Source organism: Orcinus orca, chromosome 1 (assembly GCF_937001465.1).
Source record: "Orcinus orca chromosome 1, mOrcOrc1.1, whole genome shotgun sequence".
NCBI classification, from domain to species: Eukaryota; Metazoa; Chordata; class Mammalia; order Artiodactyla; family Delphinidae; genus Orcinus; species Orcinus orca.
Window position 1 is genome coordinate 94,877,567 of NC_064559.1, and position 288,358 is coordinate 95,165,924.

Here is a 288,358-nt window from a genome sequence, read left to right on the forward strand (position 1 = left end):
GATTGAAATAAAAGAGCTAGTGAACTTAGTGTCTGAGGCATACACTGGGTACTCAGTAAATGCCTGCACTGATTATTCCCAGAAGGATTCTTTGCTGTCAGTCTGCAGTGACTAGCTTCATGCTCGGAGACACGTCATTCTAAGCTGAGAAAAGGCTTTGGTGTGATTAACTCGGTTTCCTGATGTAGAAGGACAAAGTATAAGTTTTTAGACAATTTTTTTTTCCCCTTAGTAAGAAAGACTGTAGTTCAAATATTTGGACACAATAAAGGAAACTTTTACTTAACCAGGTTGGGAAAAAGAGTGGAAAAGAGTTCAATTGTTTCATCTAAACAGTAACAGGCCACAAAACCATTTTAGGCTTCCCTTCTCATTACTAATCACTTAACACTTATGATTCACTTTGGGTCTTTTTTTCTCTTTCTACATACAAAACAGAACAAGGCAAGTTTAAAAATTCTTTATTTGAACTTTAGACAAAGAACAAGTATTGCATTATAAAGACTTGCTTAAAAGCATGACATAGTCTGTTGTCATTGTTTCTTTATGTGTTGTAAACCAACATAAATATTAAGGAAGAGAATGGTATATCTTTCCTCTGCATCTTTAACCCATTCTTAACGGAGCATGGATACAACCCTTAGAAAGAAAACCCTGGTGAAATGGCATCTCTAACACTCTCTCCTCAGGTTCTAATGGCTCCAGGGGAGAAGCACTGCTGGTCTTAGCCTAACCATATTGGCAACATGACAGGAAACTAGTATCTCTAAGGCCAGTAGTGCACAGCAGTTTCCATCTAAAATTCTATTTATTTTCCCACCATCTTTTATGAAGATGACTGACCTAGAAATTAGGGCTGAGTGTGAGTTAAAATGGTCCAATATACATTTACTGTGAAAGTCAACCTGCTCATCTCTATCTGGGATGATCCTACTGGGGGATATGCCAAACTTCCTGGTTTGCTTATTAACTAATGGTCACTGACATCGCTGGCGGCAAGCAGCAGGACACTGTGCCGTTTGCTGACCTTGGCAAATGATAAACTATGGTTTATTTAATCCTTGGTTCCCCAACTTAATATCATTTAAAGTCTTTTAATGTGCTAAAAGTCTCTAAGGCAGCAAACTAATATGTTGAATATGGTGTCCACTATTTCACAGCGACTAGCCATGACATGATTCATACGTAGGATCAAGTTTCCTGATCAAGATACCTTTGTCATCCTTCTTTTTATAAATTCTGACAGATAATCTGACAGATATCAACATAGCTATTAATGCACAGATATTAGAATAAACTGCTAAAAGTTCTAGTCTTATCCAAAATAAACTTTGTTTTAAGCTTAGTCTTTAAAAATATAAGTTAACAGGATACATTCTGATTTCTTTTTTTCAGGTAAGAGCAAACTGTTTTTTTTTTTAATGTGCATAGTTCCAGCTGGACTCCAGCAACATTTTTGGGGGTAGTCCAATACTGTTTCCTAGAAAATTACAAATTAACCACAACCCCTAGGGAAACAGGAATTGCTCCATCCCAAATACTGTCAGGGGTAAGAATAAAAATGTCTTACATTTCATTTTCTTTCTTTAAGCTTTATTCTTGTTTTTAAGGTAAAAGTTATAATTAGTATTCCTATTAGCAGCAAAGATCCTAATTTCTGTACATTAAAATGACTCAGGACTGACAGAAGTCACATTTTCGCAAAGAATGAGAGATCCACAGCAGGTAATAAATGTCTATCAATTTGGGCATTAAGCAATCTTATTTGAGAGGTTAATTTGTATGAAAACAGCCAATAGTATGCAAGGTCTCATGTGAAGTTCAGGTCTATGACTCTGCAGCAGGAAGCTGAGTTGGCCCAGCCGTATGCAGTGGAAAATGTCCATGTGGTCAGACTGAAGAGGGGGCATATGGGCTCTTACTCTGGCTCTTCAGTAAAAGTGGTTACTTCTAACAGATAGTTGAAAGTGGAAGCTGCTTTGAAACTTTTCAAAGTGTTTGTTAGAAAGTCTAGTACAATGACAAGTTTTTCTGATATGCTGTCAAGTTTCACAACCTGAGCTTAGTGAAATGGCAAGAATCAGAAAATAGTACAAAAATTGCAAGGAGCTCGAGAGTTCTCCAGTTTTAGTCACTCCAAATGCCATAGCAGCAGCGTCTTATCAGAGTGTCACTGCTGTGACTACTGGGGGTTCATTCCCAGGAGGAAGATTCGAGCCAGGAAAGTTTGATCAGGACAGTGTCTCTTTTAAAATGCTAGAAAAATTAGTTTGAATCCCAAGTTTCTTGTCTGTTTCTAAGTAGTGTTTATTCAGAACACTCAAGAATGACTCATATAACACGGCTGCCTTCAAATACCGCCATGTCTACTTCCTGCTAACAAGAAAAGGCAAAGAAATGCCAGCTTTGTTCTGGAGACTGTAGTCATTAAAAAAAAAAAAATTAGAAGATGCTCTGAGCTTTTATAATTACAGGGGGTTTTTCACTTGTGAAAAGACAACCCCCCACCCAATAACCTAAACTGCAAGAATGGCAAGCAATACATTTGTTTCAAGATGATCCTTTCACAAACCCTAACTTTGGAAAGAGGCATTTTACACTGCCGCCCTAATGGAGCTGTGTCCCTGTTCTGCTGAGTGAGTTAACCCCACGGGGAAGAAGCTCCTGACGTCTGACTCAGTAGACAGCATGAGGGCACATCCACTTCCATTAAGCCTTAAAAACTTGGAACTTGCAACCAAGTGGAAAAACCATTCCCAGCAGTCTCTGCCATCACCTCTCAAGACAGTAGTACTGGTGGCCCAAAGGTCACAGAGTCACCTAATAATAGGCAGACTTGCCTCCTCCATGAGCTTACGTAACATTCTCACAAGCTTGCAAAATGCCACTTAAAAACTCAATAAATTAAAAAATTACACACACACACACACACACACACACACATACACGTCCCCCATAATTCCTGGCTGCAATCCCCAAAAGGCCATCTCGCCAAAAGACCAGTTTATTCATCAGGCAGAGCAACTTTCCATTTCCTAAAGGACCTTGAGCTAATGTACAGACATGACAATAAAAACTACCATTGTGCCCAGAGATTAACAGTAGCCTCGACAGCAGTTTAAAAAGTAGAATACTTGTCAGCTGCCTTTCACTCATTTCCTGAAACTTTACCCTGAGGAGAATCCTGTTCCCTCATCTCAAAAAGATCAATCCAAGAACGGGTAATGACAAGGGGTGGAAGGGTCAGTGAGTGAAAAGCGAAGGAGGCAAGGCTCCCAGACTGCTTTTCGTGGTCACTTCACAGGTACACTTAACCCACACTTTCACCTGAAAGAGAGGCGTTAACGTGACATAATGAAGTCTTCAGTCTGACCCGTTGGTAAAATGGACACAGGAAAACCTGGGAATAGAGGGATAAAGTAAAAGCAAGTGCCCCAAACAAGGAATCTACGTGACGGTTTGTTTTTGTGTGATTCAGCGGAAAGGAGAGGACGGAAGCACCATCTACAATCACTCCACACACACGGTATTCGCATCCACTGTGATGACTACGACAGTTGTAGGAGAAGACTGGCAGCTTGGGAATGACCATGTTGCCACTGCCTACCAGCCATGGTAGCAGCCTCTTGTCTGGCTAATTCACAGGACAGAATGGGAAGGAGCAGGGCCAGGAGAAGACAATCCATGAGAAGACTGCCCTGCGACCTAAAGGTCTTCTAGGCACCTGCCTTCTATTCCTTGGCACCCCTTATAAGGAAGAGTGGTCCCCAGGGAAAATGGTTCTTGTCTGAAAACTGCCTGGGGCAGCCAAATCAGAGAGGAGTGCTGCCCTGACTTAAAATGGTTGCTACGTGGCTAACGGATACTTTTCAAACTCCAGATTCCCAGGGAATAGAGCAGCAGAGTCCCCTTCTTCCCCTCACAAGAGGTAAACTGATTTCCTCTGAACGTGTCTAACTGGCTTGAGCAGAGAGGCATCACTGTCCACAAAGAAGTGCTGGTGAGTCTTCAAAATTATCTAGGAGCCACGCCTAACTTCACAGGCAGAAAACTAACTCACTCAAGGTAGGCCTTGAGGAGTTGATATAATGTCTCTTTCCTCTTCTTGCAAGGAGGAAGAGATTGATACAGTGTGGAATGGAAGGGAAGAAATCTGACAAGAGCAAGACAATTAGGACAGGAAGCAGTGTTTGCAGAATGAATTCTATGGAGAAATTCAAAAGTTTCATAGGAGGAGAGGGTAGAAGACTAACTTTTAGAAGCTGAAGGTAGAAATCACAGAGGAGACAGTCAAAGTACAAGTGAACAAAGTAAGATATTTTTCTGTTTTGTTATTGTTTTCAATAATGGGAGGACAAAAGAGTTAATTCCTTCACTGCCTTTTCACTGGAGAATTGAAAATGATTGCCATACTATGGGATGCACTCCACCAGCAGGAATCTAACTTGCCTGTCTGCAAAGTTTTAAAGGAGTGAATACTTATCAATTCTCAAGAGAAAAAGCTCTTGTTTGTTTAAATGTAAAGTCACCTACATGCTCCTTAGCTGAACTGGGTATCATATCAATAGAAGGTGTGTAGTGTGTGGAGATTCACAATAAAAATGAAGGATCTGTCCTGTGGTCCTTGAGGATCTGAACCAGATTACTAAAGAGAAGACATAAGTACGCGTGCTAACACTCAGTGGCCCATGGTCCTCAGAATAAACGGTAGCTGTGGCTTTAATCTTAAACTGCAATCACATCAAACTTTCAGTGTTTTAAACATATGTATTAATGAAGCTATCTCCTCTTTCAAAGCCCGCCTTCTCTTCCATTTCATTCTCGCAAATTTGCTACCCACCCCCGACCCCAATACAGTTGTTCACATGCAGTCTCAGGTGTGAACCGAAAATCGCAAGATAAACTTTACCACCGGGGGATTTTCCCCTTTACCTGACACTCCAAATTGTTTTGACTCTTTTGGGGATGCTTTTGGCTCTTCTGGCTTTGACATTTGCTTTCCAATAAGCACACATCCACAATTGGTTTGCATTAAGTTGATGAAAGATCTAATGAGTGGAAACATATGGGTGCTGTTAAATAAAAGTCTCTTTACCATAACAATAAGTGAAATGGCAGAGAGGGGAAGTGGATCTTATTTGAAAGCATATGACTATTTAAACACAAAACAAATACAGAGGGAAAAGCAATTCAGAAAGGTACAGAAAAAAATTATCTACACCAGACAACAGTGGAGGATGCAGGGCTACACGTGCCTGTGGAGATATGCTGCTCCCCTTGTGTCTGAGTTCCAGTGCTTTCCAAGTCGATGGGCAGATGGTGAAGAATAGAGCAGCTTCTTTTTTTCTCTTCTATCTCCTGAATTCTATTATGAGGCAGTTCTCTGCTTGCCACCAAGGCAGAAAGAAGCATTTCTCTCATCCACTCACCGGTCTGGCAGGGTCCCATCCTTAGTTTTCCATTGTAGCCCCTGGGTACTATTGTAGTGACTCAGGGATGGTGCTGACAACGTGGGCTGCCTCTGTGGCTGCTGGAGGGGAACCAAAGAAGGTGTTGGTTTGATTCCTCTGCTGATCTCGGAGGTAAGGAGGAACTGACGAGCTTTTGATGTGGAGGATCCTGGTGTCCATCACCTGACAGTCAATCTGCATCATCACTTCGTAATCCTGCCCATTGATCACATTCTCTGCAGACAGAAATAAACACAAGGAATAAATATTCAACAGAATGTGCAATTCTGCTATAAGCTTCAGTCCCAGAAAGACATCAATGCGCTTCAACGGTGTGAACTGTCAGCACGCTTTCAAGGGTACAGAGAGACTTCATCAGTCACTAAGCAGAGCTACAGTGCCAGGATGGCCTGTCCTCGCCTCAATTCTAGTTCCCAAACCACCTTCACTGGCTCAGTAAAGGCTGGAGCCACTGTCAGAGTTAATACCACAGATTATCTGTCCACAGACATTATATGTCTTGTATGCTTTCCATGCAGTGTATCACCATGACTGGAGCAACTGGAACAGCAGGAGATTTCAGTTGGGGGAGGGGAGAGTGTAGAGGGAAGAATACTTAAGTTCTCCCCTTTCCTTTCAACAGTGTGCAGGAATAATTGTCAAAGGGACCACCATATCACGCGAAAGGTAAGGAGACCTTGGCCAGGACTGCCTGGCTCCTGTTCATCAGTAATACTTCTAATTTCATGAAGACATTCCCAACTATGAATTTAAAGATTTGTGCTTAGGAACATAAAATACAGTGAAGACTGACAACAAGTTGTAGACATCTGATAATCATGCTCTTTCCCAGAGACCACTGTCACTTCTGTTCCATATTAAGGCAGTCCTTAATTTCAGTTCTGGATTCCAGGTACAAAGAGAGCCATACATTTCCAATTTGGGATTAAAAGGAATGCTATAAGGACTTCCAGGTAAACTAGAGGCTACTGGCATAAGGGAACGGGAAAAACCACATAGAGCCATGCTTAACACATATGGGGTAACTTACTATCATGAGTTTAATATACACAGACATGTACTACACTCCATTCTTCCTGTGAGGACAAAAGCGCTTTATTTTCGGGAGAAGGCCAAATTATTCCCCGATTTGTAATTCTAGGTGGTCATTTTCCAACTTGTAGTCAATGAAACTTGGGCATAAAACTGATGGCAGAATTATAAATAGATAACATCTTTCAAGACCAGCTGGACATTCATAGCAATGCAGTTAGAAGATGTGTAAACTTGGAAGAATGCTGGGGAGTCAACGTGGCACCTCGGTTCGCATTTTCAGCCATGAATCCAGAGCTGGGTGTGGGACCAGGAAGAATGCTGGCGAGGGCCTAGTCCTGCACTGCCTTTTCATGAGGGTGATATACAGCCAACCAGTGATTTCAAAATTAAACATTTGGCTTCTCTGGGGCAAAGAATTGAAGTAGAATTCTTTCTATTCCATTATCTATTTTTTTTCCTTTTTTTTTTTACTACTACACCAGGCGTGCCAAGTATTATAAATCCAGAGGAAGAAAATCCAAAGTTTGACATTTGATCCTCAGATTCCATTATGTTTGGGAAAATTGAACTATGGAGCTTGTAACTTAACGAGGCAGGAAATGACTTAAGGAGATCATCTAATCTGGGGTGTCTTAAATTAGGGTCTAATGCACAGGCTTCAGGGAGTCCATAAGTTCCCTAAAATTGCATGCAAAGTTTTATTTGTATGTGCATTTTTCTGGAGAGGGGGTACATCAGATTCTTAATGAGGTCTATGACCCCCTAAAAGTTAAAAACTATTAAATCTAATAATCTATCAACTTTAAGTGCCTTGAGCAGATCATATATCCCATTTTAAGGCCAATGGAAGACATCATTATTCCACTTCTATTGGTTGATTGCCTGTTTCAATTTCTAAAATAGTCTCCATTGATGGTGAATTTCCCATTACAAGTCTTATAAATCTCTTCAATTACAGTTGAAGCTAATCTCCTTCTTTCCCAGCCTTACTAGCAATGAAGAGCAGTTGGTTGCTGCTGTGTAATAACTAACCCTACCTATTCTTTAAGACCATTGCTGTGGACACTTAACTCCAATATTACACCTCCTGCCACTTTGTAATGGCTATCAAATCATTTACTTATCTTTAGAGAATTAAATCTGATTGGCTGTAAGTTAGCCAACGTTTCCTATCAAAGTGATTTCTTTTCCAAAAAGTAGGCAATGGAAGAAAGACAACCTGTTAATGTATTTGGAGTCATTACATTCAGAACATGTGACAGGGTTCAGATTTCAAGGTGCCACACTAGTCATTTCCTTTTGCAACCATGGGCCTTCTCTGTTTTAGAAAAACTGAAAGACTGTGTGCATATACACACACACACGGACACACTGAGACACAGATGATCAAATAATGAAAAACACATGTATAAAAGACATGTAATATACATGACTAATTTTTACTACTTTCCTAGATTAACTCAGAATCCAGATGACAGTTTAAGATCAAGACTAGGTTCTGTCATATAGCCCATACCACCTGCAGAAGTTATTAGAGCCCATGCGCCTGCTACGGTTTAAACTGATAACTGGAGTTCTTTAATAGCTTAAATGTTGGGAAGAGATGAAAAACCTGGTGATATGAGCTCAGATGCCTGGGGGAAAACTAAAGCTGCGACCTGATTCCAAAACCTGGGAGTCCCTAGTCATGGCTGAAATGGTACTGTTACCTTAAGCCCAACCAGGAGGCTCATGCTAGGTACGGTTTGGGTGGCTTTAAAACGGATTCTGTTCTTCACTCCTTTCTGAACTTCTAGGCCAAGGAAACAGTCAGCATTACTAGAAGAAGATACTACCAGATAGGATGTGAATGCCTTAAACCGAATTTAGGAAGCCCCTTCTGAATGACAAGCTGGAAAATTTAGGTTTAAAGTGACACGCCATTAGGAATCCCAAGTTACCCAACACCTCTAGAAAATAGTTAAAGGGGCTACAGCAATTTCTTTTCTTCAGTCTACTCTGTGGGAGCTTATAAAAGTCCTTTGGTTTTTCAGTATTGACCCCCTTGGATAGTGAGTGAGGTGGTCTCTATTACTGATGAGGTTCTAATTATTTTAATTAAAGGAGGACAGAATGGGAAACAGCTTATGATAACTTGTGGTTTTCATAGGCCCCTCCCCTGCACTGTCAGGCATCTGTTCACACGATCTGCTTCCAGGAGCATCAGAGAGGCTCCGAAACTCCTCCCACAAGTGGCAGATGAAGCTCCCGTTATCCTTTACTTTCAGACTTTGAGCATAGTTAATAATTGACCACCCTTGGAAAGGACATTTTCAACTGTTGCCTATAATCTGTGCCTCGGTGTGAATAAAATATACCAGAGGAGGTTCTAACTGGAGAGATGAGAACCTGAAGACTCTGGTGGCTCAGGTAGGGAGGAGAGGAACAGCCTCTGAAGGAAAACCCAGGCAGGATGTGAGAGGCTGAGGACGGACGGCACACTTTCATTAAGGGCCAGGCCTCCATTATGAATGGGCAGTTCCCCAGTAATAAGAGAAAACATTACAGCTCATGGGCTTGCCGACAAGAGGGAACAAAGTCAACAACTAGGGAGTTGTTAGAGCTGAGTTATGTGAAAAGACTGCTGAAGGATTTTTGTGTACTTAATGAAAAAGACAGTGACTGGGAAAAACAGAACCAAAAGTTACAGTATGGAGCACAAATGTTAAAGGTTCACTTCCCCTCTTCTATTAGCAAACATTTGGGTGCCGCACAAGCGATATAAATAATCTTATGTTCTGGGACTTCTGAAGTGAACAGAATGAGAAGAAACACTGACCTGAGTCAGGAAAAAGGTATGAAATATGAATACTTCAAATTCAAAATTGATCAGGCAAATAAAAAGGAAAAGAGATGACTGGCTTCAAACGTGAGCGCCAGAAAGTGAGTCTGAATGCCCAGAGGGGTTGGGAAAGCAAGAAAAAAAAGTGCTTGGACACTGGCGGTGGAAAAACTCTAGGCAATGTGGAATTCTGAACAGCCTGTAAACACACAATAACTGAATTAAGAATGGCCTGCCAAGGGGCTGTTAGCTGGGAGATGACTAACACACACACCAGGACCTTAACCATAAACAGAATTTAAATACCCCCAAATTTCACAGAAAGTTTAATTTTAAAAAATGACAAGACTTCACCAGTGCTTTGCAAAGACTATGTATGATAAAACAAGATTTCTGTTCAGAATCAGACACCAATCCTAACAAGAGGCAGTTTGCTCTGTGTAAGCTAGGCTGGTGACAGGCAGTGACAGGCTGTCAGGACCTGTGCCTGAATCCTGTAGGGTGTGGGGTATGTGTGTGTACGTGGGGGAACATGGAAGGTAAATAAAAATCCCCCCTTCCACTGATCACAAGAGATACCTGCACCCAAAACAAACACGTGGAAAAATCAGGAAAGAAATCCAGAAGGGTAAGAAAGAGCAGACAAAGGACACAAAGGAGACAAAGGGAAGGGAAGGCGGGAATACAATGAACAATAAGGGGTGAAACATCACATGTTTTCGGTGGCTTTCAAAAACTTCCAAAGCTGACTTCACCATGTCTAACCAATCTTATCTCCAATGTTTAACCGGAGTCCTGGTTTTGACCATCCCAGAGCACCATGCATTTTATCTCTGCTAGTACTTTATCCTCTGCTTGGAAAAAAAAATAAAAAAGTTCTTTCTGCTCTTCTCTACCCAAATTCTCCATCCAGTCAATTTCTATTAACCCTTTAAGGCCCATTTCAAATCCCACTTCTAAGAAACCTTCCATGAAAACTCTAGCATTGATCTTTTTCTTTATAACCAATATATAAATGTTCCATGTCACTGAATATGTTAAAATGCTTACAGAAAAACGGTTTGGCTCCTTTAAGAAACGTTGGGCATTTCTGAAGGTAGCGGGTGGGGGATCAGTGGTAGAACTAGATAGAACCTCTCCCTCAACAGTGGGGAAGAAGACTGAGTGAGTAAGTACCAGTCGTATTGCAGATGCAAACACAAAATATGCTTCCGACTTGAAAAATCTTTCTGGAGACAAAAGGGAGAACACTTGCAGGAGCAAAGAGCTCCTAGCAACCACCATGTCTGCCCTTTGCCGTTTCCGGGACAGAGGAGAGATTTCAGGCTGAGTGTCCAAAGGCAGGGAGGGATGGCGGGAGGGATATTATTTGTTTAACTGCAAGACAAATCAGGATTTGTTAAATATTTAAAAAATACATGTGTATTGGGCTTCCCTGGTGGCGCAGTGGTTGAGAGTCTGCCTGCCAATGCAGGGGACACGGGTTCGTGCCCCAGTCCGGGAAGATCCCACATGTCGCGGAGCGGTTGGGCCCGTGAGCCATGGCCACTGGGCCTGCGCATCCAGAGCCTGTGCTCCACAACAGGAGAGGCCACAGCAGTGAGAGGCCAGTGTACCGCAAAAAAAAAAAAAAAAAAAAAAAAAAAAAAAAAATACATGTGTATTTATTTTTTTATTGAAGTATAGTTGATTTACTACATTATATAAGTTTCAGTTGTATAACATAATGATTCAGTATTTTTATATATTTGACTCCATTTAAAATTATTATAAAATATTGGCTATATTCCCTGTGCTGTACAATATATGTCTGTAGTTTATTTATTTTATACATAGTAGTTTCTACTTCTTTATTCCCTACCCTTATCTTGCCTCTCCCCCTTCCCACTCCCCACTGGTAACCACTAGTTCTCTGTATCTGTGAATCTGTTTCTGTTTTGCTATATTCAGTCATTTTATTTTTTAGATTCCACATATAAGTGATAACATACAGTATTTGTCTTTCTCTATCTGGCTTATTTCACTAAGCGTAATACTTTCCAGGTCCATCCATGTTGTTGCAAATGGCGGAATTTCCTTCTTTTTTATGGTTGAGTAGTATTCCATTGCAGATATATACCACATCTTCTTTATCCATTCATATGTTGATAGACACTTAAGTTACTTCCATATCTTGGCTATTGTAAATAACGCTGTCATGAACATTGAGGTGCATGTGTCTTTTTGAATTAGTGTTTTCGTTTTTTTCAGATATATACCCAGGAGGGGAACTGCTGGATCATATGGTAGTTTTATTTTTATTTCCTTGAGGAACCTCCATACTGTTTTCCATAGTGGCTGCACCAATTTACATTTCCACCAACAGTGTACAAGGGTTCCCTTTTCTCCACATCCTCTCCAACATTTGTTATTTGTGGTCTTTTTGATGATAGCCATTCTGATGGATGTGAGGTGATACCTCATTGCGTTTTGATTTGCATTTCTCTAATAATGAGTGATGTTGGGCATCTTTTCATATGCCTGTTGGCCATCTGTATGTCTTCTCTGGAAAAATGTCTATTCAGGTCTTCTGCCCATTTTTAAAAAAATTTTATTTATTTATTTTTATTTTTGGCTGTGTTGGGTCTTTGCTTCTGTGCAAGGGCTTTCTCCAGTTGTGGCAGGCGGGGGCCACTCTTCATCGCGGTGCGTGGGCCTCTCACTGTCGCGGCCTCTCCCGTTGTGGAGCACAGGCTCCAGACGCTCAGGCTCAGTAGTTGTGGCTCACGGGCTTAGTTGCTCCGCGGCATGTGGGATCTTCCCAGACCAGGGCTCAAACCCGTGTCCCCTGCATTGGCAGGCAGATTCTTAACCACTGCGCCACCAGGGAAGCCCCCTTCTGCCCATTTTTTAATTGGGTTGTTTTTTCAAAGTTGAGTTGTATAAGCTGTTTATATATATTTTGGATATTAACCCCTTACTGGTCATATCATTGCAAATATTTTCTCCCATTTTCTCAGAAAACAGCTGTCTTCTCATTTTGTCAATGGTTTCCTTTGTTGTACAAAAACTTAAGTTTAATTAGGTCCCATTTATTTACTTTTATTTTTATTTCCTCTGCTTTAGGAGACAGATCCTAAAAAACAGTGCTACAATTTTTGTCAAAGAGTGTTTTGTCTATGTTTTCTTCTAGGAGTTTTATGGTTTCCGATCTTACACTTAGGTCTTTAATCCATTTTGACTTTATTTTTATATATGGTGCTAGAGGATGTTCTACTTTCATTCTTTTATATGTAGCTGTCCAGGTTTCCCAGTACCACTTATTGAAGAGACTGTCTTTTCTCCATTGTATATTCTTGCCTCCTTTGTCATAGATTAATTGACCGTGTGTGGGTTTGTTTCTAGGCTGTCTATTCTATTCCACTGATCTATGTGTCTGTATACAGTACCATACTATTTTGATGACTGTAGCTTTGTAGTGTAGTCTCAAGTCAGGGAGTGTGATACCTCCAGCTTTGTTCTTTCTTCTCAAGATTGCTTTGGCTATTCAAGGTCTTTTGTGGTTCCATATAAAATTTTTAGAATTGTTTGTTCTAGTTCTGTGAAAAATGTCATGCGTATTTTGATAGGGATTGCATTAAATCTGTGGACTGCTTTGGGTAGTACTGTAACTTTAACAAGATTAAGTCTTCCAATCCATGAGCACAAGATATCTTTACATTTATTTGTGTTGTCTTCAATTTCCTTCATCAATGACTTAACAGTTTTCAGAGTACAGATCTTTCAACTCCTTGGTTAAATTTGTTCCTACGTATTTTATTCTTTTTGATGCAATTGACTGTTTTCTTGAATTCTCCTTCTGATAGTTCATTATTAGTAATAGGAAAGCAACATATTTCTGTATATTAATCTTGCATCCTGCAACCTTGAAGAATTCATTTATTAGTTCTAATAGTTTTTTTTTTGTGGACTCTTTAGGGTTTTCTATATAGAGTCATGTCACCTGCAAACAGTGACAGTTTTACTTCTTCCCTTCCAATTTGGATACCTTTTATTTCTTGTCTGATTGCTGTGGCTAGGACTTCCAATACCATGTTAAATAGAAGTGGTGAGAGTGGGCAGCCTTATCTTATTCCTGATGTTATAGGAAAAGATTTTAGCTTTTCATTGTTGAGTATGATATTAACTGTGGGTTTGTCATAAATGGCCTTTATTATGTTTAGATATGTTCGCACTATACCCACTTTGATAAGAGTTTCTATCATGAATGGATGTTGGATTTTGTCAAGTGCTTTTTCTGTGTCTATTGAGATGATCATGTGATTTTTATCCTTCCTTTTGTTAAAGTGATGTATCACATTGATTGATTTGCAGATATTGAGCCATCCTTGCATCCCTAGAATAAATCCCACTTGACTATGATGTAGGATCCTTTTTATATATTGTTGAATTTGGCTTGCTAATATTTTGTTGTGGATTTTTGCATCTATAGTCATCAGAGACGTTGACCTGTAATTTTCTTTTTTTGTAGGGTCTTTGTCTGGTTTTGGTATCAGGGTAATGGTGGCCTCATAGAATGAATTTGGATGTGTTCTCTCTTCAATTTTTCAGAACAGTGTGAGAAGGATAGGTATTAGAATTTGTTAAATATTACATGGGTGTTATATTCCTGAACAATGGGGAGGCAGATGAGAAAGAGCTTATCTAGTTAGAAGATCTATAATAATTTCATTAAAAAAGTGTATGGGCCTAGAACAATGTATACAAAACCCACCAACCCTTAAGGAGCACTTGTAGTGGTCATGATGATTGAAGGGAACTACTAAAATTTAATGGGCAGGGGCCAGGAAGCTGAACAGTCTGTAATGCACAGGGACAGTCCCATGCAAAACTGTCCTGTATCTCATACAATATTCACATAGGCTAAAAAAAAAAAAAACCCTGATTATTACTATGGTAATAAACTCACTGTTTTACATTTAAACATAGAGCGCTTTTACATGGGTTTTATATACACTAAATTTCCAGGAATAAACTACTGAATAATAATTTATTTATTTAATAACACCTCGTGCTTCTGCATGCCAGACACTGTTCATCTAATTCTCAAAACAACCTAATTCAGGTATTATTATTATTATTCCCCATTTTATAGATGAGAAAACTGGAACATAGAAACATCATGTGATTAGCCACTCAGCTGACAAATGGCAGAGCAGGAAGTTCAAACCTAGGCAGAGTGTCTTTAGAATACATTCTTATAACCACTCCACTATGCTGGCAATATTGTTTTTTTTCTGAACATAACCAAGAATTATTCATCATTTCAGAAAATCACATCACCAGTGGCAAACACAATCTTGGTATCTGGGTCACTATCAGGAAACTCTAGTATAAGTTTGCATTTGTAGCTGTTGCATTCGCAGTGATAGTACATATTGGTTCAAGCACCTGACGTGCTCACTGTGTCTTCTAATGCAATATAAGCATAATAATATATAATGCCTGAACACTATATATATTTATTAATTCAACAAATATTTACTGAATTCCTACCATGTGCCAGGCACCGAGGATACAGTAGTGAACAAAACAGAAGAAGTGAGGAGTGAGCCATGCAGCTGTCGAGGGAGGAGTTGAGTGCACATATGTCTGAGATTCCAGGACATTTTAGTGCAGAGGACAGGCAAGCAGTAGGAAATAGGGGTAAGGACTGATTGGTAGGAAAAAACAGGGCTAGAAGACTGACTGGCAGGAGAAAACAGAGCTAGGACTGTAATTTTGGAGTTATCTGCAGACAAGACAGATGGAGTCCTGAAACCAAATGGTACTCTTGGGGGAAGAACAATGGGAACATGTGTGTTAAGAAGGATGGGCATGAACCCACAGAATGGGAGAAAATATCTGCAAACAAAGCGACCGACAAGGGATTAATCTCCAAAATATACAGACAGCAGATGCAGCTCAATATCAAAAAATGAACAACCCAATCAAAAAATGGGTGGAAGATCTAAATAGACATTTCTCCAAAGAAGAAATACAGATGTCCAAAAAGCACATGAAAAGATGCTCAACATCACTAATTATTAGCAAAATGCAAATTAAAACTACTGTGAGGTATCAGCTCTCACTGGTCAGAATGGCCATCATCAAAAAATCTATAAACAGTAAGTGCTGGAAGTGGGGGGAAAGGGAACCCTCCTACACTGTTGGTGGGAATGTAAATTGGTACAGCCACCATGGAGAACTGTATGGAGGTTCCTTAAAAAACTAAAAATAGAACTACCTGATCCTGCAATCCCACTCCTGGGTATATATCCAGAGAAAACCATAGTTTGAAATGATACATGCACCCCAATGTTCATTGCACCACTATTTACAATAGCCAGGATATAGCAGCAACCTAAATGTCCACTGACAGAGGAATGGATAAAGAAGATGTGGCACATATATACAATGGAATATTACTCAGCCATAAAAAGAAACGAAATTGAGTTATTTGTAGTGAGGTGGATGGACCTAGAGACTGTCATACAGAGTGAAGTGAGTCAGAAAGAGAAAAACAAATACCATATGCTAACACATATATATGGAATTTTTTAAAAAAATGGTTCTGATGAACCTAGGGGCAGGACAGGAATAAAGATGCAGATGTAGAGAATGGACTTGAGGACACGGGGGGTGGGGGAGGGGAAGCTGGGACAAAGTGAGAGAGTGGCATGGACATATATACACTACCAAATGTAAAATAGATAGCTAGTGGGAAGCAGCTGCATAGCACAGGGAGATCAGCTCGGTGCTTTGTGACCACCTAGAGGGATGGGATACGGAGGGTGGGAGGGAGGCTCAAGAGGGAGGGGATATGGGAATATATGTATACATATAGCTGATTCACTTTGTTATACGGCAGAAACCAACACAATATTGTAAAGCAATTATACTCCAATAAAGATGTAAAAAATAATAAAATAAAAATGAAGATGTGGTACATATACACAATGGAACATTACTCAGTCATAAAAAAGAATGAAATAATGCCATTTGCAGCAACATGGATGGACCTAAAGATTGTCATACTGAGTGAAGTAAGTCAGACAGAGAAAGACAAATATCATATGATATTGCTTACATGTGAAATCTAAAAAAAGGGTACAAATGGACTTATTTACAAAATAGAAATAAAGTCACAGATGTAGAAAACAAACTTATGTACCAAGAGGGAAAGCGGGGAGGTGGGGGGAATAAATTGGGAGATTGGGACTGACATCTACACACTACTATATATAAAATAGATGACTAATAAGGACCTACTGTATAGCACAGGGAACTCTACTCAATACTCTGTAATGACCTATACGGGAAAAGAATCTGAAAAAGGGTGGGTATATGTATATGTATAACTGATTCACTTTACTGTATGCCTGAAACTCACACAACACTGTAAATCAATTATACTCCAATAAAAGTTAAAAAAAAAAAAGGATGGGCATGAAGGAAAAGGGTAGGTCTGTGGTTTCATCAGATCACTGATTATTATTATTATTATTTTTTTTTTTTTTTTTGCGGTACGCGGGCCTCTCACTGTTGTGGCCTCTCCCGTTGCGGAGCACAGGCTCCTGACGCGCAGGTTCAGCGGCCATGGCTCACGGGCCCAGCCGCTCCGCGGCACGTGGGATCTTCCCGGACCGGGGCACGAACCCGTGTCCCCTGCATCGGCAGGCGGACTCTCAACCACTGCGCCACCAGGGAAGCCCGATCACTGATTACTTTTAACTGAGAAACCAAACTCAGTTTGTAACCTTCATTCATTCATTCAGCAAGTGTTTGCGCACTGACTATATGCTAGGCATGGTTACAGACTCTTATAAGCATTTAGATCCCATTTTCTGTATCCAAATTAAACAGAGGGTGAGTTTTCTAAAGAAAAATGGATACCATATGATGGGTCACAAAACTGTCAACCAACATTTACTGAGTGCCTTAAACTGTAAGGAATTACAGAAGAAAATGAGGTTTCTTCCCTTATGCAGCTTACAGGAGTGTTGCAAAAGCAGCAGAATTACATTTAAAATATTGGTAAAACATCAAACAAGTGCATTTCCTCAGAAAGGCCTTTTCTTACTACCAAAACTCAAGTAGCATCCCCAGATCATGTCAGTTCTTTTCCTTCACAGCACTTATTACAATGTATAATTAAACACTGGCTTGTTTACTAATATATGCCTCCCCACTAGACCATCAACTCCATAAAGTCAGAGTATGTCTGTTTCATTCAACACTGCATACCCAGAGTTAGCAAAGTCCCTTCTCAGCAGACAATGAAAAATACAGAACATGGTTAGTAAGGCTGTCCTTCATACTTGCTAGTCATGTCATCAGGTAATTCTTTGCTTTATGAAAGTTCCACCATTCTTTGACCCAACTTGAGAACGTGCCATCCTAGGATAGTTCAGAAATGGTGGCAGCAACAAAGAATTTCTAACATCCTCAAACAAAAAAATAATCCTATTAAGACCTCTGAAACACAGCCAAAGTCACTGCTCTTCAACCCCAAGTATATATTTTGAATTCGTAACCATCAACAGTGACTCTTTTAGAGATGACCACATGAAATTTATCCCCTGGGAAATTTAGGGGCTTATGCTACAGAGGTCTAAGCTATAAAAGGTCAAGTTCCTACTTTTTCTCAAGTTCAGCTCCTCTAGGGCTTTTGATAGTTTCCTAGAATGATTTCAGGAAATCTGGCTAATTCCATAATTGTTCAAAGACTAATGGTAAGACGCAAGAGGGAAGAGATATGGGAGCATATGTATATGTATAGCTGATTCACTTTGTTGTAAAGCAGAAACTAACACACCATTGTAAAGCAATTATACCCCAATAAACATGTTTAAAAAAAAAAAAGACTAATGGTATTAGTTTTGCTTTACACCCTGGACTTGCCTACTCTTTCCCTGAAAATGCTGCCCACATATGTGAGAGGTTTTTTCATCAGATCATAGAACACAGTTACAGTTCACTGATCTCCATCAGCCCCTGAAAGATCATTAAAATGGACATGACAACATTATTACTCATTTCTTCAAACTGATTCTAAACTACCAAATCGAAATCTGATTATGTAATTTCAATTAGTGCCTCAAAAACTGAAAACAAGTGAACTTCAGGTATGAGTGGCAACAAAGGGACCCATAAGAAGACTGGATTGGGGTTAAAATTCATTCTGAAAGCTGAGTGAACTAGACCTAGGACCTGATTTGCTGCCCTAAGACACAGTTTGGAGTTTTAGCCTAGAGCCTGGGCCCAACTATAGGGATGGCCAATAACTTTATTGCTTCTAATAATTAAATCACTGGCACCAAGTACTGGAAAACTGTTCAATGGTGTCACAATCTGAAATTTGAGAACCATAAGAACAGAACCAATGTTCAGAAGCACTTCCCTATAAAACCAGAACATGTGGAATAACTAGCCCACAGGCAGATTAAGGACCAAACCTCCGCAAGTACTAACATTGGGTTAAACGGCACTCGTTCTTCTGAAAAATAGTGGCTCTGTAATTGCATTTAAAGTTAATATATGGGAATTATACATTCTTCTCAGAGCATTAAAACGTCTTTCTCTGCAATATTTCTGCCATTGTGTTGGGCAGGCTCAGCTTCTAAGAGGAATCACTGAATCAGAATTTTAGAAGATGAAGGAACCTGAGGCCTGATACTGTCATATTACTCTCAGCCTATTAAAAAGTCTAGCATACTTTTTATTCATAAAATGGAAACTTAAAATATTTTGGAAACAATAGTCACACAATACCAACTACATTCAGAAAAACTCACTCACACGCTAGAAACAACTGTCAACAGGTCAAGATGAATGAGACCTGACGTGGTATTGCAATTGCAGACTAAAAACCAATAAAGTGAATCATTTATATATGGCCAGAAGGCAGTTTGCATAACACTGAAGGCAGCCGTTCTGCATTTGTTTTTAATAGGAGGAAGTGTCTCTTCCCTTCCACATTAGCTCAGATATAAAACCTGCTGGAGGGCACAGAAACAGGTTAGGGGCTCTGTAAACTCCTGAGGCTTCTCAGACACACCCATTCCTGAAGCTCCATTCAACTTGGACACCTCCTAGGAGGAGCCACACTAGAATGTCAGCTCCCTGAGAACAAGGCATTTTTATCTGTTTCTTCACTGCTGAATCCCCAGTGTCTGGCACACAGAAGGCACTCAATAAACATTTTTTAATAAATGAATGAATGAGGCCTCGGCTGTGTGGAAGTGGCCCCACAGGACGCTGACTTAAAGAGGGTGTTAGTATTCCCCTCCGCCACACTCAGAGAACTGAGCTAAACAAGAATTAGAGTACGGCAGCTCCCTCAGGAGAGACAGGCTGTCCTATGGATTCAGTTTTTAACTAGAGAATTCCTTCCCCCTCAGAAAAAAAGGCAGGAGTGGAGGTAAAAGGGAAGTGGAGACCAGGCTCACAGGTCAATGTCCACAACATTATTTGCCATTCTGTGTCTCATTTTCTCCACCGAAACGTCTGCAGTTCTGTCTGCAGTAAACCTGGCTGCTTTTCAATCACATAATGTTCAGAAAAACCTGGACATTTGAGAACTTTCATGTGTTTACTCCCCTCAGTTACTTACAACTGATAGTTTTGTAGGCTTACATAAGTGAAACCCAGGGAATAGGTCTTCATAAAGGTGTCTGCATTTATAAATAGTTCTATTGCTCTGTTCAAGCTTTGTAACATGCAGCCCTGCCTGCAGCCGTTTCATTAACAACAGGTAAGGCCAAATATATGTTGAGATTCTGAGATTGTTAATTCAGTCTCATCTTTAGTTGAAATTTAAGCAAGTGTTGAGTCATCTAAGATTTTACTTCTTCAGAACTTAAAAAAATTTAAGTTTATCTTTTAGACACAGAGGTCTTTGATAACAAATAGGATTTAAAAAAAAAGTCTTAGTTAAGAAACTAATGCAGATATCACTCGTAGATATCTGGAAAAGAAATAACCGATGACTGATGCCTTTTTAGACATTCCCATAAATGACTGAAGCTCACTGTGGCATTTTCAGCGTTCACTTTACTCTTGCAGATGAAGTAATCAGAAAATTACTGGAAAAGATTTTTCCTTTTGCTACTATTGGAAACCAATCTGGAAAAGTTGTCTAACAATTGAGGAAACATCCCTGTATTTATTTAGAGGAAACAAACTAGAAGACACATAACTGAACAGCTGATAGAGGTCACTGCCAAGTACAATTAAGGCTCTGCTGTGAACTGATATCCTATCCCCATCCCCACCACCCCAAAAAAAATTAGAAATGGACTGGCTTTTCCTCTTCTCTCAGATTCTCAAAAGAAGCGGCTTAGGGACTATAGAATATTTTTGATTTCTATAACACAAAATAACTTGGAATATACTATTCCATGCATTGAGTAATTTTTCCATTCTGTGAATTCTGATACATTACCACATAAGTCTACAAATACTACCACTTATGACTCCTACAACAAATACCTCTTTTCTAAGAATTTATCATGAGTTTTGAATTATTATAAAGTGGGATACAGACAAACCATCTCTTGCTATAATTGTACTGTTATTCTCTGAGCCATAAAAGCTATTTCTGTTTTTTGGCAAGGAAGCCATTTTCTCTCAGTCCTATTTCTATTTCTTCCAGAAAAAGGAAGCAGTTGTATTTACAAAACTACTGAGTAAATCCCGGTACCATACAGGTCTTTGGCAAGAAGCCAAATGGCATTTTGGAAAATTTAAAAGTGAGTTAACCATAAAATGCTCTGATCAATAAATGTCATGTGACTTTCTGAGGAAAGAGTGAGAACAGGGAGTGAAGGATGATACCCAGGGATGAAGTCCAATGGAGAGAAGTCTCTTGCTCTCATTTTTTTTACAAACTAAACTCACAAAAGCAAAGAGGTTGTTTGTTTTTTTAAGATAAGACCTGCTACATCGAAAATGATACTGAATGAAAAATGGGTATACTTGAGTAAATGTCACATTCCAGTGTTCTACTCAGCTGTGAAGATGACAAACTCTGCTGAAAACCAAAAACTAAGCCTGCTCTATCCCCCAAGGCCTGTGTGGAATGTATGCAACACATGCTCTGAGAATAGCTTCGAGACCAAATTCCCAGAGATTCCTGGTGTCAACTATGATACTCAAACCATGAAGAGATTTTTTATCAAGGATGTCATTTTGATTTTTTGTACTCCAGAGAATTTCTCATGCTCTCTCATGGAACAATTCCTAATAGGTGTCACTGTTAACAGCCAAAGCATAATCTTCTTAAAGGATCTGTAGTTGTTCCCACAGGAGTGTTAACATCAGGGATACAGGGCCCTCCTCACACTCCTGTCTGTTCAAGACTCTGCAGGTTTGCAGTCAAGAATCCTGTGCTGTCTTATGTAAATACTTGGGTAGGAGACACAGAAAATGTGCTCATAAAAGCTACTGGCTGTGGGTTCGGTGGACCCAGAGTGGTATCAGGACAGGGACTGCTTTCAGCTGAAATGTCTGACCGAATTCCTGATTAGCTGTGATCATTCATAGAATTAGCATGTGTTCTGCTCCAAATGATTACATGACACAGTTTCTATCTGTAAGTAGTGTACAATCAAGGTGGCAGACAAAATACATAAAGAAAACACTAATAATTAGTTCAGAAGGAAGATATTAAAAAATTACAGAAAAATATAACAATTTGCCTATATGCAACAGAAATTAACAAATGGTAAACTTATTAGGGTCCTATTTGTAGTTCTGTTGTGACAGATAATTATACTTTCTCCCAGTGAAAAGTCATTTAAGAATAAATACAGTAGTGATGGGTTGGTGTTTTGGAAGCTGCAAGACTTATTTGTGAAATCCAAACACTAGCTGGTCCAGCGACAAGAGTAATGGTTATAATAAATTAAGGAAACTTCAGTTCAAACAAAGAAATTAATAGAGTTGCCTTTAACTAAGTGCAGCTATAAAAGTGCTCAGGGATAAGGAGGAAGAAGAGATTAATTCCTTCTGGAGCAAAGGGAAATTGAGTAGGAGAAAGGTGACTGAGGATGCTGATGTTTTATTTCCAAATAACAGTTTTGATGTGATTACTGATCAAATCCCACATTCAGTAACTAACTTGCCATTCTTACTTTCTCAGATTTGTTCTATCTTGTCATGGTTCATGGCAGGTTAAATCATTGTGCAAGCAGTATAGTAGGAGTGGGAATCGCAAACCTTACTCAAGTTGTGCATTTAATAGTTAATATTTCTGAAGGAGCTTGGAAAGCTGCCTTCAGCTCATACGGCTATGCACACCACCTCCAGATAAATGTACTCTCTATAGAGAGAATTTTACCAAAGAAATGAACAGGGCTGAGATACATTGTAAAACACTGCATTTAACCTTCTTTGCCGAAACTGTTGTACAGAGTTGGACAACCACCAACCTGACTTACCAGTGCATTTCTTTTTTAGGTCTGACAGCCTGGTGCATGTCCTTAACTCAGAATGGCAACAGTGTGGGACCATGTTGTAGACTCACTTCCTTTCCTAACCTGTGTGTCACTGTACTGTTCCTGATTTAGCTCCCCAGCCTTAAGTGGCCTTGCCTTCTGGTTTGTTTGCCCCTTTGATGACTCTGAGGAAGCACTGGTAGAGTCGCCCTGCAGCAGAGGCTGCATGAGAGACCGGCACGCTTGCCAATCCTATAACGTAACACAGTGAGGTGAAAATACTAGGTCTATGTGAAGTTCTATACCTATTCTCATTATTCCTGCTGTGTGGAGACAGTCCAAAGGAAGGACTGGTCTATGTCTGCTATGATATAGTAATTAATGAAACAATTGTTTTAAAAGTACAAATTACATTGAAAGTATTCCTAATGAATTGGGTTTTATGCTATAAAATCATTTATAACCTCTTCTGGATTTTGGCCCAGCTCAGCTTCAAACTGAAAAAGCATGGAATGTGGATCAGAAGACCAGGGTCAGCTTAAACTCATTTTCCGGGGAAAATCACTTTACCTTTCTGATCTTCCACTTTCGAATGTCTTTCTCATTCACTGAATATTTTCAGAGTGCTTACTGTGTGCCAAGCCTGTTCTAGGTGCTGGAGTTGAGAAGTGAACAAAACAGACAAAAGCGTTTCTTCACAGCATTTTCTCACAGCATGTCCACTCTAGTGGGCAGGAGGAGGTCAACGATAAACAAGAGAAGTAAATACATAGTATGTTTGAAAATGATGAACATTAAGGACAAAACTAAAGCACGGAAGGGGCATATGAAAAGCTGGGGGCTAGACGAGAATTTTACAAAGAGTCGTCTGGGAAGGCCTGACCAGGAAGATGATTTTTGGTGAAAAGGTGACTTTTTCGTCAAGACCTGACAGTGCTAAGGCAGCCAGTCATGCAGGTATCTGGGGAAAGGGCATTTCAGACTGAGGAACAGCCAATATAAAGGCCCTGAGTATCTGAGGAACAGCAAGCAGGCCAGTGTGACTGGGGCAGAGAAGGAAGGAGGCATGAAGCCAGAGAGGGACTAGGGGACCAGACTCCTTACGGGTCACACAGATTTGGGCCTTTACTCTAATTAGATAAGACACAACTGGAGAGTCTGAGCAGGACTATCACTGACTGACTTAGGTTTTAATAAGATCATTTTGACTAGTGTCTTATTTATTGCAAAGGATATAACAACCACTCATATTTTCAAAGATCTTAAGAATTAAATGTGATAATCTTTGTGGAGGACTTTCAGGTTATAAAGTGATATATAATAAAACGTGACTTACTGTCACTGTGTGGGGTCAGTGTGGCACAATGGAGAGAGGTCAGACTTTGGAATCACAGACGTGGGTCTGAAGGCCAGCTTTTCTAATTAGTAGCTAGCAAGTTTTTGGAACTTCATCTGTAATAGGGATGGTAATACCTAACCTGTAGGGTGGCTGCGAGAGTTAAACATATTAATTCAAGTACCTAACACAGCATGCAATGCACACCTCTCTAAGGAGCAGAACGGAAAGGCATCAGAGCACAGGGAAGAGGCCTGGGAATCAGTGATCCCAGGGTCTAGCCATGACCTTCCACTGCCTCCTGGTCTTGTGGTGAGGAAGTCAACTGCATTCTCCATAGTGAATTCATTTTCTCCATCTCTCCAATGGATGGAGATTACAGTGACTACCGTTTTCCTGTGGTGGTATCAGGGTTGAGGAATTAATACTTGTGACACCGCTGTATGAAAGGAGATACTGCAGAGTGTACCTATTGTTAATACAAGTGTGACTAAGACTTACATTATGGAGACAGTGAAAGAATCCAGAGGAAGGTGCTGCATTAGAAACAATGTGGGATTTATCTGTTTATCTTAAGAACACTATCCAGAGCCTTTCAAGTTCTATGACTTAGTATTTTAAAAAAAGGAAAAAAGAAAAGAAAAAGGAGACAGGTTTGCAACCGCAGATCTCTATCACACAGTAGAAATGGTTCCACAAGGGAAATTTTGGCAAGTATTAAAACCTTCTTTAAGTCTTCTTTTAGTGCTAAGAAAGCACTAGAAAATTTGGCAAGTTTCCTATCTTTTTCAAGATAAGTTATCCCAACCCGCTTTTGGCAACTTGGTACTTCTCACCAGGATCGGTGACATCTTTCTGGGTTTCTTCAATGAAAATCTTGGGGCCCTTCCTGGGTAAAACAACTGGAACGACCGCATAGTTTATATAGGTCACAGTTAATCTCTATGGGAGCCAGGCTGAAGGCTGAAAAATGTGATGGTTTATGACTTAGAAAATGCAGGCCATAAACTCTCTTGAAAGAACCTCTATTTCTTGGGATTTTTTAAAAAGCAAGACTTTAAAGCAGAGAAGGCCTGCTTACCCAATCTCTTCCACAGACCAACAGTGACTTGCTACTTTTACACTATTAGCTCATCTTATCAAAATACCACCAAACACAGAAAGCTACGCTAGACTGCAGCTGGGCATCACACATCCCAAACAACTGTCAAGCGTAGTCACTACCTATGTTTTTGCGCTAGTAGGCACTATGTAATCTTAACAGAGCTATGAATATGCTCAATTTAACCTTTATTTTTTAAGCAGGGACTAAAGTATCCAATTTAATATATAGCCCAGCAGCTCTCAATTAATAGAGTGTAATAAACAAGGGCTCTTCTCAGATATATAAGGCAAGGCAGATGTTCTCTCAGTGGGAGTTTGTTCATATGATCAATATGATTCAACTACATAAATATTTACTTAGCAGCTGTTATGTGTTGGGCACTGTGCTGTGTACTGGAGAAAGAGAGATGAGTAAGACCTGGCCCCAGATCAAGGCGTTTACCATGAAGTAAGGGAGGCAGCTATGTAAACAGATATCACACAGCATAAATGCTATATGGGTATGCATATGGTGTAAAGAGAACAAAGAGAAGGGGTGCCTTCCCTGGTCTGGGGGGTGAGGAGGGGGCAAAGGATGGCTTTCTGAAGGAGGTGCCACTTGAGTTGAACTCTGAAAGATTCTTCAGCCTGGTTAGAGGTAGGGGAAATTCTAGAGAGGGATAAGCATTAGTCAATACATGAAGTCACGAGGCAACGTTCTGTACAAGGTGTTGTTGAAGTTACACTGTGAGGTGGAAAGTCGGGATGTGAGTCTGGAGAGGTGAGTCTGGGTGGTTCACACAGACCTTGGAATTTACCCCAGTGGCAATGGGGAGCCACTGAAGAGTTTTAAGGAAGTGAGAAACAGGATCGGGTATGTATTTTATTTAAATAAGTCACTAGCGGTAGTGAAGAAGATAGAGCTGGTGAAGGATGGAGACAAGAACAAAGGGATGATTCAATCTTAAATTTTATACATATTGACTTTTTTCCTCTGGAGTGAAGAAGTCCATTAGTTTTGCTTTATATCTGCCAGTGAAGATAAAAGTATGGAACAGAGATTTTTAATGTATGCCTAACATTCCAGAGCATATCCCACTTGATGCACAAGTCACACTCTGTCCTTATTAGGTCTCCTTTGTCTCTAATAAAGATACATGAGCCCAATGTAAGAGGAGTCTCAAAAAGTCCAATATGGCTCTTAGACCCACAGTGAAAAGTCTTCCCGTCTTTTTTTTGTAATAAAGTGGCAAAAACTACTGCAAAATTGTTTCCCCTTAAGCAGAATTTTTATTTTTTTAAACATTCAAAATAGACTACTCAAAACGGATTTGGAAAAATAAGAATTATCGAGGGAATAGTGAAGAATTTGCTACATTTCCTACATTGCTTCCAATTCCTGTATTGTTCCCTATTTAACTAAACTAATTTTGGTTACACTATTAAAGAACACACAGACATATCAAGATACTTCTATGGCTATGGTTGCTCTAGAATTAACACAATTGAACCAAACAATGGCAGTAAATGGCTTTATTAGGGAGGAGCAAAGCAATTTAGAGCACAGGGAAGTAGGAAAGGATATGGAAACAGGATGGGAACTGTACCAAGGCACCTGGCATACACTGTTTCTTTTAATCCTCATGACAGCCCTGGGAGGTACCTATTGAATCCTCAATATTGACACATGGGAAATCTGAGTCTGAGAGATTTATATAAATTGCCTCAAAGCACACAGCTAGTGAAGTAGAAGAATCACATTTGAACTCAGGTCTGATTCCAAAGTCTGAGTATTTTTTCCATGACAGCAAGACTATGAGACCTTTCAAGAAGAGGTAGCATTCAAATTTTATCAACATATACTTAATTTGGGCTCAGAAAGAACTTTTAGTTAATTAAAATGCCCTATATGTTAGAAATGTCTCCATTCCTTGTTTGCATTTTCTCTTCATTCTTCTAATCCCATGTATCTCTAGCTGTGTGAAAGAGTAGAATGAGACACCACCAGTTAGGAAGGAATTACAGTTGTCCTGCTGAGATGATTGATGGTGGACAGATCAGAGTGACGAAGTGGAGATGATGAGAAGCTGTAGGATTTAGTGTTACTTTGAAGGTAAAGTTAATAAAACTTCAGATGGATTGGATGTTGGGTGAGAGAGAAAGAGAAGAACCAAGGTCGTCCTACATTTCTGGCATGAGCAGCTGGGAGAAATAACATGAGAAACGGGGTTTGGGAAGAAAAGTAAAGAGTTCAGTTTTGGACATGCGGGTGTTTGGGGATGTTGGAATGGCAGTTGGGTAAAGAATGTGGAACTCAGGGCACAGGTCAAGGCTAGAGATACCAAACTGGGAGACATCAGCACACAGATAATACTTAAAGCCATGTGTGGTAGAAATTGCTCCCTGTCCACCAAAATCCATTATCGTCTTTTTCCTCTAGTAAAAGAATTGCCAATTTTTAGTTGGAGTCCACGGCTATCTGACTAAAGACTACATTTCCTAGAGGACCTTCAGCAAGTTGTTGTCATGTGACTCAGTTCTGGCCAGTGGGATGAAAACAGAAGAAATGGTTAACTCCTGTGTCCTCAAGGGTGGGGATGTGTCCTTCACTTCCTATTTTCTTCTTCCTGCTGGCTAGAACACAGACATGATGTAGAGGGTGGAGCAGCCATCTGGGACCAGGAAATGGAGGCAGCATGTTGAAAACGGCAGAGCAACAGGAAAGAAAAGAGTCTGGGTCTCCAGCACTAACAAGCTATCATATCAGTGGGATCATCTACCCTCACTTTTATAGGAAAGGAAAATAGACTTTCACCTTAAGCACCTGCATTCTGGGGTCTCTTTGTTACAACAGCTTAACCTACACTGTAATTTAGATACCATGGGATTAAATGAGATCACCTAGGTGAAAGACCAGGGCGAAGCTCTAAGCCCTGAAATATTTCAAAATTTAGGGTTTGGGAGAAGAGAAAGAAAGAGTCAACAGATGAGACCGAGAAGCAGCTGCTAGTGAAATAAGGTGAGAAACAAACATCACATTAATAGTACAGATGCTACTGCTACACTACAAATGGAAACAGGGGTAATTTATGGGACTCTTTCTTATTTGTAACTCAGTGCCTACAATTAAAAAAAAACTTTTTGATAGTCTGACAACTTTCGTCTACAAACTTTTAAAATCTACCTTATATATTTGGTACTAATGAATTAAAAACTTTGGGGTACTTTTTCCATTGGAGAAATCTGACCATTTCCCTGAAATGGGAAATTATGCTCTTGTATTCCCTTAGATTCACAGGGAAGTCTCAAGTACTTTGAGAATCATTAACATTTGGTAGAAAAGGAGATGGGGGAGGAATCTAACTGTTCACACAAAATACTATATAGAAGCAGTTACTTCTTTAGATGTAATTCCAACATATTCATTTATGTGAGTCCAGAAGCCAAATCTACAACTGCCATTAGTCATAACTTCTGTTAGTACATAGAGTCTCATATAATATGTTAAACAAAGAAATGACAGCTGGAAATTTCACAGGGAAGATTTCCGGACAATAAAAGAGACGAGGAAAGTGCACTCTGGGCAGAAGGAATAGTAAATACAAAGGCCCTGATGTGGGAGTACACTTGGCACGTTCTGGGACCAACAAGGAGGACACTGTGCATGGAGAGAAGAAAATGGGTAGAAGAGTAGAAAATGAGATCAGAAATGCAGCATGTGTGTGTGTGTGTGTGTGTGTGTGTGTGTGTGGGTGGGTCAGAATCATGTAGGGTGTGCAGGCAGTTGTCAGGGCTCCAGCTGTTATGCTGAGTGAAATGGAAAGTGACTGTTTTGGACAGAGGAGGATTACTCCAGCTGTAGTATTGGGCAGAGACGAAAGAGGGCAAGGGTAAAAGCAGAAAATAGTAGGACTCTGTTGAAGGATCCAGGTATGACATGATGAGGTCTGGTCCAAAGCAGCAGGGCAAGGAGGTGAGATGTAGAAGAGGTATGATTCAGGATATGTTCTTAAGTCAAGCTGGCAGAATTAGTTGAGGGATTAGATGTGGAGCATTGGAAGACAGAGAAAGGAGCTGAGGATGACTCCAAGGTTTTGGGCTGTGCGAACTGAAGGATGGATAGGCTGTTAACTGAGATGGGAAGACTGTGGTAGGGGAAGGTTGGGGGTAGAAATGAGGAAGCCTGGTTAAGTGTGAGCTGCCTAGGAGTCATCTAAGTGGACATATTAAATAGGAAGTTGGATAAATGAATCTGGAGTTTAGGGGTTAGGTTGAGGTTAGAGGTATATCATTCAAGTGTAGATACTGAATACATATTGAGGAGGTGCATAGCCAAGTCACTCACTGTCATAATCAGGACCCCAAAACAGCTTGATAGGCTAGGGAAAACATGAGCAAACTCTAACAAGATGAAATTATTAAGTCGAAATGTAAAATTCTGTACAAATACATGATGAGGGATACAGAGTGACTAGAGACATGTTTGAAAAAAGATTTGGAGGTCTTAATCAAGTATATAAGTTTGATAAATCAAAGGTGAAATATAACTGCCCCTGCTCCCAACTCATGCCAACTAAGGTTTTGTTGAGAACACAGCCCAAAATTGAGAGTTCTATTCTCTCCCTGTTGATCAGAGCACACTTACAATGTTGTGCTCCATTCTGAGTTGGTTTGAACCCAGGCTGTGAAAGAGTAGATGAAGGAACAGGATTCCTATGAACTGAGGGGGAGAAGATGCAGGGGTACAAAGCAGTCATTTTCAAAGATCTCAAAGCTGACCATGTGGGAAAGGGATTAGACTTCTTCTCTGAGGTCTAAGAATACTGAATTAGAACCAATAATTGAAAGGTACAGATGCTGGAGCCATATAGAAAGTAATTTCTGACATTTATAGCTGTCTGAAAACAGAATGAACTGTCTCTAGATATAATCAATGCCCTTTTATTAGAAATATTTGAGCACTGTCACCATTACTGAGAATCTATTATAAATGCTTTCATATGCTGGATATATTATTAGGCAATTTACACAATATATTAAATCATTCTTTACTACAACCTCATATGAAAAAATTTCAACTCAGAGCAAAGTGAAAAAATCATAGAGTTAAGGAAGAGCTGGGATTCACACCTATGTCCATCTATTTCAAAAGCCCATGCTAAATAAATAAATTAAAAAAATAAAGATGATAGCTCTAGCCATTTCAGATAGTTACTCAGTTTTCCTGGGTCTCTCCCATGTATGCAGGAGGACCCAATACAACCAAAAATAAAATAAAGAAAATAAATAAATTAAAAAGCCCATGCTGATATGCAAGTCTCTGGATATTTTTCAAGTGTGCACAGTATTTTTCAAGAGTGTATGCTAAAACTAACATGGAGTAAAAAAATATCCTGCCTAGTTTATAAGTACCTGTTAATCTAAAGAGCTTTGTGATAACTTCATACCAATTACTGAAACCCATCTGCATCTTCCTTTATAATTGTGTGCAGTACATATCAGATTTCTCTGTAAAGTCAGATTCTCTCTAGTTATAATGGCTAGAGAGGAGTCATCTAAGTGGACATATTAAATGGGAAGATGGATAAAGGAAAGTGCACTCTGGGCAGCACTAGCTATAATGGAAGGTCAATTGGAAGGAGGGTAGAGAGAAGTATTGTTACTTCTGGGAGGAAACTTCCTGGGAGTGGTTATCACAGTGAGTGATGATGCCCCAGGAACAAAGCCGAGAATGTGAAAACTAGTCATGACTCTTGCCCTGCCCCCAGGGAAACACAGGAACGTAGTTTTAATTCTGTCAGTGGTAGAATGTGCTTACTCCCTGGAAAAGAAAGCATTCATAACATGCTAAGTGCCATGGAAACATATTTGTTCCTTCCACAAGCATATGAGAACTACAGGGAAAAAATAAAGCACCGAGCTTAAGAACCAGAGGAAAAACAATTAGAAGGGAGCTTATAAGAAAACACTAAATCATAACTCCTATTAAAAAAATTCACACTCCTGAGAGTTATGGGCCGTTACATAGAGGGTGCTGGCCATATATTTTCCTTAAAAGGCCTTTGGGGAAGTATGTGGTGCATCCGGCAAAAGCTCTGCCAATACCACTGGGAACCAAAGGAGTCTCAGGAGCAACAGAACTTTGAAGGACTCACTCCTTCCTCTAGCTGAGCCCCTCCTTCCTCAGTGGGTTTTATTCCTGATAAAGAATTTCCTGCCGCTTCTTTGGCGCCTCTTATTTTTATCAAACTTTTCTTTATCAGGTTTTGGGCTGTGAAGTGGCTCTGTTAAAGGAGTATGAAGGAAGGCAGCAACAGTCTATTGACATTACAAACCAGAGGGAAGATCTGGTTTTCACAGGCCATTTGTGTAGCTTTACCCAGGCCAAAGGTGGTCTCACTACTGGGTGGCTCACCAGGGTGGGCTCAGATTCCAAGGAGTCCTCATGTGAAACAGACATACTTGCGTGGATGGAGCTTTTGCTTTGTACGGGGGCATTAAAAGGACATGTGTGTGGCTTCAACTACTGTGTCCTGATTAAAATTTTTCTTCATAGAGCAACATGTGTTATCTCCACACTAGCTAGTGAGTAATTAGCCACTAGCACTTACCCACTGGCTCAATCTGTGCTTAGTTTCCAACTGTCACTCTATATATTGTTTCACATAGTTTTCAGGTGACTCATCTACCATTGTATTGTTTTCACACTGGCATCTATGCTACTCCCTAATATAGTGGCCTGTATTAAAAAAGAAACCTTTACTTCCCTACATGATGATAATAATTGACATCATATTCTCACAGGTAATCACACAGATGATTGTGAACCTGCCAGGGAAATCCTAGCACAAAAGCTGGCCTCAATCAAGTTTTCACTAACTTCCTTTTTTAAAAACTGCATTCACTAACTTTCTATTCTTTGACATTTATTTTCATGATAGGATCAACTGAATTAAATATAAGACTGTCAAATTCATCAGTTTAGAGGACTGGAAGATGCTTCAGGTTGACCTACTCACCCACAATATCTCAGTGATCTCCAAAACATCCTCAGCACAGATGGGTAAGAAAAAAAAAATATATATATATATATATAAAGAAAAACCTCACATATAGTCCAGAAAACATGAAACCAAAATTAGCACAACAAAAATTGTCTAAAAGAATACCTAGGCTTTTGGTAGCCTATAGAGACAGGAAGGGGAGCTAGCCAAAATCGCCGCAGTAGCACTGAATACTTGACATGAACTCTGAAAAATCCATGAGACTTCTCCAGTGTAGACACAGGAAGAGTGGTTTGTAATCTCACTGAACATACAAAGATAACTGGATTGCCAGCTCAGGGAAGACTCACCCTGCTTATTCCTTATAATATGTAAACCAAAAGGCTAATAGCAGATGTTTTCCATTTACATTCATAGAGAGATATTTCCCCTGTGCCAAATAGATGTGATCATGGAGTAACCATGGAATGGAGATCCCAGTATCCTTCATCAACATGACACTTGTGTTCATGAGGGAAGCATTCCTCATGAACAAGTCTCCAAGGCAAAGGCAATAGTGGGCAAAATTTGTGCAAAAAGTTGAACAGGATCCTTTAAAAGTGAGGTCAATTAAATGGTCAAGAAAAAATAATGTGGTTTTGGCAGATTACGTGCCATCTTCTGTAGCGTCTTGTGTTCTGCTTACGAGTACATCATCCTAACCTTTCTTTCAGGTCAGATCATTATCAATTCACAGCTGAATGAGTGTGAAAGTTCCTAACTGTAGCCTCTGCTCATCCACGTCTAATCCAGCCTCTGTGTACATGCAAGTCATCTTGTACACTGTCAGGAGATTAATCTTTCTCCAGGATCACTTTTATCATGTCCCTGGCCTTTGATGGTCCTTATGACATTGTGAAGGGTGGTGAACGAATGCCTCTTTATGGTAATGATGCTGGAACAGAGAAGTAAATGAGGAGAAGGAGTGAGCCAAGTGATGATGTGAGGTAAGAGGTTTCCAGGAAGATGGAAAGGCCTGGGGCATGAACAAGCAGTCAGGCTGAAGATGAGCAAGGACTGTGTGATGGAGCAGAATGAACAAGAACAGGGGTGGTGGTGATAGAGGAAATGAAGTTGGAGAGATTGACAGAGATCAGTTGAGCTATGGAGGCCAAAGTTAGGAGCATGGACTCTATTACAGGTGTAACTCACAGTGAGTTATGAGAGTAACTTAATAAGCCCTCCCTGCCTGCTGAACAAATGAGTGCTTAAAGTCCATGCAGAACTACTTATTTTGTTAAATTAGAAGTGAAGTTTATACATGATTTAAGAGAAAGAAAAATCTCCTTTTGCATGTTGAACATGTTTAAATTAAAATCATCTTTACATTGGCCAAAGTTTTCCATTACTGAAACTGAATAATGTCAATCTTTCTAAGTCAAGGGAAAAAATGAAGTTACACATAAAAATTTCTCTTCTACTTGTGTCTCAGAACTTCAATGTCATCTCTTGATAAAGTGGATTAATGGTGGATATGCACATTTAAGATGCTTTAAAACATCATACATATATACACATATTTTAGGATGGAGAGACCGGCTGATAATATGTATTTTCTGAAAATAATCACTTGTTTGCATGACAGAATCGCATACGTCAATGTTCTACCTAAGAACACCATGACTTTGGGGTACTCCACGATTGGACAACAGATTCACTGAGTGTGATAGGTAGCCTCTAAGATCACCTCCAGTGAGCCCCACATCCTGGTATTCACACCCCTGGTACTCCTTCCTATTGAGTGTGGACTGTATTTAATGATTTCCTTCTAATAAGTAGAATATGGTAAAAGTGATGGGGTATCAACTCTGAGATTAGGTTACAAAGAGACTGTGGCTTCCACCTTGAGCATTCTCTTATTTGCTCATTCTGAGAGAAGTCAGATGCTGTGTTATGAGCTGTTCTGTAGAGAGGCTCATGTAGCAAGTAACTGCAGGAGGCCTCTGGCCAATAGACAGTAAGAAATGAAGCTCTCAATCCAACAGCTCACAAGGAAGTGAATCCTACCAACAACCATGAGAGTGAATGTGGACATGGATTCTCCCTAAGCTGAGCCTTAAGAATGAGACTGCAGCCCAGCCCCAGCTTGACGGCAACCTCATGAGAGACGTTAAACTACAGGCACCCAACTAAGCTATCCCTATATTCCAGATCCACAGAAAGTGTGAAATAATAAACGTTTTAAGCCACTAAGTTTGGGGATAATCTGTTACACAACCATACATAACTAACACATTGAGCTACTTACACATTTTAATGGAGATGTAGATCAGTTAAATTTTTTAACAGTGGCTAATCCAAAAGACATTTAGAATGTCTGAAATACATATTTAATTGCTTTGTAATAGCAAGTTTACCTTTATAATATTTTTTAAACTTTGACTAATATTCGAATTAGTTTAAAAGGGCTAATTTGCAGGGAACAGCCAAAAGAATCCAAAGGTTATATTAATGAAAAAATTTGGTCAGAAACTAAGAAATTCCAGTTTCAAAGAGGCAGAAATCTAAGAGCAGAAGTGAATGACTGGGTTCCAACATAACTGAGAAAAATCTAGGGATTGTTATCGGGTGAAAAATGAAGTTGTAAAATAATATTGTTTTTAAAAGCATGACAGTGGAATATAAAGACACAATAACCTGCACTGGCATTCCAGCTTTAAAGCACTGGCATTAGTGCTTATTGATTTTGTGCAGTTCAATTTCTTCATGCCTGTTTCTTCATCCATGTAACAGGAATAATAAGAAAACCTACATTTTAGGGTTGTAAAGCATTCAGCACAATGCTTGGCACACGGTAAACAAACAAAAAAATTTTGGTTCCCATAACAATTACTATTTTCTATTACAGTCTTAAATTAGAATCTAGTTCTACTTTCACAGAGTTTCAGGTTACTCTGCTTGAGACATTTAAAAAATTTAGCAGAAAGTTCAGGAAACTAAAGTTTAACTAGAGTTAAGAATAAGGCTTGTTCAAAAAAGTGAAAAGACAAACCCGTAAAATGAGTGAAAATCCCTGCAAATCATATATCTGATAAGGGACTGAGACTTGTATCTAGAATATATAAAGAATTCTTACAACCCAATAATAAAGAGACAAATAATCAAATTAAAAATGGGCAAATGATCTGATTAGACAGTTCTCTGAAGAAGATATATAAATGGCCAATAAACACATGAAAAGATGATCAACGTTATTAGCCACTGGTAAAATGCAAATCAAAACCGCAATTAACATACCATTTCACACCCACTAGGATGGCTATAATCAAAAGACAGACAACAATAAGTGCTGTCAAGAATGTGCAGAAAATGGAACCCTTGTACACAACTGGTGGGAACATAAAAGGTACGGTTTTTGGTGGAAAACAATTTGGCATTTACTCAGCTGATTCACTTTATTTACTTTAAACGCACAATTTGCTACCAACTCTATCACTGAATCAATTGAATTAAAAAAGAAAAATAGCTGACCAGTGGATACAGAATGTCTACAAAATCCTCCACCTTATTTATAATAAATGTGAAGAAGCCATTTTATAATAAACGTGAAAAATCCTGTATTTCACATTGAGACAAGACTATTTTTGAAAGAACATGATAACGTTCTAATTCACTATCATAAATGCAACTTAATCCACAAATGTTAAATCAGGTATGCTATGGCTTAAAATCTGTTTGAGAAATAGATTATTGGAACTAGGAAACTAAAGAGGCTCTCATAAAAATAGAAGCCAAAAATAATGATGACAACTTCAATGAGTACTTCCCCTGCTGCAATTTGAATGCCTAAGCTGTATTGTGTGGGAAAATAGCATTGTCTTAAAATAAATAAATAAATTAAAACTAAATGGGAGTTGAAGATTTAATTATGTGAGGTCATGGAAATTTACCATCATCAAAAAATAAGCTCATGATTTATTTACCTTCTAAGACACACAATCCATTTAAGCAAAGACATTAGTTGTCACTAGCCTATTATGTAGAAGTTATAGAACTTTAAAGATCACCTACCTCAACCTTCTCATGTTATAGATGAGGGCATTAAAGTGAACATCTGGTTAAGGGCTGAGCAGGATGAGAACTAAGAGTTTTGGCTCTAAGTGTGGGTTGTTTTCCTGGGCATTATGCTGAGGCTAACCCTTTCCAAAGAGATGATAGCTCCTGCATCTGCACAGAGATAATGGACCTCAAGTGGAGCTACATTCTTTAGGACCTCATTAACTTCTGAGAATATCAGTTATCACCTAGAGTTCCATTTAATGAGTTTTATCAAATGGTTTAGGAAAACAGTTTTTTGGGTTTTTTTTAGTTTAATGATATGAAGTAAGGTCAAACTCACTATATTTCTCCTTCGGTTATTGTTTCCTTCTTCACACCTCCTGTGTTTAACCTTCTCTGATTATCCAAAACGTAGCTGATAGAAGTTTTTGCTCATTTAGCATCTAACTATCATCGTAGGTTTAGAGAATCTCCTATCTTATGAGGCAGAGCTTACCTCCCACTATATAAGTTTAAGTTCCTGTGAGATAATAGAAAATATATATTGGTCTCTGCCCCCGGTTCCTGGCACAGAGCTCCTGAAACCCTTGGAATTTCTTAAGTGATAAAAGCACTAGAGCACCTTTTGTTCTAATATTTGGTCTTTGACCTTGGTTCCTGACACAAGACTCCTGAAACCTTTTACGAGGTGACAGGAGTGTCTTTTGTCCTAATGAGGCCACTCTGGATTAGCTCCTGGATGGCTCCTGGATTAGGGATGGTCACCGGAAAGACCAAGCCATGATGAGAAGTTTGGAATTTTCAGCCCTGCCCCCCATTCTCTTGAGAAGGGAAAAGGACTGAAAATGGAGTTGATGATCGATCACCATGCCTATGTTATGCATGAAGCCTCCATAAAAATCCCAATAGTATGGGGTCTGGAAAGCTTCCAGGCTGGTGAACACATCCATGAAATGGGAGGGTGATGTATCCCAATTCCTTGCGGACAGAAGCTCCTGTGCTCGGGACCCTCCTAGACCTCGCCCTACGGATCTCTTCATTTGGCTGTTCATTTGTGTCCTTTATCATATCCTTTAACAAACTGGTAAACATAAGTGTTTCTCTGAGTTCTGTGAGCCATCCTAGCAGGTTAATTGAACCCGAGAAGGGGGTCATGGGAATCTCTAATTTGTAGCCCAGTTGGACAGAAGTTGTGGGTAACCTGGGGGGCCTACTACTTGCAATTGGCATCTGAACTGGGGTGGGAGCAGCCTTGTGGTACCAATCCCTTAACCTGTGGGATGTGACACTATTTCCAAGTAGACAGTGTCAGAATTGAGTTAAATTGTAGGACACCCAGCTGGTGTTGTGGAGAATTAACCTGGTGTTGGGGAAAATCCCATACATTTGGTGACCAGGAGTGTTGTTAGTGTTCTGTGCGAGAACTAAAGGAGAAAGCCACAGGAAAGGAGAATCATAGGTTCTTTTCAATACGGTACCAGATACTTTATTTCTCAGACCTCCTTGTAACTAGGGTGTGGGCATGTGACCTAGACATTGCCTACAAGATGCACCAGCTCCAGACTGCAAAGAAGCTGTGGCTATGAAGACTCTTCTGGAGAGGGTGGTGGCCCTGGAAGCAGTAGTATCTAGTAGCATCAAGAGCCAGCTGTGGCACTGGTTCTGGAAGCAGAGTTAGGAAATCAGTGATCTCAATGGTGCAAGCTATGCTCTATGACCAGCTCTGTGGTGTAATTTGGGGCTTTGTTTTTGTTTAGGGGACCTCCAAGTCTGATTCTCTGGTTCTCCTAGAAATTCTGCTTAAGTTACCCAGAGTTAATTTCTGTTACTGGAAACTAAGAAAAATGATGACTAAACGTAAAAAACAAACAAAAAAACAAAGAAAAGAAAAAAAGAAAGGAAAAAAACACTCTATTGTGAGTTTATCTGGGGCAGGCACTGTATGTAGTTTTTTTGGGTTTTTAAAAATATTTATTTATTTATTTGGCTGTGCCGGGTGTGTGCGATCTTTAGTTGCAGCATGCGGGATTTATTTCCCTGACCAGGGATCGAATCCGGGCCCCCTGCATTGGGAGTGCAGAGTGTTAACCGCTGGACCACCAGGGAAGTCCCTATGTGTAGTTTTTATATTAAACAGTATTTCTCAGCTCATAAGATAATGTCTAGCCTTAATAAATGTGGAATTGAACTGACTATTTACAAAGGTAGTACTTAATTGATTAACTGCATGCTGAATGAGGCTCCCTGGGATAAAAGCGAAAAGAAAGCACCAACAGGATAGTACATTTGCTAAAATGTGTGAGAACAGCTCAATTAACCAAACTCAGAGTAGGGGCCAGGAGATTTTTTTATGTTCATAGCCTAGCTCTTCTAATGGAACTTTCTAACTATCTTAATCTGAGTATAAGCCTGTTTTCCTGGGAAGATACATGGCCACATCTATAGAAATGTAGACAGTAAATTCATTAGTGAGCAGACAGACTGTTTATTTTCACTATTAAATGACATGTTTTATTTTGAATGTAGAACTGATCTGTTGGTCTGGGACAGACTACGTTAGGGAAATGACTAACACTTACTTACTAGAAAATGTAAAACAAGGCTTTTGTATGTTTAAACACCATGGAAAAAACAAGCAAACTTTGAAATCAGTGTTTGCTAAATTTGGATGGAATGAATTTATTTAAAAAGTGCTTTAATTAGGTAAATGTATGATGCCAAGAAAGCTGGAACTTACAGTTTCTCAATTTGTTTCTTCACATTTCAGTATATTGGTGAAAAAGTCTTTCTGGCTTATCATGGAAATTCGGGGGAACTAGTTTGTGAGCATGTCTATCTTATTATGAACATAAATACTTCATCTTTTCGTTGGCCATCATACAAAATTATGTGCTTAATCCTAAATATTTATAGATGACTGGAACATAAACACAGTAGCTGTTACTCTGAAATTATGGTAACATAAACTGGCATTTAGTTCTACTGTTTTCACTTAGTCGAAGTAGGAGCCAGTGCTTGGGCTAAAGGAAATATACTGCAAGGACTATTCAGAAAGTTCAGTTATGGTTCTCTTAATTTCTCAGCCATTTCAGCTGTAAAATAGGGATAAAATTATACCGTGCAGACTGTGTGAGGACCAGATGCAACTATATATGTTAAAGAACCTACAAATATGCTTAATATACATGGTGGGTACTCAAAAAAAGGGAGGAACTAAACCTGAATTTGCAATTTAAACTGTTTAGTAGCACACGCAAATCTATGTCAAAAAGCATTTTGTTTGGGAAAAAAAATTCCAAAATATTTTAATCTGTGATATATGCTGAATAAATCTTATAAATGCTTAATTTTATTTATTTTTACCCTCTCATTATTCTAACAGTTTAGCTCATACTTACATACTATTTTTACTCATGATTTATACCATAATTCTTACTTTATTTATTTAACCCTGGATATTATCATTTTAATATGGGAAAATTTACGTAAACATCTCACTGTCAATTGGGGTGGTCCCTGCTTCAATAAACGGTAAGGTGTGTGACACTGCTAATTATTTTCTCTAGGTTTACTAATGTATTATAATTTAGCTCAAAGTCATACAGTAATCAGTGACAAAGTGAATTGGTCTTTTAAGAAAAGATAAAAATGTTTTCTAAGATATTTATGTCTCATCTCTTCCATGTCAAATACTAAGTCATTTTGCTTCAAATATAAAAATGGTTTATGTTCTCAAAGAATGCCCTCGGTGGTATAAATAAATTACCTTTCACACTTAACTAAAGTGCTGTGTCTGGGAATCTGAAGATCTGGGCTCTGGTTACAGCTCCATTAGTAGCTGGGTTGGATCAGCCATTTGCCTCCTTCAACCTGTTTTCTTACCTGTATCATGTAGCTGTTGTGCTAAACTGTCACTAAGTTTTCTTTCAGTTCTGAGATTCTCTATGGTCTACATATGTCCTGCTTCCCAGAAAGATTATTAGTTCTCTGAAGGCATAAATCACATCTTAGAGTTCTTTTGAAATTTGTACATTACTTAGCATAGTGCTATGCACTGAATATCTGTAAATCTGAACTGCAATTATATGACACTATAAAACAAATATGGAACAAGATTATTATATCTTATAGTGTAAAACTAAGCAATTATTGCAAAGTAACCATTATTTAACATTTACAGTGGGGTCCTATCTTACATTTCAGGCAAGCAAATGCTTCCTTTACCTGCTCTAGGTAGTAGGAAACTGGGAGGAATGACTAAATAGGATAGTTTCTATATGAAATATTTTGTCCTCTTATCTCCGTAAACCATCAAAATACTCCTGAGTTCTAGACTTACTCTTTATACACTGTCATACGCCAGTGTGGTAAGCAGCCTCAGTATGATCCTCAATGATCCCCACTTCCTGGTATTCACACCCTTTCGTAGTTCCCTGCTACAATGAACCAGGGTCAGTCTATGTAACTAGCAGCATGCAGCAGAACTGATGGCATGTCACTTCCATGATTAAGTTTAAAAGACTGACTGCTCTCTCGGGAGCTCTCTCACTTGCTCACTTTCTCACTCTCATGCATAACTTACTTGGAGGGAAGCCCCAGGGAGAGACCCACATAATGAGAAGCTGCAGCCTCCTACCAACAGTGAGTGAGCTCGGAAGCAGATCCTTCAGCCCCAGGCAAGTCTTCATCTCCACCAGCAGCTTGAGTGCAACCTCAGGAGAGACCTGGAGCCAGAACCACCCTGCTCCCAGATTCCTGACCTTCAGAAACTGTGTGAAATAATCAATGTCTGTTTTTTCAGACTGCTAGGTTTGCAGGTTCTACCTACCTACCTACCTACCTACCTACCTATCTATCTATCTATCTGGCATCCTTTTTTTATATGAAGTACTCATCACTTACTTCTTACCTAGATGATTATAACTTCCTAACTGTCGTCCCTGTAAAAGCATCAGCCCCTCTAATTCATCCTTTCCACGGCTGTAAGGGAAATATTTGAAACATGAGTCTATTTGTGCCTCTCCACTGCTCAAAAAATTTTAGTAGCTCCCTATTATTGTTAGGATATTCAAAACTCCATACCATGTCATGCAAGGCCTTCACAAACTGGCTTCTGCCGTCCTCTCTAGCTTCTTCTACACCTCAGTTCCTGTGTTCTTTAATCCTACTTCAATCCCCCAAGTTGGCTAAGTATTTTTCTTTTTCTGATACCACTATTATACTCTTCCCTCTGCCTAGAATATCTCATCCACTTGGCCAATCCTACTTATCCTTCAAGACTCAGCAAGTATCACTCTGTGTGTGTGTGTTTATTTAATTAATTATATATTTTTCTCGGATACTCTATACAAGTGCCTGGCTTGTATATATGCTTTATATATTTAATTCAATTTGACAAAAAAAATGTGAGCACCTACTATGTGTTAGGCACTTATTTTTGTAAGGCATTAGGAATAACAAAAAATATTAAAACAAACAAGGTCCCTAACCTTAAGGGAGACTACAATTTAGCAGGGAAGTTAGACAATGAACAACTGATTACAAATGATATGAATGTTACAAAAATAAGGGAGTTCAGAGTATTCTGGGCAGATAAGGTGGGGGAGGGGCCCCAAACTTATTCTATGGTTTTAGGAGAGCATTTCCTAAATGTCTGCTGAGTAGGAGATTTAAGAAAAAACTCTATCCAAAAGATGTTAAATCAGGATAAAAACACAGTCCTAAACTTTAGTCCAAAAATCAAAATCAGCAAGCAAAATGGAGACATGACTTGGTAGTAATATATGTGAAAAGAGTCATGAACTATATTTGACAGAAAGCACAATGCCTGATGTAACTGGAAAAAAGCACTGTGGTTTCACGAATAGAAATATACTATACAAATCTTACTCAACATACAATGGAGCTGCATTCCAATAAACCCATTGTAAATTGAAAATATAAGTCAAAAATGCATTTAATACACTTAATCTACTAAACATCACAGTTTAGCCTAGTTTACCTTAAATGTGCTTACAACACTTACATTAGCCTACAGTTGGGCAAAATCATCTGACACAAAGCCTATTTTATAATAAAGTGTTGAATATCTCATGTAATTTATTGACTACTGTACTGAAAGTGAAAAACAGAATGGCTGTATGGGTACAGAATGGCTGTAAGTGTGTCAATTGTTTACCCTCATGATCACGTGGTTGGCTGGGAGCTGCTGCTGCCCAGCATCACAAGAGTATTACATCACCAATATCACTAGGCTGGGGGAAAAAATCAAAATTCAAAATCTGAAGTATGATTTCTACTGAACGCATATCACTTTTGTACCATCTTGAAGTCAAAAAATCGTGAAGTCGCACATTTGTAAATGGGGGAGCGTCTGTATAGAATCTGGAGATACTCCATTATGCTCAGCATTCACAGTCTCTTTAAAAGAGGTGGGAAAAGCAGAGCCCATTCAGAGGAGAATGACCAGAATGGAGCACCTTGAACCCAGGTCACAAGAATAGCTTCTGAAAACTGGAAGGCCTTGGTATGTGAAGACTCAGAGGGTACACAGTGTATAAATAGCTACAGGTCTGTCATGTAGAAGAAACAGTTTATATTTAATCCTGTAGATTTATGGGTAGAGTAAGGAAGAGACAGAAAAGAAACAATTCGCAAACTGCCAGGGCTATTTAAAGCAGGTAGTCTTCATCCCAGGAGGTGACTGCTTCTAAACTTCTTGGCCACTGAGCAAAGCGCTGCAAAAGGGAATCCAAACACTGGAAGGGAGTTAGCATGTATGACTTTGTACTAAAGCCTTTTAAACCCTGATATTTTATGGCTTGAATACATGAATATTAATCTGTCTTTCTTTGTGCTAATCTATACTGTAGTGATGCCAAGTAGATCACATTTCCCACAAGGTTCTGTCCTACATAGTAAGCAGAATGAGAACAAAGAGATGGGCTTTAGATATCCTCAAAGAGTCTATCTATATGGCCTTCCTAACAACTCTGCTCCTAGCAACGAACTATTTTATAGTTCATCTGTCTCATTATTTAATCTAAATCTTATGTTTAAGGCATGCATTTGTTTCTATAAAATCTGTAATAAATCTGGAGGAAAATATCTCTATGGATATCTGGTTGAGTTCAAAGGCTACTCTTGCCTGACATACTCAAGATCCCCAAAGCAAAAGTTCTCTCTAATTAACTCTAATATCTGTATCCGTATTTTCAATGTCAACATCTGGATTCAGAAAAATGAAATACAGATTTCTTCAGACTCTCTAACCTTTATTTGCAAAAGCCCCAAAGGAGGAGTATTTCCCAGTGTGAACAAAAATTACAATGTCTTTGACATGTATATCCCTGAGATGATGCTGGCCTATCACCCTGTCCTCAGCTTATGTCTTAAATATCAAAGAATTTACCATGCAAATGCTAAAAGAACAGTGCAACGCTGCATAGAAAGTTATGATACCTAGTGTTTCCAATTGGTATCCCTGCAAAAGAGAACACACAGAGGAGTTGAACCTGTGCTTGTTAAGCAGGTCTTCTGAAAAACAGAAACTTGAGATTATGTGAAATGGCTCAATCTTCTGACACACTTACAAGGTTCTTAATTTTCCAGTAATTTTCCAGATAAATCCATTCTGAGTTCAATATGTGTAAATAAGAAATATTTCAGATTTTGGACAGTCAGTAGGAGGTTCAAACCAATTTTTTTGGCTAAATAGATGCTGATCTGTAGTTTTTATTAGTTGAAAGCGAAACCATCTGTTTGAGTAGAAACAGATTTTTGTCACAAGGGAGAAAGAGTGAAAGTGATCTCACTGAAGCTAACAGGACTCTGAAGGTCAGTTAGGTACAGTGGGCTTGGCAATAAGCTCCTTTGGGTCAAGGAAGTCCTAATATCCTGGAAGATGCAGTGCAAACTGGTCTAATTTAAACCTCTGAAGTCCTGTGAAAGCTCCAATAGATTAAATGGTTGATTAGTAAATTACATACAAAAAAGACAAACTACTCATGGAAAAAAATTACCTGTACAACTGCCAATAAATCATCAAAATAATAATCATTTTTCACAAAGTGATAAGTATTCCAAGTACATAAAGGCAGATATACCATTAATCATGGTTTTCTTCTATTTAAAAAATCTATTTTCAGATTTACTTTGTAGAAGAGGGTTCAGAAGAGGCTATACTAAGTAGGAATAACCTAATGGTTTGGAAGGAGTTAAAAACAGATACCCTGATGACTTCAAGAAGTAAAAGGGAAATAAAGCCAACCAGAGGAAATGAGGGTGGCAAGAAACAGCAATAGGACAGCTATTTCAAGATCATGGAATCAGCTTGTACTTCTCTCTCCTTCAGTTGCCAAGCACTGTAGATTTTTCCTTTACATTTCTTTGGACATTTTCTTTTCTTTCCATTCCAGGCCTTTAATGACCTCACCCCAAGATTGCTGCAATGTCTCCTAGCTCATCTTCTCTGAAGCTTCAATTTACCCTCCCCTTCTTCCTAGCTCAGCTTCCCTCTTATTTTTTTTTTCTATTTACAGACCTCAGCCAGATCAACAGTCTCTTAATAGAGCTTTTATAGTGTTTTCTTAAAATTCGATAGCTTAAAGTCACTTCCTTAACTCATTAATGACCTAAATCATATAACTGTATCCCATGTAATAAACACTTATTCCTCATCTCTCCTCAACATGAATCCTCTCTTTACTGTATCCTCCTAGACACCTTGCTCAATCCCAACACAGCACATGACGGAGTGCTGCAGCAAGCAGCAGATGTTAGTTTGTCCACAATATCCATTATTTCCATACTAAGCGAAGTCCACATACTTTTCAGATCACAATGTGCCTAGTTAAAACATTACATTTCTGAGCCTCCCTTGAAGCTAGGCATAAGAATGTGACACAGTTTATATCCAATGAGACATAAAGTCTGCTAGAAATTTATAGACATAAAATCTGCTAGAAAAAAGGTACCAAATTACGTTAGTCACCAAGATTTTACCGTCTATCATATTCCTCTAATTGTTGATTCTATACCATAGGCATTGAGATTTATAACCACCCAGTACCTAATTGATCTCTCTTTTAAAAAACCAATCAGCATATTGTTTATGGTTTAGAACTGATCTAAGTCATCACTGTTGGTCTAGATCCACTTGGTAACTTAGCATCAGTGGATGCTATGAGCTAAAAAGGGACCTAAGGAATTGAGCCAAATTTTACCCAAATTCTAAAGACAACTGGAGTCATACTCTGTCTACCTTAGGTGACTGTCGTCTCACTAGAAAACTGCCAACTCAATCTGTGGCTCAAAAGGTAAAGTTAGGTCTTTACAAAGGTATTGCTTATCATAGTATAGTAAATGTTATTTAATGCTCATCATTTTCCTTGTCAGTTATTACTGTATAATACAGAATTAACAGATCTCTGTATATATTTTGAGAGAAAAAACTTCTTTTTTTTTCAGGTGAATAGTGTGATTTCTCTCCCTTCCTTAGTAGAAATTCTCAGTATGGGAATTTTACTAGTGGTTTTAATAGTGAGTCAAAAGTGTGAGAACAATTTGATAATGCATTTTAAAAAAACTGAAACATGGTTTCAAGAGACGACTCCATTTACGCAATTAGATACAATTACATAACACTGAAATGGAATGAACTGCAGTGAAAATGCAAAATTGTAAATATATCTAAAAAAATAAATAGCCTGTAGGCCTTTAAGGAGAAATGAATATATAAGAAGAAAAGGCACAACTTTCAGGCACAACTCTCTTGGGCAACCAGCCTGCTTGAGCAGAACAAGTAAAATAGGACAGTTTCCAAATATACTTTCTTTGGGATAGCACTTCTATGAAAGTGATTATCAAAAGCAGTTGTATCAACAGTCTCATTATTAAAACCAATCCATTTATTTGGTTGGTTTGCTTCCTGCCCTTCTGTTATACCCTCTCCAACTAAAAAGATGTTTCATTGTTAGTGATGTCTCCTGGATTTTCTTTACGTGGAAATTATTTTGAGATTAAATATAATTACAGTTTAGCCTTGTAGTCATAACTTCACCTACTCGGACCCTTAATAATGACAGGGTAGAAGTAGAGTTGCAGTTTTATTTTTATTACTCACCTACAACATTAACTTAGCTACATGGCATACAGAGGGAAGGAGAACAGTAAAACCAAATCAACAAAAGCATTGGTCAAACTGTGAAACGTATCTGCTAATAGCTGTATTCATTCCCTGATAAAAGATGTCTACCAAGTAGCTACCATTAAAAAAATTCTTCTTTCTTCTATGTTCTATTTTGTTGAATTACTTATCAAGAGTGAAAGAAAGGTGGGGATACCCCTGGTGGCACAGTGGTTAAGAATCCACCTGCCAGTGCAGGGGACACGGGTTCGAGTCCTGGTTCGGGAAGATCCCACATGCCGCGGAGCAACTAAGCCCGTGCGCCACTACTGAGCCTGTGCTCTAGAGCCCACAAGCCACAACTACTGAGCCCACGTGCCACAACTACAGAAGCCCGCGTGCCTAGAGCCCGTGCCCCGCAACAAGAAAAGCCACCACAATGAGGAGTCCACGCACCTCAATGAAGAGTAGCCCCCGCTCGCCGCAACTAGAGAAAGCCCGTGTGCAGCAACAAAGACCCAACGTAACCATAAATTAATTAATTAATTTTTATAAAGAGAATCAAAAAAAAAAAAGAGTGAAAGAAAGAAAATGAGCAGATTTACTATGAGTGGAAATAATTTAAAAGCAGGAAATGTTGACTTACGGTATACAAGGAGACCTTCCAGAATCCTTTTCAAAAAAATAGCAATAGCTTTTTATTCATCACCAACTGCTCTGCCATCCATCTGCAATCATTTTTTTAAAAGCTTTTTTAAAGTATACCTAGAATTTCATTTTACTTCAATAATCTTCAGTGTGAAGACTTCCTCAAAGAAAGACTTTCTTTCCTACAGCTTCAGTAACCTGTTTTCAACTCTCTTATGAGACAAAGGAAATTAAATAATAAAGATAATTCAAAATGAAGAGTAATAAACTACAAAAATTAAATATGGCATGGAGAACACAGAATGATGTGACTAGTATTTTCTAAATGGCATTAATTTCACACCCATATCCTACTCTCTTTAGCTATTTCTTTATATAGACTTTTTTCCACAGCTCAGAACCACAAAGTAGTATCATTATACATTATAGTTTAAGGCCAGCCATTGACCTGGCAATCTAATTTACTTTGCTAAAATTGGAAAATCAAATTCCTCTTCCCAAATATCCCTATCCAGGATACTGCAAAATCCAGTTGCTCAATAAAATCTGACTTTATGTCCTCTACACCCTCTCCAAAATTCTGCAGGCTCCACTTAAGTCAGAGAGAGGGATCAAACCCACAACTCATTTTTTCTTTCCAAGTTACACGTAACTTTTGAATTCAGAAATGGCAGAAAATATATTTTATTCAACTTCCTCAAGTCCTCATATTACTCAGGATGAAAAACTTTGATACTAGGGATGTCCTCACAATGACTTTGCTCAAATAAACAGATGCTCAAACGTTTTTGAGCCCATGTAACTTATACTCTTCAGATTATAAATGATATAATTATATTACAGCTTGTCAAATTCATCACCTAATAAGTCAAAGGAATCTATCTCTGAATCTTGGACAGTTCTACAGTTCAGTTTTTCACATGTGTTTTCCTTTGTAGAACAATTGTTAAAAGGAGGTTAATCATTTCAATTCACTCTTTACTGTGAATTCCAAATTTTTAAAATAGTGTGGCAGAAAGGTAACCTAGTACATATTTTAATTATTTTATATTTGAAAAAATTAGACTAAACTGTGCTTGCCAACTGTTTTTAATCAAAGAGTTAAAATAGTAAAGTCTTTCAAGTGACCACAAAGTAATGACCAAATAACATTTACCTCGCTTATTCTGTCATTCAACAAACATGTGCCTATCAAATCCAAAACATTATATTACATTGAATTATACTGCTCTCAATAAATGCGCTTAACCTTTATACCACAGGCACAAAGTGGTATAAAAGTCTATCTGAAATTCTGGAGTCCAAATATTTTTAATATTTGCACATTCGTCTTTAATATTGATTTCATTAACAATATAATGATTGATCAAAATATATTTTATACAATGTATTTAGATCCTGGCTCTCCATTATGTAGTAGTTGAATAAATGGTATGACTTACTTCCATAAGCTTTAACATCTTCATCTATAAAATGAAGATAATACTTAGCTGGCAGCTGAGCATTACATAAAGTAACACAGGTGAACATCCTGCAGTGTTTCCTGTGCCAGACACTGCTCTAGGTGCTGAGGTTATGGTCATAAGTGCAAACATAAGAAACAACATTCCTGTCCTCACAGAGGAGGAGCAGCTGGCTAAGCTGACCGAGAAGGAGATACAGGAGGAAAACTAGACAAGCTGTGGTATCATAAAAGCCTACAAAATAAAGTGTTTCAAAAGAGGGAATATCAAAAAGGAACTTGAGGTGACTGACTGTGAAGGGGCACAAAGGAACTTTCTGAAGTAGTGAAAATGTTGATATCATGATTGAAGTGGTGGTTTCACAACTGTTTCCATTTGTCAAAACTCATTAAACTGTACACATAAAATTGGTGATTTTTATTGTGTGTACATTATACCTCAATAAATCTGATTTCTAAAAAAATGTCTATGTCATGCAAAACAATTCTAAAAAGGGCAGAAGAGCTGTTCTAGATGAAAGGAGACTAAAGAGGTGTGACAAGTAGATGCCATGTATGACCTTGGACTGGATTCTGAATCCCTCCCCCCAAAAGCTATAAAGAATATTTGGGGGCAAATGTGGAAATTTGAATATGGATACTATATTAAACTCTATTGTATCAGTGTTAAACTTTGGTGTGGTCATTTTATTGTGCTTACACAGGAGAACATCCTTTTTTTAGGAGATGCATATTCAAGTATTTACGGGTGAAGTGTTAAAATGTCTGCAACTAACTCTCAAATGGTTCAGAAAAAAACACATGTGATTGTAAACAGACAAATAGATAAAAATGGAGCAAATGTGGAAAAATGTCAACAATTCTCGGTAAAGGTTCTCCATATACTCACTGTACTCATCTTTCAACTTTTCTGTAGATTTGAAGTTTTTAAAAATAAAAATTGGAGGACTGAAAACAAGAGGGAATAGTCAACCATGTCAAATACTGTTAAGAGGTCAGGTAAGATGAGAATGAAGACATGACCTTTGGCTTTGGCAAGATATTGGTCATTGGTGGCCCTTTTGCAAGAGCATTTCAGTAGGGGCAAAAGCTAGGTAAGAGTGGGCAGAGGAGAGAATGGGAGATAAGCAAATGGAGGCAACGAGTGCAGGTAACTCTTTCAAGAGCTTTGCTATGAAGGGTAGCAGAGAAACAGAACGTGGAATTAAGAGAGTCTCCCTACACCAAAACGAATACTAAGACATTTTGTACGTTGATGGGGATGATCCAGTAGCGAAGAAACTGATCATTCAGGATAGAAAGACTAAAAATGCGGGAGCAAAGTCTTTGAAACTGTGAGAAGGACTGGAATGCACAATCCAAAAGGAAGGAGTCACCTTAGATAAGGGTGATGATGATGACAATGACAAAGGTGGTAACAGTGACTAACCTAACAGCTAGGCACTATTTAAAGCATTTTTGCTCATTTAATTCGCACACAAATCTAAGAGGAAGGTATTAGTAATATCTCCTTTTACAGGAAGCCAAGTACAGAAAAGTTAATTAACTTGCCCAACTATACTTATCCAATAAGTAGCAAAGTTGGGATTTAGAACTCCATGGAAGATACTTTTCTCCCAGTGCAATAGGAAGGAAGGCAGAGTTTGTGGGTGTAGATGCAGCTGGTAGCAGAAAGATAAAGTAGCTCTTATACAATTACATCTATTTTCTCAATGTAGCATTTGGGTGAGTTCATCAGCTGAGGGGGTGAGGAGAGGGGATGTTGGATATTTGAGAAGAGAAGGTGAGAAATTCTTGTTTCAGATGGAAGGCAAGTGAATTTACTAGCAATGACAAGAGGTTGGGTTTTTTTTAGCATCTTTATCGGAGTATAATTGCTTTACAATGGTGTGTTAGTTTCTGCTTTATAACGAAGTGAATCAGTTATACATATGTTCCCATATCTCCTCCCTCTTGCGTCTCCCTCCCATCCTCCCTATGCCACTCCTCTAGGTGGTCACAAAGCACCGAGCTGATCTCCCTGTGCTATGCAGCTGCGTCCCACTAGCTATCTACTTTACATTTGATAGTGTATATATGTCCGTGCTACTTCTCTCACTTCGTCCCAGCTTACCCTTCCCCCTCCCCGTGTCCTCAAGTCCATTCTCTACGTCTGCGTCTTTATTCCTGACATGCAGTATTGAATGCCCCTTTGGAATTCACGGTCATAAATTTGAAGTGAATCTACTTGTCCTGACTGGATGATATTTCGTAGCAATTTTCAGCTGCTTGAGAGCAGGCATAAAGAGGATAGCTGGGCTTAACTAGGGTGGGATTTTTACAGGCAAGTGGGACCTAAGAAAAGAGGAGCCAGGAGGGTAGTTTGCAAGAGAGTGGTGATAGTGTGGGACATGGTATGTAGGCTGAGTAAGGAGGGGTGTATGGCCATGATGGATGTAATGGACACAGAAAAAGTGGTAGGGTCAGTGGACTGGAGATCTGTGAGGTCAGAGATACCCAGCTGGAGTGTGGGTATTACAGTAGGAGAGTAAGTAAGAGTCAGAGGGAGATGCCTGAAGAGGAGATTACAAATGGAGTGCCATTACGGATGATGATACGGTCTAGAGTATGACCGTGTGGATGGGAGGCTGAGGTAGTGCAGAAATAAAAGATGACTGGATCTAAAGAGGCCAGAGTGCTGGATGAGTCCTCTGTGTGGATGCTGAAGTTTTACAAAGAGCTGACAAAAGCAGTGGTGGAGAGTCATCAGTGAAGGTGGGATAGAAGACAGCAACAAAGAAGGGTAGGAGGAGTGTTATAAACTTGAAAGATGTTAGGAAGACCGAAGAAAAAAGGAGAGGTCATTTGGAAGTTGTAGTGGGGAGCAAAGATACTACCCTCCCCATCTGTAGGCTCAGAGGTATATGAGGTGGGGAGGAAAAATCAAGCTCTAATTTGAGAAGTAGCCCCAGTTAGAGCAAGAAGGTGAAGAGATGGTTCAGAAAAGAGGCTGAGGATGCAGCACAGGACTGAACACATGGTATATATTCAATCAGTATTTCCTGAATTTGAACCTTAAATTTTCTAATAGTATACTATATCCTAAAAAGGAAAACAAAACTTATTTACAAAGAAACCCAAACAAGATTAAAAAGGAAATGATCCTTTAATTATTGTATTTTTCAAATCCATGAAAAGGCTCATTTTCAAAAATTAGTCCCCTGGCCAAGAAAATCAGAATCAAACAGCATCTTATTGTTCTTGGCTTAATACAAACGGATAGTTCAGTGTTACGCAAGAGAATGCCTGGTTTTATTTTATAAGAATCTGAGATCAGAACAACAAAGTTAAGTGAATTCTGCCTTGTTGAAGCTTAGACAATAGCCTTTCTGAGCATAAGCTGACCAGAAGTTAAATCTATTACGGTTCAAGCAGAGAAACCTAGGTACCTATGGAATAAGATTAATAATATTCCCTAAGTATATTCTTTGGAGTATAATATAGTACACTTTGAAATATACTGTTCCACTTGAAGTTGTAATATGATTGCTCCATGAAAGCTTCAGAGGTACGCCTTTATTGAAGGAAGATAAGTTCGTCTCAATGTTATAGTTTGTTTCTTTAAAAAATTTGTTGTCTTTGTAAGACTAAGAAAATGTCATAATTCTTTTATGCTTTAACAAAAAAAAGTTTTATTTTGTGTCTATAACGTTGCCTCCTAAGCATTTCTAATAAGCTGTCTATATACAGCTAACTGAAATTCTATAGTCCTCTATGGTCTTAATATGTACAATGAATATCTAATACCTTTTCTCTAAGACTAAATTTTATTGGAGTTTATGTAGAATCCCAGTGTTTTGTTTTATAACTGTATTTGGTGGCTTAATCATGATCATCAATCAGAATGTGGATTGGTTCAACTGCAGGTTAAAGGGCTTTTCATTTTCGTCTTACTCATTAAACTATAAGGTTCCCATTACTAGACAGAAAATTTACCAGTAGTTCTATTACACCAGATAAATGGACTTGAGAAGGATAGCCAATTCTCCTAGTTTCATTAGAGCCTAATATGACGTGTCAGAGGAAGTAATCAGCCAGCAATATACACTGTGCTCATTTACGACACACAGCTGGTATTGGGAGTGAGCGATTTCTCTTTTCCATGAAGAACCCAGCTGGAAGTAATCTCTTCTTTACTAAATTTCTTTCGTACTTTCTTTATTCCTTATGGGACGTTCTCTTTGGGATACAGTGATTTCTGTGCTCGTCTTACTTTTCCTCCTAGACTCTAAGCAAGTACGCTATGCCTTAACATCTTTGGATACTCTCAAAGTATTAATGGTATTATTTGTATTTTATCTAATACCCAGAACTAGTGGGGGAACAAAATGCAATAGTAATACTATCAATATCAAATTCATCAGTATTACGGATTAAATATAAATAGGCTTCTTAGGTTTGGTCTGGGAATCATATCACCATTTATGTGATATAGGAAACTGCTTTGAGTTCCAACAACCTAACTTACAAATTCACTCTCAGAACACAGCAGGGACTTCTTATACATCATGTATTACCAGAAAGGCCCCAGACAAGTGTATAGATCAGTAAAGATGTTAACTTTTCCAATTTTGTAAATAAAAGAGAATGATTTTTTCTTTTAAAAATATAGTAATTTAAAAAGCAACTTTAAATTAAATCATTTACTTTTTAAAAGAGCACAAGAATTTAAAAATAATATTTTGTGAAAACAGTGGGAAAATGTTTCAGAATTAATGCATGGACATATAACTAACCAACTGAACATTTTGTGTCTTTTAGTTAATCCAGAGAATCTAGGTTAAACAAAGCAACTGCATGTCGTTCATAAACCAAAATTTCAACTTACCATTTATGTTTATTGCTGGTAATACAATTGACATCTTTGGTCTTGTAGTCTTGTTATGGGTGGTAGCTGGTAGCAGCAGGTGATCCTAAGATTAACAAAGAACAAGTTGTTACTCATAATAATTGGCTTAGTCCTATAACAAGTCAAATTCAGAGTTCTTAGGATGTCAACATTTCATCGCAATCATAAAAAAATGACAGTTTTTATTTGAACCTGGCTTTGGGGGTAATTAACTACAAACCATTTTACGATTCATTCATTCATAACGCAATAAACATTATGAATTACTGAATGACTATCATTACCAGGTACTACGTATCAATAGTATTCTTAGAATATTCCTAGGTTCTGATAACATATATGCTGCAGTATACTATAAAGAGTATTGGTCAAGCAGTCAGAACAGAGGGATTTTAATTCTAGCTCTGCCGCTGAATAGCTGTATGATCTTGGTCTGTTTCCAGTCCTGTAAAATGAGGAGGCTACACTAGATAATGTCACAAGACACTGAAGTTATCTAATAGAGTCATTTTCAAACTTCTTTTTTAAAGAAGAGGAATGTTCCCCTCACCCCCAAAAAAGAATTCTGACCCCAAATTACTGATACATAAAAGAGATTCTCACTGAAGCAAGGCCAAGGCCGAGAGCCTTGCCTGCTTAGCCTCCTCTTCTTCCTTTGAAGCAGCCAGTGTTACTTTTCTTTTGGTAAGCAACAGGTATATACTGAAGAAGATACATAGCTCTTGCCCTTAAAAACTATACAGCGTAGTGGAAGGGTTAAAAAAATTACAAGTGCATGTCTAGCATAACTATATAATTCTAAATGTGATATTGCCAACCTTTGATCATCTATAAATGACCCAGGGCATCTGAGGTTTCTAGTTTCCAACCACACAAATACTGCAATAAGAATGAGCCAAGAAGAGTTTGGCATCAAAAACAGGGTAGTATGAGTGTTTTAGAAAAGATAAACACATCTGTAGGTATTCCAACGCTGATTATAAATGACTTAATGACTTTGATATTAACTACTGTTTTCAATAACTCCTCTTTTTCCTAGCAAAAACATGGGAATTGTCACAGCAAAAAGGAAAAAAAGAAAAAAGTATATATATATAAATGTTTCCATTTAAGGGAGCATGATTAAACTGAGATAAAGCTGACACACAGTCTAACCCCTCTTGCTTTCTTTTCTTGTTCATTTCTCGTTCATTCAACAAACTTGCTATATGGAAGGACTCATCAAAAAGTAGGATTTGACATAGCTGAGAGTGATAAAAATTCAATGCAACTTAATTCAAAGTCAATGTGATTATGAAATATAAGTATCGACAAAGCTAAGAAAAAAATCTGTGAAAAACAAATTGAAATTAATGTACGTGAACAGAGCTGTACAGAAAACATCTGCAGTAACTGCTTGTGCTTTGTCTAATTCAAGGCAACATCTCCAAGAGAACATACGTGTTGTTTTAAAAAGAGGGGAAACGATGAGTGAAATTGTTCTTTTAGAATTCCAGCCTTGCAGCATGAGAGGTTTCTTTTTAAGTGCATTGTTAGACACAAAGATCACATGTTTCTGAGAGTAAGATAACATGATAGCCAAGACAAAACAAAACATGCTGATCTTCATGCCATGAAAATTATAAATGGCTAAACTCCTATAATTAAAATACTGCTTCAGGATCCCCAAAACTGAATGAGAAAACAAACCAACAAACTTACAAGCCCCAAATTAAGGCTACTGTAAAAATAAACACACTTAGATTCCATTGGTCATGGGTTAAGGTCAGGCTCAGACTTAAAGCTGAGTTTCCTGCTAAGATCTTACGATTTTCCAAACATAATGCCTCCTACTTTCTTCATTAAATTTCAAACGAAGCAGTTACTTTTGCAGCAGAAAACCAAAAATCACATTATTATTTGTGAAAAAGAAGAATCACATCTTGAATGCATAAAAACTATTACAGTTAACCTGCCTTACCTCTAATTATTAAAGGTTTGCAAAATGGGAGGAAAACCTATAATTTAAAGTGCTTGTTTACCAAGAGGCCTACAGGTTAGAACGGCAGGGAATCAAAGCTGGTATACTACAAACTCTAATTGTGCTTATTTTATATTAAAAAATAATTTGTACACACACATGCCTGGGACAGCATAGTTGTTTCATTTAACATTTACTTTCTCTTCCTCAAGTTAAATGTTTCTTGCCATAACAATGAGTCATCAATCATTTTTTCTCTCCAACTATGTTCATTTCACTTTTTATGGCATTGCACTAATCCTAACAGTGACATCTCCAGAGAAAAGGAGCCAGTCAACAAGTATTTATTGACTTCGTACCATTCATTAAAAAAAATTTACCGAGCATAGTGACCTGCCACGTACTCAGCACTGTGCTACAGACGATAGTTTCTTTTAAAGAACATAAATTCAAGCTTTTATTTTGTTAGGGAAAGAATGCTAATTGTGGCAGGAACAGTCATTTGTGCTCAATATCTGCTTTCCCTTCTATAACATTAGAATAGAAATAGGACCTTCCATTTCTAATGGCATTTAGTTGGGCACAAAGCCACTCAGAAAAAGGACTATATTCCTCTGCAACCAAATGAAGCCATACATTCAAGTTCTGGTCAATGGACTTAAGGAGAAAGGGTGCACGAAACTTTGTCAAGGTGGTGATGGTGGAAGGCAACCTTCCTCCTTCCCTTTTCTCTTCCCTGCTAGCTAGAATGCAGGTGTGACTGCTAGAACTGGAGTAGCCGTCTTGGACCATGAGATGGAAACTGCAATCTGAGATTTATGGACCAATAAGATAAAGGAGCTAGTGATCCTGACGATCAAGGAGCTACCGTAAGATCTCCAGAACTTCACATGAGAGAGAAGCAAAATTCTAATTTGTCCAAGCCAGTATTATTTTGGATTTTCTGTCACTCGTAGCTAAACACAACCCTGATTACTTGTTATATTATAAATTTGTGAAATAATACTAATGGTATTTACTCAAGAGAAATCTCAATAAGGGTTAAAGTAATCAGAGACAGCTTTACTCTTTTTGACAGCATTCCAAAACCCACATTTGTTATCTGATATTATCTGATATTATTATTCTTAATATCACCCTCCCATTACTTATTTATTAAAGAACCTGTATAGGAAATTCAATCCTGGAAAAATACAGGTACAATTAGATGAATCTGAACAAAACTCTTTCTTTCCTATTAAGTCAGTTAATATAATCCAACTGCAACAAAGGTGAAGCTACTTAAAAATAAAAAGGAAAAGTAGAAAAAAAAGATGTTGCCATAGAGATAAATATGATATATTTTGTCACTGTCATTCAAAACTATGTTACTAACTTTACGATATCTTCAAACGGACTCCTAAAAATCCTTTTATAGGACTGAGATACCAAGGGTTATCTTCAGGGAGGAAACTATGTGCACAAATATTATAATCAAAGCTTTGTTATTTTTATTCCCAGAGGAAGTTAGAGAAACACTGGTGGGAAAACACCAAAACATTTCACTATGAGAATGAAGCATCAGTTTTCCAATGTTACACAATATTGTGCGTGAGAAAATACACTATTTTCATACAGGTCTCCCAATCCCCTCTTCCAAGCACTTGTTAGAAAAAGACAAAATATTAGTGCATGATACAGCATCCGAAGTTATCTGTTTCTTCTCTTTTTAAGACAGCTAAAGCATTGGAGACTGACTTATCAAAAGAACAGGACCACATTTTGCTCAGCTGGAGGTTATGATGGTAAAACACAATAAAACTGAGGTCCTACTAAGTTTTGCCAAATGTTGATTCTACATATCTGTGTAGAATAGAAACTGACCTTAACTTAAACTAACTCACTAGGTTAAATGACCCTTCCCACTCCCCTCTGAAACTTACTGACTGATGCCCCTAGCACACTGAACATTCATGACTAGTTTTTGTATTTTGCCAAAACTACTTTTGCTAATTGCATTTGTTACTAATTGTGTAATTTAATAAACTACTATGTAACTGATAAGATACAGCGTGAAAAGAGAGCACTGTGAGTATAGTTTATTGCAAGAAAGACAACATGGAACTTTAGTAGATCTGGACCCAAAAGGAATTGGCCCTACCTCAAAACGTGGCAAATGAATGCACATTTATATAATTAACTGAAACAAAATAAGACACATATACATCTTAAAAAAAAAATGATCCCCTGCTTTAACCAATTTTGTTAATTAACAGATTACCCACTAGTCTCTGCTGTACTAGGTAAAACAGCTTTTCCTATATTAGGAAACTCTGACTCAAGGCTGGAGTTATTTATTTATTTATGCTTTTTTAAAATTTTTATTTATTTTTGGCTGCGTTGGGTCTGCATTGCTGCGTGTGGGCTTTTCTCTAGTTGCGGCAAGCAGGGCCTACTCTTCATTGCAGTGTGCCGGCTTCTCATTGTGGTGGCTTCTCTTGCTGTGAAGCACAGGCTCTAGGCCCGCGGGCTTCAGTAGTTGTGGCACGTGGGCTCAGTAGTTGTGCTCATGGGCTCTAGAGCGCAGGGTCAGTAGTTGTGGCACATGGGCTTAGTTGCTCTGTGTCATGTGGGATCTTCCCGGACCAGGGCTCGAACTCGTGTCTCTGCATTGGCAAGCAGATTCTTAACCACTGCGCCACCAGGGAAGTCCCTGGAGTCCTTTATTTTTGATAGAAAAGAAGGTCCTTAATATCTAATGATGTCCCGTAGGAATGAAGGAAACTCAATCTGCAACAGGTGGTACTTCTGACACTAAGCAGCTTTCACTTAGATCACTTAGATCAACATGTCAAAAAGTTATGCAGGGCTTCCCTGGTGGCGCAGTAGTTGAGAATCTGCCTGCTAATGCAGGGGACACGGGTTCGAGCCCTGGTCTGGGAAGATCCCACATGCCGTGGAGCAACTAGGCCCGTGAGCCACAACTACTGAGCCTGCGCGTCTGGAGCCTGTGCTCTGCAACAAGAGAGGCCGCAATAGTGAGAGGCCCGCGCACTGCAATGAACAGTGGACTCCGCTTGCCACAACTAAAGAAAGCCCTCGCACAGAAACGAAGACCCAACACAGCCAAAAATAAATAAATAAAATTTAGGAAGATATAACACATTATTTAAAAAAAAAAGTTTTGCAAATCAGGTCCACATTAATAACAATAGCCTCTTAATATTTTATATTTCATCCATATACACTGGATTACATAGATGGGGGTGGTTTTCCAACACAGAAAACTGTTAAAACCAGACCAAAAATAAAAAGAGCATCTATCCTCATTTGAAAAATGGCTTTGTATTAAATTTTCTCTGATCTATGTTCCTACCCTAGAGAACTTATGTGTTCTATCACTCTACCTCATTTATCTTACCAAGTATCTTTCAAACTGCCAAACAAATTGAAGAGCACATCAAATCTTAAAAATAAGAAGTTCAGGGCTTCCCTGGTGGCACAGTGGTTGAGAGTCTGCCTGACGATGCAGGGGACATGGGTTCGTGCCCCGGTCCGGGAAGACCCCACATGCCGCGGAGTGGCTGGGCCCATGAGCCATGGCCGCGGAGCCTGTGCCTCCGGAGCCTGTGCTACACAAAGGGAGAGGCCACAACAGTGAGAGTCCCGTGTACCACACACAAAAAATAAAATAAAATAAGAAGGTCAAAGTAGTAATTAAAAGTAGGCCTTTCACAGTTATTTATCAGATTCACAATATTCTGAACTAATGTTAATTTCTAGTAGTTATACTAATTGTTGATCAGAAACCAAATGTGTCCCTTCATTTAAAGCAATTAAAAAGCAAAAGCAATCAGAAAATTTGAAATCATTTAAATACACAGACACACATAGGGACATATACTGAAAATAAGAATTGCAAAAAAAAAATTAGAGGTAGTAAAATTAAGTATAGTGTAATCATTTAAAAGCCTATTAAAATGTCTATGATGTAGGACTTCACATCATAGTAAAAACATAGGCAAAGTACATTACTCATCCCCAAAGTAGAAACAGTTAATAGAAATAGCTATATGAATGCAGTATTTGTGCCACTAATGTATGCAATAAAACTACAGACCAATAAAAGGAAATGTAAAGTTTGCGTCTGCACCATTAGCACACGTCAGCCAGAGGCAGAATAAATCAAAACTATTGGTGCACAACAGATGGCCCAAGAGTGATCCAAGGTTCACATTTTGACAAGAGGAAAATTTTGACACTAAATTCAAATTTGATAATGCAGGCAAGGTCACCAGAGGAAAAATTAGCTTGAAATTCTAGTAAGTACAAACTCAAGTTTAAGAGATGGTTCTCATATCAAACTCTATAGGAAGCCCCCAGAACTGCTCAGCTGATTCTGAACTCCCCTTTTATTCACACAAAAAAGTGTATGACTGAACCATACAAAACTGTCATTTTTGTGAGTCAAATCTCAGTAATTTCAGGGGACCGCGGCTGCGCAGGCCGCATGAGGCCAGGTGCAGATGTATGGCTGCTGCCATAAAAGATGCAGGTGTACAACCTGAAGAGATATCCTATATCAATGCACATGCTACTTCCACACTATTGGGAGATGCTGCTGAAAACAAAGCCATCAAACATCTTTTCAAAGACCATGCACACGCCCTTGCCGTTTCCTCTACCATGGGAGCCACCAGACACCTCCTGGGGGCTGCCGGGGTGTTGAGGCAGCTCTCACCGCCCTGGCTTGTTATTATCGAAAACTGACACCTACTTTAAACCTAGACTGTACAGAACCACAATTTGATCTCAATTATGTTCCACTCAAGACACAGGAATGGAAAACTGAGAAAAGATGTACTGGACTCGCCAATTCCTTTGGTTTCGGTGGTACTAATGCAATACTTTGTATTGCTGGCATGAAGGACAAATCATTTGCAATTAAATACTGATTTTTAAATGTTATAAACTGCATTAAGTTGAGAAATAATGTTTACATAAATGCATATTTTTATATATCAAAAAAAATCTCAGTAATTTAATAAGGTTCAACCTAACAGTTATATATGTCTCTTTTTCAAACCCAGAATTAATTTTGAGTTTCATGGTCAAAACAAGTCCTTGTAAACTTTCCCAAGGATAAGACAGTAGCCTCCAAATCAGTCCTCTCTCTTGATGCGAGTTTCAGGGAACGTGTTTATAAACCTGGGTAGGATTGTTTTCCCTGAAGAAAGCTCTTAGACAAAATGTTGGTTACGTGCTTTGGACAGGTAGAGGGCTAGGAAGTTTTTGACTCTATACTTCCTATCACTTCATTCAATAATTTGAGCTCATCAAATTTCAAAACTTTGTCAGCTATAATACAGGGCTTCTTCAAAGGCCGGACCGTGTGTGATTTAGGAAAAATACATTAGGATTCCTGAAACTTGTTATCAATCATCATTTGTTGAGTGCCGAGAGTGGGGCAATCCGAAAAATGTCTTATTAAGGAAAAAGATCAAACACTAAATGCATAGAGTTTAACCATATGAGAGTTTGTCAGACATAATGTTTATAAGATGTTCCATTTTAAAAACTGACTTTACTCAGGACTACTGGCAGGAAGTGAATTTCCTGAGAATTAAATTGCATCCTACAGATATGCTACCAAAGCAAAGCATGGGGAAGGGACAGAGGGAGGGTCTGAGGCTATAGCAAACTGAGTCAACAAGTTTTCTGAAAAAAGAGATTAATTAGGAAACACTTCAAGGAAAAAGTTAGATATTGATATCAAAGAGAATTACTTTACTTTTTGTTGGAAAAAATGGGGAAAATGTTGAGGCCCCCCAAAAATGATTTTTTAAAGTTCTAGGCAGAGGCTCTAGGAATGGGGTAAAGTTGTACAAGAGTAGTCTCAAATACCCCAGGTGTGTAAGCAGGGGACGGGAACACGGGGAGATATTATTCTAGCTGATTCCTTCATATCAGTGATTCTACAACCTTCTAGAGGTGGAGGAAGAGGGGTCCTACTTAATTTATATTTCTAAAGGTATCTCTCCTTGCCTGATTCTCAGTGTCTGGATATTTCCCCAGTCTTCACTACAGATCTTGATCCTTTCCTTTCCAAAGCAGTTCTGATCTTGGTTTCACACAAAGAAATAGGGAGGACTGTAAAATATCCATAAAGAACATTTTAGGAAAGATTGGACTTGACAAGACAAACTACAAAGTGGAAAAAAAAAAAGTATGTCCCTTAAATTGCTTTTAATGCCCTTAAAATATTAGTCCATAATCTGCAATAATCTGATTTATCTACCTTAGTGGACAAAATTTCTCTTGAGATCTCAGGTTAGCAAAATAGCCAGACTGAACACCTGCTCACACTAGAAGCTGAGCTGTATTGCCAGCTGCAATCCTTGCTAAGGATGGAGGTATGATACTATATAGACCTATTCCATAATTCAGAGTTCTCTTTTCATATCCCATAGGGTATACTTTCTAGAACCTATTACAGTTCTCTTCATTCTCATCATAAACGGAACAGCATGTTCTCAGTTTCCAAGTGAATCTTTGCATTTAAATGCATTTGTGGAAAATGAGTGAAAATTTTTTCATTGGTCAAATATTGTTCTAAGAAAGGATTTCAACTAAATTTCAGGTAGAAATGGTTTAAAAAGACAACTATGGTACAATAGTATAAATTTTAAGTTCTGCAATAGTAAGGTATCCCTCTGAAAGCATTTAATCTTATGCTCAAAGGAAGCCAGGATCACAAGTGAACATGGTGACAGTACTAAGTCCTTTTGAAACAGAAGTTCTTAACAAAGGATACAGAGAATCACCTGCAGGACTTTACAATATAAATACCCAGGCACTCTACTCCCTAAAAAAATAAAAAAATCTGGCATGGTAAGTCTGAGGTGGGCCAAAATATTGCATTTTTAACAAGTATCCCTGGTGACTCTAATGCAAACCATTCCAGGACGCTGATTTACAAGCACTGGCCAGCATGACACAGATAGAGATAATGAGCATGGACTCTGGACCTGTACTGCCTGGGTTTGAATTCTGCCTCTACCACTTAATCTCTAGCTGTAGGATCTAAACCAAGTTCCTTAATCTCTCTGTGCCTTCGTTTTCTCATCAGTAAAATGGGGACAGTAACAATACCTATTGCATGGATTGTTCATAAAGATTAAACAAGTTAATACTTTAAAGCACTTGGAATAGTGACTTGGCACATAGAAAGCACTATTAGAAGTGTTTGGTAATTCTTTTTTAAACAAAGGATTCAAAAGTTTGAGGTCAGAGAAGTCCCTGAGGAAGTGCAACAGGTAACATGAGCATGGGCACTGACACTGCTGTTTGGGTTTATTCCTTTCCACCTCGTAGTGGAGAGCCACCGTTCCACTGCTGAATAAAGGAAACCGAGGGTGACAGGCACTTACAAACTGATCCAAACTCCTGAGCCTAGGAATGAAAGCACTGTTATAATTTGAGCTGCGGCCTTTGTGTGACAGAAGAGAGACTGGGGCAGTGACTCTGTGTGTGTGTGTGTGGGGGGGGAATGGGGACATTTTGCTGTTGTTTAATATTCCCTTTAAAGTAGCTTCAGTAGACTCCATTAAAGAGCTACATTACTTATCAAGTTTTGGAAGTTTGGGATTTGTATTTCTTTTGGATGTGTCACTATGCCAAAATTAGTCTTTTAAAAGTGCAAGCAAAAAAGTCTAGTTTTATTTGAATTACACAGATAAAGGGTCTTTTCCTCTGTGGGGAGACTTCATAATGGTCTTCTGGCAGGGAAGCACCTTTAAAAATCAAGTTAAATCCCAGTACCAAAAAAAAAAAAAAAAAAAAGTCACAGGCCTAGTTACTTGAAGAATTTGGGCAGCCACTATCTGTGCAACACATGCCTTTCTCTTCTTCCCTCCACCGATGTCTCCTACCCCACCCAATCCCTGGCCTGGCCCAGCCACTCAGCTTCTGCTGTGGCCCAAAGCACTTTTCCCCTAGCCTCAACCCAATTTGCTCTTCTGCAGAGTGGTATTTTTCTCTTTCCCCTCCAAAGGGTCACAGCTACACCTAATATCCATCCAGGTCTAGCTGAGACTAATCTCATCCCCAGAAATGTGCTCCTACTCGTAGGTTCAGTAATGTTGCCTCCATTTAGTTTGACCAGGCTGCCATCGTGAATCCCAGTGTAGGTTATAGGGGCCCAGAGATTTGGGAGAGAGGACATTGAAGGGCCTATACTATAAGGTACAAAGCAGGAGAGATCAAAGCCAAGTTTTTAATTCGATACTCTTGATATTTAATATTGGTAAGGCAAGCCATGGATTACATTCCTGAGCTTATTAAATAATTTTCATTTTGGTCATGTGAATTTCAAATTAGTTTCCCTAATCTTTAAGATTTTGTACTTAGTTTTTATAGTACTAGCTGTTGGTTTGGCTATCCAGCATTCCAATAGCTTTTCTATTTGTTGGTATCACCACTGAGTGCATTTTTGTGAAGGAAATATCTCCAACTACAGAAGCCTGAAGCAATGAGACACAGCCTCTCTCCCAGCTCTCCGGCAACTAGAGCATGGACATGTGACCTAAGCTTGGCCAATCACATACTCCTTTTAAGTTCAAAGACTTGGGCATTAGTGAATAAAGACTCAGAGAGATACAGATTATTCATAGCTGTGAAGAGAGTCTGCCACTGGCAGCAGTACTAGCAAGCTGTGGGGTGTTGAGTGGTTGGTGGTCCTAACCCAACTTCTTGAGCTGAGACAATGGCTGTGTTCTTTGCTGTGTGGCCTCCTTTGGTTCCCACCACGTTTCAAGCTGAATTCTCCAGCCTTCCATGGAGTCTGTGAACTAACAAATAGCCTTCCAATAAATTCCTTTTCTGCTTAATGTCTGCAGTTTCTGCTTTAAGTTACAGTAGGTTTCTGTTGTTTACAACCAAGAAACATTACAAGCACAGAACTGTAATTTCATTTCTGACATATTTGATACTGCCAGTTAATGTCTGACCTAAATATTAATTCTAATTAGATTATGGCATTATTTTAGGTAGATAAAATACAATAGAATGAGTCATAAATCAATGGACCTCCTTATTTCCCATTTGATGCCCAAAGTAATGAAAATTGACTCTGTCACTACCATTCTACCGTAACCAGCCTCATAAATATTATATTCTAATTGACAAAGCCACTTGCTTTTATCCAGTCCTCACCCTAGATTTTTCTCTGCAGCATTTGACATGCAACTTTCCCTTGTCAAAATCTCTTAGTTCTCATTCCCCTCCAATGTTTTTGTTGTTGTTGCCTTCTCTTACACCACATCCCACATTAATTACTCGTGTTTCTTACAAATGAATCTTTTTTCCTTTTTTAATTTTTAAAAAAATTTATTTATTTTTGGCTGCATTGGGTCTTCATTGCTGTGTGCGGGCTTTCTTTTCTTTAGTTGCGACGAGCAGGGGCTACTCTTTATTGTGGTGCATGGGCTTCTGATTGCAGTGGCTTCTCTTGTTGCGGAGCACAGGCTCTAGGCGCGCAGGCTTCAGCAGTTGTGGCTCGCGGGCTCTAGAGCACAGGCTCAGTAGCTGTGGCGCACGGGCTTAGCTCCTATGCGGCCTGTGGGATCTTCCCGGACCAGGGCTTGAACCCGTGTCCCCTGCATTGGCAGGCAGATTCTTAACCACTGTGCCACCAGGGAAGCCCCCCAGATGAATCTTTTTTCAATCCATATTGTCACCTGGCATTCTCATCTAGTCCCATGACTTGAAGTATATGTCTGGCTCAAACCTCTCAAAACGTAACTGAAGACCCATATTTACAACTGTTCACTAAACATCTCCACTGGAATATTCGTTAACAGGGTATTTAAACTACAATTTATCTTCCCCCTGTGTTTCCTATTTTAGTTAACTCATCTATTTCTATCTAGTTATCCAAATAGAAACCTAAAATCATCTCGGACTCCTCCATTTTTCTTACTCTCAACACTAAATATGACCCTCATTCCCAAGCGTAAGTCTGCATTAGCTCCTCTCGTATACCTCTACTCACTCCTTGGTAATCTCATTTAGTCACAGGGTTTTAAATATTATTTATATACTGATGACTCCCAAGTTTACATTTCTAGTCCATCTCACTCCCTTGGCCTTGACTCCTATATACAACTGCCTACTCAAAACATCCCCTTGGACATCTCATGGTTAAGATATCCAAAACTAAGCTCCTGGTAGACCTCTCAAATGTACTTCTCCCATAGTGTTTCCCACTGAGTGGTAAGGCCATTCTTCTAGGGTGCTCAGGTCAAAAATATTGTAGTATGCTTCTCATACTCCACATCCAATCCATCAGCAAAACCTACTGATTCTACCTTCTAAGTATATCCAGAATCTAACCATCAGTCCAAGCCATCTTCATCCATTGTCTGTATAATTACAATAGCCTCCTAAATGGTCTGCCCACTTCTGCTCTTCCCTCCTTAAAGTCTATTCTCATCACAGCAACCAGAATGATCCTGTTAAAATGTACATCAAAATGCTCCAATGACTTCCAATCTCACAGTAAAATTAAAATAACCTCAATGGGCTTTAGAGATGTATATGTTATGACCCACCTAATTACTTCTCTGACATCATCTTCTATGGTTCTTTTCTTATTACACTCCAGCTGCAACAGCCTCCTTTCTTGTTCCTCACAAATGCAAATGTTCTTGCCTCAGGGCCTTTGCACTTGCTGTTCCCCCTGGAATATCCTCTCCTAAAGTATGTGCATGGCATGTACCTTCACCCCCTTCAAATCTTCACTCAAATGTCAACTTCTCAGTCAGGCCTTTCTTGGCTACCCTGGTTAAATTGAACAACACGTCCTCACCAAACGCACTCACATCCTTTCCCTTCTCTGCTTTACTTTTCTCCCTAACATTTACTGTCTTTATCCTTTATAAGCAAGCTCTACAACAGCTGGCATTCTTATCTGTTTTGTTCATTGGTGAATCCCCAGGATCTATTACAGTCTTTCACATGATAGATATCCAAAAATGGTTTATAATATAAATAAGTTAGCTACAGGAGAGTTTCAATAATAGCTTTTTAACTAGCTCTCTGCCTCCAGGAGGCAAGGGCCCCTAAGACCCTTTCAGCAGGTCTGTAAGGTCAAACTATTTTCATAATAATAATAAGACATTATTTGCCTTTTTTCACTCTGTTGAAATCTGAACCAATGGTGAAAACGCAAGGTAAAACTGCTTGGCCTCGGCATGAATCTAGGTGGTAGCACCGAACTATAACAGTAATCATGTATTCTTCACAGCCACATACTCATAGTAAAAATGAATCAATGAAAGAGTAAGTAGATGAATATAAAAACTTTAAAAGCCAATTCCAATTAAGAATATCCTTGTCGGGCTTCCCTGGTGGCGCAGTGGTTGAGAGTCCGCCTGCCGATGCAGGGGACACGGGTTCGTGCCCCAGTCCGGGAAGATCCCACATGCCGCGGAGCAGCTGGGCCCGTGAGCCATGGCCGCTGAGCATGCGCGTCCGGAACCTGTGCTCCACAACGGGAGAGGGCCACAACAGTGAGAGGCCCGCGTACCAAAAAAAAAAAAAAAAAAAAAAAAAAAAAGAATATCCTTGTCAAAGCAGTAAAAATTATTAATACTCTCTGTGATGGGGAAAAAAAACTTAAGTGACTAAGTTGCCAGCTGAACTACACACTTTATTATTTTTTTTTAATATTTATTTATTTGGCTGCACCAGGTCTTTGTTGTGGCACACAGGATCTTTTTTTTTTTTTTGGTTGCAGCACGCGGGTTCTTTTAGTTGCGGCACACGGGATCTAGTTCCCTGACCAGGGATCGAACTCTGCCCTGGGAGCACGGAGTCTTAACCACTGGACCACCAGGGAAGTCCCATGAACTACACACTTTAACTTGAAATAGTGACTGACAAACTACTGTTACTCAGGCTTGGGTATTCATCAGACGTTTTCGTGAAAGTAAGAGAAGCAAGCATGTCACTTCAAAGAAAACAGTCGACAATATGTATTGCAAATGATAAAGTTTGAGCTGTCAAGCAAAACTCAGAATTTTGGAAACATAGTATCCACCACCATGAGCATAACTTTCTTGATGTGATTAGTAGTGATATTAATGAATGTGATTTTTAAAATATTGTATAATGAAATATGTTAATATCTGGAAGATATGGATAGTTCAGTGAATATTTTCCAAATGACCGGTGGATGATATTACAAAATCATCCACAGGTAAAAGTTCCATTCAAAATATAAGACAGATCGATGGCTTTTAATGTTACAGAGTATACAAGTTACATTGATATGATGTCAGATTCCATCTTGAACTAATCTTTTAAGAAATGATCACTTGTTGAGCTTTGATGCTGTATCAAAAAAAAAACCCACAATTATCTAAAAAGAGTATTAAAATACTCCTCCCTTTTCCAATTACATAACTGTATTTTCTTCATATATTTCAACCAAAACAACATACTGCAACATATTGAATGCAGAAATACATGAGAATCCTGCTACTTTATTAAATCAGATTAGACATTTGCAGAACTGTAAAACAATGCCACTCTTCTCAGTAAAAAAATTTTTTCCTCTTTAGTATATAATTATTTTTCATTAAAAATGTTATCTATTTTAAAATATAATTGTTTCATTATTGTTATTTTCAAGTGAATCATTAAATAAATATTTTAAACACTTCTTAGTTTTAATTTCTACTAATGGCTAAATGATATTGAATATTTTTGTGTGTTATTAGCCTTTTTGTATATCTTCTTTGGAGAAATGTCTACTCAAATCCCTTGCCCATTTTAAAATTGAGTTGTCTTTTTATTGTTGAGTTGTAAGATTTCTTTATGTATTCTGGATACAAGTCCCTTATAAAACATATTATTTGCAAATAGTTTCTCTTATTCTGTGAGTTCTCTTTTCTCTTTCTTAATAGTGTCCTTTGAAGCATAAAAGTTTTTACTTTTGAAGAAGTCAAATTTATTTTGTAAAATTTTCTTGTGTTTTTGGTCTCATATCTAATGCAGAGTGGCTATATTATCTTACATTCCCATCAGCAGTGTATGAGTGATCCAATTTCTCCATATCCTTTCCAGCATTTGGTTTTGTCACTGTTTTGATTTTTAGTCAACTGTTAAGGTATAATTAAAGTATCAACTCCATTCTCAACCTTCTGGGACCAATCCTACCCACCCACTTCTCTTTGTGTTTCCATTCTCTACCACCTAGGCCTAGGCAAAATTAACTGCCCCTCATTTGTGTTTCCACAATCTCCCCCTACTAAATCGCTTAACATATTATAGTTTGTGTTCATATGTCTGCTTCTACTGGGCTGCATTCCTTCAGGGTAAGATTCATAATGGTGGGCTCCATAGGCTTCCTTAAGTTATGAGACTTTCTACTTAAATATGTAAATATATTTTTCTTGAGAGAGGGAAGAGGTCCATGATCAAAAAAGGATGATGAATCACTGCTTTAAAGAGAAAACATCTCTCAATTCCCAGCATCTCAGACTAAAGGTACTCGATAAATATTTTAACATGAATGATGTTGTTTTAGTGAAAAAAATTCTCTCACTCAAAATTGTTTCATATCTTGTAAACAAATGACTTTCATGCTATAACAACTACTTTATTTACATTGAAACAAAAAGATTCACTTATAGACAAAATGTGCTTAAATGGTCAGATTTCATTTACAGTGAAACAGTGAGAAATCTTTAGTAAAAGCATTTTATAAGAAACTGTATTCTCGCAATTAATGACCATTTCATTTCAGATTATCATTTTCTAACATCCCAGACATGATTTAATAGAAAACTGCTGATTTAATAGATTAAATTGCTCTGGTCAGTTTGTGGTTATTCTATCATCATGGTTAGTATTCACTCATATCCTTAGAAAATCTTTTTAATCTTAATCTCTTTCCAACAATTAAATACACTCTTTTCCCAATACATCTTAAATTCCACCAAAACAAATATTATTCCTGATCTGTATTCTTAATATGATGAGATACACTACTAGGAATAAAAGGAATTTAGGGCTGGTCACTACAAAGATGACTTAGAAGAGATAAGAAGTTTGGAATTTCTGTCCCCACAGCACTAGAGTAAATTGGGCAAATAATAGAAACTCATTAAAACTTAAAAAAAAGTGAATAAGTGAATGGGTGAATCTTTTTTCTTATTGTTACAGGGAGTCAAGTCAATAGAATATGAAGTATACTTATTTTAAGAGACTTATATGTCTAGAGATGCTATAATGTTTCTTTACAAACTTCGTTAGTTTTAAAGATGGCAAAAACAAAACAAAGCAAAACACACATGCATAAAATAGAGAAAGGAGAAAGTTTAGGGCACCAAAATAGACAATATCTTCCTCATCAGAAACAGTAAAATGAGGAATACAGCTGGAGGAGATCACACTTATTGGAAATCACTTACTCTCCTCATCAGAGTTCAGCTGTTAAACAGATGCCTCTAAGAAACAGAAGCCATCATTCTAAGATACTGCCCGACACTTACCTATGGAAACACTCAAAACAATGTAACAAGAACCTAAGCTGGAGTTCACTCTCCAGTGTGAGACCTTCACAAGTGCTGATATGAGTAATTAATGGTGAAGCACTAGAGGAAATAAGATGTGCTGAGCCCTGCCCTGGAATGCCAGGTCACACAAAAGAGTGTTCCTCATTATCAGACTCTGAATAGATGGGAGACCTTAGGCAAGATACTATACAAAGATAATGTTCCTTATTCTAGAAGGGTTTTTTGGGTGGGGTCAGGGGGATTTTTTTCTCTCAGTTTTGAATCTTTACTCCCAATAAGTAAATATTTTATTAGGAAATATGGTTATACATATGCTCTTTAGATCTATCAAATGGTTGTGAGCTCTGACATTCAAAGATTGTAAAAAATCATCTACCAACACAGAACATCTACCAACACAAAAGATGTGTTGAATGACAACCTGAAATGCCTGACTGAAGTATCAGGCAATTATAAAGAGGAGCAATAAACTAAAAAGGAAAATAAAAGCCTAACATTTAGGAAAACAAATAGGTACTATTTTAAAAAAACCACCAAGGAAAGTGTTTAGGAAGTGAATACCAAATAATAAAGGCAGGAAAAGACATTCAGTTGACTAATCTGACCCTTTTCTTTGTTTCAACATACTCACAATTATTAAGCAAACATACCAAACTGCTGCTTTCTAAAATGTTAAAAAGTAATAATAATAATCCAAAGCAATCTAAGTTTTTCCTGAAGTTTTTCTATTTCCCAACTTCTGCTATATATGGGACATTCAAAAAGCATATAGATATAGAATACATATTTAACTAAGAAGGTGATAGCCAATAAACTGAAAATCTGGTCCCAATTTCCAATTGTACAATTGTAAAGTACAATTGTACAGTACTCCCTGAAATCTAATAAACTCAAAAGATTTCCTTTCTTTCCTTTCTTTCCCACCACATTCTTTCAGGTATACTTAACTTAGCAGTGAGGGTTCTTGTGTCTGTATTGCCCTTGATCTTTATTAATCTGTGCTGGGATAACCTTTCCACCTTACATGACTTAGCTCATACATTTTTTTTTTCTTTGAAGGCTTTATTATCATCTCCCTCCTGACCCACAAATCTCATGTCTCAAGTCTCATGTAGGAGATTTTCTTAAAAGTCTGCTATTACATTCAAAAAGTCAACCAAAATATGACAGAAATTTTATTAGCAAAATATGACAGAAATTTTATTAGCAAAATCACAGAGTCATAGGGCAGGACGAGACCTCAGAGTTCATTGCAGCCCATGCCCTCATTCGAAAATATTGAGGCCTAGCTGCAACTTAGACCAAGCTCTGTTGATAACAATTTTATTCCAATCTACCAACAATCACCACATCAAAATAAATGTTTCTTAAATCACCAAGAAAAATGACGGTGAGACCTCCAAAGTAGAAAATACAATTCACTCATGAAAGGCAATTTATCAACTTGCCAAGGGTGCTGGATTCTGCCCACTACCTAGATAGGTTTCTGGGATGTCCCTAAATGAAAGGAAATCAATATCCATCAGCAACTTAACCAACATAATTATCTAACACGTCGTATTTGTCTATAACATAAAATTTCCCCTCTTTCCCTTGTGTACTTCTCATCTTTCTTTGGTGTGTGATCAGGAAGCATATGCCACCTGTAACATAACTCTGAATCATATAATATCAGGATGTTAAATACACTGGGAAAAAAATTTTTCATCAGAGATAATCTTTATAGCCTCTAACTTATATGAATGATGGGTAATTATATGAAAGACAGAACTAGGGATGATCATAAATAAAGATGAGTATAATTATTTCAATATTATCAATAGGATCCTAAAATGCATTTGCATGAACAATTCTAACACAGTCACATATTAAAATGTTAATGTCAAAACAGGTATAGGCAATCTTATGTTAGGCATTATTCTTGTATGTTTTAAGTCATGAGTAGTGGAAACAGTCCTATAAATCTTTGAATCTATTATTTCCACAGCTCCTAGGATATATCTTGTTCACGAAAAGAATTGAGAATTGTTAAACGATTTTCTTTGTTCACAAAGAGGAAATAAATGTGTGGCTATATTGTGGGCAGTCAAAGAATGATCAAAGTACAATTGGATGACAACTTTCAGAATATAAAACTTTTCTAGAAAATAAAATCACTCCAATATAAAATAGTAGGTTAAAATTATAGTATAGTGGTTTTAAACCACCAAACTTCAGGTGAGTATATACCTTAGCTATTTATTTATTTATTTACTTATGATCCAAGAGCAAGTTCAAAATCTAAAAAATAGCTGCTGTCTGCTACACACATTAGTATTGCCAAAACTATGAACAGAAATCCAATTGATGGATTTCTTAAGTTTACTGGGGGTGGGGGTAGGGAGGAATGTTGGGACTGAAGAATATGCTTGGTCATTCAAGAGTAACTGGCTTTAAAAATTACTTCACATAAATACATTCAAATACTTCATATGTATGACAAACAGGAAAATCAGTTCTATGACAGTTAAGAATAATCTTTGTTGGTTAACAGGACAGAATAATGTTTGGGTGATTGACACAGTGGTCTCTCTACTGTAATTTTATACTAAAACATCATAACAATGTTACTAAGGTTATACAGCAAAAGTATTGCCAAATGTAAGTTAGTGAATGCATTAATACTAATGGTGAGCCCAAGAACATGTACAGAGTTTCATATACACTTGAACAAAATAACATATCAGTAAATCCTCAGGATATGTTAATCAATGGGCAGGTACAATTTGATGGTTTAATGAAATAATACTGCTTCTTTAAATTATTGAGAAGAGATCAAGTTTGGGATTAACATATACACACTACTATATATACAACAGATAATCAGCAATGACCTACTGTATGGCAGAGGGAACTCTACTCAATATTCTGTAATAACCTATATGGGAAAAGAATCTGAAAAAGAGTGGATATCTGTATATGTATAACTGAATCACTTTGCTGTACACCTGAAACTAACACAACATTGTATCTCACCTATACTCCAAAATAAAATAAAAATTAAATTAAAAAAAATTAGCCATTAATCTGACAGTGTAGCTAAATATTTCAGAACTAATTTCAGAGTAAATCTAATTAGTTTAGAAATTAATTAAGTTTCAATGAGACTAAATAATTAAAGGAATAACTATATCCTACCATTAGTTCATTAAAAGGAACACCAATCTGCCTCTTGTATAAACATATATTTAGAATAGTACTACTGTGAAATAATACTAAAAGTCTCAAATTTATCTTCTAGGCAGAACTTTTATATTAAACCTTTCTGAATAAGTTTAAATAATTTCTGAGGTAGGAATGGAAGAGCTAAAAGAAATATTTTATATTTATTTAATACTTCTTTCTGACTACAATAATTCTTATAGCCTTTGCTATGGGAATTATCAAAGTTTTCATTTTTCAAATGTCATTTTTAATTTTCAAATTTTCTTATGGGGCTAAAGTTCATTAGTTTTACACAAAAGTTTTATAGAATGAGCATGTCTCAGGTAATACATAAATTTATGTACTTGAAAAGCAAAGAATTAGCACATACTAAAAGATTAAGGAGATATTCTTTTAATAAACTACAATTATTTGCTTCCTTTAATCAAGCTATTCTGACTTCATTTGTTGCCATTACTCTTAATTCTTTCTAAAAGTATAAACAGAAATTAGATTCTTAAGTAACATTTAATACTTCCTACCATATGAACAATGTGGTCTTTAGGACTTCTTATAATACAGTGCAATAAAGTAGAATTTAAATGCAAAAGATTATATTCAACTTATTGGTTTCTTATTGAAAATATTAACCCTCAGCTCATGAAACTCATAAAAATGGCCTTTTCATTACTCCTCTACAGAATAGCAAGCATATTAGTCTGTCAAATTTCTTCAGCTCCAGAAGTACTGGAGTAAGCTATGAAATATATAGATAATGGGTTCAATAATTTTGATAATGGGTTCAATAATTTTGAGCTTGTCTCACAGCATAAAATGCAGAAAAGAAGAAAAAAATGTTCACTGATATTAAAAAAGTAGAGGAATAAGACAGTGATGGTTGAGCTCACTATACTTTTCAAATTGTTTAAAACTTATGAAATAATTTTTAACCAGAATGCTTTGTCTTTATATTTATTAGCAAATAAAACTTAAAATCTAAGAAAATTCTAATACTTAAGAGAATACTTTTTAAAGTATTTAATAAACTATGTAACTTTTAAGTATTTAAGAAATTAACTTTTTAAATACAGAAATCTGGAAGGGTAAAGCATTATGTTCATGACCACAGAGAATCAGTTTTGAAGAACAAAATTCTTCACTCTTTGATACACTAGACTTACTTCTCCATAACTCTTGGTTAGAAAAGTAATAAGAGAATTACTGATGCTGTTAAGGGGGTGAGAGAGTTGTTTTCAAATGGGCTTTCACAGCATGGGAATTCAGTACACAGGTTTGGAATAACTTGCAGCTGTTGCAGGGTGAATAGGCTTAAGGAAATCACTGGGAATATTGAAGGAGAATTACCAGAAGTACTTTAAAACATTTATATTATTGTGATAAGAAAAAATGTTTAATTAGATGCCTAAAATTGGTCTCTGTTTAATTCTGAATCAAATTTTTAGATGTCTCTCATCGTTACATATTCCTGGGTATACATCCACAAACATGCTCAATTGTAACAAAGTGGCTCACTTACTATATGTCTTATGAGAAAACAGTTTCCTTTAGTTTGATCCAGTTTTGGTTTAGTTCAATGTAGTTCAAAATACTTTATAAATTTACTATATGCAAAACACCATGAGGGATAAAGAGTGAAAGACCCTCACTCTTCTCAAGAAACTTAGAGAAAATAGATATTATATATTATACAAAAATAATACAAAGAAACAGTATTACAGGAATTCAGTGGAATTTTCGGGATTTAATTGAGTGCTCAAATGCTGCTCCCTGAGGAAGAGCCTGATTTTGCCTGTAGGTATTTGTAGGTACCAGAGGTACATTATTCTTCCATCCAGGTAAAAACTGTTAGGAAAGTGTCTCAATCATCAAAATAAGATGTTAACCTTGTCATCTATTTGGTTTCTAAAGCATATGGAGTCACCCTGAATCAGCAATACAGAATATCAGTACTCTAAGCTCTCACCATAAGTCTGGATAAGAGATATGATATTTAGAAGGTATGCTTAAGGGGCATGCTAGCCAACCACTCCTTTAGGCATTCCAAGTTCCAAGATCAAGTTGAATTCTGAGAAGGCTTGATTCACTTTTACTGAATTGTACATTATGAAAAGATGACAAATCAATGTCTACGGTTAATGTCCCCATCATATATCACTGTAGGTTTTGGTTCAGCTTCAAGACTCATCCCAATTACTTTAGAAAACTTAGCTCTAGAGCATGCTGTCTAATGCAAATATACTGCAAACCATATATGCAAGCCACATGTAAACTTTCTAGTACACAGTAAAAAGAAATGGGTGAAATTAATTTTAATAATCTATTTTATTGAACCCAATATATCCAAAAATATTATCATGCAACACGTATGTAATCAATGTAAAAGTTACTGAGATATTTTACTTTTTCTTCTTCAAGCTCTAAGTCTTCAAACTCTAGTGTGCAGTTTATACTTACAGCACATCTCCATTAGGACAAGTTACATTTGAAGACTAGTGGCTATTGTAGTGAACATAGTGCAGCTCTAGAAGATAAACTTCTTTTGGGAAATGGCCCTTTAAGCCTTCATCTCCAACAAAAAACTACAGCTCCTATGCTTTCCCCCTTTATTCTGTAGGTTATTAGGGACAGAGCCATGACAACTCCACTTAGCAGTTCTTTGGTGGTGAAGAATGAGGGTTGGGGTACTGGGTCAGTAGGATATTTTAAACCCATATATTCAAAAGTGAAATAAACAAAATCGTGTACTAAACTTCTCCCCATCTATCTCCAAATGCTCTAACAGCACCTCCTTCCAACACAAGTGGCATGGCTGATAGTATAGAATAATGCCTCCTCAGAAGGAGAAGTGGAACTGGAGGTATTGAAACTCCTGAGTTTTGTTTAGTAAGGGTCATTTTTATGACCAAAATAAAGTTACAGTTAACATATAAATTTAGAGATTGTTTTAGATTTCTTTATATAATCTCTAATTAAGTAAAAATATTACAGCCCATTCTGGTTTAGAAACATTTCAACTTCTCTTAAATTTCGCAGAATAAATAATACACCAGTTCATAGGGATATGTTAATTTATGGAATTCTACTGGTTTGCACGTTTTTAGAACTCCCTTTTAACATAATCTCATTAATAAAAAGGAGGTAGTACAATGCAGTGAAAAAAGCACTAGCCTGAAATGGAAGATGATTTGGCTTCAAGACTTTTGTCACACGAGTTGTGTGATGTTATATAATTCTCTGGATCTAAATTTCTTCATCTGCAAAATCAATGGGGCAAAAGTACCTCCCTCAATCTCAAAAATCTTAATTGGAAACTATATATTTATTCAAGAATTTAAAAATGCTATATTATCTGAAGCAAATGGTATTTCCAATGTAACGCTGTAAAACTTTGTAAGAGTGAGACTAAATAACAAAGCAAAAATAAATGGCCAAGTTGTAAAAGGAACTTAATTCTGATTGCAAGTTTAATTTCTGTCCATTAGCTCCTGCTAGCTTTTCACCAATAAGTAAAAATAACACTTGACGTTCTCTATGTGAGAGAGTTCATTAAATTCAGTTTAGTATTGAAATATTTTAAATTTGAGTGACAGGGATCACTAAGCTTCACTGATAAGATTCTGCTAATTGAACTTTAGGAACTTGAAGACTTATCACAATAAAGAAAGCAAAGAAAAAATATATACAAATGTATAATCATCTAATATTAAATGCCTATTATTGCTGATGAAGAGATAAGTCATGAAACTTCTATATTTCTATTCTGCTTCCCATGGATAATTTCAGTTCGAGGTAGGCAGATACTTAATGTGCTAGCAGTACAGTGTTGTAATGCAGAGAACAGGGGTGGTCCAGCACCTGTTTCTGTAACTGACTGAGTCCTTTGTTTTTTCAAGAAGATCAGGAATTTAAAAAAAATGCCTTGATGTCAGTGCACAATAGCATCTTTCAGAAATGTTTAAATGTTGACAGAGGAAGTAGGATTCCCTCCTACTCATACCAAATCATGTAAGCAGGAACAACTCATCTAATCAGTATAAGACAATGTAATTGCTTTCTTGAACATATTTATAAGGTAATAAAAAAATTTTTGAAGGGGGAGAGGAATAACACTAAATAATAAAATGGCTAATGCCATTATGGAACCTCAACTCAAAAGCAGAGTAAAATCCTAATATAAATATCTAGACATTCTCACCGTCATCTAGGCACATGTCCTCCTTGCTACTTGATCTCTATTTTCCACAGTCTACTCAAAACCCCTGCCCTAGATGAATATTATTCTCACAGTTAGGTAACAGAGCCTTAAGAATCCTTGAAAGACAAAATGAAATGGGGTTTATTGCTATCTGAATCTGGAGATATCGGCCAAATGAAATTCTAATTAGTAAAACTGGGTTTATATATAAATGCTTATCTTCTACAGATGTATGTATAATCTTTGTTGCAATAATATAAAGACATGTATGTATTCTTTAAAATAAATGATACCCACAAATACGTTTCAACAATTTTGTTAAACCAGTGGGTTATGGATGATTTCTCCCGGTTTTTCAAATTTCTGAGCATTGAGATAGTCCTTTTGAAATTGAAATAACATTTTAAACTGATCACATAGTTATCTATTAATGGCGGAGGCCATTTGGTAAGAGTTCTGTAGAAATATGAAAACCTCATAAAGACTATAAAAAATGTTGCCTCTAACCAAAGAATTTATAAACAATAATTTAAAAAAACCTCTAAGCTCCAAAGTTTAAGAACTTTAAAATTAAACCTCTTCTATATCATTTATATGGTTTAAGAAAGGTATTTCACTCCGTCTAAAAACCAGAGCTACCAATTTTAGAATTTCCAATCAAATCTGCGTTAGTAGCTTTCATGAATCACAAAAAGAACTTAAAACTAAAATTATTTAATTTAAAATGATTTTTTCAAACCATTTCCTAATAACAAAACATCATTACACACACTCTTTCTCAATTCAGCTGACTTTTGAAAAGGAATTAAAAGGGGCTTTAAGTGCTAACAATTAGCAAACGATTCATATTGGATACCATGTTGACACCAGTTCCTAAAATAGGTTTGTTATTATAAAAGCTTTTGCAACCATTTGCAAGAAGGGGAAATAATAAAGGACTTGATTTTTGCAGAAGTAGGGACTTTATAAAAGCAATCCAGCTCCAATTTTGTTTGACATAGTGTTAGAACAGGGAATAAAATGCAAATACCAGAATTCTTTAACTACAAAGGACATGCATATTTTTTTAGTAAAAGACATGTTTGGGTATTAGAGACAATTTATTTCAATCTGGCATAGGGTTTGACAGCTTAAGAGTATAAGGAACAAGCAAAAGATGATGGTTGTATTACGTATGGAACAGATATTTTAAACCTTAGATGATTAATTAACTATGGTTGAAAAACAAGCAACAATTGGACTTCCCTTACATTGTCCACTACACACTGGCATGCAATTAAATGCCTGTCAAATGATATGAACTGATGTAGGGTTCCTGGCACTTATCTGAATCAGATTTAATACCTTACAAGGGAAATAAAGAGAACTCTTGAGGAAGAAAGTTAAAAGCAAACGAAAGTCTTTCTATTAGGCAATATCTTTTGTTGTTTTATAAGGTCCAATTTGAAAGATTCGCGCTTTTCAGAAGTTCAATGAAAGAATAAACTTGTTTTACCGTGGCATCATCTTTTTAGAAGTTTACTTTGAAAATAAAGCTTCCACTAAACGAGTTACAAATTTTTCTAATCTATATAGGTCAGAATAGACACATAGTCATATTCATTTTAGTAAGGACAGGCCCAATTATAAGGTTATAAGTTATACAGCTATAACTATAAGTAAAAATTTTTAAAAAGGTGATTGAAACAGAATTTTATCTCTAATTCACTTCACTCATGAAGAAACAGTTGTTTTACTCCTTCAGGTCAAACAGATAAGGAAAATGAAAAAGCAAAAGAAAAGCCAAAAATCATTAGGCACTTCCTGGGTAGACTGACACTACCTCAGAAAAAACGTAATGGGCATTACTATCCACCCTAGAAAAACAAAAAAGAACCCACTAGAAATGTGGTGTAGTCAGACTAAGAAATATTTCTTTTTTTAAAAAAAGATGCAAAAGAAAACATCTCTGCTTTCATCTTAAACAATTCTTGCTGTTAAATAGGAAATGCTTTCATAGCAGCTTTTAGAGTCAAGTCTATATAATAAAGGTTTGTGCTGGTTTTCACCCTTGACAACCAAAACGCATTGTTGAAAAGAAACTCCTAAATAGTCTCGTTCAAAAGTGATTTCGCTCATTAAATGGGGAAAGGGGAGAGGGGAGGGATGATTAGGATCAATTAAAAGAGAAGACAAAATAATCATGTTTTGACCCTATCTAAAGCAAGATCTGAAGGTAGTTTCATTTGTAGCAAGAAATATATTCCTACAAAGATACTGCACAAAGGGGAAAAAAAGGTAGAATTATGTAAGTTTCAGTAATAGATTCTGGACTCTGACTTATATAGTTACCTAGTTTCAGAGGGTCGTACATTATGTGGAAAAGAAATTTCAATGGGAAATAACATTCTCATTTCTCACAAAAAATAAATTTAATCCCTCATAATTTCCCTACCAATAACTCATTTGAGAAATAATTTATTGCATGAAAGTACTACTATAAAAGTACATTAAAAGGTTAAGCTCACAACTTACGTATGTATACAGTCTTGAAAATATTATAAGGATTCAGGGCACAGTTAGTTGAATAGGAAAAAGAGATGAAGCTGTCACTTGTACACAGGGATAATCTCATTCCTATCTACAAAAAGGCTCCCGCTCTCACTTTTTCTAAGTGTGTATTATGTAAGTTCCACAGGTGGTGATTTTGAGTGATGAGGATCCTCAAATAATACTAAAACTGAAAAAAAAAATGTTTCAATAAATACACTTCAGCTGGCTGAAGTATCTTCATCATCAAAAAAGATAAAATTCTGAACAAAAACCACTATGGAAGAATGATTCATCATATCACATCACAAGAAATTCTCTGATGCAGAAGGTGACTTGGGGTACAGTAATTTATCTTACCTGCAAATGAAATCTGGAAATGCTGGATTTGAAATATACCAACAGTATAGATCACTATTGAGAAGATGACAACGGTTTCCCCTCAACCAGGCCTCAAAAGCAGTCAGGAGGAAAAAACCCAGTCACATTTTAGAGTATTTAGATTTTTTAAATGACCCATACAATTTGAGAGGAAAACTCTTATGAGAGCCTATAAGAAATATCTTAAGAGACAAAAGGGGAATGGAGATGAAAATTGGTTGAGAAAAAAATGTGATATAAAGCTTAAAGGACTTGGCAGGGACTTAAGAGATAAATGGATACATAGAAGAAATTCTAAATTGTGTGTAAAAGGAAAGTAGAAGACACTGAGATGGTAGAAGGTTGTGCAAGGAAGCTGCTTTCAAAGATTTCTCTTCATTCGAAGGGAGGTATGGATGTCCATTTCTTTAGAACACTTAAGACCTATTGCTCTTTACACGCTCATTTTTCTTACACATCAGAGTTGAAAAATATCAAGGGTACGAGTCTAGTTGAGAAGGGAAACTATACATCTGAAAATTAAAGTTCAGATAAGCATACTTAGGCCATCAAAATACGGTAAAACCAAGTTTTATCTCAATCTACTAAATTGAAAGCATACAATGACCTAAACACATCCCTTTAAACTCCTTTTCTTGCAAAAAAGAAATGATGGTATAAATGGAGAATTTCTGATGTTTGAACAAAGTAACATAGAGTGGAACCTTAGGAAACCTTCATTTAACTTTCTTTTAAACTTTAGGTTTTTTTAATTAACCCTTAAAACTATTCAATGTCACCAATGCCATAAAACAAGAAACCTTGGCCAACATTCATCAACAGAGCTACTTTTAAAAATGGCAGTCCTTTCTCCTTGTCCAACCTTACTACCTTCTACCAGATGGCTTCTTCCCATTCTCTCTTCTGGAAGAAAAATCAAATAAAAATTACACCAAAAGAGGATTCAGTATGAGGATAAGCTATACGAAACTGTCACTAAAGAGTAACGCACATTTCCAGTCGTTTCGTCACCTGTAGAGTCATCAATAACCAGCCTTCTAGCTGGCTGAACAGCTCAGCCAACTCCTGAAGGAAAGTGGGGTGGAGAAAGGTCCTCGGTGTAGGTTGTCAGTGTCGGTGCTCCGAGGGGTCCTGATCTTCTCAACGTTTTTGAGGATTACATCATGCAAGGTGGCATACTGGTTCCGTTTGTGGAGCAGGCTCTGGCACACACTCTGGTGCTCGTTTTCGTCAACCTCGGCTACAGTGCGGCGGTAATCTTCCACCTGGGGCTATTTCACTATCTTGGATACCAACTTGGCCTGGGTGTTGTAATAGGTGGAGAAGCGGCGTAGATAGGAGGCTGCTGTGCTCTCCACGGTCCACAGCCGGTCCGTGGTATCTTCCTGGATAGACACTCCAAAGTTGTTGCTGTCCTCCGCCTTTGGGAGGAGCAGCTGCACCCACATCCGCACGGTGTTGCATTTCTCTCTCAGCAGCTCGATCTCGGGTTTTACGTGCTCAATCAGCTCCACCAGATGCTGGTTGCTTCGCAGAAGCTGCCCCTCGCCGCCTGGCATTGCTAGTACTTTGATGAAGGACTGGATGTGCAGAGGCTGCGGATCCCGGTTGGGCGCATCCCCCGCAGTGTCTGGGGCGATGGGGGTCTCTGGGGCTGGCACCGAACGTATTCTGGATAGGTCTTGCAGGCGGAGCTCCTGAACCCGACTATCCAGCTCTGACAGCTTCTGAGGGAAGAAGGTGGACACCAGATCCTCGGCCTTCTGGGCAATGCAGGCCCGAAATGAATCTACTTTCCCCTGCACGTCCTGCTCTAGCTTCAGCGGGGAAGCCATGACCTCCAGGGGCGTCGAGTGTTGGAGGAGACACGGCCTGAGTTTCTCCCTCCTCCGCAGGCTGGGTTTGCGCTTCCGCTGCCACCACCAACTCCCAACAGACCAAGGCCCTGCCAGGGCGAAAAGACGTCCCGGAGGTCCCTGCGGGCCGGTGCGCGGAGAAAGCGGGAGCCACACGCTGACCACGCCCTCCAGACGGCGCCCTGGCCAAGAGGACGGCAGACAGGCTTCGTGGGACCAGCCTAGGCTTCGAGTGCCTAGCCGCTAGAGCACCGAAGACCACGTGTCGGGGGACCCAGCTGGATCTAGTTATCTGAGCTGCGCCTCCCCTACCTACTGGCCTGGCTGGCGGGAAGCCACTTTAAAGAACATCGTTAAACTTAAGCTGTGAAGACCAGGCAATGACAAGTCGGTGCGCTTTACATAGGAGCTCAAGGAAATCCACAATCCCTGGATCCAGAATACACGATCTCTTTTGAAAGGCATCTCACAAAATGGGCTCTCCAGAGCAAGGCTCACTTCTGGAGAGCCTCAAGTCACACCTTTACAGGTAACCTGGGCCTATCCATGCTTTCCCCTTAGAAAGTCAGAAGTGAGTTCACTTCACTATTGTATTTTAATCAAGTTAGTAGACTTCTGAGATCGTCTATGGCTTACTTCATACAATTTTTAGTTTAAATTACATTATGTTAAGTTATATGACGCTTCTTAAAATTCATCTTTTGGGGAATAATTAACAATTGAATCTGGACTGTAAATTAAAGTAACACAGTCAAACTTCCTGAATTTGATAAGTGTATGGTTGTTACAGAGGTTATGTCCTTGTTTTTAGGAAGTACACACTACAGTATTAAGGGATAAAGTGACATGATATATTTAATCTATTCTCAGATGGTTCAGAAAAAGTGTGTGTGTGTGTGTGTGTGTGTGTGTGTGTGTGTGTGTGTGTGTGTGTGTGTGTGTAGAGAATGAGAATGCTAAATCATGTGGAGAAATGGTAAAAATTGATGAATCTGTATAAAGGGTGTATGAGAATTCAGTATTATTCTTCTAACTTCTCTGTAAGTTCAAACTTATTTCAAAATAAAAAATGAAACAAGGGCTTCCCTGGTGGCGCAGCGGTTGAGAGTCCGCCTGCCGATGCAGGGGATCCGGGTTCGTGCCCAGGTCTGGGAAGATCCCACATGCCGCAGAGCAGCTGGGCCCGTGAGCCATGGCCGCTGAGCCTGCGCATCCGGAGCCTGTGCTCCGCAACGGGAGAGGCCACAACAGTGAGAGGCCCGCGTACCGCAAAAAAAAAGAAAAAAAAAAAAAAAAGAAACAACTACCTTTTCCTTAAAAGTTTCCGGAATCATAGAGACAAATTCTGTAAACTTCTAAACTTTCACCCTATTTATTTATATTCATTTTCCTTTCCCTGAAATATTTTCCTTTTGTTCTCTGCAGTACTACAGAGTAAAATCCAAGCCTTTGACTTTTATTCTAAAATTACTGAAGTTTAGTTAAAAAAAGGATTTTTCTAACGATGCTATAGTATGGTTTCAAATGTAATTGTTACCTCAATCAGACTGTAAACTCCTTCAGGGCAGGGGCCAAGTCTTAATTCCTTTCTTTTGCAGCTGGAGTGGAGCAGGTGCTCAATACATGTCTGATGAAATGATCCTGACTTAGTAAGATTTTAGCTAACTATAACTTCACAAAATCTAGAACTGAAAGGAAAAAAATATCAACAAGACAAACATGTTACAGGTTGGGTTCCCCAGCAAGCAGAGAAGTTGCTTACAGGAGGTTTATTAGGGAGTCCTCTTAAGATAAACACCTGTGGAAAGAAAGAGACAGAACAGGGAGAAGTTGGACTTCGATGCAATCTCAAGGCCTCAACTGACCCCATGGGGAACTGCGAAATGCCCTTCAGAGTTGTCCTGAGGTGGGGTCAAAGCAGTGTCTGAAGAGGGCTCTTTGGTAGCAAGACTTTCAGCAATTGGGAAATAAAAACTTTAGTTCTGAGGAGGGATCTGGGAAGCTCATCATAGCTTCAACTACACATGTAAGATACTAAGATACCTATACTAACAAACTAGCAATTAAGTTGTTCAGCCCCAGTCAGGAGTTGAAAATTCAAAGATGGTTTCTGTGTTCAGATCAATTCAAGCCTCTCAGGAATGACAAAGAAGGCTGTGGTGACAGTAATTATATGTTCAGAGGTGGGGCAGGGGAGATAAAGGTATGTATGTATGTGAGGGAGGTAATGGGGGATTACTGGTAAGTTGGATCTTAAGATATAAGGGAAGTGGCAGGAAATGAGGCAGGAGAAGTAAGCAAGGACCAGCTCATGGAGGCAGGGCCCTGTTTGCCATGCTTTAGGAACCTGGATTTAATAAAAGCCAATGAAGGACATTTAGGCAGGGAAAAAATACACACAGATGTATGATTTCAATGGTGGAGGTGAATTTGAAGAAGAAACTAAAGGAAGAGAGACTGTGCCATAATCCAAATGAGAAAGTATGCCTCATTTTAAGTGGTGGTGATGGGGTTGAAAGAGAAGCATCAAGAATATCTTAGGAAAAAAAAAAGAATATCTTAGAGGTAAAATTAACAGTATGTAGTGATCGTTTTAGATGTGGAGAGATGAGAAAAGGCAGAATTCAATACTACGTAATTTTTGGGGGGGGGGCTTAGGTAAATGATTTCTATTTATACTTATATTAAACCTCTCCTAAGAGGTGAATTAGATATACATTTTTACACACACATATTTACATTCAACTTACGGGAATTTAGATAGGGCTATCAAACAGAAAAGAAAAAGCAAATCTTAAAACATGACCACGATTTCCCATATGTTGATTTTCTTCATAACTTTGGCTATAAAAGATTACGACGGCGCCAGCATGGAAATTCCCTTTTATACTAAAAACATCCTCAGTGGTATATATGGTTTAACAAATGGTTACTCTGTTTTCAAACAGAAAACATTTCTAGTTGCTCTTTTAAAGAAGTAGGAAAGTTTCTTTCTACTTATTATGACAGTGAATAGCCATTTATATGAAATTATTTTCTTTAGTTGTCTAATGATAAATTTAAATCCTTTGGGGGATTAAGCTGCTCTTTTTTCTAGTGGGACCTAAGAGTTTTATTTTTTCGTAATGTTTCCTGTCCTTGTTAATGAGATAGCAGTTGGTAGGAAAGTAACAGCTCCTAATTTCTCTACCCCCATCAACCAGCAGCAATCAGTGGTTGTTTTTAAAAATTATTTAATAAACTTGCATGCCTTGATTTGACCCATGAAATTAACACTGAGTGCTAACAGGTGGAGGAAGGCCAGGGACAGCTGTGTAGAGTACTGTCTTGTTCAGGTCAGTTTCTCCTTTCTCCACAGCCCAGCAGGGTTCATTATGTACTGATGCCAATAACTGACACCCCACTCTTCTTTTAGGAATGCCTACAGATTTATGGATTGGCTTATCCTTTAAATATCCTCCAACTCTGAAACTATGCCCTGTGAAGAAGGGATTCTGTGGTCCTGCGTTTGGGTTCCATTTACAGAACTATTCTAAGCAACTGTTGTTCAACTATTGGAGATACCTGTAAGCTTGAGATATGGATTGAAATTTAATCATTCAAAATAAGCTGTTTTTCCCACTGATTTCTTTCTATCTATAAAAGTTAGGAGAAATATTATCAATGGTGCTAAATCTAGATAATCTTAAGGCTCTGGTGGATGGTAATATTTTTCCCCTTATATTTATAAAATTTTTCATCTCTGGGTTGCAGTGGATCTTATGTTATGTAGACCCCCAAATGAGCAATTTCTAGGGCTGACAAATATATCACGTCCTCTTCCTTCATTCTTCCTCCTAGATTGCTGCACGTAAAGGTACAGAAATAAACGATGTGGAGGTATTCACTGCAGTGCCCTTTTGTCAGAATCAGCCTCCACATCTAACACGAGCATGGCTCTAAATGAAGAGGAGTTGGCAATATAGCATTGTGGTTAAAGTTACGAAGTTAGTCATGTTCAAATCCTAGCTTTGCTACTTACTACCCATGTGACCCTGGCTAAGTTATCTAATCTCTCTGTGCTTTATTTTCTTCATCTATAAAATGAGCATTATAATAATATTTATAAAAGTTGTTCTGAGGATTAAATTAGTTAATACATGTAGAGAGTTTAGCACAGTGCCTCAAACATATTAATTGCTCAATAAATGTTAGCTATTATTGAAGGAGAGTCTATCAACAGTCCAAAATCTCCCTTCACTCTTTGAAATGGAGTAGAACTGTGTATTCTAGACAAACCAAGATACAATTTTCTTGTTCACTATCTTGTTACTTAGCAGTAGTGACGAATTGTACTACACAGTTGAATATAAGTATCTTTTTTTAATGGCTTGAATTTCTGAGATCATCAGTATTTAGAGGCCATATCACAGAGGGCATAGGTGAAGCAAGCACAAAGTTTTACTGGCTACCTTGGCTGAAAAGTGCATTTCTGAATAGAACCCCTTCTGGCAAAAGCCATGTCTTCATCAAGTTCACATTATTTTATCTTACAAATTACATAATTGGGATAGTTTGGAAACAATGATGTCTACTGTCAAGGGTCCTTAAGATCACTGATTTTTAACAAAAAAACCACTGATCTCTAGGTCCTGGATTCCCAACTTTTTAAGATGCTTTGGCCAATGACTCTCTACCCAAGTCACTGATAGCTTCCTTGTTTACAAAATCCCTGGATCAATAATGTACTGGATGAACAATGAATCTTCTAGTTCAGCATTTTTCAAATTGAATTCCATCGGTTCCCTGTAATTATTTGTGTCTTCATTTTGATGATTCATTAACTGATGTAAGCATATTCTGGGTCATATTATAACTGACATGCAATTTGGGCCAGCGATTACATTTTTATGATTATGATAGCACCAAGTACATCTACCTTAATTGATGAGAGAGGAGCCTATTAGGTATGATTATCCTTTATCTCCTTTTCCCAAATAACTGTAAATCAGATAGAACAAAGGTTTTCTTAGTGATTCAAACAGAGAAAACTGGGGCTTCCCTGGTGGCGCAGTGGTTGAGAGTCCGCCTGCCAATGCAGGGGACGTGGGTTTGTGCCCCGGTCCGGGAAGATCCTACATGCCGCAGAGCGGCTAGGCCCATGAGCCATGGCTGCTGAGCCTGCGCGTCCAGAGCCTGTGCTCCGCAACGGGAGAGGCCACAACAGTGAGAGGCCCGCATACCGCAAAAAAAAAAAAAAAAAAAAAAGAGAAAACTGTGGGGAGAATTAAGTTATCACAGAGTACTCAATAATATGGAAATGTTTAATTAAAAATTGAAAAGACTTGCACCATGAGAATCAGTATCACCTTCACTTATCAGTAGTGACATAAAAACATGGTCTATTACATAAATTCAAGTTGTTGATTTGATCTTTGTAATATTATTTATATTTAATTTATATATTTATATAACTTATTTATATTATATAATTATATTATTTTGGTTTTGTAGTTGCAAACTAAAAGTAGATGTTTCAAGTTTTGTGTTTATATGTACTTAATAAACATAAGTCAGTGCTGGCGGAGAATTTCTTCCTTTAAAAGTAAAACCCCTCTTATAATGCCTTGTGCAAACAATTCCAGAGCTATCTTCCTGAAATGCGTTTTTGATCATATTTCTATCTTCTATAGTGTAAGGACCAAATTCCTTAAGCATAGTCCACAAGTTCTTTCATGATCTGGATCCTGCCATCTCTTATTTCCCAGAACCTACTCTACATTCCAACAACAGTACTCTCACACGTCCTATGGTTTACATATTCACCTCTCTCTGTGTAAAATGCCCACTGTATCATCTTCCTCCCGCTCTCTATCCTACCAATTCATCCTGCTGTAATCAACTCAAGAACTGTTTCTGAAAAAACCTTCCCTGATACCACCTTCTCGCTTCCTAGAAGTTAGTGCTCCTGGCACAAGTTAAATAGCATAATAATATCTACCTCATAAAGCTGTTGAAAGGATTAAATGAAACAACTTACATAAAACAGCTAGGACACTAAATTCTTCATAAATGCTAGTAGTTTTATTTGTATCTCAAAGTATTCTGCATAAATCTCTTTTACAGTTCCTATCACAGTGTTGTAATTTTGGATTTACAAGTCACTTTTCTTTACCATAATAAATTCCTTGAGGACAAGCATTTTAGTTTTTTCATTTTTATATGTTCTTTGGTAGCAGTGTGCCAGGTAACAATAAATGTTCAATGAATATTTACTGAATAAATGAATTAATGAAAGAAACAGGATAAAACTGATCAGATAGGACCTGACTAGCAGAAGAGATGGGACTCTCAAGCAACTTATCTTTTTCTTATTTCCCCTGAAAAGCTGCTAGATCTAACAGCGGTCTTCTGGGCTGAACTCTTTAGGGGTTTACAGGAAAAGCAGGAAATATATTTCTTTTTCTCTCCCATCAACAGTATGCAGAGTTTCACATTCTGCTTTTGACTCTGGTAATATTCTAGAATTCTACCAGTCAAACTATTGCTTAGTTGTGAAAAAGAGCCCTCACTTAAATAACTGGTGTTGGTCTGCAGAACACTAGTTATGCATTACTACATGTTTGTGCAAAATGAACACATCGGGGAGTACCAGAGAGGTACACACACAAGGAATAAGGGTGGTGCTGGCTCTGACTCACACTCCCACTGTTTATTTATAGCTTCTTATTAGTATGGGATTTGTTTTATTTGGCAAAAATACAAGATCTCACTGACTGAGGGAGGAAGATGTAAGAAAATGCCTAAGCATAAAAGTTCTACAGCTGAATAATAATCTGTAATTCAGTGCTGTATCAACAGACTCCCCAGGGGCTGGTGCAAGCTGAAACCACTCCAGAATTACAGATTTCATGAGCTGCAGACTTTACTGCTAAAAGTAAAATAGTGATTAACTAAAGATTTTATTCCTCCATAGACACTTCCATTCATAAATGCTAAATTCACTAGTTGGGGCTAAATTAAGTTAGTATACAAAATATGTACAGTGAGTTTCTAATTTCTCTAAATAATTTTCACCAGCAGAAATAGTCAAAAGTAAATTTCAAAAAAGCAAGCCAAAGAATTTATATGCTTCAGCCTGAAAAAATGTACTTTCTCTGTATTCATTTAAAATCACTGACATTCACAGAAAGACAGACAAGATGAAAAGGCAGAGGGCTATGTACCAGATGAAGGAACAAGATAAAACCCCAGAAAAACAATTAAATGAAGTAGAGATAGGAAACCTTCCAGAAAAAAAATTCAGAATAATGACAGTGAAGATGATCCAGGACCTCGGAAAAAGAATGGAGGCAAAGATCGAGAAGATGCAAGAAATCTTTAACAAAGATCTGGAAGAATTAAAGAACAAACAGACATGAAAAATACAATAACCAAATTGAAAATTACACTAGAAGGAATCAATAGCAGAATAACTGAGGCAGAAGAATGGATAAGTGACCTGGAAGACAGAATGGTGGAATTCACTGCCACGGAACAGAATAAAGGAAAAAGAATGAAAAGAAATGAAGACAGCCTAAGAGACCTCTGGGATAACATTACATGCAACAACATCCACATTATATGGGTCCCAGAAGGAGAAGAGAGAGAGAAAGGACCCGAGAAAATATTTGATGAGATTACAGTCGAAAACTTCCCTAACATGGGAAAGGAAATAGCCACCCAAGTCCAGGAAGTGCAGAGTCCCCTACAGGATAAACCCAAGGAGAAACACGCCGAGACACATAGTGATCAAACTGACAAAAATTAAAGACAAAGAAAAATTATTGAAAGCAGCAAGAGAAAAATGACAAATAACATACAAGGGAACTCACATAAGGTTAACAGCTGATTTCTCAGCAGAAACTCTACAAGACAGAAGGGACTGTCACGATATACTTAAAGTGATGAAAGGGAAGAACCTACAACCAAGATTACACTACCCAGAAAGGATCTCATTCAGATTCGATGGAGAAATAAAAAGCTTTACAGACAAGCAAAAGCTAAGAGAATTCAGCACCACCAAACCAGCTCTACAATAAATGCAAAAAGAACTTCTCTAAGTGGAAACACAAGAAAAGGACCTACAAAAACAAACCCAAAACAACTAAGAAAATGGTAATAGGAACATACATATCGATAATTACCTTTAACGTGAATGGATTAAATGCTCCAAAAGACACATGCTTGCTGAATGGATACAAAAACAAGACCCATATACATGCTGTCTACAAGAGACACACTTCAGACCTAGGGACACATACACACTGAAAGTGAGGGGATGGAAAAAGATATTCCATGCAAATGGAAATCAAAAGAAAGCTGGAGTAGCAATACTCGTATCAGATAAAATAGACTTTAAAATAACAAATGTTACAAGAGACAAAGAAAGACACTACATAATGATCAAGGGATCAATCCAAGAAGAAGGTATAACAATTGTAAATACACATGCACCCAACATAGGAGCACCTCAATGCATAAGGAAACTGCTAACAGCTATAAAAGAGGAAATCTACGGTAACACACTAATAGTGAGGGACTTTAACACCTCACTTACACCAATGGACAGATCATCTAAACAGAAAATTAATAAGGAAACAGAAGCTTTAAATGACACAACAGACCAGATAGATTTAATTGGCATTTATAGGACATTCCATCCAAAAACAGCAGATTACACTTTCTTCTCAAGTGCACACGGAACATTCTCCAGGCTAGATCACATCTTGGGTCATAAATCAAGCCTCAGTAAATTTAAGAAAACTGAAATCGTATCAAGCATCTTTTCTGACCACAACACTATGAGATTAGAAATGAATTACAGGGAAAAAAACATAAAAAATACAAACACATGGAGGCTAAACAATACATTACTAAATAACCAAGAGATCACTGAAGAAATCAAAGAGGAAATCAAAAAATACCTAGAAACAAATGACAATGAAAACACGACGATCCAAAACCTATGGGATGCAGCAAAAGCACTTCTAAGATGGAAGTTCATATATACAAGCCTACCTCAAGAAACAAGAAACATCTCAAATAAACAATCTAACCTTACACCTAAAGGAACTAGAGAAAGAAGAACAAACAAAACCCAAAGTTAGCAGAAGGAAAGAAAGCATAAAGATCAGAGCAGGAATAAATGAAACAGAAACAAAGAAAACAACAGCAATATCAATAAAACTAAAAGCTGGTTCTTTGAGAAGATAAACAAAATTGATAAACCATTAGCCAGACTCATCAAGAAAAAGAGGGAGAGAACGCAAATCAATAAAATTAGAAAAGAAAAAGTTACAACGGAAACCGCAGAAATACAAAGCATCCTAAGAGACTACTACAAGCAACTCTATGCCAAAAAAATGGACAGCCTGGAAGAAATGGACAAATTCTTCGAAAGGTATAACCTTCCAAGACTAAACCAGGAAGAAATACAAAATACTAACAGACCAATCACAAGTAATGAAATTGAAACTGTGATTAAAATCTTCCAACAGGAGCTTCCCTGGTGGCGCAGTGGTTGAGAGTCCGTCTGCCGATGCAGGGCACACGGGTTCGTACCCCGGTCTGGGAAGATCCCACATGCCGTGGAGTGGCTGGGCCCGTGAGCCATGGCCGCTGAGCCTGCGCGTCCGGAGCCAGTGCTCCGCAACGGGAGAGGCCACGACAGTTAGAGGCCCGCGTACCGCCAAAAAAAAAAAAAAAAAATCTTCCAACAAACAAAAGTCCAGGACTAGGTGGCTTCACCGGAGAATTCTATCAAACATTTAGAGAAGACCTAACACCCATCCTTCTCAAACTCTTCCAAAAAATTGCAGAGGAAGGAACACTCCTAAACTCATTCTATGAGGCCACCATCACCCTGATACCAAAACCAGACAAAGATTCTACAAAAAAAGAAAACTACAGACCAATATCACTGATGAATATAGATGCAAAAATCCTCAACAAAATACTAGCAAACAGAATCCAACAACACATTAAAAGGATCATATACCAGGATCAAGTGGGATTTATCCCAGGGATGCAAGGATTCTTCAATATATGCAAATCGATCAATGTGATACACCATATTAACAAACTGAAGAATAAAAACCAAATGATCATCTCAATACATGCAGAAAAAGCTTTTGACAAAATTCAACACCCATTTATAATAAAAGCTCTCTAGAAAGTGGGCACAGAGGGAACCTACCTCAACATGATAAAGGCCATATACGACAAACCCACAGCAAACATCATTCTCAATGGTGAAAAACTGAAAGCATTTCCACTAAGATCAGGAACAAGACAAGGATGTCCACTCTCACCACTAGTATTCAACATAGTTTTGGAAGTCCTAGCCATGGCAGTCAGAGAAGAAAAAGAAATAAAAGGAATACAAATTGGAAAGAAGAAGTAAAACTGTCACTGTTTGCAGATGACATGATACTGTACATAGACAATCCTAACGATACCATCAGAAAACTACTTGAGCTAATCAATGAATTTGGTAAAGTAGCAGGGTACAAAATTAATGCACAGAAATCTCTTGCATTCCTATACACTAATGATGAAAAATCTGAAAGAGAAATTAAGGAAATACTCCCATTTACCATTGCAGCAAAAAGAATAAAATACCTAGGAATAAACCTACCTAGGGAGACAAAAGACCTGTATGCAGAAAATTATAAGACACTGATAAAGGAAATTAAAGATGATACAAAAAGATGGAGAGACATACCATTTTCTTGGATTGGAAGAATCAACACTGTGAAAATGACTATACTACCCAAAGCAAGCTACAGATTCAATGCAATCCCTATCAAATTACCAATGGCATTTTTTACAGAAGTGGAACAAAAAATCTTAAAATTTGTATGGAGACACAAAAGACCCCGAATAGCCAAAGCAGTCTTGAGGGAAAAAAACGGAGCTGGAGGAATCAGACTCCCTGACTTCAGACTACACTACAAAGCTACAGTAATCAACACAATATGGTACTGGCACAAAAACAGAAACATAGATCAATGGAACAGGATAGAAAGCCCGGAGATAAACTCACACACCTATGGCCAACTAATCTATGACAAAGGAGGCACGGATATACAATGGAGAAAAGACAGTCTCTTCAATAAGTGGTGCTGGGAACACTGGACAGCTACATGTAAAAGAATGAAATTAGAACACTCCCTAACACCATACACAAAAATAAACTCAAAATGGATTAGAGACCTAAATGTAAGACCGGACACTATAAAACTCTTAGAGGAAAACATAGGAAGAACACTCTTTGACATAAATCACAGCAACATCTTTTTTGATCCACCTCCTAGAGTAATGGAAATAAAACCAAAAACAAACAAATGGGACCTAATGAAACTTAAAAGCTTTGCACAGCAAAGGAAACTACAAACAAGACAAAAAGACAACCCTCAGAATGGGAGAAAATATTTTCAAACGAATCAACAGACCCAGGATTAATCTCCAAAATATATAAACAGCCATGCAGCTCAATATTAAAAAAACAAACAACCAAATGCAAAAATGGGCAGAAGACCTAAATAGGCATTTCTCCAAAGAAGGCTTACAGATGGCCAAGAAGCACATGAATAGCTGCTCAACATCACTAACTACTAGAGAAATGCAAATCAAAACTACAAAGAGGTATCACCTCACACCAGTCAGAATGGCCATCACCAGAAAATCTATAAACAACAAATGCTGGAGAGGGTGTGGAGAAAAGGGTATCCTCTTGCACTGTTGGTGGGAATGTAAATTGATACAGCCACTATGGAGAACAGTATGGAGGTTCCTTAAAAAACTAAAAATAGAATTACCATATGACCCAGCAATCCCACTATTTGGCATATACCAGAGAAAACCATAATGCAAAAAGACACATGCACCCCAATGTTCACTGAAGCTCTATTTACAATAGCCAGGTCATGCAAGCAACCTAAATGCCCACTGACGGACAAATGGATAAAGAAGATGTGGTATATATATACAATGGAACATTACTCAGCCATAAAAAGGAACGAAACTGGGTCATTTGTAGAGACGTGGATGAATCCAGAGACTGTCATACAGAGTGAAGTAAGTCAGAAAAACAAATATCATGTATTAACGCATATACATGGAACCTAGAAAAATGGTACAGATGAACCGGTCTGCAGGGCAGAAATTGAAACACAGATGTAGAGAACAAACGTATGGACACCAAGCGTGGAAAGCGGCAGAGGGGTGGGGGTGGGGGGTGTGATGAATTGGGAGATTGGGACTGACATGTATACACTGATGTGTATAAAATGGATGACTAATAAGAACCTGCTGTATAAAAAAAAATTAAATTTAAAAAAATAAAATAAAATTACTCTCTGTCCTCTCATTTTGATTTTCCTTCTTAGCCCTTATCACAAACTGATATTCTATTACATATTTATTTGTATATTTGTTGTGTCCATCTTTAGAACATAAAAGCAAGGGCTTTTTTGTTTTGTTTATTGGATTCTTTGCAGTGAGGATAGCCTGAAACATAATGGCTACTCAATAAATATTTTGTTGGATGAATGACAGCAAAATTGTTTAAATCTCTTGATTAAATAATAATTCTTTGAGGATAACTGCATTTGGAAAAACTTTCTTTTTAATTATAAAAGTAAAGCAATTATTCAAATAGACACAACTTAGCATGAATAAAGTTTTTTGAATAATAAAATCAATCCTTAAAAGTTTGAAGAAAAAAACCTTTTACATTATGAAGATATCTCATATTTATGTTTTCTCTCAAAGAGCAATAAGAGATGTTACGTGTTTAAAAACAATTTGGATTTTGCTATTTATCACTTACATTCACCTTCTTAAAATATAAGTATTTCAAAATGAAATTGAGATTCACATTTTGATAGATAGAAATTATGCCTCTTTATCTTTCTATTTTCAACTAATGCCAACTACACCAAACTGCAGTGAAATCAAAAAAATACAGATAAAAACAACTGAGTCTGGACTTGTTTTGGTTCTAATAAGTATTTTGCTTAAGGAGATACTGTATTCTCCTGAATCTAAGCTGAACACACAGTTGGTAAAATAATCCTAGGAGGACAATAGTTTTCAAAAAAATCAGCAATCATATATGCACAGAAATTAGGTTGACCACTTCTTTTTGTATGGTATAATACATACTTACATATTTTACTAAAAAAAATAAGATAAACTGTATAGCTAAAAAGCTGACCCCAAAGCCTCAGTCTTAAGTGAAGCTGTTTCATCAGAATAGACTTGAACTATTTTATAATATGAATTCAAATTATTTTATCATTAATTTTTGATCTACTTAATAGCCTATGAACTTCCATTATATATAAAAATGTCAGGTAACAGACTTCATCTAAAAATGAGCAGCAGAATTGGAAGCTTGTACAATAACATTTATTAATAATACTAAAACTATGCTGATGTGACTGTTTTAAAATCTGTGATTTTGTGTATGTTATTAATACTTATAAGAAAACAAGACTAGTTTTATGCTACAAATATATAATGTTTATTACATCTTCTGGATGACCTATCATATATACAATGTATCAGTCAAATGGCTCCTATCTGATATCAATATGGAAAGGTTAGATTAAAGACTATAGTTTCTTTTCAGTTATCAGCCGATGTCACTAAATCCATCAAAATGAATGTGACAGTCAATTTGAATAAACCCTAAAAACAGCTGAAAACCTGGTGTCTTCTGTTACTTAGTTTTCTGTCTGTAATCTAAGTATCTAGTTTCTATAGACATCACATGAAATGAACACTGAAATAGAGTCAATTCAGGAAATTACTCTAAAATCACATTTTTAAAGGCTACTGTAAGAGGTTATAGACTACTGAGGGAGATTCTGGCTATCTTTCTGTTTGGAAGAGCTCTTCCTTTCAAATTTATGATTCCCTTTACCCCAAAAAAGGATAAAGGGCAGGTCTAAATTATATAAATAAAGCCTTCATAAACCTAATCAGATAATGGATAGTACTATAAAAGTCACTTGTAGGGCTTCCCTGGTGGCGCAGTGGTTGACAGTCCGTCTGCCGATGCAGGGGACATGGGTTCGGGCCCCGGTCGGGGAAGATCCCACATGCCGCGGAGCGGCTGGGCCCGTGAGCCACGGCCGCTGAGCCTGTGCGTCCGGAGCCTGTGCTCCACAACGGGAGAGGCCACAACAGTGAGAGGTCCGCGTACCGCAAAAAAAAAGTCACTTGTAAAATCTTGCAGATTTCATACTCTTTCCAAATGTGCTAATTTTCTGTCTGTTGATGGATGATAATGGCGTTAAAATGCATCTTTATGGGGAGTTCGGGCTGGGGTGTGATCATGGATGATTGTGCTATATCTAATGAAAAACAAACTCTTTCCCCTTGTCCTATCCATTTATGGACTCTTCAAACTGTAGCCATAGGCTTCAAAAGGTCAGTTCCCTGATGACAGAGAAACAGACATATACTGAACACCTACTATGTGTTAAGTACTGTTCTAGCACCTGATTTATTATTTTATTATTCTGTTTAAATTTCTTAACCTATGAAGAGATAATTATTAATATTACTGTATTAGAGATAAGACACCGAGGCTCTGAAAAGTATTTCCCTCAAGTCTTTGAGTTTGTAAGCAATAGAACAATGCTGGTTGAAATCCAACTTCATTTGACTCCAGAGCCTATGCTACATGATTGCCTAAAAAAAAAGAAAAAGAAAAAGAAAAAAAGAGGCTGTCTCAGCACCTCCAAAGTTATTTTCTCCACTAAACTAAAAGGTAATGACTCATAGCTGAGTGGAAAACCCTTTTTCTCATTTCTGAATAAGGCTGCACAATGCTACAGGATAAACTATCTATACCCTCTGTCATTTTTCTATTCTTTAAGCCAATGCCTAAACTATGTGTATGTCATGTGTATGTAGGAATGTGTATACACACACACATTCATACATACATAACATATATATTTTTAAAAGTTTAATTCTAGGGTCTAATGCTGTAGCTCTATTTTACTAAAAAAAAGGGGGAAAACACTAGTAGATTAGACAAAAAGTAGCAGATAGTTCTTTTAAAAACTTTATAGTTAGTTCCTCTTTCACTTACTTTTCTGTGTATTTCTTAGCACTGTGATCTGTATAGGCACATGTTATGTGTTTATTTCGTCTGGTCTCTAGAACCTTGGTTTGGCAATATCTTCTGCTACCCATTACTCTTTTGCTATAATTATCTACAGTATATGTTATGTTTCCAAAAGAATATATAAATAACAATTCATTGGTTAAGTATAAAGACGGGAAATTTGAGGTTGAAGGAGTTCAATCACAGGATACTGTTTTAAGAAGTTCCAGCAAAATGTACAACATGAAAGTTTTAAGGATAACACAAGAAAACTGACAGCCTACCCTTTTAAGCTTGGCTTTGCTTTAACTCTGTTAAAAGCTACTGGACACAAGGAAAGAATATTTTTTTCTATTTATTTAGTTTTGTATCTATGAGATGATGGATATTCAATAAACTTATTATGATAATATTTCATGATGTGTGTAAGTCAAATCATTATGCTGTACACCTTATATGGTGCTGTATGTCGATTATATCTCAATAAAACTAGAAGAAAAAAGGCTACTGGATGAAAACACAGCATTGAATATTATACAGTACTGGATATCCATATGCAAAAAATGAACTTTGTTCCATCCCTGCACCATATACAAAAATTAACTTAAAATGGATTATAGACCTACATGTAAAACCTAAAACTACAAAACTTTTAGAAGACAACATGAGAAAATCTTTGTGACCTTAGGTTAAAAACATGATCCATAAAAGAAAAAGATGATAGACTGGACTTCATCAAAATTAAGATTTCTACTCTTTTAAAAACACTTATAAGAAATTGAAAAGAAAGCAACAGACTGGGAGAAAATATACCCAAATCATGTAACTGACAAAGGACCTGTATCTAGAATATTTAGGAACTCTCAAATCAATTATAAGAAAACAATTACAACCCAATTAAAAATGGGCAAAAGATCTGAACAGACACTTCACCAAAGAAGATATATGGATGGCAAATAAGCACATGAAACGATGGTTAAAATTATTTGTCATTAGGGAAATGCAAATTAAAACCTGAGATACCACTACACACCTATTAGAATAGCTAAAATCAAAAAGACTGGCCATATCTAGCATCAGTGAGGATATAGAGGAACTGGAACACTCATATACTGCTGGTGAAAATGGTACAACCACTTTGGAAAATAGTTTGGTGGTTTCTTAGAAAGCTAAACACATACCTACCATATAACCCGGCCGCTCTACTCCTAGGTATTTCCACAAGAGAAATGAGAGCATATGTCTCTACAGAGACTTGTACACCAATATTCATAGTAGCCTTATCTATAAACTCATGCTGGTCAAAGGGTACAAGTTTCCAGTTGTAAGATGAATAAATTCTGGGGATCTAAGATACAGCATGGTAACTACAGTTAACAATTATGTGTATTAGTCAAAAATGCAAGGTGAATGGATAAACAAATTTTTATATCCCTACAACGGAATACTACGCAATAGAGGACTGAACTACTAATAAAGCAACAATGTAGATGATTTTCAAAATAATTATGCTGGAAGAAAAAAACACATAATGTATGATTTCTTCATATAAAATTGTTTTAAATGTAAACTAATTTATAGTATCAGAAAGAAGATAAGTGGTTGTCTATGACAGGGGAGAGAATGGGTGGGAAGAAATTACAAAAGGGCAAGGGGAAATTTAAAACTTTCAGGAATGATGGGCATGCTGATTATCTTGACTATGGTGATGACTTCACAGAGATATACATATGTCAAAACTTATAAAATGGGCAATTAAATATGTGCAGTTTCTTAAATGTCAGTTATACCCCATTAAAGCTTTTTTTCTTTTTTAAACAACAGCAATGACTAATGCACCATGGAAAACAGTATGGAGGTTCCTCAAAAAATTAAAGATAGAACAACCATATGATGGAACAATCCTACTTCTGGGTGTATATCTGAAAAAAATGAAACCAATATCTTGAAGAGATATCTGCACCCCAGTGTTCACTGCAGCATTATTCACAATAGCTAAGACATGGAAACAACCTAAGTGTCTACTGATGAATGAATGGAAGAATAAAATGTGATACACACACACAAGTGGAATATTATACAATAAAAAGGAAATCCTACTATGGAGAACAGTATGGAGGTTCCTTAAAAAACTAAAAATATAGTTACTATGTGATCCAGCAATCCCACTCCTGGGCATATATCCAGAAAAGACAAAAACTCTAATTTGAAAAAGTATCTGCAACCCATGTTCATAGCAGCACTATTTACAATAGCAAGACATGGAAATGTCCATCGACAGTGAATGGATAAAGAAGATGTGGTATATATATGCAATGGAATATTACTCAGCCATAAAAAGAAATAATGCCATTTGCAGCAACATGGATGGACCCAGAGATTATCATACTAAGTGAATTCAGACAGAGAAAGACAATACTGTATAATCGCACTTATATGTGGAATCTAAAAAAGCTGAAACAGAATAGAATGTTACTCATAGAAACAGAGTAGAATGGTGGTTGCCAGGGGCTGAGGGGTGGGGGAAATGGGGAGATGTTGGCCAAAGGGTACAAATTTCCAGTTATAAGGTGAATAAGTTCTAGAGATCTAATATACAGCATGGTAACTGTGGTTAACAATACTGTATTATATACTTGAAAGCTGCTGAGAGAGTAGATCTTAAATGTTCTCACTACAAAAAAAAAAAGACAATTATGTGAGGTGATGGATGTGTTAACTAACCTTATTGTGGTAATCATTTTACGATATACATGTGCATCTAATCATTACGTTATATACCTTAAACTTACACAATGTTATATATCAATTATATCTCAATAAAGTGGGGGGGGTGGAGAACGCTAATCTTCACCTTAAAAAAATGGCATTACGTGATATACAAGATCTCACTATCAACTTTAATTACAAACTATGTTAAAGAATATGTCTTTGCTTCATATAGCAGAAAATTAAATTCAAACCAGTCACAAGGTTTTATTCTTATATTAAGAGAATTAGAGTCTTCCAAGTGGTATGGTTCCCTGATTGCTAATAAGGGTAACTCCTCAGAAGGCCGTAAGGCTGAAATCCAAGTTAAATGCTAAATGTTCAAATATTCCTGATTACAACAGCATAAAATTAGTTAGAAAATGATAAAAAGAACATGCCAAATAAAAACAAAACAGTATTATTAGGTTGCATCTACAAATTCTAGTAATTTTCTAGCTTCCAACAGCTGGAAGTAAAGAAAGGTGTGAGGGGCAAGAAGAGGGAGAAAGAAGAGAAGGATGGCCCTTTTTCTCACATTTCAAAGTGTTAATGAGGTGCCTGATGATGTTAGCAGAAAGGAAACAAGCTACTGCATCAAGATGTAATAATATAGTTGTGACTATCACACCGTCTAGAATATTCTTGTTACCATGAGCTACGATGTAATAGTTTTAGGTAAGGTATCTCAGAGCAGTCAGGTCTCAGCTGTTAAGTCTCCAGGAGGAGTTCCCTCTACAGGACTGTCCTGTAATTATTTGTCTTTCATTCTTCAGATTATAAACTCCTTGAGCGCAAAGGCTGTGTCTTATTAATCAACTGTAACCCCACACCTAGCACCTTCTTGCAGAGATTTCACTTATCTCATACTGCAAATTGGCACCCCACCATGGCCTGGCAATCCAACTGTTTCTCTGGTAGGCACACAATCCGTTAGTTATGACAACAATTTCACACCTGCTCCTCTCTCCTCAAATCCCCTATCCCTCCTCCAACAGACTCACCTGCAGCTGATCACATTGTACTTCAGTGGGAAAACAGAAGCCATCAGAGATGTCTTATCTTCCTGGAACCAAACGTCCTACCTATAAACTGGCCTAGCCTCTACCACAAGAGAAGAAAGGTCTCACCTTCTAGTGCAAAGGGCAGTCTTTCTACTTTTGATATGAATTCCACCCTTCTGCCCCTCCTCAAGGACTTCATCACTTCTCCTATTTAACACTGCTCTCTTCCTATCCACTGGTTCATTCCTTTAAAATTTTAAATTGTTATCTTGGGATTAAAAAAACAATTATCTTTTCTCTGTTCCCTTTGTCAACTAAAAAGAAAAAAAAAATGTCCAACCTGAAAGTTGAGAATTACGTTTTATTTGGCGGACAAAACTGAGGACTTAAGATAGCTCTAAGACACTGCTCCAAAGAGGTAAGGGAGGAGCCAGGATATACAGGAGTTTCTGCTGCAAAGATCAGGTGGTTGGAACTTCAAAAGACTACTGCGAATTAAAGAAAACCAGATATCTCAAGTTAAGAAATTTAGCGCTTTTCTATGTAAGGGAAGATTCAAGAGTCTGGGCTCACTGAAATCACTCCTTTGATATGCACTGCACCCTAGACATCCAGGGCCAGTATCCTGTGCTTTCCCATCCTGAGTTCCCTCAAGGCTCAAGGTTGGGGGGGCCATAGTGACTTGACGGCTGCAACATCTTTTATTTACTGATATGGCGGACAACAAATTTCATTCATACCTTGTATAGGCAGTTCTCAAAATAGTTATGCTGTCCTCATTTCCTTACCACCTAATCCATCCTTAATCTCACTTTCACTTCCATCTCATCACTAAAGGGCTCTTGTGAAGGATACCAATGACTTTCATGTTGACACATCCAGGAGATACTTACCTTGATCTTACCTGACCTTTCAGCAGTATTCAAATCAAGTACTCATTTCATTCCCTCTTGAAACCATCCTCTCTTGGCTTTCTTGGCTTTCCTCCAACTTTGCTGGTTGCTCTGTTTCAGTTTCCTTTGCAGGCTATCCTTCTCTAATGGAATCTCTAATTCAATCCTGGGCCCTCTTCTCCCTCTACACTCTCTTCGTAGATGAAATTCGCACAGATATTTCAAAATTAAATGTTTCCAAAAAGAACTCAATATTCATATATTATCCTGCCCTACACCAAATCGTTCTCATCTCAGTAAATGGTAGCACTATCTACCGAATTACCCAAGCCAAAAATCTGAACATCTCCAATTCCCACTAAATCTATCTGCAAAATGTATTTAGAACCCATTCATCACTCCATTGCCATCATCATATCGCCTGAACTACTGAAAAAGCCTTCTAATTGCTCTCTTTGCTTCTACCATGTCTCCTTCTAATCCTCGGCCCAGACAGCAACTAAAGCCGTCCTACAAACTAAATCATTCATGTCATTCAGTTGCTTAAATCCCTTAATTGGCCCTCAGAATAAAACTGAAACTCTTTACCATAGCTCACAGTCCTTGTGTGATACGGCCCCTTCCAGTCTCTCCAATCTCATTTTCATAACTCAGCCTCACCTCCCAAACCATTGATTAAGTCTTCTGGAGAGGAGTTTCAAGATGGCGGAAGAGTAAGACGCGGAGATCACCTTCCTCCCCACAAATACATCTACGCGTGGAACAACACCTACAGAACACCTACTGAACGCTGGCAGAAGAACTCAGACCTCCCAAAGGGCAAAAAACTCCCCACGTACCTGGGTAGGGCAAAAGAAAAAACAGAGACAAAAGAATAGGGACGGGACCTGCACCAGTGGGAGGGAGCTGTGAAGGAGGAAAGGTTTCCACACACTAGGAGCCCCCCTTTGCGGGCGGAGACTGCGGGTGGCCGAGTGGGGGAGCTTCGGGGCCGTGGAGGAGAGCGCAGACACAGGGGTGCGGAGGTCAAAGCGGAGAAATTCCCGCACAGAGCATCAGGGCCGACCAGCACTCACCAGCCCGAGAGGCTTGTCTGCTCACACGCCGGAACAGGTGGGGGCTGGGAGTTGAGGTTCGGGCTTTGGAGGTCAGACCCCAGGGAGAGGACTGGGATTGGCTGCGTGAACACAGCCTGCTGGGGGGTTAGTGCACCACGGCTAGCCAGGAGGAAGTCCGGAAAAGGTCTGGAGCTGCCAAAGAGGCAAAAGACTTTTTCTTGCCTCTTTGTTTCCTGGTGCGCGAGGAGAGGGGATTAAGAGCGCCGCCTAAACGAGCTCCAGACACAGGTGCGAGCCGAGGCTATCAGCGCGGACCCCAGACATGGGCGTGAAATGCTAAGGCTGCTGCTGCAGCTACCAAGAAGCCTGTGTGCAAGCACAGGTCACTATCCACACCTCCCTTCGCGGGACCCTGTGCAGCCCCCCCACTGCCAGGGTTCCGTGATTCAGGGACAACTTCCCCGGGAGAACAGACAGCGCACCTCAGGCTGTTGCAACGTCACGCCGACCTCTGCAGCTGAAGGCTCGTCCCGCATTCCGTACCCCTCCCTCCCCCCAGCCTGAGTGGGCCAGAGCACCCTAATCACCTGCTCCTTTAACCCCGCCTCTCTGGGCGAGAACAGATGCCCTCAGGCGGCCTACATGCAGAGGCGGGGCCAATCCAAAACTGAACCCCAGGAGCTGTGCAAACAAGAGAAAGGGAAATCTCTCCCAGCAGCCTCAGGAGCAGCAGATTAAATCTCCACAATCAACCTGATGTACCCTGCATCTGTGGAATACCGGAAGAGACAACGAATCATCCCAAATTGAGGCGGTGGACTTCGGGAGCAACGATTTATATTTTTTTCCCCTTTTTCTCTTTTTCCGTGTGGATGACAGGGTCTTGGTGCTCCGACCAGGTGTAAGGCCTGTGCTGGGAGAGCCGAGTTCAGAACACAGGTCCACCAGAGACCTCCCAGCTCCATGTAATATCAAACAGCGAATATCTCCCAGAGATCTACATCTCAACACCAAGACCCAGCTCCACTCAACGACCAGCAAGCTCCAGTGCTGGACACCCTATGCCAAACAACTAGCAAGACAGGAACACAAACCCACCCATTAGCGGAGAGGCTGCCTAAAATCATAATAAGGTCACAGACACCCCAAAACACACCACCAGACACAGACTTGCCCACCAGAAAGACAAGATCCAGCCTCATCCACCAGAACACAGGCACTAGTCCCCTCCACCAGGAAACCTACACAACCCACTGAACCAACCTTAGCCACTGGGGGCAGACACCAAAAACAACGGGAACTACGAACCTGCAGGCTGCGAAAAGGAGACCCCCCAAACACAGTAAGTTAAACAAAATAGGAAGACAGAGAAACACACAGCAGATGAAGGAGCAAGGTAAAAACCCACCAGACCAAACAAATGAAGAGGAAATAGGCAGTCTACCAAAAAAAAAAAAAAAAATCAGAATAATGATAGTAAAGATGATCCAAAATCTTGCTAATAGAATGGAGAAAATATAAGAAACGTTTAACAAGGACCTAGAAGAGCAAACAAACAGTGACGAACAACACAATAAATGAAATTAAAAACTCTCTAGAAGGAATCGATAGCAGAATAAATGAGGCAGAAGAATGGATGAGTGACCTGGAAGAAAAAATAGTGGAAATAACTACTGCAGAGCAGAATAAAGAAAAAAGAATGAAAAGAATTGAGGACAGTCTCAGAGACCTCTGGGACAACATTAAATGCACCAACATTCTAATTATAGGGGTCCCATTAGAAGAATAGAAAAAGGGACTGACAAAATATTTGAAGAGATTATAGGTGAAAACCTCCCTAATATGGGAAAGGAAATAGTTAATCAAGTCCAAGAAGCGCACAGAGTCCCATACAGGATAAATCCAAGGAGAAACACACCAAGACACACATTAATCAAATTATCAAAAATTAAATACAAAGAAAAAATATTAAAAGCAGCAACGGAAAAACAACAAATAACATACAAGGGAATCCCCATAAGGTTAACAGCTGATCTTTCAGCAGAAACTCTGCAAGCCAGAAGGGAGTGGCAGGACATATTTAAAGTGATGAAAGGAAAAAACTTACAACCAAGATTACTCTACCCAGCAAGAATCTCATTCAGATTTGATGGAGAAATTAAAACCTTTACAGACAAGCAAAAGCTAAGACTATTCAGCACCACCAAACCAGCTTTACAACAAATGCTAAAGGAACTTCTCTAGGCAGGAAACACAAGAGAAGGAAAGACCTATAATAACAAACCCAAAACAATTAAGAAAATGGTAATACGAACATACATATTGATAATTACCTTAATGTAAATGAATTAAATGTTCCAACCAAAAGACATTACTGGCTGAATGGATGCAAAAACAAGACCCGTATATATGCTGTCTACAAGAGACCCACTTCAGACCTAGGGACACATACAGACTGAGAGTGAGGGGATGGAAAAAGATATTTCATGCAAAAGGAAATCAAAAGAAAGCTGGAGTAGCAATTTTCATATCAGACAAAACAGACTTTAAAACAAAGACTATTACAAGAGACAAAGAAGGACACTACATAATGATCAAGGGATCGATCCAAGAAGATATAACAATTGTAAATATTTATGCACCCAACATAGGAGAGCACCTCAATACATAAGGCAAATACTAACAGCTATAAAAGGGGAAATCGACAGTAACACAATCATAGTAGCGGACATTAACACCCCACTCTCACCAATGGACAGATCATCCAAAATGAAACTAAATAAGGAAAAACAAGCTTTAAATGATACATTAAACAAGATGGACTTAATTGATGTTTATAGGACATTCCATCCAAAAACAACAGAATAAACGTTCTTCTCAAGTTCTCATGGAACATTCTCCAGGATAGATCATATTCTGGGTCACAAATCAAGCCTTGGTAAATTTAAGAAAATTGAAACCGCATCAATTATCTTTTCCGACCACAATGCTATGAGACTAGATATCAATTACAAGAAAAAGTCTGTAAAAAATACAAACACATGGAGGCTAAGCAATACATTACTTAATAACCAAGAGATCACTGAAGGAATCAAAGGGGAAATCAAAAAATACCTAGAAACACATCACAGTGAAAACACAATGACCCAAAACCTATGGGATACAGCAAAAGCAATTCTAAGATGGAAGTTTATAGCAATACAATCCTACCTGAAGAAACAAGAAACATCTCAAATAAAAAACCTAACCTTACACATAAAGCAATTAGAGAAAGAAGAACAAAAAACCCTCAAAGTCAGCAGAAGGAAAGAAATCATAAAGATCAGATAAGAAATAAATGAAAAAGAAATGAAGCAAGCAACACCAAAGATCAATAAAACTAAAAGCTGGTTCTTTGAGAAGATAAACAAAATTGATAAACCGTTAGCCAGACTCATCAAGAAAAAAAGGGAGAAGACTCAAATCAATAGAATTAGAAATGAAAAAGGAGAAGTAACAACTGACACTGCAGAAATACAAAGGATCATGAGAGATTACTACAAGCAACTCTATGCCAATAAAATGGACAATCTGGAAGAAATGGACAAATTTTTAGAAAACCACACCTTCTGAGACTGAACCAGGAAGAAATAGAAAATATAAACAGACCAATCACAAGCACTTAAGTTGAAACTGGGATTAAAAATCTTCCAACAAACATAAGTCCAGGACCAGATGGCTTCACAGGAGAATTCTACCAAACATTTAGAGAAGAGCTAACACCTATCCTTCTCAAACTCTTCCAAAATATAGCAGAGGGAGGAACACTCCCAAACTCATTCTACGAGGTCACCATCACCCTGATACCAAAACCAGACAAAGATGTCACAAAAAAAGAAAACTACAGGCCAATATCACGGATGAACATAGATGCAAAAATCCTCATCAAAATGCTGGCAAAGAGAATCCAACAGCACATGAAAAGGATCATACACCATGAACAAGTGGGGTTTATCCCAGGAATGCAAGGATTCTTTAATATATGCAAATTAATCAATGTGATACACCATATTAACAAATTGAAGGAGAAAAACCATATGATCATCTCAATACATGCAAAAAAAAGCTTTCGACAAAATTCAATACCCATTTATGATAAAAACCCTCCAGAAAGTAGGCATAGAGGGAACTTACCTCAACATAATAAAGGCCATATATGACAAACCCACAGCCAACATCATCCTCAATGGTGAAAAACTGAAACCATTTCCACTAAGATCGGGAATAAGATAAGGCTGCCCACTCTCACTACTACTATTCAACATAGTTTTGGAAGTTAGCCATAGCAATCAGAGAAGAAAAAGAAATAAAAGTAATCCAAATTGGAAAAGAATAAGTAAAGCTGTCACTGTCTGCAGATGACATGATACTATACATAGAGAATCCTAAAGATGTTACCAGAAAACTACTAGAGCTAATCAATGAATTTGGTAAAGCAGCAGGATACAAAATTAATGCACAGAAATCTCTTGTATTCCTATACACTAATGATGAAAAATCTGAAAGTAAAATTAAGGAAACACTTCCATTTACCAATGCAACAGAAAGAATAAAATACCTAGGAATAAACCTACCTAAGGAGACAAAATACCTGTATGCAGAAAACTATAAGACACTGATGAAAGAAATTAAAGATGATATAAACAGTTGGAGAGACAGACCATGTTCTTGGATTCAAAGAATCAACATTGTGAAAATGACTATACTACCCAAAGCAATCTACAGATTCAATGCAATCCCTATCAAGCTACCACTGGCATTTTTCACAGAACTATAACAAAAAATTTCAAAATTTGTATGGAGACACAAAAGACCCTGAATAGCCAAAGCAATCTTGAGAAAGATAAACAGAAGTGGAGGAATCAGGCTCCCAGACTTCAGACTATACTACAAAGCTACACTAATCAAGACAGTATGGTACTGGCACAAAAACAGAAATATAGATCAATGGAACAGGATAGAAAGCCCAGAGATAAACCCACGCACATATGATCACCTTATTTTTTATAAAGGAGGCAAGAATATACAATGGAGAAAAGACAGTCTCTTCAATAAGTGGTGCTGGGAAAACTTGACAGCTACATGTAAAAGAATGAAATCAGAACACTCCCTAACACCATACACAAAAATAAACTCAAAATGGATTAAACACCTAAATGTAAGGCCAGAAACTATCAAACTCTTAGAGGAAAACACAGGCAGAACACTCTATGACATAAATCACAGCAAGATCCTTTTTGACCCACCTCCTAGGGAAATTGAAATAAAAACAAAAATAAACAAATGGGATCTAATGAAACTTCAAAGCTTTTGCACAGCAAAGGAAACCATAAACAAGACCAAAAGACAACCCTCAGAATAGGAGAAAATATCTGCAAATGAAGCAACTGACAAAGGATTAATCACCACAATTTACAAGCAGCTCATGCAGGTCAATATGAAAAAAACAAACAACCCAATCCAAAAATGGGCAGAAGACCTAAATAGACATTTCTCCAAAGAAGATATACAGATTGCCAACAAACACATGAAAGAATGCTCAACATCATTAATCTTTAGAGAAATGCAAATCAAAACTACAATGAGATATCATCTCACACCAGTCATAATGGCCATCATCAAAAAATCTACAAACAATAAATGCTGGAGAGGGTGTGGAGAAAAGGGAACCCTGTTGCACTGTTGGTGGGAATGTAAATTGATACAGCCACTATGGAGAACAGTATGGAGGTTCCTTAAAAAACTAAAAATAGAATTACCATATGACCCAGCAATCCCACTACTGGGCATATACCCTGAGAAAACCATAATTCAAATAGAGTCATGTACCACAATGTTCACTGCAGCTCTATTTACAAAAGCCAGGTCATGGAAGCAACCTAAGTGTCCATCAACAGATGAATGGATAAAGAAAATGTGGCACATATATACAATGGAATATTACTCATCCATAAAAAGAAATGAAATTGAGTTATTTGTAGTGAGGTGGATGGACCTAGAGTCTGTCAATCAGAGTGTAGTAGGTCAGAAAGAGAAAAACAAATACTGTATGCTAACACATATATATGGAATCTAAAAAAAAAAACAAAACAAAACAGGTCATGAAGAACCTAGGGGCAGGATGGGAATAAAGACGCAGACCTACTAGAGAATGGACTTGAGGACACAGGGAGGGGGAAGGGTAAGCTGGGACAAAGTGAGAGAGTGATATGGACATATATACACTACCAAATGTAAAATAGATAGCTAGTGGGAAGCAGCTGTATAGCACAGGGAGATCACCTCAGTGCTTTGTGACCACCTAGCGGGGTGGAATAGGGAGGGTGGGAGGGAGGGAGATGCAAGAGGGAAGAGATATGGGGATATATGTATACGTATAGCTGATTCACTTTGTTATAAAGCAGAAACTAACACACCATTGTAAAGCAATTATACTCCAATAAAGATGTTAAAAAAATAAGTAAATAAATAAATAACTTTTAAAAAAAGTCTTCCGCCACATTGGTTTTCTTACAATACTTCAAATAACGCTTTATTCTATGAGGCCACCATTACCCTGATACCAAAACAAGACAAAGACAGTATAAAAAAAAGAAAATTATAGGCCAATATCTCTTTGATGAATATAGATGCAAAAATCCTCAACATTAACAAAACAAATCCAAAAATACATTTAAAAGATCAGACACCAAGATCAAGTGGGATTCATTCCAGGGTCACAAGGATGGTTCAACATTCACAAATCAATCAATGTGTTACACCACATTAACAAAAGGAAGAAAATTCACATGATCATCTCAACAGATGCATTTTTTTGAGAAAATTCAGCATCCATTAATGATAAAAACTCTCCACAAAGTAGGTATAGAAGGAATACATCTCAACATAATAAAGGGCATTTATGACAAACCAACAGCCAATATCACACTCAATTGTAAAAAGCTGAAAGCCAGGAATTCCCTGGTGGTTCAGTGGTTAGGACTCTGTTCTTCCACTGCAGGAGGGCAGGAACAAGACAAGGATGTCCACTCTCACCACTTCTACTTAACATAGGGTTGGAAGTCCTTGTCACAGCAATCATACAAGAAAAAGAAATAAAAGGTATCCAAATTGGAAGAGAAGAGGTAAAACTATCACTATTTGCAGGCGACACAATACTTTATTAAGAGAACACTAAAGAATCCACCCCAAAACTTATTAGAATTAATAAATGAGTTCAGCAAGGTTGCAGGACACACAATTAATATACAGAAATCTGTTGTGTTTCTGTACACTAATGATAAAGTATCAGAAAGAGAAAGTAAAAATAAAATCGCATCAAAAGAATAAAATACCTAAGAATAAATTTAAGCAAAGAGGTGAAAGCCCTATACTCTGAAAACTATAAAACACTGATGAGGACTTCTCTGGTGGTCCAGTGGCTAAGACGCCACACTCCCAATGCAGCAGGCCCGGGTTTGATCCCTGGTTAGAGAACTAGATCCCACATGCCTCAACTAAAAGATCCCACATGCCACAACTGAAGATCCTGCACGTGGCAATGAAGATCCCGCATGCCGCAACTAAGACCTGGCACAGCCAAATAAATAAATATTAAAAAACCAAACAAACACTGATGAAGGAATTTGAAGATAATACAAAGAAGTAGAAAGACAGTTCATGTTCTTGCATTAATTTATATTGTTAAAATGGCCATACTACCCAAAGCAATCTACAGATTTAATGCAATTCCTATCAAAATATCCAGGACATTCTTCACAGAACTAGAATAAATAATCCCAAAATTTATATGGAATCACAGAGGACCCCAAATTGCCAGAGCAATCTTGAGAAAAAAAGAACAAAGCTGGAGGTATAACCGTCCCAAACTTCAGGCTGTATTACAAAGCTACAGTAATCAAAACAGCATGATACTGTCACAAAAACAGACTCATAGATCAATGGAACACAATAGAGAGCCCAGAAATAAAACCACACACCTATGGTCAATGAATCTATGGCAAAGGAGGCAAGAATATACTGTGGAGAAAAGAGAATCTCTTCAACAAGTCGTGCTGGGAAAACTGGTCAGCCACATGTGAAGCAATGAGATTAGGACATTGCTTCATATCACACACAAAAATAAACTGAAAATGGTTTAAAGACCTAAATGTAAGACTAGAAACCATAAAACTCCTAGAAGAAAACATAGGTGAAACACTCTTTGACATAAATCATAGCAATATTTTCTTGGATCAGACTCCTAAGGCAAAAGAAATAAAAGCAAAAATAAACAAATGGGACCTAATTAAATTTAAAAGCTTTTGCACATCAAAGGAAACCACTGACAAAATGAAAAGACAGCCTACAGAATGGGAGAAAATACTTGCCAACAATGAGACTGACAAGGGGTTAATATGCAAAATATACAAACAACTCATACAACTCAATATCAGAAAAAAAAAAACCCACAAACAAACAAAACAATCCAATCAAAAAATGGGCAGAAGATCTGAATAGACATTTTTCCAAAATAGACATACAGATGGCCAAGAGGCACATGAAAAGATGCTCAACATCATTAATTATTAGAGAAATGCAAATCAAAACAGCAATGAGATATAACCTCACACCTGTCAGAAAGGCTATCTTAAAAAAAAGTCTACAAATAACAAATTGTTGTAGAGGATGTGAAGACAAGGGAACCCTGTACACTGTTGGGAATGTACATCGGTGCAGCCACTATAGAAAACAGTATGGGGGTTCCTGAAAAAACTAAAAATAGAACTACTATATGATCCAGCAATTCCACTCCTGGGTATATATCTGGAAAAAACAAAAACACTAATTCGAAAAGATATACGCACCCCCAATGTTCACAGCAGCACTATTTACAATAGCCAAGACATGGAAGCAACCCAAGTACCCATCAACAGATGACTGAATAAATAAGATATGAGATAAATAAATAAGATATGAGATAAATAAGATATGAGATAAATGTGTGTGTGACACACACACAAACATACAGACAGTGGAATATTACTCAGCCATAAAAAATGAAATACTACCATCTGTAGCAAAGTGGATGGACTTAGAGAATATTATGCTTAGTGAAATAAGTCAGACAGAGCAAGACAAATACTGTATGATATCACAAATATGTGGAATCTAAAAAATAATACTAGTGAATGTATACACAAAACAGAAACAGATTCACAGATAAAGAAGACAAACTTGTGGCTACCAAAGGGGCAAAGGAAGAGGGGAGGGACAAATTAGGGGTATGGGATTAACATAGATAAACTACTATGTATAAAATAGATAAGCAACAAGGATATACTATATAGCAGAGGGAATTATAGCCATTGTTTCATAATAACCTATAATGGAGTACAATCTGCAAAAATACTGAATCACTATGCTATACATCTGAAACCAACATAATATTGTGAATCAACTATACTTGAATAGAAAACCAAAAGATTTGCTTCCTTAACCCTCAGCCATACTGTCTACAACTCAGATGCTGAAAAAGATAAAACTAATGCACTAGAGAATTCTGTGACTCATGGAAAGGCAGAATCTACCAAGAAACTGGTTGAACTGTTAATAAGAAATGATCATATGCTGAAAGCTATCTTTCTCTTGCATTACAGGTATCAGTAATCTATCTTACTGTCTCTTATGCAACAAAACATTTCAAATAGTATTAGGGTGTCAGTTAAGTTCCAGTGTTATTCTGAGACCAATCATGTAGAATTTAAAGACCACTAAAATATCTTACATGGTAAATGCTGAAGAAGTACATTTACCTGAGAGACTAATAAAGTCTTGGATAGTTGGCCTTGCTCAGTGCCTGCGGGATGAAAAGTCAGTAAAAGAAATCATGGCACTGCTACTTTCTAATCATATAATAACCCATTAAATTAAAGATTAGCTGCAAATATGAAGACTGAATTAATATTTCCACTACAGAATTATGCTTTTGTTTTATAAATCAAAGTACCTACAGACTGGATGTTTTGTTTATATTCATTATGAGCACCAAGTAATCAGGAACAAAGATCTTATATGGGAATGTTTGGCAACAAACACAAGCAGTACTAAAATATTCAGTGTTGAATAATGTTTTTGAATCTCATCACTTATCCTAGAACAACTGTGTTGATATTTACACTGATGGTACAAAATCAATTCTGATACCTTAGCCTGAATCAAGACAGTAGTACCAAACTGTATTAGAGTTCACTGTATTATTCATCACCTCATGTTCAGATACACACACACATGCACACACACACACAAAGTCAGTTTAAGGAAAAAAAATTATTAATTTTATTAAATCTTGACCCTTGAGTAGACTTCTTTTTAATATTCTGTGACAAAATAGGAAATACACTTCTGCTGGATCCCAAAGTTTTTTGTTTTGTTTTGTTTTTTGGCCGTGCTGTGCAGCTTGCAGGATCTCAGGGAAAGAACCTGGGCTGGCAGTGAAAGCCTGGAATCCTAACCACTAGGCCACCAGGGAACTCCCTAGCTACTTTTTAATGTAACACCAGTTTTATTTTAAAGAATGTCAGATAGACAAATTATAGTTATTTTGACTTGGGTATTTGACAGACAAATGAATTAAAGGAAGCTGCCACTTGAAGGAAAACAACTGACAATCTTTTCAACAGTGATAAAATTTGAGTCTTCAGACAAAAACAAGAATTCTGAAAAACCTGCATCTGCTACCATGAACTTAACAGCTTCCTAATATTAAAGACTTTTCAGATAAGACTTGTGGTGGTATTAAACAATGTGATGTTTAAAATATTGTATATAAGCCACGTCAACATTTGGAAGATCTCCATGTCTCACTGAGCCAATTTTTTCCATCTGACCAAAGTGTGATGTTACAAAATCATGCATGGGGAAGAGATCCACTCAAAGTGCAAGATAAACCAACAGATTTTTTTTTAACATCTTTATTGGAGTATAATTGCTTTACAATGGTGTGTTAGTTTCTGCTTTATAACAAAGTGAATCAGCTATACATATGACCAATAGATTTTAATGCATCAGAGTGCTAGAAGTTCTCAGATTTGGCTTCTACACTGCAACTACCCTTTAAGAAAATATCTCTTGTTGAATTTTGGTGTAGCATCAAAGAAGAATACCCACAATTATCTGAAAAGGCTTTATAAATATTCCTTTCTGGGCTTCCCTGGTGGCGCAGTGGTTGAGAGTCCGCCTGCCGATGCAGGGGACACGGGTTAGTGCCCCGGTCCGGGAAGATCCCACATGCCGCGGAGCGGCTGGGCCCGTGAGCCACGGCCGCTGAGCCTGCGCGTCCGGAGCCTGTGCTCCACAACGGGAGAGGCCACAACAGTGAGAGGCCGCGTACCGCCAAAAAAAAAAAAAAAAAAAAAAAATTCCTTCCTTATCCAACTAAATTATCTGTGTGAGGTCAGATTTTCTTCATATATTTCAACTAAAAGGAAATGATTAATGCAGAAGCACATATAAGAATCCAGCTGGCTTCTACTAAGCCAGATATTAAAGAGATTCATAAAAATATAAAACCATGCCACTCTTCTCACTAATATTTCTTTGAAGTGTTTTGGAAAATATAAGGAGTTCTGAAACCAAAAAGTTTGAGAACCACTGTTCTACATCAGTCTAAGGACCTCCACTTTCTTATTACTCAGTTGAGTCTGAAGCCTGATTTTTTAGGCAAAATAGAAGCCTGGAGATCAGAGTCAATTATATAGAAGATGAGTGGAAAAATATCTGATCAGATAAATGTCTGACTGCAAAACTCTGCATTGGATATTTTTTCATTCCAAAGCCAAGGAAAAATTATTTTTTGATTATATATCATTCTCTTTATAATGCTTGTACCTCCACCCGAATAGATATCTGAAAGCTACTAATTCAAAGCACATTTAAGAGGAAGAAAGCAACCAGTCTCTTTAAAGAACTTCAAATTAAACATCTGACATCCCCTCCCAAGGCAGATTCATACTTAACAGAATAAAACTTATTGAATTTCTATTCAATAACAAATGGAATAAGAAGAAAAATAGCTATAAAACTTAAACTGAATAACAGAGGCCTTTTATTCTGTATGATATATTTTAGTTTTAAGATTTATTTCTAGGTATATTATAATCAGACATAGATGACTCTAAATTATTTGAAATATAGGTTATGGGAGATTCATTTGACAAGCTTTTCTTGAACACATTACATATTCAAATTAAACACTGTGCAGGAGATAAAAATGCTAATATCGTCCCATCCTTCTAGGACACCAAAGACACACATTATAGATGGGTCTCTATACATACAGAGTTTATTCAGTCTGCGGCTTATTAATTCCAGTGCTTAAAATGGCACCACAGTCTGTTTAACACCCTAACTGAAAAAAATCTTCTCTATCCATGTACTACCAGGCTCAGTGTTTCAACTCTGAAACACAGAGAAGATCTTACTGGGTATATAGTTCCCTCATGCAACATGGTACCTAAACTTCTTAAAATGCATTTATTTTTTTAATTGAAGAATAGTTGATTTACAATGTTATATTAGTTTCAAGTGTACATTATATTCCATTTAAAGTTATTATAAAATATTGGTTATATTCCTTGTGCTGTACAAAATGCACTTAAATTTACTAATTTTCAAAGACTGATTTCTAGATTTACCATGAGACGTAGATGGCCCTGAAAAAAGTAGTTAAGAAGCTGGTCTGTCACAAATTGTCTATCACATCATGGTAATGGTATAAACTAATTTAGAATATGGCATGTCAAACTGATGGATTTGGTATCCAGTTTGTTCATTCATTCATTCAATATTTACTGAATACCTGCTATGTGCCTGGTACTATGCTGGATACTAGGGATAGCATGATAACTAAGACAGAGACGGTTCTTGCCCTCAGGGTGCTTAAGGCCGGGCCAGGGAAACAGACATTAAGCAAACAGTTGCATAATTATTTAGTTAGACATATACCACACTCCTGGTCTCAGCTAACCGTCCATCCTGCTGGCTTCCAGTGAGATTCCTATACTAGGAATCAAAGAATTCCTCAAAGCCCGTCCATAACAGACTCTAGATTAGCATCAATGCCTTGAAATAAATGCCACACACCTATTAGAGCCTTAGGATCTTTCAAGAAAAACCAACTGTCAGTGTTCAGATTTGCTGATGGGGTCAAAGTTAAACAAATCAGAGTCCAGAATAGGAAATCACTACATATGGGGGAGGGGAGGACACAAGCATTTCAGATCTTACTCCTGAGTCAGATGATAAATCATCAACTTTTCCTAACTATAGTAATTGCTTCCTCCATATTTAAGTTTTGTGACATTATCAAAAAGCTTGCATCAAATTTTGTTTAAACATAAAATGATTTAACAGTCTATTTTGCTAGTTTTCTCACTTTATATGAGGAAAAACTCCAAGACCATCTAGGTATTAATTAAATTAGAAATAGTTCTATCAAATTTTATATTTTAAAAACATTTTACCATTATTAAAAGTCACCTCCTTATTTAAGATTTAGAAGACTTTTGATGTCCCAAGGAATGCTTTAAATATGATTTTATTTGTTAGAAATCTGGTTTTAATTCCACATTCTCTTTTATTTTTTATAGTCCTACTGCAAATAAACAAAAATTTTTCTTCAACTTTCTCCATGTTCTGATTTAAATAGAAAAACATTAATACAGATGAGGAACAAACATTGACATGTTTATTTTCCTTTAAAACATCTGTCAAAAATAAAATACGCACTCCATTCTTACATTTATATGTATATAAATTAACCACAATAGTCTCTCTTTACTTTATACTTTACCTTCATAGCCCTCCTATCCTTAAACACACGCATACACGCACAAACACAAACGCCTTAGTTCTCTTCCCTTTACCTGTCTCCAGGCTATTTCCCCTTCCCTTCAATGCCAAATTTACCAAGCCCACCACTTTATTTCCTTCACAATCTCTCTTAGCCTCTAATCTGGATTCTGTTCTGAGTACTCTACCATAACTGTAATCTCAAGTCACCAACGATTTCCATGTTTATATAGGCCAAATGGGCTTTTCTCATTTCTCATTCTCAGTGAGCTCTGTGACACCCAATACTGCTGACCACCTCCTTTATGAACTCTTCTTCCTTGACCTCCATGTTTTAAAATAAAACTAAGTTGATTTTTTTCCACTTTCATCTGTAGTACTATTCCAGTTCTCCTTCTATATCTCTAATCATTTCCTCTGTGTTTCCCTGGTAGCTCTTATTTCTCCTACACTATTACTCTACGTAGCATGGTTCTTGGGTTTCTTTCCACAGGGCTTTATCTTTGGTCTTGCCCTCTGTGGAAATGAACCTAAAGCAACTCAAACGATGTTTTGAACAGACAGATCAGTGGAATTAAATTCCAAGTTGAATATTCTGAAGGATAAGGCAGCATTTGGACATAAAAGTGCTAGAAAGGCAATATAGGGAAGTGGCCAGAAACACAGACTCTGGAGCCAGACTCTCAGTTAAATTCTGGCTCAGTCACTTCCAAACTATGTCACGTTGGACAAATTAATTAACCTCTCTGTGCCTTAGGCTCCTCATCTGTAAAATGAGGACGATAATCGTACCTACCTCAGGATTAAAGACTGGCATATTATAAGCGCTATAAAGATCATTATTAAATAAATTACAAGACCACCATCTATTAAAAAATCGAACTCATTAATTTATAGGTCTACCTTGTAACTCAACATTTTGGTTTTGTTATGGTTGTTTTTCAAAACCCTTAAAATGTTCTAACTCCAACTGACTGAGAGTCACTCTAGTAACTTTAAAGAGTTTTAACACAATACTATAGATTTCTAAGAGGACAGTGTTCACACACAGAAACACATATACACACATATACCTACACACACACACACACACACACACAGAGTTAGAAGAATACTATAAATTTCTAGAGCGAAAAGGAAAATGCAAATCTGCTCTAACTTTATCATTTTACAGATCAGGAAACTGAAGATAGGAGAGACAAGTGATTTGTCCAAAGTCAAACAGTAAGTGACAGAATTGGGGCTAAAATGCAAGTCACTAAGGCCTGTATCTATGAATTATTTAAAAAACATTTTTCCTCACATATTCATAATGTGAAGAAATATCTTTTCTTAGAATGCAGTTTTGCTTTCAGGAAATGTTTTCTTCCCTCATTATGAAAAATCTGAAATTTTATGAGAAGGAAACTATCAAAACTTTATCAATTATTAAATCCTACCTGAAGAATCAGGGTAACTTTAGATGTCTTTCTTTAGAAGTCATTCTATTCTGTAGCTAAAAGTTTGTCCACATCAAAGTAGACTATATATTTTAAACTTTTTCATGGTTATTCAATATACAAAAGTAATTTTAAACATTCATTGAGAAAAATTTCCTTCTTTGTCTCTGCAAACCCCATCTCTACTAATCTTTTGAACAGCAGGACATAAAAGATAAGGTAAAAAGGCACAAATAAACAGCAGTTTGAGTCCTAACATTTATTTAGGACTTGCTCTGCACAGTCTGCAGTACATTGCAACAGACCTTGTAGAAAGGAAAAACAGAAGGAATAGACTTTATCCCTGCCCAGAGAAAGCATGCCAGCTAAAAAAGGAGCCTAAACAAATGCATATGAAAAACACATTATAAAATAAAGACTACCAAATAGAGCACAAGAATAACGAACAGTTGGAAAATTATCCTGACTCAGATGGACTTGCCCACTATCCTGAGAATTTTGAAGACTTCAAATTATTCATGAGTTATAAATTCTTTGTGCGCATGGCTATTCTACTTACAAGTCTAGTTACAGAGACTGTTGAACAATCATTTTTCAAACATAAAACAAGTTATATTACACTATGCAATTGAAAAATCCAAATAACAGGTTGTTGTTTTTTTTTAACGTTAGCTAGGAATCTGTTACAGAGCCAAGGAACAAATGACTAAATCCCCTAAAACCACACAACAGTAACTCATATTTAACAAGGAGCTTGAGATCAAAAGTTTCTGATCTCAAGAATCCGGCATGCCATATACAGAATGCATAATAAAATGCATTTACACATGCACAAAAACCACTCTTCTCTATGAGAAGTTCTAGAGTACCAATCATTAAAATACTGTCTATTTTGGCTAAAGTACTTCCTTTTTAAGACACAGCAAAGATTTTTTTTCCTCAAATGTTTTAAAAAGAAACCAGAAACTCTCAAAGCCTATTTATTCTATTCTCTTGGTTTGAAATCTGAAGCTATACTATAACCTTTCAGACCATTAAGTTATTCTTTACTATTATCAAAGTGTAACCTAATAAAGCACTTAATCTACAATCAGGTAATTAACAAACAAAAAATTTTAATTGTTATGCAATAACTCCAGCAAAAGTGTCCAGCAGATATGGCAACAAAACATGGTTGGTTTTGGAGGAATACAGTAATTTTGCTATTTAAATATTCAGCAATCTAAAATGCAGCACCAGGGCTTCCCTGGTGGCGCAGTGGTTGAAAGTCCGCCTGCTGATGCAGGGGACACGGGTTTGTGCTCTGGTCTGGGAAGATCTCACATGCTGCGGAGCGGCTGGGCCCGTGAGCCATGGCCGCTGAGCCTGCGCGTCTGGAACCTGTGCTCCGCAACGGGAGAGGCCACAACACTGAGAGGCCCGCGTACCGCAGAAAAGATAAAAATAAAAAAATAAAAAAAATAAAATGCAGCACCAGAATGTAAAGGAAAAAAAATCATTGTATTAAATTTGAACACTTCAATTATTGCCCTAGTTCTACTGCTTACCATTTTTGTGTCCTTAGAGAAGCTACTTAACCTCTCTGTGCCTCAATTTTTCCATCTGTAAAACAGGACTAGGAATACTTACTTTATTATATGTAAGGAACTAACAAGATGATATATGTGAAAGGGGTTTGTAAACTATAATGGCCGTATACTTTAAAGGTGTCCGTATTTGTATATAAATGAAAGAGAAAATGGATATATAATGTTACTGATGTAATCATTAAGTAAATTCAGGTTAAGTGGATCCTCAGACAACTCTGTTCTATTTTTTACAATATGCCTAAGACCTGGATAAGAGTAAATCTCAAAGTAGGCTAACAATTATTTAGAAAAAGTCCTCTAAAAGAAGTTTTTGAAAAAGTCTCTTCTAAGATAAGACTTCTTTTTAATGCGAGTATCTTTCCAAACTCATTTAGTCACATTTTTTTTTCCAGCCAGACAAAGAATCTGGCTAAAAGGCCATGAAAGCAGAGATAAGAAAATGGCCAAACTCCAAGATCCATGTGCACACTCAAGTTGTGAAGTTCCAAAACAACAGAAGCTGTATCCTTTTGAAGTAGACTTTATAAACTAATTTCCTTTGATTTCTAAGGAAATTCCTCTTGCCTCTGAAGATTTTATATAAAGTTATATATACTAAACAAAACTTTCTAAGAAATAAATAATATACATTAAGAAAATATGCCATTCTTCCAAGCATGTATTAGGTATTAATCTAGGCATTAATTTATAAAATATCATTGCCATTCTGTGAAACTCTCTATTATGGCCTTCCATGGGAATAAACCTTTGGCAAACCTTTTGAACCAATAACATCACCAGTCAACCTTTCTGCATTAATTAGCATCTTTCCTATTCTTTGTCCAAAGTTTCAAGTTTCTGGCTCATGCTGCTTGAATCTGTAGAGATACTAGACACCATCCCTTCTACACAAAAGAAAGCAGTGAGGTCTAACAACAATCCACTCCCAAATGACTCTGCCAAATATTAAAAAAACAAGGATGCAAGTACCTCAAAGTTCTCCCTATTGACTATTAAACATTTCACAGTCAAACATTTCACCAAGGTGATGTTTTTTAGCTCTAAAGCTTAGATACAGAAACAAGCACAAAGCTGATGCATCTCTGGCTAGTACAACCATAAATAAAGAAAAGACAGGTCATCTCTAACTGAACTTTCTGCTGCACTTCACTGTTTATGTTACTTCTTAGATCAGTAAAACAGATTTAGATTTCTCCAAGCAAAACATGTAAATATACCCTTTAAATGATTATGGAAAACAATGAACTTCCATCACTGTGACATCTCTTAGTGAACCATACCTAAAATTGTTCTGTTTAATAAGCACTGAGTGGCTAGCATTGTGCTGAGTGCCAGGAGTGGTAATAAAAAAGCACGTGACACTTCCTGCCTTTCAGAGGCTTATGAACAGATGAGAAGACAAGCCTTTTAGATCAAACAACTAGGGACCAATACAAGAAAGAACTTTTTTTTTAAAGCAGGTGTTGTGTAGCATAATAAACAGTTTATGAAGCTCTAAGGGCCCACCACAATCATTTTCTCGGAAGAGTGGCCCAGGCTGTTCCTTTTGCATAGTTGCTGGCTTACAAAGCAAAAGAATACATTTAATGAAATCAACACTATTTCCCTGGTCACAAAAGAATGGACCACGGATCATGAGCCAGGGTTATCACAGCAATTCTACCCAACTATATACATAATCAGATCCTCTTTCTGCTTAGGGAGTCTGAATGAGCAATGTGTGAAAAAGACTAAAATGGAATTACTGGAGCTGCTGTTGAATCAGGAGTGACAACAAGCCACTATTTCAATTTTCCATGAGGACAAGTGTATGTTCCAAGCTATGAAGCATAAGAGTTGCTTTATTAAATAATGGTATCCTAAACAGTCAACAGCTACATCTACTTTTTTAGATATTAAAATATTCTTTTAAACACATGTCCAATTATACAATAAGACCACATGGTTTGCTTATTGGCTCTGTTAAGTCTGGTTTATACTAAGCAAAACCTTGAGGCATGAGAATCCCTATATTTCTTAATTTCTAATGTAATCGCACAGTATCAATTACAATAATTTCTGTCAATGAAATTAAGAGCCTAAATGAAAGAAAAAGTCTACATCTTTCTACACAAGAAATGATGCCACTTGCCTTTTTGATGAAACTGTTAGGATATTTTATATGGAAAAATGAAAAAAAAACTAAGCATGAGATTATGTCTTTCATTTTCATTTTAGCAAGAACAAAAAGAACAATCCAGGATTTAAGAATCAAATTCCTGTCCAATGACACTATTTATAGTCATGATGATAAAATTAACTTCCTTATCCCAACTGTTAAAACAAAATAAAGAAAGAAAAAGTGAAAAAGGATGCTGTCTCTTTCTAACTACTGTTATCTAGTTAAGTTCATGCTTATCCTCACTTTACCTTGATATAAAACACTAAGATATGATAAATCAGTAATTAGGAAATGAAAAACTCAAACAGAATGTGAAAGAGAGTCCTAACAGTTTTCTTAAACATGAGAATGTTTTTTCTACAACATCAAAGGATTGGAGGGAGGGTGATAAATAATTTTCTAGTAGCACTTTTCACAGCAAACTAATGAGAAGTAGCTTTTACAAATGCAAGAACGTAATGCATTTATTTTAAAAAAGAACACCATTCAGGCTTCCCTGGTGGCGCAGTGATTGGGAGTCCGCCTGCCGATGCAGGGGACGCGGGTTCATGCCCCGGTCCGGGAGAATCCCACATGCCGCGGAGCAGCTGGGCCCGTGAGCCATGCCCGCTGGGCCTGCACGTCTGGAGCCTGTGCTCCGCAGCGGGAAAGGCCACAGCAGCGAGAGGTCTGCGTACCGCAAAAAAACAAAACAAAACAAAACAAAACAAAAAAAAGGACACCATTTATCTTCCTTTGTAAAAATACAGTCCCTTTAAGGCTAGGATAATTTTCTTCATAACAAATACTTGTTCTCTTCCCTAGAAAAATGTTACTAGTCGTAAGGTCAATCTGTGTCTTGACAATTGCTACTTTTAATATATACTGTTCTGTTTTCATCAAATAATAGAGAAATTATCCCAAACCTAAGAAAATGTATTCAGCTATTTCAGTGTTAAAAATATTCTTTTGTGGTAACTTCCATAACATATACTTCAACACATTCATTTTAACATGTATCAAGTCTCTTCTTCGTAGTGCTGGATCCCATCTTAAAAAGTTTACTCCTGGGCTTCTCTGGTGGTGCAGTGGTTGAGAGTCTGCCTGCCGATGCAGGGGATGTGGGTTCGTGCCCCGGTCCAGGAGGATCCCACATGCCACAGAGCGGCTGGGCCTGTGAGCCATGGCCGCTGAGCCTGAGTGTCCGGAGCCTGTGCTCCACAACGGGAGAGGCCACAACAGTGAGAGGCCCACGTACCGCAAAAAAAAAAAAAATTTTACTCCCACCCCCCAACCCCTGCCAACTTTAAACATGATTGTGTCAACCCAAAGCTAATACTAAGCTCTGGTCAGCCAATACAGTTGGAGCCTTGCTGAAACCCTGTTCTCAGCTGCCCCCTTGCTGCTGAAAATGAACTTGGAGGCTGGCACAGTATAGAAATATACCAGCTATGTCTGAGAGAATAGGCTGAACACAGGAAATTTTTGAGAAAAGGCAGAAATCATGAGATACCATCACTATAGTATTCCAAATCTCCTAACATAGTTGATTAATAACTAAAAACACATGAAATGTTTGGTTTCCCTAATCTTCAAGTGTCAAAGTTCTCTGGTCCAAAATTCTGAGCTGCTAGATATTTATACCTTAGGAAAAGCATTGAGTTAACTGAGAATTTCAGTGACAGTGAGTGGTGACAATAATCAGAGAATGAATCGTTTATTGTTAGCATATGCTTATTTCTATCATACACTCTCTACATCCTTTAAAAAAAAGACAAAGAAAAAGAAAAGCCTAGGATACAAACTACCAAGGAATTCTAATTCATTCATGTGTTACTGGTTTAACATACAGCACTGTAACCGAGATATTCATATGGCAACTCTATGCAGAATGTATTTTCATTTTAGAGGAAAAGCAGATGGAATGAAAGTAAGCTTTGCATTTTTTCCCCATTTAGTCTCACATTTGTAACATTCAAAAGTGCTCGTATAAACATTTACTTTTGTATAAGCTAACTGATTATCTTACACATTCTTCACTAGCAAGAGTAAATGCTTGATGAAGTACAGAGAAAAGAGGGATAGAAAGTCTCAGGAATAGAGCCTAAAAAGACATTTTTATGTTTATACTTCTCCACTGGTTATAGACAAACAAATAATATGTTGGTTATAAACAAAGAATAAAAATCAATAAGCAGCTTATATTTTCTAAATATTGCCTGGCATCAACTCCATGTTTCCACTTCATAACGCTGAACAGCTCAAAATCAAGCTTGTATTATAGCACTTAGGCTGTTCCACTCATACAATTTATTTTATATTGCTTCCTATCTCTCATATCTTTTTATCTTCCACAGCATTCAGCTCAGTGCCTCATATATAGCAGGTATTCAAAACTATTTCTTTTATTCTTTCAAAGTGAACTTACCCTTCGAAACGACACAACATAAAACGTGTCTCCCCTTCTGTGGATGGCTTCAAAAAAGTCTTGATAACTTCTGGGTGAAGCATAATACACCTGTAGCTCACTCCCTGAGTTCCTGCTGAAGTAAGAAAATGGCAAAGTGGCAAAGTGTTCTTTAACGAATAAATTTCTATCCTCTCAAAAACGCTTCCCATTCTGAATTGTAAGAATCTCTCTCAACCAAAATATTAGTAGTATTTTGGCAGCAATTTTTATAGTAACATTTTGAAAAGCTCAAGGTCAGGATATTTGTAAGATCCAATTCACTAAAGCCAAAACTCTCATTTCTGTATCAAGGCTCTAAAATGTACCAGTCAAGTGCATTGCAAAGCATGTAAAAAAAAATAGAAGTACCAGAAAATAGATTTCTGCATCGGTTTGCATGATTTTAAAATTTTGGTAACATAAATTAAGTCTGAGGAAAAGTTATCTTTCACCGTTCTGTCAAATGTGTGAAGGTGCACTTGTCTATGAGGCTGTGTGAAAGGTGAAAAGCACTTAGGATTTGGAAACAAATACACCTGGCTCTGAATTCCTGCTCCACCTCTCAACTGGATATTGTTGGGGAAATCAATCTCTGAGGAACCTCAGTTTCCTCATCAATAAAATGAGGGTAACCACATAAACCTTTCAGGACTGTTACTGGGGTCAGAGATGTTAGTACCAAGCATGGGTCCTCTTCCATGGGAGTCACTCAACAACTGCTAGCCATAGATATTAAAAGTACCAAGTCAGTGCCTTGGTAAAATTATAACTAAAATTATAATACCTCAGAGCACATCTAACCCCAAAAGATATACTCAAATGATATTAATATAGTTCTTAATAATATTTTCAGGGTCTTTTATTGTTTAGTACAATAAGCCAACACCCAAAAGTTAGAGTTAAAAAAAAAAGACTTCATTTTTCTTCAAAAAGAAAAATCATATTCTTTTATGTCTTCAATCAAACTTTTATTACCTTAAGAGGAGGGCAAGACTGACCTAAAAGGAAATTATAACTGAGTCATAAGAACTTCCTTTGAAATAATTTCACGTGCTCAAGAGGCCATCTCTGACTGTAATACTTTGAATATACAGTCAATTCTTATTACTTATGGTAGTTATAGTCCTATAAAGTCAGTGCAAACACTGAATTAGCAAACACTGAACCATTCTCCTAAGGGAAATACAGGTTAGGTTCCTGTGAAGGCTTAGTTACAGCATTTTTTTCCCTGAATTTTTAAAATTTATTTTTTTATACAACAGGTTCTTATTAGTCGTCAATTTTATACACATCAGTGTATAAATGTCAATCCCAATCGCCCAATTCACCCCACCACCACCACCACCGCCCTGCCGCTTTCCCCCCTTGGTGTCCATACGTTTGTTCTCTACATCTGTGTCTCAATTTCTGCCCTGCAAACTGGTTCATCTGTACCATTTTTCTGGCTCCACATATATGCGATAATATACAATATTTGTTTTACTCTTTCTGACTTCACTCTGTATGACAGTCTCTAGAGCCATCCACGTCTCAACAAATGGCCCAGTTTCATTCCTTTTTATGGCTGAGTAATATTCCATTGTATATATGTACCACAACTTCTCTATCCATTTGTCTGTCGATGGGCATTTAGGTTGCTTCCATGACCTGGTTATTGTAAATAGTGCTGCAATGAACATTGGGGTGCATGTGTCTTTTTGCATTATGGATTTCTCTGGGTATATGCCCAGTACTGGGATTGCTGGGTCATATGGTAATTCAATTTTTAGTTTCTGAAGGAACCTTCATACTGTTCTCCATAGTGGCTGTTATCAATTTACATTCCCACCAACAGTACAAGAGGGCTCCTTTTTCTCCACACCCTCTCCAGCATTTGTTGTTTATAGATTTTCTGGTGATGCCCATTCTAACTGGTGTGAGGTGATACCTCATTGTAGTTCTAATTTGCATTCCTCTAATAATTACTGATGTCGAGCAGCTTTTCATGTGCTTCTTGGCCATCTGTATGTCTTCTTTGGAGAAATGTCTATTTAGGTCTTCTGCCCATTTTTGATTTCGGTTGTTTGTTTTTTTAATATTGAGCTGCATGAGCTGTTTATATATTTTGGAGATTAATCCTGGGTCTGTTGAATCGTTTGAAAATATTTTCTCCCATTCTGAGGGTTGTCTTTTTGTCTTGTTTATGGTTTCCTTTGCTATGCAAAAGCTTTCACGTTTCCTTAGGTCCCATTTATTTTTGTTTTCATTTCCATTACACTAGGACGTGGATCAAAAAAGATCTTGCTGTGATTTCTGTCAAAGAGTGTTCTTCCTATGCTTTCCTCTAACAGTTTTATAGTATCCAGTCTTACACTTAGGTCTCTAATCCATTTTGAGTTTATTTTTGTGTATGGTGTTAGGGAGTGTTCTAATTTCATTCTTTTACATGTAGCTGTCCAGTTTTCCCAGCACCACTTATTGAAGAGACTGTCTTTTCTCCATTGTGTATCTTTGCCTCCTTTGTCATAGATTAGTTGACCATAGGTGCATGAGTTTATCTCCAGGCTTTCTATGCTGTTCCATTGATTTATGTTTCTTTTTTTGTGCCAATACCATATTGTGCTGATTACTGTAGCTCTGTAGTATAGTCTGAAGTCAGGGAGTCTGATTCCTCCATCTATGTTTTTTTCCCTCAAGATTGCTTTTGCTCTTCAGGGTCTTTCAGGTCTCCATACAAATTTTAAGATTTTTTGTTCTAGTTCTGTAAAAAATGCCATTGGTAATTTGATAAGGATTGCATTGAATCTGTAGCTTGCTTTGGGTAGTATAGTCATTTTCACAATGTTGATTCTTCCAATCCAAGAACATGGTATATCTCTCCATCTTCTTGTATCACCTTTAATTTCTTTTATCAGTGTCTTATAGTTTTCTGCATACAGGTCTTTTGTCTCCCTAGGTAGGTTTATTCCTAAGTATTTTATTCTTTTTGCTGCAATGGTAAATGGGAGTGTTTCCTTAATTTCTCTTTCAGATTTTTCATCATTAGTGTATAGGAATGCAAGAGATTTCTGTGCATTAATTTTGTATTCTGCAACTTTACCAAATTCATTGATTAGCTCTAGTAGTTTTCTGGGGGCATCTTTAGGATTCTCTATGTATAGTATCATGTCATCTGCAAACAGTGACAGTTTTACTTCTTCTTTTCCGATTTGGATTCCTTTTATTTCTTTTTCTTCTCTGATTGCTGTGGCTAAAACTTCCAAAACTATGTTGAATAATAGTGGTGAGAGCGGACATCCTTGTCTTGTTCCTGATCTTAGAGAAAATGCTTTCAGTTTTTCACCATTGAGAATGATGTTTGCTGTGGGTTTGTCATATATGGCCTTTGTTATGTTGAGGTAGGTTCCCTCTATGCCCACTTTCTGGAGTTTTTATGATAAATGGGTGTTGAATTTTGTCAAAAGCTTTGTCTGCATGTATTGAGATGATCATATGGTTTTTATTCTTCAATTTGTTAATATGGTGTATCACATTGATTGATTTGCATATATTGAAGAATCCCTGCATCCCTGGATAAATCCCACTTGATCATGGTATATGATCCTTTTAATATGTTGTTGGATTCTGTTTGCTAGAATTTTGTTGAGGATTTTTACATCTATATTCATCAGTGATATTGGTCTGTAATTTTCTTTTTTTTTTTGTAGTATCTTTGTCTGGTTTTGGTATCAGGGTGATGGTGGCCTCATAGAATGTGTTTGGAAGTGTTCCTTCCTCTGCAACTTTTTGGAAGAGTTTGAGAAGGATGGGTGTTAGGTCTTCTCTAAATGTTTGATAGAATTCTCCGGTGAAGCCATCTGGTCCTGGACTTTTGTTTGTTGGAAGACTTTTAATCACAGTTTCAATTTCATTACTTGTGATTGGTCTGTTCACATTTTCTATTTCTTCCTGGTTCAGTCTTGGAAGGTTATACCTTTCGAAGAATTTGTCCATTTCTTCCAGGTTGTCCATTTTATTGGCATAGAGTTGCTGTAGTAGTCTCTTAGGATGCTTTGTATTTCTGCGTTGTCCGTGGTAACTTTTCCTTTTTCATTTCTAATTTTATTGATTTGAGTCCTCTCCCTCTTTTTCTTGATGAGTCTGGCTAATGGTTTATCAATTTTGTTTATCTTCTCAAAGAACCAGCTTTTAGTTTTATTGATCTTAGCTTTTGTTTCTTTGTTTCTATTTCATTTATTCCTGCTCTGATCTTTATGATTTCTTTCCTTCTGCTAACTTTGGGCTTTGTTTGTTCTTCTTTCTCTAGTTCCTTTAGGTGTAAGGTTAGATTGTTTGAGATTTTTCTTGTTTCTTGAGGTAGGCTTGTATATATGAACTTCCTTCTTAGAAGTGCTTTTGCTGCATCCCATAGGTTTTGGATCGTCGTGTTTTCATTATCATTTGTGTCTAGGTATTTTTTGATTTCTTCAGTGATCTCTTGGTTATTTAGTAATGTATTGTTTAGCCTCCATGTGTTTGTATTTTTTACGTTTTTTCCCCCGTAATTCATTTCTAATCTCATGGTGTTGTGGTCAGAAAAGATGCTTGATACAATTTCAGTTTTCTTAAATTTACTGAGGCTTGATTTGTGACCCAAGATGTGATCTATCCTGGTGTATGTTCCGTGTGCACTTGAGAAGAAAGTGTAATCTGCTGTTTTTGGATGGAAAGTACTATAAATGCCAATTAAATCTATCTGGTCTACTGTGTCATTTAAAGCTTCTGTTTCCTTATTAATTTTCTGTTTAGATGATCTGTCCATTGGTGTAAGTGAGGTGTTAAGGTCCCCCACTATTAGTGTGTTACCGTAGATTTCCTCTTTTATAGCTGTTAGCAGTTTCCTTATGTATTGAGGTGCTCCTATGTTGGGTGCATGTGTATTTACAATTGTTATACCTTCTTCTTGGATTGATCCCTTGATCATTATGTAGTGTTGTTCCTTGTGTCTTTTAACATTCTTTATTTTAAAGTCTATTTTATCTGATATGAGTATTGCTACTCCAGCTTTCTTTTTATTTCCATTTGCATGGAATATCTTTTTCCATCCCTTCACTTTCAATCTGAATGTATCCCGAGGTCTGAACTGGGTCTCTTGTAGACAGCATATATATGGGTCTTGTTTTTGTATCCATTCAGCAAGCCTGTGTCTTTTGGTTGGAGCATTTAATCCATTCACGTTTAAGGTAATTATCAATATGTATGTTCCTATGACCATTTTTTTAATTGTTTGGGGTTTGCTTTTGTAGTTGTTTTTCTTCTCTTGTGTTTCCCACTTAGAGAAGTTCCTTTAGCATTTGTTGTAAAGCTGGTTTGGTGGTGCTGAATTCTCTTAGCTTTTGCTTGTCTGTAAAGCTTTTTATTTCTCCATCGATTCTGAATGAGATCCTTGCCAGGTAGAGTAATCTTGGTTGTAGGTTCTTCTCTTTCATCACTGTAAGTATATCATGCCACTCCCTTCTTGCTTGTAGAGTTTCTGCTGAGAAATCAGCTGTTAACCTTATGGGAGTTCCCTTGTACGTTATTTGTCGTTTTTCCCTTGCTGCTTTCAATAATTTTTCTTTGTCTTTAATATTTGCCAATTTGATTACTATGTGTCTCCGCTTGTTTCTTCTTGGGTTTATCCTGTATGGGACTCGCTACGCTTCCTGGACTTGAGTGGCTATTTCCTTTCCCATGTTAGGGAAGTTTTCGACTATAATCTCTTCAAATATTTTCTCGGGTCCTTTCTCTCTCTCTTCTCCTTCTGGGACCCCTATAATGCGAATGTTGTTGCATTTAATGTTATCCCAGAGGTCTCTTAGGCTGTCTTCATTCCTTTTCATCCTTTTTTCTTTATTCTCTTCCATGGCAGTGAATTCCACCATTCTGTCTTCCAGGTCACTTATCCATTCTTCTGCCTCAGTTATCCTGCTATTGATTCCTTCTAGTGTAGTTTTCATTTCAGTTATTGTATTGTTCACCTCTGTTTGTTTGGGTCTTCTGGGTCTTTGTTAAACATTTCTTGCATCTTCTTGATCTTTGCCTCCATTCTTTTTCTGAGGTCCCGGATCATCTTCACTATCATTATTCTGAATTCTTTTTCTGGAAGGTTGCCTATCTCCACTTCATTTAGTTGTTTTTCTGGGGTTTTATCTTGTTCCTTCATCTGGTACATAGCCCTCTGCCTTTTCATCTTGTCTATCTTTCTATGAATATCGTTTTTGTTCCACAGGCTGCAGGACTGTAGTTCTTCTTGCTTCTGCTGTCTGCCCTCTGGTGGATGAGGCTCTCTCAGTTACAGCATTTTTATCAACTGATCAATATATAACCCTGTTTTATGTGTTTCTATTTAAAGACACCTTCTTTAACAAATTCTGTTCACTCATTAACACTGAACTCACAGTCAACAGTACTATATCTCATGCATGAATGAAGCTTTCTAACGTGTATTTTCTCCACATGGCACAATACAGCTTTCTCAAGCTTATGAACACTAGGCAGCACTTCAGTACTATGCTTGGGGGCCATTTTAAAGGAAGAATTCGCAAGCAAAAATCATAAAATGTGAAAAATATGGCACTAAATAGACCTCAAAAAGGACAACTGTTTACAGTATGAGAGCTGAAACAGGAAGGCGAAGTATTGCTTTGTTAAACTTTTGGGAATGCAAATGAACATGACAGCACTTTCAGTATTGATTTTGGGGGTAGAAATAAATTTTTGCAAGTAAGCGGATTCATAAATACGGAATATATGAATAAGGAAGGTCAACTATAATTCACTTTAAAACATTTTTTAAAGATTATTTTTTAAATAACAGTTTCAGGTTCACAGCAAACTTGAGAGGAAGGTACAGAGATTAAAAACATTTTTAACTAATGAAGAAATAATATGAATATATTTTTAAATATACACATAGTAAATGAATGAAATATTCTGGTTATAGAGAACTGTTAGTTTCTACATATATCTGAATTACCTATTTCTACAAGATAATGATGAGAACAAGTTTAAGATGGAAGAGAAGTGTGTATTTCAACCTTACTGAAATCCTAGGTATTTAAAATTCCTGGGACCCCCCTGGTGGTCCAGTGGTTAAGACTCCAAGCTCCCAATGCAGGGGGCCCGGGTTTGATCCCTGGTCAGGGAACTACATCCCACATGCTACAAAGAAGATCCCATATGCCACAACTAAGACCCGGAGCAGGTGAGTGAGTGAGTGAGTGAGTGAATGAATGAATAAATAAATAAATAATAAAATTCCTTAGCCAAGCGCTTCCACACTTTCTTACCTGATACTAGTGGTTTCTGTGTATTGGACAGCCATGAGCTGAGAATTTGAGCCCTGTTCCAGAGCACCCTGAAAGATAAAAAATGGTTAGATGTCACATAATGTAATCATATGAAAAGTTTCCTATATTGACTCATTCTACATTTACTAAACTTCATTAAAGTATTCATAAAGTTTGTTTGGTTTTTTTTTTTGGCTGCTTTGGGTCTTCGTTGCTGTATACAGGCTTTCTCTAGTTGCAGCGAGCGGGGGCTACTCTTCGTTGTGGTGCATGGGCTTCTCATTGCGGTGGCTTCTCTTGTTGCAGAGCACAGGCTCTAGGCACACGGGCTTCAGTAGTTGTGGTGCACAAGCTCACTAGTTGTGGCGCACAGGCTTAGTTGCTCCATGGCATGTGGGATCTTCCCAGACCAGGGATTAAACCCGTGTCCCCTGCATTGGTAGGCAGATTCTTAACCACTGCGCCATCAGGGAAGTCCCCGTAAAGTTGTTTTCATGAATATACTGACATATTAAGTTCACATAACTAAACACCAATATAGAAATTAGAACTCTTTTGGTCACATTCTGGGCTGAGAGGTGTGTCTTATGGACAGTAAGACATTTAAGGCACTCCCCACAAAGATTAAAGAAATAGCTCAGGACTTCCCTGGTGGCGCAGTGGTTGAGAGTCTGCCTGCTGATGCAGGGGACACAGGTCTGTGCCCCGGTCCGGGAAGATCCCACATGCCGTGGAGCGGCTGCGCCCACGAGCCATGGCCGCTGAGCCTGTGCGTCCGGAGCCTGTGCTCCACAACGGGAGAGGCCACAACAGTGAGAGGCCAGCATGCCACAAAAAAAAAAAAAAAAAAAGGCTCAAAAACTTAGTCCAAGTATCACAAGGTTTATCACCAAGTCATACAAGTATTACTGAACACATAACAACTTACGTTTGTCTAAAATAATTATTTTCCGAATGAAAATTTCCTGAATTATGAAAGGTTCATAATGAAACTAGATCTTATTGTTTACTGAATTAAACACAAAGATCTTCATGCCTAAATACACCTGTGGACTAATCCATCATAAAGATATCTCATCAATGATTCTTGGCCAGAGAACAGTCCAATCTGGAACCATTAGTGGTCCACATAGACTACACTGGAAACCTGTCTTCCATATAGCACCTGCTTTGCACTATGCTTTCTTATATACCCCAGCAGCTTTGTAAGCTGATCTTCAAAAAAGTTTTGTAAGAGTATCAGAGTTCAAGAGCACATTACCAATTATTATGTTAGGAAGTGACCTTATTATTACCCTGTCAAACAGTGACTTGAATAACTGTTTAATCTTAAGATTACTAGCATTTGTTCATTACTATATCCATCCATCCTTCCTTCAGCAATCAAACTTTCATAGAGTGCCTACTACATGTACTGGTGCTACAGAATTTAACATTTGACTTTTGCCCTCTAGAAGCTTGCAGTTTAACTGAGAAGACAGATATGTAGAAATGATATAATGTGATGCTAAAATAGAAGAATATACAAAGGGTTATGGGAAGAGAAGAGGGAACAATTTTGTTTGGTGGTAGATGGAACCAATATGCAGGGATGAATAGAGAGGGCTTCCAATTTCTGGCTCTGTAACAAGTCAAGGGTCTAATTTTATGAAAATCTAATGTCAGTCTTACATATAGTAAGTTTAAAAATGTGTTAAACAAAAATAAAAAGCACAGATAAAATGAAAAGAAAAACAAATACATTTAAATAATAAAGTACTGTATTTATTGATATGCTTATCAAGTAAGTAGTAAATCAAGCCAAAATTAAAAGGATAAATATAAAATTTTAAATAAACAGATTAAATAACTGGTGAATTTTAAATGATTTTGCTACTTTGGCACACATGAAATTAGCAGAGAAGTCTGAAAGAAGCCAGACTTCTTTCTCTAGGCTCAGAAATGAGTGGGTAGGCTTTAAGGAAAGCTGAGTTACAGAGACATCAGGCAAACAGCAATTGAATATGCCATTTACCTATACAAGATTTACACCAATAAACAAAGGGACTTCTGAAAACTTGTCTATGAACTTCAGCATTTTTAGCTATGTGGATTTAGCAAAAGGTCACAATCAGCAAAAAAAAGTGAGACAGACATTTACACAGAAATGAGAAAGATATTAAAATCTCCAATTATGTTGCAGATTTATCTGTTTTTCCCTTTAGTTCTCACTTTTTTGCATTATGTTTTTGAAACTTTGTTACTTGGAGCCTATACATTTAGAATTTTTATGACTTCTTAATTTAATATGTCAAAAGATAAGGCAAAAAACTCATTTAGACCAATAATTTTCATCTAATTTTTCATAAAGCCCATTTTACCAGCTGTGTGGAATCCTCTACTGGCAATCATCTCTTCCTGCCCCCTTTTTGCTCTTCCCCTGTATAACAAGGGATGAAAGCCTGAAAACTATATTACCCAAACTTTTTTGCTACCAGGGTCTAGACATAATTTAGCTTCTACGAATAACATATACTTGCACCAGATTTGGAAAGCAGAAGGGAAACAGAGTCCATTTTTCCTCCAGCCATGGAGGCAGCTAACGTGTAGGCTTTGGCAGACTGGACACTGTATTCCAACGTCAGTAAACAGCTTTGGGACTCTGAGGTAACTGTGACATTAGTAATGAAGTACTAACAACCAATAAAGATGCCATAATAGGTGAACAAAAAGTGCCTGAGAGGCCCAGAGAAACACATACTGGATAATCATGGAATCTCAAATGTCAGAGCTTAAGCTCATTTAGACTAACCCTCATTATTTTATAGTTGAAAACAGTCCCTTAATGGTTAAAAGTCCATGTTTCTCAATATACTTTTAATGTACTTAGGAACCTATCATGTGCTGCTTCCAATTAGTCACCAAATAATCAAATAGCTTAGGAGTTTCCATTAGTAGATAAACAGGTAAACCTGGTGAAACATATCCCATCCCAAAATAAAACCTCTTCCTTGATTCTTACAGCTACTCCATTTCTCTGTTTCCATTAATGGGGATCATCCTGAAATAATTTTCTCTATTTCCTCATTTTATTTTTACTTCCTGAACCCACATCGCTCAGACTTTTGTCATCACCACTCCAATGAGACAACCTTCATCAAAGTCACTAACAAGTTCTAATAATCAAATCCAATGGTAATTTCCCAGTCCTCATCTTAATCAACATCTCTTAACCTCGGTAACAGTAAATCACATCCTCTTCCTTAAAAACTTTCTTTGATTGGGTTTTTGGATACAAGTATCCTACATTTTTTCCTATTCTACTGGCCAGCCACTCCTCTTCCTTCTCAAGTGCTGATTTTTCCTTGTCTTTTAACCTCTAATGTTGACGTTGTTCCAGGGTTCAGTTCCTTACCTCTTTTCTCTTCTTTTTACCTTCTCTCTAGGTGATATCATCCCAAATTAAACTTCCAGTCTCAACCTCTCCCCTATACTCCAGACCTGGATATCTGAGTAGCCACCTGACTCTCCACTTGAATGTCTAATAGCCATCTCAAACTTAATATATCTAAAACTCTTTTTTCTTGCCTCCAACTCCTCCTTCCCTACTCTCAGTCTCAGTAAATGGCATCATCATTCATCCAGTAGCTATAGCATAGGAATTATCACTGTTTCCTTTTTATTTTACAATAGCAATTTCATCATCTATACTTTCAAAATATATTTGGCATTCAAGTACTTTCCTCCACCTTCAAATCTACCACTCTAGTATGGCCCACAATGATCTCTCACCTACACTACTGAAATGGCTTAACTGGTCTCCCTACATCCACTCATGTTCCCTGCTGTGTTCTACCTGGGGTAGCAGTTAGAGTAATCTTTTAAAAATATAAATCAGATCAAGTCACAGCCTTGCTCAAAACTCTCAATGCTGTCCTCTCGCACCTAGGATGAAAACCTAAGTTCTCACCATTGCGTATGAGATTTGATATGATTTAGCCTCCTCTGTCTTTCTGACATCATCTTTGGCTACTCTCCCCTTAGTCATTGTAATCCAGCCTTACTCAACTTCTTGATGTTCCTCAAATATGCAAACTGTTTCCTCCTGAGGGTCTCTATACTTTCTATTCCCTTGGTCTAAAAGCTGTTTCTCCAGATTTTCTCCTAGACCTTTACATTTTGTCCTTCATTTTCTGCCAATGGCAATAGCTATGTTCTCACCAAACCCCTTCTTCATCCCAAGCACATAGGAAGACTGCATTTGCCTAACCTTCTGCAAGGGAGGCTGGGAAAAGTGACAGAGTTTTAGTCAACTGAACATTGACTAAAGTCCAGGCCTGACCCCTAAAACATGCTGCATAATCTTCCAAACTTTCTTCCCCAACACCCAAAGCTAAAAGCAAAGGATTTCAAGTTGCTAGGCTACAATGTGGAAGAACCTGGATTCCTTAGTCACTGCTTGGAGGAAACCCATTCTAGAGAGCTACCTCAAACTCTGGGTGAGAAACAAATTTTTATTCCATTAAACTACTGAGATTTTGAGGCTAAATGTTATAACAACTGGTAATAACTACCTTGACAATACCTTACTCAAGTGGTATCTCTTTAGAGAAGGATTCTCTAACCACCCAATCTAAAATAGCCACTCACCTCTCCATTCGAACTCTAACTTCCAACCCTGCTTTTTCTTTAGAGAACTTCTAATTTTTAGTATATTTATTTATTTACTTGTTTATTTATTTTTTAATTTAATTTTTTCCCTCATGATGAGAACTTTAAAGATCTACTCTCTTAGCAACTTTCAAATATACACTACAGTATTATTAACTATGGTTATCATGCAGTAAACTACATCCTCATGACTTCTTTATTTCATAACTGGAAGTCTGTACCCTCCACCCACCACCTCTGGCAACCACAATCTGTTCTCTGTATCCATGAGTTTGTTGGGTATTTTTTTAAGATTCCACATGTAAATGAGATCATATGGTATTTGTCTTTTTTTGTATGACTTATTTCACTTTATGTGTTTATTGTTTATCTTTCCCATTAGAATGTAAGTTCCATGAAGGCAGGGATTTTATCATACCCTCTACTGTATTCCCAGGGTCAAGAACAGTACCTGGCTCATTATTACTACCACAGGTAACATTTGCTGGGAGCTTGCAATGTGTCAGTCTAAGTGCTTCAGAAGTAGTAATAAATAGTTGAATGACAGAAAGACTATAAATGGTGCTTTGTGGTAAACAATATTAAGATAGAAGCCCAATTTAATAGGTTCTAAATAAGAGCTGTCATTAACCTGTAGTGCTACAAGTCTAAGTACAAAAATGCCCTCCACGGAGATGTGCCTTCACTTCTAAGCTGTCCTACATTTGAAAAGCTCTAAGAACAGAGGAGATAAACAGTATCATTTATTATATTATTTGTGCCAAAAACATGTCATACAGATGTCCATGCATAAAACCCCTGGCTTGAAAGCAAATTTGAGGGAGAGAGCAGGAAACAGCACTATGTCTGAGCAGGAAATACTAGTGCTATAAAACCTAAATGAGTGCTGTGAAACCTGGGAGGAGGGCTTCAATGGCAGTGACACCTGCTTCAGTAGCAGGAGGAGGTAGTGGGAAGTGGCTGAAGTTCAAGCTTCCCAAATGTTCCAAAGAAGAGAGCAACACATCTACAGGAAGCCTTCTAACAAATATGCCAACTATTGTTCAAAGACAAGCAGAAACAAACCTGAAGAATACGGGTTTTCTGTTGATTATTTGTCGTTCTTCTCGACTTGGTCCTTTCCACTTCGTGTCTATGAACCCACCCTCGAAGTTCATGATTTAACCTATAAAATAGCTTAATTAGTTAAACGTATTTCACAGAAACAGATGTCTCACCTTTGGTTGGAAATGAATTTAATCATATTCTGAGGTTCTAAAGAGCATTCCAAGTGCCTAATGGTTCAATATTCTTTTTTGATTTGAGAAAGCTAAGACACTTAATGCTATCTTTAATGACATGCATTTTTATATGGTAGCCTCCTCAATCATGAGTTCAAAATTCAAAGAAAATTAGAGCTAAATACCTGGCAAACATCAATATTGGATGCAAAGGTTTTTCCACAAAATAGTATTTCCTGTTTCTGCTCTTGGACTATGTACACACAAATACTGGAGACACTGGAGAGCACAAAACAAGTCACAGGACTCCTAACAACAAATGGATTCATTAAATAAAGCCTTTGAAAATCATGCTTTTTTGGGGAGTAGAAAAAGAATGAATCAACTGCTCAGGAGGAGAAATTTCAAGGTACTATAATCCAAATTTTCCAACACTGGAAATTAAAAAAAAAAAAAGCCAGTTCAAATATAACTTCCCTTTATTTTGCTTACTCTTTAGAGCAGTTGTGAAGATGTCAGACTATACTTACTTAAATATAGTTGATTACTACGTATCACAAAAAAACTGAAGCAGTTTTTGAGGTTCAAAGATAGGATCCAAAATCACAGGAAAAAATTCAAGGGAAAAGTAGATAAAGAAAAGTACACTAATGTGAAAATGACTCCCGAATCACATATCTTCAAATTATTATCTTCCTAATTTGAAGAAAAAAGTACTTTCCACTATGAATGTTACCACTGCGAGTCTAACACTTACCCTGAATTTTTATATTAATATCATTCTTCAGTTTTCAAATAAGACATATTTAAGTATACAACCCCAATACCATCACATGAAATAGACCCATCACCATCTCTATCAGGTTGCTGGGGAAACTGGACAACAACTGATATGCCTACGGTTATTCAATAAATAATTCATAGTTTTCTCAACCACTTGGTTAATTTGAACAAATACTTTTCTAGGTTCCAAAGCTAAACACAGGAACCCACTCAGATATATCTTCAACAACTGAAAACACTCACCTGAGAGATTCTGTTGTGTTAATCAGGGGCTGACAGGGAGGTGGAGGAATATAGAGTAGTGGTTTTTCAGTTAGCACCATCAGGGCTTTGTCATTTGAAACAGAATGGTCATATCTGAAAAACAGATTTACAGAATGTGTTACCTTCTGTCTTAAATTCCTAAGACGAAGATTGCTATAAGAAAGTCATTGCTAGTATTAAGTTTTCATGGAAATAAAAATACTGTATAAACAACGAAGTCCTACTGTATAGCACAGAGAACTATAGTCAATATCCTGATAAACCATAATGGAAAAGAATATGAAAAACAATGCGTGTGTGTGTGTGTGTGTGTATACATATAAAATGGAATCACTCTGCTGTACGGGAGAAATTAACACAACATTGTAAATCAACTATACTTCAACAAAAAAAGTTTTTAATATTGTAAATAGAACATACTGCAAGAAAGAAGTGAATGTAATTTAAAAAGGAGGGAAGTATAGACCACACAGCACAAATTTCATTTTCCAATTTTCTACAGAGATTATCATGGTAGTTCACATTTATTGCTCAATTATTATGTACCCAAAACTAGGGATATAATGATAACACATGGCTCATATCTTCAATGAGCTCAAGGCATACACAGTGCTGCTGGAACAGAGGTGGTGACAAAGTAAGAGGGGAAATTGGGGGAAAGACCCACCGATTGATAGGAAAGACTTACGATTGATAGGAAAGCATTATGTAACCAGGACTGAAGTTTTGTGGTCATTCTCATCTCTGTGATAACAGAACTGAATAGTCTCCTTAAAACAGTGTGTGTGGTAGGGGAAAGGGAAAGCATAAAATACTTGGTAGGAGAAAAGTAAAAGCCTTGAAAAGCTAAATATAAACTTTAGAATCCCTAATAAAACAACAGAGTGACATTAACCAGTTATTCTATTAACTTCAAAAAATATACTTTCCTAATCAGCACAGTGATCTATACCATGCAAATTCATATCCAGGATGTGATGTAGGGAGCAAAATCTGAGTTGAAAATTAGAATCTGAGCTGAGGGCATTATTGTTATTTATTCCCTTCAGTCGCCTATTTTAACCTTTCTCACTAAGAAATCTTAGCTCTATCTTGAATTTCTTTATATACAATACTCTGGATTTAGAAAACTGGATATATTAAAATCTAAAAAGAAAAACTATAAACACAAAATTGGACACAGCTAGATCTGTACTTTTCATTAATTCAATCAACAAATATTTACTGAATACCAACTGTGTGCCAGGTACTGTGCTAGGTGCTGGAATTCCAATAGGGAACAAGGGAAATGAAGTCTCCATCCTCAAAGACCTTAGTGGGGAAGATGGACCAAATACAAGAAAACAAACACATAAAATAAATCCAAACTGTGGTAAGAGCTATGAAAGAAATAAGCATATGGTTGAAATAGAAAACCAACAACAATGCCTACTTTAGATAAAATGGTCTGAAAAGGAGATGGTATTTAAGACAAGGCATAAAGGATGAGAGGAAGCCAGACCTATAGAAACTGGGGTAAGAGCGTTCTAGACAGAGGCAGGTGGGACAAGGGAGGATTTAAGGAACTTAAGGAAAAATACTCATCAGCTGAAGAGTTGTAAGCAAGTGAGGGAGGCACAAGATGAGGTTGGAAAGACAGAGACCAGATTATGATAAGGAATTACTAAATTTAATAAGAAGCCACAAAAGGGTATTAAGTAGAGAAGTGATATATTTTAATTTACATTTATGCCTTGCCATTGTTACCAAAAACAGTTTTGATAGAGACAAAAGGGGAAGCTGGGAGACCAGTTAGGAGAGATCTATAGCAATCTGGGCAAGAGATGAAGATACTATGGACTAAGGTGGTGGCAATGAAGATGAAGAAGAATGAACCAATTCAAGATAATATTTGGAAAGAACATCAACAGCACATGTTGAAAGGGAGGAACCAGGGTTTCTGACTTGAGAAACAGAAATAAAGAAGCCTGTTGTAACCATTTTATCCTGGGTTTCCTGGTGCGAGAGTGGTGAAGCAGTCCTCTCAGAGATGAGGGAACATGGCGCTGCTCCCACGTGCATGGTTGTCTCTGTCAGTACAGTGTCTAAACCGCAAGGCTTGATTGACCCAGTTTCACTGTTTCCACCTGAGCTGATAAGGGCCTGCCTCCCTCAGGATCCTTGTGGAGCCATGTGGCTGACACGGTCTTGGTGCTCCGGCCAGGTGTCAGGCCTCTGCCTCTGAGGTGGGAGAGCTGAGTTCAGGACATTGGTCCACAAGAGACATCCCAGCTCCACATAATTTCAAATGGCAAAAGCTTTCCCAGAGATCTCCATCTCAACGCTAAGACCCAGCTTCACTCTACAACCAGCAAGCTAGAGTGCTGGACACCCCATGCCAAACAACTAGCAAGACAGGAACACAACCCCACGCATTAGCAGAGAGGCTGCCTAAAATCATAATAAGATCACAAACACCCCAAAACACTCCACCAAACACGGTCTTGCCCACCAGAAAGACAAGATCCAGCCTCATCCACCAGAACACAGGCACCAGTACCCTCCACCAGGAAGCCTACACAATCCACTGAACCAACCTTAGCCACTGGGGGCAGACACCAAAAACAATGGGAACTACGAACCTGCAGGCTGCAAAAAGGAGACCCCAAACACAGTAAATTAAGCAAAATGAGAAGACAGAGAAACAAACAGCAGATGAAGGAGCAAGGTAAAAACCCACCAGACCAAACAAATGAAAAGGAAATAGGCAGTCTACCTGAAAAAGATTTCAGAGTAATGATAGTAAAGATGAACCAAAATCTTGGAAACAGAATGGAGAAAATACAAGAAACATTTAACAAGGACCTAGAAGAACTAAAGAGCAAACAAACAATGACGAACACTACAATAAATGAAATTTAAAATTCTCTAGAAGGAATAAATAGCACAATAACTGAGGCAGAAGAACGGATAAGTGACCTGGAAGATAAAATAGTGGAAATAACTACTGCAGAGCAGAATAAAGAAAAAAGAACGAGAAGAATTGAGGACAGTCTCAGAGACCTCTGGGACAATATTAAACTCACCAACATTTGAATTATAGGGGTCCCAGAAAAAGAACAGAAAAAGAAAAGGACTGAGAAAATATTTGAAGAGATTATAGTTGAAAACTTCCCTAAAATGGGAAAGGAAATAGTTAATCAAGTCCAGGAAGCACACAGAGTCCCATACAGGATAAATCCAAGGAGAAACACGCTAAGACACATATTAATCAAACTATTGAAAATTAAATACAAAGAAAACATATTAAAAGCAGCAGGGAATAAGAACAAATAACATACAAGGGAATCCCCATAAGGTTAACAGCTGATCTTTCAGCAGAAACTCTGCAAGCCAGAAGGGAGTGGCAAGACATATTGAAAGTGATGAAAGGGAAAAACCTACAACAAAGACTACTCTACCCAGCAAGGACCTCATTCAGATTCAATGGAGAAATTAAAATCTTTACAGACAAGCAAAAGCTAAGACTATTCAGCACCACCAAACCAGCTTTACAACAAATGCTAAAGGAACTTCTCTAGGCGGGAAACACAAGAGAAGGAAAAGACCTATAATAACAAACCCAAAACAATTAAGAAAATGCTAATAGGAACATACATATCGATGACTACTTTAAATGTAAATGGATTAAATGCTCCCACCAAAAGACACAGACTGGCTGAATGGATACAAAAACAAGACCCGTATATATGGTGTCTACAAAAGACCCACTTCAGACCTAGGGACACATACAGACTGAAAGTGAGGGGATGGAAAAAGATGTTCCAGGCAAATGGAAATCAAAAGAAAGTTAGAGTAGCAATTATCATATCGACAAAATAGACTTTAAAATAAAGACTAATACAAGAGACAAAGAAGGACACTACATAATGATCAAGGGATCAATCCAAGAAGAAGATATAAGAATTGTAAATATTTATGCACCCAATAAAGAAGCACCTCAATACATAAGGCAATGAGAAAAACATAATTCAAAAACAGTCATGTACCACAATGTTCATTGAAGCTCTATTTACAATAGCCAGGACATGGAATCAACCTAAGTGTCCATCGACAGATGAATGGATAAAGAAGATGTGGTATATATATACAATGGAATATTACTCAGCCATAAAAAGAAACAAAATTGAGTTATTTGTAGTGAGGTGGATGGACCTAGAGTCTGTCATACAAAGTGAAGTAAGTAAGAAAGATAAAAACAAATACCATATGTTAACACATATATATGGAATCTAAAATTTTTTAGAAATGGTCATGAAGAACCTAGGGGCAGGATGGGAATAAAGACTCATACCTACAAGAGAATGGACTTGTGGACATGGGGAGTGGGAAGGGTAAGCTGGGACAAAGTAGGAGAATGGCATGGAAATATAAACACTACCAAATGTAAAATAGATAGCTAGTGGGAAGCAGCTGCATAGCACAGGGAGATCAGCTCGGTGCTTTGTGACCACCTAGAGGAGTGGGATAGGGAGAGTGGGAGGGAGAGAGACAAAAGAGGGAATAGATACGGGGATAAATGTATATGTATAGCTGATTCACTCTGTTATAAAGCAGAAAATAACATACCACTGTAAAGCAATTATACTCCAATAAAGGTTTCAAAAGAAATAAAAAAATAAAATAAAAGGATCATACACATCAAGTGGAGTTATCCCAGGAATGCAAGGATTCTTTAATATATGCATATCAATCAATGTGATAAACCATATTAACAAACTGAAGGAGAAAAACCATATGATCATCTCAATAGATGCAGAAAAAGCTTTCAACAAAATTCAAAACCCATCTATGATAAAAACCCTCCAGAAAGTAGGCACAGAGGGAACTTCCCTCAACATAATAAAGACCATATATGACAAACCCACAGCCAACATCGTTCTCAATGGTGAAAAACTGAAACCATTTCCCCTAAGATCAGGAACAAGACAAGAGTGTCCACTCTCACCAGTATTATTCAACATAGTTTTCGAAGTTTTAGCCACAGCAATCAGAGAAGAAAAAGAAATAAAAGGAATCCAAATCAGAAAAAAAGAAGTAAAGCTGTAACTCTTTGCAGATGATGTGATACTATACACAGAAAATCCTAAAGATGCTACCAGAAGACTACTAGAGCTAATCAATGAATTTGGTAAGGTACCAGGATACAAAATTAATGCACAGAAATCTCTTGCATTCCTATACACTAATGATAAAAAATCTGAAAGAGAAATTAAGGAAACACTCCCATTTACCTTTGCAACAAAAAGAATAAAATACCTAGGAATAAACCTACCTAAGGAGACAAAACACCTGTATGCAGAAAACTATAAGACACTGATGAAAGAAATTAAAGATGATACTAACAGATGGAGAGATATACCAAGTTCTTGGATTGGAAGAATCAACATTGTGAAAATGACTATACTACCCAAAGCAATCTACAGATTCAATGTAATCCCTATCAAACTACCATTGGCATTTTTCACAGAATTAGAACAAAAAATTTCACAATTTGTATGGAAACACAAAAGACCCCGAATAGCCAAGGCAATCTTGAGAAAGAAAAATGGAGCTGGAGGAATCAGGCTCCGAGACTTCAGACTATACTACAAAGGTACAGTAATCAAGACAGTATGGTACTGGCAGAAAAACAGAAATATATATCAATGGAACAGGCCATAAAGCCCAGAGATAAACCCATGCACATATGGTCACCTTATTTTTTATAAAGGAGGCAAGAATATACAATGGAGAAAAGACAGCGTCTTCAATAAGTGCTGCTGCGATAACAGGACAGCTACATGTAAAAGAATGAAATTACACCACTCCCTAACACCATACACAAAACTAAGCTCAAAATGGATTAAAGACCTAAATGTAAGGCCAGAAACTATCAAACTCTTAGAGGAAAACATAGGCAGAACACTCTATGACATAAATCACAGCAAGATCCTTTTTGACCCACCTCCCAGAGAAATGGAAATAAAAACAAAAATAAACAAATGGGATCTAATGAAACTTCAAAGCTTTTGCACAGCAAAGGAAACCATAAACAAGACCAAAAGACAACCCTCAGAATAGGAGAAAATATTTGCAAATGAAGCAACTGACAAAGGATTAATCTCCAAAATTTACAAGCAGCTCATGCAGCTCAGTAACAAAAAAACAAACAACCCAATGCAAAAATGGGCAGAAGACCTAAATAGACATTTCTCCAAAGAAGATACACAGACTGCCAACAAACACATGAAAGAATGCTCAACATCATTAATCATTAGAGAAATGCAAATCAAAACTACAATGAGATATCATCTCACACCAGTCAGAATGGCCATCATCAAAAAATCTAGAAACAGTAAATGCTGGAGAGGGTGTGGAGAAAAAGGAATACTCTTGCACTGCTGGTGGGAATGTAAATTGATACAGCCACTATGGAGAACAGTATGGAGGTTCCTTAAAAAACTACAAATAGAACTACCATATGACCCAGCAATCCCACTACTAGGCATATACCCTGAGAAAACCATAATTCAAAAAGAGTCAGGTACCACAATGTTCACTGCAGCTCTATTTACAAAAGCCAGGACATGGAAGCAACCTAAGTGTCCACTGACAGATGAATGGGTAAAGAAGATGTGGCATATATATCCAGTGGAATATTACTCATCCATAAAAAGAAATGAAATTGAGTTATTTGTAGTGAGGTGGATGGACCTAGAGACTGTCATACAGAGTGAAGTAAGTCAGAAAGAGAAAGACAAATACCATATGCTAACACATATATATGGAATTTAAGAAAAAAAAATGTCATGAAGAACCTAGGGGTAAGACAGGAATAAAGACACAGATCTACTAGAGAATGGACTTGAGGATATGGGGAGGGGGAAGGGTAAGCTGTGACAAAGCAAGAGAGTGGCATGGACATATATACACTACCAAATGTAAAACCGATAGATAGTGGGAAGCAGCCACATAGTACAGGGAGATCAGCTCGGTGCTTTGTGACCACCTAGAGGGGTGGGATAGAGAGGGTGGGTGGGAGGGAGACGCAAGAGGGAAGAGATATAGGAACATATGTATATGTATAACTGATTCACTTTGTTATAAAGCAGAAACTAGCACACCATTGTAAAGCAATTATACTCCAATAAAGCTGTAAAAAAAATCTTTTTAAAAAGGTAAAAAAAATAAAAATTATTAAAAAACAAAAGGCAGAGCACTCTATGACATAAATCACAGCAAGATCCTTTTTGACCCACATCCTAGAGAAATGGAAATAAAAACAAAAATAAACCAATGGGACCTAATGAAACTTCAAAGCTTTTGCACAGCAAAGGAAACCATAATCAAGAGAAAAAGGCAACCCTCAGAATGGGAGAAAACATTTGCAAATGAAGCAACTGACAAAGGATTAATCTCCAAAATTTACAAGCAGCTCATGCAGCTCAATATGAAGAAAACAAACAACCCAATCCAAAAATGGGCAGAAGACCTAAATAGACATTTCTCCAAGGAAGATATACAGATTGCCAACAAATACATGAAAGGATGCTCAACACCATTAATCATTAGAGAAATGCAAATCAAAACTACAGTGAGGTATCACCTCACACCAGTCAGAATGGCCATCATCAAAAAATCTACAAACAAGAAATGCTGGAAAAAAGGGAACCCTCTTGCACTGTTGGTGGGAATGTAAATTGATACAGCCACTATGGAGAACAGTATGGAGGTTCCTTAAAAAATTTAAAATAGAACTACCAGACGACCCAGCAATCCCACCAATGGGCATATACCCTGAGAAAACCATAATTCAAAAAGAGTCATACACCACAATGTTCACTGCAGCTCTATTTACAAAAGCCAGGACATGGAAGCAACCTAAGTGTCCACTGACAGATGAATGGGTAAAGAAGATGTGGCATATATATCCAGTGGAATATTACTCAGCCATAAAAAGAAATGAAATTGAGTTATTTGTAGTGAGGTGGATGGACCTAGAGACTGTCATACAGAGTGAAGTAAGTCAGAAAGAGAAAAATAAATACTGTATGCTAACACATATATATGGAATCTAAAAAAAAAATTAAAAATGGTCATGAAGAACCTAGGGGCTGGACAGGAATAGAGACGCAGATGTAGAGAACGAGTTGAGGACACGGGGAGGGGGAAGGGTAAGCTGGGATGAAGTGAGAGTGGCATGGACATATGTACACTACCAAGTGTAAAACAAATAGCTAGAGGGAAGCAGACACATAGCACAGGGAGATCAGCTTGGTGTTTTGTGACCACCTAGACGGGTGGGATAGGGAGGGTGGGAGGGAGGAAGACGCAAGAGGGAAGTGATATGGGGATATATGTATAGCTGATTCACTTTGTTATAAAGCAGAAACTAACACACCATTGTAAAGCAATTATACTCCAATAAAGATGTTAAAAAAACAGAAAAAAAAAAAAGAAGCCTATTGTAGACAAGTGGGTGGAAACAGAATATGGAGAAGGACCTCGAGTTTCACCGTGCAGGTGTTAAGTTTGAAATGTTAAAAGAGAATTCAAGGAAACTACTGGATATATGACTCTGGAGACTCAGAAGTCTGGACGGGAAACATAAATTCAAGAGTCATCAGGATATATAGAAATGGACTGTGTGCTAAATTATGGCAGAAAGAAGACAAAAAAGTTCACAGTTCCAAGCCTTAAGATCTGGATAGCGGAGGAGCCTACAAAGATGAAACAGAGCCGATGAAAAAAGAGGAAACTAAAAATGTAGCAATACAAAAGGAGAATGCTTCAAGGAGGAGTGATCTACACAGCCAAGTGCTGAGGAAAGGTCAAGTGAGATGAAAACAAGTTTTCACTGAATTTGACAGTGCTGAATTCACTGGCCCCCTTGACAAAAATAATTTTGGCAGAGTGGAAAACTAACTTCAAGATAAAAGTCAGAGACTTCTATGTATGCCACATACAAGGGGAAAAAAGCAACAGCTGAGGGTATATAGATGATTCTTCCCTACAGGTTGCACCAGAAACATTCTTGATGTCCTTTCTTCTGCCTGTTAGGGTTATTTGAAATAAAACAGAGATGGTGGTACATAAGTAATGACTGCACACACAAAAGGAAATCAGCCTAAACTAGCTGCTGAGGGAGAAGAAAAAAACACTCTGCCTTGCACTTGGTAAATTCTGAATGCTTATAAGAAAAGGCTGTTTGCCACACTAAAAAAAAACAAAAAAAAGACAAAAAAAAAAACTGTCAAGAACAAAGATCTGTCTCACATTTGTTATTTTAAAAATCAGGCCTGGGCTTCCCTGGTGGCGCAGTGGTTGAGAGTCCACATGCCGATGCAGAGGACACGGGTTCGTGCCCCGGTCCGGGAAGATCCCACATGCCGTGGAGCGACTGGGCCCGTGAGCCATGGCCGCTGAGCCTGCACGTCCAGAGCCTGTGCTCCGCAACAGGAGAGGCCACAGCAGTGAGAGGCCCGCGTACCGCAAAAAAAAAAAAAAAAAAAAAATCAGGCCTAAAATACAAATGCTTAAGTCCATCAGCAAAGTCTAAAACTACTATTGAAAATATAATTCTGACTTATAATTTTATTTCCATGTGATAAACTCTAGTAATGATTTCCGCACATCTGTGCTGACTGGCTTTGTTCTATCAGCCAAAAATATTCTTTGGAAAAGAAAAAAAAATCTGATAGGAAAAATACCAGGAAAGGGACTGGGTGGAGTTGAAGGGGAAAGAAAAGGGAGAACCTAAGCCAACATGCAATCTGGAGGCAAACAGATCCACACTAGTCCTGAGATGGTCAGGGTTCTAGGCTGCCTGCAAACCATTCCATACCAATAGAAAAAATTTCAACAAATAAATCACTAAAGTGAAGAACAGTATTAAGGAGCTAGAGTTACTGAGAATTCCTGGACTACAGGTTCTGGCTGATGCCTTATGTGTAGCGTGACTATCCTTTTCCCTTTATCTAAAACAGTCCTGATTTATGCCTGACGTCCTGACATAAATATTACTAGCACCACTTTTCATTCTTATAAGTGCCTCAGTTTGGTTGACAAACTATATGGTCATATTACTTATATACCACACATTTCTAAGACTGAAAAAATATATGCAGTTAATTATTAAATAAAAGGCAAATGCAATATTATAAATTACAACATTAAGAATCTACTCCTGGGCTTCCCTGGTGGTGCAGTGGTTGAGAGTCCACCTGCCGATGCAGGGGACACGGGTTCGTGCCCCGGTACGGGAAGATCCCACAAGCCGCGAAGCGGCTGGGCCCACGAGCCACGGCCGCAGAGCCTGCGCATCCCGAGCCTGTGCTCCGCAAAGGTAGAGGCCACAACAGTGAGAGGCCCGCATACCGCAAAAAATATATATATAAATAAAAAGAATCTACTTTTTTATTTGAACCAGTTCTCGTAACTCTCCTAAAAAATGAAACATAACATAAAATAAGCTGCATTAAAAAAATAAATACAAATGTCATGGCTGAGTGTAAATAAACTACCTAAAATTCAGTTTAAAACAAATTCATACTCGGTGCTTTCAAATGTTTCACAAACATGTTCTTCGTATCTGTTATTCAGTATTTATAATAATAAAAGAAAGAACATCAAATAATGGACCAACACCTAAATCTCCCAAGTGCCTCAATAATAACCTTAGATATTTCAAGAGACTTACACGTAACCTTTACAAGAATCGATAATCACATCCATTTTTTACTAAGACCAGTAACCCAGATTATGCACAGGCAGTGGTGATTCTGGGGTCAGGGACAGAGAGATGGCTTGCATTTCATGCACTACTTTGGAAGCTGCTAAATTACAGCCTAAAAGCCATCCAGACCTCTAGTTTGAACTAGTACAATCAGTGTACTGTGCTTTCTGGGAACCACCATATTACCTTACTCTAACATGGACATATAATAAGTGAAGGTTTCTATTTATTGTAGTTAGTGCAAAATAAGTAATATTCTTGTCAAGCTTACCTGAACCGTAATTTCTGGTGTCTAATCTCATTCCATTTTTAGCAACAAGCTATACAACCTAAGTGGCACAGTCTCAACTCTCACACATCCAAAGACTAGCTATTAAAAATGTAACCTTTGCTGGATCTCACGTAGACAACAACAGAACTCAAAATTACAGGACATGTAGGGCAAACTTGGAAAAATTATTTAGTAAATTAAAAATTCTATTAAACTCTAGCAATATTCAGGGACACTCTTATATGATCACTAAGATCAGTATTTAAGAAGCATGGCTAATTTGGGCATGTAAAAAAAAAAAAGGCAGGAAATGTTAGGTTTTCCAACATCATGGCATCTATCACATTCTATGTTGCATTACAGTCACTACCATATAATTCTTTGGATCCTCTGCCACATTTAGCATAGTACTTTGCACACTGCAGCTTCCTAAAAAAAAAAAAGAATACTAGCATTTTTTCCAGGAAGACTAAATGAAGACAAGCCTGAAGGACTATGGTAATAATCTCATTAAATGGTATGGGTGTAACAAAGTAAAAATCAGGAGAATGATTCCCCTATGGCCTTTGGCCTGTAAAACCTTAGTTAAGAGTAAACAAATCTTTAATGATTTTCAAGCATTATTCTGTGCCACAGTTGCCACACTATGACCTCCCTTTGCCTTGTTAGTCAAGGACCTAGCTCCATTTGGCTGTAATAACAATTACAAATAACACAGGGAAATGTTTATCAAGAAGTATACAGGTCTGAGAAGGTCCACCATAACCTTCTTCTAGTTGACATAACATAGAAATTGTATTTTCATAGAGTTAAGTCTTTTACTATTGAGAAGCTATATGGAAATTTACCAAGACTGAATTAAATTATAACAAGGGAAGGAGATTCAACAAAAATCACAATAAACAAGTATAAATGATTTTACCTAATGACTACAAACAGATTCAACCATATCATTCCACCAAATCATATCTATCACAGATGATATAGTAACAAATATTAAATACATTATATGTATAAACATATGACAGACAATAAAATAACTATATTAAAGACATTATATACAATATAATATGTATATATTATATGTGTTTCAATTTGTATATTAGTGCACACAAACTGAGATTTTTAAGGTCACATCTCTATAAGAATTCTGAAACTGGGACAGCTTTTAAAAAGTATATTTATTCTTAGAACTGATCTTAAGAGTAAATTTAATGAATGTCCTTGTAACTCGTTTGTTCTACTAGTTAAAATTGTGTATAAACAATTTAGATGTAAATCTAACCTGTAGCTGTTTTTCTGGATGATACCATCTGATGTGTCTTGCTCCTCTTTAGCAGAAAATCCTAGAAGATGCCTCCTTTGATTTGTAGGGTTCACACCAGGATTCATCCTCCTGGAATCTCGTTCCAACATACTGAAAATTTTAAAATGTTAAGAAATAATTGAAATAAAAATGTCATACATACACATCCTACGTGTAGCTCTGAAGCAAATCAAAATTCTTTTGTAGCTCTATACACACAGCAAGAATACTAGGCACAGAAGCAAGTCAAAACAGCTTACTGATATGGTCAAATCCCTAGCTTGGCATCCTGTACATATATGAAAAATAATTTTGAAAATAATTTTTATAAGTATAGAAGTACCTTATTTATAACCTGTTTAGACAAAGTCAGTATTCTATATGCTTTAAAAACTATAATTATGTGTGTGTGTATACATATAAAGTAGAAACACGTACATAAAAAGTAGAAATAGGTACATATAAACGAATTCTAAACTCAGATAATAACTGGAATAAGAAGTCTTAGATGCTGCAAACTGATTATTTTCAATGAGGAAATACTTCGAATGAAATGGGAATTTTTCTATCAACAGCCAAATTCTTTAGATTTTCACAATCCCAGAAGGCAGGCTATCAAATAAAGCTAACAGAGATTTTTTTAAATGCCTATGAAAGTTTCCTACTTACTTCTTTCTCCCCACTCTCCCTAATTCCTTCTTCATGTATTTGGGGCAAACATATGTATATCAATATCAATCAAATACTGCAATAGTTATTTAACACTTTTATTCATTCATTCATTCATTTATTTATGGCTGCGTTGGGTCTTTGCTGCTGTGCGTGGGCTTTCTCTAGTTGCGGTGAGCGGGGGCTACTCTTCGTTAAGGTGCGCAGGCTTCTCATTGTCGTGGCTTCTCTTGTTGCGGAACAGGGGCTCTAGGCGTGCAGGCTTCAGTAGTTATGGCACGTGGGCTCACTAGTTGCGGCTTGCAGGCTCTAGAGCACAGGCTCAGTAGTTGTGGCGCACGGGCTTAGTTGCTCCGCGGCATGTGGGAATCTTCCTGGACCAGGGCTCAAACCCGAGTCCCTTGCATTGGCAGGCGGATTCCTAACCACTGTGCCAAGCAGGGAAGTCCCAACACTTTTAGCTCATTAATCAAGGGCTTAGAAATTTGGCTCATCAATAAGATATCTTGTGTGTGTGTTTAATTTTACAATGCCACACATATAACTTACACTAGTCATAATCTTCTTGAAATTCAACACAAAGGGAATTTCCCTAGAAAAGCACAAAAGAAGGGATACCAGATTCTATTTAGAGGGATGAAGTAGAGGAGGAAAATAAGGCTGACGAGAACGTCACAGTTAAGGGTCCTGTGATTCTAAGAGAAAAGGATTTCTTTGAGGTTTAGTAATTTGCCTCCAAATTTGGGGAAAGGGATGTTAGGTGGAAGCAAAAAGCAGGTACACCTCTCTAGACTCTTTTTCTGATATCTTATTATGTTCCCTATTCTCCTCAATTCTTTACCTCCAGAATCACTGCCTTCCAGTGGTTCTCAACAGGTATGCTGTGGCACTCTGGCATACTACAAACTCTTCAAAAGTGTACCACCAAATTATGATCATTGTATAAAATTTAATTTTGCTACAACTGAGGCTACATTTTGTTACAATTGTATTTTTCAGACAGAGTGTTTACCTGAGTGGTCACAAACAGTATAAACCCTTCTGCAAACGAGGTAAAAGGCCTAATGGAATGTCCAAGTAAACTCAGGAAAACTTAGTTTGGTGAGTATTTTAGAAAACATGAGATAAGCAGTGAACAAAACAATTTTGTCGGGAAGCCAAATGAAGAATGTGATGATAACTGCAGAATATATTTTTTCTTTTTGAAATTTATGTTTTTGAAAAGTGTTTACTTTTTAATCCTTTCAAGTGTAATGCTAAAAATTTTACTTAGGAAAGTATGCAGTAAACAAAATCAAAGTTAAGAACTTTCCCGCCAGTTTACAACATCTCAATTAATTCACCCCCTACTGGCCCACCCCTCCATTGCATTAGTGAAATATCCACATAGTAACATTCCTGTTTGGTGGAAGTACTCCCTCAACCCCGCCAATCCCTAGAAGAAGCTCTATCACCCTAACTATTTAAGAATTGCGTATGCGGCCCACCCACACTTTATTTCCATTGGACAGTGTTGAGCTAAAGCTCCTGGGAAGGAACGGTGTTTGGGAGGGGAGCAAATTCTGGGTTGTCCCTCCCTGGGATTCACTTCAATAGGGTCCTCTTTTTTTTTTTTTTTTTATAACTAGAAATGCTTTAACTAGTACCACCAGTCTCGGTACTAGTTCTGGACTCTGCGGCTATTCAGACAAGTCTAAGCAAGCCTTCTTCCAATGTCCAAAGACACCTAACATCCCCCGCCCCTCACTCCAGGCTTTCTTTTTCAAGGCTTTAGTTTCTTCCATATGTTCCTCTTTAGAGTACAGTCTTAGGTCCCTTCAGCATATTTGGTCACTCCCCTCTCAATATGTTTCTCAGAGATGGGTCCAGAACTGGCCACAACACTTCTGAGGTAGTATGACCATTATAGGATGGAACGGGGTAATTCCTTCCCATGTTCTAAATATTATTCTTCCACCAATATACCTAATACCAGGTAGGCTTTTTTGGCAGTTACATCATACTCTATATTGAGGCTGGTATAATTAAAACTCCAACTGTTCTCACAAACTGATTTTGGACTATTACCTTCCCTTCCTTTCCTCTCCTCTCTCACTTCCAATTCTGAAGTTATATAATTGAGCTTTTTGATCCAGCTGAATAATTTACATCAAATTCCTCTTAAAATATCATTCAAGAACTTTTAGAATCCTAATTAGCAAAAGAAATTCTCCTTCTAAGCAAGGAACAACATACCATCAACATCCTCAACTGAGTTGTCATTAAGATATCGAAAAGAACAGAGCCAAGAAATTGAGCCCTGCAGCATGCTCCCAGGGAGCGCCTTCCAAGTTTGTAAAAACGTAAGTTAAACCACTTATGAATTAATTGTAATATATCCTAGACCAAAATTCCCTGTCTTGACCATAGAGATATTACAAGACTGTTAAACATTCTTCTAAGATGCAAATACAGTATGACAGCAGCAACTATTTTTTGAGCACCTACTATGTACTAAGGAATGAAAACTCAAAGAAAGTTGAGGCTCAAAGAGTTTAAACAGTTTGCCCAAGTCATGCTGTGATATGGTGAATTATAAAAAGAAATATATATTTGGTCACAACATTTTCCTGGCACAAAGCTCCTAAAACCCTTGGAATTTCCCAAGTGATAAGACCCATAAAGGTGCCTTTTGCTATGTCAATGAGGTGAGCTGGAAGGCCCTAGGTTACCTAAGGATAGAGAGAACCATAAGAATAGAGAGTTGGAACTTTCAGTCCCACCCACCACCCCCCAATTCCAGGGAGGGGAAAGGAGCTAGAGATTGAGCTCAATCACCAATGGCCAATGACTTAATCAACCTGTCTCTGTCATGAAGCCTCCATTAAAACCCAAAAGGAAGGGATTCAGGGAGCATCTGGGTTGGTGAAGATTCAGGGACAGTGGTGAGCTTGAAGAGGGCATGGAAGTTCCCTGTCCATTCCCCCATACCTTGTCCTATGCAGCTTTTCCATTTGGCTGTTCCTGAGTTATATCTCTTTATAATAAACAGGTACTCTAGTAAGTAAAGTGTTTCTCTGACTTCTGTGAGCCACTATAGCAAATTAATTGAACCTGAGGTCATGGGAACCTCTGATCTATAGCCCGTTAGCCAGAAGCACAGGGGACAACTTGGATTAGCGATTGATGCCTGAAGGGGTGTAGGGTAACTCTTGTAGGACTGAGCACTTAACCTGTGGGATTTGACACTATCTCCACACTATCTGTGTCAGAATTAAGTTTAATTGTAGGACACCCAGCTAGTGTCTGAGAATTGCTTGGTGGTATGGGAAAAACCTCCCCACACATTGGAACTGGGTGATCAGAACACTTAGGGAGAACTGTTTGGTGGTGTGGAAAAACATACATTGGAATTGGTGTCAGAAATATAAGTGCTCTGAGTAATTAACAAAGCCAGGATTTGGGTCCAGGATTAGAACATCATCACTGCATTATGTTGACATTTCCCAGAATGACTGATTTTTTTTTAAGTTGTTTCAAACTAGTTTATTTAGTGGTTCCATTTTCACTCCTCAATAGATTTTATGTATTTCTCATAGGCTTCTTCACTCATTAGTTCATCTAGTTCTGAAGGGTTACTGAGTGTCATCTTGATCAGCCAACCATCTTCATAACAAGATTTGTTGACAAGTCCTGGATTTTCTGCTAGAGCTTCATTAATTTCAGTTACTTCTCCTGATAGAGGAGAATAGAGTTCACTAGCAGATTTCACACTGTCCAAAGCACCAAATTCCTCGTTTGTTCAATTTTGTCCCAACTTCAGGCAGACTATAGTAAACAACATCTTCTGAAGCTTCCTGTGCAAAATTGCTGATTCCCACTGTTCCAACACCGTTTTCTGTTGTTACCCATTCATGTTTGTCTGTGAATTTACGACCCGACAGCAGAACGGGGCCGGCGACCGCCCGCAGTCCCCAGGGCTGCGGCGGGCAGGGCGCGTTGGGCGCAGAGATGGCGCGCAGGCTGCCGACCGCGCGGCCCGCACGCTCCACGCCACTCGCAGCGCCATGTTCGCAGCCAGAATGACTGATTCACTCATTTATTCAACATGTACTAGATACCTATTATGTTGGAATCATATTTGATGCTAAAGACTCAAAGATAAAAATCAAATACTGTGTGTGTGTGTGTGTGTGTGTGTGTATGGCAGGGGGAAGAGTGATACAGACAAAAGATAATAGAGGGATTAGCAGCATAACAGCGGTTAATGCCAAATGTTACAGAAGCATATAGCTAGGGCATTTGATCTTTACCAAGAGGATCATGAATTTATCTTAAAATACAAGCAGTAAATAAACAGGTGGAAAGGAGGATGTGAGTGAGAAGGCATTTCATGTAGATAGACTAGTATATGAAAAAGGACACAGTCATAAGAGAGTATGTTTTGCTTGGGGAATTGCAAGTAAAGCAGGAGAGGGTATGTAAGTGGACATGTGCATGTGCAAGCACAGTGAGAAAGGGATCATCTCAGAGAGAGAAGGAAAAGAAAGGAGACTAACCATAATGCAAGGCTAGATTATTTATGGATGGCCCTGTCTGCCACATTATCATTAAGTCTAGCAATTTATTCAATAAAATAAACAAAACTGGTATGTTCTGTTCTTGTTTTAATTGTGGCTCCCAGTTAACATATCCCTTTCTATATCAAAATCTTCCCTATGAACAATATTAAATTCACTGGTCTAATGGGGAAAATCTACCTTCTTTCTTTTAAAAACTGGTATTACATTTGTCTCCTATTCATCTAGACTACTTGATGGTTACCACTGCCAGAAAAACAGCAGATTACTAGAACGGTTCCTCTGCTTTCTTACTTCCTGGCTAGGGATCTTAAAGCTGTTTGCAAGGCTCTCATAGTTAACTGCCAAGTCAAAGTGGCTGCTGTGGCTTCTAGGAGTAGTTTCTATCCTTTTCCTTTCTTGAATCCTACTGTCAACTAGCAACTAACACACTGTGTTAGTTCCTCTGGATCAGAATGCACCTTCCCCAGCACAGTGATTCTCAGAGTGTGGGACCTGGACCAGCAGCATTAGCATCACCTGATAACTGGTTAGAAATGCAAACTCTCCGGCCCCATTCTAGACCTACTCACCCAAGAACTCTGGGAGCAGTGCCTAACAATCTGATATACGCCAATGTTTGAGAGCCACTGTTTTAAACTAATCTTGTTTCTCATAACATCTTTCCTACCTCAATTCCCTAAAAGTTACACGTTGTTCACAATAAATCCAACAGAAGTGGACAGTTTGGGGAAAAGGATGGGGAAGTCAGACGAGAGGCATGTGGAAGGACACAATCAAAAATGATTTATGTGGGCTTCCCTGGTGGCGCAGTGGTTAAGAATCTGCCTATTAATGCAGAGGACACGGGTTGGATCCCTGGTCTGAGAAGATCCCACATGCCGCGAAGCAACTAAGCCCATGCGCCACAACTACTGTGCCTGTGCTCTAGAGCCCGCGAGCCACAACTACTGAAGCCCGTGCGCCTAGAGCCCGTGGTCCACAACAAGAGAAGCCACTGCAGTGAGAAGCCCGCGCACCGCAACGAAGAGCAATCCCTGCTCACCGCAACTAGAGAAAGCCCACGCGCAGCAACAAAAACCCAACTCAGCCAAAAATAAATAAATATTTTTAAAAAATGATTTATGTGGTTTATGGATGATTTATGGAGTAAATTACAAGAGTTCGCAATCATTAGTACTTGGAAGTTTTCAAAGAGCTCTTCTACTAATCATTGTTCTTTTCACGATTTTATTACCACTGTGAAAACTGGCATTTTGATTCACAATTTGTGACTGTTGCAAGCAAATGCCTTGAGTTTAACTATCAGTTTAGGTTATTCCATCTGTAACTGGACTGTGCTATAATCACTTAGTAGCTATGCTTCCTAGGAATCAGTTTTAATGTTGATTGGTTTGGCTCATAAGTGATCGCTATTTTTTCCCACTGCCCACGTGAGTAATGATTATTACAGTGTAATGACAATATATGTTTACCGCTACTTTAGTAACTTTTACCTTTTTTTAGCCTGAGGGCTCACTCAGATCTCATTCAATGGACTCCACAAAAAGGATCTTCACAACACTTTTATCATACAGAGTCAACAAAGCATTTTAAACAAGGAAGTGGGTCAGAGAAGAGGCAAAAATAAGGATCCAAACAGTCTATAAGTCTCAATTTTATTATCTACCCATTGGGCCAGGAAGTATTTTGAAAAGGCAATATATTAATTTTAGAAAGAATCTTTTAAAGTTTTTCACTTTTTTGTTTTTAGTTGTTGTTGCTATTTGGTCCCAATTCCTTGCAAATTTTTTTTAAAGTCTTAAAATGAAATTTCTAAAAAAATAAAGTGTAATGAAATTTCTCAAGCTAAATTACAGAGAAGCTGACTGTCCAATTCAGCTCAAAACAACTATATATGCTTGAACCTATGAAATGACCTATAGAAACTAATTTTAACCATCTAAATAACTGCAAATTTACATTTCCCTTGTTTTTATTAATATCTGAAAGACATAAAGGAGTTTTATTTTACTGCCAGAATTCAAGACTGTCTTAGTACAATTTGGACAACACAAATATTAAGAAAGGAATTTGACAGTCCTTATAATGGCCAAATGTACAAAAGAGTATGAGAAAATTACTGTTGATATGAACTTTTAGATTCTTGGCATGAGTGTTTTATATCATTCAATGTCCCTTTTTGTTAATTTTGGGAAAAATAAATTTCCAAGAACACAAGGAGATGACTCAGAGTCACAATAAGAATTAGTATAATGATTAACTGTTTATAGATCATATTAATATGGCAATCTAATCACTTTTCATAATTAGCTTAAATCAGATTCTGTTCAGTATTTTTAAATAAACTAATAAATATTTTTTTAAATAGAAGTCTCTATGACCAGAAACATGCTACCCTGCAAGAATCACAACAGTTTTAAGCCTTCGAATAATCATTACACCAATAAACCTTGCTCATGCTGTGGGTCAATGGGCCTGAAAAGTACAGATTAATAAAACACAAGTAATTTCAATTTCCCCAAAAGTCTGGAAAAAGTATTATAAGAATTGTTACTTTACTTTTTCATTTATGAAATTCTAAAAGCCAACAACTGTTTTAGATTATTTATGAAGCCAACTTAATCCTTAAGATATGATTTCAGATACCCAATTTTCATACCAAGTAGCTGAACAAAAAATGGCAAATCTCCAAATCTATTCTTCCCTTTGCAAACCTGTTTCCTTATGGTACAAGTTGGTCAATTTTAAGTTCAAGCCATCTCAGCAGTTAAGAATCTTACTGGTTCCCATCCCCAAAAGATATCCATATGCTGCTATTCCTCTTCCTGAGAACTGCACATGAAAAAGTGAAATCACTTTAAGCTGGAAAGAGCATGAAAATCCTCAGGTTTTAATGTGGAATACAGGAAAGAACACAAAATTTGGAGTCAAGAGATATGGATTCAACGTGTGGCTATGAGACTCTCCAATTGAGTCGCTCTGGGAAAGTCGGTTAACTTCACTGAACCTCCAATTCCTCACATGTAAAATAGGAAAAATAAATATTTCACAGGGTTTTTCAAAGATTCAAATGAAACGATGGATGTGAACATGCTTTATAAATCGGAAAGTGCTATGTGTCCCACAGATGACACAGCAGTTAGTGGCACAGCTTGTCTTCCTGCCTGCCAGGTTCAGGCTATTCTCAACATAGCAACTGGAAGGATTGCTTTAACATCTAGGTCAGATTACTATGTCACTCCTCTGCTCAAAACCTTCAGATGGCTCTTCATTTCTATCATGGTAAAAGCCCAAATCCTTACAATGACCAAGGCCTCACTAAATTTAACCCCTCCACCGTATCTCTCTGGCATCATCTCCTACTACTCTCCCCCTTGCTCACTTTAGTCCAACCACACTGACCCACTTGCTTTTCCTTGAACATGCAAAGCACACTTCCACCCTCGCGCCTTTGTACTGGTTGTTCCCTCTGTCTGGAATGCTCTTCCTCCATATATCCATATGGCTATTTATCACCTTTAAACCTTGGTTCAAATGTCTACTTTATAGTGATCACTATTTAAAACTACAATTCCAACAACCACTCTCACACTTGTAAAACCGTTTACCCTACTATATTTTATCCCTTTGTTCTATTATTTCACTTATTATGTTTATTGTCTGTATGTCCCTGTAGGTACAGAGACCTGTTTTGTTCGAGGACAATGCTTAACCCATAGAAGGCATTCTTTTTTTTTTTAAATAACAAATAAATGAATTTTATTTAACATTCTGCCTCATGCCAGGAGAAAAAATCCAGATCTTTATTTTAGGGAAACTAACCCACAACTCAAGAACAGCAGGTGGTAAACTCATTATTATACCAGATCCAGGAACAGGAAATGATGTTAATTTTCATTGCAACTGAGGCTAAAGACAGGGAGTTCCCAAGGGAGTTCTCCGAATCTTAAAAAAGCTATTTTTCTCTGTTTATTGAATGGTTCACAGATGATTTTTGCAGACTTTGTAGTAAATCGAGGTAATTTACTAGAACCAGAAATTTGACTGAAGGAAGAAATAGATCAATAGTTGAAATGTGTTTTTTTTTTTTAATCCTCTAAACCTCTTCTCAGAACCAGGGATTACCAGACCCTGAGAAGAAACACCTACTTTTTACAGTGGCAGTTTGCCAAGTGAGCCAACAAGAGCAAGAAAACAACCTGAGATTCTTTCATCCATTCAGTGAAAAATTATAAAGCAAGCACTCTTCTAACAGGCGATGATCAGTCTTGGAACCCAGCCACTATACTCTGAGGAAGGCCAAGCAACTTGTGGAGAGGCCCAAATGAAGAAAAACCGAGACCCTCTAGCCAATGGCCCTGGCTCAGGTCCCAGCTCAGGCCAGCACCAACCTGCTGGCCTGATGAGTGAGCCAGCTCGAAAGTAGGTCCTCCACCCTGAGCCAACCCCGTTGACACTCCATGGAGCAAAGCAGCACTGTTTCTACTGAGATGTTGAATTTCCCAAACTGCAGATGTTTCAGCAAAGTAACTGACTGTTATTGTTTTAAGCCTTTAAGTTTTGGGATGGTTTGCTACACAGCAGTAAATAACTAATACACTATAGTTATTAAATTGCTGAAGTCAATGAGTCAATGTTTAATACAAAAAGTTTGTGTGCAAACAACTCTTTGGTATCCTCTCACTTGAGAAAGGCACACTCTACTCATTCTCAATGTCAAAAAGATGCCTGTAAATTTGAGTGCAATCTCTTCTATTATATTCCCACCAATCCCATCAACCCATAAAATATATATTTTCTCCTTTCACATCCAATCTTAAGCTTTAGGAAAATGGGTAAAGTTACTGGATAGAGTCCTAACTCCTCTATCTGTAAATACCAACTTTTTCTCTACATGGATCGCTGTTGTTCTATTAATGATTAACACAAGGGCTCCAAAGGCAGACTGTGAACCCTAGCTCTGCCAAACGTTAGATGTGACTTCAGTTTCCTCATCTGTAAAATGGAGATAATACCACTTACCTTAGAGTTCCAGGAGGAATTAATTTATATAAAGTGCTTAGACTAGTACTTGGTGCAGAGCAAATGTTTGATAAATAAAAGCTTAACACAACAAAACACACAAAAACTGCTACCTTTACCAACCAAGCACAGGTGGTATCAACATACAGCCAAACTCAGATTACTTTGAAACTGTCTTCACTTTTTTATTCATCTTCTTTTTTCCAACGGTCTTATTTCCATTTATCTCTCATTTTCAAATTCACATCACACAAAAAAAAGGGGTGAGAAGGAAAAATGAAAGCAAGTAATGTGGTTTTATTGAGAATTCCAGTAAAAGAGTTGAGATAGAAAGCCATATAAGGCATACAGAGTATCTGTGATTCCCCAATATTAGCTCCTCAGAGCTCATGGATTGTGACAAACTGCCTGGGAACGTAAGACATCAATGCTCGCTTATGTTCACAACACAGACACCATGAAGTCTAGATGCACAGCACACACAGTTCATGCTATACTAGCCATAACTCTGTTAAAAACAATCTGTAGGGCTTCCCTGGTGGCGCAGTGGTTGAGAGTCCGCCTGCCGATGCAGAGGACACGGGTTCGTGCCCCGGTCCGTGAGGATCCCACATGCCACGGAGCGGCTGGGCCCGTGAGCCATGGCCGCTGAGCCTGCACGTCCGGAGCCGGTGCTCCGCAACAGGAGAGGCCACAACAGTGAGAGGCCCGCATACCGCAAAAAAAAAAAAAAGAAAAAAAAACAATCTGTAGAATAACCCTTAAAATATGTTTCAAATGCTTACTGAAATGACAGAACAGGTCAAATCTGGAGAAAATAAGACATTAAAGGCAAACTGCCTAGAAGCAATAAATAATTACATATATATTTTGAAAAATCAAAAGTTTCAAAGTTATTATACTACCTTAATATTAGGCTAGACCTTCACTTATTACAAAAGTAAAGCTGTGTATTCCTCTATTATTTATGTTTTGCACAGCTCAGTACTGAAAATAGTGTTTGAGAAAGCTATTTCAGACAAACCATCCACTAGTCCTTGTTTTATGTTAAAGATCTGTAGTCTAAAGAAAATATCAAAGTAACCAACTTAAACTGACAGTTTTCTCATCTGCCCTAGTCTCTCACTGATGTCCTCTCACAAGACAGAAGCAGCAGAAGTTACCACATTATCTCCTTTTATCTTTGAAAGTGACATAGTGACTTATTCAAGGTAAAGAAGGAAGTTAACAAAGGATGTGCGTTTCTGATTTCAACTGCTTTTCCCTTCACTGTAACAAATCAAGTCTGAGGGGGAAGTAGCCAAGTGATACATGATAAAGCCACTGTGATACTCCTCATAAGCCTCCCTATATATAACTCAGGAAAGCCAAAACTAAAGAAAATCATCAACAGAATTTTCCATGCCCTCAAAACTCAGCTCTTCACTACTGATAGACTCTAAGCCATTTTTTTAAAGGATGAAATCCACAGGGGATAGAAGAAAAGAGAACCAATTACTTTGCACAGACACTTTTTTGAAGAACATGAGTAAATTAGACTATTTGGGAAAAGAACTGCCCTTAGCTCTGCTACCTCTCTGCAATCCCAGATTGAATAACACCTGGTATTTAGATGTATTTCTTCAGTTTATGTGTCACTTTGATAACTGTGGAAAGCACTTTTAGCCAAAAACTTGAATTAGATTTCATTTAAAAACCTGGCTGAACAAAACCATGTATACTTGGTGGTTTGAAGTCTGACATTTAAGTTATACAGTAACTTTTAACTTACAGCCAATAGTGATATCATACAGCAAAGTGTGCTCAGCAATTGAATAAGGAAAAAAAATTGAAGCCAGATTTGGGGACAGGCTCATCTCAGGATAAAAAGCTAGAATTCTTCCCATAAAAATAATGAAAAGCTGACAAACTTGGAGAATATTGGAATTAGAGACATTTTATTTCTAACCAGTTCCAGGCCACTCAAATTCAAAACCATATTCTCTGTGGTTACCTTTCCCCTATAACATAGTCTCATAAGAAAACCACAGAGTAGCTGGTCCTTAAGTAGTACAATTTGCCCTTCCTCATCCAAGTCTGATGTCTCAAACTGTAAAGATTCTGGTTCTTGTGAGGGGACAGCACCCAACCAGAACAAACAAGGGAAAAGTATTATCAATTTCAAACACTTGTTAATTTTTTTTAACACCTAATATATTTAAAACCACCTCTGGATGTTGCCTTATTATTTGCAGGAAAGGAGAATGGTTATAGTGACTTTTTAAATAGTAGAAAGGGAAAAATGTAACAAAGGAATCTATATACTGAAGTCCTATGTGTTAGGAAGAAGTTCCTCTCACAGGGTTCTGTTATGATTCCTGTTCTGTCCAAAACACAGGTCCATAAATTTCCTCAATTATATAATACAAACCTATGACTATACAAGCGTCTGTCTAGAGATTTAATAAAATTTCTCTTATATATATTATCTTCTAATTTAATGGATAAGTGCTCTTACAATTACCATAGGGGTCAATGTATAGAAAGAAATATAAAACTATACACAGTAGTTTTCAACCCTGGACGTACCTCAGGATCACCTAAAGAAAAATACTTTGTTTAAAAATAAATGATTTAAGGACTTTTCTGGTGGCACAGTGGTTAAGAATCTGCCTGCCAATGCAGGGGACATGGGTTCGATCCCTGGTCCAGGAAGATCCCACATGCCATGGAGCAACTAGGCCTATGCGCTGCAACTACTAAGCCCGTGTGCCGCAACTACTGAGCCCGTGTGCTGCAACTACTAAGCCCACGTGCCACAACTACTGAAGCCCGTGCACCTAGAGCCCATGCTCCACAAGAAAAGCCACCGCAACGAGAAGCCCGCACACCACAATGAAGAGTAGCCCCCACTCGCTGCAATCACAGAAAGCCCACGCACAGCAACAAAGACCCAGTGCAGCCAAAAATAAAATAAATGAATAAATAAATTTTAAAAATAAAAATAAATGATTTAGACCCATCTCACTAGATTCCATAGGTTTGGGGTAGGGCTCAGTTAGCTCTCTTTTTAAGATTTCGTAGTGATTATGTACAGGAAAGGTTGAAAACCACTATGAGAGAATTTACCAAAAAGTCATCCAAACTGTTAAGGAGAAAAGGAAAATTAGCAAAACATCAGACAAACTTCTATGATAAAAACTGTAGCCCTACTATACTCAACAGTCAACAAAACTCAGAACGTAACAAAGCTGATAATAAACAACAAATTGCAAGTAGCATTTAGACTGATGTTTTCCCAACTAGCTCTTAATCACCCTGTTTTATAAAGAAGGAATTATTTTTAACACAGTTTGTTGCTGGTTAAACTTTATGTTCGTAACAGAATCTTTCAGAAATTCTTTTATTTCTATCGAAATTAATCTATTTTCCCTTTTTCTTCCCTTATTTCCCCCTCATTTCTTAAATAAATTCAGCTTCCCTCCACGAAGAAATATTTTTACCAGTGTCTAAAATGAACACTGCTCATTTCCCCTACCTCACTGTATTTCCTTGATATCTGTACAAGTCTGAGATTTACATCAATCCTTGGGGCCTGGGAGCAAGTTAAACTTACCTAATGTCAAAACAGTGATGAAGTGCAAACTTAAAACAACAACAAAACTTAAAAATCAAACAGAAGCACAGCATAGAGAAGTAATGAAAAACCATGCCTTTGGTATGAACATCAGGTATGAACTTTGACCACTGAGTTAAGTACGAACCCAAGAGGAGGAAATTCTAAAGATTAAGTCCTCTCCCTAACAAAGAAAATATCTTTCTCAACCTCATAAAATTTAAATGTAATAACCATTTATACTGTACCCTATCCAATTTCAACGTCTGTTAGAAGGTTTAGTGTCTGAAAAATGACTAGAAGAAACTACATTTATAGTGCAGAAAGTAGTAGTAACGAGATAAAGAGAACAGCTATGAAAATTAAGGTATCTTAGAAAATGTACAATCAGAAAAACATAAAGAAAATGGAACCAGTCATAAGAGACCCAGGCCTCGAAAAAAAAATTTTTTTGCCATTTTTATTCTTTTAAGAGGGGGGACAACTTTTTTTCCATTTCTGTATTATACCTTGGTTACTGTCATGTGTCATAAACTTCCCTTGGAATGTCCTTCTCTCCTTCTCTCCTTATAAATCTTTAATTCTACTCTCCTCTGTGAAGTCTTTCCTTATAATAACTCTCTCCATTTATCTCCCTCTTCTCAGTACAACACTCACAACATACACCACATTACTTGGTGCTCACTATGACATTTCCTTGCACTAGTCACTGTTTCATGCTGTTCTCCTTTAGCGTGAACATGATGGCCTATGTGACCTGAACACAGCCTACCCTTTCAGCCCAATTGTTTACCATTCCCCACCATACATTCTATGCTCATTAACATTCAATCATTCATTCATTTAGTCACTCAACCATCATCCAACAAATATTTATCAAGTAGCTACAACACGTCAAGCTCAATCTAAAAGCAAGGTAAGCTCTAGCCATCTGCGACTGCTTCTTACTGTGGGTAAAAGCTATCTTCTTTCACCTCTCTAAGCATTTGTTCAGAATATTGCCTCTGCCTGGAATGCCCTTCCCTCTCTGTCACCATGATAAAAACCTTCTTTGCAATTCAGTGCAACATGTGTCTACCATGTACTACATACACTATGCTAGATGCTGAGAATATATAAAAAAAGGAATAAGGCAGAACTTCTATTCTCAAAAAAAAAAAAAAAAAAAAGGAGGGAATTCCGTGGCGGTCCAGTGGTTAGGACTCAGCACTTTCATTGCCAGGGCCCAGGTTCGATCCCTCATTGGGGAACTAAGATCCCACAAGCTGCTCAGTGAGGCCAAAAAAAAAAAGAATGGTCCATGGGAAACTGTGGAATCTCAATAAAGTAAGCACCACTAAGAATTAAAAAAAAAAAAAAAAAAAGGAAAAAGGAGTCTATAGTGATGAAGACAGATACACCAACAAATAATTAGTAAAATATGATACATTCTATTATATGTATACAGGATAATTTGGGAACACCAAGAAATACTTAGCCCAGCCTAGGGGTGAGCTGAACTTGCTCAACGCCACTTTTGATCTGTAATAACAATTCCCCTGCTTTTCTTTATAGCTATACCATTTATGCACATGCATTCATAAAGTACAGTCTTTCTGATTTGAACTTTCTATAAATGTAATCATACTGTACATATTTTTCTGCAATTTGCTTTTCCCACACAGTATGGTACTTTCTACAAGGTCTGATAAATAGCATTTTAATACCATAATTTAAAACCAAATTTCATTATGACTTCTTTGATCTATGGGTTATTTAGAACTGTGCCTTTTAATTTTTAGTAGTATAGGAGTTCTTAGTTTCATCTTTTTGTTATTGATTTCTAGCTTAATTGCACTAACAGTGAATGTAGTCCATATGTAGTTTTTGAAACTTGCTGATATTTCCTTTATGACCTAGTACAGAGTAATTTTTAACACTTTCATATATGGTTGGAAAACTATGTGTTGATAGATGCCGTATATATACATACAGCCACTAGATCAAATTTAATAATGACAATAATCAAATCTTCTGTATCCTTGCAGATTTTCTTGTCTATGTGGTCTATCAATTACTGAGAGAGGTATGCTAAAATTTCCCATTATGGCAGCAGAATGTTAATTTTCACCTGTAGGTCCATCAGTTATCGTTTCCAAGCTATATTATTAGGAGCATACTAATTTAGAATTATTATACCTTCCTGATAAACTATACTTTTAAATCAGCATGTAGTGACTAGGTCTAATAATACTTTTCTCCTTAAAGTATATGTATCTGATATTAATAGAGTAACTCCAGCTTTCTTTTAGCTACTGTTTGCTTCTCCATCCTTTGATCTTCTACTTTTCTGTAGCTTTATGCTTTTAGGTGTTTCTCTTATAAACAGCATGAAGTTGAATTTTGCTTTTCTCCCGCATCCAGTCTGACAATCTTTGCCTTCTAAATGCACAGGTCAGTACATTTCCATTTATTGTGATTACAGATAATATTCTAGATTCATTTCTACTACAATATTCTGTGCTTTCATAATCTGGCTGTTTCTTTATTTCTCTCTTCATGCCATCTTTTTGACTGAATCCGTCCACCTCATTCCACAATACTACTTCTAATAGGTTTTGAAATGATATATTCTAATTATATTTTGTTAGATGTTACCCCTCAAAACTTTAAAATGCCAATTAATTTAACAAGTCTAAACATAGTCATTATCTTTACTTACTTCCCAAACAATAGAAACTTTGAGTGCTTTAAGCTCAGTCACACCCCTCACAATTTATCCGATGTTATTGTCCAGAAGTTATAGTAGTCCCCCTTTACCTGTGGTATCACTTTCCACGGTTTCATTGACCTGTGATCAACCACATACTAAAAATATTAAATGAAAAATTCCAGAAATAAACAATTCTTAAATTTTAAATTGTGCACTATTCTGAGTAGCATGATGAAGTCTCGCACTGTCCTGCTCAGTCCCACCCTTTCAAGACGTCAATCATCCCTTTGTTTAGTGTATCCCACTGGTTTAGTCACTTAGCAGCCAACTCAGTTACTAGGTTGACTGTCGCAGTATCAGTATTACAGTGTTTGTGTTCAAGTAACCCTTATTTTACTTAATAATGGCCCCAAAGTGCAAGAGTAGAGACGCTGGCAATCTGTATATGCCAAAGAGAAGCCGTAAAGTTCTTCCTTTAAGTGAAAAGGTAAAGTTCTCTACTTAATATGGAAAGGAAAAAAATCATATGCTGAGGTTGCTAAGATCTACAGTAAGAACAAATCTTCTATCCATGAAATTGTGAAGAAGGAAAAAGAAATTCGTACTAGTTTTATCATCACATCTCAAGCTGCAGAAGTTATGGCCACAGTGTATAAGTGCTTAGTTAAGACAGAAAAGACATTAAATTTGTACCATAAGCTATTTTGAGAGAGAAAGAGGTCACATTCACATAACTTTTATTACAGTATATTGTTATAATTGTTTTTTTATTACTAGTTACTGTTGTTAACCTCTTACTGTGACTAATCTATAAATTAAACTTTATCATGGGTATGTACGTATAGAAAAAACATAGTATATATAGGGTTTGATACCATCCATGATTCCAAGGCATCCATGCGGTCTTGGAATATATCCCCCAAGGGTAAGGGGGGAATACTATACTTCCATCTTGATTTGTTTTAACCTTACAAACTAGACATTCTTAATGTTTTATACCATCAACTTTTTTAAAAGTTTCATTCACATTTATTATTTTTGTTGTTGTTGGCTCTTCATTTCTGTTATCTCAAATCTTCTTTGAGGTTATTTTCCTTCTTCCTTAATACCTTGACACTTTTGAAGATTACAAAAATATTTTAATGTCCCCCTCAATCTGGCTTTATCTGATGTTTCTTCATGGTAAAACCCAGGTTATGCCATTTTGGCAAGAATGTCACAGAAGTGATGTTGTGCCCTTTTCAGTGCATCACATCAGGAGGTACAAGATATCAGTATGTCTCATGATGTTACTTTGATTACTAAGTTACTGTAGTGTAACCCCATAGTTATGGTAGTGTCTCTTAATATCTCTCAAGTTTTCCATCTCTATGTCTCTCTGTGTTACATTCTGTATAATTTCTTCAGATCCATCTTCCCATTTACTATTTCTTTCTTCAAATGTGCCTAATTTTTTGTTTTAACCTATGCATTGTTTTTCTAATGTCAACTTTTTAATTATCACATTTCCAGGTTCTTTTTCAAAATGTCCTGATTAATTCTTATAGTCTTCTGTTCTTTCATCATACTTCAATTCCCTCTTTTATTTAACATATTTATTTTACCTCTAGTATCTGTTAATTCAAATATCTGTAGTCTTTCAGAGTTTTATTCTGTAGTTTATTTCCTCTAACTCTTATTCATGGTGGCCTGTTTCTTGGTGTGTTTAATAATTGGGGGGAGGTAGAGGATGTGGATTCATGTTCAGTTGGAACCCTACCTTTGGCAATTTTTTAGATGTCTGTTTAAAGTGCCTTTCTCTGAGAAGGATTTACATTTGATTCTGCCAGGAGACTAGCAGTACCACCAACACAGGACCGCTTAAACTAAATTTTTGTCTTGGTTTTTTTTGGGGCCACACAAGTAGTGTAAATTCAGGCTCAAACTGCATGAGTTAGGGCTTGTGGTAAAGAGAAAATTCTTTCTTTATTTCTACTCTACTCAAAGCCAATACCAAGATAGGTACTTACCAACACTCTCCCTATGTGGTATGGCAATCTACTTTTTTCTCTTTTAGCAACCAAGAATGTCATTCTTTGGAAGTTCCAGCTTTACTTGGGTGGGGGGTAGGAGGGCTTCAGTTGTGACTTCTCACCTTGTTTGGATCCAGAGCTTTCTTTCCTCTTCCCAGATGCTAGGACAAAAGGATGAGGAAATAACTCTAGGACAAGCACCACTTCCAATGTTAGCTTACCATTATGGATTTATGTTACCTTAATATTCTGGCCTCTGAGAGGTGCTTCCTTTTCCTCAGTTCAGCCATGAAATCAAAGTTTTGATTTGTTTTTTAATCCAGCATTTTCCAGTGTACTAAAATGCGAAGTTTCTCTGTACCTCTAGCCCACCATACTGCCAAAACAGAAGTCCTTAAGGTTTCTTGAAGAATGGTAGGAAAAAAAAAATTCTTTATAAAAGGCAGAGTTTTCAATGGTCATTTCTTAAAAAGAGATCTGGGTTAAATTTCAGGTTCTACAACTATAAAATATGACTAATAATCACAGAATCAATCCCAATGAGTAGTAAGTAAGAAGAGGGTTTCCTACCAATTCACATTTGTCCTGTTTAGCCATTCCCTGCTGCCTAGAGTTACTATTTTTATAGACCACCCAGAGTAGGCCAGTTCTTTGAATCCTGTGCCAAAAATAGCTAGATGCCTTCTTTACCATCCACACAATATCAGTAAGGTCAGAAAAATTAACCCTTTTAAGTCTACTTAGTTTATTTTCTTTTTCTGTGTGATGACTATTCAGTAACCCCAAACTCTCCAAACTAGTCAGTTTTGCTACACATTACTTTGACAAAACTCTCTTACTTTAGATGTAAGATGTATTTACATTTCATCACCAAGTGCCTTCAGGAAATGTTTCTTAAGGCATACCTATATATTTGGCAAATGTGTGTTATATGTTTTCTCACTTGGACCCATACCAGTAAGGCACAAAAGTTCAATTCTACATTGAACATCTGAAACAACATTAACAACACTACTATGGTAATGTGATCTCTTCTGAAAGACTTTAGGCTCCTAAATTTAAAACGCTTTCAAAATCTCTGATTAAAATGTCTATTTGTCTGGCCAGACTTAGTTTTGTAGTAAAGCTGAGTTAGAACTCACAATCTATTATTTAAAAGCCTATGCAGTTTCTGCACCAATGAAAACATAATGCTTGCTTTATAGATATTCAAGGCCACGGATGTGGAAGTTGTTCACTAAATATCTTCCAGGTGGTACTAATAAGGTTCAACTGGGGATTTCCCGCTCCTCTGGCAGATTCCCAGGTCCGAGAAGATCATTGGTTTTGCAGTGAAAAGACTGCAAACAATGAGGTCAATTAAGAAACGCTTCTGAATAATATACATGATGCAACATCTCCATTCCCAACATTTGGTTCAGGGGTACATTTCAGTCTTTCAAACATTGTTGCTCTCTGAGCTTTGATATTTCACTGTGCCAAATTTTCTCCAGAAGAAATAGTTCCTGCTTTTTATGAGTTTCATAGCCAGTTTCTTTCCTATTTCCTTCTTGGTATCTGGAGATATTCCAACTTGTTAAGACATTTTGATATTTCTTCATTCCTTCTAGCTCTTCTCTTTGTTGCTTTTCTTCAATCTAAGCCTTTTAACATGTTTTCAAAATCTGAACAGTTCCTAATATTCCCATTACTTCTTGGCTTTCTGTTCCTAAAGCCTTCACACAGAGACAGACACAGATTTCCTTAGGTTGTTGCTCAGTATTTTCAAGTATTTAAACTTTCTCCCATTCTTAATTCTCCTTTTTGTACTGTCCATCTAATTTTTTTAAACACAAACCTTTATTAATAAATTGAGACTATTATCTCCTCCATCCATAATGGATCAATCTACTTGCTCATGGAAATAAGACCCAACCCATGATACACCCATCACCTCAGCCATCAGTGAAGATCATTAATTCATTAAAAATTTTTTGTTCCTGTCTTATTTTTCAAATCTCTGTTGACTTATGAGGGCTTTCACAGCAAGACGTCCCCAATACCACCCTCATTTCCTGAAGCATAATTACATTATCTTTATTCGTTCATCAAATGCTACTCCATAAAGCCTCTGTGACTACCATCATCAGAGTCACTGATGTTCCTTCAACAATATGCCCCTATTGGGAATTCCCTGGTGGTGCAGTGGGTAAGACTCTGCGTTGCCAATGCAGTGGGTCTGGGTTCGATCCCTGGCCAGGGAACTAGATCCCACATGCATACCGCAACTAAGAGTTTGCATGCCACAACGAAGGAGCCCGCAAGCCGCAACTACGGAGCCCGCCTGCTGCAACTAAGACCCAGTGCAACCAAATAAATAAATAAATATTTTAATATATATATATATTAAAAAAAAAAGAATATGCCCCTACCTTTATACAACATCTACATAATTCTTTTTCATACCACAGTTGTTTACATATGTGCTTCTCTTACTAGACTTTTATTCATGTTTGCATTCCTGGCTCCTTGCTCAGTACCTGGCAAACAATAGTCCTCTAAAAATATTTGCTGTATGTCTGACTGAATAAATAATGAGTACCTCATATAGCCTAGATAAGAAACGAGGAACTAAAAGCACACAGCTTTTGAGAAATAGCAAATGAACACACATAACTGTGTATCTCCTCTGGGATGAACACTGTCTTGTCTCTACAGGACAAAATTAAAGAACTAGACAACATGATCTAAGACTTTATACCTGTGACAAAATATGCATAAGAAACAGTAACAGCACAAAACACAACTTCAACAAGTGGAAGAAAATGTAACAAATTGATAACTGGTGAGAAGCAGTTGAATAAAACAATATCAAGAATGTCAGTGGGGAGAGACTAAAACATAAGTTGAAAGACAGAAGGAAGTTCTTTCAGTTTAGGAATGGTGTACATAAACGTACAAAAATAGGAATTAGTAAATATATGCAGAGTATGGCAAGCAGGTTACTTGTCAATAAACACTAGATACATATTTAATACATGCAAGTAGGTTTACAGCAACTCATACCAAAAGAAAAGATTTTTTGGTCAAGATTACAAGTAATCCTTTTAAAAGAGAAATACAACTAGCTAAAGACTTATCAAAAAATAACTTACTACTAATGGGGGGTGAGGGTAGGGGGAACATATTCATTCATACCAAAAATATTTATTGAGAGACCACTATGTGCCAGGCTCTGTTCTAAGCACTGTAAAACAAAAAACAGATGAAAATCTCTGCAAGGAAATAAAGAAAATAAATAAGTAAATTATACAGTATACTAGAAGACAAGAGGTACTATGGAGAAAAGTAAAAGAAAAAAGAGAATAGGAAGTGTGGTGGCAGGAGCAGGGGTGGCAATTTAGAGAAGGCAGTCCAGGACAGTCTCATTGAGGTGGCATTTGAGCTAACACTTGAAGGAAGGCCACTGGAGGAAGAGCATTCCAGGCAGTAGGAATAATAAATGTGAAGAAACTGAAGCAGGAACATCATTAGTGTGTTTGAGGAAGAGCAAGGAGGCCACTGTGGCTGCAAAAATGTTAAGATAACATTTTTGATCCAGAATATAGGTAAATATTAAAAAACACTTACAATATCCATGTTAGGAAAGGTGTAGAGAAATGGATCTTCCTTTCACTTGCTGGTGGGAGTGTAAACTGGGACAGTCTTTTTGGAAGGCAATTTGGCAGAATCTATTACAATTTCAGATATTCATGCCTTCTAACTCCAGTCTACTACTCTCTCTCTCTCTCCACACACACACACAATACAGACTCCATGTATGTAAACAATACCGTGTGTGTGTGTGTGTGTGTGTGTGTGTGTGTGTGTGTGTATGGAAATAATTTAAATGCCCATTAATAGGAAAATGGTTAAATTAATTATGGCAGCAGTTCTCAAAGTGTAGAGCCCTGGGGTTCCAGGTAGTCCAAAGAGCATTCAAAAGGAGAAGGAAAAGTAGCAGCCTCTGTAATGATAAAAGAATCTTCAGGGTATAACTACTAATGGTCACCTTTAAAAACTGTTATTTAAATATAAGATAATAATTGAAACCTATGGCTCTGTAATCCTCAATGGCTGTGGCAAAAGTCACAGAGGAAAGTCAGTGGGAAAAGTCATTATATAAAAGAGACTTTGAAAGGAAGAAATGAGTGTAGCTGGAGAAGTTCTAACAAATGGCCTACACCCATGAAGCCCCCTCTGGTACTGAGGGTCCCAGTATAAAACGCTTCATTTTGAGAGCTGTTAGTGACTCTGTATTCACTCCACAGTAATCTGATTCACTTTATTCAAGGAATTTAATTATTTTCAAGTTCCTAAGTCAGGATGACAAAGTTTTGATTAGCATGTCTCTTTTCTCTTTTATTAATCAAGAGATAGATCTTCATGAATAAAGAAGTCCCAGTCCTCAAATACAAAAATTAAAACGACAAAATAATTTTAATATGAAAAATATGGGTAAAATGTCAAGAGTAAATAATGAATAAAGTAGTAAAATAATTTTTTAATAATTCAAAGGCTTACTCCAGGTATCTCTTCAGCATATTCTATGTAACTTGTCTAATATAGTGTGGACTTTCAAAAATAAGTCTACTCAGAATTATGCCTTCTTTTCACTGAGTTGCCTTAGTGAACTAATTAAAAAGTAGATAGGTCTCTGGGGCTCCATGATGAGGTATCAAATGCTCTGGGGAACTGTGCTAACACCAAACAATAACAAAAGTCCAATACGAGATCTATATTTTATTTTTTAGAAACCAACTACATAGGAATAAAATAGGAGTGACCTAGTTTGCCCATCAAACATGTGAAAAAAGGGGTTCATTATACTATTTTTCTCTAATTTCTCTGTCTGAAAATCTTTATAATAAAGTTTTATTAATAAAAGAGATTAATTCAACTTATTTCAGTTCTCAACTAATTTTAATATAGATTTCGCTCCTCTCCCTAATAAATCTGCTTTCCAAGATTACTGACCTGCTAATTACCAAATTCAATGTTCCTGTCTCAGCTTTCTGCCTCTCTCAAGCCCTCAGCATGTGATGTCACTGCTCAAGCCCCTCTTAAAACTCTTTTCATCCTTAGCTTCAGAAAACCATTCTCTTCTCATTCTGTCCCTAACCCTATTCACTCTAAGTTTCTTTTCCTGAGTCAATCTACTGCTCATGCTGATTCCCTCAGATTCTTATTACTCTTCTTCCTCTATTTTTCTCCTTGGATAATCTCAGCTATTCCACTAACATCTCTGTTTGTCTATCTACCCATCTATCATGGTAATTCCCAATATCTAGTCACTATCTCAAATTTCCCATACTACTAATAAAAACCATTGTCTTCCATCATAAAACTATTCATCTTTCTATGTTGGCTACCTCCTATTACAGCATCACCATTCAGTCCTTCAAGACAGAAATTTTGGAATTATGTTTAATTTCTCTCTTTTCTTCCTCATGTTCCACACTGTATTCGTCATCAAATCCCACAGAGTCTATCTCAGAGATGTACCCTGAGATAGTCCATCCTTTCCATCACCATAGTCTAAGTTCAGGCTCTCATCTATTACCTTAAATACACCAACAGCCTCCTAATGCTGTCTCTGCCAATAGTTTCTCCTCCATCCAATCCATTCTCAATACCACCCTCAGAGTCATCTTCCTAAGATACAAAACTGATTATGTTACCCTCTGCCTAAAAACTCAGGAATGCCTGGTTTATAGTAGCACTGTATATAGCAGCATACAAGGCCCTTCATTATCTGGCCCCCACTTATACTGCTAGCCATATTTCCTCATACACACTCCCACATATATAAAAATGCACTGAATTTTTCATTTTTTTTCTGAAAATGTCAGGCCATTTCATAATTGTGCCTTTTATCATGCTGCTCCCTCTGCTTGGCATGCCTTTCCCATACTTTCCACCTGGCAGACTGTCATCACACTTTAAGATTCAGCTTCCTCTATGGGATGTCCCTTACCATTCTGTCATTCAACAAAAAAATGTTTTGAGCATCTATCAATATGACATGAACCTTCTCCTCAAGGAATCCATATTCTCATTTATATTCTTTTAGTACTTTGTTCATACTGATGTTATGACATTCATCACATTATCCTGTAGTCATCCTTTTACATGTCTCTCCTCCAGCTGGATCACAACATCTTTAAAGGCACGGCCCCTGTCTAACTACTCTTGACTCCCCAACACCTAGGATGCTGATTTTGTTCATGTGTTGAGTGTGCCATGGTTAGTGGGAGTCTGAAAAAGATGATTTCTAAGATCCCTTTGAATTCTAGTATTCTATGACTCCAACACAAAAGCAGCATTTCTTAGCTGTGATTTAGCTGGAAACCTGAACCAAGTTCAGCTAGATCCTTAAAATATTTATACTGATTCACATTCCAAATCTACTAAAGAAGAAACTGAGAATTATTGCTCTACCTACTTATTTTATAGCTAGGGAGGAAGCCACCCAAGTGCCTTATAATCTCTGATACTCAAGTAACATAGTACTGAGGTAGGTAATATTATTCTTATAAACACATTTTAAAAGTAAGTAACTGAGGCATAGAGAGATTAAGTAACTTGCCTAAGACAACAAAGTTACTAAGTGGAGGAGATAGGATTTGAACTCAGGCAGTCTAATTTCAATGCCCATGATCCTAATCAGTTCATTATTCTGCTTCATCAGTGATCTGTTGAATAACTTAAGGCTTTCTTCATTAAAAAACATGAACTTTCTGCCAGACCTAGGTGAAGAACAAAACAAATCCATTTTTCCCTAGCTTATGACTAGAGCTAGAATAATAAATAACAAGAATTTAAATTTTTAGCATTAGTATCCAAAATAAATATCTATACACTTACCTCATGGGTCCATAGTTCAGTATTACAAATGCCAAAACTATCATCACACAGATAGCTCTTCGCTTCGGACTGGGAACTTTAAGCCTCTGGTTCTAAAGAAAAGGACCATATTAAATACAATTGAACTACACATCAATCTCACAAAAAGCAACATCTGAGACAACAACTCTCCTCTTCACCAGTTATGTGAATACTTAAACAAAAAAACAAAATGCAAATGTGAGGAAATAGTACTTTCCGAAAGACTAGAGCAGAACCTTCCAGAGAGAGAGAAAAGGAGAGTAGCAGGAGAGAAGAAACATAGCAGCCACCCTGTGGCAGAGGCATCCTCACCCAAAAGGAAAGAATTCAACAATTTTTATAATTTTATGGATCTTCAAAGAATCCTAAGATACTTCTGTGGTTTGTCTCCCTATTAAATCATTGTTTTCAGTAACATAATGGAATATTCCCATATGCTCAAGGAAAGATAGAAAGAGCAATATAAGAAGCCCCACTCAGTAGGCAGAGGCATCAATTTGGTTCAGGACAGCACTGCAGTAGGAAATCCTGAAAGCAGCAGATTTCATCAACAGAACTGAGGAGACGATTAACCTTGCTGGGACCAGCATGGCAACAAAATAGAAAACATAATAGTGGTCATGTAGACCAAGAAAACTTTAACAAGTTTTTATTTTGTATTGTTTTCTTTTTTAAAAGGGAAGACCTAGTGGGACTATTTAGGAGCCTCAATATGATTCATTTAGTCAAAAAAAAACAAGAGAGTGCTATGGTAATAAGTGAGGAGAAACCCAGGAAAAGAAGACAACTTTTGTACACAGCTTGTGAGTTACAATTCAAAACCTCCTCTTTCCAATACTTTATCCTTACTACAAATGTTTTGGGGTTTATCGTGCCTGCCTTTTCCTAGTACTATTATTTTACACAATTTAATTTAAAATGTAAAATTTCCAATTGATTTATCAGAAAAAAAGAACACTTTAACCCATTATCCTGGCTGTATCACAACCATCACTCACCTCTGATACAACTTCATCCAGCTGCCGCTTCAGGGATCCGTTCTCTTTCTTCAGCTTCTCATTCTCCAGAAGGGCAGCCTTTAACCTTGCCTCTAACCCTAGCATGTATTCTTTCTTCTTCTTGCGGGACTGACAAGCCGACTCTCGATTTTTTATCATACGTTGCTGTCTCCTTAGCACAGCAATCTAGGAAAAGTTACGGTGAATCAAAATATTTGGATTTTAGGATCAGATCAGTTAAGAATATACTGATTTTTACAATTATCTTTTAACAAATTGTCCAAAACACAGGTTACTGGTTGTTTTAAAAAATACTACTCAAAGTAAATTGAAATCAAATGATTAAATAAGGCCTTCTAAAACCTGTTAAACGTTTTCTTCTGGTGTTTTCTAAGGCTTATTTATTGATCTTCCAATTTTCCCTTTAGAAACACCAGGTATATATGTATGTATATATACAGACACCTTTAATCTATATCGCAGGCCCTGAATTAATTGACTATTTTTCAGAACCATATATCCAATTACCTATAAGGCTACTTCTACCTGTAGAGTTACCATCACTTGAAATTCACTGTGTGCAAACTGAACTCATTATCTCCCTCTATTTTTTAAAAAATCTATTCATTTTATATCAGTGGTGTCTCTCAGGATATAATGGAAGATGTGACCAGTAACCTATTTTTCTTTCATTGTCTAAATTTACTCCCTCTCTCAACCTCCCACTTACTCACTAAATATGTATAGAGGATATACTAATGACCAAGTTTCTTCCAGTGAAAGTGTCTCTGTCATTCCTTTCTATTTCCACTGCCATTCTCCTAAAGCAGGCACTCATCAACTCATCTCTAGACTACTACAATAGCCTCCTAACTACTTTAACTGGCTTCAGGCTCCTTCTGTCTACCATTTCTAAGGTAACTTCCTTCCCCTAAAAACATTTTAATCTTGCTATTCCATTGCAAAAGCAAGCTAGTCATGCATTCTAGCTACCCACCTTTGCTTTCAAGATCTTCCATAATGTGACCACCCCCTACTTCTCTATCCCCACAACTATTCACACCACACCCTCCAATCTTAACATTTAAGGCTACTCCATGATCTTCATACACACCTAACTCGTTCCTTTATTCATACTGTTTGTTCCAATTTGGAATGCTGTCTCCTCTACTAAGCTAATATTAAGGACCGTCCAAACTCTAACTATGATAAACCACTCGGAGTTTTTATATTATCTGAATTTCTTATGCCCATATAATTTGGAAGATACACCTGAACACTCTAATGGTCTCAACTGTCTCAAAAATGTTGACTCTCTCTCTCGCCACCTAGATTTTATACCCTGGAAACCAAAACTATGTAATATGACCCACAATAGCTACCATAATCAAAACTTACTGAGCAAAATTATTTTTGTCATATTTTCTGAACTAAGATGTGGAACCTATTTGTTTTAATTTTAGTCTAATTTATTTGGGAGAGATGGTGAGGTAGCAAAAGTCCATAAAAAGCACCAAATAATATTAAATTTATTATTGTAAGAATACAGATGACTGAATTACTGAGTTCTCTGTTTTGTAAAGGACTTTAAAAAAATAAACATTTTACTGTGGGTGTTTAATAATGCTTACTCAGATTGGTAAATACAATTAAATAATACTGATTTCTTTTGAAATAACAACACAATTCCCACCCCATACTACATTTGCTAGAAACAGAGGTATACCAAAGCCAGCCAAGCAATCCGAATCCACAAGGAAAAGAAACATTATATGAGATGTCAAGAGGAGTATTTTTTCATTTTTTTTTTCTTTTTTAACTGAAACTTCACAAGAATGCTGACTTATATAACCATCTACCAAATTTATAAAGTTTCCCTGTGGAATAACTATCCCACTCTTCAATAATGCTAAATACACACACACACACACACACACACACACAGAGGTGGCAAAGCCACGATGGACTGATTATTCATCAGTTTCAAACTATTCTCTGGACAATGCCACTTTGTTCAAACTACTGTTACTCTCAGTGATCTTCATTGTTACTTGGAATGCCAGTATCCATAATTAATACTTAATACTAGAGTGCTTAAGTACACAGAACGCTGAACAAACACATAAAAGAGAAGGTTCCCAGATGGAAGAGTTTATACTAAAAGTTAGATAAAAGGTAACCTTACTTTAAAGGCTAATTAATGTATGGAATTTGGGAAGGCTTACAGATGGCACACCATTTAATAAATTTCAAACAAGGATTAGGGATTTCTGTAAACAATAAAAGCACCTGCATTTTATACAGCATAAAGTTTCAAAGGCTGTCAGTGCACATGCCTCATACTAAAAAAATGAAAACCACCTGTGGCCAAATATTCATTTCTTCCCACAGAAGAAGATACAATAGCTCTGAAAATGTGGTAAATACTCAATATTACCAATAAATACAAAGGATAAATACAGTAAAAATATATAAAATCCACAGGAATCACCAGAGTTCCAACTTTACATTTCAGCAAGCTATCTTCAGCTATCTAAATAAATAATATTTAAATTATTCTGTATATTCTAGGCAAAAAAAACGTAATTTTCAGATTAAACACACACATACTGTTTGGTTTTTTGATGGGGAATGACATTTTATAAGCAAAAAAGGATTACACTATAATAACTTTTGTAAACTAATTTTTTAACATACAGTGTATCATGATCATCTCTGAAATGCCATGAGAATGGCAGCATAGTATTTCAATTATCTTGATGTTCCATAATACATTTAATTAATCTCCTCTTGTTGAAATTTTTACAGTTTTCAAGATTCTTTAAAATAAGCCTTATCATTTGATACTGTTAGAGAGTAGAAGAACCAAGGCTAGAACTTAGGACAGTTGATTCCAAGCCCAGTGCTTCCGATACAACAGCTCCACACTGCTTTTAAACACCAAACAGGAAGTCTTGCATCACAGTATGGAACTCTAAACTCAGTGAGCTGTATGATTACTTTAATTATGTGCCTGTTTGAAATGGAAGGCTTACGGAACTGCTTGAATAGAAGCTTATTCTCCTCTATAAGCAGCATGCAAACATAAAATCAATACTCTGGCCCATTAATCAATTGACACATCTCCCTTATGGGCGTATGAGAAGATTCAACATGACTAAAATGAGTGAACAGCTAGCCAGTCACTGCTTCTGGTCATCCTGCCTTCAGACAACTCTTCCACCAAGCATTGTGCCTTGGAAAAAGAAAAAAGAAAAAACTCCACGGCAGCAAAATATTCTCCCTTTAGTGACACTGCACTATAAAACATGGTGTTTCACTATCAAACAAACATTTATTTGACTGTAAGAAAGAAACTCGTAAAAGGAGAACTTTCACAAATGGACAAGTACTTTTTGAAGGCTGGATCAACTTAAGAGTCAAAACTCTAAGTCTCTTTCCATTATGTTTTTAAATTTTAAGTTACTGACTAATAAACACTATAAGATATTATGTTCTTCTTACAAATAAAATAAGGCTATTTAGACCCTTGATTCTGTGATGTTGCTAAGAAATGAGCTTCAAAGTCCTGAATCGCTATAAATTAAAGATATTAAAATAAAATATTTACTGCTAAAAAATACATTCTAACATCACACACAAGCTCAAGAGAGATCAAGTACTGATAACATACAGCTGAATCAATCACTGGCTTACTGCATATCTGTCAGTTCTAATTCTCATTTTGCTGAATCTTTCCCTCTCAACTGACGTATGAAGCAGAAACTGTCACTGATTAACCTCTTCATCATGTCAAACAAAAATTTTTTCAATTAAAAAAAAAAAAAGGGGCTTCCCTGGTGGCGCAGTGGTTGAGAGTCCACCTGCCAATGCAGGGGACACGGGGTCGTGCCCCAGTCCGGGAAGATCCCACATGCCACGGAGCGGCTGGGCCCGTGAGCCATGGCCGCTGAGCCTGCGCGTCCGGAGCCTGTGCTCCGCAACAGGAGAGGCCACAGCAGTGAGAGGCCCGCATACCGCAAAAAAAAAAAAAAAAAAAAAAATTAACTTTATTTGAAATTGATTTAAAAGGCAAAGGAGTAAATTTTCTTAAATACTTCTTTTAATTTACATAATTATATTATTGTATATCATAGTAAATATACTTATTATAAATACATCCTAAAAAAGATGTACAGCAAAAATCAATGGCAAATTTAATTTATGGCAACCTTATTTTAAATATTCAAATAAATTAAACATTTTAATTTGATTTCTCTTAAGAATCTTAAGTACACTCCTTTTTTTCTCATAAAATTATTTTAAACAGAAAACCAAAATTTTTACTTATACTACATCTACTCTTCTCAAATCTTATGACAGAAAGCCAAAATTTTATTTTACTCTCTATTAAGTTGTGTGTGTGTGTGTGTGTGGTGTAACTAGTTCCTACTCATTAAAAGTTAAATAAAGACTCTTCATTACTGGTAACAGGAGCCATTAAATTGGCAGAGTCAAGTAGATAATTTTCACCCAGATTTCCAGAGTGAGAAAGGATAACAGACAAAATCCCTACTAGATTGTAGGTCCAAGTTGCCCTATCCAATCCCATCTTCTGAGTGAAAAGAGAGAACTGGTAGAGAGGCAAAGACAAGAGTATCCACCAGATGCCCTCAGGAAAGCCACACTATGGGCAGAGCCTCCTGGAGAATGCAGGAATCTTAGTCCTGTGCACAGGATCTTCAAAGATCCTCAGAGCAGTTTCCTGTGCCTTCAGTTAATGACTCCTCTGCTTCATATGTCCCTAGAAGTACTTGGTGTAGCTATATAAGAGTAATAGTAATTTAGTCATTAAATGACAACACTGGGTGCTTCCCTGGAGGTCCAGTGGTTGAGAATCCGCCTGCCAATGCAAGCCCTGGTCCGGGAAGATCCCACATGGCTCGGAGCAACTAAGCCCGTGTGCCACAACTACTGAGCCTGCGCTCTAGAGCCTGCGAGCCACAACTACTGAGCCCACGAGCCACTACTACTGAAGCCTGCTTGCCTATAGCCCATGCTCCACAACAAGAGAAGCCACTGCAATGAGACGCCTGTGCACTGCAATGAAGAGTAGCCCCCGCTCACCACAACTAGAGAAAGCCCATGCACAGCAACAAAGACCCAAAACAGCCAAAAATAAATAAAACAAAGTAAATAAATTTTTTTAAAAAATGACAACACTGGAAGTCGGGAGTTTTTTTTTGATTTTTTTTTTTGATGAGGACCTTTTTTTTTTTTTAAAACATCTTTATTGGAGTATAATTGCTTTACAATGTTGTGTTACTTTCTGCTGTATAACAAATTGAATCAGCTATATATATACATATATCCCCATATCCCCTCCCTCTTGCACCTCCCTCCCATCCTCCCTATCCCACCCCTCTGGGTGGTCAAAAAGCACCGAGCTGATCTCCCTGTGCTATGCGGCTGCTTCCCACTAGCTACCTATTTTACATTTGGTAGTGTATATATGTCAATGCTCTTTCACTTCGGATGTGGACCTTTTTTAAAAAAAATATTTATTTATTTATTTATTTGGCAGCACTGGGTCTTAGTTGCGGCATACGGGATCTTTACTTGCGCCATGTGGAATCTAGTTTCCTAACCAGGGATTGAACCTGGGCCCCCTGCATTGGGTGCACAGATTCTTAACTGCTGGACCACCAGGGAAATCCCAGAAGTCAGAAGTTCTTAATTCTTGTCCCAGCACTGCAATAAATTAATTGGAAGATCTTAGAAAAATCATTTCTTCTCCCAGAGTCTATTTAAACATTAATAAAAAGAGAGAGTTAGTAAGAGCTTATCTCTTGTTTCATTAGACTGTGTATGTCAAGAGAAATGTAAAATACATTTCTTACTGTGGATTGTGGACAAAAACTTTAAAGCCACCGCTTTAATCCTCTGAAGGTCTCATCCAATCCAAAAACAAAATGGTTCTAGCACTGATGTTAAACATGTGTGCTTAATTACCATGTAGCACAATAATGACTACTGTATCATAAAATATGGATGATATTAACTTTGCTGTTTTATTTGATACCAGATTGTTCAAATAAGGTCAATCTTTATGCTTTGTCTCTCAAGAGGTAAAACCATCTGCTTGAATGTTTTTTTTTAATTAAGAGAATACATTTGCAGAGGGAGAGAAGAGGGAGCAGCAAGTTTCAAGACGTAGGTAATTTGAAGTTTGCACTGCATCAGGGCTGCCTTGAAAGTAAAGCCCCATTAATGCAGCACAGAGTAATGACAACAGCACTGGACTCAGAGAAGGCCTAGGCTTAAATCCTAACTCCATTATCGCAGGTCATATGATTGAGGTGAGGATCAAATGAGTAATGGACATGAAGGTTCTCTGCAAACTGTAATGTACCATACACATAAGTGTCAGTAAAAAGAAACATCCTGCAGCTACGAATAAACTGGGTGAGGAGGCAAAAATTCTTAATTCCAACGACAATGTGCCTCACAGCTGCTCCGATAAACTGCGCAACTAAAGTAATATTGAAAATATCTGTCCTCATTCCATCTCCTATTTTTACACATTTCAAATTTTAAATATCAGACTAAAACAAAAACAGACAAAATATGGAAATCTCACTTAATTCCTACAAGAGCAGAAAAACAGAGCCTAAGAATAAAAATCTAATCTCCTCCCAAGATCACTCAGACTGCTCCTTATTCTGTATTTATCAGAACTCTCATTCACCTCAAAAGGCCAACAGGAGGTTTTATGCACTTAGAAAGTGTCTGGCACATACCACTTTATCAATATTAGCCATCTAAGTAATATGGCCTTGGCTGAAATATTTAACCAATTGATTCATTCAATGGTAAAATGGGAATAAAGCCTACTTTACAAGGATTCTGTGAGAATCAAATAGGACTATGCAAAAATAAATGTGAAGTACTTATCAAAACTATATTAGAGGGGCTTCCCTGGTGCTGCAGTGGTTAAGAATCCGCCTGCCAATGCAGGGGACACGGGTTCGAGCCCTGGTCCGGGAAAATCCCACATGCCGCAGAACTAAGCCCGTGCACCACAACTACTGAGCCTGCGCTCTAGAGCCCTTGCTCCACAACAAGAGAAGCCACTGCAACGAGAAGCCCGCGCACCACAACAAAGAGTAGCCCCCATTCGTCGCAATTAGAGAAAGCCTGCACACAGCAACAAAGACCCCATGCAGCCAAATTAACTTATTAATTAATTAATTTTTTAAAAAACTACATTAGAAAAGAGATGAATTTCTCAAAAGTGTCAAAAAGACAAAGGCTGGGGCTTCCCTGGTGGCGCAGTGGTTGAGAGTCCGCCTGCCGATGCAGGGGACGCGGGTTCGTGCCCCGGTCTGGGAAGATCCCACATGCCGCGGAGCGGCTGGGCCCGTGAGCCATGGCCCCTGGGTCTGCGCATCCGGAGCCTGTGCTCCGCAACGGGAGAGGCCACAACAGTGAGAGGCCCGCGCAACACAAAAAAAAACAAAATAAAATAAAAAGACAAAGGCTGTGGAAATGTTCCAGATTAAAAGAAGCTAAAGAGACATGACATCTATATGCAATATCTGACCCTAAACTGGATCCTGTATTGGAGAGAAAAAAACTGAACTGATAAAACTGTAACACTGACATTTGAATAAAGTATTTTACAAACATAAATTTATGGGTCTGTACTGCAGGTGTGTAAGAGAATATCCCTATCCTGAGGAAATACACACTGAAATACCTAGGGGTAAAGGACTATGATGTATGTAAGTTCCTCTAAAATAGTTCAGGAAAAAATCTGAGTATGTATGTATTGACAGATGGATAGGCAGATAGATAACATGAACTAATAAAGATGGACAGGCAGATAGATAACATGAACTAATAAAGCAAATGTGGTAAAATGTTAACAATAGGTGAACCCAGGTAAAGGCACATGGGTGTTCTCTGCACTACTTTTGTTTTTGCAACATTTTAAAATTTGAAGTTATTACCATATACAAAGTCTAATACACATGTACACACACACACACACACACACACACACAAACGGCTGCAGTGCAGACATAACACTAAGGAGTTACAGGAAACGAAAAAAGAAACTTTCCTTTAGAACTCATAATCAAGGGGCGGGGGGGTAAGAGCCACAGAAAATTTTAACCATAACAGGTTTAATCTTTGAGTACCATTTGTTAACCACCTTTAACCAGTCAAAAGTCCTCTTCCGTTAACAATTAATATTCTTTTACATATTTGTAAAGCAGTAACGTTCTGGAGAACATACACCTTCTAAGACTATATAGCTATTGATCCTTTCATTGAAATAATTTGCCATTCTCCTTTGTAAATTATCTATTCACTTATTTTGTCCAGTTGATTGCTGGATTAACTTGCATTTTTCTTTTTTGTAAACACTTTATATACTGAAAATTGTTTTTAAAAGACTATGAAAACTTGTACATGAATGCTCAAAGCAGCATTATTCATAACAGCCAAAAAGTGGAGACCATCCAAATGTCCATCAACTGATGAATGGATAATCCAAATGTGGTATATCGGAACAATGGAATATTATTTGGCCATAAAAGGAGTAAGATACATGTCACAACATGAACGTCCCTTGAAAAATATTATGGTAACTGAAAGATGTCATACACAACAGCTACATCATGTATAATTCCATTGACATGAAATGTCCAGAATAGACAACTCCACACAGAGAGCAAATCAGTAAGTAGTTACCAGGGGCTGTGGAGGTTGGGGGATGAGGAATGATTGCTAATGGGAATGGAGTTTCTTTCTAGGGTGATGAAATATTCTGGAATTAGCAGTGATAGTAGCACAACTCTGGGAATATACTAAGCAACCATTAAATAGTACATTTTAAAAGGGCAAACTCTATGGTGTATGAAAGTTAGCTCAATTAAGCTATTAGAAAACCAAACAACCAAGGACTTTCATTCACCTCAAAAGGCCATTAGGAAGCTATGGACTCTCTTTCCAGACAAGTGTACAGGCACACAAAGTGTTACAAATAATTATGCAAGGAATGAGTGAGGCCAAGAAAAGGGAACATGTTTATGTAAACACTGAAACCTATCTATGGGCTCCATTAAGAAACCCTGTAACTGTCGCTCCCATACGCTGAAAGTGGAAGAACAAATTACAGCTGTGTAGAACAGTTTACCCCTAAGGTGAAAAACTACCGACCTTCTGACTCTCCAATTCCAATTACAGGAATTTCTCCTACAGGTATACTTGCACATTAACAAAATGAAATAAGTAACAAGTTATTCAGTGGAGGAATGTTTACAAAGAAAAAACCTGCAAAACTCTTAAATGAGTATGGCACCCTGTGAAGTAAGACTACCATGCATCTATTAAAAAAATAGGAAAACTTTTTATGTACTGATGTGGAAAAAATCTCTAAGATGTATTAAGTGAGAAAAGCAAGGTACAGGACAGTGTTTATATTTATAGTATGTTACCATTTCCATAAAATAGGTAAATAGGGAAAAAGACAAATACTTATATATTAAAGAACTGTCTCAGGAAGAATGCATAAAATACTAGTAACAGTGACTGCTTCTGAGCAGAGGAACAAAATGGCTAGAAAGCATCTAGGGCATGGGAGGACTGTCTCCTTAAGAATGAGTCTCCAGGGACAGGTTACAAGAAGGGAAATCAGAGAAAGGAAAGAAGTATTTAATTATTTATTGATATAAATCAGCACCCCTCTAAAAATAATTATTTATTAACCTTATCAAGATGCTACACTGAAAAATACAGAATAAAGAATGTTAAAGTCGCCACAACATAAATCTAACCTAATGCAACACATCAGGGAAAAAAAGAAGAAACCTTCTGTTCACTTCCCATTTCAAAGATACTGTAAACACAAATGAGATTACTTGCCAACGTCTTTATTCAAGATAAATTTTTAGAAGCCCCAAATTTCCATCTAAAAAGGAACTGCAAATATTTTAACAAAGCATGTTTTTCTTTTATTTGCAGAGTCCCTGGTAGCAGCAAAGCCAAAAAGTAGTCAACACAGAAGTGATTTTTTTTTTTTTACTAGAATGTGGATAGCTTTTCAGATCTCCAAATCTTCCTGTTGAATTTGTTCTGATGGATTCCTCTACTTTATAGCCTGAAGAAATATCATGATCTCAATGTTTCTGTTAAAGACTTTAGTTACTAAAAAGTATCTACTCATTATTCACCTTCTTAGATCTGAGGTACCCACACAATTTAAGGATATTTAGCTCACACCTTGACCCAACAGAGTATCTCTTCTTGGGTGTTACAGATAAAATAAGCAGCTTAAGTGTCAGTAAAAGTTACACTTTTTTTTTTTTCTGAAATAGAACATAGGCACTCTCCATTTTTCTAAGAGTTTCTCTGCACTGCTTTGCATTGTAAACAGATTATTTTAGATTCATATTTTTCTTGGAAGATACTCCTTTAGGGGCTCCCCTGTGAGTCATGCTACACATGTCCTCCTGGGTACAACAAGAATACAAGGCCCTGACCACTCTTTACCTAGGCCATTTCTCAGGGTTGAAACCTTGAGAGATAAGGTAACATCTTCCTCGGGACAATTAGGAGGCTTGCTTACTCCTTGCTGTAAAGGTAGTCAATTCCCTTGGGCTTCCCTGGTGGCGCAGTGGTTGAGAATCTGCCTGCTAATGCAGGGGACACGGGTTTGAGCCCTGGCCTGGGAAGATCCCACATGCCGTGGAGCGACTAGGCCCGTGAGCCACAACTACTGAGCCTGCGCGTCTGGAACCTGTGCTCCGCAACAAGAGGAGGCCGCGACAGTGAGAGGCCCGCGCACCGCGATGAAGAGTAACCCCCGCTTGCCACAACTAGAGAAAGCCCTCGCACAGAAACGAAGATCCAACACAGTCAAAAATAAAAATAAATAAATTAAAAGAAGGCTCAACATTTAAAAAAAAAAAAGGGTAGTCAATTCCTCCACTGCTGCAAAGGAACACTGTGTGCACAGCACCCATCTGGGCCAGTGTCACATTACCTCAGTGGTGACAATACTAACAATACCTGAAATCTTGAACTTAACTGTATAACACTGTCTCCATAGGAAACAAACACAAAGTTTTAATTTGGTATGTATGCTAGGGGAATCCCCTTCACACCATTCAAATATTTGAAGGACAGTGGAAAGGGATCCCCCCAGCAACTACCTTCTCATGATGGTTCTAGTGACCCAGGGCAGGGACTTCCAAAGGATAGGGACTGGGATGGAAGAGGTCAGGTCACTAAGTAAAGAATTAGACAGAGGGTCCAAAGTAATAAAGGGTTTGGAAGATGCTCAACAGAGTGAATGGGCTGAGAGGAAGACCTGGGCCTCCTGTCAGTATAGCCTGTACCCCTTCATCAGCCTCCTATCTGATGTTATTTCTAGTTCTGACCTAGTTCCTGATCATTTTCTTTCCATTGTTCCCACCAACTGATTTCTATTAAGGGTTTTTGCTCCACGTTGACCCACTATGGAACATGTAGAATAGAATTTCACCACTTTTTTTTCCTGCTCTGTTGTCCCAATCACCAGAACAATGTAGCTCCACAGCCTTAAAACCAGGACCGTAATGTCTCATGAACTTTATGGAATTATAACGGGTAGGCGGAAGTACTAAATGCAGATTTAAACAGACTGCTGTTTTCCAAGCCCTTGGTTTGATGTTTGGTCACATTCAATAGCACTTTAAAGAAAGATAAGCATGCTTTCCCATGAAGGCATCTTTGTAGTTCCAAGATTACCATTTACTAAGAAACTGCTTAAGAGAATGTCTACACTGAAATAAGAGACCATGTTCATTTTTTCCATTAGGATCACAGCCAAAAACCAACCATATTTCTTGAAAACTTAGATGAGGTTTCCAAGAGTTAAACAGAACAGATTTACCAGCAAAAGGCAGAAAGAGTGAGATTATAATTTGAACCAGGCAAACTGTTTCATAACAGAAAATGTGGCACTTAATGTAGTCTGCAGAATATGGTATGCTAAAAACACTACTTTATGGCAGTAGCAGGCCTCTAGAGAGTGAAACTAGCCAAACAAAAGAACAAAAAAGGTAGAAAAAAAGAAGCCATGTCAGCAATACAAAGCCACAAAAGACTGATGCACTTTTTTTTTTTTTTGGTGCTGAATTACAACTTTTTCACCAGACCTTTGGTTTAAAAACAAAAAAAAACACTTGAAAAATTTTTCATTTTGGCCATTTTAAACCAGAAATTTATACTAACTCAAATTTATCCTAATTTAACAGGACTTGAATCTAACAAACACATGCACTATTGAGGTCACAGAAGACTATATACATGAGCAGATCAAAGTTTTCTGCAGCTCCTTCTGGAACAGATTTACTCTGGGTTCCTGAATGGCTTGGCCAGCAGATAGGACAGACTGATGTTTCTTTACTTGAAATAAACATTAAGTCAAAACCTCTACCAGAAAACTCATACTGAAAAGGCTTGGCTCACTTCCTGACATGCTAGCCAAGGAAAAATAAGCAAAAAAACCTCCGTGCAGGTTGACCAGAAACTTTATTCTAATCGTCTTTTGGTCTCTTGCACCAGACACACAGTACTTGAATCTTTCTTGTGTATTACTGTCAACTCTAAATTTTGAAAAGTAATAAGAATGCTAGTCAATAAATAATGCTTAAAAAAAAAGCTAATACTTGTTGGTTCTATACTTTCTCATCTCACACAGCCCCCAGTTCTTCAATGTTGACTGAATTATTCACCAAAGTTACATCAGTAAATTATTCACCAAATTTACAGAGCACTCTTAAGAGTGCAAAAGCGGAACAGACATAGTCTTTCTCACCAAAGAACTTCTAAAGGATGTCTGGCTAAAAGACCAACAAATAATAGAAATGTTTAGAGATTACAAAATGGGTCAGTGACATACAATGATTGCCAACATTAAGATGCTCACTATTCAGATATTAAGCCTAGAAAAAAAAAGACCTCTTCTGGATTTTAAATACAATTACTATATCAAAGAATTTTAGAATTAGAAGAAACTTTTCTATAACTTACCTGAACCTGTTCTAGATGAGTCCTCTGAAATAACCCAGAACAATTATCCTATTTTCCACATGACAACCTTCATTTCCTAGAAGATAGCTCTATTTTCAGTCTTCTCTCCTTCACCTTACTGAATCATACCAACCCTTAAACCCTTCCTCTCCCCATGACATGGTTTCTAGACCTCCTCCCCATCCTAGCTATGTTCCTCTGGACTGTCCAGTGATTGAATGTCATAATTCTATGAATGTAGACTAAAACTATATTAATATTTTTAACAACTGTGATATACTGTTTATATTTTTAAAATATCTAATTAGTCATTACATTTTTCATGTCTAAAGTATTTCATAATACATGTTTTAAATGTCTAAACAAATTACATAAAGACAACTTTGGGGCTTCCCTGGTGGCGCAGTGGTTGGGAGTCTGCCTGCCAATGCAGGGGACGCGGGTTCGCGCCCTGGTCTGGGAGGATCCCACATGCCGCGGAGCAACTGGGCCCGTGAGCCACAATTATTGAGCCTGCGCGTCTGGAGCCTGTGCTCCGCAACAAGAGAGGCCGCGATAGTGAGAGGCCCGCGCACCGCGATGAAGAGTGGCCCCCGCTTGCCACAACTAGAGAAAGCCCTCGCACAGCAACGAAGACCCAACACAGCCATAAATAAATTAATTTTAAAAAAAAAGACGACTTTGAATATTTTCTATTGCAAGTTCTATTTGGGAATATTATAGAAGAAACGTTCAAATTCTCAATTTAAAGAGTATTAAAAGAAAATTTTAAGGGATCATTTTAAAAATCCTTCAGGACAGAAATTATTTCAAGCATCTTATTTGACCACAAAGGTATGAAACTAGAAATCAACCACAGAAAGAAAAATGGGAAAAGAACAAACACATGGAGACTAAACAACATGCTACTAAAAAACAATGGGTCAACAATGAATCAAAGAAGAAATCAGAAAATACTTCAAGACAAATGAAAATGAAAACATAGCTTTCCAAAATCTGTGGGATGTAGCAAATTCAGTTCTAAAAGGGAAGTTCATAGTGATACAGGCCTTCCTCAAGAAACAATAAAAATCTCAAATAAACAACCTAACCTGCCACCTAAAGGATTTGGAAAAAAAGAACAAACAAAACCCAAAGCCAACAGAAGGAAGGAAGTAATAAAGATCAGAGAGGAAATAAATAAAATAGAGATCAAAAAATAACAGAAAACATCAATAAAAACAAGAGCTGGTTTTTTGAAAAGATTAAATGGACAAACCTCTAGCCAGGCTCACCTAGAAGAAAAGAGAGAGGACCCAAATAAACAAAATAAGAAATGAAAGGGCTTCCCTGGTGGTGCAGTAGTTAAGAATCCACCTGCCAATGCAATGGACACGGGTTCGAGCCCTGGTCCAGGAAGATCCCACATGCCACAGAGTAGCTAAGCCCGTGCGCCACAACTACTGAACCTGCACTCTAGAGCCCACGTGCCTCAACTACTGAAGTCCGCGTGCCTAGAGCCCGTGCTCCACAACAAGAGAAGCCACTGCAATGAGAAGCCTGCACGACCGCAACGAAGAGTAGCCCCCGCTCACCGCAACTAGAGAAAGTCCACGCGCAGCAACAAAAACCCAACTCAGCCAAAAATAAATAAATAAAATAAATGAATTTTTTAAAAAAAAAATCCTTTCATCATTCTTAACTTCCTCAGTCTCCTGTGAAAAACATACTCTTTTTTTAATTGGTTGTACAACTTTTTAATTGAAAATATCATGAAATATTTTTACATCTTTGTTATTGTTGTTCATATACTTATTGTAGAAAATTTACCAAACACCAAAAGGAAAGAAAGATTACATACCCAACTTAAATAATTACCAACATTTTGCCAATCATGTTTCCTCTATCCTGCGCTCATCATCTCCCCATAGAGTATTTTAAAGCAAATCCCAGCTTCATATCATTTCACCTTCAACTGAAACACACACTACGCATTAGTGCCTATTATGCCATAAGCACTGTGCTTACCTTTTTTAGTCCTCAAAATAAACTAACATAATAGTCAAGCTTAATCCTGTAGTATCCATGTCTGTTCTCATGTGACACTAATGTTCCTCCTTCATGTTTTGGCACACAGTTTTCAATACCTATGTAAACTGTGGGAATTACTATAGAACTTCGATGTTCTACTTCCAGTAGATAATATTCTTTTGTTATGGGTCCTTACAATATTTCTGATGGAGAATACTTGGTTGTGTTTATGCAACAGTAGAGCAGTTTCACAACTAAATGGGCTACTGACGTGCTAGTTAATAATTCTGGTAGACAGATGAGTCAGTAGTATGATAAACAACCTTACATAACTCACAGGATTTTAAAAGTACTTTGCAATACCTAAAGAAAAGGTGGAGTAGCAATATTAACAACCACAATTTTAGAGAACCCACTTTTAGACTGATTATTTAACTTTCGTTGAACTTTAGGACCATAACGTTCAACTACTATTTAATACATAACATGAGGTATTTTGTATCACTTTTAAAGAAAGCAAGAGTTAGCTGGCAAGTACTATAACCAGTTCTAGATTGTGACAGATCTTAGGAAACTTTGTGATTCATAAATTACAAGAAGTCCCTACAACAGAAATTTTGAAGTTTTGCAAAGATGGGGAAAAACTAAATAATCATTAAGAAACAGAATTCCTAAGAATAGCAAGTTGTCATTAAGCAGTGGTGAAAACCCTTCAATAAGTCAAGAGAGAAGATAAATATAAACCCTGACTAAAAAGCAGTCTACAGACTCTTATCTGGGGAGTTGCCAAAAACATTTCAATCAGGAAACATGAAAGAATCCTGTAAAATACTAGTGTATGATTGAGTTGGGGGTGACAGTCTGGAGGAATGTGATGAAAAGGTTCAAAAGAAGGAATTAAAGAAGAGGGAGGTATGTATACTTCTCTTTTCGTCAAACCACTTCAGATTTTTTTTAAACCTTTTCACTTAGATTCTAACATAATAAGCCTTACCCTAATTTTCCACCAAAGACTGGATCTGCAATTTCAGCACATTTGACACAATATAACAAACTTTAAAAAACAAAAAAGTGTTTCGTTCTTTTTTTTGTTTTCATTTTTTAAATCAGGCATTAAAAAAGCACTAAGCTTCAAAACTTACATCTGAACCCACACTTCTCATGGTACTTTGTAGGACAGGTTTAGTCACAGAAAGTTTTCCATTCACTGGGCTATTTGCCACTGGGGCTGGTACCACGTTCACCACGTGATTAGGTAGCTGTGTGGTTGCCCCAGCGACAGCAAGGACTGGCTGAGGAGGGGACAGAACTCCAGGTGCCTGGAGTTGTACCATGGTAGGCTGAGAGAGCACCACCGTCTGACCTGCAGTAGAGAAAAAAGAAAAGGAATCAGAGGGTGCATAACTACTGTGGCAGGAGAAGCTATTCAACATTTAGGTCTCTTCTGCAGATATAATAGGTAAGACCAAACGGAGGGATGTGAAACCACCAATTAAAACACAATCAATAGCAGCACACATTCATACTGACTTTTGTTGTGTTTTTAATGAAACCGACTAAATTCATTCTCTTTGAAGTTATCATTAACGTATTTCCACACTTTTTTTCAGCTAACACACATCAAATTTGCTAAGTTATACATAGGTTTCTCTAAGTATTAACCTCTGAAATTTATTAGTGCTAAAAGTATTTATCATATTACTAATATCAAACCTTCTATTCTGAACATAGAATCATATATTTTAAATTAATGGGATTTAGAAATACATATAACACCAAAAATATATGACAGAGATTCAGTAACTCAATACCTGGAAGAACCTGAGGCTACAATTATCGAAAATGTTAAAACCACTTAGCTAACACGGGAAATGTAAACCTGTAACTTAAAATAGTCTGCAGATAATATTGACTCCCCTACCCACCAAAATGGTCTACAAATCTTTTCTTAATCTTTACATTTAACCTTATTTTAAAATTACACTAATCTGAGGAAAATTAGTATCATTAACCTAAAGAAGGCTCATACAACTCATTAACACTGGTCTATGAAAATTTTTACTTGCCTGCTGAGTATCTGCTTTCAGATCTGGCCAATTTTATAAGGTGTTGAAAGCCTCACCTAACATCCACAGCTGCTTGAGCCCATTTAGCAAAATAAAGGTACTAAAGTAACTGGCAACTAAAATTTCATATAGTATATTTATACTCTTCTTTAAGGGAAAAAAAACATACTATACTTTCAGACAGTGTAACATGATCCATGTAAAACTCAGCTCAGTATTTCAAAGGATCAAGAATCTAAAAATCAAAATGATGCTTCAGAACACCTGTTTGTTAAGAACATCTGTCTTAGCTTAAAAAAAAAATCACTTGTATAAAATCAAAGTCTTTATGTTTCAGAAGGCCTCAGAAAGCATACGAAAACTAGAATTTAATTCATAGCATTTTATCCCAGGTAAATTAGTAAGAAAGACCTAAAAATAATCTCACAGATTTGTAATATATACAATTTACTTGAGCGTAAATGATCACTAAATATTTTTATCTTCTAATCTTCCCCTGGCATAATTTATTTTATGAAATGAAAACATAAAATATGGAAATGGCTCATAAGCAGATATATATTTGCTTGTGCCAAATATTCAAATAAAAATAATTAACAGGGAATTCCCTGGCAGTCCAGTAGTTAGGACTCTGCTCTTTCAGTGCTGAGGGCCCGGGTTCAATCCCTGGTCAGGGAACTAAGATCCCGTAAGCCATGTAGCGCGGCCAAAAAAGAAAATTTATAAGTAAAATAAATAGCATATTTATTTAAATAGTAAATGTTAAGTTTTTAAATTACACTTATTGAGATATTACAGTCAATCTGGTACTATGAAAAGACATACTCATCAGAATGTAAAACTTAAACCAAGGGTTCCCACCCTGAATATAAAGACCCTTCTTTAATAGCAAAAATATCATGGTCACCCAAGATGATCATGGTTGTCCTTTCAGTTTCTGTGGATTGAGAAAATATGTGATGAGAAAAGGCTATTAAGAATTTAGTAATGATTTTAAATGAATTTGGAGTTGAGTAATCAGAAGTATAACTTCTTTGTACATCAGTACAAAGATATATGAAACAAATTATTTATTCAGTCTACAGAAAATATGGATTTGCAGATGCCCTGCAAAAGCCAAATGTTACTACTACTCCAACCACACGTATCTCAGGGCCCACTGTCTACAGGTTGAGAACCACTGACTTAAACCAATACTTTGAGAAGAGCATTATCAGAAGTAGTATTCCGTATCTTGAGTTTAAAAATTATGATAAAAAGACCCTGAAAAACTAAAAAATGTTCAATGAATTGTGGGATTATTCCAAAGAACAGAGAAGGTGGTAAACATAAAGAATTAAGTCATTTCAAAGAAAGGATCCTACTTCTAGCTCCAGTTACCCATTTAAAGTATTAGCAGTTAACACATAAAGATAGCTTTGTAATATTTCTTAAAACTAATTGAGAAAAATAATCCAAGTCTGTAGTATCCAGTGTCTGGTTATCACCATCTCGTTGCTGAAAGAACTGCAACACGGAGCGAGGGAGATGGAGCAATATCAAGTCAAGGTCTGCGTACCAAATGTGGCTCCAAGTCCTACCAGGCCACTGATGCCTCCTTTTTTTTCCAAAATGCACATCAGGCCCTTTCATCCCAGAATGCCTAACTAACCTCAAATTATTGAGCACCTAAATCAAAGATCCTATAAAAATACTAGGCATGTTTGGGTTCAAGACAAAATGTGGAGAAACAACTAAATTTCCATGACAATGTGTTCAAGGTGACTTGCTAAACCTGACATGCTAGATGCCCACCAGCTCACAAAATGCAGTGCAAAGGACTGTTTCGGGTCTTAAATAGTTAGCAGCTGAACATAGTTACTACTGTTCCTAGTGTGGAAGCAGTTAAAAAGGACATACCAAAAGGCTGTTTATCCCTTTCAGCATGCTCAAAACCCTCTTTGGCATTACACACAAATCCCCCTTAATGGACCACGGCTGGTTTCAATGCTGGATACTTTTGACTATGTATGGCTCACTGATAGTGATAGTCAGTTTCTTCCTTTTCAGTTACCTTCAAAGACTTCAAACTTTATATCAAACAGTTATTGAATGCCTGCTTTGTCTAAAATAGTATGGCTGTGTGACAGTAAATTTCTCTGTGTATTAATTTTCTCATCTATAAAATGGAGATGATAATAATAGTACCTATCCTCACAGAGTTGATGTAAGGATTCAATAAGATAACGCACTTAAGCACTTAGAACAGTGTCTGGCACGTAATAAGAGCTTAAATGTTAGCTAGTATTAATTATTTTTATTATTATTAATTACTATTAACCTCCTTTTATGTATAATAATAGCTTCTATAAGGGTATTGCATGTATTATCAATTCATTAGTTCTCACAGTTACTGTTATTTAACTGTTGATATAAATTTGTTAACTCCCCAATTAGAATTCTTGAGATCAAATACCACATCTCTGCATTCTTTTAGAGGCAATATACTATAGTGATTAATTACACAGACTGAGCCAGACCACCTGGGCTCAAGTTCTGACTCTACTGCTCACTAGTAGAATGACCTAGAACAAGTTATTTTACCTCTATCCTCCATTTCAATGATTTGTTACCACTATCTACCCAAAAAGTCCAAGACAGGATACCTTCCTCTCTATCCTCCATTCCCCTTTCACATGACCTAATTACCAAGCCCTGTGATTCTACACTTTTTAACATCTCTACTGTCTATCCTGGCTCTTCATTTTCATTGATATTCCAGGCTTTCATCATCTCTCACCTGCACTACTTGTGCAAGTCTTAATGGATGTATAGGACTTAGATGTAGAAGTAGGCAGAAGCTGTTTCAGGCAGATAGAATGGCATGTCAAGAAATGAGGAAAAAAAAGAAAATTTAAGGGACAATGGCCAGATAAGTTGAACTAAAAGATTTATAGAAAGGAGAGTTATTATAAGGTAAAGTTAGAAAACTAAACTGGAGCCAAACCATGAAGGGTTTTACATTCCAAGCCAGAGAATTTGAACTTAATCCTGTAAGAATTACTTCTTTTTTAATGGCAAAATATTTACTGCTGATACTTATATCGATTAACTGTAAAATGCCTTTCCTATATTTCTCTTCTTCCCTCCCCATTTTCAAATAAATGGAAGATATACACTTAAATCTATATGTTATTACAATATACCTCTCCAGATTGTACTATAAAAACAGACAAGTGCCCTATATTAGCATATGCTCCCCCAAAATAAAACTGTCTTCAGATAACGGGAAAGCACTGAAGTTCTGAATAATGTATGATTCAGGTTTCTAAAACTGATAAACTGCTCAGAGAAGTTTCTCTTCTTGCTATAGGTAGGAACTTCTATCATTCAAACATAGCCAATGGTCTGCTAAGAGCAAATTCTCACGAATACCCCTTGCTTTACATACTGGTCATATTAATATCAAACTTTTACTTTTTATACATGTGTTTTAACAGCTTATGGGAACTATAATGAAGTTCTTCACAAGTTTAGATTCTCAGCCTTTGGGAAAACACAGACCCTTTTGAGATCCTGATGAAAGTTTTGGAGACTATCCCTAGAAAAATCCACAAATAACATACACTAAATCTCACATTTTATTTCAAGGGGTTTATGAACACTTAACATCCATTCACAGGCCACAAGAATACCCATTCTACAGGACTGCTATTTTTCACAGGAAAAAGGCAGTAGTTTTCACCCTGTCCTAAGAGGGCAGGTATTTCAGGTTTGTTTGGTTGGAGTTTTTTTGGTAGGGATTGGTGGATTTTCACGGATCCATCCAGTCTCTCACCTAGTTCTTTTTATCAATGTCATATTGTCTATGACCATGGAACATGTTGCCCTCATTAAAACCATGCTCCAAAGAAATGAGCTAACAATCCATAGCTGGAAATACAGCCATAAGTGTAACACTGGGTATTTATTTACAACCCATTCCCCATTGACCCCAGTCCTACTTGGTGCCAACAAGCTAAATCCAGGGAAAGAACGCTGTGCAAGTTTCCATTTAGTCATGTGTACACATATCAGTATAAGTACAATGATGAATAATCTTCCCAAGAGATCTCTATGTGCAAATGATTCCTATATCTGAATAGTACCAAATCCTCAAACTTGAACTTTCACTATAGACCTCAGCTTCTTGCAGAATCAGCTATGGGAGGCCATCTAGTGGACAAAATATAGAAACACACATTCTTAGCTACTTGAAGACAGTTTCAGGTTTCTTCTTAATGCCCCATACAAGATCATGTTACTAAACAGCGCTGCCTCCTCAGAGATTATCTGACTCTATTGCCAAAACACACCTATTAGACCTGAAATGGACCATATTATTTTAAATACTGACTTCTCCTTAAAAACAAAAAAGTTCATGGACACAAAAATCTCAGAATAAAATGGCACCGAAAAAGTTTCCCAGATTTTCTTCTTCGTTACAAGTGGTTATATAAAACCACAAGCCTTAGAGACAGGCACTTTCATAATTCAAACTGTGAGAAAAAAGAACTATCAGATGTAAATAATCTTGATAGCTATCTCCCTTGTTACGATAGGAACCACATCTCTACAACATCCTCAGAACCAAGGACAATTCTTGACACACAGTATGTGCTCAGAAATTACACCCTGAATTAAAACAAGTCATGTGACACAAGCCTCAGTGCCCTCCAATTAAACATACACAGCCTCAAATTCCATTCAGGTACCTTTAGTGGGTGCAGGATGTATACTGATAATTGGCTGCTGCTTCGCCAATGGCATAAGTGTTGGCAGTGTTTGAATAATGATGGTTTTTGCTGGAACGCTGGGGTTTGTTTGAGTCTTGGGTGCTGCTGGAAGTAATAAAGGCTTGGGCTGAATTGAAGGTTTTGAACTCATCTGAATTTTTTTCTTTGGAGTCAGTCCATTTTCTGGAGAAAAACCAAACAAACCACAAATCAGTTTAAGGGCAATTAAGCAAATCCTAGAAAGGAGATTCTATTATACACCTTTCCCTAAACATTTTCTTGACCTCTGACTACCCTTACTGAAGTTTAAGCATAGCCACTCTATATCTTAATGGACTGAAGAAAAGTCCTCAGTCTGAGGTCTTCCTTTTTGACCAAGCTGCAGCTTTGCCAAAGGGACACGTGAACCAGTAAAGAAGAATAGCTAAAACCCCTGAATAAAGCATCGAGGTGAATAAGGTTAACAAATGTCACAGCCAAATGGCCCTCACATTCAATATCTTTAACTGAAACTTTGAAATTTCTCTTGAAGATGGTGGGGCCCTAAATCTATTTAAAGTATCATTCACCTATAAAGAGAAAAACAACCAAAGAAGATTATTTCTTCCCTTTCCTCTCCACATTAATCATCCACAACAAACAAAACAGGTGCACTAATTTAAAAACAGCAAGCCAGCTTAATAAACATACACTTAATCCAACATTTTCTTTTAAGAAATGGAGCCTAAGCTCAGTCTAAAATAGAGATAACAGAAGTTAGGAGATGGAGTAATACCAGTTTTGCTCTTAGGACTAATGATGGGCTTGTCTTCCTTCAGTGGCTCTGCTGAGGAGGGACTATTAAAGCTTTCACCATATAAGGAAAAGGGAGACATCTGGGAAGTAGAAGACAAATCCAACTCCTCCTGTAGCAAAATAAAACACAAACAAATTCATGCAGAAGAATACTATCCTTGAGCAGAAAATTGCTTAGAAAGAGAGGCAAGATCTATATATAAACAGAGAAACACTTCAAGACAATTTCAAGGCAAAGGTGTGATATATTAGAACTATATCTATATATGAAGTACTAAGAGATGATGGATAAATCAACATTATCCATCTACACTAAAGGAAAAATAACTAAAAATGAAGTATGTCTATTTCATCCTCTTATATGAAAGATATCAATCACTGATCTGATCTGCTTCTATATTTTCTCCCACAAACTTTATATTTTACTTGTTCCTAGTCATACAAACATTTAGTATCATTATAGAGTTACAGTTAAAATGCTAATATCTTTCCCCCACCATCTCTTATTCTGTCTTACAGGAATCTCAAAAGCAAATAATTCTCACTATTTGTATCCTTTTCTATTTCTTAACACTGCCTTTGTCCCGAATGTTTTGAAAGAAAAACACTGAAAGGAGCAGGGCTATTTTATTTTATTTAATGGGTAAACTAATAATACAGAGGGACTTCCCTGGTGGTCCAGTGGTAAAGAATCCGCCTTACAAAGCAGGGGACATGGGTTCGATCCCTGGTCGGGAAACTAAGATCCCACACGCTGCAGGGCAACTAAGCCCACGCGCCACAACTACTGAGCTCACACGCCTCAACTAGTGAGCCTGTGTGCCGCAAACTACAGAGCCCACACGCTCTGGAACCTGGGTGCCACAACTACAGAGCCCACACACCCTGGACCCTGCGCACCACAACTAGAAAGAAGCCCGCGCGTGGCAACAAAGAGCCCTCGCGCCACAATGAAAGATCCCGCATGCCTCAATGAAGACCCTGTGTGCCACAACTAAGACCCGATGCAATATACAAAAATAATATTTAAGAAAATAATAATAAAGAAATGTTTTTTAAAAAATAGATATATAGATATTAATATTTTCTAGGTCTTTTAATATTCAGTGGATCTGTCTCATTTTGTTAGAATAAAGAAGCTTAACATAGGATAAAAGTAGCATTTCAATTCCAAGAGAAAAAGATGTTATGTATAATAATGGAATGGGCACAAGTATGTAAATACATACATCATACCATCTTCAAAAGAATCTATAAGATTACTGAAAGAAGAATTAAGAGAATACTTGTTTACTCTCAGCATGATGTAGGCTCCCTTACCTCAAAAAAGCCAGAAGCCATAAAGGAAGAAGAAATAGATTTGAACAAATAATAATTAAATATTTTATAAGAAAAAAACAGAACATAAACATATGGGGGGCTTCCCTGGTGGCGCAGTGGTTGAGAGTCTGCCTGCCAATGCAGGGGACACGGGTTCGTGCCCCGGTCCGGGAAGATCCCACATGCCGCGGAGCGGCTAGACCCGTGAGCTATGGCCGCTGAGCCTGCACGGGCCGGAGCCTGTGCTCCGCAAGGAGAGAGGCCACAACAGTGAGAGGCCCGCGTACCGCAAAAAAAAAAAGATACATATGGGGAGAAAATATTTGCCAAAAATGGATAAAGGAAAGAAACCACCATTTCATTGAAAAGGAAATGCAAATAGTATCCAAAGGCAAATTTAAAAGAAAATCTTTTTTTTAAAAAATCATCAGGGGCTTCCCTGGTGGCGCAGTGGTTGAAAGTCCGCCTGCCGATGCAGGGGACACGGGTTCGTGCCCCGGTCCGGGAAGATCCCACATGCCGCGGAGCGGCTGGGCCCGTGAGCCATGGCCGCTGAGCCTGCGCGTCCGGAGCCTGTGCTCCGCAACGGCAGGGCCCACAGTGGTGAGAGGCCCGCGTACCGCCAAAAAAAAAAAAAAAAAATCATCAGATAAGAAAAAGTTAAAATGACCTGAAAGAGCATATGGGAGAAATGGTCATTCTCAGTAATGCTGGTGAGAATGAGAATTGTTTCATTCATTCATCCTCAACACCTATTCAGCATGTAGCCATAAGCGGGGCTGTATGAACCTTACAGAGTATATTATAACAATAATATATTTGGAAAAAAACAAAGACTATGAGATAACACAGGAGGAAATGATTATCTTCATAGCCTTAGATGCTTACAAGGCATCTGATAAAATTCAGCAAAGATTCCTCATAAAAGTCCTAAAAAATAAGGACTGGAGGGACATTTTCTTAACATTAAAAAAAAAGCTATGCATAATTGTATAGCCAAAGTCATACTTAATGGTAAAATACTAAATGCTTTGCCATTAAAGTCAGGACAAGAAAGAAATAATTGCTTTTTCTGTAATTCTGGCAGACATAATTATACTAGAAAATGAAATAAAAGGAATAAATACTAAAATAGAAGAAACAGAAGCGCCTTTGTTTGCACGGTGATATGCTGTCTACTTGGAACACATTTAAGAACTAACAAAATTTTCACTATGAAAATATTGTATTAATAATCACTTAGAGGGCTTCCATGGTGGCGCAGTGGTTGAGAGTCCGCCTGCCGATGCAGGGGACACGGGTTTGTGCCCAGTTCCAGGAAGATCCCACATGCCACAGAGCGGCTGGGCCCATGAGCCATGGCCGCTGAGCCTGCGCATCTGGAGCCTGTGCTCCACAACGGGAGAGGCCACGACAGAGAGACCCGCGTACCGCAAAAAAAAAAAAAAAAAAAGAATCCACCTGCCAATGGCGGGGACACAGGTTCAAGCCCTGATCCGGGAAGATCCCACATGCCACGGAGCAACTAAGCCCATACGCCACAGCTACTGAGCCTGCGCTCTAGAGTCCATAAGCCACAACTACTGAGCTTGCATGCCACAACTGCTGAAGACCGTGCGCCTAGAGCCCATGCTCCGCAACGAGAAGCCACCGCAATGAGAAGCCTGCGCACCGCAACAAAGAGTAGCCCCTGCTCGCCACAACTAGAGAAAGCCTGTGCGCAGCACCTAAGATTCAACGCAGCCAAAAATAAATAAATAAATAAAATTCATTTTTTAAAAAACGAATTGATTTAATAAATGGTACTGGAACAATCCTTCTGATAGTCATTTGGGAAAACAAAAAACTTGGATTCGTATTTCACATCATAAACCAAGATAACTCCAAATGGATCAGAGATCTAAATATTTAAAATAAAACCTTATGAAAAATATGTATTAACAGTCACTCAGAAACTATTACTTCCTAAATAATTTGATCCTAAGGCCACTAGATGGAGCAGTGCAAGACCAGCATCCATGCAGAGAGGCAGGCTGGTGGAGTATCGGAGCCTAAGGAGAGGAGGTAGGGGCAGGCAGCCCAGCACAGGGAGTCACAGCAGATTACCCTGCTCATATTGGGTCAGCTTGACGCAGGTGTCAATGCCCAGAACACAGGAGTCAGTGTGAAGGGACCTGCACTGGCCAAATCCAGGATAACATAAGAATCAGAATAAATAATTATAGTAATGGGTTATAATCTGTTGAATAAACTAGGAAACCATGAGTCCATACTGATATAAACAAATAAATGAATAAATTTAAAGTCTGATGAGAAACAGGTTATTTTTACATAGTTTTAAAGTACCTCCTCATAAAATACTTATTTTGGGCAAAGGAAGAAAGAGCAACTTCACAGTGGAATAGCCTGGCAGACACCACCTTAATCAAATGAACGGAGTGAACCTCATCAGTAACAGGACAAATGAAAATTGTGTGCCATCACATCAAAAGTAAATGAGACAGACACAGCATCACTTCTGTGATATTCCTGCCACAAATACAAAACCTGAATCTCATCCTGAAGAAACATCAGGCAAACCCAACTGAGGGACATTCTACAAAATAATTAGTCTTTAATCTCCAAAAGTGACAAGGTCATGAATGTCAAGGAAGAATGAACTGTTTCAACTGAAGGAGATTAAAGAGACAAGACAATCAAATGCAATGCGTGATTCTAAACTAGATCCTTCCGCTCACAAAAGGACATCTTTGGGACAACTGGTACAATCTAAATGGGAATTGAACATTAGATGATAGTATGGTATAAACATTTATTTCCTGATTTTAATGGTTTTATTGTGGCTAGAAGACATATCCTTGCTTGTAGGAAGTAGACACTGAAGTATTTGGGGGTGACAAGGCATCAAGTTGGCAACTTACTCTCAAATGGTTGAGGGAAAAAAAAAGTTCCTTGTAATGTACTTGTAATATTTCTATAAGTTTAAGGTTTTTCAAAACAAAAAGTTAATATAAGCAAGAAAACAAGAATAAAAACATTATAACCTATGAGTGGTGAAAACCCTCCTTTGAGTAACAACAACAAAAAGCAATAAAAGATTGATAATTCAGCTATGGAGAAAATAAACACCAAAAATAAAGCTTAAGGACAAATGGCAAATTGGAGAAAAACACTTGTAACTTACTTCACAAACTAAACACTAATAATCCTAATATGTAATAAAACACTTTAAAAATTGAAGAGAAAAAGACCAATACAATCCAATAGAAAAGTGGACAAAAATTTGAACTGTTCATAAAAAGAAATGCAAATAGGCCTTAGACATATGAAATATACAAAAAGATGTTTAACCACACTTATAATAAAAGAAATAGAAAACAAAACATGCTGTGTAATGATGAAGGGAAAATTGGCCCTCTTACATACTGCTGGTCAGAATAGACAACCGTACAACCTGTGGAGGGAAATCTGGCAATAAACAGTAACATTAAAAAAGTATTCACCCCGATCTCAGCAATCTCTCTTTAGGAGTATAACCGGATATCTTTGCCAAGATATCCTGGCAAAAATATGAAGTGACTTATGTACATAGTTATTTATTACAGCATTGTTTGAGTCCAGAAAAGACCAAAAACAACACAAATGTTCATCAATAAGGAAATCACTGAATAAAGTATAATATAGTCACACAGTGGAACCCTATGCAGCCATAAAAGGGAATGAGAAAGATTCTATATCCTGAAATTGGAGTTACCTCTAAGTTAAATAAGCAAGGTGCAGAGCAGGGTATGTAGTATGCTACCTTTTGTGTAAGAAAGGATGGAAAGGAAAGAATAGGACAGAAATCAGGCTTCTGTGAATATACCTTGTTATATATTAATACTTTTGACTTCAAAAGTAAATTAAGTTTTTAAAATTAAATCATTGGAGAAACTGTGGGACCACAGAGAACTGCCAAGAGCGGCAATCAGAGAAAAGCTTCATAGAGAAAGTAATTTTTGAACTGGGACTTAAGGATGAATAGGAGTTTTCAAAGAAGAAAGAAAAGGAGGCTATTTCAGGCAGAAGGAAGAGCATGTACAAAAACCTAAAATGGTAAGAGCAGAGATCTCGCTGCTCTTGTCCACGGACGGTGTTTGGCACAGTTCCTGGCACAGTTGTTGAATGACTGGAGCACACAGGAGCTCTCAGGGTTAAACCCAAGGGGAGTGTGAAGGCAGCAACAGGAAGGGTAGTGAGAAACAAGACTGGAAAGGTAAACAGGAGCCAGAACATGGAGGGCCTAGTACACTGGCAATTTAAATTTTGTCCTTGTAAGAGTTGGGAAGGTTTTAAGCAAAAAACTGGCACAATCAAATTTGTGATTTTGAAAAATTTCTCTTTGAAGATTCCTCTGCTAAGAAAGGTTTGGGGAGTTAGGAGGCAGAGAGACCAGTCAAAATTCTATTGCCTTAATCCAGATGAGGTGACGATGGCCTGGTGTGTGTGGAGAAGATGAATCTTAGAGATACTAAGTGGATAGAATCATCAGGATTTAGTAACTGACTATATGGAAATTATGCCAGAATGAAGATACCTCAATTTCCAGCAGATATAATTCACTGAAACAGTAATTTGAATTTTTCTTCTTATATTTTTTCCTTTCCCCATTCCAAAAAATACCTAAGCCCTTTGGTACTTCCTTTTCCTGGCCTCAGAGCTTTTGTCTAGATGAAGAGCAGAAGCATTTTTAAGGTGCTTTTGTAAAAAACCTTATTAGCGCATTCAAAAGGTAGTACTAGGCTTTCCTGAACTAAGGAGACCATTCTAGGTTACATGGCTAAGGAGTTACAGAAACAGACCATCTTACAGTCTTCCATGTCCTCAAAGAATGTATATTCTAACGGGGAGTAAAGAGGGTAGCAGGGAGAAAAGACAATAAGTCAATAAACAAAAAAAATATTGGGTACTGGTAAGGTGCAATGAAACAATGAAATTATGAAGACAAGAACATAAGGGAAGGAGGGCAAAACCAAAGAGACTAACAGCTTTCTAGCTCCCTCAAGGCCATTCCTCAAGATTCAGCTTCCTCAGGATTAAATGAGATAATAGGACTTATATTAGCACTTAATAAATGTTAACTGCCTCCCACACATACATATTTTCCAGATTCCACTGTAACCAAAATCACTGTAAAAGACTGGTTACTTACAGGAACATGCTGAGTCGAAGAATAAGAGTCCACTGACTGAGGAGATGAGACTGAACAACTTGAGGAGGCTGGAGAAAGTGGCTGAGGTTCTGCCTTAATATCTTTAACTGAAAAACAAGGGGCAAAAATTTTCCCACTGAACAATATAAACTCAGAATGAAATGAATAAGAAAGAAGGTAAAATCTGCTTTTAAAATTCAATGATATAGAAGCTAAGGTCACCAAAATATATCATCAAGTGAAAATTCAAGAGCAGAAAACAGTAAATCTAGTATGCTTCCATTTGTGTAATAAATTATACATGTGTATACTATTGTACTACTAGCATCTGCATTAACTCTCTTGAAGGAGGAACATAAGAAATTGATAACAGTGGTTGTCTCTGGGAAGCACAACTTGGTGGCTGAGGGACAAGAGCCAAAAGAGACACTTTTCTACTCTACAGACTTTTTGTACCTTTTGAATATTATGCGATATGCAAAATTATAGCCTCCCTCCAAAATAATTTTAAAACATAAGAAACAGGAAAGAATTATTGTGGAAAGCATTTTTGACAATACAATTAAAACACAAAAATGTTCCTATCTTTTGAACGATGTATTTTTAAAAATGTGCTGAGTAACTATAGCCTAGGTGTTCCTAGGTGTCAAATTTATAACAGGGTAGGAATGGGGAAGAGAAGAATCTCTGTGGCAGACTGTGTTCTCCAAAGTTAGGTGCAAAATATCTACCATATCTCATGATCTATAATGTGATTTTGCCACTTCCCCATCAAGAAGTAGCCACTATTTCCTCCTCTGTTTGAATCTAGGTGGGCTTATGACTTCTTCAATTGACAGAGTATGGAAGTAATGCTAGGTGAATCCCAAGGCTGTGTTACATTAGGCAATGCAGCTTCTATTTTGTGTGTTGAAACACTCACATTTGAGCCTTTGAAGTCTGACTACCATGAGACCACCAGGCTGTGAGGAAGCCAGGCCATATAGAAAGGTGACGTGTAAGCACTCAAGTTGGCAGTCCTAGTCTTCAAGTCATTCCAGACCAGGCATCAGACATGTGAGTGAAGAACACTTAAGGTAACTCTAGCCCCCAGTGTCAAGCTACCTCAGCCTTCAAATCTTCCCAGATGAGGTCTGGACACCATGGAGCAGAGACAAGCAATTCCTGGTGCATCCTGTCCAAATGCCTAACCCACAGATTCTGGGAGCCTAATAAAATGGTTATTGTTTTAAGCCACTAAGTTTTAGAATAGTTTGTTACACAATGGTAGGAACCAGAACACTGGCCTCGTGTAGCTCTTATTCTGTGAGGGAAGACAGGAATTGAGCAAGATATACAAATACATAAAATGAAAGGGAAAAGGAAATGCAGCAGTAGGGAGGACTGCAGTTTAGATGGGGAAATGTGCTGGTTATTTACACATTGTCTCTCAGCTCTAAGTCTACCTTCTATAGTCTGTGATGCAAATTATTAATACATGTCTCAGCTGGCTTCCTTTTAGGTCCTGTCCATAGGGGATACTAGAAGGATACTAAAAGGTAGAAGGGAAGAAGGGATTTCTTCATCCTCCCATCAGCTTCATCCCAGAAGGGACAGTTTGCTCCAGGTTCCAGCTTTTTTCAGCACACCTAAAACCCACCTCATTGGGCCCCTTAAAGATACTAGCATTAGCCAGGTAGGGCCTCCTCCTCAGATGTGTATACACGGGACCCCTACACTAAGTTCCTAGGTTCTAATAATCCCAAGCTTCTTCCCTTTGATTCCCTAAATTCTGTCTAATTCTCAGATAGATTAATCTCTTAGAGAATATTACATATAATTCAAAATCAATATTTCTGAATAATAAAATTTTTATTCATTATGTGACTAACACATTACTATGAAATTCTTTATATCTATTTTGGCAAGAAATTTACGTATGCCTTGCTACACCAAAATAGAATGTAGTCCCTGGAAATTTTTGGCCTACAAAAGTGGCCCAGTAACCCCACCTAATTTTGACTATTACCAAACTACAAAATAATATGGACCCATTTAAATTTTTTATCAATGAAATACATCATTACCTGTACAGAATTGATTGTTGATGTCCCAAATGCCTGTCTCCCAAGGCATCAAATCAAAATCAAAATCAAGATTATCAAAATTATTTTCCTGTAGGTTTCAAATCAGCAAAAGATTATAAGATTAAAATATATACATCCAGAAATCAAACTAACAGATGCAATTTGCCATAAATAATATAATTGTGATTACCCAACTTAGTAAAAATAACTTTCTAAGTTAATCAGTTCATCTTGAAAATACATCTTGGATAGCTTAGAGATAAACCAATTTAGTTATTTTAAGCACAGTAGTAACAGCTAGGAAGGAGGTATTGAAGTCAACATCTATCTGAAAGATTCAGTTGGTCTCATTCTTTTCAGTGGAAATGGACCTTTACAACAGTCACAAAATATGTGTTTTGTCATAAAGGAGATCCAGCAAAATAAGTTTTCCCATTGCCATTAAGGAAAAGAAGTCACAGCAAATGCCTATTTACAATATCATCTCTATATACAAGGGAAAGAATATAGATGTATCCAAAAGACATGCAGGAATCATAAAGAGACTGTAACTGAAACTTCAAATATACCAATTATTAAAATGCTTATGGGAGAAGGAAGAGATCCATAGGAGGATGGGTAATTTTATATTTTTTTTACTGTTCTGTACTTTTCAAATTTCTAAAATAAAATTTCTAATTTTTTTTTTAATCCTAGAAGATAAAACTAAGTTTCTCAAACAGGGGTCAGTAAACTTCTTAGAGGGGCTCTTAGTTTCTTTTCATTCAGATGACAATTTTTAAATTTAAATATAATCATATTCTGGGTCATCTGGATGACCATCTTATACCATATATATTAATGAAGAACTGCCACATGATTTCAGAGCCCTCATATGAGCTTAAGATTAAGACAGTACCACAACTATTTTAAATGTTTAAGGTTACAGAGATAAGAACAGAAGTAAACTTAATATATAAACAGTACAACAAAGTTAAAAAGTAGTCAATATTAACTTAATGTGACAGATAATAAAACAGCAAGAAAGCAAGCCTCAGGAAAAAAGTAAAGGTTAATCTAGTTATCAATAACAACAATTTGGTAATAATTTCTAGAATATTATCATTTCAAATGTCTATTCTGTGGTTTATTTTTATTGAGAATGTAACAGAAGGAGAGAAGGGAAACTTTTCTTATACTGCCCTAAACTGAGTAAATATTATTGCAAATTATATAAAGAGAATGTGTGAAAGTTCACATAAAAAAAAAAAGAAAAAACTACTTAAATTATGAAAGAACCACCTTTTAAATCAATCTCCTTTGCTTTTTTCTCATATTGGAATCTAGCTATCAAAAAATTAAGCAGCCCCACACTTTCAGCAACGAAAAATCTTCAAACTTTCTTAATCTAAGTAAACTGAGGAAGGATATTTGCCTGAGTGCTCGCAATACTTTTTAACATGTTCAACAGTGGCATGACCTACTTCGAGGATGATTCATACTCAATCTTCAGACAAAAAAGTCAAATACATTTTACAGCATAAGAATTTTATCTGGTTGGAAATTTCACAGACCCATTTTATGTAAAGCAAAACATACTGGTACTTATATACTCTAGTTCTTCAATGACTTCTCAAGGGAAACTTGCACAGCCATGTGAAAGAAGAATGACAGTTTTAAAGCTAGAATGGGCTGTCTGAAACCATTTAATCCAATCTCTTATTTTATATCAGAAAAACTAAGGAACTGAAAGATTGAGTGACAGAATGTTAGTTATAAAATCAGGATCATATTTCCCTGAATCTTTCAAATTTACTATATTGTTTCTTGACGATGTTAGGCTCTGGAGGTTATGAAAAAATACCAGTTGCTTAAGCAACCAGCCAATATTAAAAGCCAATTTAATCAACAGACAACACTGTAAAGCATCTCACAGAGTAAATGAAACCACTAAAACCTCATGCATTGATTTTAAAAAATATCATGTGTTTCACTCCCTTCTATTGATTCATGGTAAAATAAGAATAATTTAGCAGTTGTTTTACCATGAATCAATAGAAGGGAGTGAAACACATGATATTTTTTAAACTTTTTCTTTGTCTTAAACTCACTAAGCAAGCTTTATTTTTAATAAGGGCTTAAAAAATAAGTGATAAATATTCAACCTGATTGATATGCATATAAAATCACTCTGTTCACTTGAACTACTTCCCAAGTCAAAAAGCACCTCATCCATTAAAGAATAAGACAAAGTAAGAGTTCAGGCCAAACAGCTTCACATATACTAATCCAGAAAAGAAAAAAAAATCTAAAATATTTTTGAGAACTTAAAGTGCTGTAATAATAGCTTTTACGCATACTTCTAACCACCCAAAGGCAAAAAATAAGGACATTTCTAAGTTTCAGAGCTTTCAACACTAAGTATACATAACTTTAAAAAAGGAAGTTGGTAAGTTCTCTTAACTAGATCCATGACACACATACTCCTTAACATCACACTGTTTACCTTATGCAGCAAAATATCTGTAAAAACCAAAAAAAAACCCTGGGGCCAAAGGTAGACTTAGAATACAAGTCTTCTCATACCAAGACCAATGCAATTTCTACAATCTTACATTCACTGACTACAAAATGGCTACTAACTTTCATACTTAATCTTAAAAGTTATTTAAACTTAAATAACTAGCCTAAACGTGTTATCCTGAAATCTTCTTGCAATAATTAAAGATTAAATATCACATTATTCAGCATTTCTCCTCTAATAAATACTTACATAAGTTTCATTTGCCGCATCCAATTGCAGGTCATCATAGCCAAGTTCAGCAAAGAGGGCAGAATCTTTGGACAAAAGAAAAGAATAGATATTTACTGTTAATTCAATGTTTTGACAAAAGAATAAGTGCTGTATCCTTATGCCAGCTCTATTAGGGTTTCTCATTAGCCATTACTATTACTGATAAACTCTAGGAGTGTGAATGACCACCAATTCAAAGCTGGTTTCTAACATATGTATTGTTTTCCACATAATTTTTATCTTGTGAACTAAATCATTATACCAGGGATTAAAAAACAGGTTTTATGTCCTGTCATGTTGGACTAATTGATAGTGACTTTCTGGAACATTACTAACACAAATTCTGAGGCTTCATCTGGGTTCAGCACAAAAAAAAGTGACATGGTTGATCAGCGGTGATGACAGGAGAGGAATATGGCAACACAGGTACCAGGTATTTGCCATCCTTGCCTTAAGTTAGAGGTACAACCAATTTTCTATCCAAACAATAAGGAATTCACTCATCTAAACCATTTCATTTATTTCAACAAATCTAACTATGTTCCAATTTCCTAATAAGATTTCCTATAAACTGAGAAATATATGAACACAGGTCAAGGTGCTGATAAGGCCAAAGAAGACTGATTACTGTATAATCTGTAATGTGTCTATTTTCTTTAACATTTCAGAACTTCAAGCACTTTGAAGAGTTTCCCAATCTAAGTCTGCCTTTGTACTCCCTACTAACATACCACTGAAATTTGCTCTGGTGATGTCCCTACTTCACATATATAAGAACTACACTGCAAGTCTCTCACCGACTTGGCCAATGGTAGAAACATTTCACCAGCCTAAAACAAAATAGTACATAGCACATTTTTTGTGTGTAGTGATAATGAAAGGTTATTCATATAACTCTCAGAAAAGGACTACCTTAAACTCAGCTGCAGAGCAAAACAAAACAAAAAACCCATATAAGTAGATGACTGTGGCTATGTACCTTATACACAGGCGAAAACTTGAAAGAGTTCTTTATCTGCTGCCTCTCATTTCTCTCCTCCCTTTCCTTCTTGAACCTATTCAAATCAAGCTTCCCCCCCCAACACATACACACGCATACACATCAGGTATTATGTCACCAATGATTTCTCCTCTGCTAAATTCAATGGTAAATTCATGGTCCTCATCTTACTCTCAATAGCATTTGAAACAGTTGATCTTTTCATATTAATTGAAGCATTTTCTTCACTTGGCTTCCAAATTACCATACTCACCTGGTTTTCCTCCCACCCTACTGGTTGGCCCTACCTTACCGGTTATTCTTCATCTTCTTAACATGAAATTGTCCCTGGGCTTAGTGCAAACTTTTCTATCTATTCTACTCCCTTTGTGATCTCAGCTGAGCTCATGGCTTTAAATAGCATCTATACGCCAAGGATTCCTAAATATACATCTCCAGTCCATACCTCAAGACGCATGTACACAGTGAGTACTCTACCTCTCCTCTTGGATATCTAAAAGGCATCTCAATCTTAACACATCCAAAACTGAGCTTCAAATCATCCCTCACCAAACCTCCTACTGGTTCGTCCTCATCTCAGTTAATGACAATTCAATTATCCCAGGAGCTCAGGTCAAAAACCTTAGGAGTCATTGCTTACTTCCTCACTCTCTGTATTCAATCTACCAGTAAATCCTGTCAGCTCTGTCTTCAAAGTATGTATTGGTAATGTGGCATCTTACCTTTCCTTTCCATTCTTCCTTCCCTTCCCTACTCTTCCCAACAGAGATGTCAGCAGAGCAAGGAGGGTGGTGGGGTTGTGTGTGTCATCCTCTGTGGCAATGTGCCTGGTACCCAAGGAAATAGGATGATATAGGAGGCGAGGTGCCTTGTGGAGGTGGCAGCATGCCTCAGATGCCAAAAAAATGGAGCAGTGGGAGGAGGAACGGAGTGGCAGATGTAAGAAGCAGCCTGAGTGGTTAGGAGAGTGATAGTACCAAACAGATGTGTTAATTGATGGAGCAAATGATAAAATATATTAGAGCTAGGTTTCTCACTTTCTGAGAAAGGATTTAGAAACGTGAAAAGGGAAGAGAATAAAAGAACGCTAAGATGTTGCACTGGAATTAGAAGTATTAATACGAACACATTTTCTTAAAATATTCATACACAGAAAGAATTATAGATGTTTGTATATGTGTGTACACATATACATACATGTATGTCCTAGTTCTGTCTGCTAACAGGTCCTAGAAACGAAGACATCCCACCAGCACTGAAAAATCGTATGTTTCCAGACCTTGGATACTGAATACCATCCTCTACTAAACGGAAGTCCACTAAAGGGCTCCTTAGAGAAAGAGCTGATTCCAGGGCTTAGGCAGAGAAAGTGCAAAATAGGCTTGGGAAAATCTTGTTGTGCCAGAAAATAAGGAAATCCTCAGAGAATGATGGAAACATGTCAAAAGAACAAAGGAGCTGATATGAATGGACTCTTACTGGTCAATTCTCAGAAAATCTGAGCATCAAAATAAAGCCAGATTACAACCCATTGAATCAAATAGGAATTAGTGAGCTCATAATGAAATAAACAAAGAAACAGAGAAAGCTTTTTCTTACAGTATGATGTCAATTGATAAATGTACACAGAATGTTAAGAGAGAATCACCATTTGGCATTAGAGTGGTACTTGATATAAGCTGGAGTTATCAATGGAGGCCAGGGCTGGTGAGTGAAGGTTTAGTAAGGAATAGGACATTGGTGGCATTCAGATTATCTCCCCCAAAATACTGGGTTAGCCAAAAAGTTTGTTCAGGTTTTTCCGTAAGATGTTACCAAAAAAACCCGAAGGAACTTTTTGGCCAGCCCAATACGAATCAAATGTAAAAGGGGAAATAGCGACTTTACAGTGGAGAAATCCAGCAGATACTAACTTGACAATCTGATCAAGGTGAACATCACCTTGGAACAGGTCAACATAGTGTGCCTCTATCATTTCTCTAGCATTCCTGTCACGGACTCATGGCCTGATTCTGGTCATGAGGAAACAGTATATAGACTTAGGTTTAGAGTCATCTTACAGAACAAAAGACCTGTATTCTTTAAGACTGTCAAGAATACAAGAAACAGGAAAAGACTAAGCAACCATCCCAGGTTGAAAAACTCTAAGGAGACATGAAAAGTAAAAGTAATGTGTGTTTGCAGGTAGGGTCCCAGACTAGAAAGGAAAAAGAGCCATTATTAAGACATATAGCAAAATATGAACGGTATCTGTGAATTGGATAGTAACGCTGTATCAATGTTCATTTCCTGACTGGAAGGAGTGTATGACAGTGATATAGGACAGTAACCTTGTTTGGGGGAGGAGGGGATACACATTGCAGTATTTAAGGGTAATGAGTTAACAACACATTTCACTCTCTTTTTCTCTCTCTAAAGATGGAGAAATGGGGCAAATACAGTAAAATTTAACAATCAGGGAATCTGTCTGACAGGCATGCAACAGTTCTTTGCACAGTTCTTATAACTTTTCTGTAGGTTTGAAACTATTCCAAAACTTAAATTTTGAATAAAAAATATACATGGGGAGCTTCCCTGGTGGTGCAGTGGTTAAGAATCTGCCTGCCAATGCAGAGGACACGGGTTCGAGCCCTGGTCCGGGAAGATCTCACATGCCGCGAAGCAACTAAGCCCGTGCGCCACAACTACTGAGCCTGCGCTCTAGAGCCCACAAGCCACGACTACTGAGCCCATGTGCCACAACTACTGAAGCCCATGCGCCTAGAGCCTGTGCTTCGCAACAAGAGAAGCCACCGCAATAAGAAGCCCACGCTCACCACAACTAGAGAAAAGCCTGTGCGCAGAAGAGACCGAACACTGCCAAAAATAAAATTAATAAAATTAATTTATTTAAAGAAATATATATATATATACACACATGGGTATATACATATGCATATGTGTATGTTTATATATCCACAGTCAACCACTTCCATTATCTCCACTGCTCTCATCATAAAACACTTGGATTGATGCAGTAGCCTCCAAATGGTCTCTCTGCTTCTGCCCTTGACCCTCTTTCAGTATATTTTCAATAGAGCAGCTAAAGTGAGCCCATAAAAACATAGGATGTTATTGGGAATCAGGATTTACACAGTAGGAAAAGAGAAATAAAAGTATATAATGCAAGAAGGTGAGAAAGAACTCTGTGGTACTGGCTTTGAACTGTGGGTATTAGCATGAATTCATGCTTTTTAAAAATACATATTTCCTTGTTCTTAGGAGATACACAGTGAAGTGTTTAGGAGTTTCATATTATTTGCAGCCTGCTTTCAGATAATGAGAGAAGAGAGAAGTGTGGGTAATACTGACAGAAAGAGTGAGTATGGCAGGATGTTAACGGTAAGTTAACAGGTTATCACTGTACTGATCTTTTTTAACTTTTCTGTGGTTTGTGAATACTTAAAAAAACTGAGAGTGGGTTGATAAATACATTTGTATACTACAGAATATCTTAGAAAGATCCATGAGAAAGTGGTGACATTGGTGGCAGTGGTTACCTATGAAGTATCTCTAAAATTTACTACCTACTTCTATATCTTTTTCACCAACCCCACACTACCTACTATATAGATTTCTCCTAACAGTAGTAAACTATGGTAGATATTAGTTTTTGTTTGCTCAGCAAGCTTTCCCACCTGACTGCTGCTTTGACCATTTATTTATTCTTTTACTTCTTGTAAGATGAGAAATGGCCACTGGAAAACAGTGGTGACCTTAAAAGAGCAGCTTTGGTGGAGTGGCGGAGCCTGACTGCATTGTGTTCAAGAGACAGTGAGAAAAGAGAAAGTGGAGTCAGTGAACATGGACGTTTTTTAAAAAAGAATTCTGCTGTAAAATAAAAAAGAGAAATGTAGTTGAAGCTAAAAGGGAGGTAACATCTAAAGAGGGTTTGGGGGTTTTTCTTTCTTTTTCACTCTAGACAGGAGAAGCAACTACATGTAGGGATGGAAATGAAGATTCAGGAAACAGAAGGAAGAATAGCTTGAGCAATATTCTTGAATAAAGGGGTGGGGGCGGGGTGTCTAGGGACTTCCCTGGTTGTGCAGTGGTTAAGAATCCACCTGCCAATGCAGAGGACATGGGTTCGAGCCCTGACCTGGGAAGATCCCACATGCCATGGAGCAACTTAGCCCGTGTGCCACAACTACTGAGCCTGTGCTCTAGAGCCCATGAGCCACAACTACTGAAGCCCACGCACCTGGAGCCCACGCAACACAACGAAGAGTAGGCCCCACTCACTGCAACTACAGAAAGCCCGTGAGTAGCAACGAAGACCCAACACAGCCAAAAATAAATAAATAAATTTTAAAAAAATAAAACAAAGAAGGAGGGGTCTAAAGCACATATAGAAGTGATCGGTTCTAGCATTCCCACCAACAAAGAGAAGGCAAATATACTGGTACATGCGTAGATGAGGTAGTAGGAGATTGCAGCAGTTCTCTTCTGATTCAAAGAATGCAGGAGGAGGTGCTGGAGGTTTGAGGAGAGAAGAACCTTTATAAAAAGGATCATCAGAGAGAGAGGACCAAGGAAATATGATCAGCCAGGTAATACTTCATGGTCTATTTCAGGTTAGTATCATAAATTTAAAGTGAGACCAATCAGCATGGTTGAATTTTCTTTTTTAGCCACTTTCAGCTACTTGAGTGCATTCATGGAGTAGACAGAGTTGTATTTAGCCAAGGTTGCAGTTGATCAAAGAGAGAACTACAAAACAAGAGAGAGACAAGGATATTGAGGGTGTGAGGGAATGATTACAGAGATTGTCCATGGAATTTAAACTGGATAAGGGGAAAGTGATAACATAAAGGGGACGAGGGACAGTGAAAAGATGGCAGAATCTCAGCAGTGTTGAAGGTACCACTGGAATTGGAGTACTAAAGAGAGTGAGCTGGTAAGACAGAAGGTGATGGTCAGAGTGGGATGTTGGAAACTGAGATTATGTTACTAGTACTGACAAGGTTTAGGTTTATGATTGGGGAAGAAAATGCCTGAGACAGGGTGGAAGGTGGAGAGGAGACCCAGGAAACGAGAGATCAGGGTATTTGAAGGATCTTCTCTGAGAATACTGAAATCAGCCAAGAATCATGATGGAAGGAGTGTTAAAGAAAGTGACAATAAGCTAGGAACTAAATTTTTTCAAAAAGTAAGGGAGAGTGAACCAGAAATCACCAGATGACTATAAGAGGGAGAGGGAGAGGGAGAGGACAGCATGTGAGACAATGTGAAATTTAAGCCTGGATGTTTTTAGGGAGGATGAAAGGAGAATGATCTAAAAGTAGCAATGAAGAACAAGGAAGATAACTAACCCACTTTCAGAGGCCCTAATGGAGAAAAGGTTTTGAGAATGAAAAGAGCTACCATTCACTAGGACTTTAGGGAAAACCGTGTTATCAGGGGAGTCAGGTTTTGGTCAACGCAGGAGGGTACAGAGAACTTTCACAGAAGACACTGAATTTATCAAAGAAACCACAGTGGCAGATGGAAGCTTCTGATCTTGGTACATATATCTTATGTGCGGCAAAAAAAAAAAGTGGCTTTTGCAAATTGTAAGAAAAAGAAAGGGAGGGAGTGAGGGAGGTAGGAAGGAAAGAGGAAAGGAAAGATATACAAATGACAAATAAAGCATATGGGGACTTCCCTGGTGGTCCAGTGGTTAAGAATCCGCCTTCCAATGCAGGGTACATGGGTTCGATCCCTGGTCAGGGAACTAAGATCTTACATGCTGCAGGGCAACTAAACCTGTGTGCCGCAACTACTGAGCATGAGATCCACAACTAGAGAGCCCACATGCCGCAACTAGAGAGCCCACATGCTCTAGAGCCTGAGCACCACAACTAGAGAGAGAAGCCTGCACGCCACAACGAATATCCCGCATGCCGCAACTAAGACCCAACACAGCCAAAACATAAAATAAATAAACAAATATTTTTTAAAAGACCTTTCCTTTAAAAACAAATAGATAAAGCATATGAAAAGATGCTCCACATCACATGTTATCAGGGAACTACAAACTAAAATAATGAGATACCACTACACACCTATCAGGATGGCTATAATCTGAAACACTGGCAACACCAAATGTTCGCAGGACTGGAGCAACAGGAATGTTCATTCACTGCTGGTGGGAATGCAAAATGGCACAGCTACTCTGGAAGACAGGTTGAAAGTTTCTTACAAAACTGGACATACTCTTACTGTATGATCCAGCATTCATGCTCCTTGATATTTACCCAATTTATATGAAAACTTACGTCCACATAAAAAGCTGCAATGGAGTTCCCTGGTGGTCTAGTGGTTAGGATTTGGCGCTTTCACTGCCATGGCCCGGGTTCAATCCCTGGTCGGGGAACTGAGATCCTGCAAGCCTCACAGTGCAGCCAAAAAAAAACTGCACATGAATATTTATAGCAGCTTTATATATAACTGCCAACATTTGAAAGCAACCAATTTTAATTCTCTGTGCAGTGTCCATCACTGGAGAACAGTTTGTGGCTGTCCCTTCACTGCATGTAAGCCCTTTATAAGCCGGAACCTGTCACTCTTGTCCCCCATGCCTGGCCCTCTTTCCTGGCCTCAGTCTGTCTTTAACTGGTTTTGAGACCCTAGAAGCAACCAAGGCGTTTTTCAACAGGTAAATGGATAAACAAACTGTGTGCTATGGACCAAATTGTATCCCCCCCAAAATTTATATATTGAAGCCCCCAAGATGACTGCATCCAGAGGTAGGGTGGTCTTTACGAGGTAATCAAGGTTAAATGAGGTTACAAGGGTGGGGCCCTAATCTACTAGAACTGTGGCCTTATAAGACTAAGAGATAGGTCTACCTACCTACCTACCTCTCTGTCTCCCCCACCTCTTCCTCCTTCCCTCCCTCCTTCCCTTTCCACCCCTCTGCCTCATGAGGACACAGCAATAAAAAGTGGCCATCTATAAGCTAGGAAGAGAAGTCTCACCAGAACCTGACCATGCTGGCACCTGTGCTTGGACTTCCAGCCTCCAGAACTGTCAGAAAATAAATTTCTGTTCATTAAGCTTCCCAGGTATTTTGTTATGGGAGCCCAAAAGACACTGTGGTACATCCATACCATGGAATATTATTCAGTGCTGAAAAGAAATGAGCTATCAGGCCATTAAAAATAGAGGGATCTTAAATGCATTTTGCTAAATGAAAGAAGCCAAATTAAAAATGCTACGTACTCTATCATTCCAACAATATGACATTTTGAAAAAGGCAAAACTAGGTGACAGTGAAAAGAACAGTGGTTGTTGGGGCTTTGGAGGAGGGAGGCAGAGACAAACAGGTGGGGCACAGCGGATTTTTTAGGGCAGTGTAACTATCCCATATGATACTGTAATGGTAGACACATGACATTATGCATTTGTCAAAACCCACAGAATGAACAAGAGTGAATCTTAATATAAACTATGGACTTTAGTTAATGCTAATGTATCAATACTGGCCCATCAATTGTAACAAATGTACTCCTGTAATGCAAGATGTTACCAATAGGGGAAACTTGGGGGGCAGGGGAACTCTGTACTATCCCCTCAATTATTCTGTAAATCTAAAACTGTACTAAAAGTAAACTCTATTAAGTATTAAAAACAATTACATGAAATAGAATTTCAGCATCCATAAATAAAGTTGTTTTGGAACATAGTCATGCTCAGTTTACATTGTCCATGGCTGATTTTGTACTACAACTGGCAGAGCTGAGGAGTCAGAACAGAGACCACATGACCACAAAAGCCTAAAATATTTACTATCTAGACCTTTACAGAAAATGTTTATAGGCCCGTTCAAAATTTCATCACCCCACATAAAGGGAAAATGCACATGGGATGCACATCCCATCATAGGCTGTTCTGAGTAAGTCATTTTTAATTATACAAAGTTGTTAAGAGTCACAAGTACTAATTACATAATCTGATTTTAAAAATTTTAACTAGCTAGCTTCTAATATAGAAAAAAAAAGTCAAATAAATCAGTGAAGTACTTGAACACCCAAAATGGCAACTCCCAGAAAAAGAGTCCATATTCTACTGAGAAATGTTAGCAAACAGTAACCTTTCACTCCAGTGCCTGCAAAATCTATCCTGCTTACTGAACACTTGAGGAAGCAGAATTAAAGTGTTCCACTAAGAAAAGATTGTTAACAGTTTGAAAAGAGAAGCTTGGAAAACCATGGGAAATGGGCATGTTCAGGGAGGGGCAGGGCAAGGTACCTGAGCTGAGTCAGTGAACCTACTACAAAGAACTGAATGCTCTGTTAAAGAACATTAAGACTAGGAGTCAACTGGTCAGATTAGTCAGGAAAATGCAGCCTGGGTATCAGAAGACATAATAATGCTATCAGGAAGTGCCTCACAGTTATAGTTTAAGAAACATCATGAAAATATAATAGTTGACTAGCTGAGAAAACAGATCATAACAACCCAGTATACTGAAGTAGATTTGTTAATAACTGGGGGGATCTTGGTAAAAATCAAATCTGTAGAAATAACTTAGGAAAGCAATATAGAATAGTGACTAAGTGCACAGGCTTTGGAGGTAGACAAACCTGGTACTGATCCTGTTTCTGACACTCACTAGCTATAAGACTCTGAGCGTTCGTTCTCTCTCAGCCTCAGCTTCCTCATCTGTAAAATAACAATACCTCACTGGACTGTTGGGAGGATTAAATAAGATAATGCATGTAAGAGCTAAGCAGGGCACCTGACACAAATAAAGTGCTTACCGGCAATTGTTCCTATTACTACGACTACACTTGGCTTGGGATGTAAGAGCTAAGCAGGGCACCTGACACAAATAAAGTGCTTACCGGCAATTGTTCCTATTACTACGACTACACTTGGCTTGGGATGTAAGAGCTAAGCAGGGCACCTGACACAAATAAAGTGCTTAACGGCAACTGTTCCTATTACTACGACTACATTTGGCTTGGGAAAATACATTTGGAAGAGATAGTCTAACGTTTTTCCAACAACTCATAGAAAACCTATCCAAGGACTGAAATAAATCTCTAACACTATATAATTTAAGAGAAGTTCTGCCCTTGGAAAATCAAATGAGGACTTCAGTTCAACAAAGAGAATTGAGATTACACTCTTGCTACTGAGAACGATGGTCCAAGGGGGAAAAAATGAAGGTCAGTCTGGGTTTCCCCCAAATTTTAAAGCTAGTGAAGGGTGTAGGTTCACCGCAGGACACATTCAGGGACGTATACAACCCCAAATTCATACTGAAGCCCAAGAACAGTATTAGTACTATGTCTGGCAAACAAGGGAGGAATATAAGTTTCTTCTAAACACTTAGATGATAAAGCTTCTCCACTCTCATTTCCACTACATTCCATTCCACTCTTCCTGACCACAAAACCAAACAAAATATCCATAACAAGAAAATTCAGAGTTGTATTCGGAGAGCAATCAGGATTATATCCGTTTATAAGCGTTAGGTCTACGTAATCAGGGACCTGGGGTCAGGTGCTGGGGTGCTTTGCTTCTCTGCCAAGATGGGCATCAGCCTCGATCAATAGTGGAAGCTTCGAGATGAGGATTCACATTCTCTCACACAAACCAAACACGTACACGTACACTCCATGGCAAGCATCTCCCACATCCCACACTCTGAGAAAATAGCTTGCAGCCTTTTTGATGGTCACAGCCGTCCTGCCCTAAGCTTCCTAATGACGTCGTTTTCGCCCCACAAAATCATCACCTGGTACTTTCCCAGAGGAAGCGGTGAAACACGATAGTAATTCCAATCAGGCAACATTTTACGCTCGCTGTCCCCAGGGCAGAAACCGACAGGTTCTGCTAGACTCTACTAGGACCACGGACGGAAGCAACGAGTGGCCCTCGCTCCCTCGGCAGGGTTCGTCCACACCTGTCACCACAAATGCGCAGAAGTAAGGGGGAAGAAACCTGGAGCCACCCCTGGTACAGTCTCATATCCCACTCACCCCACTCTTCATCCGGCCGGTGAGGGAGTCCCGGACTAAAAGAGGACTCCATGGTGCCGGCAACGCCAGCCGGCTCCCCCGAAACACACGTTCGCCTGCCCTGGAACTCGGCAACTAATATCTGGGACGGTGGCGGCAGATGGACAAAATACCCCGTAACGCTGACGCGACGGTGGCCGAATGAAGACAAATTACTTCTGCGCGAGTGACGTCAGAGACTAAGCTAATTTTAAGCAAATCTCTGAGTAAATATTTCCCTTTTGGAGGTTTCGGCATTTTCTGTCCCGCTGTTTTAGGGAAAAAAGAAAGAGACGTAATCACTACTTCGGTTAAATAAGATATATTGATAACATAAAAAATGGGGAAGAAAATCCTTTCTGAACATACTGGCTCGTCCCCTGAGTATCATTCTCAATACCACAGTGTAGATATATCAGAACAAAACTAGAGATTAAGAAAGTAAAGTTGGTTTAATTTTTACGAAAAACTCACTATCAGTGTAAAAGTTCTCCGTATACACAAGTGTGTGGAAGGAAAACACACAACTATTTTTTCCAAATTCGTTTGAGCTGCCTCTCCACTGGCACAGTACCTGAGATAAGCAAAAATACTATGAATCGTACTTCTAGAAAGACTATGTTTATTTAAACAAATTTTAAAACGTAAATATAAAAGATAAACTCCCCCAAATCAAACTCACCTCCTTAAACATACATTTCTAAAGCATAGTACCTAGTAGTGAAAGTCCAAACGACCCTACCCTAAGACCTACAACAAGGTAAATTCCCAGTCTTTTTATTACTAAAACTTAAGAAACGGTTTTGTTTAGAAAAATCCATCTACGTCACAAACTCTAACTGAAAATTTTAACTAAGTTTGACGAAGCAGTTTCAAGAATGCTACTTAATGGAATTTCTTTTTAAAGCATTTCAGCAGTTGAATATTTAAAATACTCTACCTTAAGAACACATATCCCCAATGGAGAAAAGACAGTCTCTTCAATAAGTGGTGCTGGGAAAACTGGACAGCTACATGTAAAAGAATGAAATTAGAAAACTCCCTTACACCATACACAAAAATAAACTCAAAATGGATTAAAGACCTAAATGTAAGGCCAGACACTATCAAACTCTTAGAGGAAAACATAGGCAGAACACTCTATGACATAAATCACAGCAAGATCCTTTTTGACCCACCTCCTAGAGAAATGGAAATAAAAACAAAAATAAACAAATGGAACATAATGAAACTTAAAAGCTTTTGCACAGCAAAGGAAACCATAGACAAGATGAAAAGACAACCCTCAGAATGGAAGAAAATACTTGCAAACGAAGCAAATTTTAACAAAGGATCAATCTCCAAAATATACAAGCAGCTCACGCAGCTCAATATCAAAAAAACAACCCAATACAAAAATGGGCAGAAGACCTAAATAGACATTTCTCCAAAGAGGATATACTGATTTGCCACAAACACATGAAAGGATGCCCAACATCGCTAATCATTAGAGAAATGCAAATCAAAACTACAGTGAGGTATCACCTCACACTGGTCAGAATAGCCATCATCAAAAATCTACAAACAATAAATGCTGGAGAGAGTGTGGAGAAAAGGGTACCCTCTTGCACTGTTGGTGGGAATGTAAATTGATACAGCCACTATGGAGAACAGTATGGAGGTTCCTTAACAAACTAAAATAGAACTACCATATGACACAGCAATCCCACTACTGGGCATATACCTTGAGAAAACCATAATTCAAAGAGTCATGTACCACAATATTCATTGCAGCTCTGTTTACAATAGCCAGGACATGGAAGCAACCTAAGTGTCCATCGACAGATGAACAGATAAAGATGTGGCACATATATACAATGGAATATTACTCAGCCATAAAAAGAAACGAAACTGAGTTATTTGTAGAGAGGTGGATGGACCTAGAGTCTGTCATACAGAGTGAAGTAAGTCAGAAAGAGAAAAACAAATACCGTATGCTAACGCATATATATGGAATCTAAAAAAAGAAAAATGGTTCTGAAGAACCTAAGGGCAGGACAGGAATAAAGACACTGAGGTAGAGAATGGATGTGAGGACACAGGGAGGGGGAAGGGTAATCTGGGACGAAGTGAGAGAGAGACATGGACATATATACACTACCAAATGTAAAATAGATAGCTAGTGGGAAGCAGCCGCATAGCACAGGGAGATCAGCTCAGTGCTTTGTGTCCAGCTAGAGGGGTGGGATAGGGAGGGTGGGAGGGAGACGGACGCAAGAGGGAAGAGATATGGTGATATATGTATACATGTAGCTGATTCACTTTGTTATACGGCAGCAACTAGCACAACATTGTAAAGCAATTATACTCCAATAAAGATGTTAAAAAAAGAACACGTATCCCTCTAGGACTAAGTGGAATCTTTCCCTCGGTTACTAAACAAAACAAATGCTTCCCAGAATCCTCCAAACTCCTCGTGGCTGGATGATTACTACAGATTACACAATCCCCAATGTACAAAATAGCCCTGGGACCCAAACCCCGAAAAAAAATCACGAAATTCCCTTACGTTAAAGGTGATTCCTTCTGTCATCAGCTAACTAATCAGTTTTCATTTCAGGTGCAATTTATAAGATTTTTATTCTTACCCAACTGCAAATTCAAAAATTGGCATAAAACCTAAAATAAAACCAGCAAGTCTTCTGTATCCACCAGATAATTTAGCCTTTTTTTTAAGAAAATCACCATGACTGAACTCCAATAAATTTTCGATTTTTTAATTTTCAAAATTTTAATTTTTTATTCAAGTGCAGATAATTACAAAACAAGCACTTGTGTACTTATTGCCAAGAATTAACAAATATTAACTTTTCCATTTTCGTTTCAGATTTTTCATAAGAAATTAAACATCGTAGATAAAGTTGAGGTCTGCGTTTTCCTCTGCTTCATTTCCCTCCCTCCACATAGACAACTTCCATTATAAATTTTATGGTAATCATTCAAAGCCATTTTTTATTTTGATCATGTTTAAATATGTGTATAGATACATACATTTAGTGCTGTTTGGGGGTATTTTAATTTACATAAACTTATAGCACTAATGTTCTCCAAGTCACTTTTCTCATTCAACATTACTTTTTGATGATCTGTTTTAACTGTTCTATAGTATTTCCTTGAATATATACATTATTAATATACAATATAGACTTTTTTTCATTTCCCTACTGGTGAACGTTTCGATTGTTTCAACTTTTTACTGTTACATAAAATATATCCTTCTATGGGTATCCTTGTGCATATATGCAAGAATGTCTTTAAGATATATGCTGGATCATGCAGTAGGAGTACTACTATTTGCCAAATTATACCAATTTACACTCTCGTTAGCAGTGATGAATTCTCACCAACACTAGATGTAGTCAGACTTTTATTTTTTGCCTGTGAAGGGTGTGACTATAATTTACATTTAAATTAAATGTAAATTAAAGAGGTGGTGCATCTTTTCATGTTCATTAAACCTTATTTCCTCTTCTGTGAATTGCCCATTCTTACCTTTTATAAAATTTCCTATTGGATTTTCTTTCTCTCAATGATGTGTACACCTTTAAATAGTCTATTCATTTAACCCGTATGTATATAGCAAATACCTTCTCTTAGGTTGACACTTGTCTTTGTTTATGGGGTTTTTGTCCTCTAGGTTTTAATTTTAACATAGTCAAGTGTATCAAATTTTGTTAATGATCTCTGTTATTTGTATATTGCATAAGAAATCCTTCCCCCTACTGAGGGAAGTTTTCTTTTCATAGTTTTAGTTTCATTTTACACATCCTTTTCTTTAAAAAAAAATTTTTTTTAATTCAGTTATTGCTGGGGTATAGTAACACTATTGACTTTTATAGAGCAATTTTGTATTCAAAAACCGTATTGAATTACATCATTCTAATATTTTGTCTGTAAATCCTCTAGAATTTTCTGTGTAGACTTACTGTACACAAACACTAGCATTTAAAAATCTATTTTATTTAACATCAACGTTTTAAAACTTAACCTTTAATATGGAAAATTTCAAACAAACAAGAGATAAGAATCTGTCACTTGCAGGAATTCCCTGGTGGTCCAGTGGTTAGGACTCTGCCCTTTCAGGGCTGAGCACTTTCACTGCCTCACTGCTGATGTCCGAGTTCAATCCCTGGTTAGGCAACTAAGATCCTGCTGTGCGGTGCGGCCAAAAAAAAAGAATTTTTCATTTGTCCTGTATAATTTCTCACTTTGTGATTCTGCTGATTGTAATATCTAGGGGCTTGATTGGTTTTGTTTTTTTGTTTCCTCATTTGTTTTTGCAAAATTTTTTTCTGGAGATTTTTTTTAAATACAAGGAAACATTTTCGATTATCATTAAGAAATGTGCTGTTTGTAGTTTTCTTTTTTTATATGCACATTAAGGAAGCTTCCTTCCATTCTAGTTACCTTTTTTTTTGTCATAAATGTTGAATGTTATCAAATACTTTTTCTTTCATTTATTCATTTGCTTTCAACTTAAACCCTTGGCAGAGAAATAAAATTTGAAAGAATTTTATGTCTAGATCCATACCTAGGACTTTACTCTGGCATCTGGTAATGTCTCTTCCCACAGGTTAAGAATCCATGATGCCAAAGTGATGTGCTCAGCCAGGACACGTGGTCCCTTTCTAGACACACTTCTGACAACCAACTAGCCCAAATAGCTCCAAGCCTTGCTCAGGCCTCTGACAGAACTGTGCCAATACTGTATGCCAGGAGTGTAGACAGAGCTTAGAAATGTGAGGTGGGGAGTCCACATATACATATACACCAGGGTCCGCATGAACAAATCCAGGGGTGGGAAAAGGGGGGCAGTCTGTAGGTCAGGGGCCAACTCTCAGTGCATTGCCATATTTTGTCATGAAACTCCATGAAGTCAGAGAATTCTAAATTCAAACCTTGTCTTCCAGGTCATTATGAAGATATATTGTCAAGAGAACAAAACATTTTAATAGTTTGGTAGCTTTATTTATAACTTTGAAGAGAAATAGAATGTAGGCCTCAATTTGTACCCTGCAAATGTTGGTGGGATGCCTGACTAGTGAATTTATAGCTTAGTTAAAAACTGCATTTCATCAGTACTATTAGATTTTACAATCTGATTGACATTTTTAGTATGACATCTTTAAGACAAATACCACCCTGAACAGTGAGCCCAAATATTAGAATATAGAGGTTAAAAGCTCAAATTTTGGAGTAAGCCAAATCTTGCTTCTAATCTAGGTTCATTTGCTATGTAACTTTGAGGAAGTGACTTAATCTTTCTGAGCCTCAATTTCACCTGTAAAATGGGAATAATAGGATCTATCTCATGGCTGTTTTGAGGATTAAATCAAATACACATTAAGTGTTTAGGATTGTGACTGGCAGGTAAGTGCTCAATAAACTGCAGCTATTTTAAGGGAAAGGTTTTTTCTTAAGAATGCTAATTTTTTAAAAATATTTATTTATTTGGCTGCGTCGGGTCTTAGGTGCAGCACGCAGGATCCTCTCTAGTTGTGGCGCACGGGCTCTAGAGTGCATGAGCTCAGTAGTTGTGGCATGTGGGCTCCAGGGCCTGCGGGCTTTGTTGCTCCGCAGCACGTGGGATCTTAGTTCCCCAATCAGAGACTGAACCCACACCCCCTGCATTGGAAGGTGGATTCTTAACCACTGGACCACCAGGGAAGTCCCTTTAAGGGAAAATGTTGACTGCTACTAGCTAGGCACTATACTAAGTTCTTTATCTGCAGTGTATCACAAAAATCCTTGTAATAACCCAGATACTACTGTTATCTCCATTTTATGTAAAAAGAAATTAAAGCTAATGCAAATGATCTTTCAAACAACCCTGTCAGGACAGCAGAACATATATTAATCCCATTTTGTGAAGATGAGAAATGACTCCCAATTTTCAAAAGACCTGCTCACTTCCAGGAAGATGGTGATCAGTAGAGCCAGAATTATTAGAGCCGCTCTCTGACCTCTACTTCAGTACTGTTTTCACTGTACCACACTGCCTCTGAAGTAAGGTTAATATTGCTATTTTCAACAAATGTGTAAATTCAAATGTTTTACATTGATATTCCTAAATATTAAAAAGAAAGGATTCCTTTTTTATTTTGAGAACAAAGGCATAACGGATTTACCCCACCCCCAAAATAAAACATTAAAAGACTTCAAATCTGAAAATCTTGCTTAGTGGATGTTTCACAAAAGTTCAAAATTTACATAAAGAAAAGTCAGGTGTCCCAAAATCATTCCTCATTGGCAAATACCGATTATCTTTCAAAAAAAGAGACTATTTTGTCAATGTCTCCTGGCTAGCATATAAATTACAAGGCAGAGATTTTATCTCGTTTGTTCAATATATCACCTAGAATCGCGTACATAAAAGGTGCTTAGTAAATATTTACTGAATTAACAATTATAAATTCAAATAAAATCTATGTCATTTTCTCTGTGATAGATGCCACAGTGTTATACATAGGTATTAGCTTGAACCATATACAAAACTGCTGCTACTCAATTACTTTTCACCTACAAAGAGGCAATTTCATATGGTTCAACCTAATTGTTTTTAAAAAGCTTTCTGGAGTATAACATTACAAAGTAAAGAAGTAAACAGGTATTGTGAAAGCTAAGACAGAAGCGGAAAAATTTTTTCTCCTAAGAAAAATTTATTATACGAAAGCTGCCAAAGGCTTCAGGTCCTATGCTGAGATATTCTCAAGAATCACCTATAACACTCCCACACTTTTAAAGAGGATCATGATTCACATTTTTTTGCATTTAAAATAACTCCCGTTTTGGTGTTTATGTACATATACACTCACATGTGTAAATATGAAAAACATATTAAGAACATGGACTATATTTCTCTTTATTAGCTAATTCTGATTTAATGTAAATGTTCAAGTATCTAATTAGGTATAATTCTAACTATTATCAATGAGTAAAATAAATTCCAGTCTCCAGAGATCACATTAAAAACCTAATCTGGGGGCTTCCCTGGTGGCGCAGTGGTTGAGAGTCTGCCTGCTGATGCAGGGGACACGGGTTCATGCCCCAAGAGGCCTGCGTACCGCAAAAAAAAAAAAAACTAATCCGGACATATTACCTTTTCCAATACACTAACACATCAGGCTAAAAAAGGTGATTGATATGTAGTTACTCCACATTTAATTTTCTTCATCATTAGAAATATACCTAACATTAATACATTTCTTTAAGTAGATTACTTCAAAAAGTATCATAGGAAAACCACACTTTAGTCAGTGTTTTACTGATGTCCTTTTCTTCTACATTTCCAAGAAAAACCCAGACTAATGTAGCTTTACTAATGTCCCTTAAAAGAGAGAAAGAGAAATGTCAAAATATGTCCAAACAAATCTGCTTTACATTTCTAGAAATAAAAGAATGTCACTTAAACATGACAGTTTCTAATTTTTATACATAATTTTGTCCATCTAGACCTTAAGATTACATAACTAACATTCCAAAAATCACAACTTTTAAATATATATGAAATAAAGAAAGTATCTGGGTTATAAAAGATTTTAATATCAAATAAAGTATAATTTACATGATTAAAAGGTTTTGATTTCCATTCTACTTAGTGTAAGAAGCTGACAAAGTATAGTTTCTAAGTCAAATGATTTTTATCTTCTCATATTTCAAATGAAATGTTAATGGCCTAAAACTAAACAATCTGCCATGAATGACAATAAGCAAGGGTAGCACATATCATCAGCAAGTTATCAAATGTCACAAGTTCATATTTTTCTTGTTTGTGATCCCCAAACTGGCAGCATTTTCATTTCATCCACTCTGTTCTTATGTATTTGAAAAGCAGGTGTTATCCATCTACCACATGAGCACTGTTCACCATACCAGTTGAAAGAACCCAACTTGGCATTGCATTTGGGGCAAAGAAGCTGAAATAAAATAAATGTGTTACTTCATTCATTCACTTTTATACAAAACAAATAATTATCTTTGGTAATATATGATATAAAAACAGGTAAGACATGGCTCATACCTTCAAGGAGTTGATGGTCTAATCAGTGAGATGTAATGGCAATTTACTGTAATAGATAGTAGACTACAATAATTGTGTAAGAAGTATGTTGTACTCTGGGAGTTTAAAGGAGGAATAGATTAATTCCAGCATTAAGGGAGAAAGGTGAAGGTTGAGATGTGAAACAGAAGGTTTTGTGACTGTTTTGTGACTGTGGCACATGTGTTGACTTTTAAATCATCGACAAGCTATATAGAAAGTCTGGGCATAAAACTCAGAAACTAGAATTGATTACATAAATATCTTAAATTTTAGTTTGACAAAATATACCACATTCCTCAAAACAATTAAACATAGAGTTACTATATGATCCAGTAATTCCACTTCTAGGTATATACCCCAAAGAGATAAAAGCAGGAACTCAAACAGATATTTGTATACCCATGTTCATAGCAGCATTATTCACAATACTCAAAGGGAGGAAGCAACCCAAATGTCCATGGATAGATGAACGGATAAACAAAATGTGGGGCTTCCCTGGTGGTGCGGTGGTTGACAGTCCGCCTGCCGATGCAGGGGACATGGGTTCGTGCCCCGGTCCGGGAAGATCCCACATGCCGCGGAGCAGCTAGGCCCGTGAGCCATGGCCGCTGAGCCTGCGCGTCTGGAGCCTGTGCTCCGCAACGGGAGAGGCCACAGCAGTGACAGGCCCGCGTACCGGAAAAAAAAAAAAAAATGTGGTAGCCTATACATAAAATGGAATATTATTCAGCATTAAAAAGGAAGGGAACTCTGATACATGCTATAACATGGATGAACCTTGAGGACATTATGCCAAGTGCAATAAGCCAGTCACAAAAGGACAAATATATGTGTAATTCCACTTTATGAGGCACCTGGAGTACTCAAATTCATAAAGACAGAAAGTAGAATGGTGGTTGCCAGGGCCTGGTGGGGGTGGTATGGGGAATTAGTGTTTAATGCGTATGGCATTTCAGTTGGGGAAGATGGTGGTGACGGTTGCACAACAATGTGAATGTTCTCAAGGCTACTGTTAAAATGGTAAATTTATGTTATGAATATTTTACCACAATTTAGAAAACCCACATTCACAATATATGTATGTCATTTATGCTGTATACCTTCAACTTATACACTGCTGTATGTCAATTATATCTCAAAAAGCTGAAGAAAAAAATGTATCACAAAGCTGAGATAAAAGCAACAGACTGGAGAAAATATCTGCAACATATTACACGAAACATTAACTCTAGACTATATAAAGAACTCCTACAAATCCATTAGAAAAAGACAAAACCCACAGAAAAATGGGCCAAGGACCTGAAGGAAATTTACTGTAAAAGAAAATATAAATGGCTCATAAGTATATAAAGATGTTGGTCTCAGTAGTAGTCATGGAGATTCAAATTAAAACATTTTAGGATTAACATTTTTCATCTCACAGACTGACAGACTGACAAAACCTTACCAATTTTACAATATCCATTATGTCAAGGGTATGGGGAAATGAGTATATGCATTCAACATTAGTGAAAGGCAAATTTGTATGGGCATTGTTAATGTCAGCCCAGACTATCAGTAATATTTAAAATGTACACACTCCTCAAGCCAGGATTTCCACTTTTAGGTATATATTCTATAAGAAAATTCAAATAAGTGTACAAAGAAGTATGCACAAATGTGATCTAGAATATTTCACAAAAACGCCTTTATCTTGTGTTTTCCGGGTTAAATAAAAGCAGCAAGGGAATTCCCTGGCAGTCCAGTGGTTAAGATTCCACACTGCCACTGCTGAGGGCCCAGGTTCAATCCCTGGTTGGGGAACTAGGATCCCACAAGCTGCAAGGCACGCCCCAAAAAACAATAAACAAAAGCAGCAAGGCAAAAGCACAAGCCACAAAAGAAAAAAACAGATAAAGTGGACTTCAACAAATAATATCATCAAGAATGGGAAGTGACTGCTGTACAAGGTTTATTTGGTAGCGATAAAAATGGTGATAGCTGCAAAAACCTCCGTGAATATACTAAAAACCACTGAACTGTACACTTTCAATGGGTACATTATACGGTAAGTGAATTATACCTCAATAAAGCAGCATTATCTGAAACCATGGGTTTGAATATAGGGTACCTCTTTCTAGGCAAGACACTAACTAATGCAAACTAAGTTTCCTCACATATAAAATGTGAATAGATATGTGCTCGATTTTATAAAGTTATTGTATTCTTCAAATGAAATAATACAGTGAAAAGGTTTCATAAAATACTCACCATACAAACTTATACAAACTTTAAACATCATTACATCTTAGATTTAGAATATCTTTAGATTAATATCATGTAAACCTAAAGGAGAATTGTGGCTGTCACAGGATGCTCATATGAGCTGCATTCTTTAGAATTAACAGGAAATGAAAAAAAATCTCACAACAAACATACAAAACTGAAAAACCAAGAAAACAAATACACAAAGCCAAAAGAGAAAAAAAGGAAGATTAAGAAGAAATTTAAAATCTAATTTTAAAATCCTTGATTTGCCCTACTTCTTACAAAGTTCAAGTTTTGTTAAATATATTCTAATTAGTTTGTTAGTCTTAATTTGAAAAAATACAAACAATACCCTTAAAAGGAATTAATTAACTTAGACCAACAGCTTTCCACCAAAAGTGGTTCACTATTTTACATCAGCTCGTTTTTATTTGACTAATTTATCTTTGATAAAGTCTTATCTATATTAGAAAGATATTAAACTTTAGAAAGAAAGCAGTTAAGATGGAGTAAAATGCTAGTTAAAATATGGTTTAAAATGAAAGGAACAAAATATAGATGACATAATAAAACCGTAGAAAGTAAAACGTGTTCTCACCTGTCCATCCATCACTCCCAACAAACTGGATTCCATCCACTGCACAGGTTCAATGAAATAAGATGTACACTGAGCCTGACTCCCTGTAGTAAGCATGAAGGATGGTGTCATTCTCTTATGGGCAAAGGCTATAGGACCACTTCCTTCATTATGATCCAAAATGCTAGAACTTCGAAATAAAGATCGCCTGCAACCCCCAAACAAACAAAAACATTAATGACTTGCAAAAGGATGAAAAAATAGATTAAATGTGCAGTTATTTCTTAGGGGGCAAATTAATATAACATTGATTATGCTACTTTAATTTTCAATAACTTCTACAAGTAACTGCATTACTTTTAAGAATTCATATTCTTCTTGAAACCAGATTTGAATATGAAATTTCTGTATTATTCAATTAAACAAATTCCTCCTACTAGATTTTAAGAAACTGAAACTTTCAGTACTTTTCAGCTACTGAGACAAAATAAAATCTCCAGAAGATACAAAATATTTTACCTGCACTTTCTACATTTGTAGAGAACCCCATCTTTCAATCCTTGTGTAATGGCGGATGGGTCAACAGCAAAGAGTTCTTGAGGTAAGTTCTGCAATTCTACATGACACAAAATGTATCCATTTGTCAAAATCAACTCTGCATTTTCAGACAAAATTCAGCTAATGTCAAATTGAGGCAAGTAGTGCTAACTTCAGAAATTAAAATATATATATATTCTCCATTGTTGAGAAATCAGGATGAGGTAGGAGGGCACAGTGATCAAGCCCTTGGGTTTCAGGTACAGACTGCCTGAGTTCAAATTCAAGCCAGCCACTTACAAACCTTGTGACCCTGAACAAGCTATTTCTTGCTAAACCATGGTTTCAAAAGGAAATAAATACCTATCTCAAGGGGTCGCTGGAAAAAGGGATAATGCACCTGAAACATTTGGTGTCAGAGTAAACAGCATCTAGAAAGGACCAAACACATACTACCAATTATTACTCACCTGGATACTTCTCTGTAACCTTTTGTAAACGATACTGTTTATAAATTGCACTAGAGGTATCTACTTCACATCCCATTGCCTGGTATAATTTCAGTTGCCACTCAAACCCCTCATTCATCCTGCAAGGACAAACAAACATAGTTAATTTTTCTTTAAATAAATAAAATCACATCACAAAAGCAGAATTATTACTACGACAAAGAACTCACTTAGCCTCTGGTTTGATAGTCTTAAGGTTTTCATAGGCTTTTTCAAAGGTAAGTTGGTCAGTCTTCATCATAAAAGCAGTCATTACAGCCACACTTCGACTGACCCCTGCGTGACTGAAAAAGAAACCTTTAAAATATCAAATAGCAACAATTAAAAAAACCCAGCCCCCCACTAATGGTAAAGTTCAGGTCCACTTCTTGTCTGCTTCTTCTACTCAAATAAACCCTTTGCCTCTGAATTACTACTGCTGTACGAAAGAATTATTCCCTTATTTCCTTATTCATTTTGAATTCTGAACCATATGAAGGTATTACCTATTCAAAAATAATTACACTAATTTTTTTTAACATTTTATAATGGCTTCAGAAAAAATCTAAACTCCTTTGCTGGCTTTAAGAGCCCTGGAGATCTGATCCCAGACTTCTTTCCCTTTTATCACTACCTTATGTCCTTTATGTAATATTTAGAACAAATGCTGGCAGTAAAAGTGCTGGCTCAATAAATGTAAACTATCGTTATTACACTCTTTTTGCCATTGCTATCACCTACTCCATCTTTCCCCTAGGAATGGCTTAGGGATCCTTTACATCCTAACCAATTTTTCTCTCCCCAAATTTCCCCTACATCAGCCACCCCGCCTCAAACAAAAGCAATGAAAATAATTTCCTCTGAAGTTTGAATAACCTTAACCTTTGTTAATCTCTTACTACACACCTCGCATCCTAGTCTGCATTACAATAATCTGGGTATGTGTGTGGCCTCTCGTGGACAGATTTAAACTCTGTAAGTGCAGGGACTTTTGTCATTTACCTGAAGATTCCTCCTACCTCCGAAACAAAACTCAGCGACTGCAGGATGAACCAACACAAACTGAATGAATGAAAGCCTGCACGCCATCAGGGGCCCGCCTCCTGCCCGATCCTCTCTCAGACACAAGCCTGTGCGAGAGGGAGGAGGAGAAGGTTCTAGTGGCCGACAGCCCCTTCGTCCTCTTCTGGGGCCTGGGAGAAGGGTGAGGGGGGGCAGGCTGGAAGCGTGGCGGGGTTGCTCTCCCCACGGACCCGGCCACTCACCAATGCACCAGCACCGCGCGGCCCTCGGCGCGGGCCTGGCCGATGAAGGCCACGCACCGGTCCAGATGGCTAAGCAGGTCGGTCTCGGGTTTGTCCAGCGCTGGCACGAAGAGACTCCGTAGACCCTCGACCCCAGCCCCCGTGTTGAAGTCGGTCTCCTCCGAGTCGACCGTCAGCACGGCCGTGATGCCCGCCTCCCTCAGGTGGTCCGGCTCCGCGACTGCCGCAGCTCCACCCAGGAACAGCCCCGGCCGCACCTCCAGCATGTGCTCAGCGGAGCTGGCCCGGGTCCGGCTGCCGGCCGTGCGCTCGCACCCATGGCTCTCGTACTGAGGTTCCAACATGGCGGCGCCCGGAGGCCGGACTGAGGAGGGCCCTACCATCGAGTAGGGGGTCGGCTAGAACGTCCCTCATCTAGGACCGGCCGGCCTGAGTTGCGCTGCCGCTCCCTCGTGGGACCACGTCGACCGCGGGAATGTGGATTTACTGGGGGAAGGTGACGTTACTGCGGCTGGGGCGGAGCTAAACCCCGTTCAAAACCGCTTCTGGAGCCTTGTCTCTACCCGGCTCCTCCAACTTGGTGGGATAGGATAAACTAACGCTAATACAGGGCTTCTCAGGCTCTTAGTGTTGAGATTTTCTGGATTTTCTGCAGGAGCAGAAAATGGACTCAAACTGAAATGATGGTCACACCAACTGAATCAGCAGCATAATTGTATGCATTTGAAATAAAACATTTTTTCAATGCTTATGAAGCCATTTGTTTGTAGTTCTTCTCTTGGGACTATTTTTCCTTTTTCTTTTCCTTTTTGTCCCGTTTTTTATTGGTATGTGAATCCTTTTCTTGTTGATGTATACTGTTCTATATATTTGAAGATATTAATCCCATGGTTTTGTGTGTCAGTGCCCTCCAGCCAAAGACCACCAAGAATCCACCTGTAGTTAAGTAAATTGGGTTTATTACTCAACCATGAACTGGAGAATTTCGGGAAATCTAGGTAAGAGAGTGTTAGGAAGATCCTATTACAGGATTTGAGCTTGTATTAGATGAGTTTGGGCTAAGGGTCTAAGGGACTAAGCATCTAAAGAAGCAGGACTTTGCTCTGGATTGGATGCTGTCAGGAAGTGGGGGTGATTCTATCACTGGGTATCTTAATAAATCTTACCTAAGGGAGGAAAGGCTAGAGAGACACTAAAGCTGTAATTGGTCAAGAAGTAGCAGTCAGTCATGGTCCTGGCATAAAGACCAAAACATGTTTGGCATTTTGAAGTTGGACAATGTTCCTGTTTTATCTGTGTTCAGACATGATTACGGTGGTCTTGCTTTTGTTTTAAGGGCATAAAAAGATTTATTACTCACATAATGAGGCTTTCTGGAGATAGCAGGGTGACTCACAAGTAGGTCCAAAAATGAATTGAGAAAGCAGAGACAGAAAACTGGCTTGGGGTTTTTATTGCTGTTAGAGTATGGGCCCAGAGTGAGGATTCCCACATGAGCAGGGAATTTCATGGTGGTCTTGTTTTTGTCTTTCTTCATCATGAGCTCAGTGTTGCCTTGTCTGGGTTGATGTCCTGTGAAATTGTTTATATTCAGCAGGAGGGGAAAAACACCTAACTGTGAGTGCCCAGCCAGCTGTAGCAACACTAAGGAAGATCTACCTCGTAGTTCCAGGCCAGTTCCTGGATGCCAGGGCTTGCTTTTGTCTTTCTCATATATAACTTTATAATTTTCAGAGAGATTGAGATTCGGGGCAGGGACACTTGAGCCCCATCCAAGTCAGATGGAGGAAGCAGCAAATGCTTCTGCTTGGGAACACTTAAGTGGGCAGCCTGCAGGGATAGAGGAAGAGTGCTAACTTCCCTTACTCCCACCACAGGCTGTGAACCTCTTCAGGGTTAGGACTTTGCTTTTTCATCTTTGTATCCCCCACAGAATTTAGGCTAATGGTGCTGGTTACTCCATCTTTTGAATGTTAGAAATGGAAGGGAAAGGAGTACCAGAAGAGACACTCCTTCCCTCTCAATGCCATTTCCTTCCCCATCCCAAAGGGTTTACCTCAAGGGCTCACTTAGCGTTTTTGCCTGGAGAGTCATGTTAGCGGTCTTCTGAGCCCCCAGTTGAATCAACTCAACCTTTCTCACTTTACAATCCTGGAAACATCTACTATGTGTCGGGCACTACAGTAGATGCTGAGGCTACAAAATGAATAAGAGTCTTTGCCCTCGAGGAACTTAGAGAAAAAGCTGGAATAAAAGATAAGTAAATAGCCCAATTATTGTTCTGATAGAAGTAAGGGCAAATTACTAAGGAAGCATGTGGGAGCTGGGCATCTAACCCTAATGGAAGGGGAGTAATCAAGGATAGCTTCCCAGAGGAAATGATGCTTGATCTAGGTCTTGTAGGATAAATGGGAATTTGTCGGGCAAAAAGGAGGGAGGTGAGGCACTTGCTTAATTCTCCCAGCACATTCCAAAGAGAAGTCTGTCTTCAGGAGGACTGCCCTTGACCAGCTCCTGGGAGACAATCTCTGAGCCCTCAGAATAGCCTGCCTGATAAAATTGTTTTTGAATGCCTGAAGCCCTGGGCCATGCTGTATCAGTTTGACCTCTGGGAGGCTGGAGATGGAGTAGTTATGCTCAGTCGTGCAGGAGCTGCATGCCTATGTGAATGGCCCCCAATAAAAACCCCGGATACCAAGTTTGGGTAAGCTTCCTGTCTGGCCATACTTCAAGTGTGTTGTTACACGTCATCACTGGGAGAAAGAAGCAAGTGCCTCTGTGACTCCACTAGGAGGGGGTATCTGGAAGCTTTCACCTGGCTTCTCTTGGGCTTCACCAACGCACCTTTTCTCTTTGCTGATCTGAATCTGTATTCTTTCACTGGAATAAGCCATAACTTTGTATAATTGCTCTTCTGAGTTCTGCAAATCCTTCCAGTGACTCAGCAAGCCTGAAGGAGCCTGGTGACCCCTGACACGGCATCCATTGTCTAGTATAGTGAAAACTAGAAACATCTAAATGAATGCAAGTAATGGAGTGGTTAAAGAAGGTGTTTTATCCATTCAATAAAATACTAGGCAACTATTTAAAAAGATAACAAAGGAAGTGGTTGATGCTAGCTATATTATAACATTTTTAAAGATGGTTTACAAATAGAAAGCATGTCTGAGCATATATATGTGTATATATATATATGTATGTATGTATAGGAATATATACATATGAACTGTTAACAGTGGTTATTTCTGGGAGCTGGCATGAGGAGACTTACATGATAGGCTTTATACACTTCTTTCTATATAGTTTTAATCTTTTTTCAACAGGTATTATTAAAATTATTCACTGTTAACAATCATAGGTATTGACATTCTGGAAAAATGGGGGGAAAAAGAATTAAGGGTTAATTTCCTGGGCATTTTATTAAGATATCCTAATCATTCCCTCAGCTTTATTAGTTTTCTGTTGGGAATGAGCTTTTCTTCCTCAACGCCCTAAAATGAATATAGTTTCCTTCAAGGATGGAAGTAAGAGACACTTCTGAATTGTTGTTGAATACCCACAAAGCCCGGCTCAGTGAATATCTGTATCTGGGGGAATAATAACGCCTCAATTCCTGAGGCTGAAGTGTATTTACCAGCTTCTGTATTTTTCCTCCTAGCCACTAGTTGGCACCATGTGCCCTTTGGCAAGATACATTTTCTGTACCTCCCTTGAAACAGGGGAAAATGAATATGGCGACATGCAAAAAAGCAGGGTGTTAGGCCCAGGGAAGGAAATTCGTCTTTAGAGGGGCAGCTGGGTTGCTTCCTGTCAAGGAGAAGAGAAGAGGCTCTATGTCCTAGCACTGGTAGGTGCACGTGTGCGCGCACACACACATGCACGATGTATCTGTTCATTTTATTACGAGCAAGTCTACATCATTGATAAGCATGAATTAGGCAAAAATTCTAAGAGATAGTCTAGTATGCTGTGGTTTGCATTTTAAGAAGACACCCACGCATTCTATGTAATATGGCCTAATCACACGAGAATACACATCACCCAGCCTTCCTGTTCTTTGGTTTTCTTCTAGAGCACAGTCACAAGTATGATTCATCACTTTCATCTTTAAAAATATTTGCTGTAAGTGCATATCTGTGCTGAGCAATGAGCAGGGAAACTTCCCCTCTTCTGCCCCATTGCCTCCCCATCATGGTCCAAAGACAAGTTCCTCTTTCTATCTCCAACATGTTGCCTAGGCCCTCCTACACCCAATGAATTATCAGTAAATGTTTGCCAATTATGTTCTTAATGGGGCTTAAGATCTAGGACAGTTATGAAGATACACATGAAATGTACTTTAAGATCCCCAAATCAAAATGTTGACGAAAAATATAAATGGGTGATAATAACATAATTCTATTACTTTTTCTGTGTTCATGAGTAGGAGGTGTATACTTACAAAATGGTGAGTTCAGATTTGGTACTGTCTTTGAGGGGCACAGTCTGAAGACAGAGAAAACCCAAGTCTGAATCCCAAACTGCTTCTGACCCTATTACCTATTAATATGTGATTGTATGCCTGTAGAAAATTATATGATTTCTCTAAGCCTCAGTTTCTTCACCTGCAAAATAAGAGTAATTATAGCCATATTACAGAGTTCTAACACGAATTAACTTATCAACATGTATTATTAGTGGGAGAAAGAAATCCCAAGCTGAACCATTGCATCAGAAGCAGCTCGGAGAGGATTCCATGCAGGAGAGGCTGAGCTGTGGTGAGGGAGATATGGCTGCAGATGGCTTGTCTTGAGGAAGCTGTTGAGCAGAGATAAATTGCTGAGCGTGATCAGTCCAGGAATTCAATGGTCATGAGATTTAACAGAAAGTGGATCCTAACTACCCATCCAGCTACAACCACACCCTGAAGTCCACTTATTTTTTTTTTTTTTTGCGGTACGCGGGCCTCTCACTGTTGTGGCCTCTCCCGCTGCGGAGCACAGGCTCTGGACGCGCAGGCTCAGCGGCCATGGCTCACAGGCCCAACCGCTCCGCAGCATGTGTGATCTCCCCGGACCGGGGCACGAACCTGTGTCCCCTGCATCGGCAGGCGGACTCTCAACCACTGTGCCACCAGGGAAGCCCCCTGAAGTCCACTTATTAATGTAGAGTCTGTGTCTTGGTAAAGATGTGTCCTCCTTCCCTAGAAGGGCATCTATTGTCAAGATTCTGAGGGAATAATTTCAGCTCCACAAACCCTGGGACCAGAGATGACTGAATAAAGTTGAAGCCCCCTCGTTATGTAAGGACAACTTGGTCAGCTGATCCAACAACTCCTCCTGCCTTATTCCCAACTGCGTCCCCCACTCACCCCCAGTATTTACAAACTCATCACATTGTAGGACTATCCATTTGAGGAATACTAGGGCAGGAACTGGCTGATGATATCTGGGTCATGCTCTCAGTTCCTTTTTTGACTCAAGGAGAAAGTGGTAAACAAAGAGTCAGATGAGTAGAGCAAAGGAGATCACAGATGTTCCCTGTTGCGTGTCAGAGGTTTGTTGGGTTACATTTTGCAGAACTCCTCTCCCTTCATTCTTCCCCAAACAAAATACAGAGAATGGCCACAGTTGCCCCTTCCCAACGTCACAACCTTTGGAGCTCTCTTGCAGTCTAAATGTAGTCAAGTGTGTTGTAATGGAAAGAGCTCTGGACTTGTATGCACAAGTCCTAGACTTAAGTTTTGGTTCCATCATGTATTAATTATATAACGTGGCCAAGCCAGTTAAGCCCTCTGAGTTTCAATGGCCCCACCCCAAAAAGGCAAGGCTAATAATGCCTGCTCTAACATTCCCTAGATGATTTTAAACTATAAAAATCGGAAATCCTATAAACTTTTGGTCAGTCCACAGAATATTTCTAAATCCTTTAAAATGTTGTTCCTTGCCCCCCCTTACTACCAAATATACTCTGCTGCTGCTTCTAAGTGTGTTTCATATGCACTGACTCATATCTTTCAAGATGTATTTCTTTGCCCACACCTTCCAATAATTACTCATCACCAGCCATGAGAACTGAAAACAGAGAGGCCATTTATAAATGTTCAAGCTGGCAGGAGGAAACTGCCCAAATAAAGGGAAAAAAACTAGATTTGGATGTTCAATAGAAGCATTTTTATATGATCCCAAAGTGGGAATAAGATGAAGCCCTTAGACTCACGTTTCCACTATGCAGACAGGGGTGCGAATACCCAAATCATGTGTTAAACTGACAGTACAAACAAAACGCTTGGGGGCTCAGACAGAAAAAAAAAATAGTAACTTATTTTGGCTGGAGGAAACTGGGAAAAATTCTCTGGGAAGGTGGCATTTGAGTTGGGTCTTTCCCACAGGTGAAGGAGAGAGAGATGAGGGAGAAAGGAATGGAAAGGTGCTGGAAAGACAGAGAGCACTGAGGGGGAAGGCGCAGGGATATGAGGGCTAAGACACTTGAGAATGTTTCATTAAGTATATGCCCAATATGTCTGAAAATGAACGATTTGTTTTGAGATTTCACAAGCGATCCTGGGACATGTGTTCAGTCCCACTGGCCACATCCAGTCCTCATAGCGGCCATGCAGAGTTGCAGCCCTTTTGGAAGGAAAGGGCTACTACATGTCCAGCACAGGCCTCATCTTTCCACAGCCCCTTTCACAAAGGGTCTCAGAATCCTTTAGTGGGGTCACTAAATGGAAAATGGATATTGGATGAGCCCCATCTGCTTCTATACCTTTAGGCTATCAAAGCATTACTGGTTGCCTCTAATCCAAAATGATGCAGGTTAATGCAGGAATGTCTTCTAAGTACTTATAAAAAGAAGCAGCTATATTAGCTCTAATATTATCAACTATAGAAAGTATGGTGACTTAGTTAATAAAACTGTTTGAAAGTTGCTAAGAGAGATCTTAAAAGTTCTCATCACCAAAAATAAATTGTGTAACTATGTATGGCGAAGGATTTTAACTAGACTTATTGTGATGATCATTTTGCAACATATACAAATATTGAATAGTTACTTACAGACCTGAAACTAGTGTAATGTTATATGTCAATTATCTTACCTCAACTGAAGAAGGAGAGGAGGGAGAGGGGAAAGGGAAGAAGAAGAGGAAGAAGGAGCGGGGGTGAAGGAGGTGTGAGGAGGTGGAAGAGAAGAGAAGAAGCACCCACTAGGGGCCAGCATGAGCTTACCAAGAACAGTCTTGCCCTGACAGCCTGTTCTTTTTCTGACGATGACTAGACAGGCAGATTAGGGGAAATGCTCACCCACTGAATCCGTACTTCTCCAGTCTTTTAGACAGATCTCCTTGTAGATAAGGGTGAGATATATAGACTGAATATTAGAGCAATTGAATAGGTTGGTAATTGGTTAAACAATTGTACCCAAAGAGAGAAAAATGGATCCATGGCAATCATGAGAGAAATTTCTAGTGAGATAGAGCCATCATCTAAATTTCTTTAATCTGTTTGATTCAACTTTTTTTTTTATAGTGATTTGGATTACGGTGCAGAAGACATGCTTACTAATCTGCATGTGTTACAGCTGAGAGGGACTACATTGGGATCCAAAATTGTCTTATTAAGCTAACAAAGACAAAATTCAAAAAAAGATAAATGTAAGATTCTGTACTTTGGTCCCCCAAATGAACTACATAAATACAAATTGGGGGTTGAAGAGGTATGCCTTAGATGAAAACAGCATCTTGGGTGGGTTTGCAAGCAATAAGCTTAATGAGGCTGGACAACATCACTTGCCTCCTGAGAGAGAGGCTATCCTTTAGGTTACACTGAACTCCTTGTCAAAAGACCTGAGCTCTATTTCTACCCCACCACTAACAAGTCATTTAGTCTCTGCGTCTCCATCACCTGATCTCTAAAATTAACAAGTTGGACTAAATCTCTAGGTCCTTTACAGCAGTAAAAGCCTAGGTAGGACTCACCCCTTTATTGTCTGAGGAGGTGGGGTGAACATCCACTTCATTACCTTCTCAAGTGTCTTCCCGAACTGCAGAGCCTGGAAAGCTAAAAGGGACTGAGACTCCCTTGCAGCTAGGTACAGGGTGTAACTTAGGTCTGGCCACTCAGAAGCCCTTGGACAACATATGGAAGGTACAAGTGAGGCAGAGGCTATACTTGTGCAGCTTCTGTTGCTTCCGGAACCAGTTTGAGGAAGCTGTTGGTTTTTTCTGCAGTAGCAATAGCAGCGATCCCAGTGTTCAGGCACTAGCTCTGTGGTGCTGAGGTGAGAGGCAGGACCCTGAGCATCCGTTTCTTGGACTATAGCAGACAGGATATGTTGAAAGCACAGTTCACGGCATGATCAAAATGCACCTTTTTTTTTTTAACATCTCTATTGGAGTATAACTGCTTTACAGTGTTGTGTTAGTTTCTGCTTTATAACAAAGTGAATCAGCTATACATATACATATATCCCCATATCCCCTCCCTCTTGCGTCTCCCTCCCTTCCACCCTCCCTATCCCACCCCTCTAGGTGGTCACAAAGCACCGAGCTGATCTCCCTGTGCTATGTGGGTGCTTCCCACTAGCTATCTATTTTACATTTGGTAGTGTATATATGTCAATGCCACTCTCTCACTTCGTCCCAGCTTCCCCTCCACACCTCCCCATGTCCTCAAGACCATTCTCTATGTCTGCATCTTTATTCCTTTCCTGCCCCTAGTTTCTTCAGAACCATTTATTTAAAAATTCCATATATATGTGTTAGCATACGGTATTTGTTTTTCTCTTTCTGACTTACTTCACTCTGTATGACAGACTCTAGGTACATCTGCCTCTCTACAAATAACTCAATTTCGTTTCTTTTTATGGCTGAGTAATATTCCATTGTATATATGTGCCACATCTTCTTTATCCATTCATCTGTCGATGGACACTTGGGTTGTTTCCATGTCCTGGCTATTGTAAATAGTGCTGAAATGAACATTGAAAACGCACCTTTTTTAAAAAAAAATTTTTGGCCTTGCCACGTGACACCTTAGTTCCCTGACCAGGGACTGAACATGGGCCCCCTGCAGCGGAAGTCCTAACCACTGGACCACCAGAGAATTCCCCCAAATGTAGCTTTTTTAATCTTTTATAATCCATTTAAAATTCATTCAGTGGGGTAATCCCCTGCTCCCCTTGCTTCTCAAAGTGTGACCCAAAATGCCAGCACTGGCATCAGTTGGGAACTTTTTGGAAATTCAGATTCTCAGGCCCCACCCCAGACCCACTGAATCACAATCTGCATTTGCAGAAGAGCCCGGGGTGATTCGTGTGTACATTAAATTCTGAGCCAATCCCTGCTTGTTGTGCTTCTCTTGATAGTGGATAATCTTTTAACAACTTTAGGTCACAAGCATAGTTTCAATTTATGAATTAGAGTGCCCAGTCCTAGATGTTAATCAGACCTTCAATCTTAATTCAGAGATAACTCTTTGTTCTCCTACTTACTCAGTTTAGGTCCTGACTTGGGAAAGGAGCTTGACTGGTTTCTCTCTCTCTCTCTTTCTCTCTCCGTACCTCCTCCCTCTCTCCTCAGTGTCTGTTTCCTTTTCACCTCACCTAGGCCAAAGTAGGAGAGAATAGGGAAGGGAGGGAGGATAGATAAAGAAGTAGAAAGTTCTTTGGCTGGGCAGCTTCCTGCTGTCTCAGCTTGGAAGTGACTGTCCAATTCTTTCTCCCATGGGCACTTCTGTGGACTTTTTAGAGGTGTTTGTTTGGGGGGACTGCTCTCCTCCATTCAAGGCAGATGCGTCTTTCTTCCAGGAGAGCACTTGCACCTCTTTCCTCAACCTCTAAGAATCTAGATTCATCTCCAGCTTTTTAGTGCTTTATTCAACCCCTCCTTATTGTACCGGTACCCATGCCAGCTCTCTGTCTTTCATGGACTATGGAAATACATACACACATGGCTTTGTCCCAGCAACTTCTGTAGTGCAGAATCCCAAAACAGGCTCTTCCATCCTACAGCCACAATTCACCTTAGCTTTCTCACGTGTGAGTCAGGCCTAGTTCCCTGTGTCTCCCTACTGTGGGCAACACATTTCAGACCTCTCTGGGTGAGTTCATGGGCATCTCCCTTATTAGGCTTCATGAGGAGAGGGTAAACTTTCCAAAACTCCCCACTGTGAGTAAGAATTGTGATGGCGACTATTCACATGGCAAAGAAACCTTCACAGACCTTCTCTCTTCTCCATACTCTGACCCCTTTTTATCTCCTTGATGTGATTTCAGAGTCCAAAAGTCAGGGAACAGATGCTTAACCATTTCCTTTGTAAATTCTGGGTATGATGATCCGGCTTCAGAATTCCATGTCTCTTGTATCATGAAATATCACTCTTGACATCCTGTCACAAGTGCAATTGCTTAATTGTAAAAAATAAAAATAAAATTCTGCCTTCCTGCCTCATTCTCCCTGGACACACCCACCTGAGAAACGGCATTCTGTTGTGGGTCCCACATTTTAAACCTAATACAGAGCAATTGGAGATGTGCTCAGAAAAGCTAGGATGGAGACTTCCTGGTGACACAGTGGTTGGGAATCCGCCCGCCAATGCATGGGACACGGGTTCGAGCCCTGGTCCGGGAAGATCCCACATGCCACGGAGCAACTAAGCCCATGCGCCACAACTACTGAGCCTGTGTGCCTAGAGCCCGTGTTCCACAACGAGAGAAGCCACTGCAATGAGAATCCCACGCACCCACGCACCGCAATGAAGAGCAGCCCCCGCTCGCCACAACTAGAGAAAGCCGCGCAGCAACGAAGACCCAACGCAGCCAAAAATAAATAAACAAATAAATTTTAAAAGAAAAAAAAAGAACTCTGAATATTAAAAAAAAGAAAGGGCTTCCCTGGTGGCGCAGTGGTTGCGAGTCCGCCTGCCGATGCAGGGGACGTGGGTTCGTGCCCCGGTCTGGGAAGATCCCACATGCCGCGGAGCGGCTGGGCCCGTGAGCCATGGCCGCTGAGCCTGTGCGTCCGGAGCCTGTGCTCCGCAACGGGAGAGGCCACAACAGTGAGAGGCCCGCGTACCGCCAAAAAAAAAAGAAAGAAAGAAAAGCCAGGATGGAGAAGGAACTCAAAATTAGGAACAGTTGAAAACACTGAAACCAAGTTTATCTTTAAGAAAACTAAGCATAACCTAAGCAATGTCTTTAAACATCTAAAGCCCTGACAAGAGGACCAGGAATTAGATCTGCTCCGTGTAACCCTAGGAGGCACAGTGAGTAGAAGCTATAGCAAAATCATTTTGCTCATTATCCATAGGAAGAATTTTCTAATTACCAGAGCTATCCTGAGATAGAGTGGGCTGTCCTTGGGAGGTAATAAGGACCACATCCTCACAAAAAGTCAAGCGTGGCCACATGGCAGGAGAAGTTTAGAAGGTCTCAATAAGTGGTTTCTTGGTTGAACTAAACAGGCTTTAAATTCCTTTCAGATTTTTGAGAACCTCCACTTCAACTCAAAAGAAGTCCACCTTTAGTCTCAGGCTACATGTAGTGTCATATGTAACTTTTTTTCTAGACATTTTAAATTTTGCTTTCCTAGATTTGCTTTTAGGGTGCATTTTGTATTTTATTAATTCTAAGAAATAATTTTTTTCAAACTACATTTAACATCTTTGAAACCACGATGCATCTTATAATTGTTGTCTTGTCATCGTTTTCATCGCTTAAAGCAAGCATGTACATTAAAGTACTGGCATCAAAATTTAAGAATGGGTGGGAGCATATTGGGAGAAATTTCTAGAGATGAAGGTGAAATATTCATAGGTTGTGAGGAGAAGTGGAGTGAGTGGTGAAGCAGACATGTTTAGCAACATTCCTGAAGTAGAAGTCAAAAGTAAGCTAACTCCAGATAATTGCAAAGCCAGCCTAAAAGTCTGGCAACGATAACTGTTACTCTTGTTATGGCTTCTTTTAAGAAACACTGTGTTACTAATGCTCTTCACAGGAAAGAGTATGTTACAAGAATGGGAAAACACAGACTTGGCTAAATCTGAGTGGAAAAGTGTTTCAGAAAAGTCAGACTCTGAAAGTGAAATCGTTTTAGGAATACCTTACCCAATTTATTTCCCTTATAGTGTCCTTTTTTATGAATATTTAGAGTGATTCTGATTTTTTAATTTTCTGTTTCTAATTAAGCCTAAAAGACATCGTGTGGCTACTTGGCCACAATTTTCTTTCTTACTATTCTCTTTAATGGTGCAACCTACAGTCAACGTCATTTTAGATTCAGTGAATTACAGTCATAATAACAATTTACTGCTTCTACCAAGTATGTTACTTGCATAATCTCTTTTAATCCTTCTAGCAGTTCTGTAAGGAAGATACTATTATAATTATGTCTTGCAGATGAGGAAACCCAACTTCAGAGACAGAGTATCTCGTCCAAGGCTACACAGCTGGTAAGTAGTAAAAGTGATGTTTGAACCCAAGTCTATTAACTGCTTAGCCAGGGTTCTTAATTTCTATACTCTGTCACCACTAGGTCCAAAGCTAATTAGCTTGGCTATTACAACTTAACATGCTACATTAAGAGCATATTAACTGTAAAGAAATGGGGGAGAGGTCATTTCCCACATCACTGTAATGAGATTGGCTCCTTTGAACTGAAAAAGGCTAACATGTACTATACCAATTCTTCAGCCTCAGATGTTAGCTGAATCAGGGATGTACAGTTACATGAGTCCTCATTATAATTAGAATGTCAAGCATTGAAACAAATTACCTTTGCAGGTGTAATGACTGGGGAATAAACTAAACCAATATGGGCAAACTGTAGTACATGTTGGGAATTTGGTGAAGAACCAGGATGACCTGGCTTGGAATAAGAGCTCTACTTGGCAGAAAGTTCTCATTTAATAAGGAAATATAGACAGGAGTACATTTCTCTTAGTTAATTGCAGACCAGCTAACAAGAATTCAGAAGAGGGATGGATTAGGATTACAAACAGGGATATTGACTCTGGAAGGACTGTACTGCTGGACTGTTGCATAACACAAGGTTAGTAATGTTACCAAGATCCAACTGGGGGAATTCAATAGCAGATAAAGAGTCAAGAGGTTCTCTGGGTCTAATTAAGAAATATATAAGTATGATGATATGCTATCCTGACTAGGGTAAGAGAAACAAGCTCTCTCATGCATAATCTGAAAATATCTATTAAAATTTAAAAAGACTCACATTCTTTGATTCAGCAACTCTACTTAAGTCTAGGAGTTTATCCCACAGATATGTTCAAATATGTGCATAAAGATATAGGTGTAGGGCTTCCCTGGTGGCGCAGTGGTTGAGAGTCCGCCTGCCGATACAGGGGACACGGGTTCGTGCCCCGGTCCGGGAAGATCCCACATGCCACGGAGCGGCTGGGCCCGTGAGCCATGGCCGCTGAGCCTGTGCGTCCGGAGCCTGTGCTCCGCAACGGGAGAGGCCACAACAGTAAGAGGCCGGCGTACCACAAAAAAAAAAAAAAAAAAAAGATACAGTGTAAGAACATTAATTGCAACATAATTTAAAACAGCAAAAGTTTAAAAATAATCTAAGAGCTCATCACTAGGGACTGGCAAATGTCATCTCTCTGGTAAGTGATTTGTGAACCTCCACACCGAGCTTAGTGCTCCTCCTCTGTGCTTTTAAGCACCTTAGCATCCCATGTCTTAAAACCTCTAGTAATGAAAAAGTCTGTTTATTTGTCTGTCTCTCTCTGTAAGGGTACTCTTATTTCCCTCTTTAGACAAATGAGAGATCTTGAGCTCAGAAGGCGTGTGCAGTCCACTCCCCACCAATAAAGGTTGAGGACAAAGTATACGTAAAGGCACAGAGGTGTGAAAGAGGCTGGTGTGCTGGGGAAAGAGCAAGTGGTCAGTGTGACCTCTATATATGTCATGATAGGGAGTTTGGACTTTAACCTAGAGGATTTGATTCACTCTTTTACGGAAAAAGTCATAAGTGTAGAACCCAAAGAGTTGAGTTCCTTCTTTCTATAGAGTGAAGTCCAGATAAGAAACTTAGACTCAGGGAGGACAGAATGAGAGTAAAGCTGAGATCCAAATGAAACTTGCCAGAACCCTTTCTGCTCTCTGGTGGAGGACATTTGGGTTCCTTGCCTGGTATCTGGTATGGACTCCCACAGGTTTAGGGTCAAGGTCTGAGTCTGAGACACAGAAGTGATCAGGGAACCAGAGAGAAGCAGCTTCCTCCCCAGGCTTCTCCAGCATTTTGTTGCTACACTTGCTGCTTGGGAATGAGCCTGAGATTCTCCTTAGGTGGCCTGGGCTAGCCCAAAGTTTCCCTAAATGCATGCTGGAACCTTAAACAGAAGCTGGATGAGGACTTTTTTTTTTCCCCAGAGGAGCATGGACAGTAAGCTGCCTGTCTGATATCTCTTGATATTTCCTTAGTGCAGGTCTTCCCGGGAGATCATTAACTGGTATTGTAGGGGAAGATCAACGAGAGCTGGGGAGCTTAAAGACAGTGGAGACTAGAGGGCATAAAACTCACTCTTCCCCCCCCCACCCCACCCCCCCCCACCCCCCCCGCCACACACACATCATTCTAACCCATAAGTTCTTGTTCTTCCCCACTCCCCATATCCTTAACCCTAAATGGAGGTATGTGTCGGGACAGGAAGAAAGATATTGTAGCTGCTAACAAGGTGTGAATGAGGAGATACTGAAGAGATAAAACTCCCTTTTGAATGGCTATTTCACCCTTTTGCTCTCTTAAAAAACGATCAACTAAGTTTTTAAATTAATTTTTATTGGAGTATAGTTCCTTTACAATATTGTGTTAATTTCTGCCGTGCAGCAAAGTGAATCAGTTATACGTATCAACTGATTTTTTTTTTTTTTTTTTTTTTTTTTTGCGGTACGCGGGCCTCTCATTGTTGTGGCCTCTCCCGTTGCGGAGCACAGGCTCCGGACGCGCAGGCTCAGCGGCCATGGCTCACGGGCCCAGCCGCTCCGTGGCACGTGAGATCCTCCCGGACCGGGGCACGAACCCACGTCTCCCGCATCAGCAGGTGGACTCTCAACCACTGTGCCACCAGGGAAGCCCAACTGATTTTTTTTAATGACTCGATTCTTTGATTACCTAGACTCTTGATACTAATGCTAGTCACTTCCTGTCTAGATCAGGGATGGCAGAAACTTCAGGCGACACGGGAGTAGAGTGGGGTTAGCCAGGGAAGGCTTGCTGGGGGAGAGTTCTGAGAAGTGAGCTAAGTCTGCATTAGAAAGGTGGAAATCAGAACCACAAAGACCCTTGTAAACCAGAACCCCAGTACTGGATCATAGGGCCTGGACATAACTCCTCAGGGTTAAGCAAGTGTCCACTGAGATCAGTTTATTTGATTGCTCTTTTGTAATTTCAAATTAGCTTCTCCTCCAGTAAGGCTTATTGATGCCCTCAGTAAGGAATGCTTCCAAATATGCATCCCAAATATCCAACAGGTTAAAGAACCTCTTAACAAGACTTCCATGTTCTGATCCCTTCCTACTTCCCCATGTTCATCTCCTGCCACCTTCTCCCTAAAACACCCCCCCACACACACACACATGCATAAATACACATAATTCTCCAACCACTTTCAATTATTTGCAGCTCTACAAACACACCACGGTCTTTTATGTCTCTTTGCCTTTGCACCCTCAGCCTGCATGCCCTACTCCTCAATCTTTTCACATCTCTTCTTGGTGAAATCTTGCTCTTCCTTCAAGATTCAGTTTCCTCCTCTGAATTCCCAGTGTTTCATAGAGCACTTATCACATTGCACTGTAATTTATGTGTGTACCCACCTGCCTCTCTCATTTTTATAATTTCAGTGACTTTGCAGTAATAACATGGTGAAGATAACACTAAGAAGAAAAGGATGAAGTATGTTGATGTTATTCTGGTTAATTGTTCAAAAAGAAATGGGAAATTGCATTGTGACTGAATATGTGTCAAGTAGAAGGATGGGAGGGTAGAGTTGTTATCAGTTCTAAGCCTTAGCAGTAAACGTTAACTGATGAAGGATAAGGACCCAATGAGAAATAAACCTCCTGGGAATAATTCACACCAGACTTGCAGAAAACCAATAGTTTTAGTAGGCAGATGAGGGACTTATAAAAATTGAATTGTATGTTAGTGTTGGAATGGCTCTTCGGGAGGTAAGAACCTGCTAAAAACTAGAATTCAGCAATTTTGAGAATTTGTCTTAATCTTTCTTCAAAGAGATTTCTTGATGCTAATAGTACCACTTGTTTAGTTAGGCTAAAGTGAGCATGGCCTGCCTGCTGCCACCAGAGCCCATCAGCCTGTCTAGCTATGTTGGTGCAGGAGGTGCATCTGGGTGAGTCTAACAGTATGCTGACCCTTCTAACCTGGAATGGAGGCCCACACAAGTCCCTTTCCCTCTCTAAAACTAGCCCAGGACTTTGAGGGTATACACTCATCAGAAACAGAACTGAAAGTCTTTTAAAATTTAACATTAAAGTCATGATGAATAATTACAACTTGACCCTTAAATGTTCCAAAGAGCTTAGTACCAAATAACCTTAAGTACCAAAAAATTGCCTGTGCTGAAATACATGTTGGATGGATTTATATGAAAAGCTAAGGATGACTAAATTCAACTTCCAAACATATACCTCAAAGTAGTAAATAACAGGTTTCTCCTTCCTTACTGAAATCTGTGAGGGGAAGGGAGCCATCAGAGGGAAGGCCTTGTGGTTACGAGGATGTGCTGTGTTAGATTGACATGGCAGCCACCACATTTTATAAGCCACAGTAAGACAGAGGGATGCAGAGATGGCTTTGTAGCGTCTCCACGTGACGGGAAGCAGGAGAGACCAGGGATGGATACGCCTGGAGAGGGGGCAGTAACCACCCCCTCCCTCAGCTCTCCACAGCAGTGGTCTCAGGGGTTCTCTGACTCACAGCAAAGTGGGAAGCGGGGGTCTCGAGTGTGTCCCTGTGCTCTGGGAAGGCCTGTGCCTCCTTTAATTCCAGGACCACCCGGCTGAGAAGGTCTTTGAGCAGCTGCATTTCTCGGAGCAGAAGGTCCATGTCGGGTTTTAGGGCTCCAGTGGTTTGTTCCAAGGGGGTCAGCGGAGCGCAGGCCGGTGGCCCAGCAGTGGGGGCTCCGCCCGCGGGGAACAGCAGCCCGGCTGAGGTGGTGTTAGGGACGGAGGTGACCGACGGGACCGATATGGACAGCGGGGGCTTTCTGAAGGAAAGCGGCTTGTTACCGGGCGCCAAAGCCGCAGCCTGTGGGACCGGGACGGTGGTGGACGCCACGTCCAGGGGAGAACCTGTGAACGCAACACACAGAGAACCGCACGGCTGAAATCCTTCTCGCAAGGGCTGCGGAGTAAGGAGGGGGCAAGGGATGGGGGTGGTGGGAGTGGGAGAGAAGCGCCGGGCCGGGGAGGAGAGTAAGGGGAGTGAGGAGGGTGGGAACAGAGGTGGAGAGGAGGGAAGGAAGGGGGAGGCGGGCGGAGATGGGGGATGGAGATGGAAGCGCGGGGAGAAGAGGGCGGCCGGCGAGACAGGCATTCCAGAGGGGCGGACGCAGGACTCCCCGCCCGGGTGGACTACCCGCCCGGGTGGGCTTCCCGAAGGACAGTCACTCACCCCGCCCCGGAAGCTGCAGCCAAGGGCTGCGTTTCCGGACGCTGCGGCTGGCGGTAGCAACCTCGCACCAGTGCGATTCCAGCTCCTCGACCTCGGGCTCGGGGACGGTGTACTCGGCGCCCCAGTCGAAGCGGCGCACGGCGCGACTGTACTTGTAGAAGGCGAACTGCAGCGGCGTGTCGCGCTTCTGAGGGTGCAGGAGCGTCTCGCACCGCAAGACCACTCCGCCGAGGGCCGCGCCGCGAGCCTCCACCCGGCCCATCACCTTCAGCACCGGCGCCTGGAACAGCTCTGCGGAGAGGAGGCCCAGTGGCTAAGGATGCACTTTAGGCCGGCGCAAGGGTCCCAGGGAACCAGGTCCGGCTGGTTCACGGTCCCACGACCCCTCTCCCGGTTTCCCACAAGGACCTGTAGCCGACCAGGGAGGAGGCTCTGTGTACACGTGGAGGGAGGAAAGTCTTTTGAAATGTGGGGAACGAGTCCACGAGGGAGGGGAGATCTTGAAAGGAGGCGGGACCAGGTATGAAGCTTCGTGTCACCTCCCGACTGACACCCAGCTCGGGTTCTCCAGCCTAGAAGGGAGTCGCTGCGCCTGCTTGGCAAGACGCTCAGGAGCAGTTCCCTCGCCCCAGTCCCACAGCGATCCCATCTACTAACGCTGTCTTTCTGGCTGGGGCTGCGGAGAGAGCTGCCCCCAATATGGGGGTCTCTACCCGGAGTAAGAAGCTGGATGTGTATCGGGGAGAAGGGACACCTGCCCCACGCAGGCTACAGATCAAGGGCGACTTCACTGAGGAGGAGGAGAGGAGAACGTGTACTTGGTCCCGCAGAGAAATCCGCCATGTGCCAGCTAATGTAACCTCCGCCCCTCCTTTCCCCGCCTGGTTTCTGTCCCAGAATTTCCCAGGGCTCGTTTGCCTCCCTCGCCGGCCCCAAGTCTCCCCCACCTTGCACGGTCACGGCCACCTTGGCGGAGAACATGGGCGCGCTCTCCACCGGGATGCGCATGGTGCCGGAGCACTGGTAGCGCCCGCTATCGCTGGCGCGCGCCTGGGGCACCGTGTAGTTGGCGCTGGAGTGGAAGTAGCGCACGGGTTGGCCATCGTGGTAGTAGTGAAGTTTGTAGACGACCTTGTCGTACCAACCGCGGCAGCGCATGACCAGCGGCTCGCCCTCGAACACCGCAGCATAGGGTACTTGCAGGATCAGCCAGTCTACGACAGTCAGCACAAACAGACTCCAAGAGAAAGTCCAGCCCTGGGTCTCCCATACTTCTCCGCCTCCCTGCTCCCCCGTCCTCCCCCTTTCTCCTCACCAACTCCCTCCCCCCTTACTGGGCACCCCAGGAGCCTCAGAACAAGAAGCATCAGAAGGTGAGTGGGAAGGAAAGGGGAAGACCAGCCTTTTATTAGGTGCTAAGAAGACAAAGATGCCTGAGACTTTGTTCCAGCCTCAAAGAGTCATGCCCATCAGAATCCAGTTTAAACTCCTTAGGATGGTATCAGGGCCTTCCTGACCTGGCCCCTGCCTACCTTTTCAGCACCATCTCAGGATTCTCCCCTGCCCCATGTCTCCTTTTCTCTCTCCACCTTCCATTCCTAATGCAGGCTAAGTCCATGCATACTGGACTGCTGGGAGAACTGGCCCTGCTCTGAGCCCAGAGGCTTTGTACCTGCCAAGAAGACCCCTTCACCTGCTGTAGTTGAGGCCTGCTTATCCTGCAGATCTGGGCTTAGATCCTGTCTCCTTGAGAAAACTTACCTGACCCCACCCCCAGACTTAGGCACCTCCCCCAGCACCCTTATGTACCTGATCACCATCATCATCATAGCCAACACTTACATAGCCCTAGTGTCTGCTAGATGCCACTTTAGGTGTTTTCCATCGAGAAAGAATTCCGCAAGTGATAGCCACAATCTCTGTGCTACTCACAGTTCTGCAAGCAGTGACTACCGTCTATCATATTCAATATCTTATCTGTACTCGCTATCAATTTCCAAACAAGAAACCACAGAGTATGGACGTGAAGTATAAGTGCTAATCTGAACACTGAGTGATGATCTTTAAATTCTGAATACAAAATATAGCCTACCAGGCTAAAATGACATAACATTCCCTACAAAGTAGCCAATCCTGTGCCCTAATGAACAAATTACTGTTATTTCTCTTATCCTGTTTGGAAATCCTTTATCCCCCAGGGAATTAGTTTCTTAATTGACTCTTATGTACGCATGTGTACGTGTCTGTAATAAAATTTTGCTGAAGTGCTTTCTTCATCTGCTTTTTTCTTTGAAAACCAATCAATTCATTTTTAATCTTCACAACAACCAAAGAAATAGATGCTCTCATTGGCCGTATTTTAGTGATGGGAGGCACAGAGAAGCGTCACACTGTTCAAGCAGGAGTAATTCCCCCAGCTGCACGCAGCCTGCCCAGGGACCCTCACTTTTCCTGCTTTGCTTTGCCCTTTCTCTCCCTACCCAACCCCCCTCCTCAGAAGTTCTCTATTCAGTATACCAGGTCCTTGGAGCCTCTTCTCTTCTGAGCTACTAAATGAACAGAAATGTTTATTTAGTGTCCATTGTGGCAGGATGGTAAGGGGACCTTTGGGGCCACACAAGGCTTACTGCATCTCTCACATAGTGCCAAGCAGGTCCCTGCCTGCCCCCATAGACTCAATATAACCCCCTCCTTACTGCCCCAATGGGAGTGGCCCAGTGTCCTCCCCCACAGGAGGGCCATCACTACCAGAGGACATGTGTGCTACCCCTCCGCCATGCTCAAACACTCACCATTGGATACAGAGAGGTGGATGGGGTCACTGACAGGTGCTCCCCGTGTCTGGCATCGATACACCCCTGGTGTCTGCACCTCGATGCTCTTCTTGTGAGAGGGCAGGAGTAGGTGGCCCAAATACCAGAGAGTGCTGATGGGTCGGAGCTCCAGGAGCAGAGGGTGGTACCCATCACACCGCAAGGTTACCCTTTCCCCCTTGAAGATTGTGGTCCAGGGTGGGTGTAGAGACAATATGGGCTTCTCCAGAGTAGCTGGGAGGGTGGGGTATGGGAGGGTGCAACGTGAAAAAGAGAATCAAGGTGAGGTGGCCAAAGATGAGGTCTGAGGTTGGGAAATCTCAGAAAACGCTAGCTTCCAGGACCCATCCCTGCGAGAGGAGAGACCACATTGGGCTACAAACTAGTCTCCTGCTCAGGACCATTTCTAAGTGCCAGTGCCTACAGGCAAACTGAGTCACTGGGATTGAGGAGCCATGAGAAGAGTCACTGCCCCAGAACAGCTAAGAAGTGGGGAGTACCCAAGCAGGTCACTTAGGATGGTTGGAGTGGAAGTTGTAGAAAATCTGGATGAGGGATGTGTAAGACTCACCTGCTTGCCCACTGCTTGGAACTGCAAAACAAGAAATAAAGAAGCAAGAAGAAGGAGAATGTTGGAGATGAGAGGAAAGAAAGGGACTCTCTTGACCATAGGAAGGATTCAACAAGTCTCAAGACCTGTTTTTCTTCTGCCTTTATTTCTCTCAGCTCTCAGAAATCCCCTTCCTCTTTTCCTCTCCAAAGATAGATAACGAATCGAGGATTGAATATTCCCGCAACACACACACACACACACACACACACACACACACACACACACACACACACAGAGAGAGAGAGAGAGAGAGAAATACCCTGGCCCCCACTCTTCCCCACACCCAAAGTCCTTATGCCGCTGTTACCTCATTGAGGACTCACCCAGGAGCAGGAGGGCTGTCAGTTCCCACATGATGGATGGAGATGCACTGGCATGGGATGGGGGAAGGGAGAGAGAGAAGATGGCCAGTGCTGACCACTGAGTACTCGGAGACACTGCTGCTTCTCCCACCCATTTCTAATTCCTGAAGACGGTGGACTGGAGAGAGCAGGAGACAGGCTGGGTACGTGTCAACTCTCAGGTGTCCCAAGCACCAAACATTGTCCCACCTACACCCCCTGAAGCCACCTCACATCTCAGGCCAGCCCCAGCTCCCGTAGAGAAGGCCTGCTGAGCAGAGTCTGTGCCCTTTCCAGCCCACGAAAGCCACACAGAACCCCAGACTCTGGCAGGTGACCTGCCACCTTCAGGCTCCCAAAAACATCCCACTCCCATCCCACCTCCTCCCCATCCTCCAGCAGGCTCCATAAGCCTCAATTGAGAAAGACATCTTCATGTGCTTGAGGTCCACCCAGGATGTTTATTCTGCTCACTTCCTGGTGACAGACACTGGTGTGAGGCCTAGTGAGGTTGACACTGGATTGCGTTCACATCCTCCCATGGGTGAATAGAAAAGCATGACTCACCAACCACCTTCTCTGTCACTGTCTTACAGTGTCACAGTCAAGAATAGAAATGTTATGTTTCCCCTTTCTCCCTTCCTGAAAACTTAAACCTTCAGAAATTAGAAAACACTTCTTTCCTACCCATCCCAATGCTCTCACCCTATAGCATCTCCACTCACTTGTGCCTTCCTTCCTTTCATCTGTCCCCAACCATGCCCCAGTTCTAATAGTCCTTACCTGTGTTAGAGAAGTCACTGCATCTGCCCCTTAGAAGCTTCTCAGAACTGTCCTCCCAACTCTACTGCTTGTGCTTTCCAAGCCATGTGATCATACCCTGAGCAATGGGGAACCTGAATTCTCCTGTAAATACTTAATGAATTTTCCAACCTGATAGTATGTCTCCTTGGGCCATCTTCTGTCCTCACCCGTGGCTGTTTAATACTGGGGCATCTCCTTCCGTTGGAGCTCTGGCAGGAAGGAGATCCATTATCAGACCCTGTCAACTCTCTTAAAGACAGCCCCTTCCCCTCTTCCTTGCTGATGCCCAAAGCTTCCATTGGAGAATTCCCTCATAGTTTCTCTTAATGTGCTAGTCCTTGTTGAAATGCAGGTGGCCCTTAGGGAAATGTGATTGGTCCTTTAAATTAAGCTGGTCACTTCAGATCCTGTTTTGAGAGCATGTGTTGATAAAAGAGAGATAGAGTCATATGGGTCTGAACAGTAGGGAGGTAATTGATAAGGTGCTCAGGAGTGGGGGAGGGAGGGAACTAGATACCAGGAATAGAGATTATAACTTGCCTGCTTTGGGAGGGGCCAGGCTAGGCAGTGCCCCCAGCTTCCCCACCTCCTGCCTGATGCCTCATCCGGGGCCTGTGTGGGCCTTCCCACATCATTCACAACCTGCCCCCAAGGTCTGACCTCTGCACCAGGTCACCACCTCTATGATATGAATGTAATGCACCCATCAGCTGTCCCTTAGTCTACACAAGCCGACACCATTTTGGCTTCTTATCACTCAGAAGATGGATCTCAGCCTCTTCACCTGATTCCATAAGAAACTTGTTTTTTTTTTTTAAAGTCATTGGAGGTGATTCATGTATTTAGGCAGTTGAGTTGGTTTTTTTTTTTTTAATATTTATTTGGCTGCGCCGGGTCTTAGTTGCAGCACGCAGGATCTTTTTTTTTTTGAGTTGCAGTTTGCAGGATCTTTTTAGTTGCAGCATGTGGGATCTAGTTCCCTGACCAGGGATCAACCCGGGCCCTCAGCATTGGGAGCACAGAGTCCTAACCACTGGACCACCAGGGAAGTCCCTCCATAAGAAACTTGTTTGCACTCAAAATTCGTGAGGTGTCCGATCTTCCCTGAAAATCTCTAGCATCACCCATAGGGTTCATATCATACAGTGCTCAAATTTTGGCCTGAAGAATGTCCCACCCACACTTCTTTATTCTAGGCTTTCTTCTGAATTCTTCCCAAATTGTATCTTTTTCTCCATTCAGGACTTTTCCCTGCAGAATTTCTAATTCTTCACGCCTTTACTATGCGAGAAATTTAACAGTTATCATTTGTTACCTGAGCAATTGTTTGAAGCCTATCACGACATAATTTCTGGACAAGATATGCCGTCATCTGATAAGAATTCTGAGGAACAAGACGTTTTCAGTGATGATAATGGAATATTGCTGCTGTTGCTATTGATGATGACGCCAGCTTACTTTCAGTGAGTGCTGCAGCCGTGAGCATGTCACCTGCACCAGGCCAAGTGCTTGACAGATGTTACTTTATTTAATCCCCACGAGAGCCCTTTAAGGAAGGATTATTATTATCTCCATTTTACATGTGTGGAAACTGTGGTGATAGAACTGGAATTTGAATAGAAGTCTGTCTCACTCTAAAATCTGCTCTGTCTCTCATGCTCACGGCAGACTGTCATCACTAGTCTTTTCAAGTCTCCTCTCTTGTTTTATTATTTTTTACCTTCATTCACATTACCATTCTCTCCCCCACATGAGCACCCACTATATAATGTTTACAATCCTTTATACATGCACATACTTTCGCTTGAGAAATATTTTGTATTATTAATTTACATAAATGGTATTGTGTTTTAGATATTATTTTCTCTTTTAGAACAAAAGCCAGGGTTTAGAGGAATTTGCCTCTTTTTTTTTTTTTTTCCCTTCCTCGATGATTGAGCTGAGACATCTCACCTCATCTTCTCCAGCCCTTGAACTGGGATTTACATCATTGACTCCCCTGGTTCTCAGGCCTTTGGATTCAGACTAAATTATCCTCTCCTAGGTCTCCAGTTTGCAGACGGCAGATCATGGGACTTCTCAGCCTCCATAATCTCGTGAGCCAATTCCTCATACTCAACTTTCTCTCTCCCTCTCTCCCCCAGCCCCTGACAACCACCATTCTACTCTTTGCTTCTACAAGTTTGGCTATTTCAGATCCCACACATAAATGAGATCATGCAATATTTGTCTTTCTGTGTCTGGCTTATTTCACTTGGCATAATGTCTTCCAAGTTCATCCATATTGTTGTGAATGGCAGGATTTTCTTTTTTTTAATGGCTGAATAATATTCCATTGTGTGTATAATATATATATATAATATGGCTGTTGTAAATAATGCTTCAATGAACATGGGAATGCAGATGTCTCTTTGAGATACTGACTTCACATCCTTTAGATATATATCCAGAAGTGGGATTACTGTTCATTAGGCAGTTCTATTTTTAATTTTTTGAGTAATCTCCATACTGTTTTCCATAGTGGCTGCACCAATTTGCATTCCCACCAACAGTGCACAAGTGTTCCGTTTTCTCCACAGCCTTGCCAACACTTGCTATCTTTTGTATTTTTGATAACAGCCATTTTGACAGGTGTGGGGTGATATCCTATTGTGGTTTTAATTTGCATTTCCCTGATGATTAGTGACATAGAGCACCTTTTTATAATATATACCCATTGGCAATCTGTATGTCATTTTTTGAGAAATGTCTATTCAGATTCTTTGCCCATTTTTTAATCCAGTTATTGGTTTTTTTGCTATTAAGTTGTTTGAGTTTCTTATATATTTTGGATGTTAACCCCTTATCAGATACAGGGTTTGCAAATATTTTCTCCTATTTCACTGTGTTGATTATTTCCATTGCTGTGCAGAAGCTGTCGCTTCTTCTCATAGATGTACAAAGGAATAAAAAACATGTAATATAGCCAACTTAGACTTTTAAAAAGCATCCAATTAAAAGCATTAAAATGGTTGACCTGAAGTTGAGGTCAAAATTATTTTATTATACCTAGAGAACTGACTTAGAAATAGAAAAGTAAATGGGTTCTTCTCTTCAGAAATGCATAAATATTGGGATCTCTGAGAGTAGTGTCAGGCTGGGCTTTAAGAATGATCTAGTTCAATAATTCTCACTTTGGTCTGTAGATACCTGGGGGTTCTAATGACCCTTTAAGGGGTCTGCAAAGTCAAAACTATGTTTATAATAATACTAAGAGGTTACTTGCCTTTTTCACTAGGTTGACACTTGCACTGATGGCATAAAGCAACAGGGGATAAAACTGCTAACTCCAAAGCACAATTTAAGGCAGTGGCACCAAACTGTATGTTTCACCGTTATGTTATGCACTCGCAGTAAGAAATCAAAACCAAAACAAAACCTTGATGAAATAATTTAAAAAATTAATTTTATTAAATTTTGAGCTCAAAATATACATATTTTTAATATTCTGTGTAATGAAATAGGAAGTATGCACTTCTGTACTGAAGTACAAAGGCTGTCTTCATTGAAAGCTGTTACACAATTGAGTTCTGAGCTGAACCAGAACAAGCTACTCTTTTTCTCGGAATACCATTTTTAATTGAAAGAATGACTAAAACATTGGTCATTCAGACTTGGGTATTTCTCAGACATTTTCTCAAGAGTGAACAAAATGAGTCTGTCACTTCAAGGAAAACATCTGACAGTAATTATTGCCAATGATGAAACTCAAGCTTTCAAATGAAAATTAGAATTTTGGGAAAATTTGTATTCATGATCATGATCTTGACAGCTTCCCAGTAAGTAAAGACTTTTCTGAAGATATCGGTGGTGATATTACATTCGATTTTTAAAATATTGTATATAGTGAGATGGTATCAACGTTTGAAAGATCTGTATAACTTTGTGAACAAATATTTTCAACCGACCAATGCATGGGTGAAAGATCTGTTTAAAGTACAAGAAGGACCAATGAATTTTAATGTAACAGAGTAAGAAACACTTGTTGCTATGGTTTCAGATTCCATAATGCAACTCCTGTTTAAGAAACTACCCCTTGTCGAGTTTTCAGGAAGCATCAAAGAAGAATATCTACAATTATATGAAAAGGCTCTTAAAATGCAACTACAAATCTATGAGGCGGGGTTTTCTTCATAAGCTTCCATTGAACTCTCCTTGGAGAGCAGAGATCATGTTAAATTTGTCTTCTTTTTTTCTTATAGAACCTTGCACAGTACTTTGCACATAAATGTCAAATTAAATGAAGGTGCTTCTGTACTGACAAAAATTAGCTGTCTTGTCTGGCTGCGAAAATGTGTGAAACATCTACAGTCATGTCTTTAAGGTTAACAAAAAAATGTTCACCAAATCCAAAAATAGTAAGGGTATACTGGGGGCAATCTTTAGTAAGTTAGGGTTACTTGGGGATCAGTAAAGGAAAGAACTACTTCATACTGTAGGTAATAAACTTGGCTTCTTATTACTGCTAAGAAAAGACAATGGCAGAAAACAAAAAGGAATTTGAAGATGATTTAGAGAAATATATATATATATATATATTCAAGGAGGCCTAAATTCCTACTCTGAGAAGATTTTAAAAATTAATAATTTAGGGCTTCCATGGTGGGGCAGTGGTTAAGAATCGGCCTGACAATGCAGGGAACACGGGTTTGAGCCCTGGTCCGGGAAGATCTCACACGCCACAGAGCAGCTAAGCCCGTGAGCCACAACTACGCTCTGAGCCCGCGCTCTAGAGCCCACATACCACAACTACTGCAGCCCACACGCCTAAAGCCCATGCTCCACAACAAGAGAAGCCCGTGCACTGCAATGAAGAGTAGCCTCCTGCTCGCCGCAACTTAAAAAGCCCGCGCGCAGCAACGAAAACCCAATGCAGCCAAAAATAAATAAATAAAATACATTCTTAAAATTAAAAAAATTAATAATTATATCTACCTGTGTGCTCCTCCCCGATGGTTTCTCCCATTAGCCCCTCAGGGGTAACTACTATCCTGACCTTGGTGTTTCCATTTTTGTGCCTTTTTAAAAAGGTTTATCGTATGTATGAGTGAATGGTTAAGCAATATATTCCTTTGTATAAAGGGCATCACACCATATGGTATCTTCTGGGACTTGTTTTTTGCACTGAATGGTAATATTCCTGATATTCTTTTATGTTGCTGCATTGTAGCTATGGTTCATTTATTCTACTGTTGTATAGTATTCTGTTCTGTGAAGCTAGCACAACTTATCCATTTTTTCATTGGACAACTGAATTGACTCCAAAGTTTTGATTTTACAAATAGTGCTATTATGAACATTATTGTATTTGTCTTCTGGTGTACATGTACTCGGCATATATATCCAGCATGGTATTCTGGGTTATAGGGTATGCAAGTATTCGCCTTTACAAGATAATAGATGTGCTTTGTATCTAATGATTATTTCAGAGATAACATCCAGTGTAGCTGCATTAGGACCTCTGTGGGTTACAGAATCCTAAACTGCACAGGCCATAAACCCAATATAGTATAACAATTCCTCTTTCCCACCCCCTCTCCAACTTCCCCAGGACAGGTAGAGACAGATAAAAGCTCTCTCTCTCTGCCTCTCTGTCTCTCTCTCTTCATTCTTCCAGTTATGTTCTTGCCTTCCTCATCCCTGATGATAACAGATTCTCTCCCTGAGGCTTCCAAGCTCCTGACCAAATCTGGGCCCCCTGGGGAGAATCTGGAGATTTTGCTGATGCCAGACATACCACTCATCCTTTAAGGTTCAGCTTAATTCCCATCTTCTTCAGGATGCCTTCCCTTATTATGCTGACCCAATTCAATTCAATGAAACAAAATTTACAAGAGTTTAAATATGCCTCATTAAACTAGACACCAATGAGTCAATGTAGATCAGAGCGCTCAAGGAGCTCTCAAAGTGTTCACCCTCTAGTGAACAGAAATAAGATAGTAAAAAATTAAAGTGCAGTGTGACGATAGAGGTCCACACAGACACATGGATGACAAGTACAGAAGTGAGACACTTAGTCAGCTGCACCCACTTCTTCCTTTCTTGATCTCGGTTAGCTTTTATTGTGTGGACATGACTTCCTTATTTAGCATGAGCTTGCAGGATGCATTCATGAACATGGTACCATTAGCTGAAATCAATTCCATGTAGAATGGTTATAACATAGTATCTTTGGAGATCCAACATAGTGCACTGGCAGTTAAGCTTCCACTTTGGTCATCCACCAAATGACGTATCTCTGGTCATCATTTCTTGTAACTCCCATTCATACAGTTGTTAATCGATCCTCTCACGCTGCAGTGATATTTGTGGACTTTTACCAATTTCCAGTTTCTTTCTCATCTTTCCACTTGAAGGTGTTAGGAGCCACCATAAAACTGGCATTTTAGAGGGAGCTAGGAACCACCATAAAACTCAAATTTTAACATCCAGCATGATTCTGTTCCTTTATTTCTTTGTCGCATGTCTGGACCGATCACAGGTACATATTTTGTAAATCACTGTGGGTCCAAACTATACACAGAATAAATGGCACAAAGAAAAAGTACACTGGATAACCTCATACCACATGATTTAGGAGAAACGTGGTAGAACGCTCTTTGGCTGAGGTCATGAAATGGTGTGCTAACTCACTGACCAAAACTTCCTGTAGAATCTGGCAGACTCGCTCTCATTGGCTGAGAATATACAATAGCAGTCCAAGCATAGAAAATAAAGTATTACTATGGTACCAAAATAGATTTATGTATATTTTTAAAGAAAAATATTTCAGAGATGGATTAAAACAAATAATTGCTGCTCTGGCATTGTTCTACTCGATCACGTGTTTCTGAGTCCAATAGGATCCTATGGGAAATTTTTATATACCCTGCTTTAATTGTTTAATGGGTAGGAGTATTACCGCCCCTCCATCCCAAATTGTAAACTTTCTATAGACAGAGACACTGTCTTATGGGTATACTTAACATAGCATCAACTTGGGCATGTAGCAGAGGCCGACAAAATACCAGCACGTAATTAATATTTGCTGAATAAGGCTAGGAGGAGAGAATAAGTAGAAGAAGCAAAGGTCCATCCCAGAGTCCAACACCTCCATTAGGCTGGGGTTTCCCAACCTCAGCACTATTGACATTTTGGACCAGATAATCCTTTGTTGTGGAAGGCTGTTCTGTGTATTATAGGATGTTTAGCAGCATCCCCAGCTTCTACTCACTAGACACCAAGAGCACACCCTCCCTGCAATGTAACAATCAAAAATTTCTCCAGACATTGCCAAATGTCCCCTAGGGTGGGGAGGGATTGCCCTTGGTTGAGATTGCTGCATTAAATCTATCATCTCATTGTTTCTCTTTCAATCACCAGATTCTGGTCTGAGCAACAGAAGGCAACTCCTGGTCTAGATAGAGCAGGAATATGTTGTCATGTTCAGGGAGAATATACAATTATAGCTAAACTCTAATTACCACTTTGTACACGTTTATTTATACTCACCTATCCCTGTTACTCTAGCGAAACACTGGGCAGCTTGTAAAACTACTTATGCTTAAGTATGGAACAGAAAGAGGACAACTAGAAAGAGTTGGATTTATTGGGGGTAGTTGAGCAACACAGCAGGTGAATTATTTACTAATGTTTGGCAGGACCCTTTGTGGCCTGAAGCTTCAGGTGGCCAGACAAGTCCCTCAGCTCCATGACCAGGTGACCAAGGATGACCCTCATATCCTGTATTTGTTTGAGGAGAACACGCATCTGGTGATGCAGATGGGGATCTGGGAAGTGCAGAGGAGAAGAGGAGCCCAGATCCTTAGAAGAAGGGGTGGGCGGTGGAGGCAGAGGCCCAGGGGGCTCCGTAGAAGTAGTTTCTGGAGCAGCTGATTTCTGAGGAGCTGGATTCAAGGTGGGGGGTGCAGCAGAGCTGGAGGGACCTGGATTATGGGATAGGAGACACAGACAAGAGTGAAGTCTGACTCTGGCCCTACCCTCATATTCCTGGTCAGTCTTTCTTATTCTCTGAAAATAGCTGTGGGGCCCAATGGCAACAAAATCTTGAGGACTCTGGTCCAAATTTGAATGTGAAGCATGGTTACTTCTGCTTGAAAATCTTGCACAATGAAGCCTCATCATTAGAGGACTATGGATATTAGCCAGTTCTTCCCCTTTCAATCTAATTCCTTACAACATGCATGTGGTAACTGGCCCTAGGTCAACCTCTTATTGTATATGCCATTAGTGTAATTCCTTACCCTTGTGCCAGCCTTCAGTGTTTTGAGGACACCTCTGCTGGCCCCTCGAGTCACCTCCTCTTCAGAATGAGCATCTCCCATTCCTCCCATTATTTTCCTTCTGACATGACCCAAGCGCCCTCACTACCCTGGACACCTCCTCTGGGTATATTTCAGGTCAAATGCAGCCTTCTTAATGGGGACTCCCAGAATTGAATAGGAACTCCAGACTACTTCGTCCTCACAGTAGATACTATATTCCTACAAATGCCCAGAGGTCATGTAGGGAGTGTAAAGTCTATGGGGAAGCAGCTGTGGAGTTGGCTCAGGTCTTCGTTTGATGAGGTATACACCACAGTCTGAGGGAGAAGTTTCCTATTTGTGCTTTCTTCCATCACTAGGGACTCTGGCTTATGGTTCCTGCCTCCCATGTGTCCTTTCTTAACCTGCTTACACTGAACCTTAGCTCAAAAACCCAATTGTCCTATTCCCCCCCTACCCCTGCCTTTTCACACACACCAGTCATATACGCACTAACTCACCCTGCATCCTGATCTCCAGCTTGGGGCTCTGTTTCCAAACTTGGTTGTCCTCAGTGGCTGCTTCACACCAGTAGGACCCAGAGTGTGCCTCTGAAGCAGTAGGGATCTGGAATTCTGAGGAAGGGCCCCTGCTACGCACTGTCCTGCTGTCCTTGTAGAAGGAGAAGAGGAGGTGGGCAGCTGACCTCTGCAGGGGCAGCTTTGTCTGACAGCTCAGGGTTACCGGGCTTCCCTCTTGGGGCTCAGCTGAAGGTGTGGCTCTGAGAACCGGGGCTCGAAACAGTTCTGGGGGAGACATAGGTGAGGAAGAAGAGCTCAGTCATCCTACATTCAGGTGGACCCATGACAGGCAAAGACCCCCAGTCACACTTTCCTTCCCCTATTTCTATCGGGAAGGAGTTCTCTTAGAGAAGTTCCATTTGAAACTTTCAAGTCCTATCTCTCTTCAATAGACAGGACTAGAAAAGATCTAGAGATGGGCAAATCTGACCGTAATGCAGATGCCTAGTCAGTGAACATTGGGAAGCATAGAACTGTAGGACAAAGCAGCAGGAAACATGCTGAACTTGGAGTTGGGCTAAATGACTTGAAAAGGCAATGCTAAGATGCTGCCCCTTTTGAAGCCCAACTTGGACATTTGTCAGCAACATGTTCCTTAACCCTTCAGTGACCTTACCATCTCCAGTGAAAGACATTTCTGGTCCCTCTGTCTCTCCCCACCCGCCTCTGCCACAATGACACGGCCTCTAGCTCTTACCTTGAACTGTGATAGCCACAGGAGATGCCGTTTCTGGGCTCCCAGGACCAGGGCTCCTGAAGATAGCACTGCAGTGGTAGTGCCCGCTGTCTGCCTTTCGCGCCACGGCGATGGAGAATTCCTTGTTAGGTCCAGGGGGACCCAGGGCTGAGCCATCTTGGTAAAAGGTGACCTGGGTCAGTGGCCAGTCTTGCCAGGCCTGGCAGCGCAGAACCAGAGGGTCTCCCTCAAATATAGGCCAGGCTGGACTTTGGAGGATCAGCCAGTCTGCGGTCCAAAGCAAGAGCTGAGTGTGACCCACTGCCTTCCTTGGGAGCTCCCTCAGTGCTGCCCACAACAGACCACTCTAATCTTTCTCTGAGGGGCCAGGTAACTTTCACCACTGGTTGGGAGTATGGAACAATTTCTCTAGGGCCTAGCACAGAGGGCACCCTGGCTTCTTGGGCTGAAGATGGGGCAGATGATATCTCATCCCCTGGCCAGTTTCAGGGGGCACCTTCCTGAGTGGGCTGTGGGGCTGAAAGGAGAACTTTGGGAAATGGGAGAAAGACCTGGCCTGCACTGGTCCGTCCTTCCTGGGACCTCACCGTAGGACACAATCAGATGGAAGGGTTCACTGAAAGTGTAGCCCTTGACCTGGAAGTCGACTTCCCTTGGGTCCGTCAAGTCATCGTCAGTGTGGCAGCTGCCCTCCTGGGTGCTGACAGGTCCTTCGCACTGGAGCGCCTCAAAACCGGCAGCTGAGGAGGGCATGGTCCGAGAAGAACCAGAAAATGATGCTGTGATTGGAGAAAGAGGACAGGAAATTGCTTTCCACAAGAGTTCCTCCCTCTCCTCAGGGAATTATATTTTTTAGAGTGGAATAGGAAGACATCAAAACATTTTTTCCAAGAGACCCATATGGATCTCTCGGAGGGATACAGCTGACTTGATTCGCTGGCTTCCAGGTGCTGTCAGTGAACGGACTGTGGTTTGAAGAAGGGGTGCGGGGGAGAGAATGGTGAACTCACCAGCATGACATCCAGCTGCAGTGCAGGAAGCCAGAGGCCAAAGACAACGAGGACCCCAGAGCAGGCAGACACAGGACAGGAGGGAAAGGGAGATGATCAGATTCTAACATTTGTTGGGTGTTTACCACATACCAGACACTGCCAGCCATGTTCACACCTTATCACACAAATCTTGCAAGATTTCTAGGTATGTGATTTCACTCCCATTTTATAAATCTTAAATGAAACAGGTTTAGAAAAGTCAATTCATTTACCCCAAATTTAAAAATAGAGTAGGGAGTGGAGCAAGAAACTCAGGTATGTCTGAGTCCAAAATCAGTGTTCTTTTTACTTCATTGTTCAGACATGATCTACTTTAGTCTTCAGACCTTCCTTGGGGACTTTCTTCCAAATTTTCATTTCCCCAAATTCACTTGGTTCTTCATCCTTGAATATGTTATCTACAAACTAGCTTTTAGTATCTTCTTCCTTGCTCCCCCTTTCAGGTCTTCCTTTTTCAGCCATCTCTAACTTAATGTCCTCTGTCCCTTGAACTTTCCCTGGCAACGGTAGAGTCCATCCCGTGTCTTTCTGTCTACACCTGAACCTCTACTCTCAGTCTGTACTGGTAACTATGGAACAATTCTTTCTTTGCTTGGGGTTGAATAGAGTTACAGATTTCTCACCACATGTCTCCTCAACCTATCTCTTAGTTCCATGGTTGACCAAGGCAAGGTAAATTTCTCCCATCTCCACGACTGCTTCTTGTCCCTTATAATGCCTCTCTTCCTCTTCTGGCTCCATGGTCATTAACATGTACTCAGTTATTCACTCTGTCCTTTCCTATCCTACTTGCTTTTGTTCCCTTCCACTTCCAAAGGCCCAGGACTCTTCTTTGACCTTGTAACCTCCCTTAGCAAGGCCCCTCTCTACTTCCTAATTCTCATTAAATAGTACCAAGTACTTTCTTTAGATCCTCTCTCAGCTCCCTTCACCACTCTGCTACCCATTTTCAGTTCCTCCACTGTCACTCAACTAGACTCAGCCTCCTGTCTTTTTCTAAAATAAAATACTGTTGGGCTATCAGGCACTTTCACTCAATAAACTATGTAGTAGTTGTTATTATTCTCGTTTTATGGATAGGAAAACCAAATTCAGAAATATGAAAAGTGACTTTTTCAAAGTGGCATAGAGCTGGTAACTAAAAGAAGAGGGGCTTGAAAACAGAGCATCTGATTCCATGTCTAGAGTTCTCACAACAATACCACTGCTGTATCTTAATACAGTCACCCAGTCCTGTCTCTATGAGTTCAATAAAACAACTCTTGTGCAGGGATAAAGCAGGTGCTGAGAATTCAAAGATAAATAAGAGAAAGTTAAAAAACAAACAAAAAGGCATTGTCCCTGCCTACAAATAACTCTCAGTTCAGTGGATGCACAGGCATGGGAAGAGATTGTTTCAGCACAAGGAAGAAAGTAATATGAAAGAATTATCACAGGTAGCCATCAAAGCAGAGAGGAGGGTTCAAGGAAGATTTCCTGGTAAAGATGCCACCTAAGCTGAGTCTTTAGGGATGCCAAGAGTCTGTAAGTGAGAGAGGAATAGGGAGCAATGGGGAGAGCTCATTTCAGGCAGAGGTAGCAGTATGAGCAAAACTTTGGAGATAGGTAAGGGTCTGGTGTGTGAATATAAGCAAGTTGGGATTTATTAGAGAATAAATTGCAAGGCTCAAAGGGTGAGAGAAGAAGCTGAAAAGTTTTAAAAGATGCCAAGTTACGGTGGACCCTTAATGCCATGATAAGTATCTTAGGCTAGCAGACTTGGATTTTAGAAATCACTCTGGCTGCAGAGTGCAGAATGTATTTCAAGGACACAAGGCTGAGATATGAAGATTAGTTAGGAAGCTGTTGGTCTAGCCCAAGACAGAAATGATGAGGGCTTGTCCTAGGATACCGTTAGTTATGTTTCAGGGAAGAGACGGGCTCTAAGACCAACTTAGAAGGTAGACATTGCCAAACTTGATAATTGATCATGTGTAGAGGATGAAGGAGAAGGAGGAATCTAGGTTGTCTCCCAAGTTTTTGACCAGGATATCAGGGTGGATACCATTAACTGAGATCAGAAATAGTGAAAGATGAAATTAGGAGAATTCCCTTGTGGCCTAGTGGTTAGGATTCTGGGCTTTCACTGCCATGGCCTGGAGTTCAATCCCTGGTCAGGGAACTGAGATCCCACAAGCCCGCAAGCAGTGTGGCACAGCCAAAAAGAAGATGAAATTAGGAGAGGGAGGGACCAAGAGGACAGAGCTCTGGTCATATTGTGCTGAGATACCTTGAAACATACAGGTAGCTATGTCTTGTGCAAAGCTTGGTGTTTGAATGTGAAACTCAAAAGCATGATTAGGGTTGGAGATATGACTTAGACCTCTTAATTATAGAGTTGTAGTGGTAAAAATTATACAGACAAATAGCTTACTAAGGAGACTGTAAATTAAAAAGTAGGGAGGCAAGGATACAACTGTAGAAAACACCAGTCTTTAAGAGAAAGAGGGACTTCCCTGGTGGCGCAGCAGTTAAGAATCCGCCTGCCAATTCAGGCGGCATGTGTTCAAGTCCTGGTCCGGGAAGATCCCACATGCCGCGGAGCAACGAAGCCTGTGCACCACAACTACTGAGGCTGCATGCCACAACTACTGAAGCCCGTGCACCTAGAGCCCACACTTCACAACAAGAGAAACCACCGCAATGAGAAGCCCACGCGCCAGAATGAGTAGCCCTTGCTCACCACAACTAGAGAAAGCCCATGCACAACAACGAAGACCCAATGCAGCCAAAAAAAAAAAAAATTAAATTAATTAATTAATTAAAATAAATAAATAAAATAAAATTTTTTTTAGAGAAAGAGAAAGAGAAGCCACCAAAGGGACCAAGCGAGACACATGGAGTACAGGGAGAAGCCAGGGGAGTAGAGATTGCCGAGGAAGAATAACTGATCAACAGTGCCCAATACAGAGAAGCCCAGCAGGATAAGATTTTAAAAATGTGCAGTGTTGGGCTTCCCTGGTGGCGCAGTGGTTGAGAGTCTGCCTGCCGATGCAGGGGACACAGGTTCGTGCCCCGGCCCGGGAAGATACCACATGCCGTGGAGCGGCTGGGCCCGTGAGCCATGGCCGCTGAGCCTGAGCGTCCGGAGCCTGTGTTCTGCAACGGGAGAGGCCACAACAGTGAGAGGCCCGCGTACCGCAAAAAAAAAAAAAAAAAGTGCAGTGTCAGTATAAAGGTCATAGCACCCTGACCAAAACTTCCAGTGGAAGTTTCCAGTGGCAGCCAGACTGCAAGCATTGAGGAGTGAGTGAAAAGTGGGGAAGTGGAGAAAGCAAGTTCAGACTACTCTTTCAAGAAATTTATCTGAGAAAAGGAAGAAAAGAACTGAGATGGTAGCTAAAGAAGACATCATAGTCAAGGGGACGTTTAGGATGGAAAAAGTTTGAAGATTTTTATATTCAGAAAGAGCCATTCAGTCCTGCACACCAAACTTGCTTATACTAGCCTTCTTATCCCACCTGAACACGGCTTCTTTGGAGGGCTGAAGTTAGTCCCTGCTTCTTTCCTTTGGGTCTTTTCCCCAAAGTCAGGAATATCTCCATTTCCACACATTCAAAGATTTTACTTACCCAGTAGCATCTGGGCTGCCCAGAGCATAGCAGGAGAAAAGTAGAAGACCCCAGCCATGAGGACACAGCCCAGCTTCATGGTGACTGTGTTTAGGTCCCCTGCAGCTTCTAACACACTGATTTTCTTCAACACGATACCTCTCAAATTAGAAAAGAGGAAGTAAATCTAACTGTCTGATCTCCTTTCATAGGGGACCTATTTTAAAATTTTATTTATTTGTTTATTTATTTATTTATTTTTGGCTCTGCCAGGTCTTAGTTGTGGTGCGCGGGCTTCTCTCTAGTTGTAGCGCGCAGTCTCCAGAGTGCGTGGGCTCGGTAGTTGCGACGCACGGGCTTAGTTGCCCCGAGGCATGGGGGATCTTAGTTCCCCAACCAGGGAACAGACCCTGCATCCCCTGCATTAGAAGGTGGATTCTTAACCACTGGACCACCAGGGAAGTCCCTGCGGCCTATTTTCAACTTTGCAATCAGCTTTCATTCTTCAGATTAACCAGGTGGGTTCCAGCATCAATAGCACACTTAGGGTTGTGGATGAAATGATAGCCCTCTCAATTGTTCAAAAATTCCCCCATAGAGTTCAGAGACCTTCCAAAGCACACAATTGTCTGATACCCACCAGCCTTCACAAACTCTGGAAAAGGTCAGTACAACAATCATCCATTTCACTGATGAAATAACTGGGGACAGGAGGCAGGAAATTGCTTGAAAGCTACCCAGAAAGTCACAGGGAGAGCAATGGTGAGAATTCAAGTGTCCTACCCTGTCCTGCTCCAAGCCTTACATGTTTCTAGTAACCAGACTACAGCAGGACAGAACGGGGAAGAAGATTGGTAATGGCACCGAATTAGATATCAGATTAGTCCCCTGGTATAATCCTACCATCCAAAGCCCACACAAATTTGTACATAAATTTTTCTAGACTCATACCTCAACTCTCTGTTTCTACAGTATGACTAAGGCTATTCAGTCTCAGTGGAAATCTGAGTACAAGGCAGAGAGAGTCCCCTGGGAAAGAGCAGAGGGGAAAAAGAAAGTCGATTTCCAGAGGACCTAGCAGTAAGCCCAGGCCTCAGGCTCATGACCAAAGTACAAACCACTGATCCTGAAGAAATTAGAGACAGAAGGCATCCGATAGCTTGAGAAACCTGAGGAGGGTCAGGAATAGGGGCAATAGGGAGGCCACAGCATCTCTCTTCAGTTCCAGGGTGCCTTATGGGAATCATTGTCCCTGCCTCCGAACGTTTGCTGTTTGACTGAGGTCTCCTCAATAGCAGGGCCCATGCCCTTTTTCACAGGGACCACACTCCTCTTCCCTCCCCATCATAATACCCACCAGGCCCTCAGATGGTTACTTGGGGATGAAGTGAGCCATCATAAACGGGGGAAGGCAGTCCTGCCTGAAGGCAGAAGGAGGGCCAGCGTGACCCTTCAACCGTGCAAAAACCACACGTCAGAACAGACATGTTAGCAACGGAGGCATCAGAGAGTGGATACTTCTCGATCTAAAATAAGAATTTAGAATAAATTTTCCATTATCTGAGAGACAAATGTTTTTGTGCAGGTGGCCCCGGGGAATCTGGTGAGAGTAGGGGTTGAATATGGGTGTGAGGGGAGGCAGTGAGGCAGTAAGCCTTGCAGGTGATGTGATGTGATGTAAAAGAACCAGCAGCCTCAGAAGAGGAAGAGAAGTCCGGGCCAGACCTAATGAAAATTAAGAAAATGAAATGTGTTTAGATGGACCTCCACCCCCAGCACTCGCCAAAATATAGACTCTTAGAATTAGGTCTTTAAGGGGCTTGCAAACTAACCCCAGAAATCTTTTCCTTCTCATGCCACCCCTTCTCCTTAACTGTCCCTACCATTGAGTCGTACCTGAATAGAGGCTCTCATCTCTACATACCGTCCTGCATCAACTCTCACAGGATCCTACTCTCAAAATGGAAAGCAAGAAGGTCTCTGAACATACGGAATGAAACTCTCATGTTCTTTACACTGAAATTTCTCCTAAGCTTTTAGAAAATTTTACTCACTTGAAGCTTGATCCATGAGCTATTTAGAACAGATGTGATTCACTTGGAAAAGAGCAACACTGGGTCTGTTACATGCTTATGGAGTCCAACCTCAGTTTCTTGAGTTAGTTCTGGCATCAAGATCACCCCAGAATTTTCACAGGGCAATGGGGCAAGTCCCCGTCCTCATCCCATCCCAATACCAATTAGACCTTTGATATCATCCCCAACTGCTCCTGGCTTGTCACAAGTGGGCTGATGTTTATTTTGTCTTTATTTTTATTTTTTTAAATTTTTTATTTTTTTTGTGGTACACTGGCCTCACTGTTGTGGCCTCTCCCGTTGCAGAGCACAGGCTCCAGACATGCAGGCTCAGCGGCCATGGCTCATGGGCCCAGCCGCTCTGCGGCATGTGGGATCTTCCCAGACCAGGGCACGAACCTGTGTCCCCTGCATCGGCAGGCAGACTCTCAACCATTGCACCACCAGGGAAGCCCTATTTTTTCTTTATTTTTAATTGGGTAGATAAAAGATATTTATAAAAGATGTGAAGGTATAAAGAATAATGATGCAAGGCAGACTTTTGCACCCTCGCCCAGTTGAGGAAATAGAGTATTACCATTATCCTTGAAGTACTGTGTGGGTCTCTTCTGATTTCATCCTCTTCCTTCCCTGTGACAATCAACCACAATCCTGATCTTGCATTTACCACTCCCTTTATTTTATTTATTTTTGCTTTTTAAATTTTATTTATTTTTAAAATTGAAGTATAGTTGATTTACAATGTTATGTTCATTTTCTGATGTACAGCAAAGTATCACTCCCTTTATTTTACAGTTGTAATAAATATAATTTTGCACTATAAACTTTAGTAAATTGAATAATATTGTATTTATTGTTCTGAACCTTACTTTCTTCTCTCTTTTCTGTGAATTTCTTTATTAGCCTTTTGGTGGGGACAAAAAGTTCTTAATTCCTTTTCTGGCACACTTTAGGTCAGATGTGTGTGTGCATGTGTGTGTGTGCATGTGTGTGGGTGTTTCATGTTTGAAAACTGTTTTTTAAGAGTAGTTTTAGATTCACCCCAAAACTGAGGGGAAGGGACAGAGAGTTCCCACATCCCTCCTGCCCGCACACATGCACAGCCTCCCTCTTTATTGCCAGCTCCCACCAGAATTGGTACCTTTGTTAAAACTGATAAACCTAGTACATCATAATCACCCAAAGTCCACAGTTTACATTAGGGTGCATTCTTGGGCTTGTACGTTCTATGGGTTTAGACAAATGTATCCATAATTATAGTATCATATAGAGTATTTTCACTGCCCTACAAATCCTCTGGGCTCTGTGCTCTGCCTATTCATCCATCTACTTCCCCAACCCCTGGAAACCACTAATCTTTTTACCGTCTCCATAGTTTTGCCTCTTCCAGAATGCCATACAGTTGAAATCATACACTGTGTAGCCCTTTCAGATTGACTTCTTTCACTTAGCAATATGCACTTGTTTCCTCCATTTCTTTTCATGGCTTGATAGCTGATTTCTTTTTAGCCCGAAATAAAATTCCAGGGACTTCCCTGGTGGTCCAGTTGTAAAGAATCCGCCTTACAATGCAGGGGACACAGGTCTGATCCCTGGTCAGGGAACTAAGATCCCGCATGCTGCAGGGAAATTAAGCCCGCGTGCCACAACCACTGAGCTCACTCCCCTCAACTAGAGCCTGTGTGCAGCAAACTACAGAGCCCACCCGCTCTGGAGCCTGCACGCCACAACTAGAGAAGAGAAAACCCGCACGACACAACTAGAGAGAAACCCACGCGCCACAACGAAGAGCCCGCGCACCTTAATGAAAGATCCTGCATGCCTCCCTTCCACGTGCCGCAACTGAGACCGGACACAGCCAAAAATAAATTAAAAAATTAATTTTAATAAATAAAGCTTAAAAAAGAAAAGATTCCACTGTCTAGATATACCACAGTTTATTTTTCCATTCACCTACTGAAGGACATCTTGGTTGCTTCCAAGGATTGGCAATTATTAATAAAGCTGATATAAACATCCATGTACTAATGATGCAGAGCATCTTTTCATGTATTTATTTACTAACTGTATATATTCTCTTTTTTTTCCCTGTCTAACTGTATATATTCTTTAATGAAGCATTCATTCAAACCTTTTGCCCATGTTTTAAAGTTGGGTTGTTTGTTTTCTTATTATTGAGTTGTAACAGTTTGGGTTTTTTTTATTCTAGATATATGTCCTTCATCAGGCAATAAGTTTTAGAAATATTTTCTCCCAATCTGACTTGTCATTTTATTTTATCATTGTCTTTCTTTTTGGAGGGGTATCATCCAAATAATTTGTGTATGTGTGTTTGTGGGGTTTGTGTGTGTGAGGTCCAGTATTTCTTTTCTTTTTCTTTTTTTAAAATTTATTATTGAAGTATAATTGACCTACAACACTATGTTAGTTCCAGGTGCACAACACAGTGAGTTGATATTTCTATGTGCTACCAAATGATCACCACTCATTGTCTTTTGAAAAGCAGACATTTAAAATTTTTATAAAGTCCAATTTATCAGTTTCTCTTTTACAGAATAATTTTTTTCTTTTATATATAGTTTTTTAATCATATTTAATAAATCTCTGCCAAACCTAAGGTCATTAAGATTTTTTGCTGTTTTCTTCTAGTTTTATAGGCTTAGTGCTTACATTTAAATATAGGATCCATTTTAAGTAAATTTTTTATTTATAGTGTGAAATGAGGGTTGAGGTTTAATTTTTACATATGGCTATCAATTGTTCCAGCACCATTGTTGAAAAGATTATACTTTCCTCATTGAATTGCCTTGGCATCTTTATCAAAAATAAATCGGCCAAATGTTTGTGATCGTACGTCTGCACTCTAACTTTGTTCTTTTTTTCAAACTTTCAAAAGCTATTGCATATAAATTTTGCATTTCCATACAAACATTCTTGCACTTCCATATAAAATTTAAAAACAGCATGTCAACTTAAAAAAAAAGGGGGGGACTTCCCTGGTGGTGCAGTGGTTAAGAATCCGCCTGCCAACTCAGGGAACGCGGGTTCGAGCCCTGGTCCAGGAATCCCACATGCCGCAGAGCAACTAAGCCCATGAGCCACAACTACTGGGCCCACGAGCCACAACTACTGAAGCCCAAGCACCCAGAGCCCGTGCTCTGCAACAAGAGAAGCCACCGCAATGAAGAGTAGCCCCTGCTCGCGGCAACTACAGAAAGCCCGCGTGCAGCAACGAAGACCCAACGTAGCCAAAAATAAATAAATTTATTTCTTAAAAAAACCTGCTGGGACTTCGATTCCATAGATCAACTTGGAGAGAATTGACATCTTAACAATTCCAAGTCTTCTGATCCACGAGCACAGCATGCTCCCCATTTAAGTCTTCCTAAATTTCTCTTAGCAGTTTTTAGTATATATATATATCTTGCACATCTTTTGTCAAATGTATCCCTAAATATGGCATATTCTTCATGCTATTGTAAATGGTACTTCAAAAAATAAATTTCTGATTGTTCATTGTTGTTATATAGAAATACTAAACGGTTTTGTATATTGACTTTGTAACCTTGCCGAACTCACTCATTAGTTATAGGAGTTTTAAAATATAGATCCTTTGGGATTTTCTACATAGATCATTGGGTCATTTTCAAATACGGAAAATTTTATTTCTTCCTTTCCACCTGTGCATTTAAATTTTTTCTTTTATTGCCTTATCTCACTAGCTAGAACTTCCAGGACTATGCTGAATCAGAGTAGTAAGAGCAGACATCTTCACCTTGTTTCTGATCTTGGGGAGAAAGGATGCAGTCTTTCACTATTAATGACGATAGATGTAAGTTTTTTATATATGCCCTTTATCAGGTTAAGGAAGTTTCCTTCTGTTCCCACTTATTATTTTTATTTTTTAAATTTATTATTATTATTATTTTTTGCGGTACGCGGGCCTCTCACTGTTGTGGCCTCTCCCGTTGCGGAGCACAGGCTCCGGACACGCAGGCTCAGTGGCCATAGCTCACGGGCCCAGCCGCTCCGCGGCATGTGGGATCTTCCCGATCCGGGGCACGAACCCGTGTCCCCTGCATCGGCAGGCGGACTCTCAACCACTGCGCCACCAGGGAAGCCCCCCACTTATTATTTTTAAAAAACAATTAATGGGTGTTGAATTCTATCAAATGCTTTTTCTGCATCTATTGAAATGATGATTTTTTTTTTGCTCTATTAATATAGTGAATTACATTAACTGCTTTTCAAATATAAAACCAACCTTGCATTGGTCAAGATAGCCTGTCCTTTTTTATACTGTTGGGCTTGCTAAAATTTGGTTTAACCTTTTTTGCATCTATGATCATGAGAAACATTGGTCTCTAGGTTTCTTTTCTTATAATGTCTTTGCCTGGATGTCTGAGTTGAGAAGTGTTCTTTCCTCTTATTTTCTGGAAGACTTTGTGTAAAATTAGTATTATTTATTCCTTAAATGTTTGTGAGAATTCACCAGTGAAGCCATCTGAAACTCGAGGTTTTTATGTGGGAAAGTTTTGATAATAATTTCAATTTCTTTAATAGATATAGGGCTATTGAGGTTATCTATTTCTCCTTGAATAAACTTGGATAGTTTTTGTACATCCAGGAATTTGTCCATTTTGTCTAAGTTATCAAATTTATTGGCATAAAGTTTTATTGTCCTTTTACTGTCTATAGCAACACTGTAGCTACTGAGTGCTTGGATGACTATTTGCAAAGCTATAGGATCTATAATAGTGCCACCCGTCTTATTCCTAAGATATGAAAAGGTATTGCAGTACACTAAGTTACTCCTCACGTCTTGACTTAGCTTGTTTTTATATTTCTTCCAAGAGAAAGAAGGAACAAAGGAAGGGAGGGGAGAAATGAGAGAGAGAGGGAGGGGGGAAAAAGGGAGGAAGGGGAAGGAAAAAAGAAAGAATACACTCAGGTCCAGTTTCAGGTTGCTCAGGTAGAAGCTGGACATCTCCAGACATGCCAGATATGAATTGACATACCCCTCTTTGGATGCGTGTTTCACCTACAATTAGAGGTGTTTTTTTTTATCATTTATTTATTTATTTTTGGCTGCGTTGGGTCTTCATTGCTGCACACGGGCTTTCTGTAGTTGCGGTGAGCAGGGGCTACTCTTCGTTGCAGTAGGCAGGCTTCTCATTGCGGTGGCTTCTCTTGTTGCGGAGCACGGGCTCTAGGCGTGCGAGCTTCAGTAGTTGTGGCACGTGGGCTCAGTAGTTGTGGCTCGTGGGCTCTAGAGCACAGGCTCAGTCGTTGTGGTGCATGGGCTTAGTTGCTCCATGGCACGTGGGATCTTCCTGGACCAGGAATCGAACCCGTGTCTCCTGCATTGGGAGGTGGATTCTTAACCGCCGCACAACCAGGGAAGTCCACAATTAGAGTTTTAGAACACACATTCAGAAAGCATGTACAAAGGTGCTCTGAGCTCCCTGATGCACGAGACCTCTCACGCTATTGTTTCTCTTCCAGGAAGCAGTTCCCTGTTCCCAAATAAAGCCAACTCCTTACCTCCAGGAGACCAGAAGTATGAGGAAACTCACCCTGCTGCCAGATGGACCTCATTTTCATAAAGAAAACTCACATATTCCTGGAAGATAGTGCTCGGAACTATTCCTTTAACCTGATTGCTGGCAGCAAATAAATGAATTAAGAGTATTTCAGAGGATAGTGCCCTGGGCTCTTTCTCCTTGAGAAAGTGAAACTGCTTGAGGTTCTTGGACCACAGAGGATTAAACAATATATTTGTGTGCATTTTTTCTTACTCTCTTTGTTATTTATTTATTTTTGGCTGCGTTGTGTCCTTGTTGCTGCGCGTGGGCTTTCTCTAGTTGTGGCGAGCGGGAGCTACTCTTTGTTGCGGTGCACAGGCTTCTCATTGAAGTGGCTTCTCTTGTTGCAGAACATGGGTTCTAGGCACACAGGCTTCAGTAGTTGTGGCTCACTGGCTCTAGAGCGCAGGCTCAGTAGTTGTGGCGCACAGGCTTAGTTGCTCCACAGCATGTGGGGTCTTCCCGGACCAGGGCTTGAACCCGGGTCTTCTGAACTGGCAGGCGGATTCTTAACCACTGCACCACCAGGGAAGTCCCTTACTCTCTTTGTGATAGCTCTGCAGATTGATTCAGCAAAACAGAGTTATTCTGAGCCGGCAAGAGGTACATCACAGAAGCAAGCAGGCTCTTGCTGGTGCCCAAAATGATGGTCTATCTGCCTTCCCTTTGCTGCTTTATTGGGGCCTGTCAGCACAGACCACAGCCTTCAGCTTTCAGCTCCACATGGACTTATTATTCAGCTCCACATGGACTTATTATTAATGTAATTTGTTAATTAATTGAAATAAGTCTCTCAATGTCTTCGTTGAAGGAGACTATCTAGCAGAACCATAGGCTTCTTTCTCCCGACTCATGACTGAGAAAGTGCAAGTGTCAATAACTGTCTCTTCTTTGACAGAGCAATTTTATAAGTATTGATTCTGTGCAGGAATACAGAGATGTCAATTACATGATTGCCCAAGTAACAAATTATGAAATAAGATAACCAAATAGAATTATGCATTTCAGATCTTCTGATATTCTTATCAAAGTCTTCAGTTTAACAATATATCAAATTGGATTCTTTGAGCCAGCTTTATTAGGCAGAAGGATAATGCTCCTCTGTTGATCCAGGAGAGAGGGGACATCTCTTTCTGAGACTTCTTTGATTAGTTACGAAGATGCATTTTTCAGATTAGGACCTGCAGTTTTAATTGTTTAGCACTATAAGCAAAAAGAAGGCCTATAAAATTCTATTTTGCGGTAGAAGTGATGTAGAAATGGATAGGGTTTTACTTCACAATAATAACATAGGGCACATAGAACATCGAGCTTCCAAATATAATTTATAATGATACATGCCAATTGTCGAAAGTGTAGAAAACACAGAAAAAGGAAATAAAGGGAAAATCACACATAATTCCTCCACCTAGAGACTTTTCCTGTGGAGAGTTTGGTTGGGAGTTTTTCCCCACAACAAGTTCAGGAGGAAAATATAGCCTATGGTTAACTCTACATATTGATAGAAAATATAAGTTTAAGTATGCATATAAAAAATATAACGCTTCAGACATCTTCTGGGAATGTGGGTAAAAGGCACTTTTCCCTATTCTTCCTACTAAGCACAAATAAAAGTCCTGGACATTACATATAATGTAATAAGATTCTTAAAAATTGGGGAGAAAAAAGTAGAACAGCTAGAGACTTTAGGACCTGAAGAATGACACAGTGGTATGTTACCTGGGTTTTCTCCTTGCTTTATATCTCAAATTTGGAGTTGAAAACCAGAGACCCAGAAATACCAATGGCACAGCCAAAAAAAGAAGCCCCAGCAGAAGTATGTTCTCTCTAGCCAAATGACTAGAAAAGGACCAGCTTAGCATTATCAAAAACATTCAGACAATGAATGCTCCACTCCAGCAATATCGCAGGGGAAAATGTGGCCCCACCTTACCCACAAAAACATCAGATAAAGTAAACTTCAGAGCAGAAGATATTACCAGAGACAGAGAGGGACATTATATAATGATAAAAGGATCAATCCACCAAAAAGACCCTACATTAATATGTAACAAATAGTACAGCTGTAAAATATGTGAAGAAAAAGTGATAGAATGGAAGGAGGACTTGACAAATCTACAACTACAGTTGGAGGTTTCAACGTCTCTCTTTCAACAATCGATAAACCAACTAGACAGAAAATTAACAAGGATATGGAAGAACTCAACAACACCATCAACCCACAGGATCTAATATTTGTAGAACACTTCACCCGGTAACAGTGGAACACTCATTTCTTTTCACGTGTCCATGGAATATACACCAAGCTGGATCACATCCTGGGCAAAAACAAACAAAAAAACAACTCAACAAATTTGAAAGAATTGAAATCATAAAGAGCATGGTTTCCAGACACAATGAAGTCAAACAGAAAAAGAACAGAAAAATCTCTAAACACTTGGAAAGTAAACAACATACTTCCAAATAATACATGGGTCAAAGAGGAGTCTCAAAGGAAATTAAAAAATACACTGAACTGAATGAAAATGAAAATACAACATATCAAAATTTGTAAGACACAGTTAAAGTACTGCTGAGAGGGAAATTTAGAGCATGAACCACTACATTAAAAAAATAGAAAAATCTAAAAAAAAAAAAGAAAAATCTCAAATCAATCATCTAAACTCCCACCTCAAAACCTAGAGAAAGAAGAGCAAAATAAGTCCAAAGTAAACAGAAGAAATGAAATAATGAGAAGAGCAGAAAACAATGAACATAGAGAAAAGATAGAGAAAATCAGTGAAACAAATAAATACAGAAAGTTGATGTTTATTGAAAAGATTAAAAAGAAATGGACAAACGTCTAGCAAGACTGACCAAAAAAAAGGAAAGAAGACACAAATTACCAATATCTGGGTGAAACAGGGGCTGTCACTACAGAACTTGCATATATCAGAAGGAAAATTTTTAAATACTACAAATAATTTTATAAACATAAATTTGACAACTTAGATAAAATGGAACAATTCCTTGCAATGTACAAGCTACCACAATTCACCCAAAATGAAATAGATAATTGAATAGCTCTATAATTATAAAGGAAATTGAATTCGTAACTTTAAAATTCCCCCAAAAGAAATCTCCAGGCCAAGATGGTTTCACTGGAGAATTCTGCCAAACATTTAAAGAAGAATTAACACCAATTTTTTACAGTCCCTTCCAGAATATAGAAGATGAGGGAACACATCCCAATTCAGTTTAAGAAGTTACCTGATACCAAAGCCAGACAAAGAATACACTCTATTTCTAAGTGCCCATGGAACATGTACCAAGATAGACCATATCCTTGGCCCAAAACAAATACAGGTTTAACACACATATAAAAAGAAAATTACAGACTAATAACTCTCATGAATATAAATACAAAAATTCTTAACAAAATATTAGCAAATAGATTTAGCAACATATAAAAAAGAATTACACACCATGACAAAGTGGGATTTATTCCTGGGGTGTAAGGATGCTTAAATATTTAAAAAATTTTTCAGTGTAATTCACTATATTAACAGGCCAAAGAAGAAAAATCAGATGATTATCAATTTTTTAAATTCTATTTATTTATTTTCTTTATTCTTTTGGCTGCATCGGGTCTTAGTTGCTGCACGTGGGGTCTTCGTTGAGGCGTACCGATCTTTGGTTGTGGCGCAGGCTTCTCTCTAGTTGTGGCATGCAGGCTCCAGGGCACATGGGCTCTGTAGTTTGCAGCACACAGGCTCTCTCACTGAAGCATGCAAGCTCAGTAGTTGTGGTGCACGGGCTTAGTTGCCCCTTGGCATGTGGGATCTTAGTTCCCTGACCAGGGATTGAACCCATGTCCCCTTCATTGGAAGGTGATTCTTTACCACTGGACAACCAGGAAGTCCCAGATGATCATCAATTAATGCAAAAAAAAGCACTTGACGAAATCAACACCCATTGAGATAAAAGGTCTCAGGAAAAAAAAAAAGAGGAATAGAAAAGAACTTCCTCATCTTGACAAAGAGCATCTATAAAAGGCTTACAGCTAACATCATACTTAACAGTGAAACACTGCTTGATTTCCCGCTAAGATAGGAAACAAGTCAAAGATGTCTGCTCTCACCACTCTTACTCAGCATAATGCTAAAAGTTCTAGCCAGTTTAATAAAGTAAGAAAATAAAATAAAAAGGCTTTCAGATTGGGAAGAGAGAAATAAAAATATCCCTACTTGTACGTGATGATTGTCTATGTAGAAAATCTGAAGAATTCATAAAAAACTCCTAGAACTAATAAGTGAATATATAGCAAGTTTGCAAAACACAGGTAAAGAGTAAAAATTTAATTGTATTTCTATATATTTAGCAATGAACATGTGGACTCTGGAATTTTAAATGCAATACCATTTATAATCACTGAAAAGAAATAACAGGTGTAAATCTAACAAAACATGTACAGGATTTGTATGATGAAAACTACATACTACTGATGAAAAAAATTTTAATATAAATAAATGGAGAGACATACCATGTTTTATGGATAAGAAAATTTAACATAGTAAAGAGGCCATTCCTCCCCAAACTAATATATTGGTTTAACACAATTCCTGTCAAAATCCTAACAAGATAATTTTGTAGTTATAGACAATATTATTCTAAAATGTACATAGAAAGACAAAGGGACAAGAATAGTTCAAAATAATGTTGAAAAAGAATAAAGTGAGAGAAATAAATCTACAGTAATCAAGACTTGATTGGCAGAGGAACAGACATATAAACTAACGGAACAGAACATAGACCCACACAAATATGCCCAACAGACTTTTGACAAAGGTGCAAAAGTAATTCAATGGGGAAAGGCTTTTTAAATAGACGGTTGCTTGAGTAGTTGGTAATTCATAGCAAAAAAAAAGAGCCTCAATTTAAGTCTCACACCTCATAAAAAAATGAACCCAAAATGGATGATGGACTTAAATATAAAATGTAAAACAATAAAATTTTACAAAAATACAGGAGAAATGTCTTTGGGATCTAATACTAAGCAAAGAGTTCTTAGACTTCATACCAAAAGCACGCACAATTAAAAGACAGAGATTTTCATTGGATATGTGGAAATAATAAATTGAAGAGTTTATCTGACTAATAGTTAAGTCTTAAGTAATCTCGTTGATATAAATACTTGTATAATTTAAATACTCTGATGAAATTGTGTTTTTCAACAAAAATAAAAAGGAAATTAAGGAATATTTAATTCCAGTGGACACAGGAATACAATAAACAAGAGACTAGTGGAGTAAATATCATAGATGGCTTTATACATATTCTTTGGTATTAAAAAAATGTAAAATTAGAAATAAGAAAGGAGATATTATTCAAGAGTAAAAATCATTACAAATATGGAAGAGATTTCAATGTACAAAATAAAAAGCAAACAAAAGACTTGATCAAACAATCAAAAGTTAATTCTGTGAAAAGACCAATGAAATAGTCTTTGACAAGTCTGATTAAGATAAACAGGGGTATAACGCTGTCTCTTTAGTATTCAACCATTTACCAATAATATTTTATTTAATATCTATGAAGCAATGTTGGGGTGACCACAAATCTTGGTCATGCTGTTATAGAAAATTGAGTCATAGGGAATTGACTTTATTTCCCTAATGAGGGGAATGGTATTGAAAAGCAAAACAATTTTCCTGGAATTTCCCAGAAAAGTTCAGGAATTGGAGGAATTAGGTACAACACAAGATGTGGATCAGGAATGATTTTGAAAATAGGAGATAGCTGGAAAATCTATAAAAGGAGAAGCTAGACACTTAGGGCCTCTCTCATATCCAGGGGGAGTAGGTGTTTCCAGGTGACTAATTTTCCTTTACCTTAGTTTAATTCTCAGGAGAAATTGAACCAGCCAGCAAGTGCAGGTGAACTCAGGTGAGCTGAGTGAATATGAGGTTGGGCATCAACGGCATCTGTTATATCACCCACACACCCTTTCTCAGGACACATGGCAAACTTGCTCCAACCAAGTAAATCAAGAAATGGGAATACATAAAATTCAGGAAAAAGGGGTTTAATACAAAAAACAGAGGAAGGGAAGTCCCAGGACAACAGCTGTGCAGGAGGCCTAGAGATCAAACAATCCAAATTAGTGTCAAAGAAAGAGATTTCCAGGAGAAACTTCTTGCTGATGGAAAAAGAAGAAGAAAGAAAAAGAAGATGAAAAACTATTTGGTGCATTTGCCCACATGAGAAAGCATTAATCTGCTTCAAAAACTTTTTGAAAAATTTGGAAAAAGCTAATAATAGGCACATAGAAAACTAAGTACGTGACAAAAATGAAGCAGTAATTATCTCTAGATGGAGAAAAAGATTATTCAGGAGAAGAAACGTAATCAGAAAATACTATTTGTCTCAGGAATGAACAGTAGCCATAAAATGGTGATAAAACTATATTGGAGCACTGGGTAAGGAAAGTGGGAACTGAGTAACCATGGTATAATAAGAACAGTCTTCATATTCTATAGTAGGAAATCAAATGAATAATATCTAACATTTAAAATCAAGAAATCGTAGCATATTGTATCATTTGGAAATACGGAGATAAATTAACAGACTACATATCTGAACTTGTTGAAAATGATTGCCTCTGGGGAACAGGACTGAGGAGATGTGAGGGAAGGGACAAGAATCAGCTATTTCTTGTTATATGCCTTGTATTCTGTTATATAATTCAAATTATGTGTGTATTACTTTAACAGAAAAATTTTAATTTATTTAAAAATGAAAGAAAGCATTGTCTCCACATACACATTTAAAACATTCACATGCAGAAAAATCATACAGACCACATCGCTGTGCAATAAAAGTGGAAAATAACAACAAAAAAGATAGTGCTCATTCCCCTTGGAAAGAAAACAAACAAACAGAATGAAACACTCATTTAATAAACCTTGAGTTAAGAAGGAAATAAAACAAAAGTTATAGATTATTTAGAGACAAATAGCAATGACAGAAATACATATCAAAATTTAACAGATGTGGCCCAGCAATCAGAGAACAAAAGAAATAAAAGGAATCCAAATCGGAAAAGAAGAAGTAAAGCTGTCACTTTTTGCAGATAACATGATACTCTACATAGAGAATCCTAAAGATGCTACCAGAAAACTACTAGAGCTAATCAATGAATTTGGTAAAGTAGCAGGATACAAAATTAATCCACAGAAATCTCTGGCATTCTTATACACTAATGATGAAAAATCTGAAAGTGAAATTAAGAAAACACTCCCATTTACCATTGCAACAAAAAGAATAAAATATCTAGGAATAAACCTACCTAAGGAGACAAAAGACCTGTATGCAGAAAATTATAAGACACTGATGAAAGAAATTAAAGATGATACAAATAGATGGAGAGATATACCATGTTCCTGAATTGGAAGAATCAACATTGTGAAAATGGCTCTACTACCCAAAGCAATCTACAGATTCAATGCAATCCCTATCAAACTACCACGGGCATTTTTCACAGAACTAGAACAAAAAATTTCACAATTTGTATGGAAACAGAAAAGACCCCGAATAGCCAAAGCAATCGTGAGAACAAAAAATAGAGCTGGAGGAATCAGGCTCCCTGACTTCAGACTGTACTACAAAGCTACAGTAATCAAGACACTATGGTACTGGCACAAAAACAGAAAGATAGATCAATGGAACAGGATAGAAAGCCCAGAGATAAACCCATGCACATATGGTCACCTTATCTTTGATAAAGGAGGCAAGAATATACAGTGGAGAAAAGACAGCCTCTTAAATAAGTGGTGCTGGGAAAACTGGACAGGTACATGCAAAAGTATGAGATTAGATCACTCCCTAACACCATACACAAAAATAAGCTCAAAATGGATTAAAGACCTAAATGTAAGGCCAGACACTATCAAACTCTTAGAGGAAAACATAGGCAGAACACTCTATGACATAAATCACAGCAAGATTCTTTTTGACCCACCTCATAGAAAAATGGAAATAAAAACAAAAATAAACCAATGGGACCTAATGAAACTTCAAAGCTTTTGCACAGCAAAGGAAACCACAAACAAGATAAAAAGACAACCCTCAGAATGGGAGAAAATATTTGCAAATGGAGCAACTGACAAAGGATTGATCTCCAAAATTTATAAGCAGCTCATGCAGCTCAATAACAAACAACCCAATCCAAAAATGGGCAGAAGACCTAAATAGACATTTCTCCAAAGAAGATATACAGACTGCCAACAAACACATGAAAGAATGCTCAACATCATTAATCATTAGAGAAATGCAGATCAAAACTACAATGAGATATCATCTCACACCGGTCAGAATAGCCATCATCAAAAAATCTAGAAACAATAAATGCTGGAGAAGGTGTGGAGAAAAGGGAACACTCTTGCACTGCTGGTGGGAATGTAAATTGATAAGCCACTATGGAGAACAGTATGGAGGTTCCTTAAAAAACTACAAATAGAACTACCATACGACCCAGCAATCCCACTACTGGGCATATACCCTGAGAAAACCATAATTCAAAAAGAGTCATGTACCAAAATGTTCATTGCAGCTCTATTTACAATAGCCAGGAGATGGAAGCAACCTAAGTGTCCATCATCAG

General features: G+C 38.5%; 4 protein-coding genes, 1 long non-coding RNA gene and 2 pseudogenes across 12 annotated transcripts; 1 reads left to right on the forward strand and 6 right to left on the reverse strand.

Moving 5' to 3' along the window:
- Positions 1-445: 445 nt before the first annotated feature.
- On the reverse strand, positions 446-222,592 carry ATF6 (activating transcription factor 6). Of its 4 annotated transcripts, XM_049709129.1 has the most exons (16): positions 222,191-222,324; positions 211,404-211,468; positions 208,652-208,739; positions 206,586-206,692; positions 200,055-200,184; positions 199,259-199,462; positions 193,602-193,822; positions 177,385-177,570; positions 176,366-176,457; positions 150,908-151,039; positions 138,575-138,688; positions 137,394-137,493; positions 131,679-131,746; positions 124,369-124,483; positions 53,349-53,433; positions 446-5,686 (listed from the first exon to the last, which is right to left on the reverse strand). In XM_049709129.1, the coding sequence occupies exons 3-16, from the start codon at positions 208,698-208,700 to the stop codon at positions 5,478-5,480; spliced, it is 1,812 nt and encodes a 603-aa protein (XP_049565086.1). In that variant the 5' UTR covers positions 208,701-208,739; positions 211,404-211,468; positions 222,191-222,324; the 3' UTR covers positions 446-5,477. The 4 variants fall into 4 exon arrangements, with proteins under 4 accessions (XP_049565086.1, XP_049565087.1, XP_049565091.1 ...); XM_049709130.1 differs by lacking the exons at positions 206,586-206,692; positions 208,652-208,739; positions 222,191-222,324 and adding an exon at positions 222,435-222,592; XM_049709134.1 differs by lacking the exons at positions 206,586-206,692; positions 208,652-208,739 and having other exon boundaries at positions 222,191-222,206.
- LOC105748653 (proteasome activator complex subunit 3-like) lies at positions 81,201-82,034 on the reverse strand (annotated as a pseudogene).
- Positions 96,166-161,927, forward strand: LOC125964256 (uncharacterized). The gene is made up of 2 exons (XR_007477099.1): positions 96,166-96,278; positions 161,888-161,927. It is a non-coding gene; the product is annotated as an uncharacterized LOC125964256 (long non-coding RNA).
- On the reverse strand, positions 155,087-155,660 carry LOC101283947 (glycine cleavage system H protein, mitochondrial-like; annotated as a pseudogene).
- A 7,421-nt stretch (positions 222,593-230,013) lies between the features above and the next one.
- Positions 230,014-236,146, reverse strand: DUSP12 (dual specificity phosphatase 12). The gene is made up of 6 exons (XM_004282021.4): positions 235,647-236,146; positions 234,573-234,686; positions 234,364-234,482; positions 233,876-233,972; positions 233,378-233,564; positions 230,014-230,407 (listed from the first exon to the last, which is right to left on the reverse strand). Exons 1-6 carry the CDS (start codon positions 236,027-236,029, stop codon positions 230,246-230,248), a joined length of 1,062 nt encoding a protein of 353 aa, XP_004282069.2. The 5' UTR covers positions 236,030-236,146; the 3' UTR covers positions 230,014-230,245.
- A 15,592-nt stretch (positions 236,147-251,738) lies between these two features.
- FCRLB (Fc receptor like B) lies at positions 251,739-257,064 on the reverse strand. Of its 4 annotated transcripts, none has more exons than XM_012537521.3 (6): positions 257,034-257,064; positions 256,669-256,689; positions 256,077-256,331; positions 254,232-254,498; positions 253,285-253,430; positions 251,739-252,962 (listed from the first exon to the last, which is right to left on the reverse strand). In XM_012537521.3, the coding sequence occupies exons 1-6, from the start codon at positions 257,062-257,064 to the stop codon at positions 252,756-252,758; spliced, it is 927 nt and encodes a 308-aa protein (XP_012392975.1). In that variant the 3' UTR covers positions 251,739-252,755. The 4 variants fall into 4 exon arrangements, with proteins under 4 accessions (XP_012392975.1, XP_012392977.1, XP_012392976.1 ...); XM_012537523.2 differs by having other exon boundaries at positions 253,285-253,471; XM_012537522.3 differs by lacking the exon at positions 256,669-256,689.
- A 4,214-nt stretch (positions 257,065-261,278) lies between these two features.
- On the reverse strand, positions 261,279-272,300 carry FCRLA (Fc receptor like A). Of its 2 annotated transcripts, none has more exons than XM_033409798.2 (6): positions 272,079-272,300; positions 268,426-268,440; positions 268,003-268,155; positions 267,416-267,682; positions 266,659-266,943; positions 261,279-265,819 (listed from the first exon to the last, which is right to left on the reverse strand). In XM_033409798.2, exons 1-6 carry the CDS (start codon positions 272,155-272,157, stop codon positions 265,521-265,523), a joined length of 1,098 nt encoding a protein of 365 aa, XP_033265689.1. In that variant the 5' UTR covers positions 272,158-272,300; the 3' UTR covers positions 261,279-265,520. The 2 variants fall into 2 exon arrangements, with proteins under 2 accessions (XP_033265689.1, XP_033265688.1); XM_033409797.2 differs by having other exon boundaries at positions 268,003-268,194.
- Between the last annotated feature and the right edge of the window lie 16,058 nt (positions 272,301-288,358).

Coding starts and splice junctions, on each gene's coding strand:
- ATF6 (XM_049709129.1), bottom strand. CDS start 208,700: ATGCCTTGGGAGACAGGCATTTGGGACATCAACAATCAATTCTGTACA. Junction 200,185..206,585: donor CTTCGACTCAGCATGTTCCT/GTAAGTAACCAG, acceptor ATTTTGCTACAG/GAGGAGTTGGATTTGTCTTC. Junction 137,494..138,574: donor AACACAACAGAATCTCTCAG/GTGAGTGTTTTC, acceptor GCTATTTTATAG/GTTAAATCATGAACTTCGAG.
- DUSP12 (XM_004282021.4), bottom strand. CDS start 236,029: ATGGTAGGGCCCTCCTCAGTCCGGCCTCCGGGCGCCGCCATGTTGGAA. Junction 233,565..233,875: donor TACAAATGTAGAAAGTGCAG/GTAAAATATTTT, acceptor TGGGGGTTGCAG/GCGATCTTTATTTCGAAGTT. Junction 230,408..233,377: donor TGGGAGTGATGGATGGACAG/GTGAGAACACGT, acceptor ATTTTATTTCAG/CTTCTTTGCCCCAAATGCAA.
- FCRLB (XM_012537521.3), bottom strand. CDS start 257,064: ATGTGGGAACTGACAGCCCTCCTGCTCCTGG. Junction 256,332..256,668: donor TCCAAGCAGTGGGCAAGCAG/GTGAGTCTTACA, acceptor CCACCCTCCCAG/CTACTCTGGAGAAGCCCATA. Junction 253,431..254,231: donor GGTGGCCGTGACCGTGCAAG/GTGGGGGAGACT, acceptor CTACAAGTACAG/TCGCGCCGTGCGCCGCTTCG.
- FCRLA (XM_033409797.2), bottom strand. CDS start 272,157: ATGAAGCTGGGCTGTGTCCTCATGGCTGGGGTCTTCTACTTTTCTCCT. Junction 266,944..267,415: donor TGTGGCTATCACAGTTCAAG/GTAAGAGCTAGA, acceptor TGTCTCCCCCAG/AACTGTTTCGAGCCCCGGTT. Junction 265,820..266,658: donor GCTGGAGATCAGGATGCAGG/GTGAGTTAGTGC, acceptor CCCATAATCCAG/GTCCCTCCAGCTCTGCTGCA.